Genomic DNA, 243,793 nt, shown 5'->3' with positions numbered 1-243,793 from the left:
TTATTATCATCTTTCAATCCACTAGGCTTTTTCATATATACAGTATGTCTTAGTGGAGCATGCAAGTAAGCAGTTTCCACATCTAAATGGTTAACTATATATTGCTTGCTTGCTGCCCACACTAATGCTGCCCTTAAAGTTGCTGCTTTCAGACTAGGTGCAAATACTTCATCATAGTCTTTTGCACTTTGTCTAAAGCCTTGGGCTACTAACCTTGCCTTATGGATTGTGTTTCCATCCTTGTCTGTTTTTATTTTAAAAATCCATTTGCAGCCAATGGGTTTTTCATTACTAGGTAATCTCACGTTTTCATACACTTGCATATCCTTCAGAGACTTCAATTCTTTATTAATTGCTGCATACCAATTTTCTTTCTCTTTATAAGGATATCTTTTAATCTCATCCACAGTATTTGGGATTCTATTTTCCTGGCACACTGTATTAGCCTGGTATCTTTCAGGCGGTCTAGAAATACGTGTAGTCCTTCTGGGTATTACTGGGCTTGGTTGAGTTACAACCTGTTCCTCATCTTCAGCTATTTCTTCCTCTAGGGGCTCTACTTCATCCTGTACTTCTTGCTTTACTTCTTTCTTAAAGTTACAGGGATACTTAATGGGATTTCTATATGATTCAATAACCACTTCGTCATTGCTATCCTGCTCTAACTTATCCCATCCTACGTGCTCTAGAAATTGGGCATTAGCACTACATAACACCTTAGATGTGCCTTTCTCCCAAAATCTATATGCCCTATGGTTAGCTTGGTAACCAACGAAGAAAAATTGTTTAGCTCTATGTTGCCCTTTACGCCTGAGTTGTGTAGGGATATGCACCCATGCTGGTGCACCAAATGTGTGCAGATAACTCAAATCAGGCTTCCCGCCATGCCACATGGTGAATGGTATTTCACCAGTGGTTGAGTTAACAACATTGTTTAATAAATGATTAGCACACATTGTGGCCTCCCCCCACAAAGAATCAGGTAACCCAGAATCAGTTAACATAGTACGGGTCATAGCCTGCAATGTTTGGCCTCGCCTTTCAACAAATGCATTGTGCTGTGGTCTGTATGGTGCAGATGTCTTATGAGCTATTCCAGCTGCCTTTAACCTATTCTGGAATTTGCTATTAACAAATTCCGTACCATTATCTGTCACCAGGGTTATAAGTTGCCGTTTGGTTTTTCTTTCAGCAAACTTTAACCAGTTGAAGAAATGTTGATGTGTTTCAGTTTTGCTTTTCATTAGGTAGCAAAACCCATATCTAGAGTAATGGTCCATAATGCTCAGTATATATCGAGCACCCCCCATACTGGGTTTCTTTGGACCTATAATGTCTGCAAATACTACTTCTAAAGGTTCTTTAGTTTTGAAACCATTTAGCCTATTTGCAGGCATTATTTTACTCTTATCTTCACAACAGACATTACAACGCAAATACTTATCACAGGGTTTTAACCTTATTCCTTCAGATAACTCCACTGTACGTTTTAGCATTTTAAAATTCACATGCCCCAAACGCCTATGCAATAAATGGATACATTCATTATGAGGCTTGTTATTATTAAATACAGTTTGTGCCTCCCCTTTCTTACTGTCATGTAAGACATACAATGCTCCGTTTAAAGCTGCAGTTACCTTTTTACCATCTCTTTCCAGTATGCACTTATTATTCTTAAATGTAACCACATATCCTAGTTTATCTAATACTCTTACAGAAAGTAAGTTCATCTTTAACTGTGGTACATATAACATTTTTATATTCTGGTTTAAACATGGACAATAAGCAATACCTTCACCCTTGGCCTTGAGGTGCCAGCCATTGGCGAGTGATATACGTTGAGAACTTGTAGACATTTTTATAAACTTTGTCTTATCTCTCGTGATGCAGTGGGATGCACCACTGTCCACCACCCATATATCATTCTTCATATCACAATTTCCAAACATGGCCAGTTCAAAGGATTTCTTTGGCTTCTTTACATTCTGGCTTTTTACTTTTTTGCAGAATCTTGCCAAATGTCCTCTGCCTCCACAATTAAAACACTTTTTAATTGTGTATGCCGTCGAAGATAAATTCTCTTCTTCCGGGTGCTTTACTTTACACAGCTGGTTTCTTTCCAGCCTTGAAGATAATTTCTCTTCATTATTAGGCTTATCTTCCCTCAGCTGGTCACGTTCAAACCTTCTCCTGGCTTCTTCTAATAGCCTGCCGGTAATCTCAGTTACTGATAAACTGTCTTTTGGCAATACTTCTAATGCAGTCACAAAATCATCATAGGTTCGATCCAATGAAGACAGTATAATGTATACTTGTTGCAACTCATTAAATATAAGCTCTTTTTCTTGTAATTCTTGAAAAATGCTTTTCATACAGTTTAAATGAGTTAACATGTCTCCATTTATCTCAAGATGTGTTCTAAACAGCTTCCGTGTAAGATTGATATGAGCTCCTACACTGTCTCGAACATAAATCCTTTTAAGATTCTCCCAGCAGTCTGCAGCATTTTCTACTCCACGGATATGAATGAGTTGCTGGTCAGACAGAGTGAGACCTATGATGCACAAAGCCTGCTCATTCTTGCGTTCATAGTCCTGTATCAGTTTATAATCCTCTTCATCATTAGGATTTAAGTTTGATACATCTGGTGGGTTTGTTATTATGTCCCACAAACCTTCTCTTTGTAGCAGTAAACTATACTTCATTGACCATGAAACATAGTTTGTTCCATCTAACCTGGATATCATGGACAGACTTGGCAAATTTACTTGTGCCATTCTTCTTGTGATAAATAACTATTTAACAAACAGTTTGTATTTACAGTAGTGTGCAACTCACCCCAAAAACTCTCACTGCTATAACCTGGTTAGCTAGACTGTGCACTCTGCTGGGCCCATAACCAATGTTAGTGTTTGGGGATAAACCCCCAAGCAGAGTATGCAGCAGCAGTCAATCCAGGCAGGCAAATGAGAGAGAGAGTGGGCCCAAGAGTATACACACACTGGAGACAAAAACACTGTTTGTGGTTTTAAAATAGTTATTTAATACACACAGAGATTAAGAAGTGTCATTCAGTCCATATATCATTATCCAGTATATCCATCCAGTTATCAAGTCCATTAACAGTAAATACAATGTCCTTATCTGCTTGTAAATCTTCTCCTTCTGATACCTTTCTCTCAAGATAACGCTGAATCCTCAGCTCACCAAGCAAACAGTCCTTGTGTTCAGGTGAAATGGTATCTGGCACAGTAGCCTCCAAAAGTAAGCAGATAAATGTTCCAGCAGGCAGCAGACCAGGAACAGAACCAGGTGCATCCAGAAGCCAGGGTCTATTACGTTTCCCTTCCTACCTATATTACTGCCTGCAACCGCACCCACAATGACATTGCAGTTTCTTGCTTAAAGCTACATAGACACTTAATCCTAGGTTTACATATTTATTCAACCCAAACCTGGTTGGTGTATCCATATACCCAACAGTTGTTTAGGTGAAATGTACCTTTTTGTTGGAGCAAAGTAAAAACAAGAATTCAGTAATCCTTCCTTTTTATCATTGCTGCTAGCATTCTGCTCTCTTCATTGAGTAGCTTAGAGATTCTTTCCGCTTGTTTCATTTTTAATTAGCCCCTTAAATAAAAAATTACACCATTACATGATTTAAGAAAAAATGCTTTAATATATAGATACAAAGGGAAAACATGTAGAACCAAAACAAACAGAAAATAATGTAGTTGAAATGTACAATCACCTTTACCAGCAGTTACCATAGAAAGTATCTTTTTGTTTTTAAATTTTGTGCAATGAATTAATTATGGCATATACTGTATTAGTGTGTATATTTGCCTTGTGTTGCATAGGTGTTTATGTATGGATGCATTACAAATGCCAAAGAGGTGTATGCATTACTTAGAATCGGATGACCAGAGAGTTTAGAATGGAACAGCAACATTCCAAGCTGCTGCTCAACTGTCTCCCATAGAAATGTCCCAAAAGTGCTTTTCTAAAAGGTAACTGGACTTGGGTTTTTCCCTCTTGAAACTGTTTCGCTTCTCATTCCAGAAGCTTCTTTGGTTCTGAAGAATGAACTAAAAAAGCTTCTTGGATAAGAAGCGAAACTTTTTTTTTTTAAGCATCTTTCAATTTTACAGTGTGTCGGCTGGGTACATATATTTTGTGCGCATAGTAATGTTATTATACATTTCTTATTTGATTATATTCATAAACCATTCTAGTTAGCAATCTACATCATATTATTCCATAACTGTATTATCATTAACCATATAATTTCAATTCTATATCATCTTTCCAAAAACAAATCTCATCCTTACTAAATAATATTCATATTCTTACTCATAAGATGATCAGTTATAGTATTTTATTACTATTAACCCATATTCAATTTTTAACTCTTCTATCTAACCATTCATAGAATAAATCCCAAATCTTATAGTACTTTTTCTTCCTGTTCCGTAATTGCCATTGTTAATCTACTCATTTCCGCACATTCCATTATTTTCTTAATCGTTTTCTCCTCTGTCGGAATTTTCTCATTTTTCCAATTTTGTGCAAATGCAATTCTAGCTGCTGTTAATACATTGATAATTAAATTTGTAATCTCTTTATTATAACCTTCAGGCAAAATCCCCAATAAAAATATCCCTGGTTTTAAATCTATATGTTGTTTTATCATTTTTTTCCAACCATGTGTGTATTTTAGTCCAGTATCTTCTAGATTCTGTGCATGTCCACCACATATGGTAATATGATCCAGGTATCTGATGACATTTCCAACATGAGAAGCTAAATGTTTTCAAGGGGGGTTTCAACACACCCCTCCCCCCCAAAAAAGTCCAGTTGCTTTTTGGAAAAGCACCTTTGGGACAACCATTGATATTCTTCATAGATGTTCTTCCATAGAAATGCAATGCATTCTGGATTTTTTTCCCCCCGCCTCTGCAGTCAATGGCTTGATCTAGCTCATTTTCAGATTACACATTTCTTTTGTTGTCTTCTTCTGCCATATCTAATTCCTCTCACTCTGTGGTTTTCGGAAAGTTATCCTGCTGATAGACAAAAAGACAGAGATAATAAACAAATGTAATTTCTCTCCAACATTCCAAGGACTTGGAAAGAATAACAAAATAGAGAAACATGCAGAATAAGCTTCTAGAACTCTTTCCAATTTTTTTTTTATCACAGTGGACATTGGAGGCATCTGTATTTTTTCAAACATAAGAACATAAGCATTGCCTTGGAGCCTTGGCCTATCTAGTCCAGTGGGGGGCAACCAATTGCACAATAAATGCCCCTCGTTCTCTATCAGATGGTATTATAAAGCTAATAACCATTGATCCCCATGACTTCCATTAAATGGTCCCCCCCCCCCCCTTTTTTTTTGTTAAGTCAGAGGAACTGGTATCCAGCACCAGCTTCTCTATGTAACAAAGCAATGCATTGCTTCTCTGTGTGTGAATGTGTGTGAGAGAAGGAAGGAAAGAGGAAGATTTACTTATTAAACATATATGCTGCCCTTCTCTGCGTATGGGTTGCCTTTAATGCATATTCAATCATGGTGGAAATGTGTTGCCACTTCACTGTGCATCATATTAACTATGGAGGAAAATCAGGAGGGGGTTAGGACTGAGCCGTTAGCACAAAACTCAAACTCAAGGCCTGCAGGCCAGATGCGGCCCTCAGGGTACGTAGACTTGGTCCATGGGCCTACCCTGGAAACAGCGAAGGACTGGCCCACGGTGCCTCTACCAGTGAAAACGGAGCTCGGGAGTGCAACATGCAGTCCTCCTGGGCTCCATTTTAGGCCGTGATGGCCTCCTGCAACCTTCTGCCAGCAAAAATGAAGCTTGGGGAGGCTGCGTGAGGGCCACTCGAGCTGTTTTCAGCCATGACGGCCTCCTGCAGTCCTCTGCCTGTGAAAACGGAGCTTGGTAGGGTAGCGTGCGGCCCTCCCAGGCTCCGTTTTCACTGGCAGAGGGCTGCAGGAGGCCGTCATGGCTGAAAACAGAGCTTCGATGAACTGGCCATCCCACCCCACAGCCCGCTAAGATGAAACACAACCCTCATGCAGCCCTCAATGAAATGGGGTGTGACAACCCTGAGTTAGCAATATAACAAACTGAACCAGTCTGCTCTAGTGGTTAAGGCACCAGGCTAGAAACCAGGAGACTGTGAGGAGTGTTAGGTATGATTGCTGCATTGAGTAATTTCTAAAAATAATAAAAGCAGGATTAAAATAAATCTTAAAAAAAACACCATACCAAGCTAGTCCCAAATTGCTTCTCCCTTAGGGATGTAGAGGGGTACATTTTCCTCCAGGAACCTTTTCCTCTGCACTTTCAGCCAGATCCGGGGTCAATTTTGACCTTGCTATTTCTTTTGCTGGCTTTCACACCACACCAAATGTGATCCTGCTGTGCTCAGTTTGGGGAAACTTATCCTGCAGATGGATGGATGGATGGATGGATAGATGTGTGTGTGTGTGCTCGCATGTGCGCGCACGTGCACGCGCGCGCGCACACACACACACACACACAGAGACCAGCTTCTAGGTGATTAATCACCACATTAAACCTTGGGCAAACTTAGTAGTATTGATCAGTCTTTCCATTACATCCATAAAAAGCCAGTTTGCAAGCACAACATGAATACATATCAATCCAAGATTACAGCAATATCCTTCCATTATAAAACAATAAAATCTGAAATGTCTTTAAATGATATAGGGTCTCCTGCTTGGCCAGGGGGTTGGACTAGAAGACCTCCAAGGTACCACCCAATTCTGTTATTCTATTATTATCAAGTGAACATTTTGTTATTCTGTTCTGTTATTATTATTTTCTCTATACTTCATGCTTGATAGATCCATAGTTGTCTATCACATTCACATTTTAAAATATTTTACTCTTTGCATATTAAGGAACCTATGGCTATGAAACCAAAACGGGACAATAGTGTGACAAGTCCTATTCTACTTTCTACTTTCTACTTCTAGTATAAGTGAGTCCTTTTAAAACATCTTCTGAATGGTCCAATAAATATGAGAAAATATTTTTTGATTTAATGTCATCTTAAGATAACAGGAAATATACATTAGTCAAGACTTTAGCCTGTTTGTTATTATGAGGAACTCCAATTTTGTATTCCAAAATTCTTGCAAATACCATATCCATTTTAACAATACTTTTTAATTTAGAATAAACCTGAACACATTTCAATGCATATAGTAGTCAGGAGTTTTAGATCGTGATAATGCAGTTGAATTAACCTCTGAAATAAAAAGTTGTTTTGACTGGATATATTATTTACCCCCTTAATCTTATATATCCTGATTCCTCTTGCAATAATTTAAATGTCTAAAAAACTTGATTGGAAATTAGCATAACAGCAGTACTAATACTCCTATTAGTCTATGAATTGAAAAAACAATTTTATTTGCAATTTCTAGATTATGATTATTACAAAACATGTTTATGATATGAATAAAAGTCAATGTTACATTTCTATTTTGAATTCTTTTAAAAATGACTTGTAGTCTTTAATACTGCAAATATGGTATTGACTAAATTACTCAGTTATAGTCTGGGTAGAATACAAGTCACAAGTCTTTTAAATAAATAAATAACTGAATCTCAGTGCCAAGATATCATATTTTTTCAATTGCAGCCATAATGGTTTGGGATTTGTACAGTTGGAGTAAATAAAGAAATGAAGTTAAATACTTTCCAATGATAAAGCCAAAGTTATGAACATCATAGCTCTGTTGTCATTATTTAAAGAAAAATTTCAGGTTCATCTTTCCCATAAAAACGTTCCTACACAATCATTTTCTGCCAAATGTTCCTGCTACTTCCATTCCCTTGATTAAAACCTCCCCTTTTCATTTTCATTGCCTTATGTTATTTGGCAATGGAATAATGTGCCCAGTAAAATGTGTGAATTTAATGAATAAAACCACGATAGAAGATTAGAATAATAGACATCACCTTGTTTTATGGCACTTTTGTTTTAATGCGCTTCTCAGATATTTCATTTCTTTTACCCTACACCAACAAAAAGATTATAATTCATTGAAGGCTCTGATGATTAGCATTTTTTTAGTAATTAAGTATTTTTTAAAAATCAAGGTATATACATTGGGTTTTTTTTAGACAATGCTATTGCACACTTAATAAACTATAGCCGGGATGGTGAACCTATGGCACGCATGCTGAAAGTGGCATGTAGAGCCATTACTGCTGGCACGTGAGCCCTCACGCAGAGCAGGTCTATTACGCATATGTGCATGCTGTCCTCCTGACAGCTAATTGTCGGGTATCTGGCGCGCAAGTGCAGGGGTGTGTGGGAGATGCATGCGCATGCACAGAGGGGCGTGCGTGCATGCGCAGGGGATATGGGGGGACTTGTGTGCATTGCCTCCTGGGTGCTGGCATGTGAGCGAGTGCACACAAGCGCACATGCAATTATCAGTCAAAAAGATTAGCCACCAGTGGACTATACTATAAACTTATTTCTATATGCATTGGGAAACACAAAAAGTTTATAACTTGCTTTATTGGGATAGTCCCTTTATTGCTCTGGTCAGGAACTGAGCCTGCAGTATCTCCGAGACATCCTTATTATACATATTATCTCATTCTGTTCTTTATGTGTGGTGATATTTGGGAACAATTCAGTATAAGCTGTGAGAATGTATGTGTGCACTTACCCAGAAAGTAAAAACAAGGACTGTAGTCTCATACCTGTTACCTCTCATGTAGATTGCAGGTAGTCCTCAAGATATGACGGATCATCTAATGGTTGCTCAAAGTTACGACAGAAAACCTCTCCTCCCCAAAGTTCAAAAGTAGCTTGGAAATCTTTTTGTTGCCTGCCTGGCTGCCTTTAGGACTCAGCTTCTGCATTTGGGGAACATTTGTGCTTGTGGCCACTTTTGCTTTCAGTCTGAACTTTTCCTTCAGCTTCTTGACTGCAAACAGGCTGCAAAAAGATTTCCTTTGCTTTCTTCCTTTCTTCTTATGTATTCGGCCTGTAATCACTCATCAAGGCAAGTAACCTAACAGAATTTTCCGCCTTCTTTCCATGCAGGCAGCTGGCTTCCCCAAAGCCTAGCAAGAGCCAGGGGAGGTTTGCAGTCTCCCAGCGGCCAGCTGATTGCGGTAGAGACCCACTCCACAAGCTCGACATCATCTGTCAAGCATGGAAGCTTGTTTGGAAGCCTCTCCGGCATTGTAGATCAGAGTCAACAGAATTCAAGGTGGGCTGAACTTAGATCTCCTGTGCACGTGAAGGGATTTGTGACTGATGATGTGCTGTGAAACAACCTTCATCTTCTTGTAGAAATTTGTCTCATTTCATTTCAATCCTGCCTTATTATTTTTACAAACAACTCAAGGTGGCAAGCATATCTAATGCTCCCTCTTCCTCCTATTTGCCTCACAACAACCCTGTGAAGTGACTTGGGGTGAGAGAGAGAGTGAAGGGACCAAATGCCCTCTCTCTGATTTCAGGAAGGTAAAGCAAGTTCATCAACAGAACTTCCAATGCTTAAACATTTGTGGGAAGGAGGTTCCTCCTTATGCTGGTGTGTTTTTATGTATGTGTTGTTATATTTGGTAGTGCAGTATAAAATAAGAAGGGAAATAAATAAATGTAAATGATTGGTTGTGTATATATATGTGTGTGTGTGTGTGTGTGTGTGTGTGTGTGTGTGTATACATTGTGTATTGTGTGTGTATAATTATGTATGAAACACACACAGTCTTTGACTCACAACATTTTGTTTAGTGACCATTTGAAGTTACAACAGCACTGAAAAATATGAGTTATGCCCACTTAGAACTGTTGTAACATCTCCATGGTCAGGTAATTTATATTTGGATGCTTGAAAACTGGTTCATATTTATGACAATTGCAGTATCCTGAGGTCATGTGATCCCCTGGCAAGCAAAGTCAATAAGGAAGCCAGATTCACTTAACAACCATGTTACTAACTTAACAACTGCAGTGATTCACAAATGTGGCAAGGAAAGTTGTGAACTGGGACAAAATTCACTGAACAAATTTCTCGCTTAGCAACATAAATTTGGGGCTGATTTGTGGTTGTAAGTCGAGAACTACCAGTATATAGTTGCAACTTATTTTGTATCCAACTAAAACAGCAGAATGTAAAAATTATACATGTTATTTTAAGCTTGTGGAAAGACAGTTGCACAAGGGAAAAAAAGAAGAAATAAAACATAATTTTGATACTGAGAAACACCTTAATGTTGCCTTGTTTGCAGAAAGACTTTGCAACGTGCACAGAGCTGTGTCAGGCCTAGAGTCCTTCATTCTAATCATGTTGAAACCAATTGCTAAGAATGCCCAATGCCTAGTGAAATTGCTCTGATGATTCATTTAGAGAAGAAGCTAAGATAATGCTGGGGTCAGATAACTCCAATTTGCGTAGAGAAGGGAATTTCCCAAGTTTTTCAGCTCATTCTTTTTCACGGATGGGAAACATTTTGTAGTCAATAAAATAAAAATATTTGAGTCTTAAGGAATCTGTTAACAGGATTAGACAAGCAGTGAGCTTCAGGCTATACAAAATTGCTGTTTTTCATGGACCTACTATATATGATGCAAGACATGATGAAAAATGCATTCAATGTTTTTTTCTGGACAAACGTCACTACTTTAAATTTGCAAAGGAGACATTTCATACTGGGACTAGCTTAACACAATGCACTATTCTGTAACATAGTTGCCTTGGTTTTGACCTAAAAGACTAACCCAGGCTTAATGATTTATAAAACAGGACTCATGGTTTCATATGATCTGTGAATTCTACTGTTGTAACCTAGTTTTCAAACTGTAGCCAACATAATCTAGGTTGCTTGTTCATGGCTACCAAGCCTGTGGTGGCTTTATGCCAGCACATAGATTTGTTAGTGTTTTTTTGCCTAATACATCATTCTGTACCACATTCCCCCAGGTTACAAAATGTGGGGATTTTTGTTATTATGAGTATGTGAGCTTACTGTAGATAAAATAAATTGATAATTTAATGTTTCCACACTTGGCTTTGAAATGAACAAAACCAATGGAGTGATGTAGTGGCTAAGATATTGAAGTCATAGCCTTGAGGAAGAAAATATTGGTATTGGCTAAGATATTGAAAGTTGAAATTGGATCAAGTAAGGCCTGTCATTGTCTCTCAGTCCTGGATATTGGACTGGATACTATATTTGTAAATCAATAAATAGGCCTCTCTACTTACCTTATGCATTGTGGAAAGGATGAGGGAAATTTACAAAAAGGCAGAATACAAATGCTATATTAGCAAATGAAATGGCTTCCAGATTTTGGGCAAAGCCATTATTGTTTACAATTGTATCAATCAGCCTCTATTTGGGGCCTTTGAAAAAATGTGTTTGTTCAAAAGAAGTTGATGATCTTATTTTTCTTGTAGCCATTCATTTGGAGGTTCTACAATCTTCGCCAATGAAATTATCTTCCTAGGATTTGGAAAGCTATTGTTCCAGCATGCTTCCAAGGTCTTTACGTAATTGTGTGATAACATACATCCTTTCTATGCTGAGGTTTCAGATTCAGTCCTAGCCATTTTTGGACAGGTCTGAGAAACCCTGAATGATTATTGTCAGTACTAGTTGAGGATGGGTTAGGTTAGGGTTAGTGCATAAAAGTGTACAACTGTTCTCTCTAAAGGTCACATTTCTTTTGCAGGAAGATGCAAGGTAGGTCACACACTGAAGCCAAAAATACCTCTGGTGCTCTTCCCCCTCCCTCTTCTGGAACTCTTCTTGCTGTGTGCTCTTCTCTGTTACTTGTGGAAAACAAGCTCTTCCTGGGTATTTGGAATCACTGGCTTGCAGAACCCATTTGAAAATAGGTCAAGGAGCACCAACTTTGCTGGGGTTGCTCATTCCTTTGGTAGACAGGAGGGAGCTGAACTAATAATCTGACTTGAGATAAGCAACTTTCCGCAAGACCAAAGGAGAGTACAAATTATGGCCATCCCAATTCCAGATATTATCGTAATGTACATTCTTATTTAAGTATCTTTACCTAATTCTCCCTGTGTAGTCCCAGTAATACTTTTACTTGGTGCTTGCTTGACAAAGAGTCAACAAATGCTTGCTATATTTAAATTTAGAAAGCAATGGATTTTTGGCTGTCAAACCTTTTGAGTACTGTAAAATGCATACGGTATTGATATTTTGAGCTCAAAACAAAGCACTATGTTTGGAAGTTTCCTCCTTCCAATTTTTTGCCCCCAAATTGAGTATTTTCTTCTAAATTGTTTCAAAATTTTCTGTATTTTATGGTTTATGTTTGTCCTTTTAAATTACCAAACATGGGAGACCTTGAAGTACATCAGCCAATAAAACAACAAGGAAACTAAGTCTCTGGTCTGAAGACAGGACAAAGGTTAGTAAGGCAATCATTTGTTCAGATACTGGGACAAGTAATTTTGGACATAGAAAATAGATGTAATTCAGTCTGGTTATTAAGTTTACTGTTATTTTAACTCTTTGCTCTGAGAAAGTTAAAGCTTGCATATAAAATGGAGCATAACTCACTTAAATGTCTCGTAGCAACAGAAATTTTGGGGTCAATTGTGGTCATACGTTGAGGACTACATATATGTGGTGAACTTTCCTTTTCAATAAATTGCCATTTGTAAAAAATATGCATTAAAGATGAAGTTGCAATGCATTATTAAGTTTTCAAATTGCCAGATTATTACATTCATACTCCGTGTATCTGTTCAAGAAAGATTGCATATTTTAAACATGATAAAAGATAATCAAAAGAATGAAATCACAAGTAGTTTGACACTAAGTTTGGTGAAAGATATGAATTTTCATATTTTTCCTAAATACTGGAAGTGTGTGGACCAAATACACTTCCTTGGGAGTATTTTCCTTATCCTGAGGGCCACATAGTAAAACTTTTCTTGTTAAGTGAGCTTTAAAGAAAACAAATAAATGAACACTGTTTGTTTTATTTCTTGATTATTTGTTGCTTAATTGTTTCTTCCATTATTTTCTCTGGAATTAAAAAAAACAGTTTAAATATGCTTTTAAACATAATCTCCTTGGAAATTTTTTACTTAAGTTAGCTGGTTACATATTATTCAGTAAGTGGTATTCAGATCTAAAACAACAAATGGGAATTTTGCCTTACACACATGAATAAAACACAATATGCTTCAAATCTTCCATGTAAGTACATAAGCTGTAAAACTCCTGCTTGTTTTTTCTGCTGACTTAACTCGCTGTGTGGCCTTAGTTAATCCATCCTTCTCTTAGTCTTATTTTTGCATCAACAATATGAGATTGATCTAATTGACTTTGTTTTAATGTTGTGACATTCATTGAGATCATGTATTTGGCAGCCAATATGTTAACCTGATTTATACATAATTCTAAGGCATGGTTTAATTTGCTGTGAACTGATTACAGTACAATTGGTTGGCTATATAAATGTGAGGAATAAAATAAATAGACATGTCACACTCAACCATATACCAGAGATATATGCACAATGGCTCTGGTAATATAAAACTTTGCCAAAATCAAAACCAATCATATAGTGGAAGAGGGCGGAGCTGGCGTCGTGACGATACGGCATGAGATCTCGGAGGTCTGAGATCACTGCCAATATCTTTGGTCCTGGACGGTCCTATCGGATCTAAACTGTCCCGAAGAGATGGTGAAAGTGAAGAGTGCATCCTGTCGATCCCAGGGATACCGCAAAGTCCCTGGTAGATCCAGGAGAAGCTCTTCTTGCCAGCGGCAAAGAGGCAGCCATTAAAGCTGCTGAAGTTGGGACAGCTCTGAAACGGAAGAGAGCAGAAAGAGAGAGTGTGCCGGTTTGGTGAGAACTTTTTTTATTCTAAGATCTGAAAGGACACCCTAAGGAAAAGAAAGAATCTGTAAAAATTTTGACAGAAGTGATTAAGCGGCGATTTTAAACAGGAATGTCAAAGTAATGTTTTGGCTTTTTTTTCTCATTGCTGGATTTTCTATATATGATCTTGTATTTTGAAACTGGACTGTTTTTTTCATTTATATCTATTTTTTCTTCTCCTTTTTGATTTTGTAATATTTTAGGCTAGAGGCTCCCTTTAGTTATTTCATTTTTAAAAAATATCTTTTTCTTTTTTTATTAATTCTTATTATATCCTGCTCAGAAAAGGAGGGGGAAAGGGAGAGCAAAGAAACTTTGTAACACTGCCAACTAGAGGCTAGAAAATATTCTATTTCCCTGTGACCAGACAAAGCTGAGAAAGAAAGAACTGAGACTCTTTTTCAAGGACATTGCTATTTGATAAGATAGAGGGAAGAGCATGGGAGAGTATTATTGCAGGTGCTCTTCTGGGTTTCTATCAACAGCTGGAGTCTGGTGTTGAAACGTAGGGGGGAAAAAGGTGATAAGTTTTTGGAGAAGAGAGTTATAATAAGAGCCTTGGATAATTAAACAAAATGCAGTGTGCCCTTTTTACTTTTCCTAAGTTGTGCTATCCCTTCTCACCAGCTTTATTGTATTTTTTTAATCGTTTTTTTTGTAATAACTATTTGGGTTTTTGGCTTTATTAAGACAAAAGGAAGAACTGGCAGACCTATTGAAAATTCAGGTCACGAATAAGATCAAGCACTTGGGGATATATTTGACAGCAAGATGTAGTACATTAAAAGAGAATAATTATATTAAATTTAAACAGCAGATAGCACTAGATTTGGCGAAATGGGAAAACTTACAACTGTCACTAATAGAATTTCAACAATCAAGATGAATATATTACCCAGAATTTTATATTTGTTTCAAACAATTCCAATTAGGCTTGGAAAAGACTACTTTGAAGATTTAAATAAAATTGTGTTGAAATATATATGGCAAGGGAAGAAAGCGAGAATAAAGTTAAAACTTTTGCAAGATGCTAGAATTAGAGGAGGATTTGGTTTGCCTAATTGGGAGTTGTACTACCAAGTTACAAATCTGATGTGGGTTAAAGAATGGATAACACTAAGAAATACTAGATTGTTGACATTAGAAGGACATGATTTGTTGTTGAGGTGGCATGCTTTTTTATGGTACAAAGGAACTAAAACACAAGGGTATTTTAGAAGACATTATATATGGGAGTCTCTGTGGTTAAACTGGGAGAAGATTAAAAGACAATGTTATTTGAAAATTCCAGTCTGGTTATCGACTATTGAAGCATTTTCATATCCTATAATATACAAAAAGGAACAAACAGTTAGATATGGTGAAATATTGAATGAAAAGGGTGAACTTAAATCTATGCAAAAACTAGAGGAACAAGCTATAAAGATGAATTGGTTTTCATATGTGCAAATACATTCAAGGTATGATAAAGATTCTAAAACGGATGGTTTCTATGATAAACTGATTGACTTTTGACAGGTAATTATGATGAAAAGGTGATACAAAATTGTATGGATATTTATTAGAAATTAAACTAGAAGAAGAACAAGTTAAAGAAACTATGATTGCTTGGGGGAAGAATTTTGGATATGGGATTGATTTAGAGAAATGGCAAAAACTATGGTCGCAAAATTATAAAATGACAATGTCAACAGCATATAAAGAAAATTTGTATAAGATGTTTTACAGGTGGCATTTCCCCCTGACAAGAATAGCAAGAATGTTCAAGAATAAATCCAAAAAATGTTGGAAATGTCATCAGATACCTGGCTCATATTACCATATGTGGTGGACTTGTGCGGATGCTAAAACATACTGGACTAAAATCCACATGTGGTTGGAAAAAATGACAAAAAAACATATAGACTTGAAACCAGAGATATTTTTATTGGGAATTTTACCTGAAATATATAGTAAAGACTTGAAATATCTGATTGTAAATGTATTAACAGCGGCTAGGATTGTATTTGCTAAAAACTGGAAAAATGAGAAAATACCATCACAGGAGGAAATCATTAAGAAAATATTGGAATGTGCTGAAATGAGTAGATTGACATTTGAAATTAGAGAACAAGAGGATAAACAATTTTATAAAATTTGGGATCTTTTCTATCAATGGTTAGACAATAAAATACAGTAATGAAATATGTAGACTTTTAGAAAATAATAAACATATAAAGATGTACTTCTTTCTTATTATATCTACAAAATGATTTTAGGATAGATTTGGGATGATAATATGAACTGTTATAAAATAAACTAAGTAAATTATGGTTATCTTGTAAAACATGAATGAATAAAAGTATAGTCAAATGATTGATTAATAATGATACTAAGGTATTTAATTTTTGATTGACAATATGAGATTATATGTAATGTAATTGTAACTGAAGACTACGAAATGGAAGCACAAAACAATTTGTAAACCAACCGGCACACTGTATTTACACCTATGGAAGATAGCTTGATGTTTTATGTTTTGTTTGTTTATATTTGTTTTTAAAAACCAATAAAAATTTTTTAAAAACCCAATCATATAGTGGTGTGCAATATTGTGTAAACTATGTAGCGGAATTCCTTTGGGATAACCTATTAATTGGACTTAGTCTTAGCACAATGTATAAATCTAGCCTCTCAATCTTAAGGGTTTCTATTCAGGGTTATGATTAAGATAAATTGGGGGAGGATGGGACCTGCCACATCTGGCTCATTGAAATTCATCCAGCCACCCATAATGGATGGGTATCCATTAAATGCATCCAATGCTTAGAACCATGCTATATAAATCTTATGTTTAAGTACTTTAGTTCTATTCTTCATCTCAAAATACATATTGTAGTCTGCAACAGTTTGTTTAATGACTGTTCAAAGCAGTCAGTTAATGACTGTTCAAGCAGGGATTCAAATTTTTTTACTACCAGTTTTGTGGGCGTGGCTTGGTGGGCATGGCAGGGGAAGGATACTGTAAAGCCTCCATTCAGAAGTAGTATTTGCCGATTCTCCGAACTACTCAAAATTTCCACTACTGGTTCTCCAGAACTGGTCAGAACCTGATGAATACCACCTCAAAGTTCAAAGTTATAAAGGCACTGAAAAAAGTAACTTATTTTTCACAGTTATGACCACTGCAGCATCCCCATGGCCACATGATCAAAATTCAGATGCTTGGCAACTGACTCATATTTTGCATTGTTCCAAGGTCATGTGATCACCTTGTGCCACGTTCTGACAAGCAAAGTCAATGCAACAATCAGATTCATTTAACAACCATGTTACTAACTTAACAACTTCAGTGATTCACTTAACATCTGTGGGAAGAAAAGTCATACAAAATTCACTTAAAAATATTTCGCTTAGCAACAAAAATGTTGGGCTCAATTGAAGTCGTAAGTTGAGGACTACCTGTATTTAGAGATCAGGTTTTTAACAGTTCTACCTGGAGCAAGAAGCTGTTTTTTTTTGTTTCAGGAAAACAAAGGTTTAATGCTGATGTGTTATTGTGCTCGTTGGATGTGTGTGCTGACTGAAATTCATAAATGAAGCACATGTCTGTTGTGTTGAAACCACTGGCTTTTATTCATATATAAATGTGCTAAGCTGGTACTTTTTGCTTATGCTTGCTTCTCTAGTAGATTTTAAAAATGAAGTGAAGGCATTTTGAAAGGCTTATGTAAAGGAGGCAGAACTTCTAATGTCTTTTTCTAGCAGAGGCTTGCTTTACTAAAATAAAAAAGGATAGATGCTCCCTGGTAACTGGGTTCATAAATCACAGTAAGTCATGTGATGTGTTCTTCATTTAGTATGTAGCATGAAATCAGTCAAAGATTATACGCTAAGCAAGCCACAACTTTGTGCGATATGAAACTAGTTAGTATAATATCAAATTGCAAAAGTAATCAGTATGATTGCTATTTTGGAATTTCTCAATTGTTGTATGGTATTATGGCTGGGTGTCATGGTGAATAGCTTACAGCCCAGTGCATTATTAGAAATTATTGCTCAGGCACGACACTCTACACATGAATTAACATTAATCATGATTCAGCAAATGTGCCAAGAGTACCACAGCACATCACAACTGATGACAAACTGACACTATTTTGCTTTTAAATATATTTCCAAACTAAAATAACAATGTGGCCAGATCAAGACAGGATAATCACATGTGCTTTGGGAATGTTAACCTCTAGACTTCTACAGTATATTCTACAAAGAATACATTCTATGCTCAAAATGAAGAGGTCCAGACTTATTACCTTTGCTAGTCTTAAGTGAGGCCTAAACTAAAATGTTCCAATACCACATAATGGAAGACATAATGGAAGACTGTTGCTCATATACAGCCATCATTTATTGCTCTGATGATTGGGATCCTTATCAGTAGTAAACCAAACATTTGCAAACACCAGGTTGTAAAATGCTATTTTATTTGCCATTGCTAAAATATAAACTCATTGCGACAAAACATGACTATGTTGCAAGCCTTTTGGATGAAATGTTTATTCCATCAATCCTTCAACATGATGGAACTGAGTAGCTGTAATAAATCCAAATAAATAATGGTACTTTGAGGATAAGATACAGTATCTTTCATGTAATTAATAGTTCATGAATGTTTTAAAACAATAGATACAGGCTGGATTAGAAACTGGGGTCATAAGACACATTGTATCTATTTATTTAATATCAAGTATTCATGTATTTGCTAAATATATGAGTACAATTCTTTCAGGATTGAAAATGTAACTAGAAATTGCAGGAAGCAGCTACTTTACAAGACAGCTCCTGACATTCTGCAGCACAATTTTGTTATTCAGATCCCCTACCAAGCCATTATGGTTGGTGTGGTATTACAACAACCAAGAGAGGGATCCCTGGATTTAAAGCAAGTGGGTCCAACCCATAGCATGCATGTGGCCCTGGGCACTAGTAATTGCCCAAGACAATTCCTCTTCATTTAATGCAGCCTCCTGATTTCAAGTAAAATTTATCATCCACAAGAGCAGAAGGAATGCAATTGAGTGGGTTGTGGTTTATGGCTACAGCAGCCTTCTTGGATTTATTGCTCTTTGGATACACCAGATCTGTTGATCTTCAACCTCCAGAATTCTCAGAATCAGCCTGGCTGACGTTCACAGACCCAATACATTTGGAAGATCCCAGATTCAATACAAGTTCTCCTTCATATCTTACTTAGGAGGTAACATGTGTCCGGACTAGTCACATCCTTAGTAAAAGGAAAAAAAACCCACTGGGGATTAAAGCACTGTCCACTAGGTGTGTTCCTTAATAAATTAAGAAAAACTATATTAAATTTCTTAAAATTATTTTCTGGAACATGCTGGAAATGGAACATTTGGAAATATCATAAGGCACGTGGATCCTTTTTTCTTACTACGCTGTAAGTCTAATTTTTCTGACAAAATCATTGGGAAGCTTCTTCATAGGGAAGGAGAACTTGTGTTGCTTTGGATCCTATGGAAGAAATTTAGATATGATTAGAATAAAGAAAATTAAAGCACGTGCAAGCAACTTCATTTATTTTGGTCAAAAAAAGGGGGAAAAACCCCAACCCAATCCAACTGAAAAAAAAGTGGTATTAGTTTAGGTCATAGATATATACATTTAGGGGCACCCCTGGCTTTTGAGCTCAGTGATGAACTCAACAGATGATTTGCTTGAATGATGCTTTCAAGTGTAGATTTTGTTTCAGCTTACTCAGGTGTGCTATTCACTAGCCAAGTGGCGTACTTCTTTCTGCTTTAGAGTGAATGCATCAGAAAGAAAGGTGGGCATGATATCATTGAGTAGAATCATAACGAAGATCCTGGATCCAAATTTCATAGGCTGGAATAAAGCTAAAATCCAGAATGTCTACCTTAAAGGTAAAGATAAAAGTTCCCCTCGCACATACATGCTAGTTGTTTCCGGCTCTAGGGGGCGGTGCTCATCTCTGTTATAAAGCCAAAGAGCCAGTGTTGTCCGAAGATGTCTCCATGGTGATGTGGCCAGCATGACTAAATGCTGAAGGCCCACTTCCCACCAAAGTGGTCCCTATTTTTCTACTTGCATGTTTACATGCTTTCTAACTGCTAGGTTGGCAGAAGTAATGGGACCATATAAGGATCCTTGAATATATCAAGGGAAAGACAAAATCATGATTTTGGCCTACTGTGATTCAAGGACTGAAGTTAGAACTATGTATATATTTAATAATTAAACTATTTTGTAACTACCACTGACTTTCTGATTAAATTCTAAATGACAAATTAAACATTCCACCTATATACCTGTTTTAATTTTATGGGGAAATTGACTAGGGTTATTTTTTAAATGTACTTTTTTTTGATAAAAGTTGTGTTTTATTAAGCTATACAATGGTTAAAAAAGATTGGTCACACTTGGTGGCCACCATGTAGGATTTATGAGCCAGAACATGAGGCTGGAAGAACACAAACCAGTCTGTGCTGTTTTCTGATGGCATGGGAAGGGGCAGAACAAGCATAGCTATGGGATTTACAAGGGTGGCGTTTTAAATGACACTAACCTTTTTCAGTTGAACTGGAAAGTTTTTTAAAAAGTGTATTTAGAAGAAGGTAATAGCTAACTACTTCCAAACTGTTGCAAAGCAAACAAGATGGACGTGTCCATGTAGCTACTGTATGGGAGTTAGGCAAGTACTGTGCAGACATTCACAATCCCTATCAAGAGCCAAGCAGAATCTATTAATGTATGGAAAGGACAGGGAAAAAATGATGGTTTTATGACATTGTAAAATGCAAGAAGACTACCCATTGCTATTCAGGGAAAGCACAAGCAACGGTTTCATTTTGGCTTCATTCATATATCCGCAGTAAACAGTCTTCTGTAGCTGTGCCATGCCTATGAGATTTCTGCCAATTCCTCACGTAGGAGTCATGTGAAGCCCTATGAAGTCATGAGATCTGTGATTCACTGCCAAGCCCTGGTATAGCAGCTTGACATCGTGTGGCATTACCTCACCAACTTTACTTAACCTTTAAAACACTAAGCAGGGTCAGATTTGGTCTGTACCTGCATAGGGGACCAACAGAAATTAGTACAGGCAGTCCTTGTCTTATAACTGGTGGCTTAGCAACTGTCCAAAGTTATAATAGACCTCCCTGGAGGTACTTATGACCCAGTTCTGAAGGCCAGGGCTCCATGTGACCACATCAAGTGTTTGGCAACTGGCCCTCATTTACAGCTGTTTGTGGTGTCCCACAATTGTGCGATCACATCTCACAATGCTTTTGCTGAAAATCGACATTTACTTCCAGTTTTTGGCAAAACCAGCCCATAGCCAATCACTGATTTGCTTAATGACTGCTGCAATAAAGGGTTGTAAAAGTGGGCCGGTCATGTGGGTTACCTGTTTTATGATCATCACAACTATGACGGTGATGGGCAGGCTCCATTATGGTCATAAGTTGAGACAACTACCTATATATGAAGTCTAGGGCAAGCCCACTGCTTCTTTTCTTTATTACCTCAAAGCCGCTTACCAGAAAGTCTTGTATTTAAATTTTCCTGTTATGATTGGACAATGAATTCATGTCTTGTAATCCCCAAGAAAACCCCATTTTATCTTAATTGTGAGTAATTTAATCAAAAGTGTGAACAGTCCCCCAAGAAAGCAGTTTCTACAAGTGACCAGCATGTTACAAAGAGGCAAAATGTTGGAAGTGGCATCACAGCCACAGCCCCAAACCTTTTGTACATGCAATGCTACATTTGTCCCTTTTTGATCCCTTGCTCTCGTGGACTCTGCTGAGTAAACCACTTCCACATTGTTGCCCAGAAAATGAAAGCAAAGTGCTTATGTAATTCTCAGGAGCTGAGCTCGATTCCAGGAAGATTCTACCTCAATCTTTTCAGGCTATAACCCGATTTCTGAAATGGTTAGCCAGCAGTCGTATGAGAATTCAGGGTGACTCAAAAGCCATGTAACCTACCACTATGTTTAGAAATGTGAGTTTTGGATTATAGCTTACATGTTCAAACATTGCAGTTCTGTTGGTGGTCTGTAGTTGACTGGTATTCTTTATTCTATAAGGTCTAACTATACAATAATTACAAATAATACATAAATTAGCACTTGGGCTTGAGTAATACCTCTTTGCTCAATTCAAGTAAACAAACTACTCTGAAGAGAATAGTGAAACAAGTACTGATAATAGCTCTTAGCCCAGCTGCAAGCAGTTGGCTGCCTAGATTTATTAAGGTCATGTTGCTTGGAGTAAAGCAGTTTTTTTTCCGCACGGGATATGGAAAATTATAATAAAGCAAGTAAATTTCCCATATTAATAAAACTAATAATGATCAGAATTGACATAAGAGATCTAGAAAAGTGGAAAGCTGCTAGGCATTTTTAAAGGTTTTGTGTATATCACAGCAGGCAATCCTTTGTGGGGATAACAGGTAAGAATATTTTAATTTTTTATTCTTTCCCTCTTCTAAAATACTTTAGTATCTGCTGACCATCCCTCTATGTGCAATGTGAGCTAAGACATATGCTGCGCAATTCCCTGCTACAATACAACGTATTGTTCTTACTTGAAACTGCATTTGAAGTTGGGTGGCATAAGAGCAGAAACCTATCCAAACCATAGCTGTGCAGGCAAAGGGTTGTAACAGAGAAATCTTACAAGCAGTGCAACTGCTCCTAAATGAGATTGGAAACATCCTTTCCTATCTCTTGGCATAAGTTTTCTTCCATAAGTCTTAACTTAAGCCAACTGCCTTTTCACAACACTTTTATTCGTTCCCTCCCCGAAAGATTACTCATGTTAGGACCAGAAATCTGTGGAGCAGGTAACTGTTCATCAGTAACCACAAAAGACAATATGCTGATAAGGTGTGATGTAACCAAAGCCTCAAGGATTACAGGATGTGTGTAGTTCTCTGGGGGTGAGGGGGGGGGGGTAAAAATAGCCCAGAGATATTTAGAGGTATTGTCTGGGAATCCAACTATTCCTCTTGCTCAGCCCACCTAGCAAGTTCAAATGATTTATAGACCACAGTCCTTTCCCTTAACAAATATACCCAACATTGTTGCGTATGGGGATAGTTTTGGCTCCTTCTTTACACATCTACATATTCGGTATAGGATGATAGGACCAAGCCCTAGTAATCTCTGTCCCCCACAAATGCCTTAAAAATAAACAATTTTTATAGAAGAGAGGCGTGTAATTTCTAGACTTGGCACCTCGACCTGTATGTTGCATGATAAGTGGCCTTCAAATGCACAGTGATTGCAGAGTTCCACGGTAGCTGCATAAATTTTCCTTGAATGGGGAGGGAGAACATTTTTGGGACCCTATTTCATTTTTCAGCCCCTGCAGACTTCATAAAACAGTGGTTAAGTCTCATAAAATAAACCATTGTTTGGTTTAGGTGTAAACTGACTGTGATTTGTTACCCATTGTTTATATGACTCGGGATGCTGACTAAATCCAGCAAGTGCTTACTTGAGTTAAGAAACTATGGTTAAAATAAGCAATGGTTTAGCACAACGGGCAAACCCGTTCATGTCACAAAATAAAGTTGTCTCTCCCACCGTATCTTTGTATTCTTTCTTTGGAGGTGGATACACCTGCATATTTCCCAATTGGGGGGCTGGCAATTAATCTTCCGTAGAGCTGTTAAGTCAAAACCCTGGACTTTATCAAAAGGCAAACCGGAGGAGGCTGTTAAAGCCAGATCTACCAGTTGTGTCCCCCCACAAAAGTCAACCATTGAACACCCTTCACATCCATCAAGACATCTCCTCCTTTGCTTACAAGTGGCTCCTGATCACACTGTTTGGGAGCAACTTTCCCAAATCGAAGGTCTGAGCTAGAAATGTTCCTCAAAGCATTCCTTTACAAGTGGCCACCAGTTCACACGAAATATACAGTAGTGTAAACAACGTTTTGTCAAGGTAGATCCCTCCCCTGCTATTTCTCCCAACCTTTTGTGACCCTCATTAAACCCAGCTGAGAAAGTTACAGCACCTCTGGAGCCTTCATTTCCCCCTCCCCACCTTTTCGGTTAGAAAGATCCAAATGAGGCATACTTTATTCAATCATCTTTATTAATAATGTTATAAAAAGCTCATAAAAAACAGGTATTTTACAAAAAAAGAGAAAAGAAGCTCAACATACCACCAGCTCAGAAATCACATAAATAGACTTTTGTGGGGTGTTTTTTTAAATTATATTTTTGGCCTTTTTTGTTTTGTTTTGCTTTCCTCAAAAACAAAAAAACTGGCAATTCTAGCATCTCCCAATTTCAGACTCGGTTTCCTGGCGCTCCAAAACCATTTCGAAACCGGTCATCATAACGAAACGCTAGACCTCCCAGCCAAGGTTTTTGCTAGGACAGCGGAGAGTAAAAATAAAGAGAGAACACGCACCGCTTGGGCACGCGAAACTTCTCTCCGACAGACACACGTGCACGGCAGAAGCCCGTTCCCATCGGAAACACCCGCGCACACGTACACCCGAAGCCCGCACGTGCACGCACACTCAGCAACAGGCCCTCCAAAGAAGCGCGTTTCTCCCCCTCCCCCGCGAGAGAGAGAGAGAGAGAGATCGGTTCGTTCACGCACGCAATCAGGAAATAAAGGGAAACAAAACTGCACGTGGAAATGGATGTCAGCAACAAATGCTCGGCAAATCAACATGATTTGAATAACATCTCGCATGAAAACTCACACAGCGCCTCTCGGGAGTTAGGGAAAGGGGCGGGAAAGAAGAGCCAAGCCGTTCGAGCTGCCTCTTTCCTTCCCGTCCACTTTTCCCTCCGCCGGAGGAGAGTCTTCCTTACACCTGGACTATGACGGTGCTGGGCCCGGCCCGGAGGCTGCTCTTGTACTGGTCGAGCCAGCGCCTGAGTTCGGAGATCTTGTAGCCCTCGGGGCCCCGGCCGCCCTGGTACATCACCTTCCGCTCCTGGATAATGTAGATGCGCTCGAAGTACGCCCCGTAGGCGGCACTCGAGGCGTTGTCCATGGTGTCCACGGCCAGCGGGCAGCCCGGCGCGCCTTCCTTCATCAGCTGAGCTGCGCGCAGCCGGTCCTGCAAGCACTGGTGCTTGGGGATGGCGTAGGCGGCGTCCGAGCTGACCCAGCCGTCGGAAGGGTGAGCCTCCTCGATGTAGACCAGCAAGAAGTCGGCGATGTCCACAAAGCGCGTGGCCAGGCGCTCGAAGGCACGCAGGCGCGCCATGAAGGGCGGTCAGGTGCAGCTGCCGAAGTTGAGGATCAGCGGCCTCTTGCCCCGGGCGTAGTCCAGGATGCGCAGCCGCGTGCGCCCGTCCAGCTGGACGACCTCCGGGTTGGGCGCCGTCGCGCCGACGTGCGCCGCCTTGAAAAAGTCCAGTTTCTGCCCGTGCCACACGGCTTTAAGCGACTCCAGGGTGAACATGCGGTTCGAGTCGGACACGCAGAGCGGAGGGTCGTCCGGCGGGCAGGTCCCGTCGCTCGAGTCGGCGTCCTCGGCCGCCAACTCTTGCTCCTCACCAGGTGCCGCCGCCGCCGCGGGCAGCAAGAGTTTCTTCCGGATGCAGAGAAAATCCAGGAGCCAGAGCATCACAGCGGTCAGCAGGAAGCGGGGCACGAGGAGCACGCAGGCGGCCACCTGGCTGAGCGCTTGCAAGGTTTGGGCGCCCACGGAGTGTAGCATCGCCGCGGCAGGAGTGGCAGCTCTGCTGGGCACCCACGCTGTGGTCCCGAGCCTCCCGCTCGCCTCCCCCGCCGCCGCCGCTCACTCCCACAGCTCCTCTGGGCGCCTCAGCTGATGAGATCCCGCTGCTCCTTAAACCCATTTTATAGTCGGGGATTTAAATGAAAAAGTGACTCCACCTCCGGTCGGAACCCGCCTCCTTTGGAACCTGAGCCCGGGGATTACCTACCCCTCCACTCCAATGACCTAAAAATATACTGGCCAAGAGAAAGGGAAGGAGGCTCGGGGTGGGGTGGGGGGTGGGAGTGGACCGAGGGAACGCGCAAGCGAGCCAGACCCAACCCGGCTTTGCAAGGACGGGGGCTGGGTGGGGGGACGTGCCACGGCGCAGGGAACGGCCGCTTTCAGGCCAAGGCAGCTTTAGGGCATGTCCGGGTCTTTTCCCGGGCGGTCGGGCGTGCCGGGAATAATCGACGCAACAGGCGCCCTTCTCCTCCTCCTCCAACATTGCTCACTTGGGTGTAAACGTAGGGAGCGAGCGAAGGTAATCAATGAAACGCTCGGGACGAGGACTGGCTCCCGCGCCTACCAATACCGGACTCCCCTTCCCAAGCACCTTCGGGCACCCCTTTCTTGCCACCCCTTCTCTTTTCCCGCGCTCGCCACCCCCCCCCACGCCTCAAACGTGGATGGAAAGCGAGGCCGAAATCAAATTCTTCCAAAAGAGTCTCTCCCCCTCCTCCCGTGCACGCAAACGCCTCAGAAAGCAAAATTCTCACAGGGAGCAGCGCGTCAAACTTGGTTCCTAAGTCTCGGAAGTGCCGACTCGGTCTCCACCTTCCAGTCAAGGGTTGCCTCCCCCGCCCGCCCGCCCTCCCTTTGCCAGCGGAGAGGCGCGAGAAGCGATGGCTGATCGGTTCAAAAACCCAAACCCAAAAGCTACCTGGTTCGGTCTTTCTCCGCTTTGGGAAACGGAGGCCTTTCCTTTTGGCCTTCGGGTTCTGGTACGTCGTTCACGTGGTCGTGGAAGGATAGCCGCTCGTTATCCGGAACCAAAGGAGTTAACGCTTAGTTGGTGACCTCGTCTCGGAGTTACCTCGCTGGTTAAACCTGTTAACCGCGGCGAAACCGGCGGCGAGGTTTGTATGCGCAAGATAAGTTGCTTCCCGCAACAGAGCCACTAGGGGTAGCTGTTGGCCGAAGAGTTAAACCGGTAGATTGGAGCCTTCCGCGTATCTAAACTCCCGTTTCTAACCGACTTGAGAATATTTGGAATTTAAGCAGTACAAGAAACCAAAGCTGTTCACTAATTCCATTCCCAAGGATGTGAAGTTCAATATGGTATAGAACTGGGGTCCCTAAACTTGGCAACTTTAAGACTTGTGGACTTCAACTCTCAGAATCTGGGAGTTGAAGTCCACAAGCGTAGCTGGCTGGAGAATTCTGGGAGTTGAAGTCCACAAGCGTAGCTGGCTGGGGAATTCTGGGAGTTGAAGTCCACAAGAGTAGCTGGCTGGGGAATTCTGGGAGTTGAAGTCCACAAGCGTAGCTGGCTGGAGAATTCTGGGAGTTGAAGTCCACAAGCATAGCTGGCTGGAGAATTCTGGGAGTTGAAGTCCACAAGCATAGCTGGCTGGAGAATTCTGGGAGTTGAAGTCCACAAGTGTAGCTGGCTGGAGAATTCTGGGAGTTGGAAGTCCACAAGTCTTAAAGTTTGGGGACCCCTGTTATATATGATGGAATGACTTCACCACCTGAAATTATGAGTCCTTAAACAGCTTTAGGATTCATTTGTTACGCAGGCACATTGCATACACACACATTACATTAGAAGTCATTCTGCTCCAAGGGGTGGGAGGCTCTTTTTATTCTAGGTCTTAAGCAGTAGACTTTCCCTTCACCTTCTAGCATACTTCTTTCAGCTGGAGACTGGTAAACTATTAACAAAACTCAGATCTCTCATTCCATCATCAACTAATTTATATTATGCAACAGGACTTTCACTTTGTGGTTTTGCTCTGTCGAATACTTAGAAAATGACTTAGAAGCAAGCTTTGAACCATGCACAAGCACCTCCCTAATTAAAGGAACCTATCCTTTTTCAAGCTTCTGTGCAAGCCTAAAAAAATAGACCTGGTGCTTTAAAGCTTGTCTTAACGTTAATGAGTCCTTAAAGCAGTAGCAGCTTTCTAAGGCTCCAACAGAAACCTTTACAACGGGTGTCCAACCTTGCTAACTGGTGCTTGTTAAAAGTTGTGAGTTTAAAGTTAAAGCATGGCTGTGGAGTTCTGGGAGTTGAAGTCCACAAGTCTTAAAGTTGCCAAGGCTGGACACACCTGCTTTAAAATATTGGGTTGCTTTTATGGCATACAAGAGGTCTTGTGTTTGGGTATGTCTGAATCATGACTTCAAATATCTTTCAAACAGTGTTGGCCCTGTTACACAAGATAGATTTCGGACAGCACTATACTGTGTATTGGATCTAACATCCATCTGTTGTGTAATAAAATAAACCGACCAAAAAAGAACCAATCCTGAATGGAGAAGCTTCATGTTTTTATAATAACTTGGTGGTTATAAAATGTTGAGGGAGAACGGACCAATTGTAGTTCCTAGGTAATTATCAAGGATAGCCCCTTGTAGAGTACATGGCAGTAATCCAAATGGGAAGTGACCAGGGTGTGAGTGACCCTGACCAAACCCTGGTTAAATGACCAAAAGCCATACAGTTTGAATTTGTAGCAATAAGCTTCATTTCTGGGTTCACTACCAGATCAGGATGTAAGAATATGGATGGACAGTGGATGGCAGCGAAGCAGTATAGAAAAAAGTGTATTTAAAAGGTTTATATAGCTGCCCATCTTATTTAGCATAATCTTGAGCATAATTTTATGAAGAAAAATAAAAGCATAAACATCAGCATAAAAACTCAAAATGAACTCTTTACTCCTATTAAGAGGTTGTGTGGGTTTTTAATTTCAGCTTTAATTTGGGAATTTTTCCAGTAACCCTAGAAAAGGAGACAGTTCCATAATTCAAAATAGGGGATAAAGTAGATTTTAGTAGTGCACTCCAGATGTTTGGCTACATCTCTCTTAATCTCTAGTGGTTGGCTGTGCTGGGAAGCCTGAGAACTGAAGTCCAGAATATCTGAAAGGCACTGGATGGCCTATTCCTGATCTAAGGATCCCAGAAATAAAAACAAAAGCAAACAATAACAACAACCCTGCACACTGGGAAAAGCTACCCTACAGTTACAAAGTAAATTAAAACCTCCAAATCTGGAGGTTTTAATTTACTTTCAACCAGCCAACCAGTTTTCTGGAGATCAGTGAACACTTGTACATTACTGGAGCACTTGGCTTTGGAGACTGTTGATGACAAGAGGGCCAATAAGTATGTGATGACCCAGGGCATGGCACAAGGGCAACACAGTCAGATAATCAGCAGGAGTCCCTTTATTAGCTCCAACTTTGCCTCCGATGTCCTGGTTACCTTTTGGCTGGAGAAAGGAACAGCTTTTGGCTGCAGAGAATCAAGTCCAAAACGTGGTCATCAAAAACTAACTATAAGTCCAATCAAGGCTAAATGAGGTAATTAGTCCAACGGGACAGGAGCAAGAATTCCAAACATGAAGGCATGACAATAACTCAACACAGTTGGGAAGACGCCAGGAACACAGATGAGCAAAGTCAACAAAAGAACTCACATTTGCTCCCAGAAGCTGCCGCACTCAGCATGCATTTCTTTTAAACTCTCTTCCCAGCTGTGACTAATGAAGGGAATCAGGGCCCTTTCTTCCCCGGAAGCCACTCAACCCACATTGCTCTCTTCTCTGTTCCTCCCTGCATGCCCTAGGATGAAGAAAGGGTGGGCCTGGGTCTTCCTCTGAACTCCCTCCCCTTGTTCTACCTCTTCCCTGCTCTGCCCAGCCAGGCTTTGCCCTTCCCCAGCCAACGTAGCCACACGCTCACTCCCTGTCAGCTGCTCGTCTTCCTCCTTGGATTCAGACTCCGACAGGAGCATGACAAAGGAGAGTGAATACGTTCAAGGAAATAGAACAATATTTTTCAACCTTGGCCACTTTAAGATAGGCGCGGTTCAACTCCCAGAATTCCCTTTGAAGGCTCCAGCAGAATTTTTAATTTTTTTAAAAAAATTTATATACTTATTTATATCCCATCTTTATTATTTTTACAAATGACTCAAGGCCACAAACATATCCAGCACACCTTCCTCCTCCTATTTTCCCCCACAGCAACAACCTTGAGTTGGGCTGAGAGACAGTGGACTGGCCGAAGGTCACCCAGCTGGCTCTCATGGCTAAAGTGGGACTAGAACTAGAACTCGGCAGTCTTAAGCATCAAATCAAACTAGGTCTCCTTGTAGATGGGGAATTCTAGGAGTTAAGTATCTGCCCATCTTAAAGTGGCCAAGGTTGAGAAACACTGGAAAAGAGCAATATAGTATATGTACAACTTTTAAGGTTTTGTAGTTTAGAAAAAAAAAAGTTGAGCAAGAATTCATGAAATAGCTACAAGCAATTACAGTATGGTATTAATGCCGAGGAAGATATTAGGTAAGGAGATGTTTTGCACTTTCCATTATATTAGGACTCTAAACCACCAGGGAAATGGAATGGTGGAAAACTCAGGATAGACAAGGAAGTGCTACTTCATACAGTACTTATTTCAACTATGGAATTTGCCATTTCAAGAGGTGATAGTAGGAACGGTTAAAGGGGCATGTGCGTTAAATATGTTCATGACAATTGCTCCTGGAATGGCTCGTAGTTGTGACATCAGTACTTTATCTCTAGTATTGTGAGAAGATCCCACTTTATCCTAATCATTGAAGAAGAGAATGGCAGGAGATTGCACTCCTAACCTGCTTGTGCACTTTCCAGAAACATTTTATTGGCCACTTTAGGAAGATAAAGCTGGCCTGGATCACCTATGGAAAAATCCGATACTTAACTATGCACTTTGTGAAGAAAAGGAGCTTTTCCCTGTTATCTTTCTCCACAACTTACTGTACTTTATGCACCTCTATTATGTATGTCCCTCAGCTTTTAAAAAAGATCAAAGGTACCCTCAAATGTAGAACTTTTCATCATAAATGAACTTAATTTCTTTGGTGTTCAATGGTTTTTCCCTTGGTTGCTGGTATTGTTTTTGAATTTTGATTGTTTTTCTCTTACGTAACTCTTACATTTGTAACTTTATTGTGTTTAATCTGAAATACCAAGTGTGAACAAGAGGAATTTTTCCTCCTAAATATGTATTGGGTCTCTTTAGTGGTATTACTGCTGCATCACACACAAATTTGATGTTTCTTTCCTTAAAACCATCCATACGTCCATGTTTTCTATTCAAGAAGTATAGACTGGAAAGAGCATAGTACATGTAGTGTAATGTATTTGTGGTTGCAACCTTGTTACCTGATCCTAATTCCCTAACAACAAGTGGTTGTTTGTGCTACATTTTATAATTTTATGTTGAATTGAGCAATGGGAAATGAGACGTGCCCATAACATAACTTCAGCCTTGGAACAAATTTCAATTACTGCTTTTACCAAGCCTATGGATCAAAAGGGATTGAGCCTCAATTGCTTAGGCAGTATTTATGCATGCTTAACTTGCTTTTGGGATTTTAGTGGAAACGTTCCTACATAAACTTGCTCTAAGAGTTACTGATATTTCAGATCAACCTTGACTTGGGTTTTTGTGCAAAGTTGAATCCTAAACTTGGCTATATTTTTGAAGCCTAGATTTGATTCATATTTAATGTCAAGCATTTAGGAAAAATGAATAAAAACCCTGAAGCCAAGCATTTTCTGGCCTCTTCATCCATCCCTAAACCTACTAGATTATCCACATGCCTTCAGGGAGATATAAGTTATATTGGGATAGGGTTCGATATCCAAACATTGAATAACATAACATCTGTTTTTATTCTTGGCACTTATAAAATCAAACAAATCTGAAGTAAAAGCATGCTGAAAATGTATATAATGTATAGTCTCCCACACACTGATAATGTTACATAGCACTCAATGAGTCCTATACGGCTCCACAGAGAATAAATTAGTAATCCTTGATGGAATATAACATTGCAATAAAAGAAAAAGAATACTTTTGAAAGATAGAGATGGTGGTCCCTCTTTTGTTGGACTAGAGGCAATTAAAACTCTTACAAAGGAGGCAGCCCTCTTAGAAACACGCACAATTCAGATTTTTGCCAGTTTAGCTATCCTGCCTGTTTTCAACATTCAAAGCAAGTACATTGGCATTCTTCCATCTCAAACTTCTAATCACATCATTTTTCCAGACTCCCATCCCTCCCCCACCACCCCCAGTTAGATTGGAGAGAACTGCCGATACAGTTATGTTACTGGGTAAGCCATGACCCACCCATTGTGGTTAGATTTCAATTTCTGTTATTCCTGGCTGTTAATCATTTTACCTAGAATCAATAAAAAGTGCCATTTTGGAAGGTTACATTTTTTTAAAAAAAATTTCTGGTTAAGCTCTGAAAAATTGTTGCCATTGACTTAGGTATGTGATTGTCTTCCTTGCACCACAAATGAAGATCTCTCCAAAAATACAATTCTAACAACAACATCTTGCAACAGAATTCTAACTTTTTTGTATCATGGATTCCTTTCAGAGTCTCTGAAAACTATAGACCAGGGGCCATTAAAATGTAGTTGCTTACATTCACTATTGAACAACAAGTCACATTTCCATTAGAGGTTAGTGAAAATAAGATTGTATATTTTCTTTAATTCACAGGAAAAAAAACCCCAGCTTTAGAAGATATTGTTTTGTCTGGCCAGCTACATCTTGTGACAGTGACTAACTATTGCCATCAAGTCATTTTTAACTACTAGAGACCACATAGATTTTCTGTATGATGATCTATAGCAGCGGTGTCAAACTCGCTGGCTGGATGAGTCACACACTGGCCACGCCCACACCCAATTGAGTGAAGGAGAAAAAAATCATGATACATCATGTGATGACACCGTGATGATGTGAGTTTGATATCCCTGATCTATAGTACAAACATAGTAATTGTTAGCTTTATAGAGTAAAGATTCTTTTCATCTACTTTAAAATATTGTAGTTAACGATGTACTTGCAGTTATTCTTCACGTTATCACTACATTATTACTCTTATTATTCAGTAAATTCCAGTATATCTTCATGGGCCATCTGAATGGGGAGATGAATATCACCCAGGAGAATTTAACAGTGATAAACACAACATTGCTTTCTTAACATCTTTGGATTTAACAGGAACAATCAATCCCTGTGAGTGCTTGAGATATAAGTGAAAACAGTTCAATGGTTCTCAATTCATTTTGTCCTTGCTTTGTGTAGTAATTACTGAGATTGGAGGATGGTCTGGAGGTAATGCTTGAAATGTATTGATGTGTGAGGTTTTTGGCCTTATGCTAATTAAATTTAAACTAGTTTATTTTTCTTACTGTTTTCACTCATAAGATAACGAAGTCCTGATTCCTGTGCATTTTCATAAAAATCCTGTCCTGCAGGTTCCTCCCACTTTTACTGTCAGTGGCCTTACGTATTCTGAGCATATCGCTTTGTATTGTGAAGGGAAAGTAGGACAACGCACCTGTGAGGGAGTTGGATAACCCTGTCTCTAGGTTAAATTTACAGAGCAACCTTCCCCAGGGATAGAAAAGCTGGTAATTCTTGTTTAATACTCTGAGCTCTGGAAATAATTTGTCAATTAGCTCTTGCTGGATATTGACCACAATCTTTTTTGGGGGGGGGAATGGGGTGGGGTTAGGGTTTTTTCAGTGTTTGGTTATTGAAGACTGGGAGGGTACTTCCCTGCAGCAAAGCTACTATGAAGAGCAAGATATCAGAAGGAATGCTTAAAACTTTTGCCATAAGTTTTCCTCATTTCTACAACCTCTCCACTTTTTCCTTACTTGATGATCTGGAAGCTAATGTGAAGCACCCCCTGTAATGGAATGTGGGAATGACCTTGGGGAAAGGGAGGGAGGTAGGAGTCCCCAGTGGTACAGTCCCCAGTAATCAAAGCAGGGCAGAGAAAGAAACCTACAAAGAATCCACCTTAAATGATCAATTAGTTCTAAGTGGTGGAGGAAAGTTTTCTACTTTCCAACTTGAAGATTCTGTTAATATAACCTTATAATAAAATAGAATTAGCTCATCTGGTCATATTTTCTGCCTAGTTGGGGCCAGGAGCATTGATACCCACTCCCCTATTCTCTTGCAAAACATTCTCTTGATTACATTCCAGGAAAGAAGCTTGGTTGGGATTTTCCAGTGTAGGAGATTGGCCTATGGAAGTCACAAACTTGTTGCAGTCCTGGTCCCAGTATTCTCTAGAACGAGCCCTTTCATTCCTTGTGAAATCAAAAAGGACAATTTCTTCTTGGCATTTTAAAAGGTCTTAAAGGCTTTAAATGATTATTACTATTAATTAGTTTTTATCTGCTAATTATGGTTTTATTTATTTCACTGTAAGCTGGTAGTTGGTACTAAATTTAAAAATTAATAATAAAAGCAAATAAAGTGATTCAAACTCCAAATCCTCCAAAATGAGTCATGTGCTACTGTTGTAGAAGAAAAAATTGAGGTCAAAGGCCAGGACATGTTACCCTTCCATTAAACTATAAAAGGTGAGGGCCAGTAAATGGAAAGAATTTTCTAACTTTGATGCTTGCCTATATAAGATTATTATCATGCTTCTCATCTTTATATTTTTGATATACAGTATATCTTACAAATATTGTATTACAAATGTTATAAAGGCCTCCAGGAAGCCTTCATTTTTTATTTTTCTAATTGTTAAACCTCATCTCTTTCACTTTTGGAATTTGTCTCATTTTTAAAACCCAGAGGCTATAAACTAAAGGAAAAGTAGCTACAATTATGTTCACAACTTAGCTTAGTTTCTGGAATTGATGCTAAAACGAGCCTTTTACAAACCTAGTTTCACTTCCCTGTCAGAGCAATTTTTTATTTACTATTTTAATTTGCATTTTACGAGCCATTTTAAATATTTATGGGGTAGATGCAAAGCCTTTTGCTACAATCTGGGAAGGAAGTGGGAGATTTTCTTCTCAGCAGTGAAAATCAGTGTGCTGATGGAGAAATTTCAGAGTTACGGGTTCTATCTGGTCTTCTTACAGAACTTCCACATTATTTAGGATCTGATGATTTGCAGGAGTTTTACCTAATCCTATTACAGATAAAGCCAACAGGATGACATTGGTTCAGTATTGCCCCTCTGAGGGATCTACTTCTGCATCCAAAGGCACAGAATTTCAATTTTAGGTAGTCCAGGGTCACTTTGAAGGTTAGTTCTTTACATTTTATTTCAGTTTAAAACAAACATAATGCTTTTTTTTCAAGAAGCACTAGCATTCCTTGCTTTGCTCAACATTATCAGGTAAGCTGAGACTATTTTCTCACATAATAGAAACCTTTTCTAATATTTCCCCCAATCCCAGACATTTATATTGCTGCTGATTATCCTTAGCTAGACAAGATGATACCATAAAAGAGATGTCTATCAAAATGGTTGTTTTCTGAATGTATCTTCTCTTGCTTTTCTTTGGGAAATTAGTTTTCCCTTCTAAAAGGTAAAAGAATGCATCACTTCACGGAGGTGAAGAGAAATGCTATTTAGTTATCAAAAATCAAGAGAGGTATAGCTTGTCTCTGCATAAGTTCATTACAGAATAGCCTGCTACTTACAGATTTTCTTTACAAAGACCCCCTAGAGCAGTGGTGGCTAACCTTTTTGGGCTCCTGTGCCAAAAATTACACACACATTAGTGTGTGTACACTCATGTGGCAGCACCCAGAGTGCAATGCATGCCCCCCTGCCCCCTGCACATGCGCGTGCAATCCCTTCCACCACCCCCTTACCTGCACTGTGCCTCAGAGCTGATTTTTTGGCTGCTTTGAGGCCTTTTTCGGCCTCCCAGAGGCTTGGAAAAAGCCTCTGCAAGGTTTTTGTGGATGAATAATATGCCCGTTTCGTCACTTCCAGTATTACAGGAAGTGACGAAACGGGCTTATTTGTCCTGAAAAGCCTTGCAGAGGCTTTTTCCAAACCTTTGGGAGGCCGAAAAAGGCCTGAAACCAGCAGAAAAATCAGCTGTGAGGTGCACACATGTTCACTGAGGTAAGTTTGCCTGCAGCTCGCATGCCAGCACAAATGGCTCTGCGTGCCAGTTGTGGCACGCCTGCCATAGGTTCGCTATCATGGCTGTAGAGTGACCAAAAAATAGTTTAATCTTTTACTTTAAAAAAAAAAAGGAACCAGACCCCTCTTCCTCTTTTAAAGTCTTATGCCTGCCAAAATGTCAAAATAAAACAAATTACTGTTTCCAGTTCATATGGCATGTTGGAACAGGTTATATTGATCTATTAATTTTGGTTTGGGGCAGCTTTGTTTTTGTTTGTTTATTTGCACTGCAAAGATTTGGATATGTTTTCTGACTGATTTTAAAAAAAGGAACTGCAAGCAATTAAATGCTTTGCCATTTATTACTCAGCATCTGACCGGTTACATTTTTGTCTTCTCTTGTAGCACATTCTTTCTTGATCTACACCAGGAAAACCCACCCATTGATGCTTCTTGAGATTTGTATGCATTTCCATTTCTATGTTGGTTATCAGTTACTGCTAACTTTTAGGTATAGGAAAAGGCTATGACAACATGATGACTGTGTTTCCAGGCTTTTATTGTGTGGTTATCTTAAGTGCTGGGCAAGACATGACTCTTTCTTGCAGACAAGAATGAAGCCATAGGCATAGATAAGATTTCCACTATTGCTTTGCAGAAATCAAGGTCTGTGTGAGGAATTGTGCTCCAAGGGTTTTTTTTCTGTAAATTTTATTTGAGTTTTCACAAAAAAATACAAATAAAACATCTTTTTTGAAAGTAGCGTAATCCCGGGTTACATTTCTTCGTACAGACACAAATTCAATTTCATGCTCATTTTTATGTTCTATTCCATATCTTATTACTGTTTTACATTATCTGCATAGCTTCTCCCCTCTTTTAATTTTCTCAATTTTATTTTAATTATCTCATCTCAATTCAAATCATTATATTTGTATTTTTTGTCTGCCCTGTTTCAATTATCTATTATCTTTTCTCATTAAACAAAGTTTCTCCTGTAGTTACTGATTGGAGTATGACGCCTTATATCTTTTAAGTTTATCCATTTAACTCTTATTTAGGCTTCAATATATACCCTAAAGTTATAACATTCAATATAATACATAACTTCCATTCGGATTCTGCTTGGTACATTCTTAAAATACACACTATATTCTTAAAAAAAGAAAAAATTATAAATATATGTAATTAAAACAACACATTCCATTCCAATTCAATTCTATCATTAATATAAATATTCATTAAAGTCTTAATATCTTTAACATTACTTTTCAATTAAATATCATACTTCTATGGGAACAATTATAAGCTTTCCATAATTAATTCCCCCTTCACTTATATTTTATAAAACATTAACTAATTAAAATGTTCCCGTCCCTTCCTAATTCAATTTTCTCATTTATTTTATTTCACTTATTTTATTAACAAACATTTCACTAAATTACACTAACTATTTTATCCCCCATTTTAATCATACATTGTTTCCAATTTTCTAAAGTTATTTCTATTACTAATATAACAATACAATCTTATGTACCTTTACAGAATCCCTTTTTCAGTTAAATTTTCACCCATTATCTCTGAATAGGTCCTGTTTCTCTAAATCTTGTTCCAGTCCTTTGTAACTTCTTTTCCTTTCCTTCTTCCCTCTCTTCTTCTCTCATCCCTTTTTGCTCCCTTGTTTCTCTACCTCTATTTCTCTCTTCTGTATTCCCCACTTCAGTTGCTTTCCAGTATTATACTTATTTTTTGAATTATTTTTCTTTTCTTGGTTGTTTTTTTAAGTCTTAAAATTCTCCATTCTCTTTCCTCCCTTTCCTTTTTCTTCCCCACATAGAATTACTTGTTCATTAAAGATGGCTTCTTCTTTGTCCCAGTCTTCTTGTTTTACAGATGTTTCTTGTTTCTCATAGTTCCAAATCTCCATTTCTAAGAATTGAAAAACGAAGCCAAAAGAACCCCTCCCTTCTTGTGCATCTTCTTTGTACTTTTTAAGTTCCATTTTCAATTCATCCAGAAGTAGTGCCATTGTATAAATTTTTAAACAACCACCCGATTAATTTTAGTCATTCAAATGCAATAACCAAGAATCCAAAGATCACCAAGTGATCCAAATACACGCAAGCTGTTCCTTTTTGCTCTTTTTTTTCGCTTTCTCTTCCTGGGGTTCTATTGTTTAGTTACAAAGCTTCAGTTAAAATGTATCTTTTAGAAGTCTTGTTGAAGTTTTACTGTAGATTCTTTTTAATTCCAGGCAATCTCCATCTTTCCAGATCCTGCCCTTTTATTCTTTTTCTCTCCCTTCCTGCTTATGAAAAAAAATTTTAGTGTCCAGAAATCTTTATTATCCCTTTGACATTTTGTTTTATTTTCAGCTTAATTGCCTGTTGATGTCAAAGCGGATTTTTCCAATTTCTTATTTAAGTCTCTTAGTTGTCAGTATAGGGAAAGGGAGTGAAGAAAAAAAACACCAAACCTTTCCCTTTTCCCTTTCCTTCGCTGCTTCTGACTCTTCTTTGGGAGTGATGTTATTTTTTTGTAAGTTAAATTTTTGTAAGTTTAAATTTAAATTTTGTAAGTTTAAATGTAAGGTTAAATTAAATACCTTAGTTGTTGCTTTTGCAATTTAATGGCTCTCCTCAATAATGCTGGCAGTCTCCCCCCTCTTCACCACCTCTACGGGGTTGCTTAGCCCCAAAACCATCCAGCTCGGGGCGCTCCAGCATGATCGCGGATTTCTGTCTGTCGCCGAAGGAAGCCCAGGAATTGTGCTCCAAGGTTTAAATGCTAGGCTTTCCAACCCAGTGGATGTTCTCTTAATGCCTTGGAGCATTTCAACAGTGTTGACAGAATAGTCCTTTGTAGTTCCTGTCTTGTTAGCTCATTCTTCATCTTTACAAGCATCTCAGATGGAGCTTTTCATATCCCTACTTTAATTGACTTTAATTGACTATAAAACATCAAGTCATTTTTCACTTTGTGACCACATCTCCATGACAGTCCTAACCTTGTCCTTCAGGCCTTCCAATGGTGCACTTATTGCTGCTGTAACTGACCTCATTTACCCTGCCTTCTGCTATTAAATGAGCTTTTTGCTGAATTTTTTTTCATTGTCCAGAAAAGAGCAAGAGCTAAGGTCTATCTGTGCCTGTAATAGTTATTGACTTTGGAAAGTTCAGCAATTAACTTTAATTACATGCACATAAAAAATGAAGTAGCTAAACACGGCATGCCCGGAGCTTTCACATGTAACTTAGAAAAGCCATGAAGAAATTTTTGATGTAAATAAAACAAGTCAAATGCTACATACAAGAGAAGAATCACATAATTCTTCATTCCTATATATACAACATATAAACAGAAACATGGATTGATCCAGACTCTTCATACTAAAAGTCACATGAGATTGGGTCTACTCTAAAGATTTCACCTAACTGTATTTTTAGTTGGATTTTAATTGAAAACTACTTTTAACCAATTTTGGATGAACAGAGGGAATTTAAATATTAAGAGATGTCAAATTGATCCCAGAGAGAGCTGGTGCATATCATTTAATATGAAGACAATTGAAATAAAAAAAGCAAAATGTGAGGAAACTGCATGGAATTGATGAAAATTAAAGCTATGGGAGTTAAACTGGTGTTCAATTTTTTTTGTTCTAAATATTAAGATGTAATATGTATGAAAAAATAATAAACATTAAATCCTAGATATGTCCATAGACATAAGGGGTCAATTTCTCAGAATTGGATCCTTAGTGAAGAGTTTTGTAATGATTAGCTAACAGAATAAATTATAATATCCTGCAGTATTTTTTTTTACTTGTCAGTGATATCATGGAGACACACTAACAGTACATAACATTCAATCTGTTGCAATATTGATTTAATATTATCAGCTGCTGCAGTGCCAAGCAAAGCAGCTGTCACTTTTCAGCAAGATAATCATTGCCAGTTGCAGACATAGAAGAGAAAATTCTAATTAAAAGCCTGCTTTGAAATGCAATGCAAGTTGCAGTCCAAAGGCTAACCAGGTTATCACAAAAATGAGCACAGGAAGGTGCTACAATTATTTTTAAGAATTAGGGGATTCACAGTATTAACCTGTTTATATGTGTCAATGAAACACAGTATTCTTTAATTAGCTTAGATAGTGTTTAATGCTCAATATGTTAAAGAATTTGTGTGCCCTTATGCTATCCTAACTTGCTTCTACAGATGGTGATCTAGTTGGTTTCTGTGTTAATATTTCATGGGTATTTAAACTTGTACATAATTCATGTGTGAAACTCATTCAACCATCCAGTCTCTAGCATATGATCATTTTGGATCTCCCTCTCATTTTTAGAGACCTTGTCCTTCCTTATTTGAATCCTTAATCCAACTTTTCCCAAATTGGTACCCTGGACATGTGAGCAAAGCAGTTTCCCCCAGATTAAAGATTCTGCTTTAACTCTGGTTAAACAGGCTAAGAATGATAGGATTTGGAAGTCCAACATATCTGGTGGATAAAAGATTTAGTATGGCTAACATTACTTAGCTTGTTTTTTGACTATGTTCCTTATTTTTTTAAAAAAATTAACCATCTTCTCCATTGATCAATTTCTCTTAGTATGTATCTTTTACCCACTTTATCTCATTGACCTTTTATTTTTCCCATGATACACTTTTATTTTTTTCAAGTATGTGATCTTCACTTGGGGGACCGCTATATTTATCTGTTTTATAGTATCCCAGATTTTTTTTAAAGTTTTGACCAAATTTATGCAAATCAAAATGACTGGCAAAGAGGATTTTCAACTTTTGCCAACACTAGGCAATTCTTTTTTTAGTATCAGTCTTGGTTTTCCTACAGAATAGTAAATCTAACAGTCATTTGAAATTCCATAACAAAGTGGAAATATAAGTGGTCCTCACTCATCCTTCCCTGATCACTCCAGCCAGATGAGAGAGGCTGGACTTCTGAGCTTCTTCAGCAACAGACCGAAACTTCATCTCTGCGAGGCTTCGATCCGTGCTCGCCGCTGGAGTGCCCCGAGCTGGCTGGTTTCAGGGCTAAGCCACCCCGTAGAGGTGATGAAGAGCGGGGAGACTGCCTGCAGAGTTGAGGAGAGCCGCATCTCTCCTCCCCAGCTGGCCATTACTCCCTTTCCCGAAGGCAGTTGCAGCGGTGGTCAGAAATGGCCACCACAAAGAAGAACTTGACCAGAAAAGAATGTGCAGGAGGAAGATAAGAAGAGAAAGTTTTGGTTGACCGGGTCAAACAGCAAAAGCAACAAATAAGGTACAATGGAATTGAAACTGTTAAAAAACAATAACATTGCTCCCTAAGAAGATTTTTAAGCTGCGAAGGAGAGAGAAAGGAAGGGAAAAGTTTTGGTTTTCCCCTTTTCCTATACTGACAGCTAAGAGACTTAAGCAAGAAATTGGAAAAAAATCCACTTTGACATCAATAGGCATTTAATGCTGAAAATAAGAAGTCAAAGGGATAATAAAGATTTCTGGATAATTAAAAGCTTTTGAAAACAGGAAAGGAGAGAAAAAGAATAAAAGGGTAAGATCTGGAAGGGAGGAGTCTGCCTGGAATTAAAAAAGAACTTATAGCAAAATCTCAACAAGACTTCCAAAAGATACATTCTAACTGAAATATCGCAACAAAAACCCCAGGAAGAGAAAGTTGAAAAAGAAATAAGAAGATATAACTCGGGACTATCTGGATTACTTGATGATTTCTGGATTTTTGGTTATTGTTTTGAATGACTAAAATCAATTGGGTAGTTGTTTAAAACTGTTTAAAATAGCTCCACTTTTAGAAGAACTGAAAATGGAACTTAAAAAGTATAGAGAAGATGCACAAGAAGGGAGAGGTTCTTTTGGCTTCGTATTTCAGTTTTTAGAAATGGAGATTTGGAACTATGAGAAACAACAAGAAATGCCTGCAGAACAAGAAGATTGCGACAAAGAAGCCATCTTTAATGAGCAAGTAATCTTAGATGGGGGAAAAAAAGGAAAGGGGAGAAAGAGAATGGAAAGTTTAAGATTGGGAAAAACAACTCCAAAAAAAGAGAGTGAAAAATAAGTATAAAATCAGAAAGCAACAGAAGAGGGAAATGCAGAAGAGAGAATTAGAACTAGAGAAACAAGGGGGCAAAAAGGGGAGGGAGAAGATGAGAGGGAAGAAAGAAAGGAAAAGAACTTATAAAGGACAGAAGCAAAATATAGAGAAACAGGGCCTATTTAGAGATAATGGGTGAAAACTTAATGGAAAAAGGGATTCTGCAAAGGTACATAAGATAGTATGGTTATATTAGAAGCAGAAATAATTTTAGAAAATATGAAACGTATGATTAAAATGCCTGATAAAATAGCTATCGTAATTCAGTGGAATGCTTGTCAATAAATAAATGTAACAAAAGGTATATTTAATGATTTATAAAATGTGAAGAGAAATAAGGGAAAAATTAATTATGGAGATTATATGTGTTTTTAAGGAAGTATGATATTTAATTGAAAAGAAGTGTTAAAGATGTTAAGATTTTAATGATTATTAATGATAGAACTGAACTGGAATGGAATGAGGGTTTATAATTACATATATTTACAATCTTCTTCTTTTTTAAGAATATAGTGTGTATTATAAGAATGTGCCAAGCAGAATTCGATTGGAAGTTATGTATTATGTATTATATTGAAGGCCATAAACTTAAGCTATATATTGAAGTTTAAATAAGAATTGAATGGATGTAATTAAAAGATATAAAGGTGTCATACTCCAATTAGTAACTACAGGAGAAAATTTGTTTAATGAGAAAAGATAATATGAAATTGAAACAGAACAGTCAAAAGTATAAATATAATGATTTGAATTGAGATGAGATAATCAAAATAAAATTGAGAAAATTAAAAGAGGGGAAAAACTATATAGAAAATGTAAAATAGTATAAGATATGGAATAGAATACAAAAAGGAGCATGAAATTGAGTTTTGTGTCTGTATAAAGAAGTTCAACCCGGGACCATGCTATTTTGAAAAAAGATGTTTTACTTATATTTTGTATGTGTGAAAACCCAAATAAAACTTTATTAAAAAAAAAAAGATGAGAGAGGCTCATTTAAATCAATTAAATAATCTTTGTGAATCCTCTCTATTATGCATTTCCATGATCTTTCAGACTAGTTAAAAAAATTAGAATGTCTTAATTTCTCTACTTTTTTCTGGTCAAAGGTATGCTTCAACGTTGGAATTATTTTTATTTTTCAGTTTTGTGACTATTACATCATTGTGTCTCTTATTTCTGTTTGCATTGCATTTTCATCTTTAATCTAAAGAGTTTGGACAGATATCCTGTCTCCCCAATATTTTTAGTGCAGTTTCTGCCTATCCATAAATGAAAATTGAGGAACCTGTGACCTCCTGAGTCAGTGTTTCTCAAGTTTGGCAACTTGATGTTCTGGGGATTTCAATGTCCAGAATTCTTCAGCCAGCATTGCCAAGGTTGAGAAACACTGTTATAGATAGTCTCTGAACAATGTCTCTTAGCATTTCTTTCTATTGACCCTGCTGATAATAGGAAAGTCATATTGTCAATATCTGGAGGACGATAGGCATTTCATGCCTCACTCTAAATCTTTCAAATTTTGTCATTTAATTCCAAGAGTTGTTTAAATATTTTTTTAAGTCTAAGTCTCTCAACTAAAAGAGCATATTCTATAAAAGATAGTTGTATTCCAGGATAACACATATTTTTGCTCTCCCATTAAAATGCCACTTTGATGGAAATGCTTAATAAAAAGTTGACAGAACACTGGAACTTTTGTTCTAAGTCTTACATTAACTTTTCAAATTTCTCTCTGTCTGTCTTCCTCTCCTTCTGAGAAATATAACTAGAAGGGCCAACGTTAGTAATTTTTCAGATTCTTTTTATGTTCAGCTCATATTTTCAGTACAACTCTAACAAATCAGAATTAAATGGGTATTATTATATATTTCCAGTTGTATTTTTTTTTCAGTCCAGCTCAGTTTTCTTGGCTGTCCTGTTAGAGGGAAGAATAGACCTGTGTTGAGCCTTGGATAATTTGCTATATTTTTCCATGCTGTCAAACTTGCCTTTCTGGTTATAGCTGCATCAAATTGGGGTTAGATGGTGAACAAAAATATTAGGTTCAAGATAAAAACAATATTCTTTTCTCCCATTTGTTTCGGGTTTTTCGACACAAATGTTTAGCATTAAGAATAGACAAATCTGCCAATTTCGATTTTTCTCAGATTTACATTTTTAAAAGTTTGCATTAAAATGTCCATTATTTAGGTGTACAGTTCTCCAAACATATTGTGCCTCAGTTCACAATTTCCCTAATGTAGATAGCATTTGGAAACAATTATATATAAAATGATACATTTTATACATTATTTTTCTGAATATATGTATAACAATCCTACCTTAAAAATGATAAATTGCAAGAGAACTGCATTTTTTCGGTATCATCTAAATGTGTTAGATTAGGGTTGGAGACAGATAATCTTTACATATAAAATTAACTCATTTCTCCCCATCCTTATTTCAAATTGAAATGTTAAGCTATTTTATTCATTCATTTATTTTAAAATATTTATATTCTAATGTAGTCCTAATTTATTTCCAAAGTGGTATATATCACTCAGCATTAGAATATAAGCCATTGATGATAACAAAAGGTGAACAATGTTCACATTAAAAACATTAGAACAGGAAAACAATCACAGATCAGAACACTAGAAAAATGAAATTCACAAAACTCAGCAAATCCTGAAAAAACCCAAAGTGGTGGTGCTTCATTGAAAATAAGACCAACTTCCCAATATTTAATAATCCTCCCTCCCTCCTTTATAAGCAAAGATGAAGAATCTTTCTACAGAAAAGTAAAGATATGCTAGCCTAAGAAACTGGGAAAAAATATTCCAGAAGAAAGCATTGACAAAACATTTCTATATTGTTTGCAATCCATACAGTCATTAAGAGTTAAGCTTGACATGAAGCAGTTTTTACCCGCACTAAGTATAGATTGAAGACAATGGTCTTAACACCCAAGTAAGTGAATGCTAAGATTGAGTTAAACCATAATCCTATACAGTCAAAGGAATAAGTAATCACAATAAAACAACATGGATAGTGTCCAGAGGTGGTATTCAGCAGGTTCTGACCAGTTCTGGAGAACCGGTAGCAGAAATTTTGAGTAGTTCAGAGAACCAGCAAATACCACCTCTGACTGGAGATTTTACAGTATCCTTCCCCTGCCAAACCCACCAAGCCACGCCCACAGAACCAGTAGTAAAAAAATTTGAATCCCATCACTGACAGTGTCTAGATAGGCCAAGGGTCTTCAAACTTGGCAAGTTTAACAAACATTTGTCAGAGACGAAATTATCCATAAATAGCAATAGCACTTAGAGTCAGGGTTCCGACGGATGCCCTAATTAATTCATGAGCCTCGAGCCAAATTTCAAAAGAAATCCAATTCTTGAGCTAACATGACTGAGAGTTGAAGTCCACAAGTTTTAAAACTGTCAAGTTTGAAGACCCCTGATATAGGCACTGGAAATTAAACTGCACCTGTTCTAACCTACCCAACCTTGGCATCTTCCAAAAATTCTACTGTCACTGTTGTCTGAGGATGAAGAGAACTCCTTTCTGCTGGTCATTTTGCTTCGAACTCTTCTGCAGAGAGTACGTACAAATGACACACATCAGGGGTGGCATACGACAGGGTTAACTACTGGTTTGGGATTTACGAGCTTCCCTGCCTGCTGTGAGCTGCGTGCCTGTAAATCATCATTAGCACGCTGGGTACCGAGAAACAGCCTTTGAAACAGCCCTCTTGTTTTTTTAACTGCAACTGTGTCTCATTCGGCAGCTGAAGTTGAACAATTAGGAAATAAAGATCAGGTAAGAGCCCAGGTGGGCGGGTGGGCAAAAATATCAGCAGACTTAGAACCGGTTCTATGTCTGCTGCTCTTCAGAGCTACCAGTTCTACAGAGGTGGACAGAACTGGTAGAAGCCCACCCCTGACACACATAGACCCTATCTGGGCTTTCTTTTAAAGAAAAAGATGTTTATTGTTTTTATATCAGCTCAGCATAAAGCTATAAAACTCAATCTTGCTCATAATTACATTCCCACAGTCAGAATTTATTTAGCCTTTTATTTGCTCATAACTTTCACTTCTTCCTCTTCCTCCTTTGTTTATATTCAGTGCCAGATTCTGGGAAAGAGGATGATCCAGTTGATTAGATCATGCCTGTTTAAGCCAGACCCCATCAATAAAGTAATTATACATTTACCTAGTTTTTTAAAAAACATTTCTTCAGGTTTGTTTATCCCTATGGTAACTCATTGGATACAGCCTAACCTTGATTAGTTCAATGTCAGTGGAAACAGTGGTAGTCATGCCCCTCCCAAGAGTAAATCATAGTGGGATGAAAGTATGATCTTGTCTGCTATTATGAGAGTAAAGGAGATGTAGCTCAACTCAGGAAGTAATTCGACTGTTTTCTTAGAAACAACTAAAACAGTGGCTGCAAACAAAACACATTCTACTACATTATGACAGCCTTTAACAATATTTTCTCAAATGAGTTGAATGCAGTTCCCATCAACACCAGCTAGGAAAAACATGCTTCTTTGTGAGGTTCCTTCCATCCCACCTTCAAGGCAATGCAGCCCAGGTTAATCAAAATCAACATTTCCCTGTGTTTTTATTCCTCTTTCTGGGTTATCTTTCCTAGCTTGGTGCTTCTTATCTTTAGGACTAAAGATTGGTGCGAAATTTGGGGTATGTAATCCTAACATATCTTGAAGACACCAACTCGGAAACTAAAGAGTTTAACAAACATTTGTCAGAAACTAAATTATCCATAAATAGCAATAGCACAGTGTCAGGGTTCCGATGGATGCCTTAATTAATTCATGAGCCTCGAGCCAAGTTTCAAAAGAAATCCAATTATTTATTAGGAGCAACATGTTGACACTTTCCCAAGTGCAGCCAGCTCTTCCCCACATAATTTACTGCCCACCTGTTTCTTCATAACCCTGTTTCCCCTCTCCTCCCAGGGTGTGTCATAAATCACATTCTCCAACAGAGAACTTTCACGGGCTGTAGAAAACACGCCTCTCCAGCTGGCTCTAGTAACCTGGGATACAATCTGGAGAAAGGTATTAATGAACTGAGATGCTCCATCAGTTCTCCCCCCTCCTGCCTATGGCAACTCAAGACCAGACCATGAATGCTTTACGAGTTGACATTTACACTAATATATGGCTTCACAGTGCTTTATAGTGCTCTCTAAGCAGTTTACAGAGTCAGCATATTGCCCCCAACAACTTGGGTCCTCATTTTACTCACCTCAGAAGAATAGAACTCACAGTCAACCTTGAGTCAGTGAAGATCGAACTCCTGGCTGTGGGCAGAGTTGGTCTGTAATACTGCATTCTAACCACTGCACTGACAAGGCTCTTTGAGCCATGCAGGTGAAGCTCGTGGGGCTAAACTGTTAAAGCACATGGAACAATGAAGAAATAAAAGAGTATCTCGTGTTCCACAGGACACATTCATGCCTGCAGTGATTTCTCCACTGATTTCAGAAGTGAGGGAAGAGTTCAGAGACTGTATTAGTAGCAACATGCAGATCAGTAGAGCTCTTAGAGAGCAAAAAAGAGAAACAAGCATGCTGAATGGAAACACTCAAGGTTTGCAGAATGAAAACTCCCCTCCCACTCTCCCTAAAAACAATCCAGTGAGGACTGAATAAGAACTAGCCTGATAAAATGAAAACCCAAAACCCAGATTGATGTGGCTAGAACCAATAGAATTGGAATTTGCAGAGAAGCAATTTCTGATTGACACCAAGAGATAATTTTCAATTGATAAGATTTATTTGACAATGCAATAATGGATTGTTTATTGTCGGGATCTAAGCAGGAAATAGACAGGTATCTAGGGTGAATAGTATGACATCCTTTATATTGCACAGAACCTGGACTAGATGACCTCAACATCTCATTCCAGCTGTCAGTTCTATGGGACAAACAGCCAGGAAGATGAAGTCACCTTACTCACAAACAAAGCTTTGTTACTTGTGATTCAGAAAATTTCCGAGCTTGAGACAAATCAGCCCAGAGGATGTCTGAGAAAACATCAGACTTGATATATTTTATTTTTCCTTTGGTGGAATTTCTGTTCTTTACTAGCAACTCAACTGGTGACATTTCTTTGCATTGGCCATTCAAAGCTAAAGGCTGCCTTTTGTCCAGAGCTTTTGTTAGGGAGTCAGTCTCTCTCTCTCTCTCTCTCTCTCTCTCTCTCCCTCCCTCCCTCCCCTCTCTCTTTTACAGACTGATCTTAGGCACTTAGCCCTGACTTAGCAAAACTCAGTCCCAGCTTTTCAATCATGCTGCATAAATCTGTACAAGTGTTTCTGATCTTTGGTGTTGATGCCTTGGTTTTTGTCAGCAGTCCACATGCCTTAAAATTGCTGTTTGAGAAATGCTGAACTAGATAATGTTTAATTACAAGCATGATGACTATTTTAACCTAGTCATGTCCATCCTTCCCTGTCAGTTGGCAAGCATTTTGCAACTTGATAATTCCAGCATGTTTTTTCCCTTCATGGAGCTGCAGTGTGTGCGGCCTGCGCATAATGCATCCGGCCTGCAGGCCTAACCCTAACCCTAACTCCTGCCCTAGATTGAAGGACAGAGGGGAAACATCCAATCGTGTGCTTTCCCACACACTTGCTGTCCAAATGCTGTTCCTAGATTTCCATCCACTTCTTTAGGCATTCTAAAAATTTGTATTTGAAGAAGCAGAAGAAATAATAATGTCACCTGCTGGTCTCTGTTCCACTTTTTGTGGACAAAAGAGCAAAGGGTCACATTGTGGCTGGTTTTGTGGGGAGAGAACAGTGAAATTGTTATTAATCTGGGTTTATTAATGCATGCATGTGCCTATCCAACAGCAGCCAACACCACTTTTTATTATTTATATAGAATGGACAGCTGCCGATTGATTGTCAGTGTGGTTTTGGCAACTTTCCCAGGACATTTTATTTACTCTTGTTGACTGTGAAGAGTTTATGCAATTTATTCATCTTATTCTAATCTTATTAATCATCCAGTTGCCTTCAGTGAAGAAGACTGCCTTTACGAACCAGGACAATGGATATCAATACATTTATGTAAATGATGCTTTCCTATACATGCCCAGTGAAAGAAAAGGTGTTAAAAGCCTATTTTAGTCACACAGAATGAAAAAATAAAATGTGCCCAAAAGAATATAATCATCATGTAATATGAGCATGCATATATAGATTGACATGTAGATGTGAGTATTTAGCTAAAGGCAACATTTGATGTACTGTGATTTCAGTCTGTTTTGGATGGGATTGTAGGATGCTTAAAAAGATCAAGCTAGCAAGTAAATATTTTTTTTCATATTCCTGAAGGATAACACTTTTTCCCCAGTCAAGACATGGGGCTTTACAGAAAAAATATTCCACAAATATAAAATACATTTGTTTATCTTCAAGATTTCATCATATTCTCTGAGGATTTCCTCAGAAACAGTTTATAGTATGGAGCAGCAATTGTTCTGATGATTAATCACTAATTCATATCAGAACAATTATTGCTGGCAGAGAGATGCTATAAATCTCTAGTTTGGAAATGCTTTTTGTTATCTTTAAATTATAGATATGTCTTGAAGAGAAAATAATCACTTCTGAAGTTTATTGTTTATTTCCAAGTTTCTTACTTGTCCAGATATATGACCTGGTGGATGAGGATGAGGGATTTGTACTTCAGCATATTTGGAAAAGTATCAGGTTGGGAACTCATCCACTAGATTACTGGATTGTTATTATAGATCTAACACAGGATTTTAAAAGTAATAGCCTGAATACTTATGAAACAGCAATCTTGGGATTCCTTTTATGCCAACATGAATTTTAGGAAAAGAATGTGCAAGATAACCACATGCATTCTATTAAATGTTCTTTGTCCCCAAGTACAACTTTGTTAAGGTCTAAAAACTACTATACATATAAAAGTTTTTTTGAAATTCTTGATGTATACAAATAACAGTATATATAATGCTCTAGCTAAATAAATAAATAAAAACCCACCTCTTTAATTGTTTTTAATAAATAGTCTTTCCACATATTTGCTTTCTAAGCTCTAGTTTTTCTTTTTTAAAATTGTGACCATCTTTTTGTGACTTTTGGCACTATGTTTCTAAATTATTTTTGCTTTTAAAATGAAACTTCACAAAGTTTCATCCACGATTATACTAATTAATCATATTCACATCCTTCTCTGTTTGTAATTATTTTTCCTAACCTGTGATATGTTTTTGACCCAAACACCTGCTACTGTGGTTTGGATTAACTTTAAGTATCTGAATAATTATTAATTGCCTGCTTCCATTTCATGTTCCTTTTCATCAATCCTCTCCTTTCTGGAACTATCATGGTTTCCAGAAGGACATCCAAGAGACTACAGTATACATATAACAGATTGACTTCTTTGTCCAGGAAGAGGAACTGGTATAAGATAACAATTTTACTCTTGTAAACATCCCTTTTGTGTGCAGAGACACCTCTACTACCTTTTGAGGAGCAACAGAAATCATGAAAGGAAGAGTGTGGTGAAGATAGTGACAAAATGGGGCTTTTGTAGAGATCAGTGAAGGGAGGTGTTGGATTTACTGCATTCAAAGTATTGCTGTTCCCTGATCTGGGTAACACAATGAGTCAACATTCCTGGTTTGAGAGATCCTGATCTCAAGGACCATATCTCAAATGACAAAGGTTATTGGCTTTGGGGCAGCATTCCAAGCAATACTTTGGCAGAAGGGTCCATCCATTTTTTTGCTTTTCTGCAATACTCCCTTGTAAATAGTGCAATGTTTGGGCTTTATAAACTTTTGGCCTAGCTCTTTGATAATCGAAGCATAGAATTTTTACTAATTTACTTTTTATTTTACCCAATTTCTCAGAAAGATATGTATGCACTTCATAAAAATTATTTAAATGTGATTGATTGGTAAATAAAGAATTGGAAGGCCTAATGCTGATATTTACACCTTAATGAGGATTAGATAGTTGGTTGGAAGGGATTTGAGAGGACAATAACAACCCTCAAATGATGATGATCCTGGTATATTCTTAGTAGCTGCGCACACAAGGTAATAAGCAAACATCCTAATCATATGAAGGAAGCATGAAAGCTCAAAGGGTCCTCTGACTGAATTATTTAATTTGATGTTGTTTTGATGAAGATTACAATGGCAAAGAGAGATTTAGTTTGATTTGGAATGACTCAGTCGGAGCTCTTAAGCATTACTTCTCATATAATTTAGTGCTGTTAACTCAAGCACATTTAGGCTTCAGCTAGTTTGGAGTATATAATATGTATTTAATTATCCAATATGATGAAAGAAGAGTTAAAATATAAGATGTTCATGCCAAGCTATTTAGAAAACCCAATTGTGATTTAGAAATGCTTTTTCATTTTTTTGTCCTGTCAATTTTTCTCCAGTTCGCTAAAAAAAGGACCAACTATTAAACTATTAAACTATTAATGACTTAGCAATAAAGATACTAAATAAACAGTTGTCTGGTACAGATATCGATCAGGACTTGAAAATATTATAATTTGGGGCCATTATTTCTTTGGTTAGCAAATATTTCAATTTAGCCTGTTGCCAAAGTAAAGCATTTTGGGATGATGATATGTTATCTCATGCAAATTAGACCAGCTCATGAAACAGACTGTGGAAAAGAAGGGATGGGAAAAAAGGCTGCGCCTTTAACCATTTTTTTAAAAATACACATTTTTTAAAATGTGTATTTATTTTTATTTTTAATTAATTAATTAAATTTAAATAAATTAATTTAATTTTTCTTATTTTCAAAGTTTTACTTTTACATCATTATACATATATTTCCTTTTATGCTTTGGTAGTTCTTAGAAGAACTTAAATCTTTTAAAAAGCGTAGTTTGGCTTTAGCTGTGCAATTGTGAATGAACTTTAAATCGTAAACTTTTAAAAGATTTGGTTCAATGCTGAAATAATTTTAAATGTTTTTTTTTAATCCAGGTTTCTTGGCAACAGTGAATGTTTTTCTGGAATTTTTTTAAAATTTCCATCTAGTTTCCAGTTTTGGGTTTTTGTGGTAAGGATTTCCCACTAATTCAAACCAGTTCTGATTCTGCATAGCCTTTTTCACTTCGCCAAAGTTTAAAAAACATACTCATTTTAAATTGTTGAGAACAATTTGGAATTCAGTCTGGATGTAAGCATCAAGTTGGGTAAGACAGATTTAGAAATATCAAAAGTTCTAGTCTAAGGACCAGTTTGAAGGACAGCCAGCTGGATTCCTTCTTGGAAGCCCTCCAACAGGACCTGAGGGCAGTAGCCCCTCCTCACTGCAAGTACACACACATTACAAGGGATTCCCTGAATTTTTAATTCCTGGAAAATTTGGGTTAAAAAAAAACCTGGAAACCTGGTAGAACAGACCAAGTATCGCCCTTATTTAGAATTGTTTTCTATAAGTGGTAGTGATTTCAAAGTAATTTTAATATCATTTCTAAAAAAACATCTGAGATTATTCTTTTGTCATCATCTAGGATTATTCCTGGTTATTTCACCAGAGTTTATTTCTTCAAAAGCTGGCCACATGGCACCCATGCACTTGTGCTGTTTGTGCAATTTAAATGAAAGCCAACACTATAAGCTTAGTTGTGGATTAAGACAGGGGAGACCTATTCATTTATAAGAAATAGGGATGGTTGTATGAGTCCATTAGGAGCAATAAATCCAGTTTGAAAGCTTGATTGTGCTTCAATGTCATTTGGTTGGTCCTAATAATGGTACTTTCATACTACCAAGACATTTTTCCCATACCCAACACAATACATGTTTTATCTATACATTATTAAACATACAACCCACTTTTCTTTTAAGAACATATGATGACACATAGAGTTCTCCCATTCCTATATGATCCTTAAAACAACTGTGTGAAGTGTACTAGGCTAAAAGTGGGTGTGGACAATCCAAGCTCTTTGTCTGCAGCCTCAGAAATCTTTCTGATACTGTAATGATGAATCAAAATGGATAGAAGAATTTCCTATTATTTCTGAGGGGGAAATAGCAATAGCACTTATATACCCCTCCATAGTGCTTTACAGCACTCTTTCAGTGGTTTACAAATGTCAGCATATTGCCCACAACAATCTGGGTCCTCATTTTACTGACCTTGGAAGGATGGAAGGCTAAGTCAACTTTGAGCTAGTCAGACTTGAACTCCTGGCTGTGGGCAGAGTTAGCCTGCAATTCTGCATTCTAACCACTGTGCCACCATATAAACACATAATTAACCTTTCATAGTTCAAAAGCAAAGGACCCTCCCCAGTCCCCGCTTCTTCAACCTGCCATTCTAAATCCTGTCTCATCCAGATGTATAATGTGGCCTCACCCAATTTAAGTCTCTGTCCCCCCCGTCAAAGAAGATCTGGTCCATTAAAAGGTTGGCCCTTTCTGGGAAAAGAGACACTGGTTGGGCTAAAACATTTGAACTCCTCTGCCTACTGAGACTTTTTAAAAAATATACAGTCAATTTTTGGTTGAATGAACTTGGTTTAATGGACTTTGGATTGGATAAACAAAGGCTGTCTATATACTGTTTGGTTCTGCACATATACCAAACTCTGTTTTCAAGTTTACATATGTATAAAATGTTTAAAACACACACACACACACACACACACACACACACGAAATCCCATTCTCTTTCCATCTTATGCATAAAATATGTAAGCATCAAAACTCATTTAGATTTACTCCTTAATGGATGCTCCGTTGTTCTATTAGTCCATTAAATCAAGGGTTTACCGTATAGACCTTTGGATCTTTTGGTGGCATTTTGGAAGAGTTGGGGAAAAATGTAGTAAATGGAACACACTGTGATTAAAATATTGACTTAGTGGTTGATGTTGTAGGTATGTATTAAACTAAGGTTCCTTCAACTCCAACTAATTTGATGACGTCATGACAAACACATGTCCTTTATGTATGGCTTGCCATTGTCTTCATTGGGGATTTCCCCGACAACATCCTAGTATTATTCTGTAGCTCTGGTATTTCCTGGGGGTGTCCAATCAGAGGGCTAATATGGTAATTGTGGAATAGAAAGATGCATTTTAGCATGAAATGTTTGCCTTCAGGTGTGGTTGCACTGACTTCATCTTCCCTTATACCTGTCCCAACAGTCAGCTGGGTAGTGATATCACAAACCCATGTATCTGCATACCCATGAAGATGATATGTGACTTTCAGAGTTCCTTCCCGCTGCAGTGAGGATTAAAAAGGTGAAAACAATAACAACAAAACCCAGGTTGTCAGGTTTTTGCATAATGAACATTCCTTAGAAAATAAAAGTTTTGAAGTCTTCCTGGAACTGCAGATTTATGAATTGCCACAGAAACCCACGGGGGCTGCTTCAGCCTACGCCTACAAAACTTGGTTTTATAGCTATGATTGCCACTACAGAATTCATTCTTTATGACTAATTTCCACTGCAATGCTACACTGTCTGCTCATAGAGGGCAGGACAGGATGCTGGAAGGGAGATTCAACTAGAGGCCAAAGAGTAGAAGAGTTATTAAATAAAGAAGAAAGAGGAAAGACTTGTGAAGGGAAGATATGAGGGGGTACTTACCAAATTTGCAGATGATACTAAGCTGGCAGGAATAGCTAGCACCCTAGAAGGTAGGCTCAAGATCCAGATGGGTCTTGACAGACTAGAACACTGGGCCATATCAAATAAAATGAAATTCAATATAGAGAAGAGTAAAGTCCTACACTTAGGCAAGAAAAACCAAAAGTACACATACAGACTGGGTGAAACCAGGCTCAATAGTAGTAACTGTGAGAGAGATCTTGGAGTCTTAGTGGACAACCAGCTAAATATGAGCCAGCAGTGTGCAGCAGCCACCAAAAAAGCTCATGCAATCCTAAATTGTATTAATAGAAGGATACGGTCAAGATCAAGGGAAGTACTAATACCACTCTATAAAGCCTTAGTAAGACCACACCTAGAGTACTGCATCCAGTTTTGTTCACCACATTATAAAAAAGATGTTGAGACTGTAGAAAAAGTACAGAGAAGAGCAACCAGGATGATTAGGGGACTGGAGGCTAAAACATACAACAAACGGTTGCAGGAACTGGGCTTGGCTAGTCCAGTAAAGAGAAGGACCAGGGGAGACATGATAGCGGTCTTCCAATATTTGAGGGGCTGCCACAGGGAGGAAGGGGTCAAGCTATTTTCTAAAGCTCCTGTAGGCCAGACAAGGAATAATGGATGGAAACTGAACAAGGAGAGATTTAACTTGGAAACAAGGAGAAAATTTCTGACAGTGAGAACAATCAACCAATGAAACAGCTTGCCCTTGGAAGTTGTGGGAGCGCCATCAGTTGAGACTTTCAAGAAGAGATTGGACTGCCATTTGTCAGAAATGGTGTAGGGTCTCCCGCTTGGGTGGGGGGTTGGACGAGATGACCTACAAGGTCCCTTCCAACTCTGATGATCTGTATCTGTACATATGGGGAAAGTATATTGGACTAGACTGTCGGAAAGATTAACAAGAAAGAGTAAGGGCTTAATATTTGTTTTTGACACAAATTACAGAAATAAACTTCTTCTTACCTTTTCCCCTTTCTACCTCAACCAACATTTGTCACTTATACCAGGTCAGATATAGCCTCCTCAAAATGTATTTATTCCAGACTTCCAGTTTGGGCTTCTTCGGCGATGGACCAAAATTGCGATCGTCCGCGTTTTTGATCCGTGCTTGCTGCTGGAGCACCCTGAGCTGCCCAGATTCAGGGCTGAAGCCACCCTGTAGAGGTGGTGAAGAAGGGGAAGCCATCAGCGGAGTTAAGGAGAGCTGTATCTCTCCTCCTCGGCTGGCCAGTACTCCCTTTCTCAAAGGCAGTTGCAGCAGTGGTCAGAAATGGCCACCTCAAAGAAGAACCTGACCGGACATGATTGTGCAGGAGGAAGTTTAAAGGAGAAAGTTTGACTGACTGGGTTGAATGGAGAACATTTTAATGGAGAACTCTTTAAGAACTATTTAAGATACCGGGAACCTGAATTTTAAAGACTAATACTATTCCTAAAAAAGATTTTAAGCTGCAAAAGAGAAAGGAAATGGAATTGGCTTTTTTTCCTCTAACATTGACAATTTTAATTGACTTGGAACATTAAGAAGAAGAGAATCAAATAAGAAATTGATACTAATCCACTTTGACTTTAATAGGCTATTTCTAGCTGAAAATAAAGTGTCAAAGGGATCAAGATTCTTGGATAATTTAAAAACTTTCTTTAAAAAAAGAAGGAAAGCAGCGGAGGGAAAAAGGAAAAAAGAGGGTGGAATCTGGAAAATGGAGGAGACCACCTGGAACTTAAAAAAAATGATAGTGGAATTTTAACAAGGCTTACAAAAGATACATTGTAGCTGAATCTTTGTTGCAAGAGAACAAAGTCCCTGGAAAGAGAAAGCGAGAAAAGAAGCAAGAAACAGTTTTGGATTATTGGATGATTCCTAGAACTTTGGATGGACGATCCTAATGAAATAAAATAAAATCAATTGGGGGTTGTTTAAATTTTTTTAAAATGGCATCACTCCTTGAACAGTTAAAAATGAGACTTAAAGAACAAAAAGAAGCACAAGACAGAAGAGGATCTTTTGGCTTTGTATTTCAATTTTTAGAAATTGAGATCTTGAACTATGAAAAACAACAAGAAACGCTGGCAGAACAAGAAGGGCGGGACAACGAAGAAGCCATCTTTAATGACCAAGCAATTTTCAGCGGGGTAAAAAAGGTAAAGGGGGGAAAGGGAGCTAAAAACTTAAGCACTGAAGCAACAACCCCCCCAAAAAGAGTAATCATAATATCAGGAAGAAGCAGAAGGGAGGATCACAGAAGGGAGAATCAGATAGAAAAGGGAATAAAAAGGAGAGGGAGAAGAAGAGAGGGAAGAGGGAAAGGAAAAGAAGCTACAAAGGACAGAAACAAGATATAGAGGTACAGGAAAATGTACAAGAATTAAAGGTATAAACCTATTTAAAAGACACAGAGATAATGGTTAAAATTTAACTTAAGGAGAGGATTCTGCAAGGGTGCATGGGATAGCATTGTTATATTAGAAATAGAAAAGGGTTAGAAAATATGTTAGATGATTAAAGTGATAGAAAAAATTTCTACTGATGTGTAGTGGAATATTTGTTTGTAAAGAGAATAAGGCTCTCAATGATTTAAAAAGAATGTTTAAAAAAACTGAAAAGAAACATGGAAGATTTTTATCAGTTAATAAGATGAACGTGAATAAGAATAATAACTTTATGTTTCTTTTTTCAAAGCCTACTATTTTTTGGTGAAGGTGTTTAAAAATTTCCCCTGGTCATCATTTGGGGCATAGATTGCTACAAGTAAAAATGTGATGTGGTTTATCCAAACTTGTATAACCAGAGTTCTTCCTTCGGGATCCGACCAGATTAATTCTGCCTTTACATCTTGTTTTACATAAATTGCAATTCCTTTTTTCTTGTGTTGGTCGGCCGGTGCTGTAAAAAGTTTACCTAATTTTGGACAAATTAGATGTCTTTCGTCATTCTTCAAAATATGTGTCTCTTGAAGACATATTATATCTGCGTTATGTTGAATAAGTTTTGAGAATATCCTTTTTCTTTTTAATAATGAATTTAATCCGTTTATATTGATGGAGAGAAAGAAAAGAAACATTTGCTTGATTGGCGATTTTAACTCCATTGCAGACTACCAGAAAGACCATAGTAATATGGGGAAAAACAAGAAGGGGAAAAGGGAACTTTCTGCGGTAAGGAAATGTTGAGAGAGTTAAATTTAAAAGATCTATGGAGGGAACGGAATCTTGAAGGAAAACAATTTACATATTATTCTAACCCACATAAGACTTGGACCAGAATAGATATGGCTTGGATGGATTTGGACTTGGCTAATGAAATAAAAGAAATCAAAATCCTACCGAATGAATGGGCTGATCATAACCCAATACAGCTAATTTGGAGAGATAGGAGACGAATAAAAAAAAGATGGACACTAAATAACCAAATTGTAAACGAAGAAGAGTATATTAATAAACTGAAAGAGGAGCTAAACTATTTTCTAAAAGATAATAATAATGAAACGACTTCAAAACAGAACATTTGGGATACTATGAAAGCAATTATAAGAGGCACAACAATTTCCTATAATGCTATGAGAAACAAGAGAATTTATGCCCAACAAAACGCGTTACAACAACAAATCCAAGACTTAGAAATACAATTACAAAAACCCCTAAGACCCAAGGACTACAAAATCAGTTAATACTAGCCAAACATAAGCTGAATTTAATTGAACAAGATAAAATAGAAGTTAGCTTGAGAAGGTCCAGACAAAATTATTTTGAACACGCCAATAAACCAGGAAGATGGCTATCTTATAAACTTAAAAAAGAAAAAGAAAAGAGATTGATACACCAATTAATAGACGAGAAAGGCATCCCACAACATGAGATTGAGAAGAAAAAGGATATTATATTAAACTATTTCCAAAGATTATATAAAAAGAAGAAATCAATGAGGATAAAATAAGAACTTATCTGGAGAATACGAATGATAAAACAATAGGGAAGGAGACAAAGAATTACTAAATAAGGATATTACATGGTCTGAGTTAAAATCTGCAATGGAAAATCAATGTAATAATAAATCCCCTGGTCCAGATGGGATTCCAGTAGAATTGTATAAAGCCACAATAGATTTAGTAGGGCCTCTGATGCTGGAAGTGTTTAACGAAGTACTTTTGGCTGCCAAAATGCCAGACTCATGGAGGGAGGCGTTGATTGCGTTAATTCCAAAGGAGGATGTGGATGCCAGATATATCAACAATTATAGACCAATCTCACTTTTAAACGCCGATTATAAATTATTTACCTCAATTATTGCGAATAGAGTAAAACAAGTCTTAAATTTATACATTCATGAAGACCAAAATGGTTTCCTTCCATTCCGCCAAATTAAAAACAATTTAAGAACCATTATTGACGTCTTAGAATATTATGAAGCTCATCCAGAGAAACAATTTACACTCATGTTTCTAGATGCGGAGAAAGCATTCGATAACTTACATTGGCACTTTTAATACAAAAAATCTATAACATGAATCTGGGCACTAAATTCGAGAATATTATCACAACAATTTACAATACCCAACAAGCCAATATACTAATTAATGGTGAACAAACAGGCCCACTAAGCATTGAAAAGGGCGTTAGACAGGGTTGCCCTCTCTCACCCTCTTATTTATATTTGCTTTAGAATCATTGTTAATGCGGATAAGACAAAATTCTGAAATCCAAGGGGTTAGGGTCAAAGCAGAGGAATATAAATTACAGGCGTTTGCAGACGATATGGTTTTTTTCCTAGAGGATCCCATGGAAAAAGGACATAATCTAATAAAAGAACTAGAACAATATGGTTCAGTAGCAGGATTAAAGATTAACAGAAATAAGACGAAATTACTGACTAAAAATCTAACAGAGAACCAGAGGAAAGAATTAGAAAAACCATGGGGATACAGGCAACAAAAAGGTCAAATATTTAGGCATATGGTTAACACCACATAGTAAATCACTCAAAGAGAATAATTATGATAAACTGTTACAGCAAATTAAGAAAGATCTAGAATCTTGGAATAAGTTGCAGCTTTCTTTACTGGGCAGGATTGCCACAATCAAAATGAACATTTTACCAAAACTCCTTTACTTATTCCAGACAATCCCAATAAAATTACCAAAAAATTTTTTTGATGATATAAATAAGGTAACTCTTAAATTTATTTGGCAAGGGAAAAAAGCTAGAATCAGTATTAAGGCCTTACAAGATGCAAAAAGTAGAGGTGGGCTAGCGCTTCCAAACTGGGAATTATATTATTGGGCAGCCAACTTATTATGGTTAAAAGACTGGGTCAATTTACGGAATAAAAGAACTCTAGCCTTGGAAGGGCACGACCTTCAGAGAGGATGGCACGCATTTCTATGGGATGTGGGGAAAACTAAACAGGCGTACTTTCATAGACATCTTATTAGAGATTCACTATTAACTAATTGGAAAAAATATGTAAAAAACATTATTTAAAAATTCCGATTTGGCTTTCAACAATGGAGGCAATGGTTCATCCCAACAATTTGGATATAACAAAAACGACTAAATATAAAGATTTATTAGACCCTTTAGGAAAATTAAGAACTCGACAGGACTTACAGGAACGGGGATTTAAAATTGATCAGTGGTTATATATACAAATCCATAGTAGATACAAACAAGATATCAAAGAGTTTGGAATCTATAGCAAATTACAACACTTAGATAAAATCTTATTAGGATCAAATAAAAAGAATATCTCTAAATTTTATAAATATTTATTGGAGGTAGAATTAGAGCAAGAGATAGTGAAAGGGAACATGATAATGTGGAGTAGGAATATTGGAAGAAGCATTACATTAACAGAATGGGAAAAGATCTGGAATAGAATCATTAAGATTACGAAATCTGCGGCGTACAAAGAAAATATGTATAAAATGTTATATAGATGGCACTTACCCCTTTGAGGTTAGCGAAAATGAACCCAAACTCTAGTCCAAAATGTTGGAAATGTAAAAACATAGAGGGAACCTACTTTCATATGTGGTGGACCTGTAAAGAAGCCCAGAAATACTGGCAAAAAATTAGAAAATGGCTGGAGGAGATAACCAAAGAACAAATTGAATACAAACCAGAGTTCTTCCTACTAGGGATCTCTGATAAACATTTTCCTAAAAAGATGAAATATATAATAATTCATATTCTAACTGCGGCCAGATTAGCATTTGCCCAGTGCTGGAAATCATCCCGTTTACCTACAGATCAATTGGTCATTCAGAAAATATGTGACTGCGCAGAAATGGACAATTTAACCATAGCTCTTAAAAATAAAGAGTCTTCAGCATTTGATAATAATTGGAATGCGTGGTATAATTGGTTATATCAGAGATAAACTGTTCAATGAGCATAAATAAGCATAAATAACCATAAATAGTGATAAGATGTGTATATTTAATGTAAGGTAGGAGAATTGGATCTTGTAGACTGTCAAAAAGAATATCTGTCTGGTTTTAACGTATTTTCTTTTTTCTTCCGTCTCTTTGTTTTTTTTCTCTCTTTTATACTTTTTTTTCTCCTTTTTCGGTCGCAAGACCGAGCGTTTGTTTTTTTTTCCTCTCTCTTTCTCTTCTTTCTTTCTTCTTTTTCTCTCTCTGTTTCTTATGTAATGTTGTTATGTTATTTTTTTTAATTGTAAATTCAATAAAATTTATATATATAATAACTTTATTGACTACTGTTAATAACTATTGTTTGGTTTTTTATTTAAAGACAGTAATAAGTAAAATGTGAAATATAGATGATTAAAGTGAAAGACAACTGATATTACTAGGTAAGGTTTGTTAAAAGAATTAGAAATGTAAAAGATTGTTATTAATATTAATGGCAGAGCTGTTCTTGAATAGAATAATTATTCCATTTACTATTGTTATACATATATACACAGATATATATATACATATACTTTTTTCTTTTAAGAATTTAGTGTGTATTTTAAGGGAATGTACCAAGCAGAATTCGATTAAAAATAGGTATGTGTTATAAAATAGAGGTTAGAAAATGAATGTTATAACTATAAAGATGTAACTTAAATTTTTAAATAAGATTTGAAAAAAGATACAAAGGTGTTACACTCTAGTCTAGTAATTACAGAGGAAAATTTGTTTGAGAAAAGATAATATGAAATTGTAAACAGGACAGACAAAAGTATAAAAACATTGATTAGAAAGATTTTAAAAATTAGAAAAATATATGTAATTGAATTAAGAAAGGAATGTGATAATTTAAAATAAGGCTATATGAAGTAAAGAAAGGGAAAAGCTATTGAAAAAATTGTGAAAATAGTTATAAGATATGGATTAGAATGTGTAAGATAAATATGTATTGAGTTTATGTCTGTATGGAGAAGTGATAACCTGGGGCCACGCTGTTCTCATAAAAAGATATTTTATTTGTATTTGTATGTTTTGTGAAAACTTAAATAAAACTTTTATTTTTTTAAAAAAATGTATTTATTCCATTTACGTTCCATCTTTCTGCAAAGATGCCCAGGCCAGGATATGTGGCAAATACACCCCATATCTTCAAAAAGGCTCTTATGGTCACTACTCATCATCTGAAGCCATATTCTGTCCAGCTACATGGCTGCTCTGCTGCCACCTGAGCACCACTGCCATTGACCAAAGGGATATATCAGGTTTTGTGTAGTAAATAAAGAGCCCATTCCAGAAGTCAGCAGGGGCTATTTTGTTTTGTTTATTTATTTCTCCAAGTTGTACAGTTCCCATCTCACAAAACAAGTGACTCTGGGCAGGGTTCAACAAAGCTAAAATAATTAAATGCTTAATCATTCATATTAAAAACATTAACAACTATAAAAACAACACTAATGAAGTTTTGGGAAAGGGCTTCAGGAGTTTTTCAAAAGTGAGACCAATGCTTTAAAAGCATGGATAAGAAATAAAGCGCTACTTTTGATCCTTAAAGCCCTTCAAATGGCTAGATTCAAAATAGGCTTGCTTTGGTTCTTGTCATACTGGGGGATTCTGAGGATTGCTAATAGAGCTATGATATCCCTGGGTCAATTTTTGCAAGGCTGCATAGAAACATAAAAAGGTACCAGTATTCAGGGGTGGGCTGCTGGGGGTTCGCAGGGGTTCAGGAGATCCTCTAGCTAAGATTCTGCCCAGTTTGGAGAATCCCCAAATCCCATTCCTGGCTGTCCCCTCCCACCTTGCCCCTCCCTTCCCAGGAGTACCCACATGGCTCATTTTGGATGGAGGTAAGTGCAGGGTGCACACGGAGGTTCGGGAAGGGCAAAAAATGGGCCTCCCGGAAGTTTGGGAAGGCCAGAAGAGAGCTTCTGGAGCCCGGGGAGGCCATTTTCACACTCCCAGAGGCTCGAGGAAAGCCTCTGGAGCCCAGGGAGGACAAAAACGCTCCCCCTGCCATAGTGCAGGAGGCTGACTAGGCCATGCCTACCATGGCCATGTGCACCCAGCAACTAGGCAGAGAACCCTTTACTAAAAAAATTTAAGCCCATCCCTGCCAGTATTTTGTTCTCACATTGTAGGTGTCGATCTCTCCTGTGCTCTAAGTATGGTAGCAATTTGATTATCTTTCTATCAAGAAATATGTACAGGGGAATTGGACATAAATAAATTCTGTTTTTTTAAAATAGTAATTTTTCATGACATTTTTGTTACATGAGATAATTGGATGAGATTTACAATCATGGTTACTCTTTTTTAGGGTTCAAAAATTAATTTTAAGTATAGGTATATACAATATCAGTGTGTTTGTGTATGTAAGAAGAGAGTTTTGTAGATTCAGGGGAAATTTCCCTTAACTGCTTTTTCTCAATTGGCAACATTTAGGAAACTGTGGACATTCTAAATTATGTCATTTGGTAAGATATTAATTAAATTTCAGATGATAGTTGCAAGGTTTTCAGAAGCAGTCTGTAAATTCAACACTTTTTAAAAAAAACCAGGAAAGTCCATAAAATTTTGACATTAGACAATATTGATTGGAGAATTGCCAATGAAGTGTTCCCTTTGATTAGAAGAGATGTTGAAGAATCATGTATATTCTTATTTTCCTTTTCTCTTTGCCATTTTATAAAATGAGAAATGAGAACTAAAAGCAGAAGGGTTTGGGTGCTCTGTTTTGTGGCTGATACATTTGCTTTCTGTACTGGTCCAATATAATCACATACACAGTTAAAGTTGCAATTTAGGTTACTACCTCAATGGGATGCCCTTTACACTGTCTAACAAATCAGTATGAAGCAGCTCAGTTTGATCTGAGACTCAGCAAATTGCCCATACATCTGAAGAGTAAAATTTTATTTTTAAATAAAAATAGCTGATAATAGCTAAATAGCTTGAAATAGATTTATGTTAGTCTCCTAGCATAAATCTCTTTCTCGTCTCTTTCTATGTCAGTAAAATAAAATAAAAATTTTAACACAAAAATAGTTTGTCAGGAAAGTGACTGTCTGCAAAGGCTCCTGGATTGCTCTGTCCCCTATTTGGGTAGACCAGGTTGCCCTGATAAAAACCACTTATTTCATACATTTGGAAGTATGGCAGTCAAACATTGGAACCCCTACTTTCTTAAATTCCTGGTAGAGACATAGAACCACCCACTCTTAATTTTTCTCCTACTTACTGTTACAAACACAGTTGCCTTCCAATAGTCTTTTGCTCTACAACTTCCCGCTTCTGTGCTCATTGTTGCATTAAATGTGCTTAATTACAAGAGCCACCTAGCCAATGTCTTTACACACATTAAAATGCCTAGTGAACATATTTGAGAAATTGTATCCAAACACCTTATTCAAGCTACTGTTTCTGCACTAAAATGAATCTGTGATTCACATAAAAGTTCCATTTTGAAATACTTTAGAAGTCAGCAGCTTTAAGTTTGCCTTATTTTTCCCTTTTCTTATGTTTCCTCTGGTGAACAACAGTAAAGTTCTGACAGCTTTTCCTTGATACTTAATTATAATGATACACCAATGATTTATTGATATATTCTAGAGCCTGATAAATGCAGTCTTAGGAGGCTGGAATCACAGCTTCATTTTCTGTGATTTGTGAAGAAGAGTTGGTGCCAAAGCAAAATAAAGTAAGGGCGCTTCCTTACTAGGTTTCAAAACTGTTTTCAAATTTTACCTCTAATCTGGAGGAGTCCTATAATATATTTTTTAAAAATCCAATTTAAGAATTTATTTGAAACCTGGATTATACTTCAGATTTTAAATAAGGTTTCTTAGTGCATTGCCAACAGGGATCATAGCGTTCCCCAGTCTCTGAGTATATCAATAGCTTCCTAATCATCATTAGGACTCACAATCATTATCATATAATCACCCAGTAGTTTGAAATGCTTAGTGTTTGTACCCAGGATCTTTCAGTGTTTCATTATGAGAATGCATGTTATCTTGGAAGTAAAATCATAAGATTCTTGCAAGATTTTTTCTTTCTTTCAAGACTTGGGATACATTCAAATTGAAGCTTCATGAGCAATGTTCCTGACTTTTGTTTCAAAGAATTACTCATTTCTTCCAATGCAACAGGAATACAATCTGAGACCTAAAGTATATATTTCATTTATCCAATGCTTATCTGAAACCTTTTTCATTTTAATGTCCTTCTTTAATTGAAAGTAATATGTTCTGGTAAATGTTAATTCAAGCAATGTTTTACTTTGCAGATGCTTCCTTTTTTGTATGATAGCATTCATCAACATGCACTGCACTCCCTGCCTGTTTGCTCTTACCACCCTCTATTGTTTCCCAGCTGTTCATTTAGACTATAATCTCCTTGGGAACTAAATTCTGTCTATACTGCTTATGTAACACAGGCAATTTGATTGCATATATCAACATGTCATAATACCAGGTTCATCCTAGGTTACTGAGAGCAAGTTCACAGTGATAGGATGTTGTCAGCCCAGGCTTTTGTTAAACTGCTTCAAATAATGGGATTTTATAAGAGGTCCAGAGGATGTCACCCATCATCTTCTGCTTCTTCTGCTTTCTCACACACTTCCCAATTAATTTGTTTTCCAGAAACAAAATTCATTCAGAAGGGCAAGGTGGAAGATATTTCTAATTATATACTAGAAATACTGCATCCAGTTTTGGTCACCACATTACATAAAAGATGTTCAGACTCAGGAAAAAGTGCAAAGAAGAGCAACTAAGATGATTAAAGGCCTGGAGACCAAAACATGAAGAACGGTTACAAGATTTGAGTTTGGCTAGCCTAGAGGAAAGAAGGACTAGCAATAGTGATAGCACTTAGACTTATAATACCGCTTTATAATGCTTCACATCCCTCTCTAAGCGGTTTACAGAGTCAGCATATTTCCCCCAACAATCTGGGCCCTTATTTTACCGACCTTGGGAAGGATAGAAGGCTGAGTTAACCTTGAGCCTGGTGAGATTTGAACTGTCAAATTGCAGGCAGCCAGCAGAAATAGCCTGCAGTGCTGCATTCTAACCACTGTGTCACCACAGCTCTTAAGCTAGGGGGACACGATAGCATGTCTTGGGTGGGGGGACATGATAGCAGTATTCCAGTATTTGAGAGGCTGCCACAAAGAGGAAGAGCTTGCCTTCAGACATTGTGGGTGCTTCATCATTGCAGGTTTTTAAGAAGAGACTGGACAGCCACTTGTCTGAAATGGTATACGGTATCCTGCTTGAGCAGGGGGCTGGACTAGAAGACCTCCAAGGACCCTTCCAGCTCTGTTCTTTGAATATTTCGTTTCATCCATCATGCTAAGTTACAGTTTAACTTAATGTGATGTGCAAATAGGGGTTGGTTATGAAATTATGACCTATTTCAACACAGTCATGCTTGTCATTTGTCACTGACTGTAACTATAGCTAACCTTGATTTGGAAACAAGGACAGATTATTTGACGAGGTTTCCTAGGTAATACTTGTCCAAGTTTCCAACCAATCTGTATAGTTCCAAGACAAGAATAACATAAAAGTGAGAAAGCAAGATAATTTGGTGAAGACTGTTGAGATCTTGAGCTAGCTCTGTTGTTGATCAAATTGTGTGTGTGTGTGTGTGTGTGTGTGTGTGTGTGTTTAAACTGACTTTGTCATACTTATCTTTTTATGTTACAGAGTCACTTTTTGTGAGATGGACAGTTGTATAAATTTGATAAACTAACAATGATTATCTTGCTCATCTGCAAGATTGACTGTTTATTTCTGGTTCAATCAACAAACAATGGATAGATAGTATTGACTGAATCAAGGATATGTATAGTTCTAACAACCAGATTCATTAACCATAGTTTTGAAATCTCTCAATTCAAGGGTCCCCACCCCCTGGGCATGGTCTACTACTGGACCATGATCCTATTCGGAACTGGGCTACATGAGAGGCAGGCTGGTGTATACATGCAGCTCTACTTGCGCAAGCAGTATGATCCAGTGTGGAAATGCATGCATGCTGGCCTACCACTCGCAAGGGCCGGTTCCACTCTCCCTCACAGCTGGGCTGCCAAGCCACAAAGTTTTGGGACTGCTGCCTTAGTTTGAAAGAAAAAGAAATCTGTCCTTAATGGGATAATTGACAAGGGAAACAAATGCTTCCTGACCCTGACATGGCCAAGTAATAGGAAAGGATGATGCATGCACATGATAAAAAACTGATCTCATGTTGAATGCAAATAAAGCCATGTAGACAACAATGACATATATACACTTATTCATAAATAAAAATAAACCAAATGTCTGGATTATGGTTTTTGTACTACATTCAATTATTTTATATGGACAATGTCTTCTGCATGTTCACTGAGGTCTCTAAGGCCATGAAGGAAAACTGATCTATCAGGATTCTATCTACTCTGCATGTTTTCTTTTTCTTTTTCCCCATTTCATTATTGATAAACATATCTTAAAAAAATATTTACCCAAGGACCTTGGTATTTAACCGAGAAGTATATCAATATGTTCATTTCACATTCACAAACAACGCAAGTGTACTGCACCCAGTCCTTGAAGAGAAAATATATTGATTTAAGTGCTGCCTTGCCTTTGTTAATCTACACAGTGTTTCTACAAGATACTGCTAAGAATAGGAAATTTAGCAATGGGCTTGGAGTGAAAATGTAATTTTGATTTTTACAGAAGCACTTAAAAGTGCACTGAAATCTGTCCTACTTTTTTGTCGTTTTAAAGCAATACTTCTCTATACTTTAACCAAGATATTATTTGGTTGTTTCTATTCCCTTAAGTTGAATGCATGTGAAATATTTTTAAAACTTTCCCATCTGTGAAAGGAATAAAATTTCAGGCACCTACTTTGCCTTATTTTCTTTCTGCTTGGGCCTTTTCCCCAGCAAAGGTTGCTTAGAAAGCTGCAACCTTGACAAGTTTGGGGTGTGGAGTTGGGAGGAGAATGGACAAGTGTTCCATATTAGCATACTTGGAATACCCTCTTCTGATTGGTCAACAGACACTGTAGATGATTGGTTCAAATAACCTATTACAATTGGTTCGCTAAGAATCGCCCGCGATTGGCACGGCCGATCGCGGGAGATTCAAAGAACTGTCATTGGTTGCGAGCCATGGGAAATCCCTATAAAAAGGGGCTGCCGCGGCTCCAAGATCTTGCACAGAACTTAACAAAAAATAAAGAGCTGAAAAGTCACACTGGTCTCGAGTCTCTTTCCCGTGATCGAACAAGACTTGTGTTTTGGAGCCAAGCAGTCACCAACAGAGTGTATCAACCAAGGAATTTTTATTTCAGGAAGAGAAGACAGTCCCAAAGAGAAGAAAGGAAGCATAGCATCCCAGCAAGACGAAACATATATCACTTTTGTCTTTTTTTACAAAATAAAAAATTTCCTCAACCTATAAGAAGATATTAAAAAAAACCACCCGTCCATGGTTCAGTGCTTTTGCATCTTTCTTTAGTCTGGGTCAATCTAACTGGGAAAAGTTTAAAAAAGGACTCTGCTGACAGGAAAATATAACAGAATCATCTCAGACATTAGTCCATTGACATTAAAAACATCTGTTATAGTAGCTTGGGTAGAAAAGAAAAGTCTATTATTATGAATGTATGCCAGAAGAGATAGGATTTGGCTTAAGGAGATTGTTTCATACATTATCCAGCTAATGCAGAGGCCAAATCTGTCATTTCAACAGATTTGGAGTGCTGGCCAAGAGTTACAAAATAAAACAGAGAAATAAAACCCTACTATAATTAACTGCATCGGGCTCTGCATATTGCTAGGGAAAATTGATGCCAAGTAACGGTCTTAAAAAGTTGAATTCCCATGGTCTTAAAACACAACATTGTGAGGATGGACTGTTATTTAATTGGTTAGCTCTGAATTTTTAAAATATTTAGTTAATGGTCCATGATTGCAGAAAATCAGAGAAATGCTGCGTTAGGCCATTCTTGTTTTAACTGGGCACAATAACCATCTGCTTCAGCCAGATTGGGGCTGTTTTTATTGCTTTTAATTTGTAATTACTTCACATTTTGTCCTACTAATGTTGCTTATATAAGTTTTTCTTAAACTCTAAATGCAATTATTGTTTTGATGGTATGTTTCCAATTATTACTGATTTTTTTAAAAAAAAGCAGATTATAGTATCATAAAAGTACAATACTGATACATTGATTTAATAACAATATGCTAAAACCATGTTGTGTGTATGTGTAAAATAAATTAAGCCATGTTTCTGATTTACCAAATCAGAAGGGCTAGTTGAAAATCTTTTATTTTCTCTAGACAATTCTTACCCCAGTTGGAATGAATAATCAACCTAAAACATTGCCCTGATTTTTTTAAAATTTTTTTTGTAGACTTCCATGATAGTTTCTCAAGATTCATACTCTATAATCTGAACAATTAGCAGGATGGCTATCATGAAGCCATCATGAAACAAAAAAGCAATGAAGAATCCTAGAGAAAACAGGCCAAATCCTGCCATTCTTTTGTTGAGAAATTGATCCATTTTTTTTCATTCATTTTATAACTTTACTTTTACACAAGCTGTTGACATGTTAAAAAAATTAAGAATTTAACTACCTTATGGTAGAAAAATAGCTATATAGCACACAAATATAGGACACAAACCTGAGTCCTCACGTTTGCCAACCTTGATACTAGCCAAACAAAATGGAAATAAAATGGTCTGTACGTGCAACACAATGCCTTGCTTGCCTCATGGAAGATGGTTGTCTTATGATTGGAGACAGTCAATTTAAGACCCAGTTTAATGTAACAGTTAAAGGCTAGGAACCACAAAACCTGAGCACAAAGCCAGATGAGTGACTTTGGACTCTCACTCTCATCTCAGCCCTAGAAAGAAGAAAGTAAACCACTTTTGAAAAAAAAAATAGTGCCAAAAAAGTGCAGGAACTTTTCTTGAAAACACACACACACACACACACACCCCACACACAAACTGACTGGAATCATAAGAGTAATAAAGGGAAAGTTGGAGTTAGATGGTGCCTAAATGGAATTAAATAAATAAAACTACTGGTCAAAAAAGTTTGGCAACCAGTCCATGATCTGATGTTTGCACTTCAGATGGGAAATAAGGAACTGCCTGATTTTATAATCCAACTCAACAATGCTTGTATGTTCTTCAAAGCCTGACATATTGAATAGAGTTTTGATAGAACCTTCAATATAGCAAACAAACAAGATAGCACATCTTTTTTCTGGGCCAGGGTGAAAGAAAACCCACCCTGAAAAAGTTTAATGGGAGGGAAGCATAGATAAGTTGGACTTACTTGTCCTTTTAATTGAAATTAAACCAAATTAATTAAATACAGTAAAATGTATCATGTACTATTGTTGTTACTGTTTATTTATTATTATTGCTAGGTTTTCTAGCTTCTGTCACTGGGAAAAATTCAGTAAGCTTCCTGATATATTATGAAGTATAGATTGGAAAATATCTGCTCTCTTTACAAAAGAGTGAAAAAACATGCATGCATAAATAAATATATATAAAAATACTATTTTTCAGATCTTCATGGAAATATAAGTTATTTTCCATTATTAAATATAAAAATGTACCAATTATTTTATAACAATACTGTGGTGAGTAGGTTTTTAAAAAATTAAAATTTATTACAAATTAAGAAATATTTCATTAATTCCATCCATTTAATTCATGAGTGGAATTTACCGAAAGAACTAATTAAGCATAGTAATAGATAATGTCCCAAATAGGAAATCTAAAACTGAAGAAGTTATCATTTCATAGGATTGTATTTGTTGAATTATTTCTTTTTGTATATAATTTGTATGTAAAAATTTACACAAGAAGATTAAAAAGTGGTATCAACTAATATAAAGTATGTAAGAAAAAAAGAAAAAGAAAAAGAAAAAAACAGAAAATGAAAAGGGCAAAAAGAAAAAAAACCCTGAAAATAGAAAAGAAAAAAAGATATATAGAAGTGCTTCATATTCTTCATAGCAGTTATAAGTACAAATACATGCCAACATCTCCCCTCTAAACCTACATCATATTACTCTTTTTTCTATAATATATTCTAATTATCAAGCCATTAATGACATGTTCATTTTTTACATTTTTACACAAAAAGCCCCCCCTCCAAATATTCCAGTCTCTAGTAAATGTAGATATCTTTTTTCTAATAAAAGAAAGCGATTTCAGAAAAAATTGTCAACTTTACAATTCCTCTATAGTGAATAGTGTCAAATCCTTCAATCTCTGCACATAAAGTAATCTCACTGTGATAATCATATTATTGAAATAATCTTCCATAACTTTTTCTTTATTCATTAATCCTAAAAGGGAAAGTTGTTATTTCAACCGAATAATTGAATTTAATCTTCAATTAAAGATTCAATTGCTTTTTAAAAATCTTATGTATCAAAGGATGTATTGTATCCAATTTTTTTAGCTTTTTTATTTGTCCTCCAAACATCATAAAATGTCCATGTTGTTCACATTTCCAATATATAGTATTTTTCAAGCATTTTTATACATTCTGTATAATTTATCTAATGTCATATACCAACAGCGGATTATTTTATAAAAATTCTTTTTGAGATTCTAACACAATGTAAACGTCATGCCTTTTCACTACATATTTCCAATGATTCATCTCCATATTATAACCAAAAGCAAGTTTTAGCCCAAATAACATACAATAGTAACAATAATACTTCTAGCTTGTGCTGTATTGGGTTTACCAGACTTGAAATTATATTTTGGTGTGTGTTGCTGGGTCTGGATGAAAGAGTGGATATTGCTGAGAAACAAGAAACAAGATCATAATGTGAGGTTTGGGTGACATGGATATTTATGATAATCTTAAAATTAATGTGGATTTTAAAATTATTTATTAGATGAATCATATTGAGAATATGGAATAAACCCAGACAGTACCCCAAAACACAGATATCAACTCAAGAAGCATTTTACAGAAGAGAATTGGCAGACAAAAATAAATGGTTAATATACTAGGATTTATTGGAAAACTATCAAGGAGAATTTAAAATAAAATCAAAAGAGCAATTAATAGCAGAAGGATGCAATTGATGGTTTTCCTATTTGAAAGATTTAAAATGAATAAAAAGATAAAAAGGTATGGAGCAAAATAAGAATTTAAAATATAGTTATGTATCATTGATGAATATTTAACTGCTAAAATATACAAAATTGTGTTGAAATTTGAACAGAGGAAGAACAGGTTAAAGAATTTGTGATTTGTTACTATTGTATGTTATTTTCCAGATATGAAATAGCAAATACCTCCTTCCCCCAGCTAAATTTCTGTAGCAATATAAAAAAGATCCAGCTACGTATCTTGTAACACTTTATATTTAACTTGTGGTTTGTTTCCTTGACATATAAATTTAAACATGTCTTTTTGCCATTGCTTAATTTATTGAATAGTTTCTTTATGGATTGTAGATGTTATTATATTTCTGTTCTGCCCCTTCTTTTCACCATTGGACCCATATTTCTTTCTCTAACAGGTCTGCAAAGTGTGCTAGATTTAGAGAAGCAACTCTCCTGGTGAGCTTCATTCTTTTTCACTTTCATTTTTAATAAAGTGATATTTCTGCATCTTAAAAAATAACCAGTTTGTTCTTTCACAAGTTTTTGTGGATAGAAATTTAGCTTTGTTGAGGGTATTTTGTAATTTTCATATCTGGAAGATTACATACAGTAGGAACAATGATACTTTTAGCTTGTGCAATAATTTTAAAAAGTACTGTTACCAATTAGTTAAGAAGCAAAAAGTGAAGTACCACCAAATCTTCCATTACCCCCCCAAGTTCTAGCTAGCAGGATAGGAGTTATGAATGCAAAATTTGGTTGTTTACTTTTAAAAGTCTTCCTTCGCTGAAGACAATGGGGAAAATTGGCCAGCTCAGCTCAAACTAGTGGAAACCCCTGCTCTGGATAGGGATGGTTGGGATATGGAGAATGGTGGAACCGGGAAGGTGATGATTTGGTGATAATGCATAAGTTTTGGATATCAAAAGTCCTAGGTTTGATTTGTGATCTCCTCTTGGATGATTCTTGCATAGAACTACCATCAATCAGTGTAGAACATACTTAGTTAGATAGGATAAGATAGGATAGGATCAGGGGTGGGATTCTACCGCTTTTGTCCACTTCTGTAGAACCAGTTGCTCTGAAGAGCAGCAAACAGAGAGCATACATAGAACCAGTTCTATGTTTGCTGCTTTTTTGGCCCACCCACCCGCCTGGGCTCTTACCTGACCTTTATTTCCTGCGTTTTCAACCGCAGCTGCTTTGCACGACACGTCTGCAGTTGAAAAAGCAGGAAAAAAAAGGCTTTTCCAACCGTTGCGCACTTGCACGCAGCGTTGCTCAGCTGTCCGGGCAGTTTAGCAGGTGGTAAATTGCACTCGCGTGACTCACGCATGCACACGCCTGCGCTCACAATGCAGAGCAACAGAACCGGTAGTTATATTGGTCGGATCACATCCCTGGATAGGATAGGGTGGGATGGAATAGGATAGGATAGGATAGAATAGGACAGGGTAGGACAAGACAGGATAGGATAGGATAGGATAGGATAGGATAGGATAGAATAACAGAGTTGGAAGGGACCTTGGGGGCCTTCTAGTCCAGCCCCCTGTTTAGGCAGGAAACGCCACACCATTTCAGACAAATGGTTGTTCAATTTCTTCTTAAAACCTTCCAGTGTTGGAACATTCACAACTTCTGGAGGCAAGTTGTTCCACTGATTAATTATTCTGTCAGAAGATTTCTTCTTAATTCTAGGTTGCTTCCCTCCTTGACTAGTTTCCATCCATGGAGAATAGCTTGACTCCCTCTTTGTGGCAACCCTTGAGATATTGGAACATTGCTATCATGTGACCTCTACTCCTTCTTTTTATTAAACTAGACATACCTAATTCAAGCAAACCGTTCTTTATATGTTTTAGCCTCCAGTCCCCTAATCATCTTTGTTGCTCTTCTCTGCGCTCTTTCTAGAGTCTCAACATCTTTTTTACACCATGAATGTACATGAAGCAATGACAAAACAACTTCCGGTGTTTCTACAGCAGGACCTTTGTTCTGTTTTGTCCTTGCATCAGAGGTGCATAATTGATCCATTACTGTTAGTGCAACACTTTTCCTTGGTGAAGGTTACCTATTCTGAAAGGGTCACTGACCTGGAGCTGTCTTCTTCTAATCAGTTGTGGGGAGCATGATTTTGCCCTGTATTTAAACAGGATGTGTTAATGATTCAACAGTCACTAATGCGGAATTGATACAACAACTGCCTTTTGGCAGGGCTTGCCTATTGCAGTACTGCTTCCTTCCAGTAAGGAAGCTCATTTGTTTGTAAACAATTTATTTTTAGACAGAAACCAGAATGGGAAGGTTTGCCTCCTTCTATGAGGTATAATTTAGTACCGTAAAGTATTTGGCACAAAGAGATCCAATATCTATTGTAAATATAGACTTGAAAAGTCTTCTCTCTGAAATAAAATTAAGTGAAGTGAGGCAAGGAAAGGTAAGGGAAGGTAAATCAAGGTAAAGTATGGAAGGCAGAATCTCTATGGGGATTCTCAATCATCCAGGACTTAGTTGCTCAAAGGAGCTTTTCAAAAGGCAACTGGATTTTCTTGTTTTTTTTTTCTTTGAAAATGTTTTTCTTCTCATCCAAGAGGCAGGGGGTTGGACTAGATGACCTACAAGGTCCCTTCCAACTCTGATTATCTGTTAAGCTGTTAAGCTTCTTCAGTTCTTCAGTTCTGAATAAGCTTCCTGGATGAGAAGCGAAACATTTTCAAAGGAAAAAAATCCAAGAAATTCCAGTTGCCTTTTGAAAAGTACCTTTGGGTGTGAGACGCAGTTTGATACAGTGGCTAAGGCACCAGGCTAGAAACCAGAACTCTAAATTTATTTATTTATTTATCTATTGATTGATTGATTTGATTTGATTTGTCAATTGCTTACAAGATAATAGGTATAAGTATAAACATGAGTAAGAATACAGGAAATAGGTACGAATAAATGGGGACAATAGGAATACAGGGACAGTAGGCATGACTGTGCACTTATGCATGCCCCTTACAGACCTCTTAGGAATGGGGTGAGGTCAATAGTGGATAGTTTGAAGTTAAAGAAGTGGGGTTTAGAGGATATAACAACAGAGTCAGGTAGTGCATTCCAGGCATTGACCACTCTGTTGCTGAAGTCATATTTTCTGCAATCAAGTTTGGAGTGGTTTACATTGATTTTGTATCTGTTGTGTGCTCTTGTATTGTTGTAGTTGAAGCTGAAGTAGTCATTGACTGGTAGGACATTGTAGCAGATAATTTTGTGTGCTATGCTTAAGTCCAACCATAGGCGGCGTAGTTCAAGGTTTCCCAAACCCAAAATCTCAAGCCTGGTGTATTCTGTTGCGAGCAGAGGAGAATATATTCTTTTGAAATACTTCTGGACTCACTCAATTGTATTAATGTCTGATATACAGTGCGGATTCCAGACTGATAAGCTGTATTCGAGTATTGGTCTAGCAAAAGTTTTGTATGTTCTAGATAGCAATTCAATATTTCCAGAGGAGAAGCTCCGTAAGATTACATTTACAACTCTTAATGCCTTTTTGGCAATGCTGTTACAGTGAGCTCTGGCGCTTAGGTCATTTGATATGAGTATTCCAAGGTCCTTGACAGAGTGAGCATCATTAACAAGGTCATATCCGCCTAGTTTGTATTTGGTGTACTGATTTTTTTTCCCAAGGTGTAGGACAGAGCATTTGTTGGTCAAGATTTAGAGTTGCCAATTGTTTGACCATTCAGACACATAATCAGGGTCACTTTAAAGGACAGTAGCCTTGTTGGTGGTGTTGAATAGTTTTACATCATCCGCGAAGAAGATGCAGTTGCTTATAAGGTGATTGCAAAGATCATTTTTATAGAGTGCCTTGGGAGACACCACTGTTAACTGGAGCAAGGTTTGATATAGCGCTCCCTATTTTTACTATTTGTTGCCTGTTTGACAGGAACGCAGTAATCCACTTATGAAGGGATTTGGAAATTCCGTAAGAGTTTAGTTTTAACAGTAGTTTGTCATGTACCACCGAATCAAAGGCTTTGCAGAAGTCTATGTAAATTGCATCTATTGCTTTACCCTGGTCAAGTAGAGTAGTCCATATGTTTTTGCAGTGTAGGAGTTGAAGATTGCAGGACAATTTTCCCCCGAAACCAAATTGTTTTTGGGAGAGTAGCTTGTTTGACTCTAAGTGGAGGGGATTCCATGACTTTGCACATGACACAACACAGTGATATTTGTCTGTAGTTTTTAATCAGGCTGGGATCATCTTTTTTGAAGATAGGGATGACCGTAACTAAGGACCATAGGTTCGGTAAGGAGCTGGTTCTGAATGATATCTCATATATAATGCTTAGAGGTTCCGCTATGGCAGATGAGAGCCTTTTAAAGAAGTATGCACATAATCCATCAGGGCCAATAGATAGGGATGGTTTTAGGTTACGTAGTGCCTTTTCTACATTTTCTGTAAAGTCAATATGTAGTAGATCATTACAGTTAGTTGTGGTATGACTAGGAAATGTGACATTGCTGTTTACAAAGACTGAACTGAAGAATGTGTTGAAGAAGTTGGCCTTAACAGCTTCATTGTTTCAGTCTTTCCCATTTGGTCTTTTTAGGGGTGGGATGGTTCTTGAGTCTTTAAGTTTGGTATTTACAAAATTGTAGAAAGCACAGGTGGATTTTGTATGTAGGATGTTTTCCTCTTGCTTGCAGTTGTAATTTATGCATTCTGCCTTTATCTGTTGGCATCAGGTGTTGTATTGGCATCAGGTGTTGTATTATAATTGCAGTCCCATCTTAGGCACGAAGCCAGCTGGGGGGACCTTTTCTTAATTGTAAAAAGAAGGCAATGGGAAACCACTTCAAAATCCTGCCAAGAAAGTTGCAGGAACTAGCCCAGGCAATCACAGCTCAGACATGGAGACTTAATCAAGGTTCTTAGTTCAAGTTCTTTGTTCACCAGCTGATCTGACAAGTATTTTCTCTGAGTCTTCCACAAGGCTGAACCCAACCTTTGTTCTCATAGCAATGTATTGTCGTGATCCTGGTCAAAGGAATATTTTGAGGCACTGATAAGGATTAATCAATCAAATATTTATTCAGTCATCAGAATTACTGATTAGGATGTAAACTAGAAGTTGAGAGTAATTTTCTATTTTATATGATTTTTGAGAGTTGACTGGTAACACCGTGAAAAAAAAATATCACAGAATTCTTAGCCAGCAAGGACATAGCTGAGAATAAGAGAGGTAGGGATTCATGTATCTGAAGGGTATTTTTGTTAGAAAAAGCTGCTTTAAAATTATTTTCAAAACGCCAGACAGTTTTGTTTTTCATAAATGGTAAAATGGCCATGGACTTCCAATTCAGTGTTCAACTATGCCTCTCTAGACAATAGCCTCTTCCAGAGATTCAAGAGTGTTTTTTTCTGTCATTCTACTCTTCTAACTTTCTCTTCCTTCTTGTTGACTCTAATAACTTTTCATAAAAATGTTGTATTAGTTCTATCGGCTAGACACATCTTGTTTTTGGAATAGTGCCAGAGCTGCAGTAAGAAACAATATCTTCCAGTATAATATTTGAAGTATAATAGTAATTTATGTTCCCAAAGAATTTAATCTGCAGATGTGTTTAGAGAAGCAATACTAACAGAATACAGATAAATATATACAGATGAATAAATCTTTATAGTGGATGAAATTGAATATTTCATCTTAATCAAAAATGTTAAGCACTCCAATGAAAAATAAACAAGTAAATTCTTGTTTAGTAACTTTTCCTTCTCTCCTTTCCGTCACTCCTTTTTGAAAAGCATATATGTCTTTATCTTTCAGGATGTAAATCACCGAACCAGTAGTTACACGGGTTAGATCCCACCCCTGGTTGACCCCCTCTTGTTTGTGGTAACTCCTCAAATATTGGAACACTGCTATCATGTCACCCCTAGTCAATCTTTGCATTAAACTAGACATAATTCCTGCAACCGTTTTACATATGATTTAACCTCCAGTCCCCCAATCATTTTTGTTGTTGTTCTCTGCACTAAACATCTTTTTAATATTATGATGACCAAAAGTGGATGCAACGTTCCAACTTTGGTTTTACCAAGGCATTATACAGCAGCACTGCACTTCACGCATTCTTGATTATATTTCTGTATTAATATAACCTAGGACTGTGCTGATTTTTTAGGTGGCTGCAGCACACTGCTGGCTCATATTTAAGTGATTATCCACTAGGATTTCCAAATCTCTCTTGAAGTTATTATTATTAAGCCAAGTATCACCTGACAAAGGAAAAAAAAGAATGCAGTTCTGAGAATGGCTATGGGACAATCGGGGGGCGGGTTTCTACCGGTTCTGTCCAGCTCTGTAGAACTGGTAGCTCTGAAGAGCAGCAGACATAGAACTGGTTCTATGTCTGCTGCTGTATCGGCCCACCTGCCTGTCGGGGCCCTTACCTGACCTTTACTTCCTGCTTTATCAACCTCAGCTGCTTTGCGCGGCACAGCTGCAGTTGAAAAAGTAGGAAAAAAGTGCTTTTTCAAATGCTGCGCACCAGTGCATAGCGCTGCTCAGCTGTCCAGGCAGCAAGCTGACGATGTTTCACATGTGCATGCAAAACGTAAATCACCAAACCAGTAATTCCACCAGTCGGATCCCACCCCTGGGACAATCCAAACAAATATTATAATAATGCAGCCTGAATGAAGGAGTGGAAAATGAAAAAAGAAAAAAGAAATTGAAAGGAAATAACTTGAAATGGCAGCAGTAAAGGTAGAGAAAAGGGCAAGGAAGATCAAGAATTGGTCAGCACCAAGCAAAGATGAACTGCATAGTTTTTGGTTGAAACATCTGACTGATCTACAATCATTAATTGCCAAGCAATTTAGCAAAATATGCAAAGAGGTGAAATTGAATTTGTACTAACATCTTATAAAACTTATCTGATAATGAAAGATCCAAAAAGGTGCAGCACGAAGAAACCATAGGCCAATTACCTGCATACTAACAACTTTCAAAATAGTAACTGGTGTTGTATTTGATGCAGTCCAACAGCATCTAGTTGAAAATAAATTCTTTCCACCTGAGCAAAAAGGTAACTGTCCAAACAGCAGAGGGACAAAAATCAGCTCCTAATTGATAAAATGATTTTGGAAAACTGCAAGAAAGGAAGACCAATTTGAATGTAGCTTGGATTGATTACAAAAAGGCGTTCTACTCCCTGCCACATGTTGAGCTAATCAAGTATTTAGAAATAAGAGAAGTCAACAGAAACATCAGAAGCTTTATGCAAAGATCAATGGCACAATGGAAGACACAGTTGCTAGTCAAACCTGATAGACTGGGAGAGGTTAATGTCAAGAGAGGAATTTTTCGCAGGAGACTCACAATTGTTATTAATTTGTCATTTCATTGATTCATCCATCAGCAATTCCCGAATAAGTCAAGACATGCCTATCAAACGTCAAAAACATCTATCAGACTACCCCATCTCCTTTACATGGATGATCTGCAGCTGTATGAAAAAACACCATCTGAAATAAAATAGTTGTTCAATCCTGTCTGAATAGAGAGCCAAGGTATTGCAATGGAGTTTGGACTGGACAAATGTGGCACGTTTACCTCAACAGGGGAAAAATAATAAAACCGAAGGAATCAAGATGTTCTATGGAAATAATGTCAAGTGTCTGGATGAAGGAGCTCACTATAAATACCTGGGTATCCTTTAAGATGACAACTTCAAGTACACTGAAGTCAAGAAGAAGGTTAGAAGTGAGAACATCAAGTAAGTGAAGCTCTTAAAGTCCAAACTGAGTAGAGGAAATACCATCAAGGAAATTAACACTTGGGCAATTCCGGTCATAAGATACATAGCAGGAACAGCAGACTGGATTCAAACTGAATTAAAACCTTTAAATAGGAAGAATGGAAAAATCATGACGATGAATCTTCATCATGCAGTAATGTTGACAGATTCTACTTACCAAGGAAAATTGGTGGGTGTACAATGTTTCAAGTACACATATAGTTGAAGAAGAAAAAATAAGATTAGAAGAGTAAATGAAGGATAGTGAAGAAGATCCACTGTAGCTAGTATATCATGAAGGCTTATTGAATACCCCAGAAACCAAACTGGCTTACACAGTGGTGGGATTCATTTTTTTTTACTATTGGTTTTGTGGGCGTGGCTTGGTGGGCATGGCAAGGGAAGGCTACTATAAAATCTCCCTTCTCACCCCACTCCAGAGGAAGGATACTGCAAAATCCCCATCCCCTCCACACTCCTGGGGGAAGGTTACTGTAAAATCTCCATTCCCTCCCCACCTGACTAACCTGCTTTCCAGCTCTGTTCTCCTGTGCAGGGCAACAAAAGAAGACCCAGCTGATCAGCTGGGACTCGGGAGGCAGAGAATAGATGGGGGCGGGACCAGTCAGAGGTGGTATTTGCCGGTTCTCCCAACTACTCAAGATTTCCGCTACTGGTTCTCCAGAACTGGTCAGAACCTGCTGAATACCATCTCTGGGCTTATAGGAAAGTATAGAAAGGAGACATGGCAAGGCAAGCTACTACATAGCCAGTAAATTAAAAAAATCCCAGACAGAGCAGATAACACGAAGACATGGGAATGGCTAAAAGCAGGAAAATTGAAGAAAAAGGCAGATGGGCGAATTTGGGCTGGACAAGACCAAGCCTTAAAAACAAATGCATATAACGCTGAAATTGAAAAGACAAACAGCAAATTTCATCTCTCAAAGAAGCTGAAGAAACAGTGGATCATCCAATTAGCTGTTGCAAGAAAACTGCATAGACTGCAAATAATGGCAATCAAAATCACCATCAATCAATTGCAATAGGCAGCTTTATTTGGCACCTACATCCTGCAATAATACCTTTAACACCACTAAACAACAATATTTGTCTATCCCAGGTCCTTGTGAAGATTATAAAAATGCAAAATCCAATGTAAACCTTTGGCTGACTGTGTGACCAACAATAACACTCCAAGAAAATCTGCAAAAGCACTTAAATGATAGAAATGGAGAGGACTAGCACATGTATTGTGAGAATCTCACAAAGTCACTTGCTGCGATGAGCAGCTAGATAAATCAAGTATATAAAAACATAAATAAAAAAAAATACCTTTAACTTTTGCAGATGTTTGGAAAGGATCTATGGGAAGTTAAAAATGGCAAATCCAATTAGAACTATTGGTAGATTGTATAAATAACAATACACAACAACAACACAATATAAACAAATGAAAACACTAATTTAAAATGATTAAGGTACCTCACAACTCCTTGACCAAATGAAACAAAGTCATTGCTATCAGCTCCTGTAGCATCCTAGACCCAGTGCCCAAGAGAAAGGACAGATCATCAAAATCTTCTGGAAAACCAGCAGGATTAGGACCATCTAAGTCTCAGGGGGGAGGTTGTTGAACAAGACAGGCTTCATAGCAGAAATAGCACATATCCTGGGTCCCATTAGATGACATTGTTTCAATAAACCCATAAGAAATGAAGGAGACAACTTGGCACCTCCTTGGTGTGTTAGGCTGCAACAGTCCTTCCAGCCTGATATAGGTGACCATGACCCCAAAGCACCAGGCTGAAAAGACTTTAAGATTCAAATTATAGTCTTACTTATTAGGAAGTAAGCTCTGTTGACCTGTGTAGGATTTTATTTCTGAGTAAACATATTCAATCTTGGTCTGTAAATCTTTCAGTACTCCTATTGCCAAACAAATGTTAGCAATGGTGGACAATATTTGGAAAATGTCACTGATGTGGAAAAGGGGTCAACAGAAGCAAGTAGGACGAAAGTCAGGCATGGGTGGGATTCAAATGTCTTAACAACTGGTTCTGTGGGCGTGGCTTGGTGGTCATGTGACTGGGTGGGCGTGGCCAACTCAATGTCACTCACATGGAGGGGCGCCTTGCTTGGCTTCTCCTCACCCCCCCTCCCAGCTAGTCCTCACTTTGTCTTTCATGTTATGGTTAGAGAGGAAGCTTTTTCGAAGTCATCTTCCCCTTGATGTTAGCCAATAAGATGAGATTTTGTTATCAGAAGACCTAATAGACATTTCCAAATATTGTTTAGCACCATTCTCTTGAAAAGACTGAGTGGAGAGATTTATAAAGAATAACAGAGTTGGAAGAGACCTTGGTGGTTTTCTAGTCCAACCCCTACTGAAGCATGAGACCCTGTACTATTATGGATATATTTCTTCTTAAAAACCTCCAGTGACGGGGATACCCACAATTTCTGCAGGCATCCCATTTCTCTGATTAATTGTTCTCACTGTCAGGAAATTTCTTCTTATTTCTAGGTTGGATCTGTTTGATAAGTTTCCATCTCAGTTACCTCCAACTGAGCCAGGCATCACCTATTCTACACATTTTTTTCTTGCCTGTGTAAACCAATCCTGTCACTGAGGAGGTAAGTGAGTGAGGTTTGTTCTAATACCAGTAGCTCTGAAAGTCTAAATAAAGCAGAGGGTGCAGATGTTTAAGTTAGGTTTGATGTCAAAAAGTTGCAATGTATTTTTTCAAAATTAATTATGCTCTTCATCCCAATGTGGATAGTTCTAAAAATGATTCTTACCCAGGTCTTGTGCTTATAAATTTATCACAATATAATTATTGTTCTAAGTTGTTCTACCTTATTCTAGATAGAATTTGGAATAAAGGAATCAAGGTTGTAAAACAGAAATTAAATGGCGAGGGAACATCAATTTGTGCTTGATTATGACTCATTTATGACTGAACTGTCCCGTGACATTCTGATCTCCAAATCAGAAAATTTAAACTTATGCTACATGGCAGTATAGTATGCATATAAAAGATATGTAAGGTTAAATTAAATAACTACCTAGTAATGTGGTCCTTCAATTATATTTTGAATAGTGTCTAGTAGAAAAATTATCCTGAGGCTTTTCTCATTTAATTTGATAAAAAAGAAAGTTGCTGTTAAAATTTGTTTAAAGAAGACAATTTCACGGAAATTCTCAAGAAAGGAGTATGTGTATTTGGGCTGACATAATGAAGGAGATATGGCCAAGAGATAGTGGAATGTTTTATTATATAAATCTCCCTCCAGTGGTATGATATTTTTCTGGCAACTTAAACTTCAATTACATTCTAAGGGAGAACATTACAGGAGAAATTTTCCTGCTTGTAATGCAATCCTACTGTTGCTAAACTGCCAGATAATTTCACTTTCTGAAGAAATTAAAATAAGCCACTTATTGAGTTTTCTGCCCAGGAATTTTGGGGAGAACTTTGAAAGGTCAGCTAAATTCTGTTCCCTTGATTTTTCTAATAAGAAGGTTCAGACAATTATTATTTGCATGTGATTAGCCCTTTATTTCTAATTTTGTATTATTATGGGTCTTCTTTTAAGCTTTGTGATTAATTTTGTTCACTGGAATGGGGTAAAAATAAATATCTGTTTAAAGAATTTCAAGTACAGAATTGAAATTGGTTCAATAATTCAGGTAATTAACAAGTTGAAGTACATGTGAGTGTATTGAAATTACCAGACAATATGAAATACAGAGGATGTATATTTTATCAAAAATCTAGTACATCTGTGTTTTTTGAGGATTTCCAGGAGTAGAGAATTTAAAAAAGGAAAAAAAACCCAAACCAGTTATTGCTACTTATAATAAAGAATTATTTCAGAATTAAAGGGGAAACAGTGCTAAAATCAACAAGGATTTGCTGAAACACAACCCACACCAGAAAACAAAATCCTTAAAAGAATACCACAGACAACAAAGATGGTATGTAGTGCTATGCTACTAGTTGTGAACATTAGTTGTTCATTGGAAAAGAAAACTGAGAAATAAAGGAGAGAAATGAACGGCATGAAATAAAACAAATGTGACTGCCGAAATACTAAACCAAATCAGGTTTGTTAAAAGACAGAAAAAGTTGCATTAGGTTTTGATTTCCATTTGATTTGGGCAGTTTGACAAGAATTACAATTATATTTATATTTATTTATATAAAATAATTCATATTTATTAGGCTACTAATCAGTCCCAGGCTTTATTTTATATAATTGAAAATACCAATTTTGGAGAGATAATATGTACTTCATTTGTTTATTAAATTTATATGGCTGCTCATCCCATAAGAAGTGAAGGAATATAATGTATATGTAAGTAATTGGCAGTAAGAATACATAGACCAGCAACCTCATTCAGATTAGTTTGCATCCAGTGAACTATGAACTGAATTTCATTTTCACATGCTCCTTTCCAAGTACATGTTAAAAAGCCCCTACAATGGCAATAACAATTACTACTAATACAATAACTTGAAAAAGTCTTTTAGAAATGACAATGATAACATTATAAAAGTACAAAATTATAAACCAAGAAACCATTAAAACCATATAAAAAGTGACATCTTTAAATCAGCAACAATCATTAAAGGCCCTAAATTCTGAATGAAAAAAATATATTTTAAGCCAGGGGTCTTCAACCTTGGCAACTTTAAGACTCGTGGACTTCAACTCCCAGAATTCCTCAGCCAGCAAAGCTTAAAGTTGCCAAGGTTGGAGACCCCTGCTTTAAGCAGTAACAAAACTGACACACCAACAGTGCTTGGATAAACCTGAAAAACCAAAGACTTCCATCATCCATTTACACTTCTCATTGCTGCTCTGGAGATTGCTCTTGGCCATGTGCAGTCTCTTGCCCTGCTCCCCCACTATGTGCCAGTCATCCTTCTTAAAGGCTGATTGGCACATAGCTGGAAAGGGCTTCCAACAGTACATGAGCTGATGAAGGCCTTGTAAGTCAGCAACAATAGTTTAGCTAGTCAGCTAGTATGAACATCATGTGATAAAACTTAGATCTTGCATGTTGTTCAATAAGCAGGTGGCATTCTGCATAAGCTGAACATTGCAGAACATCATGTTCTGCATCATAAATGTAGAGCCGGCTGCAGACATTTTTGTGCCCTAGGCAAAGTCATAATATTGTTCTCCCTATGGTGAACGTCTTTTGCCTTCAATAGGAATTCTTAAAAACACCTTCCTCCTTAATTATATTTAACCCTTGAGCAGGCATGTTGGCTCACAGAGTGCAAAGTTACTGCTTTTCACGGTTTTTTATTGCGTTTTTCAGAAATCTTTTCAATTTTGCCACCTCTCACCCCATCCCACCCAAGTCATGGCATCACTAGCTCAATGCCTACTAAGCCTTAGCCTATGCCTGGCCCCAAATAAATGGAATTTATATTTTCAAAACCGCTGGAATTATTGGAACCTAATTATCCTTTATCTCTTTCTTCTTCCCAGAAAATGGTGAGGAAACTTCTGATGTAATTCTGCACTACCTCTGCACCTAATAAGATTGAATTTGCACATCTGTAAAGTTTCTGCACTTACGATCCTCTATGAACTCATGGTTAAAAAGAGTTTCTATACTTTTCTGGGCAATAGAATGTACTCTTGGTGGAAAGCAGTGTTGCACAAGCTAAAATATGTTTTGCTAGTTCAATGTAAGAAGTCTTAGACGTTACTTTCATTTTTTATGCTAGTAATATATAGTCCTATATAGGACACAATCATCCTGAATCAGAGTCTGAAACTAATAAAATTATGACTCATAAGTCCAGGGGGTGTGGTAACATTTGAATTTGGGGCTTTATAGACCACACTTAGAGGCAATTGATTATATCAGATCTTGGTAGTTTTGCCTCCACTCTTTAATATAAAAAGTCTAGTCATCCAAAGAGCTCTGTGGGTGGCAACACTTGGTATAATCAAACATTCTGCCCAGTGTTTCTTGGAAATTCGTGTCCATTCTGTTTATGTTACATTTAAGCTTTAGTACCTTGCCAAAACTGAGCTTGTTATCTGCAATGGTCTATCCAAACATATTTGGTCCACCACAAGGAAGTTTATTCCATCTGTCAGATAGGAAGCTACTGGCTGTGGAGATTGGCACCATCTGTCAAGTTCAAAAGAATAGTATAAATGATGTGAAATATGGAATTATAAGAAAAATGTGAATTAAAAGCAACCCTAAGTACTCCTGCCTGCCTTTGTAGTTGCCAGTCCTTGAATTATCCCTAAAGGCTAAACAGATGTGATCCCGATTGCATGATGCAATTTGTGGATAGACTGCAGCTGTCACAGCCATACAAGGCGGCCCTCAGAAAAATAGAATGTCATAGCTATAAATTACAACACAGAAGTGAAATACTTTTCAATAGTTTAGCATTCTAAACTAAAAATTTATAACTGTGTTGAATAAGGAGAAGGAACATGCAAAAGGAAAGGAAAAAGGGAGAACAATGGACACGTGTTCCAAAAAATCATTACAGTGATTTTGAGCAATATATAATTTGGTAACTGGATGATATAGACTGATTCAATAAAGAATATATTTTCACCAAACGTTTTTGTTTTATTTTATTCCATTTATTCACTTGGCAAGCAACTCTAGGTTTTTAATAAAACTAAAACCAACTAAAGGAATATAAATAATAAAAGTTCAGAAAAGAAAAAAAATGACCATAAGGAAATATATATAAGCACCAGTGGACTAAAAATGCAAGACCATATGGAAAGACTAACAGAGACAGAAGAAATCAGATATCAGAAAGCATATTTTAAAATGTGCTTTAAAGAAAGAAGGGGAAGAAGCAGCAGATATCAGAAAAATGGGGAAATAGGATTTCAAAAATTAATGAGGTAGAGCAAAGAGGAAGGTGTTGGCAAAGGAAATATGATAACTGACAACACACATTAAAAGTAAGGAGCAAAGATTTAAAAATACAAAGAAGTTGCTTAAAGTGGATCGGTAAAGAAATAGATGTCACTGAATGTTACAAAACAGAAAGGATACAAAACCAAATGTAGAAGCCAGTAAGTAAAGTTTTTAGTAATATTTAAAATCGAAAAAAGGCAAGTTGTAGCAATACATTTGGTTTTTATAAATAGTGCAAAAGAGTGATAAAAAAACCGCACTAGATCTTTTATCTGAAGCTATACATGGAGTGTAAACCAAAATCTCAGGTTAGCTAAGGAGATTTTTCAGCAGCTTTGATGGCAAAGCTGTAGGAGGTGTAATTAATAGTAGCTGTCTTTTTCAACTCTAAAATGTACTCACACATCCCTTGACAGCTGCTTGTGAATATTGTTCCAAAATGGTATACTGAAGCTTTTTCTTTGCATTGCATGTATATTCCAATTTTGCTTGTAAAGCTCAAGATAACATGTTGAAGAACCACTCTAACAAACATAGGATTTGGTTGCTTAGGCATATCTGTTTGATCATATCCTTTCAGCCCATACCACAGAAAGACAATTTTGCACAGGACTGGGAAGTCTCAAACCTGCAAATCAGAGGTTGTCTTCAGTAGGTTCTGACCAGTTCTGGAGAACTGGGAGTGGAAATTTTGAATAGTTCAGAGAACCGGCAAATACCACCTCTGACTGGCCCCGCCCCCATCTATTCTCTGTCTCCTGAGTCGCAGCTGATTGGCTGGGTCTTCTTTTGTTGCCCTGCACAGGAGAACAGAGCTGGAAAGCAGGTTATTGGGGATTTTGCAGTAACCTTCCCCTGGAGTGGGGTGGGAATGGAGATTTTACAGTAACCTTCCCCTGTCATGCCCACCAAGCCACACTCACCAAGCCACACCACACCTACCAAGCCATGCCCACAGAACCAGTAGCCAAAAATTTTTGAATCCTACCACTGCTGCACATTAATCTAGCTTGTGGATTTTCCACTTTCCTATATGGCTTGTAAGCTCATTTGAGAACCCAATCCTTCTCTCCAAGCAACCCATGCCATGCCTCTACTGCCTTTTGCTTAAGTGATGACTCCTTCCATACAAGGTTGATCTGTGGCTCATCATCAGTGCTCTGTCTTATCTTATTCATCACAGCTCCTTAAACTTGAAAGGGGATTTGACTCCTTGGCCATTGCAACATCTGAGATGAACTAGACATTTTTAGATTGCAAGGGAAAGAGGATGCATCTACCTTTAGGTTACTGTTATCAGTTTCTGGCTCCTGCTGGATTTGCAATTTTCTTGAGAAGACCGAAAGAGGAAACAAAGTGGCATGCTGAGGGAAGCGTCCGAAATTTAGTTCAGATATGTCTCCAGAGGCTAGTCATTACAGAACTTACAGCACAAGCATTTGGAAGGGGGCCACTGAAAACAACTTGTCCTCATTCCAGTTGAGCAACTGCTAGCCGAAAATTTTTTCAGTGTGGGCTATTTAGGGACAAGATGAGGAAAGAGAGAATGACACTAAGAAGAAGAGGAAAGAAAAAAAACTGCTCTCTCTCCTTAAATAAGATTCTGGAAGATTGTTCAGCATACATTCATATTTTTATTTAAAGGCAGTTCTCATTCCCCTTATCCATTTCCAATTTTCCCGTCTCTATTCTCAGTAGAGAAGGCAAAGAAAATGCAAGTGACAGAAATTATATTTATCTTACAGTAGTATGACAGTTAATAGAAAGAAACTGATAAAAGACACTAATTAGACACATCTGCCACAAAACAGCCTACAGGCTAAAAAAATGCATGGCTAAAAAATCTTATTTCAGCGTTCACTGATTTAAATAATAAGAGTGCAAAAGGAACAAATTATATGCATATTTACTCTGAACACAACCTGAGCAAAAGCTGTGAAGTATTTGTAAGTTTGGCATTGGTTGCTATTTAGATGAAAGAGGTACTCCACACCCATATTTCAATGGACAAAGTTCAGCTGAGGTGACTACTTCAGAATGAAGCATGCCACACTTGTGCCAGTCACTCAGGTTTTCTGTATCCTGCGACTGACAAGCACTGGAATCACATCCGGTATCTATCAGGAGTGTCAAATTGTACAGAGAAGAGCAGCTTGGAACAAAAAGGGGTTGACTAAAGGACAAGGTGATGGCAACCAATAAAAAAATAGGCTAATCAAGCAATTTGCATGCTATTATTTTGCATATTCTGATAGCCAAGGAAAAAGATATTCAGGACTGAAATTACACTCCCTGCTTTGGGAAAATCTGTTCCTTGTGTCTTTGACTTCTGAATGCCTATTGACTATTGTCCACTGTTTTAAACTCAAAATGGGAACCAGAAGCATATTTATCGTAGCAAAGAAAAATGAGATCCTCATGATACTGAATTTTGTGCTACATATATATTTTAAGCTTTATTTTGTCCTTATGCAAAGCTGCCTCTTCAAATACATTTAAGCAAGAGTAGATTGTCATTATCTGTGGTTTGTTATGAATTCTAAAGTAGTTTTACAATTTAACATGACACTGGAACTATCAAATGTTACTGCTCTTCTGTTATATGGTTTATGGGTCTGAGTGAATATTTGAAGAAAAAATACTAGCTATTATGTACACTGTTTGCCAAACTGAAACATGGACCCATAGTACAAAGGTACACATTTTTTAAATAAGATAGAAATTAAACTAGTTCAGTTTTATATTTTCTCATTCAATTCTTTTCAAGTGTATCTCATAAAATTAAGAAATTCTTATCATAGTCTACAGGTGTACGTTTTCTTTGAATTATATTTCTATACACAAAAGTAAGAATAACTGTTCTAGTAAGTATTAGAGTGGGTGCTATGCATGAGAAAAACCTTTCAGAGTTTGACCAAAAAACACACAATTCAATTCCTTGTTTCCTGAAGAAAGTGCACAAGAAAGATGGAAAACCATTCTCACAGAGGCTGTCATGCCACTAGGTAACAAATTTGGGTTCTCTTGAAAGGACAAAGGATTCTTAGTTATTTTGTCAGCATATTTTTATTGCCAGGAATAGATGGAGAGATTTCTACCTCATGTGCTAGAATAATAGTACACATGAATGGCTTTGGCGGACATACACTTTAGTATGTGGCAGAGGCACCCCACTGCTGCTTAGACTCAGGCAAAATAATCCCAGGAGCTAATGTGGATATTTCCCTCTTCAGCTTTTCAGTAAGTGCTGTTCAGTGAAAGATTGCTTTTGAAAGGAAAAATTCCACATAGTCATCTTGACTCGTAGTTAGACATTGTCCCTTCCATTCATCTAGGCTTCCAGGTTCAGTAGAGAACCAAATTTCAAGAGAAAAAAAGCACTCTTGGAGTTTGGGATGGGGCACCAATTGCAGGGTTAGCCTAGGGCAGGGGTGTCATATTCAATTTCATTGAGGGCCACATCAGGGTTGTGTTTGACCTCAGGGGGCTGAGGGCCATGGTAAGGTATGCTTGGAGGTGGGTGTGGGTCATGGTGGGCATGACACAGGACTCATGTCGGGGACACCTGTGGTGGCCGGACTTCCCTAAGACCCTCCCTCACTCTCATTATAATCTTCCTTCCTTCCTTCCTTCCTTCCTTCCTTCCTTCCTTCCTTCCTTCCTTCCTTCCTTCCTTCCTTCCTTCCTTCCTTCCTTCCTTTTCTTCTTTTTCCTTCCCTTTTCATTATCTTTTCTTCTTCTTTCCCCTCTTTTCTTATTCTTCCTTTCTTACTCTCTTCCCATCTTCCCATCTTTTTCCTTGTCTTTCCTCTTCCCCTTTCTCCTTTCCTGTCCCTTCTTGCATGCTCAGATGCAAAAGGGGAAACATTTCTCCTTTTGTTTTGTTTTTAGTTTGTTTTGATAGCCCTCTGCTAGTGAAAATGGAGCCTGGGGGGGCATGTATGGCCCACCACACCATGTTTTCAGCAATGACTGCCTCCTGTAGCCCTCTGCCAGCAAAAATGGAGCTTGGGGTGCTGCATGCATCCCCCCATGCCCCATTTCCAGTGGCAGAGGCACCACGGGGCAGTACTTTGCTGTTTCCAGGTCAGCCCCATGGGTGGCTCTAAGCACTCCAGCTATAACCTTTATTTTTATTATAATGTTAGTGTTTATCTATCTATATCTACTTTGCTACTTTATGCTATATCTATCTATCCATCATCTATCTATCTATCTATCTATCTATCTATCTATCTATCTATCTATCTATCTTTTATCATCTATCTATCTCAGATATGGTTTATATTGCCTCACAGATGGGCAGCAAACAAATTTAATAAATAAATAAAATAAATAAAAGTAAGATCTTGGTTCTATAATTTTGAATAAAAGGAAGTAGCACTTGGTTAATAGATTGGTGGTCCGTATGCTATACTCTGATTACCTGAGAAGGATATGCTGGTAGTAAACAATTCTCTTTACAGTATTGGATTTTTCACTTAAATTGTACACTTCCATTTAATATGTTCTGTTGATATTGTCCCTTGCCGTCAATATTTTGGGGTGAAAAATCCATAATCTCAGGAGTAAACCGCTCCAAACTTGATTGCAGAAAGTACGACTTCAGCAACAGAGTGGTCAATGCCAAGAATGCACTACCTGACTCTGTTGTTACATCCTCTAACCCCACTCCTTTAACCTCAAACTATCCACTATTGACCTCACCCCATTCCTTAGAGGTCTGTAAGGGACATGCATAAGTGCACAATCATGCCTACCGTCCCTGTATTCCTATTGTCCCCATTTATTCGTACCTATTTCCTGTATTCTTACTCATGTTTATACTTATACCTATTATCTTGTAAGTCTGCTCTGCTTTAAATCTACAAAATTATAAACTTATTATAATCTTTTCAGAGAAACTTAATATTTGAAAAGTATTGAGGAACATTATCATGCGATGGGAATTAATGTAGGCAAAGGGTGAAACTGAACAATGTCTTATTTGCTGGTCATTCTGCATTCAGATGAAGCATCATAATTTGCTGACTAGCAGAGTTCCTTCAAAAACTATACATCATGACTGGAAGGAAGCCATTTTGTATCATTTGGGATTAAATGTCTGGGATTCTGGAGCAACTTTTTGCATATGCTCAAAGCCTGCTGTGGCTCTAGTCTGCTGGTTCCAACCATGAACGAAAGAGGTATGGTATTCTGGGAAATTCTATCTTTTAATAGAATCCAGACCAGCACAAAAAGTTTTCTCTTTCCATATAATGCAAGATTAATGACAAGGCAAATGCATGATCCAAATGGAAGCCACATAACATTGAGACAGTGAGAGATCTGTCTGTGCCAATAACCTTATGCTTGGAAGATCCCTTGCCTCTCACAGTGATGAAACAGCTTGCTCTTATTATTATTAGAGCCTGGGATACAGGCAACTCCAGCATAGAATCCCTGCTTTAAGTTCTGTTTCCAATTTAGTAGTTTGTTTATACATGCGTACAAAAACATTCTTAATCTAAAAGAAATTTTGTCAAGCAATGTGGGTATCTGGAAAGATTATTACCGCTCACTGCCGCCATCCTCTGTCTTGCGTATGACAAATTATTATTTTGAGCTCATAATAGTTCAGGCTATAACTCATAGCAGGACATGTGCTCTATGTAGAATGTTGTTGTTTACTTATACAAAACCTGCAGTAGCTAGGCATTGTATCAAAGGTAAGTAAAGTGCCAGGGCTTTGATCCAAATTGTGTACTGCAAGAACAAGCAGTATAGGTGCTGGACTTGACTTTATATCTAAGCATACGAGACAATAAAGTGACACATTTCCCTGAATATAAAATAAAGTTCCACAATTAACATCTTTCCCACCACAAAAGCTTCCTAGAAGACTGGAAATAGGACAGCATTATTCATTCTGCACAAATCTGGGGCAAATCCTTTCGAGTAGGTCGGCTTTCCTCAATTTAATAGTTTTATTGGAGTTGTGGTCCCAACACATGTGCAAATAACAGGCTGGGAAATGCCTTTTGATGTCTTAAACTTCACACTAGATATTGCATGGATATGAGAGCTTTCTTTGGAAAGTAAGAAAATAATTCATAATCAATAATGTCATTTGAATAGATCACTATCTTCATTTCTTTTTTTTTAAACAAATTTTATTAATTTTCAAAGACAATACACAGACAAACAAAACATAAAACGTAAGAACATAGAACATCTTTTCTAAGAACTACTTAACAAAACAAATAAAACATCTTATTTAAGTACAACATAATTCTAAATTATCACATTTCCATACAAACACAATTTAATATGCATCTTATGTATTCAACTTCATATCTTATTACTCTTTTTCCAACTTCTCACTGTTTCTTCCTTTACTTTTGTTCAATTTTATTCATTAAACTTATACTTTCATCTATTTCATATTACTATATTTCATATTATTACTGTTTCATATGTTCTTATCCAACCGTATTAATTCTCAATAAACCAACATAAACAAACAAAATACATAACATAAAGACATAAAACTTCTTTTTAGAAAGCGGCTTAACCCTGGGTTACAACTTTTTGTACAGACATAAATCAAATTCATGCTCACCTTATATACTATTTCATATCTTATTTAACATTCTATATTTTCCATATGTCTTCTCCCCTCTTTTCACTCTCTTAATTCTATTTTATTTATTTAATCTCAATTTAAATCATTATACTTGTATCTTTTGTCCATTCTTTTTCAATTTTCTATTTAACTTTTCTCTTTAATTCAAACTTTTTCCTGTAATCACTGGTTGCAGAATGACGCCTTTCTATCTTTCCCCCAAATTTAACACTTAAAATAATACATAATTTCCATTCTGATTCTGCTTAGTACATTCTACATAACATTTTAAAATAAAAAACATAATGAGCTTATAGTATGGTAAAAACAATGTTCCATAACAAATTAATTAATTAAACTCTATTAGTTAATTCTTAGACATTTTACACATTCCCTACAATGTTCTATTAACACATATGTTATTCCAATTTTCTAACTCTATTTCAAATACAAATACTACAATACAATCTTATGTACTTTTGCAGAATCTCTTTTTAGATTATATTTTACCCTTTGTCTCTGAAAAAAATCTGTTTTTTAACATCTTGTTTTAAGCCTTTATAACTTCTCTCCACTTTTTCCCTTCCTTCCTTGTCAAGTCTAGCCTTTTTACCCCACCCCCTCAATCTCAAGCCTCTTAGTCTCCCCTCTCTGTTGTATTCCTCTTTTCTGTTGCTTTCTGACATTATATCGATTTTTCACCTTATTTTTCCCTTTCTTGGTTGTTTTTTTAGAGCTTAAATTCTCAATTTTCTTTTCCTTTTTACCCTTTTCTTCCTCAATTAAAATTATATGTCCATTAAAGATGGCTCCTTCTTCTTCATCTGAACCTTCTTGTTGTTGCATTTCCTGATAAGTGGAAATCGCCATTTCTAAGAAATGAAAAATAGATCCAGAAGAGCCCTTGCCTTCTTCTTCCTCTTCTTTTAACTTTTCAAATTCCATTTTCAATTCTTCAACAGATACCACTGTGAAATTTTTTTTTAAACAATCCAAATGTTTTTTTAGTCTTTCAAAAGATAGTTTACAAAAGTCCCAATGTCATCAAGCAATCAAACTCAGCACAAACTGTTTCATTTAGCACTTTCTTCTTTAAATACTTTCTCTTCCTGGGGTAGAATTCAATTACACAATTCCAAGGTAATTTTTGGAAGTTTTATTGCAATTTAATCTCTGATCTTATAAGCTCCAAGCAGTCTCCTTCAACAAATCTTGGTATAAATCATTTACCTCTCTTCCTTCCCACTTATAGCAAAAAGATTTTAATTTTTAAATGCCAGTGTTTAGAAATCTAATGTCCCCTTGGCTTTAATTTTCAAGGTTAGTTACCTTCTGCTGCCAAAGCGGGTATTTCCGATTTCCATCTGCTGTCTCCGTAGGGAAGGAAAGTGAGGAGAAAAAAAAACTTTCCCTTTCACTTTCAACTGCAGCTTTGCGATCCTCTTGGGAACAATGTATCACTTAAAGAGCCAAAGTTCCAGGGTATTCAGATGTTGCTTGTCATCCCGATTCAGCCAAAACCTTTCACTTTCTCAACTTCCTCCTGCACAAAACTTGTCCAGTTGAGAGGTTCTTTGTGGTGATCATTGCTGACCGCCGCTCCACCGCCTTTGGAAAAGGGAGTTAAGCCGGCTGCGGAAGGGGGTTGCGATGCCCCAGACCCCTGCCCGGATCTCCCCTCTCTTCAGTTATCCCTACAGGATAACTATAGCCTCCCAATCCAACTGGATCGAAGGCACTCCGGCAGCAAGCGCGGCAGGGATTGCGCACAAACGTGAATTCCTGCCGCCTCCGAAGCCTGACAAACTGGAAGTCAGATCACTATCTTCATTTCTTTTGAGTACAGATCAGAGGTAGTATTCAGCAGGTTCTGAAAAGGGTTTGCAGAACCGGTAGCAGAAATTTTGAATAGTTCAGAGAATCAGCAAACACCATCTCTGACTAGAGATTTTACAGTATCTTTCCCCTGCCGCACCCATCAAGCCACGGCCACAGAATCGGTAGTAAAAATTTTTGAATCCCATCACTAGTGCAGATCATAGACTTTTGGCTCCAGATTTCCAAATGAAGGAACCAAATTGCCAACAGAATGGAGTTGTGAAAATGATCACAATGATTCAGGTTCTTTCAAGGAATTTTGTTACTAAAGAATGAGATGATTCATACTATCTTCTCATTCCATATTCAGAAACCAGATGGTTTTGCCTTTGAGTCTTATTCCAGTACAGGTGATAGGACACAGCACCTGAGAGAAAAATATTAGCTTATAGTATGTAGTCCATTTTCCCAGTATTGATGTAGAGTCTTCTAGTGTGCTCTACCAACTGCTGAGATGATATAAAGCTTGACCTGTTATGTAAGCACAATAATAACTGGGTGACTATAAATCAGCACCAAGGAACTGATCATAGCTTACATAATTCCATCTTCCAGAATTAGGAGCTTGTATGATACAGTCAATGACATTTTCAGAGTTCAGGACAAAATAGTCTCACCCAAAAACATCCTGCTGGAATAATCTAGATTGGCTCTGCTATGCAAGAGCAGAACTCAAAAATGGTGTGTTTTGGTTTTGCTTCAGAAGCAAACTTTTGGTCATATACATTGAGTTCATAACATGTGACATGTTAAGAAGTCATAATTCGAGATTCTTTTCTTTGTCCAGAAAACTCAAAATGCTATCACTCAAAACTATCAAGATTTGAATTTTGTTCTGATCCTGAAACATTTTATACATTCCTATGTGTAACCTTGTCTTCACTGATTAATTGCTGCACCTGCTTGGTGCATGCTCAAACACAACAGTGGCAACACCAGTGTGTCAGAATTAAGCAACGTGTTCCTGTACTGACTATCCTATGTCTGCTGGAGCATATGATCTGATTAGTTGGTTTTTAATCTGCTCTCTCACCTAAGCATTTCCCCCAGTATTTATGAAGTTTTGGAAGATTTCTGGGTGAGACAATGACTCAGACCAAAAATGGAACAAATAAGCATCATTTCTACCAGGTTTCCAACTTAGGAAAATGGAAATGTTGGGGTACTCAACATGAAAGTACTGCTAGAGACTCTTGCTGATCCAGCATCTGTTTGAGCAGCTGGTTTGTTTTATCCATAACAAACTTGGCAAGGCACTGTATGAAAAGATACATTTTCATCTGCAGAGAGAGGATTAAGATAGATAATCTTTCTGCACATTGTCTATTTTTACTACCTCCCTAGTGCTTTCTCCTTTGGTTTTAAATAGCTAAAAATGCCTTACCAACTTATTATCACATAATAACTATCAATAACACTGCATTTTAGTTGGTTAGTTAGGTTATTTAGTTTATTTAGCTTATTTAGTTTATTTATTTATTTATCACAGTTCTTAACCACCCATTTCCCTCAGAAATCCTAGGTTGCCAAGATGTATTTTCAATACTTTTCTAAATTACAAGGTGTATTTTCAAATATAATGCCTTCGCTAAAGTAAAATTAAGACTCTGATCCAGTAAATCCACCCCCCTTTCCCCTCAGATTTTCTCTTGCAGTTCCTCCCCTTGCAACCCTTTTAACTGTTTGCTTCAGATTTTTAAAATTTGAGAACTGATTGTAGGAGTGCTTTCCTCCAATCATTTACATTTAAAGATGAAGAATGAAATAGCTTGTAGATTTGGAAAGTGAAGTTTTACAACTATAAAGATTTAGATTGTTTCTGCATATAACCAGCAATAATTCTGAATATCCAGCCTAGTATTTAAACTATGAAAATTCCATCCTCAGTTGTGTCCGTTTTCCTTGTTAATTTTTCATTATTATTTCCTCCCATATAAAATCTCTCTATCACTTTTTAAAAAGTAATATTGGGCTGGAAGATTTTTAAAGAGAAGCAAGAATCAGGGGATTAATGTCACTAGAAGTTGGCTGTTGCTCTGAGAAACAGACCTGAGGCCTTGTCTCTGTCATAACTCAGCCCTACCTCTCCCACAACAAAATCCCAACCTCAACGAATCCACCATGAAAGAAAGAAAGAAAAAAAGCTCCCACCTACTCTCTTTTATAGTGCCTTCGTCCTTATTCCAGGGCACTTGTTTCCTCTGTAAGCCGCTCCATCACTGTAGGCTCAGCATAACATCATAATATCATACAATTTATTACATGACTGAAAATTTTCTGCAATTATGTTTGAACCTTCAATATTAAATAATTATGTTTACTATAACTCAAGTTGGCATGCAGTAAAATCTGAAATTTATGTTTATCTTATTTATCTATTGTATTTATCTTATTTGAACTCCAATTTTCACTTATACGATTAATATGGAGAAATGAAGTTCTTTTAGCAGGAATAATAAAAAAAAATCAGTATGAAATATCAAAGGAAAATTGTTCCATATTAGCATTCTTGGAATGCCCTCACCTGATTGGCCAAAACGGACTACTCTGTGATTGGTGGAAAGAGCTACAGTGATTGGCTCATAAGGAATCAACCATGATTGGCCGCGCCGATCGCGGGAGATTCAAAGAGCCGTCATTGGCTGTGAGCCGCTGGCAATCCCTATAAGAAGGGCTGCCGCAGATCGCAGGTCCAGCACAGAACTATATACCAAATAAAGAGCTGAACTGTCACACTGGTCTCGAGTCTCTCTTTTCCCGCGATCGAACACTGGCGATGAGGGTGGGATCCTGAGACAAGAGGCCAGGCGAGCACGTGGCACCCAGAGCTGAACGACCGACAAGATGTCTGGCAGCAATGCGCCACCCGCACCCTACGACCAGGCAGCCGAGGCCTGGGAATCATACATCGATCGATTCCTCATGTTCCTCGAGAGCAATAATCTGAAGGATGCCAATGGCCAGAGAAAAAGAGCTGTGTTCCTGACACACTGCAGGCCCGCAGTGTTCAAGATTGCCAAGGCACTGGCCAAGGCACTGGCCAAGCCCCGAGATGTAAAGGAGATGGACTGGGCAGATCTTGACCAGCTTCTCTGACACCATTACTCACCGGCCGTCCCCAACCTCATCCGACGGCATGAATTCTACTGAAGGGACCAGAAGGAGGGCGAAAACATTGGCGATTTCATGGCGGCCCTCAGAAGCCTTGGAGGCATGTGCGGATTTTCTGACATGGATGAGGCTCTGCGAGATTACATGGTCCTTGGGCTAAGGGACCCCATACTCCAGAGCTGACTGATGGCCCGAGCGGACATTTCGATCACTGAGGCCATTGCCGAAGCAACCACAGCCAAGACAGCGAAACAATCAGCAGCCAAGATGAGGCAGATGCATGCGACAGACCGGCAAGCACCCACTGAGATGACACCGGCCCCGGAAAAAAGACCAGAAGCAAGCCACAAAGCCATAACCACACACCATGGGGACATCGACTCCTTCTCCAAAACCGAGGATGACGAGGAGGAGATCCACAGAATGCACTTGGAACGAGACTGGCAAGAGCGGAGAGGTCGTAAGTTGGGGTTCCAGTGTGCCGGGTGTGGAGGCGATCATTCCCGATCAGAGTGCCAGTTCTTAGACGCCATTTGCCAGCACTGTGACAAACAGGGGTACATCGCCAAGGTATGCCAGAACAAGAGAAACCACAGTCCCAGACGATGAGACGGCACCCCCCCTAGGACCAGAGACCAACACGCAGAAAGCCGGTGAAGCCAAGAGGGGAGAAGCAAGCGGCTCAGCGAAACGAGGCAGAGAGAGGAGATGCACCAAACAGTCGTCATCGGGCACTCAACCACAGCCGATGCCCAAAAAGTGCACATAAAGGTACACATCGAAGACCTACCATGCAACATAGAGGTGGATTCCGGATCCTACCTCTCCATCGTCTCCTGGAATACAATTAAGCGCCTGGTACCTAGCATATGCAGGTGAGTATTGGAAAGCCAGAGACTGACCCTGAAAGATTACCAGGGGAACTGGATCCCCATGGTTGGAATCGGACACTTTCAGGTGAACTTTAAAGAACACACAGAAGTCCTGCCATTAACTATCGTGGATAAAGACTGCCCAAGCCTGCTGGGACTGGAATGGTTTGCGCCGTTGGGGATCGAGGTGACCGGCATCAACCACATTGCAGAAGCAGACTGGGAGGAGACCCTCGTAAAGGACTTCCAGGAGATCTTCAACAGCGAATTAGGCAAGTACCGGGGGTCCCCAATAACATTTAACTTGAACCCCAATATTGCCCCAATCCGCCTAAAACCGAGGCGAGTTCCGTTTGCCCTCAAGCCAAAAATAGATGAGCAATTGGATAAGCTCATCGTGCAAGGGGTCCTGGAGCCGATAGACCACGCACGATGGGAGACCCCAATAGTCACCCCAATAAAGCCGGATGGGTCAGTAAGTATCTGTGATGACTAAAAGGCAACGCTCAACCGCACGCTACAGCAGAGTGCTTACCTCGTCCTGGTGGTACAGCACCTCCTACACTCACTGGGGGGAGGAAGAGTCTTCACGAAGCTTGATCTGGCACAAGCATACCAGTAGCTGCCAGTCGACACCAAGACTGCTGAAGCGCAAACCATTGTAACCCACTGGGGGACATTCCGGTGCAAGAGACTCCAGTTTGGAGTCAGCGTGGGCCCAGGGGTGTTCCAAAGCTTAATGGACCGGCTATTGCAAGGGATAAAAGGGGTGGTGCCCTACTTCGATGACGTGCTAGTGTCAGCAAAGAACAAGAGCCAATTGGGGAGCCACCTCCAAGAGGTCCTGCAGAAATTTAAAGACGCAAGACTAAAAATTAAAAAGGAGAAGTGCCAACTATGCACAGAAAAAGTTGAATTCCTGGGGTACTTGGTCGACAAACACGGAATTCACCCCACAGAAAAGAAAGTTAAAGCCATTAAGGAAGCCCCAAGACTGCAGAATAAAATGGAGCTGCAGGCATTCCTAGGGCTGATTAACTTCTATAAAGTGTTTTTACCCCAAAAGGCAACAACAGCGGAGCCTCTCCATAGGCTACTGGACAAGTCAGCCACCTGGTCCTGGGGCAAGCGGGAAGAAACCACATTTCAAAAAATAAAGGACTTAATAACCTCAGAAGCAGTCCTCATTCAATACAGTGAGTCCCTACTGTTAACCATAACCTGTGACGCTTAGCCATTTGGCATCGGAGCCATACTAAGCCACACTCTGCCAGATGGGAGAGAAGCACCCATTGCTTTCTTCTTCAAGACATTGTCCAGGGCAGAGAGGAATTACAGCCAGCTGGACAAAGAAGCATTGGCAGAAATCACCAGCGTGAAGCGGTTCCACGAGTATCTATACGGTAGGAACTTTTCACTTATCACCGATCACAAACCACTCCTGGGGATCCTGGCAGGGAACAAGGCCACCCCAACATCTTGTCACCATGGATGACGAGGTGGTCCAAGTTCCTTGCCGCCTATAACTATCAATTAATACACCGCCCCAGGAAGAACATTTCACACACAGACGCACTAAGCCGTGCTCCCCTGCCGAACCTGGAAGATGACCTGGCACCCACCACATCCACCCTGCAAATAGAGACACTGCCCAACCCACTAATGACCGCATCAGACATTGCCAGAGAGACTATTAAAGACAGGAAGCTGGCACGAGTCTTGAGCTGGGTAGAAAAAGGGTGGCTGGAAACTAAGGGGGGCGACTAGTTTAAACCCTTCTGAAACCGGCAGATTGAACTATTTATGCAAAAGGGGTGCATATTATGGGGGGACAGAGTGGCGATTCCGGAAACATTGCAAACAAGGGTATTGGGCATGCTGCACGAGGGTTACCCAAGCATCATTAAGATGAAATCCCTAGCCAGGAGCTACGTCTGGTGGCCGGGGATGGACAAAACCATAGAAACATGGGTGGCAACTTGCAACAAATGCCAAAGATCCAGACCAACCCCCCCCACCGCACCGACCCTCGAATGGGAGACACCCAGGGGACCATGGTCGAGGATCCACATAGACTTTGTGGGTCCAACAAAAAGGCACACATTCCTAATCACTGTTGATGCTTACTCAAACTGGCTAGAGGTGAGCATCATGCAATCAACCACCATGGAAGCAGTCATAAGAAAACTAATCAAACTGTTTGCCACCCATGGACTACCGGACTTGCTAGTGTCTGACAATGGCCCGCAGTTCACGGCATTGGTATTCGAACAATTTCTTGCAGAACGGGGCATACAGCACGCATTGACATCGCCCGCTCACCCAGCGGTGAACGGGAGGGCGGAATGAATGGTCAGGTACACAAAAGAGGCATTAGAAAAAATGGACACCGGAAACATACACAACAAAATTAATAAACTACTGACAATACAACACATAACACCCAGTGCAAAAACCAACAAAAGCCCAGCAGAACTCCTAAAGGGCAGAAAGCTATGATCACACCTAGACAGGCTGCACCCGACATATAATCCCGAAAAACCACCAGATTCATCTAGCTGGTACCGCACATTTAAACCAGGAGACATGGTATACGCAAAGAATTTTTCGGGGAAACCACTCTGGGTACCAGCCATAATAACCCAAGTGACAGGCCCCCGGTCGTACCAGCTAGACACAGAAGACAGAAGAAGCTGGAAATGACACATCGACCAACTAAGGTCAAGAACACCCCCCAACACAAGCAACGAGCAAATAAACCCTAATAGAAAAATCAGAGGGGGGGGGAAAATCCCAAATATTACCCAAGAGGGAAGAGAAAATCCTTCCAGAACACAACCCACACCAATAAACAATAAAAGAAACCAGCAATACTTACCAACGGACGATGGCAACAGAAGGGAACCAACAGAAGACCACCAACATGAAGCCTTGCCTGGAAGAAGCAGCCAAGCCAGTTCAACCAGCCCGGAAAACCCAGGCGGGAACAGCAGAGCCGACAACTCAACCGACCCCGGTAGACTGGGTGGGAGTTGCAGCGAGAGGCCTGACTCACCCTTCCAGGCGGTTCCATCGAGAAGGACAGGAGCAATGAAGATCCCATCTGAACCAGCTGACGACCATACAACAACTGAGCTGCGCAGGTCAAACAGAAACATTAAAAGCCCCGCCTACCTACGAGACTATGTTACGTAGGTTGGGCTAAACCAAGAGGGGAGGGGTGTTCCATATTAGCATTCTTGGAATACCCTCACCTGATTGGCCAAAATGGACTACTCTGTGATTGGTGGAAAGAGCTACAGTGATTGGCTCATAAGGAATCAACCGCGATTGGCTGCGCTGATTGCGGGAGATTCAAAGAGCCGTCATTGGCTGCGAGCCGCCGGCAATCCCTATAAGAAGGGCTGCCGCGGATCGCAGGTCCAGCACAGAACTATATACCAAGTAAAGAGCTGAACTGTTACACTGGTCTCGAGTCTCTTTTCCCGCAATCGAACAAAAAAGATTATGTGCTATTAAGTTATTTTTGACTCTTGGAATCACATAGATAGAAAATAGAACAAAAAGGGAAATACAATTAAAAAGTCAGACATACAGTTTAAAAAGGTGATTTTTAAAAAAATCCGGACTGAAATTTGAGGGAGGGGACTTGAAACTATAGTCTATTGCCTCTGGAGAACATCAAAATGAAGAATGCTAATAAGGATTTTTTTTTGCATAGAGCAAAACAGAAATACCAGTTCAGTTAATGCCCTTCAAGCATAACAATTAAAATCTTAATGCAGCAACTGTCATTAACATATTTCTTTGCAACTATGAGTTAAATCTTAAATATGACGATTATTTCCATTTCTCAAGTAGAAACACATTTCAGCTATCTTCCAGGCATTGCCCTCCACCCCAACGCCACCACCCAAGAATTGGGTGTATTTGTAAGATGTGCACAGGAACAAGAGTTTAGTAGGTTCAATAAATGAGAAAATGAACTTTAAACAAACTAAACGTAGGATCTATTCCCAGAATTAAAGGACAAACCTAAAACATTACTTTCTTTTGCCTAGAAAGTGATTATTGGGATGAATCATTTGTGAGACAAACATATTTGTCTGAAGAATGCTTAGGGAGTATACAGACATCCCAGTATAACAGTATTGAATTAAGCATCTGCTATCCAGAAGACATGATCTGATTAGTGATGACACTAAACCTTATCACTGTGAAGTGATAATACATCAACATGTATGATTTGCAATCCATGAATCATTGATAAGCTGAACTCTCCCTCCCTTCCTAAGTCTTCCAACAAGTACAAAAATGGAAAGATAGACACACAACTAAGGCAGAATATCAGCAAATAGCCAGAATCTGCAAAGATAAAGTCAGGAAAGCAAAGGCTCAGAATGAACAAACACGTGCAACAAAAGTCAAAAATAATAAAAAAGTTTCTTCTAACCTATAAATAACAAGAAAAAATCAAGGAAACAGTCAGTACACTAAAGAGAGGAGATGGCAAAAAAGTATCAGGTAATACAGAGAAAGCAGAGCTGCTTAACCATTCTTTGCATCCGTCTTCACTCAAAAAGAAACTATAGCCCAACTACCAAAAACATAACTGTAAAAGACAGACTAGAAATAAAGGTTAAAATAAGCAAAAAAAAAAAAATAATAGTAAGAGAACACTTGTCTGAACTTGAAGAATACAAATCACCAGGGCCTGATGGATTTCACAAGAAGAGTTCTACATTCCTCTACTTGTTGCAGAATACCTTAGGCCACCAGACTTGAAATTCTAGACCTAGAAAATCTAGAACTACACCGCCTTTGGTTCGATCTAAGTATAGTATATAAAATCATACATTGCAATGTCCTACCAGTCAATACTTCAGCTTCAACCATAACAATACAAGAGCAAACAAGGTAAACCACACCAAACTTGATTGCAGGAAATACGACTTCAGCAACAGAGTGGTCAATGTCTGGAATACTCTACCGGACTCTGTGGTTTCTTCCCCAAATCCCAAAAACTTTAACCTTAGACTTTCTACTATTGACCTCACCCCTTTCCTAAGAGGTCTGTAGGGGGCGTGCATTAGCGCACCAACATGCCTACCATCCCTGTCCTATTGTTTCTTTTATTTTTCTTATATTACTCATTTCTTGTATTCATAACTATGTTTATCCTTATACCTATTATCTTGTAAGCAATTGACAAATCAAATAAATAAATTACATTCCAGGGTTCTAAAGGAGCAGGCAGATGCCAACTCAGAACCACTGTACTGCATCTTTCAAAAATCCTGGAGCACTGGGGAACTACCAGAGGACCGGAAAAGAGCTGATGTGGGTCCCATCTTCAAAAAAGGAAAAAAACCAGACCTAGGAAACTACAGACCAATCAGCCTAATATCAATATCTGGGAAGATACTGGAAAAGATAATAAAAAGACAGATCTGCCAACGTCTAGAAATGAGCAAAGTAATAACTAGCAGTCAGCACAGGTTTGTTAAAAAGAGATCATTCCAAACCATCTTATTTCATTCTTCAACATAGTGACTGAATTAGTAGACCAGCAAAATACTGTGGACATAATATACTTAGACTTCAGCCAGGCATTTGACAAAGTAGACCACAACCTACTTCTTGGTAAGCTAGAAAAAAGTGATAGATAAGCATCACTACCAGATGGATTTGTAATTGGCTGACACGCCATACTCAACGAGTATTCCTTAATGGGTCTATGTCTATATGGAGGGAAGTAAGCAGTGGGGGTACCATCTTAGGCCCAGTACTCTTCAATATCTTCATAAATGACTTAGATGAAGGAATAGAAGGGGAACTTACCAAATTTGCAGACGATACCAACCTGGCAGGAATAGCTAGCACCCTAGAAGATAGGCTCGAAATCCAGGTGGATATTGACAGACTTGATCACTGGGCTCTATCTAACAAAATGAAATTCAATGTAGAGAAAAGTAGAGTATTACACTTAGGCAAGAAAAACCAAAAGTACACCTATAGACTGGGTGAAACCAGGCTTAATAGAAGTAAATGTGAGAGGGATCTTGGAGTCTTAGTGGACAACCAACTAAATATGAGCCAGCAGTGTGCAGCAACAGCCAAAAAAAGCCAATGCAATTCTAAACTGCATTAACAGAGGAATACAATAAAGATCAAGTGAGGTACTAATACCACTCTATAAAGCCTTAGTAAGACCACACCTAGAATACTGCATCCAGTTTTGGTCACCACACTATAAAAAAGATGTTGAGACTGTAGAAAAAGTGCAGAAAAGAGCAACCAGGATGATTAGGGGACTGGAGACTAAAACATATGAAGAATGGTTACAGGAATTGGGCATGGGTAGTCTAGGGAAGAGAAGGACCAGGGGAGACATGATAGCAGTGTTCCAATATTTGAGGGACTGCCACAGAGAGGAAGGGGTCAAGCTATTTTCCAAAGCACCTGAAGGCCAGACAAGGAATAATGGATGAAAACTGATCAAGGAGAGATTCAACCTAGATATAAGGAGAATTTTTCTGACTGTGAGAACAGTCAACCAATGGAACAGCTTGCCTTCAGAAGTTGTGGGAGCGCCATCACTGGAGACTTTCAAGAAGAGAGTGGGCTGCCATTGTCAGAAATACTGTAGGGTCTCCTGCTTGGGTAGGGGTTTGTACTAGATGACCTACATGGTCCCTTCCAACTCTGTTAAACTGCTGTCTGACCAGTCTAGTGCTTTTCTAATGGTTCCTCCAAACTTCAGGACCAGATTTGGGATGATTGCAATGGAAAAAATTAAATACAAAAATCTGAAGCAATACTTTTGTATTACAATGATTTTGGCTATGTTGCATCAGTTGCACACTATGCATGGACCTTCTGTAAATAGAAGTTGATCTCATTTCTTCTAGAAGGATCCAGAAATTTCCAACACTTTCTAAGACCTCTGTATACTACCTTCTAAGGTATACGGATATGCCCTATCCCAAACTAGCACTCTCCAAATGTGTTAGAATACAAGTTATTGTATGTTGATTAGAAAGTATTAAGTTGAGGGAGGTGCCTTTACACAATCCATATTTGAGAGCTTTATTTATTTGTTATCAAGAAAAACATAAATGGCCATGACTCTGCTGGTCCCTGTGAAATGACTCATGATTTTAAGAGCTGTGTAATAGCTATCTCCTGAACAATTTTGTGTTCTGTTTTGGTATTGTTTCTTTTAATGAGCAAGGAAAATGAGCACATTCTTTAACTGTCCCCCACATCTCAAATTAATAGTATATGAAAAGGTGACATATTCTGAAGTCAGTCAAGAAAGACCATTTCAATGCTGTGTACATAAAAGAAGAAATAATAAAAGCCTAAAGCTGTTGCCTAGGTGATTCACAGAATTCAGTTCCATTAAGGTACCCTGAACTTGTCCACAACAGCAAAAATGTCACACTGAAATTAAAGTTAATCATACTTTTCTAAGGTTCTTAAGAAGAAACAGAAAAATTGCACAGGGAATATTTTTTTCCAAAGTGAATCTTTGGCTACACATTTTATCTTTTTAAAGCATGATCTTTTTTGCTTCTATCATAGGAGGACCTTCAGTCCAGAGGTGGTATTCAGCAGGTTCTGACCAGTTCTGGAGAACCAGTAGCAGAAATACTGAGTCAATTTCAAACTGAAGTGAGAAGAAGAATTTGCCCATCATTGACAAACTGCAGTTTAGAGAATTTTGTGCTGACATTTTCCCATGCTCCTCCAGTGGCACAAGAGAATTACTATTAAGCCAACTTCAATCTGCAGTATACTGTATATTTGCATAACGAACTAATTTCATGTGTTCCAAGACTGAATCCTGGTATTTAAAAGATGTCCAGAGAACAACCTTTGGTTTACATCAAAACCAATTGTTTGTTTTTATTACATTTTTGGAACATCCTTTTGTTATAATTGTAGAATTACTTCTAACTGGCAAGAAAGTTCTTTGGTTAGAAGCTCTTTGGCTGTCTCCCAAGAGATGACATCACATCATTTCCATCTAGCATCCTGTTAGCAACGCTTGGGTAAGTCATTAGTTCATCAGTTCAATTTATACTAAAATAACCAGACACATTCCATTGAATGTCTCAGAACTGTTAATGATTACGGGAAGCATCAGACTTTTATCCGGTTTCCCACTCTTTTTCCCTAACGTGATGGTTCAAGGAACTAAATCAGACATTCAGTAGCAAACACACACGCTCACACAATGCCATCCTACTTCAGCAACAGCCAGTGGGAGTCTTTTGGTCATTAATTTCTCAGTCAGAGGAATGTAACCGTTTTCAGAACTGACCAGAAAAGCTGCTGTAGGAAGCAAAAATGCTAAGTTGCCACAATTCAGACTTCAGACTGTAAAGATATTAATTGGACCTCATTAAAGTTATTCAGATGTGGAGAATGAAAAACTGGAAGTGATGGAAGCTTAGAAAGGACGAAGCATGTGTTAATTCACTGCAGTTGTGTCTCTGACTTTTAAAGATTGAATTGTACAGCCACCAATTCTGATTAAATCCTAACTTGCAACTACCTACCATTTATCAATCCTTTGAAACAAGCCTAGCATGTTATCTCCTTGATTTTAAGATACTTGCATAAGAAGCCTCCAGATCCCTCTTCTACCTAAGAGTGCACAATAAATATGCAGAACCAGGGGTTTGTTTGATGCTCTGTAGTCTTGGTGTTTGTGTAAAAGATCTGGAAATACCATGTTGCCAAGCTCTGTCCATTTGCATTATTTTAATGTATGTTTTGGTGTTTGCCTTTCCTTTCTCTCTTATGAATAGCTGTGTTGTGGTGTTTGTGTGCCAGGGTGGCCAGTGAAAAATAATAGAATAAATTGCTGGTATCTGAGAATCAAAGGCCTGGCTTTGAGGTATTACAGCTATCCCACTGGTGCAAAAATAATAATCTTCTATTTAACATTAAGAAGACCAAGGAGGTTATAGTGGACTATAGGAAAAAAAGAGCAGACATTCAGCCACTGTATATAGAGGGAGTTCGTGTGGAACAGGTGGTTGAATGTAAGTATCTCAGGACCATCATTACAAATGACCTGACCTGGAGTGCAAACACCGCTGCTTTAATTAAGAAGGCACAACAATGGTTGTATTTACTAAGGATTCTTAGAAAACAACAACTGGCTGAGAGTCTACTGACTACCTTCTATCGGAGTTCAATTGAGAGTATATTATCCTACTGTCTCTGTGTATGGTTCTCGAGCTGCACAGTGGCAGAGAAAAAGGCAATTCAGAGGGTGATTAAGATGGCCCAAAACATCATTGGCTGCTCACTCCCCTCTTTGGAAGAACGGTACAGGAATAGATGTAAGAGGAAGATATTTAATATATTGAATGACTCCTCTCATCCGGGACATCAGCTCTTTGAACTATTACCATCGAGAAGGAGATTCAGGGTATTAAGAACAAGGACGACTAGATTTAAGAACAGTTTTTATCGTAGTGCAGTTTTGAGTTTGAATGCAGGGTCATAAGATTTTGGTGGAATTTAATGGCTGAGAGTAATGGGGTATTTACATTTTTAAATTGTATAGAGATTATTGTATGGTCTGTTGTGTTTAATTTTATTTTTCTTTCAATGGTGTTGTCCAGTTTTACTTGTGGAAGAGCACCTCATTTCGTTGCACCCGCTTGCGAGTGTAATGACAAATAAATTCTTATGTCTTATGTCTTATGTCTTTTTAGTGAGGTGAGAATGTTTTTAATTTATTTTAAAAGAATTACTGGCAAATTGTAGGAAATGAAACTACAGTATTTCCTTTTCTCTGCAGGGGATTATTGTGTCAGATGAGAAATGTGGACTTCATATTTCTAAAAAAAAACCCCACCAGTTAATTCTTCCAAAGTATGAGCTCAAGAGTTTCCTTGGACTCAGGGTCATTTACTTCTTGGTTTGCACATTAACTATCTAATATTTTCTGGCTTGCCCAACTCTATGAACTTTCCTCCTGTCTCATAGCCACAGTGGCAACACTTTTGTCCATGCTGCAATGCAATTCTTCAGAACTAATGTGCTGAGTTTTCTCTTTATGGAAGTCAGGTTTGTGCTCTTAAGGACAAAAAAACATTGGAAGCAACTTGGAAGTTCTTAAAAGTAATGTTTGCTCTTTGATTGGAACTAGTCTTACTTCATGAAGGCCTATATGAAAGAATCTGCCAAATAAAGTTGGCTAAGATTAATTTCTTCAAATTGTTCTTTGTCCCACTTAATCCTGTATGATTAGTGTACTTCTCATGGGAGAAAACCTACCCTTCAAAAAGATCTTGACTATGCATCAGAATAGTCAAACAAATAGCAACTTCAAATCTCAACAAATAAATGCTCTGTCTTACATATTGGCAAAAAAAATCAGAAAATAAAATACAAGCTGAATAGTCAAGAACTTGTTGATGATCCAAGCTCTGTAAAGGACCTTGGAATACTCATCTCTAATGGTCAAAGTGCTAGAGCCCACTGTAACTACATAGCCAAAAAGGCATTAAGATTTGTTAACCTAATCCCATGTAGCCTTTTCTCTGGTAATATCACACTACTAACTAGAGCATACAAAACATTTGCTAGACCAATACTCAAAAACAAAACATCAGTCTGGAACACACATTACGTATCTGATATTAGCACAGTTGAGAAAGTCCAGAAATATTTCACAAGAAGAGTTCTCCACTCCTCTACTCGTTGTAGAATACCTTATGCCACCAGACTTGACATTCTAGACCTAGAAAACCTTGAATTACGCCATCTTTGGTCTGATCTAAGTATGGTATATAAAATCATACATTGCAATGACTTACCTGACAATGAATACTTCAGCTTCAATCATAACAATACAAGAGCACACAATAGATACAAACTCAAGGTTAGCCGTACCCAACTTGATTGCAGGAAATACGACTTCTGCAACAGAGTGGTCAATGTCTGGAATACTCTACCTGACTCTGTGGTTTCTTCCCCAAAACCCAGAAACTTTAACCTCAGACTGTCTACTATTGACCTCACCCTTTTCCTAAGAGGTCTGTAGGGGGCATGCATAAGCACACCAACATGCCTACTGTCCCTGTCCTATTGTTTCTTTTATTTTTCTTATATGTACCCATTTCATGTATTCATAACTATGTATATACTTATACCTATTATCTTGTGAGCGCTTGACAAATCAAAATAAATAAAATAAAAAAGCATAACCCTGGCCTTGCAGTACTATGTCCTACCAGTCCAAATTTTGACAATGTCAGAATTTGAGAGAGTCATCCTAGACAAATTCTTAATTTGGATTTGGAGAAAGGTAAAAATGAAGCACTTCATTATTATAATGATGGTCTCAGTAGTAGATTGTTCTTACTGAATTACATATATAATTTCCTTTCCATCCTTTGCAGAAGAGCACATTAGCCAAGCTAAACACATTATTACTTACGATCTTGGAGGGAGGATTCAATGATACTTAAAATGGCTTTGACTTTAACTTTGGCAATATCTGCTGGCTGATTTGTCTCTGCTCTAATGGTTAGTGATTCATTTATTATTTTCCTTTCTCCCCTTTCCTCAGTTTGTTTAATATGATTGTATTGCTTATTTTGATATTTGTTACTCAATTCAATTTGATTTGACTCAACTTTTGTCTTGTACAGCAGCAGGTACTGGGGAAACGAATCATTCTGTTTCATAGAATCTAAGAGTTTATTTCAGTCTTTTCTAGGCTTACTGGAGTTGTTCTATCTTTTTCTTATAAAACTTCCTTATCAAATCACTAAATGTCTCCATTTTTCTTCCCTGAATCATTTACAGTGTATTCATATTGGCTGCATTTATTATTTGGAGCAGTTGATATGATGTTAAAGAGACATGTGATTTATACATCACTTTCTGGTGACTTTGGGGCCAACTGGCACCATAATCCTACACAGTGAGGTGGGGCAATTCAAGCAATCCATCTCAGGCACTCTATGGATGAATTTGAGTTCTAGATGACACTTGGGGTATTTCCCAGCAATCTCAAGACAATTCCTTTTAGAACCTTATCAACTTCTTCAACGGGGAGCTCTTGGTAGGATTGCCTCTGAATGTCCTCTCTTTGTATTCTAATCACAGGTTGTTCATTTGATCTATTGATCAAATATATTCCATTGATTTATGGCTAATCACCAGCAGATGAGGTGCCAGAAGGATACCAGGAAAGAAGTTGATAGAAGATAAAAGAGAGAATTTGACTAGGCATGAGTATGTGTCAAAGCTGAGACTTATAGTGTGATAGTCAGGACAGTGAAGTATAGTTATTTCTTCAACCTTATTGGATATGTGGAGTACTGTTTTGCAACCCTTTTCATATCAACTTTTTACGATATGATGGTGTGAAAAAATGTTTAGAGGGCCTCTACAAAATATTAAAGTCAATTGGATTCATTTTGAATTGGAAGTCAGCTGGGCAGGTCTTAAAGAGATAAGCCAGATAATGCTTTAGAACATAACAGAGGTGCTTGAACCTGTTTCTGTTGAAGAAGAAGACAATTTTTGGAGAAATGGTCACTTCTGGGCCGGATACCTTTTCTATCTGGCTTATACTACATCAGAAGCCAGGGAAGGGGCAAGAAGCTGGAACTTGACCATAACTGATTGTTGTAAAAGGTGTTGAAGGCTCTAAAGGGGCTGACCATTTAGGCCTGGTGTAGGCCTAGGTCAGAGGTCTTCAAACTTGACAGCTTTAAGGCTTGTGGACTTCAGCACCCAGAATTCCTTCTCCAGTCATGTTAGCTCAAGAATTCTGGAAGTTGAAGTCCACAAGTCTTAAACTTGCCAAGTTTGAAGACCCTTGGCCTAGGTAGATAATTATAGTCTATGTTCTTACCTCCTGTTTTGGGAGAACATTCTTAAGAAGGTGAAGGGAGCAACAATTACAAATTGCTCTGCAAGCAGCAACATTATATGATTCAGATCTTGGCATTGGATAGAAATCATATTAGTCATATTTGTAATAACTTATGAAATTATCCAGGATTTAGGTTCTGGATTTGTACAAAGCTGGTTGTTTCAAGTAGAATTTGCCTTCTTTTTTTCTCCAAAGTTTTTTATTTTTTATTTTTTACGCATCTCTTTATGTCAGCACCGTGATTCCAGATTACAATATTTATACATAGTCATAGTTACACTTTCAACTTCCTTAATTAATATCACTTCAAATTATTATCCATTCGACTAATCTTTAGATAAATTTCCCTTTCATATTTCAATTCATTAATTCAATATCAAAATCATTTCATCCTCACATATATTTTCAATTCTTTATCCCCTATTATTTCCATTTTCCGCTGACCACCTATTTTATGTTACCTTATGTATTGTTATCATCTAAAACTTTCTCAAGACCAATATATAATTAGACAATAATTAGTCAATGAAAGAAAAATGAGTAAAAGTAAAGTAAGCTTAGTACATTTGGGATCCACATGGTATACCACCCCCCATCTACAATATATCATATATATATTCCAGAGATATTCATATAATCATTTCATATTTTTCTTTGTTTCAAAAATTTACCTATATAATTTAAATAAATTTTAATTCCCCTGCTTTTGATTATAATATAATTCCTTCATTATAAATATTTTACATCCCACATAATCCCTTCTAGTTCATTATATTTTCTATTTTCTCATATCCTTTGTATAATCAATTATATTTTTTATTTCATGTATACCACAAAGAAAAAAAAAACAGTCAATTTCCCCTTTTACTTCAACCTATGGTATTTATATTACCCTAATTCACACTTTTTGAACATAATTAATACCAGATTTTCACCCAGGTCATCATATTCTCTGCTTTCCTAATATCATTTAAATAGTCATTAGCATATTTTAGAATATGTATATATATAAAAAAGAAAGGATTAATAACAATAGAACCCGCTTAATATCGCTCACTCCATCTTCATTTTTCTCATCTATAATTATCTAATAATCTTAAGGTAATTCCCAGTAAGTTATAAACTTCAAATCTCCCCATTCTACATTTCTAATAAAAAATACAAAGATACATTCCCATGTGGTATCCCCCTTTTATGATATATCTAACCCTTATCTCTAAATCTCTCAGCCTTGTCATTTCTCTTAGTTTTAGCCAGCTTTCCGTTTACTAAGTTTTCTTGGCCTTTCCTCTCTATCCCTCTTTTTTTCCTCTAATACTACATTTATTTCCATCTGCCAGTCCCCCATCTTTCCTCCCACCCTTTCCTTTTCTCTTTTTTTGAAATTTCTTCTACAGCTTCTTCTTCTTTTGCTTACTCTTGGGAGCTTTCTCTCTTTTATTTATTATCTCCATCATCAATGTTTTAGTTTTAGTTCCTTTTGTATCTTTTGGCAATGTCTCTGAATCTTCATGTCCATCTTGGCTGTTTTCCTCTTCCTTTGGCTCCTCCTCTCTAGGATTCCTTTGTTCTGCTATAAATTGGCATTACTTTTTCTGCCAGTGTGTCCAATAGTCCTCTTTTTTCTTTTATCATTTCTTTCAGTTTGCAGTTCCAACTTAAATTCTTTGCTTGCTTCTTCCATTTTTTAATCAATTGTGTTATTCTTTATTTTATTAAAGTTAGTTGTAATCCTTACCAAGAGACTCCATTTATATCTCTTTTCCTTCTTGGTCCTTCTATTTCCTTTGCCCAGTCAACTCCCAACAGTCCCAAGATATTGCCTTCCTTTGTCCTCTTGCTGCAATCTCACCCTTTTTCTTTTAAGCTTCAGGGGTTCCTATTATGTTAAAATCTTTTATTTCATGTTTTTTCTCATTCACACATTTAACAGACCAGTAATTTTCCTCAAAGTCATCCAGGAAAAAATGTCTTGTACCATTAGGTGGCGCTCTATATTGCTTCCACTTTTCAAAGTTCATTTTCCCCCCTTTTTCAATTATATTAATATTAATTTTCAAACATTTCAACCATTGCCTTTTTATAAAGTATAATCAATTCCAAGCAAGTTCAGCATTTTATCCAATGCCTAATTAATGCCAGGTTCTGCATAATATTCCAAATTCCATCCTTAATTCTGTTATAGCTCTTTTGTAGTCCAGTTTTTTTTTTATTTACCTTATATTGTCCTCATTTTCTATTCGCTGCTGTTGTACTCTCAGAAGAGGAATCTTTCTTTCTGCTTTCATGGTTATTAAACCAAAAGGTTCAGCTTCTCTTGTCTGGATACACGCCACTAACCACTTCACCTCTCCAGCACACACTTAGGTCCCGGTAGCTTCCCTGTCTGTAGGGCAGCCATTAAAACTGCCACTTCTCCCTGTCTTCCAGGGGAATATATCAAGCCAGGGAGGAGAGATGTGGCTCCCCTCAACTCGGATGATGGTCTCTCCTTCTTCCCCCACCCCTCTGAGGTGGGTCTAATGGTTCCAGTACCATGGGGTCCCTTCAACAGGGTAAGCATGGATTGAAGCTGTGCACGATTGTGGTCTCCATCCGTCCTCAACAGAAGTGCCACCGGAAATCTAGAATTTGCCTTCTTGAAGTATGCTAGAAGAGATTACTTGTTAAGGATCCTTAAAATTCATCAAGCAGTAGAAAACCCATGGATTTTTGCAGGCTATTGGAGTTAAAGCTGTGATAAATATGCACTTAGAATGCTGCTGATAGTTGTGGATTGCTGTATTATTCTTTATATTGTGATTTTTTTTTATTTTGAATACTTTTTAAATAAATGAATAAAATTGTATATGGCTGCCCAACTCAGACAATTTGATTCTGCAAAGTGTATAAGAAGTCATCAAGCTTAAAAAATACAAAAGAAAACAGTGCACACCATTATGTGTGTTTGTTATATAGGTTATGTTTTACATGCAGCCTATGTAGGCATAAAAATAGTTGTAATAAATAAAATAATAAAATAGATCTGGGTCTCCTTCCCAAATTTTCCTTTTATGAAAAATCAGAAAGAGTATCTGTATCTTTTGGCCAATCAAACAAACAGACAGAAATCAGGTAAGAAAATAAATTCCTGAATTTCCTCTATCTAGTTAAACACTTCTATAGCAATCTATTTAAGACAAGACTCAGACACTTTGAAGGAGATCATCCGGTTGAGTATTCAGGATTCCCCTTGAGCAAGTTCATAAGCCTAATCATTTTAGCAGATCCTTACAGGCAAATTTATTATATATAGCTGGAAAGTTAAATGCAATGTCTGGGTTTGCGGCCTGGATATTATTTCCAGAGCAATCTTCCTGACCATTGTTAGAGACTTGAATTGGTCTGCTCTGGCAAGACAGTTCTTAGGCCCATATGGCCCATTACAGGCTGAATCATTCAGTTATGTGACTTATTGACCCAATGTCTGCTGCTAAGGAGAAAAACAAAATTCCACATTAGGCATTATTAAAAAAAAGAGTAAAAATAAAGGAAAGAAACAATAATACTTTTATAAGGGCCAAGTATTCTTCAAATACGATTCAGCAGGAACACAGTACTTTTAAATGATTCATTAAAGAAGACCCTCATTTTTCAGGTTTCTTCATTAGCTGGAAGGAATATATCACTGCTTTAAAGAATCTACTTGCTAATATTAGTGACTTTTAAAGCAATGACACTTTCTTCAGGAAAATATAGGAGCCAAGAATAAACTGGGCTCCTTTAATGAATCCTGGAAAGACTGATATATTCTGTGGGCAGGAGGCTTTCAAAGTGTGCACCTATCCACTTAGTCATTGGTCTGGCCACATTGTAGAATGTATAATTTTATTCAATGCATTTCAAAAAGAATCTTATAGAACTGTAGAAAGGAATACGTGGGGGCAATCAAACTGATCAAAGGACTGGAATACGTGGGGGCAATCAAACTGATCAAAGGACTGGAGTGATTCCATAGAAAGGAGATGTTCAACAACTGAAACTTTTGCTTTGAAAAAATGTTGAGACATGTATAAAATTATTCTTATTGTGGAAGAATTCACTAGGGGAAGCCTTTCTCTTTTGGCCTGTCCGTTTTGCCTGTCTTTCTTTCTCTCAGAATAGGGAGCCATTCAGTGAAGTTGAGAGATGGGAAATCTATGAGAAACAATAGGAAAGATCATTTGTAGTTACAGTTTTCTGAGTGTCTATATTGCTCTTAATATCACAGGAACAAAGTCAATAAAAAGCAACAGCCCCAAAAATCTTTTCTTCAGTCTGGGCTTCTAAAACAAATTATATTACATAGATGAAGAGATGATATAGTACGGTACATCTACCTAGCAGTTTTAATCCCAATTTAAGTGTAATGTTAATTTTTATACATTGTTTTATTTATTGGCTACTTTATATTATACATCAACCAGAGACCCTCTTTGAGGAATATGGCTGGTTTAGAAATATGAAACATTAAAACAATCAATCAATCAATCAATCAATCTGGAGAATAACTTATTCCCCACAGTTTCAGGAGTCTATTCTTGTCCATTCAAGCAAATTACATTAACTAAATGAACAGAATGTATTTCACTTATGGTTATTCAGTCATTAAAGCATACAAAAGAACTATGAATAAGCACATCAAGTTTTTGTATTGGCAAGACAAGCTGTGTCTTCTCTCTAAAATATGCTTGGACTTGTGGTGTGGTAAAGTTGGCAGCAAATATCGGCTGAACCTCTCTTCAGCCAGATGTCACCTCAACCCACAAAAAACACCAATAGAATGCTGAAAATTCTTCCAGAACAAAGGGGAAAAAATATACCCACATAGCCCCCCAGATGGCTGCTTCTCTTGTGCAAATTGCGAAGTGAAAGCTTTAATAATTAGTCAGTTAGTTATGAGCCGTGGTGGTGCAGTGGTTTGAGTGTAGTACTGCATGCTATTTCTGTTGATTGCCGGCTGCCTGAAATTTGGCACTTCAAATCTCACCAGGGTCAAGGTTGACTCAGCCTTCCATCCTTCCGAGGTTGGTAAAATGAGGACCCAGGTTGTTAGGGGCAATATGCTGACTCTGTAAACCACTTAGAGTGGGCTGGAAAGCACTAGGAAGCGGTATATAAGTCTATTGCTATTAGTGAGTGGAGAGTCTAATTAATGAGAAAATATGATCTGTTTAAGATTGAGGTGCACTATTTATGGATAATACAGCTGTCAATCCACACGACTAACCATTTTTAGAAGACTATTATCTACAGCCAAAGAGAGACTTCTGTCTTCTGAGGATGTTCTTGCTTTAGAACATTTTCTGTTTTGGCGGAGACTATAATCGAATGGGAGTGATAGAGTGAAAAAATATCTTATACCACAGTTACTGTTACATAATTATATTAGACTATAGTCTTTTGTTAAGTTTTGATGTTGTTTCTCTAGGTGATGTTGCCTTGTTTCCTTGATTGGGGCATCCCATTTCTTTGTAATAGGTGTTGTGATTATTCATCTTTAAAACATTTAGAATAAATCCTTAACTTGATTTTTTTTAAATCACTTGCGAGATTTCCATCATCATGATTGGTGCATTCATAAGTTTTCTGTGTGTGTCTGTAAGACATGGTAAATTCTACTCTTGGAAATAATATTCTATTTCTTTCAAAGAGATGTCAGATCTTTTATATAAATTGGAATAGTAATGATGAAAGGTTTTTTTTTGTATAGCCAAATTATTTGTTATAACTATGTCACCATGACAACCATGACCTGTCCCACATTATTGAAGTTTGAAGACATAATGCAGTCTAGACCTGATTTTTATCTTAGTATAGTTGCAATGTGATCTGATTTTGAAGGACATTCCAATCAGTCTGTGGCCATGAGCAAGTAACTCTGTTTCTTGGCTTTCTGGGCCAGCTGCCATGGCCAGCTTCAATTGGAAGAACTAGAAGATACTACTACTGATCAGGGGTGGGATTCAACCGGTGTTACTACCGGTTCGGTGACTACGCTGCGTGTGTGTGTAAAACAACCTAAAGCTCTGCCGTCTGGACAGCTGAAAAGCGCTGCGCGCAGGTGCGCAGCATTTGAAAAGCCTCTTTTTTCCTGCTTTTTCAACGTCAGCTGTGCCACTCAAAGCAGCTGAGGTTGAAAAAGCAGGAAATAAAGGACAGGTAAGAGCCCAGGCGGGCGGGTGGGCCAAAGAGCAGCAAACACAGAACCCGGCTCTATAGAACCAGGCAGAACCAGGAGCATTCCAGCCCTGCTACTGATGCTTTGAACGAATGCCACAAATAGCTGGAGGAATGACTGGATAGAGGACTTCCCTCCATTGCTAAAGCACATTGCTTTCTGGCTAATAGGATACTCAGATTTGCTTGAAGTTGGACTATAACTGGAGAGCTTCAGTAGAAGTTCCTCGGACAGAGTCTTGTAGGGTTATCTGGAACAAGTTTATAGCTCTCTTAAGGAAGTGGACATGCTTCTCTAGTCTGTGGGTTCAGTCAACTTTTTGTCAGAATCAGATCTCTCCTGGAATGACCCTTTATTGGATCCCTGCAGAGACATCTTCTCTGAGAAAGGGATTGTCTCCTCAGCCTTGATGGAAACTGTAGTGCCTCCTCCTCAAGATGCCATTGCTAGACCTAATGATTTTGAACAATTTCCACTGTCCCTATTTAGGGATGATGGTTGAAAAGGTGGTTTGGCTTCAGCTACTAAGAATCCTGAAAAGATATATTATCTGGATCCATTACTGTTGGGTTTCAAGTTGGATTAGAGTATGATAATGGCATCAATTTGCACTAATTGAGGATCTGTGGTGAAGCTGAGATGGAGGAAGGCTGGCATTAATCTTATAAGTTTCATATCATCTTTCAGGAGACTCTGAATATCTTGCTTTTGTTGAGTGTTGAAATCTGCATTACAAACTGAAAGAGTTTGCTGAAATTTCTCCAGGTTTTGCCCACATTAGTCTTAATTTGTCATATTATTTCAAGCTGCTAATCAATATCGAAGAATGCAAAAACCACTTCTATCCCCCACCCTTGAAAATTAGAGGGATTCAGCTCTGCCACACTGCATCCTTTGATGGTGGGTGGCAGGTAAGCAGGGGTGGGATTCTACCAGTTCTCACCTATTCGCTAGAACCAGTTGTTAACATTCTAAGCAGTTCGGAGAACCGGTTGTTAGAAGAAATTGCTGGCCTAATCCTGTAAGGAAGGCAGGAAGGAAACATTCTGGTGTTGCTTACAGAAACTGCCTCTCTGTTAACCCTTATTACATTCTTGGCAGGACTAGACTTCCTGTCTCAGGAACGTCTCTGGAGTTTTTTTCCCCTCTCCCTTGCTGGTACTTTGCTTGTGTGGAGTGACCATTTAAAGTTACAATGGCACTGAAAAAAGTGACTTATGACCATTTTTCACACTTACGACTGTTGCAGCATCCCCACAGTCATGAGAGGCCAGGTGAGGAGATGCGTGCCTCAATGTGAGTGATATTGAGTTGGCCACGCCTAGCCAGTCACATGACCACCAAGCCATGCCCACCAACTAAGACACGCCCACAGAACCAGTTGTTAAAAAATTTGAATCCCACCCTTGCAGGTAAGGGAAGGCAAAATTGGTTTTCTGAGATGCCCGATCCTTCTGGTTGCTCCTATGATTGCATCACCAGGATGTTTCTATCCTCAACCAGGAAGGCAGAAGGGAAGTGGTGAGTTAGCCTCACCAATTAAAAAAAAAAGAGTGGATGGGGGACAGACATCAGAAAGTGCACACTGATGCTGCACAGTGGAAAAGAAACACTGAAACAGAGGATGTGAGCAGCAGCTAGAGGTTGGGTTACTGTAGATTGAATCTAAATCTAAATCCATAAATCTAAACTAAACTGAAATTTCTAGTTTGCAGCTGCAGATTGCTGAGAATTTACATGTGGTATTCTATCTCTGTTACTGGAGTTGGTGCAGCAAGCAATGAAGGAGAATTGATTTAATTATTTCCTCTCCTGCTTTGGTCCTAAAAAAAGTTTGCTCCTCTGAAGCTGGATATCAGGAAGACTTCTACCGGGGCATTAATGGAGGTTTTCTTTTCAATGAAAATTGCAGCTTCCAGGAAAGGAAAGGAATTTCAACTAAAACTACACTGGGAAAGAAAAATTAAAATGCTCCCCATTTTTTCCTGCTGCAACTTCTCTCATACTGCTGTGAAAGAATGTAATTTCAGTTCTACTCCAATGGACTTTCAAAGTTGTCTCTTCGCTTTAGACTTACATGTTGCACAGTGCCTCAGATGGAGGAGAGAAAGGCTGATGTAGTGGCAGAATCTATGGTGGGTTTTTTTTAAATAACACCCACCACCTGAATTCAAAAGAGAGTTTGGGTAGAGAGATTATTCTATGAATAAAAACAAGATGCTTCTGAACATATGCTAAACCCCAGGACACTGCTATATTCAGTACCATATCCAAGCTCAAGAATCTTTCCCAAGCCAAAATCCACTCCTGTTTTTCCTGCATGCAAATTTTCCAGCCATTTAATTGATGAGAGAAAAACACTGTTGTTCCTATTCTTGTTAAACTGCAAATTTCAAAGAGATCTATCACTAGATTTCAAAATACTTTCCTATCCTTGCTTCAGCTTATTTTTACCACCCAGAAGTCTTTTTTTTTAATGCTGGGGGGCGATGGTGGAGGTGACGTTACAATGAGGTTTTTAAAAAATGATTACTCATGATTGTCCAGAGACCAGGACTATTTGTCTATTCGCCTAAGGCAGCACAGGTAAGGGTGAGAAGCTCTTACTACCATGAATAAATTGTGGAATTTTTATCATTCAAAAAAAAGTTTTTAAAGAACTGGCATTTCCGAAACTGCTCTTGGCAGGTCCTGCCCAGCCTGAAAGATTTTAGTGCAACGTAAGCTTCCTCCATCTTATCTGCTACTTCAGAATTTTACCAGAAGTGTCAATATTTGAAAAAAGCACAAGTATTTTATTACTCCAGTTAGCATATTGACAATACAACCAAATATCAAATACAGTTAATTTTTGAGCCACTGTGGCCATCTGAAAATCCAGAAAGAGTTTAAGATCAAGGAATATTTTCAAATTAGGAAACTATACTTTCTAGTTTCTGTCTGAATAATGTTTTATTGAGCTCACCCAATATATCACTGGCCAAAAAATTATTAGTTTCATAAAATACGGGGTGGATGACTAATGCTAATCTTGAATGAAGAATCCCATCCTTCTACCCTGAAAGTGCATCAAACATATTAGATTTAATATAGCCAGGTTTGTATAATCCATGAAATGCCCCAATTTGACTTTTGTAAATTGTACAAAATTGACCTATGTTTGGATCTGGATTTAAAAAAAAAAAAGATCTGAATGCAAGTATATTATAGATTAAGCTTTGACATTAGCCTTAGATTATTTTATTTTATTAATACTACTAAATACATCAGTGAAACTCTGGATCATGTAGCAAAAACATCCAGTAACAAAGGCCACAACCCCATGATAAAAGTCAACATTTTATAGGAGAAAAGTATAAACAAGACTAAAGGTGTCTGTCTTGAAAAAAATTTATAGTTAAAAAATTTCCATAACTATACAGACACTGTGGAATATAACCGAGGACACTGTATAGGCCAATTACTGTTCTTTTTGCATTGCACCATCAGGCCAGCTGACTGAGAGAAGTGGGAATGTCAGGAAGTTCAAGCTAGGGTTATTGTATTACATTTGAATTTCCTCTTTGCTTGAGAAATCAGATGATACCAGAGAACTGATGGCCCTGTGTAAAATAAAGTATCTAAATCAGCTGCACTCTCCCAAATGGGGAAGCATGTTGTCGGGAAGAAGCCAAAGCTGGAGTCAATATATCAAACAATGACTAAGATGCCAGCATTGTACAAGGTGACACTTCCTTGTTCTTCCCTTCAATTTATTTTTAGATCTTTAATTGTAAGTTATGCTGAATGACCGGATCTAGGTGTTCTTTGAATGTCCCGGCATGCTATGGAGCAATGCTATATCAGGAAGATTATGGCAATTATAAATGGAGGTTTTATGTGGTTGTGAGATTACAACTATAATCTCTTAAAATATATAGGGCTTAACAGTAGGAATGCCTCCATTAGGTAATTCTTGGATCAAAGTCCCCTCAAATCTGGAACCAACTCTGGGAGAAAAGTACCAAGTTGTTCAGGCACTTATTTGATAATTTGTCTGTTGGATCTCATATCTACAACAGACATGCATATAATCTGATTCTTCTTGCTTACTTATATTTTCACTAAATAAATGCATGCCCAATTCAGCCAGATACCTGCTGTCTAATATTTTAAAACTGACATGCTGATAGGAAAATTGAAAGTTTGAATTTGAAACATTGGAATTTTTCAGTATCCAAGAAATGTAGAGAAAGGTTTAAGAAGATTTCATAATACTCAATAGGAGGGAAAATATAATTTGTCAAAGAAATATTTATGGCTAAAACTATTCATCTTCCAAGATGAATTCAATAATTTTCTGGGTTTCTGTTTAATGGGTACATCATTGCTTATATTTATTTTATGTCTATTTGTCTGCTTTGTCAAAACCAGCCACTGATCAGATATGTAGCCTAGAGAAATGTGAGCTGATCTCATCAGATGCTCTCAGCAGGAGCATGAATCACAAAGGGAACAACAACAGCAATAACAACATTAGTTTATTAGATCATCTGTTAAGGATGCCTGTTTTCTGAAATATCCAGTCATGTTTTCTTGGAAATTTTTTGGTGACTATCAAAATATTCATAATAATTATAAATCTGATATAATAGTTGTACTATTATAGATATAAATGGCAGCTTTTGTTCCTTGAGTTAATTCTGTCCATTTTCAGTTTCCAGAAGATGTTCACAATCAGCATCTCTAGTTGCCTGCATTTACTGGCAAAAGATGTAAGAATGCAAGCAACTGAATAGACAGAAGAAAAAATCAGGGGAAAAAAATGTTCCTCTGTGAAGGCAAGCAGGAACAGAAGGCTCCTGAGGCTGGACTCGTGTATTTTAGTAAATATAATCTGAAAGTCAGCTCAATAATTGTTTAATTTTATTTTTTTGTTCTTTTATTTATTTTTGTTTCCCAGATCTATTATTTTCTGATCTGTTCCTTTTTTCCTTTTTCATGAAAATTGTCTTTCAGTTCTATTATTTATATTTAGTTTACTCATGTTCAGATTTCATTTGTATTTATTAAGCCTTCTATAAATTAAATACAGAAAGGGCTATTTTCCTAGGATGCACAAATTGGGTAGATCACTTCTGTTTGTAGAAGATACCTGAAGGTACTTGGAGTTACATAAAGCATTATGGACCAAGACCAATACTTTGAATTCCACCTAGAAACCTGTTGTAAGTCAATGCATGACCCATTTCATTGGCATTACATGCTAATTACCAGTTGCAAGAACTTGGTTCTTGCAAGAACTGAACTTTCAACAGCAGCTTTATGTATAGCACACATGTGATGCTATGAGAATGAATTAACACTGCTAAGTTCTCTGCTCCATGTGGAATCTCAACTAGCATTTCAACTAAGAGTGACCTTAGATACAATCTGCCCCTCGAAGGAGAGCCTAAATTAGTGATGTGCTCCTTCAGATGAATGCCTCCACATTCAGAGTTAATATTGGAGCAGACATGGAACTTCTATGCATATTGCTAAGGTTCACCTTCTACCTCTATTGCCCTATCTAGACCCAACATTTTCCAAGCTCAGAGTCAAAACTTCTAGAATATCTGTAGTTTGGATCAGGATAAAAATACATAATACACAATTAACTTTCAACAGTACATTGATACCTTCCCCAGTCTCATAGTTGATTTTCCCAGGATCTTCATATAGATATTACAGAGTAGGAAGGAGAAGACTACCCACAGATGTTCACTGACCTGACCTTTCATTCCTATCACCACTGTCTAGAATTCCCCCAATAAATAAAGACTGGAACCACTGTAAAACAATGCCATAAAACCCTATATCATGCAAGCAATCCAGAAAAATAGCAGAACTAATGGTCCTACTTACTGTTGGGAGGTCTTCAGGAATAGAAATATTGCACTACTGATGTTCAGGTCCTGAAGCAAGTCATAACCAGGAGCAACTAAATGGTGTTCCTTTCCCTTGCAGGGGACTGAATCTTGACTGGGAAAAGATGTTTTGCTAATGATGCACCATTGTCTTCTTGCTGACATTCTCCCCAAAGAGGAGGTTAGACCAGTGGTAGACCACTGGTTTGGCCTGGTTCTGGTGTACTGGTAGCACCAAAGATCAGGTGGCAGAGAACTGGTTCTCTCCAAGTCTCTCTGACGCTCTGCAGTTGGGCCTACCACCCGCCCCTGCTTCAAGGTCCTTTTTAACCTCTTAGCTGTTTGGTGTTGGCAGAGCAGATTGCTGTGCTAAACAACTGAGAGGCACAGTAGCTTAGTTTTGACGGTTTTGAATGTGTGCATGCGTGCATGGAAGGTACATGACTCCCCTGCAGCCATGCCCTCCCAGCCACACTCACAAAACTGGTGGTCGGAACATTTGAATCTCACCATTGGGTTAGACCTAGTAGTATAATATGGCTTGGCCCAAAGAAGTCTGCTTGTTGAGGTCATGCACTGCACCATCCTTCAAGACCGCTGACATCACCCTCCCCTTACAAGGCCTCTAGATTCAGATAAGGCATTTTATATGCCATCATGTTTAGCCAAACCCACTTAGAAACTTTTGATCAATGTCAATGTTCTTCTGTTTATAAGGGCTGGGTGTGTCAAGTGAGGGTCTTGTGAGGGTCTGAAGCCCTTATGAACAGAAGAACACTGATACTGATATTCCCTAAACTCCGCTGAAGATGTTACCTAGCCTGTTAATGAAATATTTGGAAACCAACCCATAAGCTCGGAGAACGAACCTTCACCCTCATCCTACACCCCAGCTGCAGATATTCGCCACTATTGCAAAACTTTTGATCAGTCTTGGCTTCATGCCTGCATCAACCAGGAATGTGCTGATGCTGGGGCAGGCTTTCTTTGTATCTTTCCTGCAGACTTAAACTTAATCACACGTGGGTGAATGCCTGCACTGACCTTCTATGCAACCATAAAGATAAACTGGAGGAACATATCCTGTAGCTTATGTCAGCAGTGGGCAATCTTTTCTAGCGAAACAATCACATGCTTGTAAATTGAATTAGGCCATTGACACACTCAAAAACAGCAGCAAAATAAAAACCGAATTTCATTTTGTTTTCTTCAATTCCCTATCCCTATCCCAATCCCTACCCCAATCCGTATCCCTGTCCCTGTCCTTATCCCTTTCTCTGTTTCTGTCTCCAGAAGGGCATCAGCAGGATGCGTGAAATGTTACTTATGAGGGATATTAAGTGATTCAGTTATGTTATTATGAATATGCTCTGCATCCTACTTAGGTTGACCCAATGAACCAAGCCATTACAGTTACCCATTGCAGTTTTGTATGAAAGTGTGTGTGTGTGTGTGTGTGTGTGTGTGCGCGCTGCATGGGAGGTAAGCCTCTAAATGGCCTCAGTGGCCTTTAAACTGACAGTTACATTACATTCCAGCATTACCTCATTAGTCAGTTTCTCATATGCATAAAGGAGGGATGTGGGTTCTTTTGTCATTAAGAGAGCATGTTTCCTCATGAGTAACTTTCCAAGGGCTGATTGCCAGAGACAGACAATTCGGAAGAGGAATCAATCATATACTCTCTTAAAGAAACATGCGTCCTATGCACCCACTTTTGCCTTTGGTCTCATCCATTTCTGGATAGAGGGTTTAGTGTGTTGCATGAATTTAACCAGCTGGTACAAACATTCCAAGTTACTGAAGTGTGCTTATTTTGCGATTATGCATTAAAATATAATATGAGCAACAGAAGATGCAGTCTGAATTGTATTTAGGATCATCCCTAGTAGGATTTCAGAAAATAGCTTCCTTTCAGTCCAGTGGCCACTGAAATGTGTATAGTGCTTTGGAAGTCCAGATGTTTTTAACAACTGGTAGCAGCCAGTCCATTTATGCAACAATCATATATGTGCAGGTTTATTAAGAGTATCTGATTACTCATAATTCATAATACATGTATAAACAGACAGGATTTTAATTTCATGTTGTGGCTGCCAACTTGATATTTTTTTTGGCTGCTCTCTGGCTATTCCTGATGTTTACTCAGATCGTATACGGTCACTGTCTTGTAATGAGGATTGCGCCCAGAAAACTATACTATCTTAGTCCCATTGCATATATCTGAATTGCTCAGAAACGAATAGAACTAGTTTCATATAGTGGTTAAGAGGCTGGCCTAGAAACCAAGATATTGTGATTTCTAGTCCTGGTTTAAGCATGAAAGCTGGCTTGGGCCAGTCATTCTCTCTCTCTCTCTTTCTCTCTCTCTCTCTCTCTCAGCCCACAGGGTTGTTGTGATGGGGGCGGGGGAAGGAGAAAGAAGGAGTATTATGTGTATTCACTACCTTGAGTTATTTATAAAGTGATAAAGGTGGGATAAACATCTAATAAATAAATGTGTATATAGCTCTGTTAGAAAACATTGCTAGAAGATACAGATCAACTAAAACAGCTAGTCAAAAGGTCATGTACAAAGTTATCACATAAGATCTTAAATAGTCTAAAATACTCTAGATTATGTTAGGTTGCATTTATTTAGTATAAAAATTGCCACATCAGTTTAATACCAGAGCGGAGATTTTTACATATACATACACTAGGAAAAATCAGGGCCTCTGTGATGACATTCAGTTAGTCCAATTTTTCTCCTAGTCAGAGCTTTTAAGATGTGCAGAATGCATGCTGACTGGACAATACTGGGAGTTGAAGTCCACATATAATAAAGAGTGTGAGATGAAGAAACACTGAGATAGATAAAAGCATTGCTTGTGTGGTTGCTGCACTTGAATGAACTGAGTGTAAAGTGTGATATTTTTGACCAGTTTTGGGAAAGCAGTATGAAATGAAAGGAGTAAAGAAAGAGCAATTTTTCCCCATACTTCTATCAGAAGTAAGAAAAGATCTACTTTGGCTTTTTACCAAATAGGCACCTGATAGAAAGGATACCTATCTGGAATTATAGTATCTGGGATTAGTTTGGAGTACCTGAACTGGATGATTTGCAGTTCTGTATACAAACCTGCTGCTAACATCCCATTTGTTTCAGTTCAGCAAATATAATTTTTATATGGAAAATAATCCTTCTGTCTTTACCACTGTTAAATATTGCTAAACAAACATTCAACCCACTGTAATATTTTTTTACATAAATTTCACAGAATTTTGTACCTAGGTGAAAGGGGCATATTATTAAGCCAACAATATTCGTGAAACATACATAGAACATGCCCAGATACACTTTGCCCATACACAAATAAAATTAGCAAGATTAGAGCTAAATAAAGTAAAAGTGCAATAACATTAAAGTAAAATTGGAGGCAAGCTAGCATATAATATAAAGCCTTCTAACTTTTTTGAACCTTGACATCAGTACTAAACTGTCAGTGAAGCACAGGACTGGAATACTTGAATGAGTTGAACTCAGAGAAATGGTATAACATTTAATGAATTCTAAAATTCATTTGCAGTGGTAAAGCTGGAATGGACAACTGAAGTTAAAGGCACTGCCCCTCAGCCTAACCATATTCATAGGATTATTCTGAGGTAAAAGGGAGACAAGAAGATTTTTTCTACCTTGGTAAATCATCATTATTCAAGTAATAAGCTTCCAAAAAGCTTATGCCTTTTTATATAAAAAAAGTTATTCTGAAAAGGAGCTACCGGATTCCGAGTTTTAAATACAATTGGCTACAAAAATGTAACTTTCCTACTATAACATCTTGTGAGGGATGAAATAAAACCCAGATTTTCTTCTGCTAAAAATCAGACTCAGATTGCTCATGTGGGATGACAGAATGACTAAATCAAGCACCTTTGTGGGTCACTTAGAAGCAGCACATACTCTTTTGATTTTGTTTATTTATATATGCTATATATAGGCTTTCCCCAACCAAAAGATTTCTGGATGGTTTACATTGTAGAGCAAAAGAATTAAATAGCATATTATTGTAAAATGCAACCCAGTGTGGCAAATGAAATCAATCCACAAAAAAATTCCTTTTCTTTCTCACAGCTTATATCATAACCTCATATGGTTTTCTGTGCATGGACAGCTTCTCAAAAATATTCTGCGGGATCCTGTGGGAAATATGTTGATACAGAACACACAACTTTCCTACCACAAATAGAGAAACATCACTACATCTGCTACATCATTTTAACTAGATAAACTTTCTTTTCAATAATATTTCTTCTGAATCCATTTGGCTTAAAAAAAGAGTTTGCACAGTCTTTCCAGCCACAGGCTGATCTAATCAAAGATATCATTTTACTTTCTCAAGTGCATTATATAGTACACTTTTTAAAACGTCCATTTTTTCATATCAAAATAAAACAGATTTCAACCCTGTCTTCAGAGGAGGCCTCCCACAAACATTGTTTATAGAAAATGATTCAAAGGAATTTAAGGAGGGTGACACATATCTAAGAAGTGACAAATAACATGCTATGTTAACTTTTGTTTTCCTCAAACAATCTAGAGCATACTTTTCTTTTTGATGGGGAGATATTTCTGGCATCTGTGTGATGAACTGGACATAAGGACAACTCAGCTATGAAGATAACTTTCCTAGTTCAGAGTTGGATACTATTAAGGATACAATAGAACAGCCTTCCACAATCTGGTAATCCCTTATATTGGGACTGTTGTTTAATATTAGGAATTACTTATTTGGGAAAGACTGTTGTACTGCCGTTTTACATTATATAACATTTCCAAACTACTTTGACTAGGATTGGTTACATTTCCACAAAAGCAAAATGAATTATTTTAGATTTTGTTAGTTTAGTAGCCCATTTTATATTGGAATTGGAACAGTTAACACTTAGAAAAAATTGTTTCTAAACACGATTCAGCTATGTAGTGCCAAGCTTTCTAAAGGGCCACCTCCATTCACGTGAACCTGTCTGTAATTTCTATTAGGGGAATTGATGTTGTTGTCTCCTATCACATGAAAACTTTAAGTTGACAAATATAAGAGCAGGACTATTTCATTAACAACATTTCAGTTGTGAAATTTCCTCCCAAGCAAAGTTGTGTCATTCCTTCTTTTACTTTACATTGGATGACCAACAGTATTTGCTTTATACATCTGTTTGATTTTTGGACAAAACTCAAAACATTTGATTTTATACGATGTTTTCTCATTTCCTAATTTTCCTTTGCATGGTGTATTCTCCTGTTGACCCTTCTTTTTAAATATCTTTTAATTTGTGTATTAATTCGGTCTCTAATAGGAGAATGCACAAGGCATACCTTTAATATATATCTGCACACAGATTGAGCACAGAATAACAGAGTTGGAAGAGACCTCGTAAGCCTTCGAGTCCAACCCCTGCTTGAGCAGAAGACAAATGTCTGTCAAGATATACTAAGGCAGGTGTGTCAAACTCAATTTCATTGAAGGACGCATCAGGATTGTGTTTGATCTCAGAGGGCCGGGGGCATGGCCATGGTGGGCATGGCCATGATGTTGGGGGCAGCTGTGGTGGCCAAGTGCTAAGGCAGGACTTCTGAGACCCTCCCTCCCTCACTTTATAATCTCCTTCCTTCTTTCCTTCCTTCCTTCCTTCCTTCCTTCCTTCCTTCCTTCCTTCCTTCCTTCCTTCCTTCCTTCCTTCCTTCCTTCCTTCCTCCTTCACTCTTCATTCTCCTTTTTTCTTCCTTTCCTTTCCTTATTTTTCCTTCCTTGCTCTCTTCCCATCTTCCTTTCTTTTTCTTTCCCTTTCCTTTTTCCCTTTCTCCTTTCCTGTCCCTTCTTTCATTCTCAAATGCAAAAGGGGAAATATTTTTCTTTTTGTTTTATTTTTAGTTTGTTTTGCTAGCCCTCTGCCAGTGAAAATGGAACCCGCCCCCGTGCACCCTCCACACCCCATTTTCGGCTGCAACTGCCTCTTGCAGCCCTCAGCCAGCAAAAAACAGAGGGCCCCACCCTGAGCTCCATTTTCAGTAGCATAGGCACCATGGGGCTGATTCTGTGCTGTTTCCAGGCTGGCTCATGGGTCAGATCTAAGCACCCCGTGGGCCTTGAGTTTGACACCCTTGCACTAAGGCAACTGTCTAGTTCCTATGTTCTTGATTACCATCTTTGCATGAAGGCTTCCGCAATGTGGGACCCATAGCAATATCTGCAATTCACCTGTTTCATTGCAGCCTTTGCTTTATTTTATTATGTAGCCCAAATACTTTTTTCAGTACCTCTGTTGAAATTCTGAGATTTTGGTTACATCTCTGGCTGTATAAACTGTCCTCATTAATGGAAACCATGCTGGCAGAATCTCTTGATTTCCTATACGTAATTTCTGCCAATATGACCTAGGTGAATGTTGCAAGCAGTAACCATGAAGCATCACATTTGACATGGGATGCATGAATATTGATTCAGTTAGCAGTTCAATAACAAAAAATAATAATATAAAGAATTCTCCATTAAAAGCTAAACAATATAATGAAATATGGCAGTATTCTATTATGTCCACTTTCCATAAATTATCTTTAATTTACATGAAAATATATAGTTGCTCAATTAATACAGAATCTTATATTAGATGAGACCAAAAGTATCTCAATACTTGTGAGATGAATAACTGTTAACAACTGTTAGTACTAAGTAAAAACACAGAATGATATTAAATGTCAAGTTCTCTTGATAATTCATTTTTCTTCAATATTCTGGATTTTAATAGTATTTCATGAGAATTCTGGACTTTCTGAGAATTCTGGTTAAATCAAAACTGCAAAGTACTTTGGCATTTTTAAAGAGTAATTATGTGAGTGAATCTTTCCTAACAAAATGAGGGTCCCTAACAGGAAAAACTTTGCTCCAGCTTCTATATCCCCAGAAGGGTCAGTAAAGAGGAAGGCAAAATGAACTAGGGAAAAATACTTTTTGTTTGTCACTTCATTTCATTTATGTAGAATAAATCCTTCAGAAATATATTTTTAACAATTGGAGAAAACCATAAATCTCAAATCTAAATGGTTTTTTTTAAAGAGAGTGATGATTTTTAATTTTATCAGGTGGGTTGTAATTTAAACATCCAGTTTAAATGTCACTGAAAAGTTGTTCCATTGAAATAATCATTTCCTCTCCCATTCCAAAAAAATGTCTAAAGAAGCCTGCTACTTTCTTTTTAAAAAATTTGTTGAGACAGCTGTGATGGGGCCTACCCAAGTGAGCAAGTTTCCATTTCACGTCTGAGAGGCAAGAGATTTCTTGAAGGAAACTGAGGCTTTTGTGGCTCAAATGCAGTTGCCTTTTCTACATTTGGAAGAAAAACAGACTTTTGTCTTGGGGTGTTCTTTGGATAACTCACACAAGAATGCAATTCACTTTGCTTTACATTGATTTAGAAAGAGATAGTAAATCCGTATATCAAATTCATAAGAAAAGAGATACATGTTTTAGCTCCGACAAACAGCAAAAAGCTGTTTGCATTTTAATAACCATCCTATGAATAGTTTCCTGTTTTAATGGACTCCAAAGATATTTGTAGTTTCCTGGGCAGCATTTTCACTTTCCCCCCCCACAATATTAACCACATCTTTCAGACTAACTTCTCTAAACTGGTTCTGGTAGCAAGTATTTTTAAAAAGGGGGATCTCTGCTGAAGTTTCAGGTAGGTAGAGGTGAAAGTGAAATCCTTCAAATATTGGAATCTCAAACATGTAAATAATTCTATCCTATATCCCATACCATTGCAAGCAAATGGAAGTTGTGTGGAGATAAGCCTTATAACATTTCACAAACTCAGGTTTTATCCAGATTCTGGGACAAAAGTATGCAAAATTTAAGGCAGATATCCCATGGCCTCCCTAACTGTGCAAAGAACTATTCTGGTCTATGACCATAAGAAAGAGTTGATTTTATGATGTAAAAGTATCATGTTAATTGACTGATAAGTTTTTTTTTATTACACCGGATCCAGGCTCCTTCAATCATAAGTGTGCAATTGAAGAACGCTATGTATGTATAGCAAATATATATTAGTCCTTAATTGGGGAAAATCAACCATGCATTTTAGTTTGAACAAAAGTAAAGTTTAAGGTACGGATGTCTAAATGTCTTTTAATGCAGACATTGATTCTTGTGAATGTCCATGCATGCAAAATAGAAAGTGAAAGTGAATTAACTTTAAAACTGAAAGCAATTATATTATAGCTAGTAAAATACTTTGTACTCAAATACTCATGATGGTAGTCATGGCAGGAAAATATCATCGATGTACTTTATTAAATAAACCCTGTTCTTAGTTAATAACTTTTAAAATGGACATATGGCAATTAAAAATTAATCAACAGCAAATGAAAAAAAAGGTGTCTTTGTTTATGGCAAATGTCCATAGGTTTTATGAACAGGAGGCAAATCTAAATTTAGTCATTTACTCTGTTGACTTTTTACAGTAGGCTACCTAATATAATAGTAACACAATAAATTATTTCCTGAATTAAAGTGTGGAACAATCCTGAATAAAGTTTCAATTGGATGAATTGTATACTCCATTCAGTTTTGGAAATCATCCCCCCTCTGCCCCCCATTTCTTTCCTTTCCTCCTCTCCCTGTTTTTGTATATATGTCATCCATAGTTTATGTTGTATAAATGGCCCTATAATGCAAAACAAATATATTCCTTTAAGAATGAAGTCTTCCCATTTTTTATTTTAAACCATGTGAAGTTTAAAGCAACCAAGGCACTATTTTGGGAAAGAAAAGACTCAGGATGAAATACCCTTAAAAATATTGTACAGATAATTTTGGGGGATTTTACTCTGTCCAACCTATGCCACATTTGTCAGGTGCAACACACAGCTGAACTCCAATCAGCAGAAAAACAGAATTCAGCCACTACTGTAGCTCAAGCTTTCAAAGACTGAAACAGGAATGTCATATATTGATTCTGAGGAAGTCTTACAAGTCTTCTAGAAATCTGTGAGGTTTCTTTTTAACAAATTGGAATATGATACTGGATTCATTTCACTGGATTATGAGGCACCAGGCAAAACATGTGACAGATTCCCTAAATTCCTTTTTTTTTAATATTATGCAAATCAATATGGCTCTTGTTCAGAAATAGCCCAGTTGATTTTCCTGGGAATCATCCAGCCGGTAATGTCAACACCATTATATTAAATAAATCCAAACATTTGTAATGAAACTTCCTCTTAAGGCTGGAATAAATGTAATGAATTTTTTTTTTTTGGGGGGGAAAGCTTGAGCCCGTCACATTTTCTCAGCCCTAGGAAAGAGGCAATGGTAAATGTCAAAAAAATTGCAGGGACTTGTCCAGTCAGTCTCTAAGAATCAGGCAGGATTGAATGGGAAACAAAAATAACGCCCCCCACAAAAGTCATAAAATAATCTAAAACAAAATATATACAAATGAACATCCTACCAAACTGGTGGTGGTGATTATTGTTATGATTCTCATTCTTATTATTTGCATAATACTATGTGAAGAAAGGCTCAGTTCAGAAGGCAAAAAACAACCAACCAACCAACCAACCAACCAACAGCGGTGAATAAATATAAAATACGAAACTACTAAAGCATCAGAAAAGCAATCAAGGCAACAAGCAATGGCTTTCCTTGGGAAGTCAGAAGGGACCATCCAAGTCTAGCTGAGAGGATTACAAAAGGCGGGAAACGTTTCTGCGAACCTTCGGGATCAAACTCGCGGGGGGCGGGAGGGGGGTAGGGGGGTGTAGGCAGGACCGGCCGACGCTCGACTAACCACCCGCACCAATTGCTCTCTCTCTGTTTAGTTGGTTAAAGCGTCGCGTTCTGCGTCAATTGGAAAGAGTCACCGGACGGTCTGCGATCTGATTTCGAACGTTTTCTCGTGTCAAGCGATGCGTTTCGTTTCCCCTTTTGATCTTTCTATAAATAACTTGGACGGGGCGGGTAGGCGAGAAGGAACGAGCGACGCCTGGACGGGTCCTGTTAGGGCTGCTGCTCATTCCCAGCTGGGCATTATGCAGCGCTGCGGTCATGTTCTTCCCCGTTTGTTTTGCCAATTAACTGACAAGGCTTCCCTCACAGCTGCTGTTTATTTGGTCTCGGCTGTATTTCCTACCCGAGAAGATGGGGAAAGTTGGTGGGCTTCGCGCGAAACACCCACCGGGCCGGACGCACCCGCTGCCATGTGAGGACCGTGGCCCTTTGACCGGATTCCTTTCTCAACCTATTGGATCCTCCTGCGATCTAACTTCGTTGTGGTTATTATTTTTAACTAAAGGGAACGCGTGATTGTAAAAAGACAGATGTGGAATAAGTTTCTCCTCCCGGCAGTTGTAGGGGAAAAGCACAAGCAATTTCACTTCCAATGACACCCCTCCCTTCCCCCACACCCCAATCTGACTTTTCATGATCACATCTGGTAGCGCTGGCTTCGATTTTAAACTTTAAAGGAGGATGTGAGCCACAACGGAGGAAAGGCTTATGGTAATTGGGTGTTCCGTCTGTTTTTAGCAGGACTACCAAATTAATGAGGCTCCGGGCCCCTTATCACACTTTTCATCCTTATTACTTGATAACTCTTTTTTTTAAAAAAAGCTCTCCCAAACTTTACCATATAAATCGTTTAGCGTGAAGATAGAAGCAGAGCAAGAATCAGTTCGATCTTCTAATTCCTAGGAGGTAAATATTTGGTCACCCATGGACTTGCACCGGTTAGCGTCTAGTCTTGCCTAACGGGAGACCACGAGGAAATCTCAAGGGAGATTTACATGGGGGGGAAAAAAAGAATAACCCCTAATAGCTTTGTTTTCTAGCATCCTTATCTAGCTCATTCCCTTCCTTTCGCTAGATACTTTCCTTGTTTTCTTTCCGATCCTATTAACACTTTAAGATTTGTAAGATTGTGACCCGCTGTTATTCATTTCAAAAGGTCTTTGCACCCAACGGTTAAACTCTTCAGCGCGCTTGCGGGCGGGCGCATAAGATTATATACTGCAGGGCTTCTCTGGCCATTAAAAACAGTCTTTATTTCTAGTATAGTAAAAATGGGATGGAGAGTAAACCGTGTATTTGTCTTCAACACACCCTGTAGACTTGTTTTGCTGCATCGAGCAAACCTTCACCTCCAGATAGCGGTTTGCCTAAAAGCCAACAGTAAGTAACAGGTGGTTTAGCAAGGGGCTCTCAGAGAGGGCTAACTTCACCCTCTGTCCTCGGAGGTACGTTTCCCTGAAAGCAGTTCATGTCGACGTGTGTAGGATTGCGGCTCCAGGGTCGTAGCCTTTTATACCCCCGCCTCCACCGCGCCCTATCTTGCTTTTCCCTCAATAGCGAGGTTAACCCGATTTTCTTGGGGTGGGGTGGGGTGGGGGGCTTGTTGGCAGTTGAAGCGAGCTATTCGACGCCCTGTTTGCGTCAGGACGCATAGCGAATTTCCCAACTCGGGCACAGCTGGTGTGCGGGCAGAAATAACGTAGCGGAGCAGATCTCAACTCTTATGTAACTTGTCCTTCTTCTCGTCTCAGTTCCGAAACACAATTTCGGTCTGCGGAAGAGTTCTTTAGAACGGCCCAACGGGCGAGATCCGGCTTTTATCAGATGAAGTGGGTTGAATCGGATGCTATAATATACCTCATTCCTAGCTTTTAAAATAGAAATGAAGTATATTCCGGCGGCGGCAGCACCAGCAGCTCCTGTCTTCCGGCTGGTATAGGTAGCGGGTACTCCTTACTTCTTACAGACAGGACAAGTGTCACAAAATCTCCGCTCCGTTTTTCCGCTGAGCCCCGAGTTTTCGGGAAAATTCCCGGGTTGGGGGTGGGGGGATAAATCAACCAACTCCCATCCTTCTGACCGACTAACTAGCCTCCAGGAACCGACCTCAGGAAGTGAATCCGAATTAACTCTAATCTCGAATTTACTCTAATGCCAAACATACCCCAAAGCATTTTTTGGGTGGTGGTGCATCTGTTTCCCTTGCAGCGTGGGGGTGATTAGGAGAGTACTATGTCGAGAGGGCATCCAGTCCTCCTCTCCCTTCAGAAGCCTTAGAAAAAGGGAGCCGTGAACTAAAGGAAATGGTTAGGAAACGGGGTGGCAAGTACCCAGCTGCACAGGTGCGGTTATTAAAAGGCCCGTAAACTTGGCCGGATATAAAGCAAAGTCGAATTCGACTTCTGATGACTCTCCCTGCGGTTTTCGTGGGCAACAGGACAGAACCGGTTTGGTCTTTTGCCTTCTTCTGGACCTCTTCCTCCAGCCTAGCTTGAAGCTATTCCCCTGGATGAGAAACTGGAGGCTAAACACCTTGGAGCCAAAGAGAGGCGCTGAACTCTCGAATCGCAGAGCTTTTACCTCCTCGCCCCCGCTCTCTCCCGATCCCGGCAGGGCGCCCACTTCATCTCAACGCGGCGCCCTCGCTGTGCCCAACGCAACCTTCCCCGCTCCCCACGAAGAAATAAAGCTGCAATCCAAACGCTCCTTCCTGGGAATAAGGCTGCAGCAACTTAGGCCCAAGTATTGTTGACCTAGGGAGAGAACTGCCAATAACACAGGATCGCGAGGCGTGTTAAAGATCACCTTGGCCCGGGGAAAAAAAAAAATCCTCCGTCGTAATCTACCCGAAGAGAACCCTATAGCTTTCAATGAATCTCACTCCCAGGTAGAGTAACAGGTTCTACACAACTCTCGGCCTGAAGGGTCCGGTGATTGGAGCATCACTAGACGCGTTCCTCCGGTTCTATAAGCGTGTAAGTTGTTCTTTTTTAAAAAAATCACCTGGACACCTCCCCCCCCCGCGCCAAAGCAGAATATATGAACACTTCGCACAACATTTCATCCTGAAACAGTGGATCGAGGGTCCCTGCCTGAAGCGCCTTGAACGGCTTCGCGCGCGTCTAAACATTAAACGAACTGCAGCGGTTCCTCTCTCGGAGAGTTAGAAGTGGACGAGTCCAGCTTCTCGGCCAGCTTGGAGCAGGGGCTTTGGGGAAGGGTGTGAGCGGGACTGAGCGTGGGGCCGAAAGGAAACGGGGGCAGGACGGGTTTGAGATGATTCGGGGGGAAAAAAAATTCCCCCGTCTTATCTCCCCCAAACGCGACAGTTCAAGAAATCACTCAGCTGGAGTCTAAAAATCTTATCCGCGAGCGCCCCGGGAGAAGAGCGAGACATAAGAGCGGCGGGAAGGAGGCGGAGGCGTCAACCGAGTCATCTGAGGATAAAATCCTTATGATCCCAGGCAGAGCTACGTATGCGCTCGCCCGGCCTCCTTTCACCCGCTTCGCAACCAGGGGCGGTCCGAGGCTGCAACTCCGCTGAGTCAATTTTTCTCTCCCTGCGGAGCAATCCAGGACTCTTGACAGCCTGCATTACTTCTCAAGCTTATTGTTGGTTAACTCCTTGCAAGTAAGCATTGCCCCAACCGAAGGGGACCAATTCTCTCTCACCCCTAGGGGCGCGGGGGGGAGGGGGGGGAGTCTGTCTTAGGTACCTAAAGGAACGACTAAAGAAACAACTAAGAATGTATTCTGTGAAATTGGAGGGGGCGGCACTGGAACTATGGTGTTCTGGTTCTGTTTACTTAGTAATGGGAGAAAACTCATTGCACTCAGTGGGGCTCTGAATAGACATGTGCAGGACCACGGATGAGATATACTCCCTGTAATTCAATTTAGAAGTATAGATCCCTGCTGGATGTTTATTGAGCTTTATTTTATGTCTATCTCCACAAACTATTCTATTTATAACCCAACTGCCAAATGTAATGCACTGGATTCAGTGGTTGCAATCCTATGCATAGGGTTCCATGTTTATGGGATGCAAGAAGGCACACTCACATTCTTTATTGCCAAATGTTCTGTAGCAGTTCAGGAGGATAGATGCCACTGTTTACCTCTTAATGGTACTGCCAAAATTAGAGCAAGACATATTAATGCAAGCTGTCCTGGAGATGAATGTTGCTGATGAGAGTTTGGGGTACAGAAGAAAGTTATGTGCTCTTGAGTAAGGGGAGGGTGTCCTTGTGCTCTCTGAAAATGGTTCTTTTCTTGCAGATGTTTCATGATCCAAACTAGGTAACATTAGCACTGATGATGTTATTTAAATTGAGTAGTGAAATGTCTGCAAGGAAAGAAGCTCAGGGAGCATCAAGGATCCCTCATTTCAACTCTGAGCTGCCAACGTTTATTGGTATTCTTAAATAAATTAGAAGCTGCAGCTGAAAATTGTTAAAAGTCACAGAAAGACATGGGATTTAGGGGTGCCATTCGTCTTTGACCACATGATCAGGATCCAGAACCTGTCTGGCCTGTCTCACACTTCTCTTTATTTTCCTAATAAATGTCTTTAATTTCTCATTATGCCTCCTCATAAGCTCCTGTTGAATTTGATTCTCTTGGGAAGAGTCAACGCCCATGTCCCTGTAGTTTCAAATCCTTTTGCTTCACTGTCTCTACTGAGCGTGTTTGTGTGCTGAAGCTCTGCAGCAGGAGGAAGATATTAACGTTAATCATTTTATGGGAAAACTGGCCAAGCAAGTAAGGTACCCTCTGATGATTCAAATCACTGCTGCACCAGGTCCACTGTATCTAGGTTGTAAGAATCAGGTCGACCACTAGGTGACAGCAAAAACACTAGGAAAAAAACTCTCTCTTTGCTGCTTCCAGTAGGCATCCATGATTCACAGCCCAGGCCCGGCTTAAGTGGCCACTTACACCCCCAAATGACCCAATATCACTTATTTCCTGTTGAGACTTCTTGAAACCAGGGTATTTACTTATGAGGAAAATGAACCTGTAGGCTTGCTTCCCGTGATCTCTTATCGCCCCATCTATCTCTGTTTCTCCAGTATCAGATTAGGGAAAGCGCCATTCCCACCGAAAATGCGACATAAATGGTTAGAAATATCCATCCGTTCCAGATTGTCCCCCCCGCGCCCACTCTTCGTTATCCGACGTGCCCTCTCCAACATCCCTGACCTGGTCCTCCGTTGTGTAGATTATTGCTGCGTCACTTTCTCCGGTTGTATACAAGCGTTTAGCGCTCAAAAGACAAGCCGGAAGAGGACTTGGAAGCCGATCCTCCACAGTCGGAGGATCTTGGAACCGGCTGGCGTGACTCGCAGTGAAACAGGTGGAAGTCGAAGCGCACGAAATAAGCGGAGGCAGCCGAGAGAGGACGAGCCCCGAAGTCGCGAAAGGGAAACGCACGAAGGTGGCAGGTTGGGCGCAACTATCCGTCAGGAGAAAGGGGAGGCCGGGGTTCCTGAAGAAACCCCTTCCGGGGGAGCGCCATTGCCCCGACGGACTCGTTATTATAATAGGCACAGTCACGACTTCTGCGGAAAGGGTCAGGCGAGGGCACAGCCATCCTGCCCCTTCCGTCGCTGCAGCCGGTTCGATCCTCCCTCCCTTGTCATGCATGGCCGATCGGGGAATAAGCTTGTTAAGATTAGGTAATAATCGCACCTTCGGCCAAGGGAATGCGGGCTGCTCCCGAACTGACGCAAGATGACCCTAGGGCACTCATTTCTCGAAACAAGACTCGTTTTCACCGGGAACAAAACAGGTTTACCCTCTTCCCACCTCACCACCCCCGGAGGAGAAGCAAAACACACCAACGAACCCGTTTGCATGGCTCAGGATTTGCTTTCCTCGGTGGGGGTGCGGGGGAGGGAAGAGAAGAAAAGAGGGAGGGAGGAGAGGGGGAGTTGTTCCTTCCTTAAATCCGGTTTCCATTCACTTTCAGCAGGAGTCTGGCCCAGAGCCTAATCGAAAGTGGCGGAAAAGCCGTCCCGCGGAGAGGGGCCGGGGCTCGAAGCTCTCCACCGCAGCCCCAGCCCTTCCTCTCCTCCTTTTCCATTTCGGCTCCCTCTCACTTAAAACCCGGGCCCCGAGGAGCAAGTCTGAACCCTCCCCATTACACACCCAAGGGAATGAGAGAACGAGGTGGCAGTCCTCTGCGGTTTACTTACTGAGGAATGCATCTGATTGAGGCCTTCTAAGTAATTCTGCCTGGGATCGGGCCCGCCTGAGCGCGGCCTCCTCGACGCCTCTCCTTTCGAGGGCTCCCCCCCCCACCCCCACTCTGGGTTTGTCACCTCCCCTTAGTTCCTTTGCTTCCCTCGGATCTTACCTCTCCCGGCTGCCTGTCTTTCTCCCTGCGGAATGGTTATTTAGGGCTCCCTCCCTCCCTCCCTTCCTCCTCACCACTTCAAACGGGGGGGGGGGCAAGGCTCGTAGCATCTCTTTCTCTATGTGCCTCCGAGGAGGGAGGAGGCGTTTGCCAATCTGCCTCTTTGCCTCGCCCATTCGCTCGCTCCTCTCCTCTCCCCCTCTCCCTTAGCCTTGCGCGCCCCCGGCTCCCTCTGCGGCAGGCAAGGAGCCGAGTTCACGCGAGGACAGCGGCAGCTCCCAGCCGAAGCGCGTCTGTCTGGCAAGGACTCTGGAATAGCGCTGCTGCCGCCGCTGGGGGGGGCGGCGAACGGGGGGGCGGAGGCGGAGCCGCCCTTGCAGCTGACTCGTGACGGGCTCCTGAGGCCTCGGATTAGTCGGCCGGCTACAAGGCAAGCGCGAAGGGCCGGGCTGCTGCCGAGCTGGGACGCCGCATCTCTCTCCGGTCAGATGGCTTAAATCTCCACAGTTCCCCATTGAGAAGTGAACGTAGTCAGACACTGGGTCGTTTCTTCCGTTTCAATGAGCCCGGCTTTAAATATTAGGTGCGTTGATTAGATTAGATTAACAGAGTTGGAAAGGAACCTTGTAGGTCATCTAATCCACCCTCCCGCCCCCCAAAGCAGGAGACCCGACACCATTTCTGACAGATGGAAGTCCAATCTCTTCTTGAAAGTCTCAAGAGATGGCGCTCCCACAACTTCCGAGGGCAACTTCTGTTCCATTGGTTGATTGTTCTCACTGTCAGAAAGTTTCTCCTTATTTCCAGGTTGAATCTCTCCTTGTTCAGTTTCCATCCATTATTCCTTGTCTGGCCTGCGCGTGTTTTAGAAAATAGCTTGACCCCTTCCTCTCTGTGGTAGCCCTCAAATATAGGAAGACTGCTATCAAGTCTCCCCTGGTCCTTCTCTTTACCAGACTAGCCAAACCAGTTCTTATAACCGTTCTTCATATGTTTTAGTCTCCAGTCCCCTAATCATCCTGGTTGCTCTTCTAGACAATCCTGGACACTTTCTAGAGGCTCAACATCCTTTTTTTACAGTGGACCAAAACTGGATGCAGTACTCTAGGTGTGGTCTTACTAAGGCTTTATAGAGTGGTATTAGTACCTCACTTGATCTTGATTGTATCGCTCTGTTAATGCAATTTAGGATTGCATTAGCTTTTTTGGCTGCAGTGGTCTACTCTACGCCTTTCTCTGGCGCCATATATCATTATAAAAAAAACCCTGCCAAACAATATTTCTAATAATCATGGGGTCTTCAGTTCTGTGTTCAGATTGGGGCTGTAGCAGGCTGGAGAGTTTAAATCCTCTGCACCAGTGGTGGGATTCAAATTTTTTTACTACCGGTTCTGTGGGCATGGCCATGTGATTGGGTGGGTGTGGCTTTCTCTCTTTTTTGCAGCCCCTGCCCATTTTTGGAAGATTCCTAGCCTCAGAAAAGCCTCGGGGGCGTTTTGCTTCCCTAAGGCTTCTCTGGGGCTCTGGAAGGCAAAAATGGAGGTGGGGGGCCTGAGCTCCTCCCTCCATTTTTTGCCTGCCTGGGTCTCAGCAAAGGGAATCCCGGCACAGCTGATCATATCTACAGCTGATTGTCGGGAGGGAAAAAAGAAATACCTTAGGCGAATGTCAGGCAGGCTGGCGGGATGAGCAAGCATCGGGCGGGAGGGTGACCAGGTGGGGGGCGTGGCCAGCCAGAACTTACTACCAGTTCGGTGACTCACACCAAATTCTTGCTACCAGTTCACACCAGATCGGCATACCACCACTGCTATGCACATTACAGAGGCAGCTTTGCCCAAAGTTATCCTAGACAGTATACCTTCTCTCCAGCAGCAAACAGCATCTTGATGGGTCCTTTTTCACTGGGGTTGAACGAATTGCCACACTCAGTTCCAATCCTAATGCCCAATTGGAATTTGGGGAGAAAATATAAACTAGAATCTTCGTCTATAGATTCCTAGAAATTAGACTGCAACTGCAACCCATGAAATTCTCTTATCCCCATGCAAATGTGACCGTATGGATAATCAGTAACACCTCAGTGATGAGCTGGACGATAATGCCAGAGGCATTTGCATTGTCTGATAGTTTTGGCAAAATGATGACAGCCTGTCACACTGTCTGCTCCATGACTTTAGTATTGCATGCAACATTACAATGCACATTGAAAAAGGTGGAACTTACGTTGCAATGGTGTGATGCTACTTTTGTCATTTGCCTCCCTGTCATGCAGACACATAACTCTGTTATGTATGTGTTCCAACCCCTGGCTGCTTGTTGGGTATTGTGACTCCTGGCCGCTGTATGAGAACCTGCATTCCTTGCTTCTGCTGCCTCCTTTTTCCTTATTTGAAGGGAAAAGGAATATCAGTTCCCTTGGAACCGGTGCATCACAGTGGAGGTCAATAAGCTCATTGCAAACCTGCTGCCTGCTGTATTTTACTTTTAAATATGGTAATGATCCCATATACATAGGGGCATTTATGTACAGCTGGAATAGTTACATTATCCAAAATTTTGGGCCGGATTCTCAAACCTGGTACCTTTCCTAACACCAGTGCAGGGTAGCATTTTGGGAGCTGTAATTCCAACATAACCAGAAAAAGGTTGTTTAGGAAAAACTGATTGTAACAAAATACTCCTCCCAGTTTTTATGTACTTTCTCTATAAATAAAAGTGGCAATATGTCATAGAAAAACAAAGGCAGACTTTCTTTGTGTAATGTACTGGTGTTAGAAGTTTTCCATGCATGGATTCAAAACTATTGGGGGATTTAATTGAAATGGCAATTATGCAAAACTGAACTGATGATACTAAGATTCTGATACACAAGTATTAAAACCAGAATAACATTCCAGAGATAAAGAGCCCTTCAGACTTCCAACAATACCCACTGTTATGATTGAAGTCCAAATCCCCTAAAATCAGGCCAGGCCAGTGGGGAGAATTAGAACAGAGAAGCAAAGATTTTAAAGCAGGGGTCCCCAAACTTGCCAACTTTAAGACTTGTGGACTTTATCTTTCAGAATTCTCCAGCCAGCACTGGCTGAAGAATTCTGGAAGTTGAAGTCCACAAGTCTTAAAGTTGCCAAGTTTAGAGACCTCTGTGCTAAAACAACACTGATCATGCTCGCTGTGGGATGAAACCCACTCCTCTATAATAAAGACCAATACCTTTAAGAGAAGGCTTTAAAAGGGGCCTTATTCAGTAACAGTGTAATCAATCATCTTGTTTGCTGTGGCAATCTGGGAACAGGACTATTTCATTGTTGCTTTTGGCATCAAGAAGAGTCTTGCTGAATGAACAATAAGATGTCCAGATAAGGGCCATGCCATGCAGGTGTCTGGACCCCAGTGGAAGCTGCTTGCTGAAAAAGCAGCTCCAGGAGGTAGGATTTGGAACAGGATATTAATAAGAGTGAAAAGTGAGTTAATTCTTCTTCTATCGGCCACATGTTATTGTAAACTGTCTCTCCACGTTCCAGGATACAAGGCATCTGTTTTCTTTCAAAGATGAATTTGAGGCATGATTTACTTTAGCTATTTCAAAGATGATTTCAGTTCTCTATGTTGTTTTTATGAATAGGCAATTAAGAAAACAAAGACAAGATAGGTATGTGGTTGTATATAAGTGCATGTGGGGAGCATCAATTATTTTTATAAAGCTAGGCCTATAAAAGGGAAAATTCTAAGTATAGAGACATTTTTATGGACAATTTATTCTTCAGTGCTCTAGATCTCAAATATTCATCTGGTAAAAATGAAGTTTACACATCAAGATTAAATGAGTTCCTCATAATTTGCATACATGAATAGCAAGGCAAAAAGATCTAAAAGATTAAAAAAACTTAAAGTTCCTGTTTGGATTTATGTTTGGTGTACTATTGGCAAGTTACCCATTTCTAGCAAGCTGTAAAAGATGTGGGAACAATGGCTTTATATAAGACAGTTGGTCTGCCAAATAATATAAAATATATTTAGTCAATAGAACAACTAGTTCCTATGCTAGGACAGTAGTGGAAGTATCTGATAAATTCAGAAAGATACCTAGTCTGTTCATATCTTAGCCTCAGTTACATATAAGATTGTATCATATTCCAGCTTGTAGCAAATGCAGTATCACTATCAAAATAAGTAATTCTGTTTTATGGCTAAATGCAAACTTAGACTCCCTTTTCTTTATATCTGATTCATATCAGATCAAGTTTGCAAAAGAAATATTATTGTCTATGTTAGCTCTGTATTCCAGGCTGAGAAATCTAAAACTCTCCTAATAATGCACAATTTAGAAAAATGACTTAAATTGGATTCATGAGGTAGAACACTCACTGAGAATGCTGAAAAAAGTGACTGTGGAAAATGTAAGATGGTACAAGCGTTGAAATACACATTATGATATTGTGGTGGGAATGCTGTCTCTTGCAAAGAGTTGTCGTAAGTTCAAAAGTGTGAGAAATTGCATTGTGATATCACAAAGCACTTTCCCTCATTTTGGCATTCCATTTATGGAATGCTGAGAGCTGAGCTGGAGCAGCCCAGCAGCCTAATATTCCATTCACCCAAGAAAGAAAGAAAAATGTAAGCCTTATAAACTGGACAGTTTTAAAAAATGAAAGGCAAGACAATAAATGGAGACCAAAAAAAGTTAGCCTTGCTACCTCAAAATAATTTTGATACAGATTCGGATAATCAATAATCAATATATATTATTTATTTTATACAGATTACGTGATAAAACGCTTGTCAGTTTCAGACAGCCAATCACACACTCAACTCCCACCCTTAGCATTCTCAATAAATGGAAGTGAAGCTGCAAATTATATATTCCACTTTGATGACTTCTTTCTAGAGGGAAAAGATACAGAAATATTATTTAAATTCAAACATAGTCTGTAAGAACCTCAAAAGTATTTTTTAGTCACCCAATTAAATTCACTGACTTCAAACTTGAGTCTGTGTTTCAGTTTGCAAATCTGTTTTGGTGGGATGTGTGATAAGTGCATTGTCAAAATTAACCATCCTTAATTATTACAAATACAATTTAAAGGTGTTCTTTCTAGAAACATTGTTTTTCAATAGACATTTAAGAACTAAAAGAAGAATGGGAATGTTTTTAATCAACATTTTATTCCAGCCTTGAAACAGAGAAGAATTTCTAAAAGTATTCAAAATTGGAAAGAGGTGGAAAAAGCTTTTAGGAAATGCATCATGCTTCTGCACAGATTACAAAAAGATAATCAAAAAGCTCAAAACTATTACTGTAGATTTTAAACATCTGTGGTGCACATGTAGACCGGCTACAAAATAATAGTAAATTGCATTAAAATATAAAAGAAATTGTATCATATGAAAATTAAATTACCCAGCATACTAATAGCCCTTTTAAAATTGGAATTTGATGCAAGAGGCTTGCCATGTCTATCAAATATCCCAATTTATAATTCCTAAGTCATGGAAGGAGATTCAGCATTTGAAAGAAATTACATAATCAACCCAACTTTTTTTGTGACTTCAAGTAATTCCACCTTCAGTATCAGGGCTAACTTCCTTCAGTCTGTCCTTGCAAGGCCTCATTTTTTGACTTTCTCTCATCCTTATTGGCCTTCCGGACATACATTCTCTGAATTTTCTTAAAGTTTGGCACCCAGAATTAGGCACAATAATCATGGTAGGATCTGAATGTTACAGAATAGACTAAACTATTTTGTTACTGGTGATACAGAAATGATTTCATTAAAGCAGCATGTGACTAGAATGGCCATCTTTTATAGTCATATCATATTTTCCAGTTGTGTTCAGTTTGTGAATTACAATTCTTTGGGCTTACTCATATAAAATCCAATATATATGTGATAGCCCTTTTTCAAATATTTTGTTTACATGCCAAAAATTGATGGGCAGCCGAACAGTCTGATTGAACAGAAATGAACTTTTGCATAAACAAAAGATGATTGTAATGTTCTTTATCTGTGAGAGCCTCTGGTGGTATCAGAAGAGAGGAAAAATAAGATTTTCATTTCTGTCTTCCCATCATATTCCAGGGAAACAGTAAGATCTCAGTCATATGATTTGTCACATTGACTGAAAACTTCTAGTCTGAATAATTGCATAACTAGCTTCTTACAGAGGCTAACTGAACATCAATATGGATCAGCTGTAATATATCTTGTCTAGGTGATGAAGAAAGAGTGAAAATTCTCCATTAAGCGTATTAATTTTAACACCAGACATTCTGGCACTTTCTTATTGCAGTATTTGAGGAGACAGCTTTGTTTGCTCACACTTGTCTCTCCTAAAATTCATATCTCAGCAGTAAAATCTATTTTCCCCACTTTAACAGCTTGTGCTTAATTCCCACGGAAGACAGAAGCTTGATCAATTTGTTGCTGCAAATTATAATATGAAATCCAAATTTATTCTAAACAAGTTGTGGCAACAGAGACAATTAAAAGGCTCAGTCCTCCAAGAGCTCCTCTTGTGTAAGGCTTATTAGCTGGGTTTTCACATTGTGCCAAGTCATAATATGTTTTTTTGTGTGTGTGTGGCATAACTTGATGTATGAAGCCAATAATTGGGGCGTATCCGATCATGATAGCTCCCTCAATAATGCATGTTAAAACTGTGGATTAGTATTGCACATTAACTAGGTTACTAAAATGCTGTGTTGTATATTGCCCTACAAGGATTGAATAGCAACTAATATGTTTTCTTACCATTACTAAAAGTTGGTGTCAGTCCTTCCCTTTCCACTGAATAAAGGGAGGAAGAAAGGACTTTCTTTATGATGCAGCCTATTGAGGTATTTTTCCAGTACTGACTTCTCTGACTGAAAGCAGTTCCCTGTATATCTTGCATAGGAAATGGTACCCAGACATTTAGAACAGCAGTATCAGGATGTAATCTTAGATTTCATTGTATACAAAATATAAGTAATATTACAAACATGCACACTCAAGGTCCACTATTTGTACCTCCTGAAAGTTTTGGATCAATCTCCCCCCTCCCCCCAAATTGCCAGCAAATGATCATGTTTTATTTCAACCGAAGGAGAAGTGTGTAACTACAGTATAGTCATCACATGGACTTTGTTTAATGAATAACATTGATTTTAATCTAAATATGCACTAAACTAAATCATATGTATTTTTTGTTTTAGTTTCAGTCTTCCTTCCTTCCTTCCTTCCTTCCTTCCTTCCTTCCTTCCTTCCTTCCTTCCTTCCTTCCTTCCTTCCTTCCTTCCTTCCCTCCTTTGTTTCTTCTTTCCCTCCCTCCCTCCCTCCCTCTATAATGGGGCCATTCTGTGATTCAGCTTCATCTGCCTAGCACCAGTTGTCCAATAAAAACAAAAACAAACCTCAAACAAAAACTCATTGCAGTGAGAAATATGAACAATGTAAGATGTTATTTGACTTTCATTGTTTTGCAGCTTAAATTTTTTTACAAATTTAATTTTATGCTTTTCTTAAACTAATTTTAATAACCTTAGAAGAATGTGAAGCACTTAGCAAAGTCTCATTGGTTTCATTAGATGTTTGAGGTCAATGACTGAATTTTTAAAAGCATATCCTCTTTGTGAGTAGTTTGTATTTTTCTGCTGTGTTGTTCTTTTTTTTTCTGCACTATATTTCTTTGTGCATTGTGATGCGTTGTGCTGAGTGCTGAGTTAAATCAGGGATGGGGTAAAATTTTTAAGCAGAAATAATAATAAAAAAACATCTAAGCCTAAAATAGAGCCTAAATTGATTATGCCACTCTTCTTAAATATTATATGCCCAGATTTGACAAGCAGATACTTAGGGAAGCTGAGCAAACAAAACCTGAAGTTTATAGCCATTTCCTTTTTGTCATCAATGTCTGATGTGAAGAGTATTTAAAAATGGGCATTATGCAATAGAGAGCTCATATTTAGACACCAAGCCATATTTTCTTTCAAAATATCTATTTTACATCTCTTTATTGATTTCCATTCTGCTCCTAGCCACAACAGATTTCTGTGATCATTGGGTGTGTCAAAGTCCCACCTGCAAAGTTTTAAAATACATTTTAAAATCTTGGAGTATTCCCATCTGCTGATAATTTGCTCTTTACCATTTTGGTCATATTAAGGTTGTCATTCAAGAAGGAAAGCTGTTTAAAAGATCTCATTTTCATAACAATATTTGGTATACTGATCCATCATGTGATTTTTATCATATTACATGTATGTGGTTATTACCTACTATCTTTGTTCAGTTAATGCTTACTAGTTCAGTGAGCCAACTTATTCCCGCAGGCTATTAGTGTGATTTAAAAACTTTTTACCTTAACAGATTCCTCCTGCACACTTCTGCAAATATATCACAGGAGACCAGGCCCATAGTGAAAATGGCAACAGAAGGGGAAGGGAATAATACACATCCATAACCCTCATCAAATCCATAACTCTCATCAAATTGTATGGGGCATTAGAACATCTGAACAGAAGCTATGAATCATCTCTTTAAAATGATGGTACTTCCTGTAGGAACCATCCCTTTAAGTAGTGTAGAATATGATCTTTGAGAATGAACCACTCTCTGAGAAAGAAGAGGGAGAATGCCATCAAGGAAGGTGTCAGTTTTAGAACACAGGCCCATTAGCTAAAATAAGCAATTTAATTTGTTCTTGGAAATCCAGGGGTGAAGATTCCGTTCTCTTTCAAAGGCCAGTTTCTCATAGTAGCAATAGAATTACCTATGGTAAACCCCACCCTCACACCTCTTTACATTCTGCACAACATTTTTGCTTTTTTATAAAACTGAAATACTTGTGAAATTCAAGTGGAATCTAAAAAAAATGTGTCGATCTCAAGATTTGGTCATTGATTTATGGAAGGAAGATGTGAAATCAATAGTTCTTCCAGCTTTATGGATATTTATTAGAAATTAAACTAGAAGAAGAACAAGTTAAAGAAACTATGATTGCTCGGGGGAAGAATTTTGGATATGGGATTGATCTAGAGAAATGGCAAAAATTGTGGCCTCAAAATTATAAAATGACAATGTCAACAGCTTATAAAGAAAATTTGTATAAGATCTTTTACAGATGGCATTCCCCCCCCCCCCCCCCAAGAATAGCAAGAATGTTCAAGAACAAATCTGAAAAATGTTGGAAATGTCATCAGATACCTGGCTCATGTTACCATATGTGGTGGACTTGCGCAGATGCCAAAAAATATTGGACTAAAATCCACACATAGTTGGAAAAATGACAAAAAAGCATATAGACTTGAAAACAGAGATATTTTTATTGGGAATTTTACCTGAAATATATAGTAAAGAATTGAAATACCTCATTGTAAATGTATTAACAGTGGCTAGGATTGTATTTGCCAAAAACTGGAAAAATGAGAAAATACCATTACAGGAGGAAATCATTAAGAAAATATTGGAATGTGCTGAGATGAGTAAATTGATGTTTGAAATCAGAGAACAAGATGATAAACAATTTTAATTGTAATTTAAAATTCTATCAATGGTTGGACAATAAAACATGGTAATGAAATATGTAGATTCTTAGAAAATAAATATATAAAGATGTATTCTTTTCTTATTATATCTACAAAATGATTGTAGGATAGATTTGAGATGATAATATGAACTGTCATAAAACAAATTAAGTAAAATATGGATTATTTCGTAAAACATGAATGAATAAAAGTATAGTCAAATGATTGATTAACAATGATATTAATGTATTTAATATTTGAAAATATGAGAATATATACAATGTAATTGTAATTGAAGACTATTAAATGGAAGCACAAAACAATTTGTAAACCAACCGACACACTGTATGTATATATATGGAAGTTGGCTTGATGTTTTTATGTTTTGTTTGTCTATGTTTGTCTTAAAAACCAATAATTTTTTTGTAAAAAAATAATTCTTCCAGCTTCATGTTTTCTAAATTAACTAAATTAACAGAACAACATTCAGATCTTTATAGTCTAATATGGATTGTATTGGAGATGGAACACTGGGAAGCATCTATATAATCTTCCTTATCCGAGGTATGTTTGTGTATACTTTGCCCTTATCTGTTCTAAACAATAGCTAATATTGCCTTTTTGGTCTGATGGTATCATTCCCATTTGGGAAATATAGGGCTACCTGACAAGATGGTATATTAAGAAATGTTGAGTGCCATAGTTTATGCAGAACCCTAATTACTATCCAAGATTTAATCTTTGCTATCATCAGGTAATGCTGAGATGTCTCTTATCTGAAAGTGCAGTGAGCTATAGTGACACTTACATGCCTCTTCACAGTGCGGTGAGATTTATATGCCACTTCGCAGTGTTTTACAGCACTCTCTAAGAGGTTTACAGAGTCAGCATATTGCCCCCAGCAATCTGGGTCCTCATTTTACCAACCTTGTAAGGATGGAAGGCTGAATCAACCTTGAGCTGGTGACAATCAAACTGCTGAACTGCTGGCAGTCAGCAGTAGTAGCCTGCAGTACTGCACTCTAACCATTGTGCCACCATGGCTCTTATGCTAAAAATATTAGTAGAAGGACCAAATATTTTAACTCAGTGTAAAGCCATTTCCTTTGGCTTAATTTTTAATTTATAGACTAATTACATGATGTTAATGATTGGAGAGTAGTATGCTCTGTGAAGAGGCCAATCCAGTTAAAAGGGGATAGAATTAGAACAGTTTTAGGCCTGTTTTTCTCAACATTGAAAGAACACTCTGAATCTGATTCTAAACACATTTGTTTATTAATGGTCAGTGGATTTCTAAGTAAACATTTAGAATCAAAGTAGCAACTTCTGGTTGGAAAGCCATCCCATTTCATGTTTCTGGTAAAGGTTGAATAGTGCACATTAAGTAGTAAACTGGTACACAGTGTAAAAATTCCATGTTTAGATAATTTAGAATCTCTTGGTGTGGTAGGCATAAAGGTCTAGATTATATGAAAAGTTTTCATGTTAGACTAATGGATTGGTCATTGGACATTGGTCAACAGTAAGTGTCTTCTGCAATTTTCCACTGGTAGTGGTAAAATTATTAGTATATCCATTTATACACAACCAACAGGAGTTTCCTAAAACTCTTCCTGCAGATCAGCTAAACCCTGTGTTGCCACTCTAAAGAAGGACTTTGGGAACCTAAATGTAATTGGCACTGAGTAATGATAACCACAATGTAAATTGAGGTTAGGCTAAATATTCAAAGTACTGCTAAAAGTACAAGGAAAATGTTGTTGCTGTACTCACTAAGGAAGAAAAATATTTGAGATGGATTCTAGACAAGATGGGCTGTATTTATTTCATTGACTACAATTGTATGTGTTCTACTATGCTTGAAGAGGGCTTTTCTAACAAGCCAAATGCAACCAACATGGGCATTACCTCACAACAATGACAACTACAATTCAGTAAAACAGATTTTGCTGAATTGAATTGGCAGAATGTGAATTGACCAGAAGAATGTCCAGTCTGTGTCAAAGACATCTATGTTGATGTGCCACCCGAGTGTAAACAAATTGTTGGATTTGGCTTGAGAGAGGCCACAGTTCAATGCAGTGTCCAAACTTTGACCATGGCAGTTCTTGACTGAGGGTGCATCCACCATCGTTTCCAATTAATCAGAGGTCAAAAAGGAGAGCAGAGAATGACTTCTTTTGAGATTTGAGAATGGGATTGCACCTTGGGTCAGAAGAGGCTAACTAGACAAACAAGAGAATGAGGGAAAAGGTAAAGCATATTCAACTATATTAGGTGAAACCTCTTATCTCTTGACCTAAATATGTTTAGTTATACTGGCTTTCATGTACAAGTGACTTTTTATTTCTGCAGTGAAATGTTGAATAGACTAGGTAGACTTGAAGATGCATTATCCCAGAGAGTTAACTTGTCTATATATCATTTGCATGTGTTATATGCAAACAATCCTATCCATATATGTAAAAATTCAGGCTATTTATTGTATTCATACAAGAATATCCCTAGATTGCTTGTCTTCCCTTGGTAACAGATAGATAAGGCCCCATGGAGATTGTGGGTGTGGATATCAATCCTGGATCACTCGCAGTTGTGCAAGAATTCAAGGCTAATTTCCTACTTAAGTCCTCCTCCCTGTCTGGCTGGGTGTTGCCTCAAAAGCATGGTAATGAATCTTCATGGCATCAAGTAGAAATTCTCTAACTCCTGATTACCTATTAGAGATATCAGTTGTTACAGCCAAAATGTTGTATGTGGAAAACAATGTCACTATAATCTCTGCTGAATGCATTGTTTCAAAGGCCACCTCCCTGGTCTGCTGCTTGATATATATATATTTTTCTGATTCGACAAAGCTTGCAGTCTCTCAGGTATTGGCAGGACCCTCCTCTCCTTTTTCAGAAGAATGATTTGAGTTACATAACCACTATAATTCAGCCTCTGAACATTCTTAATACAACTGATTTGAAAAAAAAATTAAAACCATTTTTAAAGACAGTCATTGGAAAAATAAAGTCATTAAATAAATCTCTACTATAAAAATTAGTAGAATGCAAGTTCTTAATTTTGACCACATTGTTTGTTTGTTTGTTTGTTTTATATATATATATATATATACGCACACACAGCATAAACTATTAGATATATAGATGATAAATGGATAGATAAATAGATGATAGAGTATGTAGTGATGCTATACCAGCTAAGCTTAGTACCTGGTTGCAAAGCTATTATTTTGATTTTATGAAAAAAATCAATATATTATAAAATAAAATATCTTTAAAATATTTTGCAGCAGTTGAAAATGCTTGGCAGATATTTTTAACTTGACCCTAAATATCCTATTCATCTAATGGCAAGTGATGGCCATCCCAAAATGCTTCTACCACCTATTGTCCATCATTGAATAATTTGTTCAGAAGGGACTGCACATTTCAATGTGTTGCTCTCCAACAAGACACATGGCTAATTCTGTTGGATTCATAATGATTTTTGTGAAAGAATTTAGAAACAACAGTCAGAATGTTAGTCTCTGAATATCTGAATCTGAATAAGAAAAAATAAGTAGAAACCTTGTATATTTTAATAATAGACATCTTTAATATAAATATATATAATCTATAATATTAATTTATAGCATACTTCAATCTGAAGATAAGACCTAAATTTTGCTGCAGTTATCTTGCCTTTTCTCTTTCCTTCCCTACATTTAATGAACCTAGAATGCAGTGTAAAGAAGGCTAAATATTCAAGAAATACAGGCATATATTTTTATTCCACCACCTTTAGCTTTTGAATCTGTGCATTTATTAGGACAATGGGTGATTCAATTAAAATATGTTATTTTTAAATTTTGAAATATTGTTGTTCTTTTATAGAGTTATTAGAGGTTCACAATGCATTCTCATTTTTGTTGTCATAATACAACCTGCATCAAAACTGTTATAGAGAGTCAGATAATATCTGACCCAGGTGGTCAGACAAGGCATGAGGTGAGGCTAAATATTCTTTAGAGTCCTTTATTGTCCTCAAGAAGTGATCAACAAGCACCCCTTCAACAACCAGTAATGCTCCATCCCATGTTATCCTGAAAGCAGCCACTCTCAATCCCTCGAACAACAGCCCATATATTATCAGGAAAGTCCACAAGAAAAAGTCCCGGCATAAGACAAATGGCAGCCCTCAGGGAAGGCAAGGTACAAGGCAAAGGTATTTCTGAAGGTGAAGCAAAGCAAAGGGCAAAAGCATCCCACAAGGCTAGATAAGGGCAAGACAAAGGGCAGTTCTCAAAGCAAAGGCAAATAGCAGTCCTTGAAGCAAGGCAAAAGGGCATGAGCCGAAGTCGGTGGAGTGAACAATTGTTCCTGGCAAAGTCTAACTTCCCACAGTGTCTCCTGAAGTCACTCCACGCCAATCCTCCCCTGTGTCTGTGAGGCAGGCAGTTCTCCATCTGGTTGACTACCTCCAATGCCTGAGGGGTCTGGGACAGAATCATCCTCAGCCCCTGGCCTCTCCAAACATACTAAGGAAGACTTGCCGTTGCTGTTGGATGGTCCTGGTTCCAACTCCTTCTCCGAATCAGGCTCCAATGGGGCTATGATAGATAAGTACTCAGAATAAAATTGAGTACAACCAATTACATCTCCAGGTATGCCTATTTGCTGATGGAAACACATTGTAAGATCCAATCTAGCATTCGTTTTCATAACAGATGCAAAACAAAACTCTTTGCAACAGTAAGGCATCAGCTGGATTATTCAGGAGCCACCAATTTGAAGGGTGTGAGAGATGGAATCCTGTATGTGTCGGTGAGAGAGAAGAACTTATTGACATTGTTATATCTCTTTTCCTTTCTTCTAAATTTCACCAATTAATATAGAAGTAAATGGTTTGTTTGTTTTTCTTGAAAATACCTGGTTACCTGGTTACCAAGCCTAGTGGCAGCCCTGAAGATGCTCCAAAATGGCTCCAAGATGTTGCAAAAGCGTCTGGATAGAGACAGTTGGGGTGTGGATGTTGGCTTGCTGAATTTTCAAATGTCTCAGTAGATGGCAGCACCTGGCTGACCTTGTTTGGGCTTGGAAGCCAAACAGGGTTGAACTTGGTTGGTTCTGGGATGGTTGGTTCAGGAAATTTCAGGGCTGGATGATAATCTGAAGGGTCAAAAAACATCAGGGGAAAAAAACTAATGTTAAACTACTTCTGTATCATATCGGCACTTTTAGTTTGATATCAAGACTTTCCTTTTTTTAGGAATGCTATCAGCTATGTTAGTAATTCTAGATATTTTCAATTAAAAAAAGACTGTTGATCATCCTGCAATTTGCTCCCTGTTTCATTTGAGAGTCAGTTTGATGTAGCATTAGGCTAGAACCTGTTTATATACAAATTAGTTGGGTGATTTTGGGCCAGTCACTCTGACTCAGTCCTATGAAGGAGGCAATGACAAATCACTTCCCAAAAAACTTGCTAAAAAGACTTTAGGGACTTCAGATAATTGCCAGGAGTCAAAAACTGATTTGAAAGACCATCCATCCATCCATCCATCCATCTATCCATCCACCCATCCATCCGTATTGTACTGTTTGCTATATATTAAGTTTTATAAATGCTTAATAATAAATGTAGATATTTGGAAGATCCAAACTTAAATCATACTTAGAAAAGAACCATTGGCCCTAATTTTAACTCTATTTATTTCAAAGGGGACTTATCTCCATATAGGGAACATTTCATTTTATGTATTTTATACCTGTCAATTTTGTTCCAAGTTTCAAAAATTATTACCAATGGTTTATTTTACCCTTAGGGGAATCTTCTGAGATAGATTTAACCATACCTAACAAGTTTTCAGATGAGGTTGGATATAAACCTAGTTCTCCTCACTCTAATGTCTGACCATTGGACTATGCAGCTATTGGAATACTTGTTAGCATTTGCAAGATACCAGATTTTTATTAGCATCTGTCTAAAGACCATCAGTTAAAATGTGGAGCAAATCAACTTAACTGGATAAAAAATAGGGAGGCTGAAATATTTTCACTAAAACCCTAGATTCCAGTGAAAGTGCTGAGAGAATGATGGGTCCTTTGCTCCAAATTGTCCTTTGGTTTGCTGGATCCTTGAACTTTCTAGCTGACCTATATAATTCTATATGAGTAACTTATCTTAAATAAGCATACCTTTCATTCTTGACTTTAGCAGTACAACCCCTTACAGTAAATCCATACTGTAAATGACCGTTTGCCTTTGATGATACTGTATGTAGTAATACCATCTAAACTTCATTCCTTTCAACTTGTCAGAGCAGGTATCTTGAACTGATGAGGATATTCATTTGAGGTAAATTGTCTTGATTTACTAAGTGCCACCCACCTGAGAAATTAATCTAAGGCATGCATACATCTACAAATGCAAGTGGTTGCTATATGGTTCCTTTTTCAAATTCAATAGCATTGTTTTCAGGTTGAAATAAAAATGATACTTGGATACAGGAATAATAGGAAAGGAGACACTAGATTTATATTAAATTGTATATTTAATGTATTTTTCATTCCCTTCTGTACAATGAGTGTTCAAGACAAATGTTAAAAAACCCATAAAAGCAATTGGCCACCCCACTTAAAAACACAAGGGATGACACATGTGCATCCAATAAAATTGGAACTCTAGAATCAAAATTAATCACTGAAAAGCATAAGTTTAACCAGAGAATTGATACAAATTCTGTGGGAGTTTCAGAATTAAGCTGATGCTTCCTCAAAATTCCTATCTTTTCTTTCCAACCATCCTGAAATCTACACATTTTTAAGAGACAGGACATGGAACAAAGACTTAACCAGACTCAAGTGAAGTTCAGATTCAAGTTCCTTTCTTCTGCTGATCAAACCAATATTCATTTTTAAACTGGGTAATATATATGCACAGATATGGCACACACAGGAACATATAGGGGGATAATTTGAGACAACTAGGACCTGTAAGTGAGAGAAAGCATTTTCATTCCATGCACTGTTATATTTTCATATTTCCTTTGGCTTGGGGAACCTCACTCTGGCTAAATAAAATATTTGATAAATAAATAGGTGTCCTATTGATAAAGAAATCTTACTTACCAATTACTAACAGCTATCCTTAGCTGTTCAGATGACATGAAAATACCTAAATAACCTCAGACAATAGTATAAACTGTATAAACTGGGACAGCAGTTATGGGTTAAATAAAGGCTTGTTTGCTCCAGTGGGAATGGGTGAAGTAGTTCTGTTGAAATATCATGACCTGTGGTCATATCAATCAATGCAGAACGTAACCTCTGACCATTGCTTCACGCTTGTAGTTAATCATGTTGGTTTGCACACAGGAAACTGATGTATAATCATTACCTCCCTGGCAGAGATGGTATTCAGCAGGTTCTGACCAGTTCTGGAGAACAGATAGTGGAAATTTTGAGTAGTTCAGAGAACTGACAAATACCACCTCTGACTGGAGATTTTACAGTATCCCTCCCCTGCCACGTCCACCAAGCCACGCCCATAGATCTGGTAGTAAAAAAAAATTGAATCCCACCACTGCTCCCTGGGACTTATTACAAAGTCCCAGGGAGGTAATGTCTGGGATCAGCCACTAAGCCATAATACTAAGAAAGAGATTGACTTAAGGGGTCCATGTGATTCAAGGTTGTAAGATGTGCAAATTCCATCTCTTTTTCTTTCACAAACAAACCTAAAGACATTCATACATACTATCACTGGTAGCGGTAATTCTTTCATACCAGTGATTCTACTGGAAATCCCCTTTTCTCTGCTGTTATTAGCAATGGCAAAAGAGAAAACAGATGTCTGCAACCAGTCTTTGATCAATTGATAGTGGAGAAAAGTGAGCAGGAAGCCATGGAAAAAAATTAAAGTATTAAACAAGGAGTTATTTTTTAAACTACAAAACATACAACCAGTCTGGAAAACTTCTTTATGGAAAAGAAACTATAGAATCTGTGTTCAGATAATCAATTATGTTTCACATTTTTTGCACTTTTCCTCTTCAGCAAAACAATATCCATTCCTCTAAACACGGGTGTCAAAGTCAAGCCTGGGGGGTACGGATCCAGCCCACGAGGTGCTTAGGTCTGGACTGCGGGGCTGCCCTGGAAACAGAAAAGGACTGGCCCACAGTACTTCTGCCAGAGAAAATGGAGCTCAGGGTTGGGGGGGTCGCACTCATTTTTCGCTGGCAGAGTGCTGCAGGAGGCGTCCCAGCTGAAAATGGAGCATGGGACTGCTGCTTGGGCCACCACAGGTGCTTCAGGCACAAGTGACATTGAGCTGGCCACCTGAATACACCCCCCCCAGTGGTCAAATATAATTCTGATGTGGCCCTCAATGAAATCAAGTTTTACACCTCCACTCTAAAATTTTAGACAGGTTTCCTAGGATTGTGAATAGAAAAGGCTGTTGTGAATAGCGATACTGTAATTCATATATAGATGAAACCTGTTTAATTGCCACAAATGCAAAGAGTGTTTGAACTTACAATGGCACTGAATCAATGGTAGTTACAATCAGGCACTGTATTTATTTATGGCTGTTGTAGCATCCCCACAGCCACTGATCATTGTTTGGCTGCTTGGTGCTTGGCTTGCAATTACAATGTCACAATGTCCCATGGTCAGGTGCTCACAATTTCCAATGTCCCCTGCTGGCAAGCAAAGTCCATTGACTTTGCTTGCCAGCAGGAAGCCTGCAGGAAGTCAAAAGTTGCAGCCCTGTCAGGTCTTCACCTAACAATAGCAACCAGGAATTGCCATTGCTAAGTGGCACAATCACGTGTGTGTGTTTGCATCTTAATGTCCAACCATATTGGAGATTCTGGTCCTAATTAGAATTGTTAACTGAGGTCTACTTGTATAAGCAACTTTTTAATACTTTAAGTATTTTGAACAAAGTAAGTGTGCAAGTTGTATCTCAATGTAGCATGAAGTCTCACAAAGGACTCACACATACACAGCCCCAGTTTGACAAAAATAAACTATTTCCAGATAGAGTGATGACCAGGAGAAGAGGTTTAGCATACCCCAAATCTTCTCTTTTTTAAAAAAAAGAAAGTCTTTTTATTTTTATTTTAAAAGTCCTTCCATTAAAATCAAATCCATTGAAATCAAATCTAAATCCTGCCAATAGAAAAGAATCATTTCTATGGTAAGTACAATCTATCCAGTGCTTCAAACATTTCATGTAAAATAGTCCATTAGCTTCCCAAAGGTGTTTTCTCTGCATATAAGGAAATAGAAATGGAAAAGCATTCCCATCTCTGCTGTAATTCAACCCAGAGCCCTCATAATTATTAAAAATGGGAAAAAAAAACTATTTTGAAATACAGTCGCACAATTCTGGTATCATGTTAGTTTTGGCCCAAAGATGACAGTTCTTTACATTACTTATATTCCAAAAATTATCCGTGTGCTAAACATTTTATAAAACTGAGCAATACATGTCAGAGCAAGGTAAAAAAAAATAGTTGTAAATAATAGTTGGTCATGGGGCGAATGGGCAGCCAGACGTTCTCCAATAGTGCTTTTGTACTAAGATAGTTAACAGCAATTTCTTATTAATTACTAAGATCAAAACCAGCCAAATTCGTCAAATGATTTGCAAAGGAGCAACCAAATGAAAGCTTTGTATTTCTTAATTTTTAAACGTGTTGGTAAATTTCTTAGTGCAAGCAAGGGAACTTTGCCTTATGAACAAACAGGTTATCCTACAATTAGAGTAGAATAACAGAGTTGGACCTTGGAGGTCTTCTAGTCCCCTGCTTAGGGGGACCATCACTTTAGACAAATGGTTATCCAATCTCTTCTTAAAAACTCCCAGTGTTGGATCAGTTTCCACCCATTGCTTCTTGTCCTGCCCTCAGGTGCTTTGGAGAATAGTTTGACTCCCTCTTCTTTGTGGCAGCCACTGAGATATTGGAACACTGCTATCACGTCTCCCCTAGTTCTTCTTCTCATCAGACTAGACATGCCCGGTTCCTCCAACCGTACTTCATATGTTTGAGCCTCCAGTCCCCTAATCATCTTCGTTGCCCTTAAATATTCAAATTATTTGCCTGATGCATGATGCCCCATCAGTTTTTCTCTAGAGTAGAAGTTATTATTTTTTACTACCAATTGTTATGCAGGTTGTAGAATAGGAAGCAAGTTAAGCATTTCCCCATTTTAAATGTTTGACTGCTGAAGCAAATTTGCCATTACTAAGGTTATTTCAACAGAATGATATCATGCTCATAATTATGTTGATTTATCCTTAGGCAAAACAATGTTTCACAAACGTGAGATCATAATCAGAAATATTAATTCATTACATAAATGAATAAAATGAATTTATTTAATTATCATCATTTAATATTGTATTTATGAAATACATATGACCACAATTGACCCCGAAATTTCTGTTGCTAAGTGAGACATTTGTGAAGTGAACTTTGACCTATTTTATGACCTGTCTTGCTACAGTTGTTAAGTGAATCACTGCAGTTGTGAAGTTAATCTAGTTTCCCCTTGACTTTGCTTGGCAGAAGATTGTAAAAGGTGATCATATGACCTCTGGACATTGCAATTGTCATAAATATGAATCACTTTGCCAAGAATCCACATTTTGATCTCACGATCATGGGTATACTGCAACCGTTGTGCGAAAAACAATCATAAGTCACTTTTTTCAGTGCTGTTGTCACTTCGAATGGCCACGAAATGAACTGTTGTAAGTCGAAGTCTGCCTGTATACTGCAGACTTTGCTTAATCTGGTGAAATATCCATTGAAGTATTATTTTAAAATGGTGCTGTTGGAAGAAATATCTGGGTTCAGTTCCAAGTGGGAAAAAGACACTGGAAACATGGAGGCTATTTGGAAAGATGGTTTAATGGTGGACAGGACCACATGGCTTGGAGCTCCAAATAAAGATGATCACATACTCCAAGGTGAAGGAAAAGAGAAGGAAAGCTGAGATGCTGAGAGTGCCTGGCTTTATACCATCTATTGAGATTTGAATTTGAGCTCATATTCTGATTGGTTGTCAGACTCCCATGGGGCCATGCAGGGGCAACTCTGTAGGCCATCCTGAGTTCCAGGCTTGGTTGAGCCTTGCTGGATGATGATGTTATGAAAAGGGCTTTGAGCAATTGCTATAGCTTTACCTGGAGATCTTTGTTGTATAAAATATTCTGGCCCAGGCCTTAATGGCCCACCATTAACAAAGGTGGGGGGTGAATTTCTACTTCTGAGGTGAGTTTCTGCTTCAGAGTTTCTGCTCTTTTTAGGGGAAATATTCTGCCTTTTTAATATTTCCTAGGATATTTCAATTTTCTAGGAGAGGGGTGGGTGCTAACTTCCAACAGTGCAAACAAAACCACCAATCATAAACAATAATAGTTGTGTAGATTTTTGAATGCTGTTGAATTCTTCATCTGAGTGAATATAAAGCCTGTTAAAGATTGTCCTTTTTTTGTAAATGCTTGAAACTCCTAGGAACTGGCAATATACAGTAGTATTACTGAACATATTCATTTTATAGCATTTATTGCAAAATTGCATTACTTCAAACTTTGAATGACATCTGGCTTTTTAACCTCCTTTCTGGCTTTCGAGGAGAATATTTAGTCCCATTTACTCATCTACATTTTTCAGAGTATGTATAAACTGTTCATGAGATATTTAGAGTTTCAGTATGTATAATTAATCCATTGCCTAAGGCCTGTGGTTAGACAAGAATATAAGGTCTCTCTGCTCATCCCATTGCCTTTTGTTTTCAGCAGAAATTATGCATGCTTAAACAGTTTAATTCCTATACACATATTGTATGACTGATCAGCGCTTTTCTTTTGGGGGGGACTTCTTTTAAGATAACTTTTATAATGGGCAGGCTTTTGCCTTTCTTTTTTTGCTGAATACAAAGGGATAACTGATTTATTTAAAATATAATTGTATGATATTTAATCTGTGCCAGAAATCTACACAGACAGACAGCAAACAAAGAATATTTGGAACAATATAACAAGAGGCAGTTTCTCAGGGGCCAGAAATAGGATATACAGCAACCTTTGATAAATAAAAGTCGGTAAGCTTGCTCAAAGTTATATTATTTAAACACCTGGGAGATAAACATTCAAGGCCTTAAATCACATATTTGACCAAGGGGCCCAGGAAAACTTCATTTCTGAATCCCTGTTGTGCTCAGCTATGGAATATGTTCCCTTAAACTTTGGATGTTTTTGTCCAATGCACGAAGTTAGCATATTGGAATATTTGCTAATTTATGTTGCTATTTCCCTGGTGATAGAATTTCAGAATTTGTTGCTTATTTAACCAAAGCAAGAAGTCTCAAACCTTGCTTAAAATGCAGCATAAAATGTATATGTGTCTCTTTGCTGAAATAGCAGGACTTTAAAAGAATTCTCTGCTTGACTGAATCATGCAAATGTAGCCAGTGTAGAAGAGCCACTCCAGAGTGGCTACCGATTAGGGCCACCATGACAGACATGAGTCCTTCCCAGTTTAGAACAGGTAATAGAAATATCCTGGAATAGAAATGGTAAGAAAAATATCAGGCATTTGGACTTTAGAAGCCCTGAAGCAAAGCCACTGAGTAGAAGAGAGGGAGACTTAATGGAAGCTTATTAGAGCTCTCAAATGGAGGAAGAGGAATGTGACTATTTATATTCTAACTCTGGAATACAGGTAGACTTATGACCACAATTGAACCCAGAATTTATGTTGTTAAGTATCCCATCCCTCTGTCTAGAAAATAATGCCTTGTTCCTGTAAAATGGACTATAGAAATGCAGAAGAAGGAGAAATAGTTATACAATTACCACATTTGGGACAATCAGACCATATGTCACTGCTTTTAGCACCAGCGTACATCCCTCTTAGGAGATGGGCTCTGCCTATAATAAAGACAGTGAAAACTTGGCCAGAAGATGCTTCCCAACAACTTCAGGATTGTTTTGAGAACACAAATTGGGACATCTTTTACCACCCTGACCTAGAGGTGTACACTGCAACTGTTTCGTGCTATATCAAACACTGCACAGATACTATCACTGTGGATAAACAAATTAGGATCTATCCCAATTAGAAACCCTGGATGACTAAGAAAGTCCAGTTTGATTTCATAGTACAAGGTGCAATGACAATAAAGTAAACTAAACTAGTAGGATTTCAGTAGCTGAAGAAAGCAGCACCAGTAAAGAGAATTCATGCCTTCTTCTACAGTGGCCCCCAACCTTTTTTGTGCCAGGCCCAGTACCGGCAGCACAAAATGATCCGTGGCCCGGTGCCTGCATCAGCACACATGACAAGGCAAGGCAAGCCGAGCGACCGGCCAGCCAGCCGTCCCCCGCTTCTCCCCACCACCTTCAACTCCTCCTTTGTACCTTTGTCGATGGGCTTCGCTTTGGGACGGCTTCGGGATGGTCGCTCGGCTTGTCTTGCCTTGGGTGCTGAAAGAATCCTTGCGCCTTAGTTTCGTTCGAAGCCCCACCCTTCGATGAAATTAAGGCGCGAGGATTCCTTCAGGACCCAAAGCCACTTTCCAACCGGAAAAGCTCACCCGGAAGCACTTTCTCATCAAACAAGATGGTGGCGCCCAGCAAACCGGCAGCCCGGTAGGAAATGTTCCACGGACCAGTACCAGTCCATGGCCCGGTCGTTGGGGACCCCTGCTCTACTAGATTTAGGGCGGGCCTAGAGAAGGGATACACAATCCCTTGAGGGCCTGTGGGTAGATGCCAATGGATTTGTAAACTTGAATAGAGAAAAAAAAGTACAAATTTATTTTCACTAAACTCTAACTTAAATTTAGCATTTCATCCAACAAAGCAATTTATGTTCCCTTTTAACTCCAAAAACTGTTTGCTAACTCAAATAAATCTCATTTATCCCAATAAACCCAATAAATCTAAAATTATTATATATTAATGAAATATATAGATGATCTTTGTTTAGCTATTACCTCATTTAGTGATTACAGTTACAATAGTGATGAAAAAGTAATTTTAGGCTCAATCCTTACATTTATAACCTGTGTAAGATCATAAGCATAGTCAGGTAGTCCTCGATTTACAACCACAATTGAGCCCAAAATCTCTCTTGCTAAGTAAGACGGTAAGTGAGTTTTGTCCCATTTTATGACTTTTCTTGCCATGTTTGTTAAGTGAATCACTGCAGTAGTTAAATTAGTAACCCAGATTAAAGTAATCTGGCTTCCCCATTGACGTTGCTTGTCAGAAGGTTGCAAAATGTGATCATATAGAATAGAATAGAATAGAATTCTTTATTGGCCAAGTGTGATTGGACACACAAGGAATTTGTCTTGATGCAAATGCTCTCAGTATACATAAAAAAAAAGATACATTCATCAAGAGTCAAGAATCATAAGGTACAACACTTAATGATAGTCATAGGGTACAATAAGCAATCAAATCATACTAGGAAACAGTCAATATAAATCATAAGGATACAAGCAACAAAGTTAGAGTCATACAGTCACAAGTGGGAGGGGATGGGTGATAAGGAGTGATGAGAAGATTAATAGTAATAGTAGCGTAGACTTTGTAAATGGTTTGACAGTGTTGAGGGAATTATTTGTTTAGCAGAGTGATGGCATTTGGGGAAAAAACTGTCCTTGTGTCCAGTAATTGTGGTGTGCAGTGCTCTATAGCATCGTTTTGAGGGAAGGAGTTGAAATAGTTTATGTTCGGGGTGTGAGAGGTCTGTAAATATTTTCACAGCCCTCTTTTTGACTTGTGCAGTATACAGGTCCTCGATTGAAGGCAGGTTGGTAGTAATTGTTTTTTTGAAACACTGCAATGGTCATAAATATGAGTCAATTGACAAGCGACTGAATTTGGATCACATGTCCATGGAGATGCTGCATGCAACGGTCATGTGAGAAACAGTCATAAGCAACTTTTTTCAGTACTGTTGTTTGAACAGTCACTAAATAACTGTAGGACCAAGTTGCCAGTCCCAATAATGGTGACCAAAGCGAAGCCTACCTGTATTGTTTTATTTTTGAATGAATAAAGAAACATGTATATTACTATGTTATATCTTTGATGCATACATATGCATTTGAACATAATTGGTTTGCTTTGTAATGTATGCTGTATCTGTATTTATGTTTTTTATGTATTCAAGAATGTTTTCCAGATGAAGGGTCTGTAGGTTTTACCAAATTCTCAAAAAAGTCAATGAAACAAAATGGTTCACAGTTGTCCCACAAACTGCATACTGCCCACACATTATGCAGCTCACACATCATCACAGCTGTAGTTCCTTGTAACCATATCTTACGGTATATATCATTGTGGTAGACATTCATTTACTGACAAATCATGGCTCACACATAATCACTTTGCCCTGTGACAAACCTAAACCAGCTCTGCAGCAAACAGTGTCTACATTATATCTAATATCCTAGTGCTAGATTCTGTTTCTAAGTTCCTTTAAGCCAGGTGGGAAATTTAATTTCCTTCAAATCACTAACAGGAATATTCTGTTTTGAAACAATTTCTTAAGATAATTCATCTTGGAATTATGTTAAAAGCTTGAGTATCACTTAAGGCTGGAAAAAAAAAAGATACAGGCCACTGTTTGTGAAGCATTGCATCAAGACTTTTTGAAACCAGCTGGAAACTTCAAAATATGCTTGTGATCTGCTTGAAAGCAGCAGGCAGCATCCCCTCCTCCTTGTCAGCCTTCTACTGTCTGTATCTAAACCACATGTAATTGCATTTTAGATATTTTCCTTTTGAGGCCAAAAATAATTAATCACCGGGGTCTTTCTCCATTGAAAGCTTTTCTTCAGGGACTGTAAAACATGACTAATAATGTTTGAGTTTAACAGCCTGATTTGAAGGTCATATAAGGATATTGTTGGAAGGATTAAAAGATTTTTTGTTACTCCGAGTTTTTTCTTTAAAAGAAATCATGCTCCCAGCAATCTAATTAAAAATAAATAAATAAGGAAATATTTAGAAATATTTTAGACATGATAATAAAAGTATAACAATTGTAAGAAAAGAGAGGGACTGAAACCCATAGCAAGTAACTAATCCCAAATAAACATCAAATATATAGTCAAAGAGAAAATAGAACTAAATTCATGAAAAACCATTTTGTTAGGAAAAAAATATGAATTTAAAAAACAAGAAATAGTTATTTCTCATGCATAATGCTGATATTCTATCTGTAATTTGGTTATCATTTTTAAATGTGTAATTTTCTATTTAGTTATTTAATCAATTCCAAGGCTTTTACAATACAGAAATGGAGTAAATATTTTAGACGTCTTTAGATGTGGAGATAATGAATAAACATAGAACATAGAATAACAGTTGGAAGGGACATTGGAGGTCATCTAGTCCAACTCTCTGCACAAGCAGGAGAGTTTACATCATTTCAGACAAGTGCCTGTCCAGTCTCTTCTCGAAAACCTCCAGTGATGGGGCACCTACAACATCTGAAGGCAAGGTGTTCCATAGATTCATTGTTCCAACTGTCAAGAAATGTCTCCTTAGTTTTAGGTTGCTTTTCTCCTTGATTAGTTTCCACCCATTGCTTCTTGTCCTGCCCTCAGTGCTTTGGGCAATAGCTTGACTCCCTCTTCCTTGTGGCAGCCCTTGAGATATGGAACACTGCTATCATGTCACTATCATGTCAGTCCTTCTTTTCATCAGACTAGACATACCCAATTCCTGCAACCATTCTTCATATGTCTCTTTGAATTCACATCCCACAAATGCACAAGGGTAAGATGGTAAGATGTAACTGTGCCCATATTTTAATTTCATTTTTATTTGTGTCAGTGCAACAAAATGTGTGGAAAGGGAGAGCTATGGCTAGCATGGAGAGACAGAGGGAGAAGGGTAGCAACACTCAGATTCAGGTGATAATCAATTAGAGAAAAGACAACATTAAGAGCCAAAGGACACAGAATCATAAAACAGAATCATACAGGGCATATACCCAACTCATCACTGTGGGGTGTGAATTCAAAACTCAGCACAAGAGTTCAAATTAAAGCCTCTCTGACAGATGGCAGATTAGCCTTTGCTGGAATACATTCAGTGAGGAGAGTCCAACATTTGTCTGAATAATTGGTTCCACTGTTGAACACTTTTTATACTTAGGAATTTTTTTTTCTAACATCCAAGTGGAATCTGACTTCCTGTAAATTAAATCCATTATTTCATGCCCTGCATTTAGAAATGACAGAGAACAGATTCCTTTCTGTCATTCCCTCAGTCATTCTCAAAGTGACCTCAGGGTGCATTTTTCTGTTCCACTTCCAAAGCACACTTATTTTTCTTGAGTGTTCCTGTCTGTTTCAGACAGCAAGCTTCAGTCTGATGCAGGCTAACCTTAGAAGTTCATTAGCTATTTGCAGAGGAAAAAATGCCCTTCAATTGAGTTAGTGTTTACCAAGCATTTTAATAGCTTCTATATCTCCCTTTGAGAGCAATTTTGGTACATTGGTTAGTACACCAGATTAAGATCCAGAAGACATGAATTGCAGTGGCATCTGAGGCACAAAACCAGGTTGGTGACTTTAGGCCATTCATTCTCTCTCAGCCTTAGGAAGCAGGCAATGGCAAACCACTTATGAAACCTTGCCAAGAAAATTGCAGGGACTAATCCAGGCAATCGCCAGGAGTCAACATTGACTGGAAGGCACAAGCTCCACCACACAAAACAACTTCCTTTACCAGTGCTTGAAATACAAATAGTGGTTATTTTTTCCTGACATACAGAAAGTTATCCCTTTAAAACCCAGCAGAAACTATTTTGTTATAATATTTTTCCTGAGATAAAAAATTTACCGCAAGGTTTCTTCCCCCTTTAAGTTCCTATCAATTTCAGATGTCTGGAGAAAACACAATCAACTAAAATTTAAGAATCCCCCCCCAAATACCATTACCAAACTAGGGATTCTTCTGTGCATATTATTTTTATTTTATTTCCCAACTAAAGAACTGTGACTTGTCTCTATTAAATTTTCATTTTGCCTGTTTCAGCTTATTACTCCAACTTATCAAGACTACTTCAGCCTTATTTCTAACTTCTATAGTATTAGCAAGCCCATCTTTATTATGTACAAAGTTGCTAAATACTTCCTCTACCTTTTCATCCAACTAATAGTGCGCCCAGTACTAAAGCTTGTAGCGCTACCCAGTATCTCAGTCCTGTTGAATGAAGAACCATTTATGATCATCCCTTAAATATAATTTTTGAGCAAGCTTCATATCTACTTAGTTATCATATCATCTAGTTCACACTTAACAAATGAAACTGGAATATTATGTGGCACTTGGCCCAATGCTTTCTGGCAATTAAAATGTATTAGTTCTAACTCTGTTGATGACAATAGAGTTACAGAAAATTTATCCACTTTCAGTTCATTAGCACCAGCTATACCAAATCCAGCAGCTGCACGCATGGAGTGATATACTAATTTGGATAGATCCATGATCATCTTGACAAATGTGAAATCTTAGTAAAAACCTTCATATGGAAGTTCCTTGAAAACAATATATGTTTTCAAGGAAAACATATTATGAAAACAATATATGCCATCTTTTGCTGTCCCCTAGAATACCCTGATTAGACTGCAACCTGGGAAGAAGGAAGACCAGTCAATGGATTTTCTTCCTTGCCATGGCCAAGTGCAGTGACCTATCTTATTACCCCCATTAGGAATGACTTTTATATTTGCTTTCAAACTACACTTTATCCTCACTCACCACCTTCTCCCAAAAATATTCCATAAAGCCGTGCAATAATTAAAAGACCAGCAAAAAAGTTGATTCCTCCTATGTTAAATTCCAAACTACCATGAAGACAAGTTGGCTCCTAAAAGGAAAACAGTAAATGTTTATATTTAGACTTCAATAACATCATAAGGATATTATGAACAATTCTTTAATTTCATCCTTGAAATGAGTTCTGGAGAATAGTCAAGTCTATGTGATTCATAAAAATTCCCTCTGTCAAATCATTGTGCTTTGGTTTTTTGAGGCACTGACCATATTTCCTTGTTGATGTTAAGATCCTGCCCTAAGCCCTGACAAAGAAATGGAAATATATTCATTTAAAATACTCTTGACTGAAAACAGAAATCCTTTCCTGTAACTATAGTAATAATTGGTTACAAATTTCAAAAACTATTGTCAAGCCTTTAAAACAATGTTATAATAAAACATGATTCACAAGCAAAAATAAATACAAAGAAAATTAAAATGAAGTTTTAGTTGAACTTTTTCTCTGTATCACCCTTTTTAGAGATTTATTATCTTGCTGCTATGTTTATAATTGTATTGAATTCTCTTCTCAAGGAAGAAGAGTTTTATTTGTAAGAAAGAAGATTGGATGTGATAATATTGTACTATTTCTTGACTGGCATACAGTTGCACAATATTTAATAAAATGGTAAATATCAAGCTGTATGAATCTGAAAACAGCAGGTGCTGGAAAGGTGGACTTTCAGACTAGAATTTTGATGTGCCCTATTCACACAGCGGCTAAATCATAAAGCATTCCATATTTACTGATTTCACACTCTAAACTAACTTCATTACACAAAATTATACAACACAAAAGGAAAAATGAGTCCAACCTAACAAAAATAGTATCATAAAAGACAGATTCAGAATACAAGTTAAAATAGACAAGAGAATGGTAAGACAATCCCTATCCACCAGTGACGGGATTCAATTTTTTTTACTACTGGTTCTGTGGGCGTGGCTTGGTGGCATGGCAGAGGAAGGATCTCCAGTCAGAGGTGGTATTTGCCGGTTCTCCAAACTACTCAAAATTTCCACTACTGGTTCTCCAGAACTGGTCAGAACCTGCTGAATACCACCTCTGCTATCCACTCTAGACAAGTTGAAATCACTAGGACCAGATGGATTACATTCCAGGGTCCACAAGGAGCTAGGACCATGAACCATATCTTTCAAAAATACTAGAGTACAGGAACTACAATAGTAAAGTGGGAACCACAGTAGTAATGGGAGACTTTAACTATCCTGATACAAACTGGGAGACAAACTCTGTAACAAGTGGAAGTTCAAACATATTCATAACCAACTTAGCTGACAACTTTGTCATCCAAAAGGTAGAGGAGGGAACTAGAGGAAAAACTATACAAGACCTAATTCTTACTAATAGAGAAGGAGAGATGGAGTTGAAGTTCCCAGAACCTTGGGTGAGAGTGACCATATCATATTAGAATTAAATATAATACTAACATAAACAACAGAATATAACCCAACCAGCTCTTTATAAGAGCTGGTTTTGACAATCTCAGAGACTGCCTAAGAAAAATTCCATGGATAAAAGTCCTAAAGGGGAAACAAATCAAGAAGCATGGAAAACTCTGAAAAATATGATCATAAAAGTCCAGTTCAACACAATACCACTGAAGAAGAAAAACAAGAAACAAGAAGAAACCAACATGGTTGCACAGAGATCTCTCTGATAAATTGAAAGACAAAAAGGATAAGTACAAAAAATGGAAAGAGGGACCCCATAATTAAGGCAGAATATCAGCCCGAATCTGCAGAAATGAAGCTAGGAAAGCAAAGGCTCAGAATGACCAAATACTTGCAACAAATGTCAAAGATAATTTTAAAAAAGTTTCTTTCAACATATAAATAACAATAAGAAAAAGATAAGGGAAACAGTCCATTAAAGAGAGAAGATGGCAAAGAAGTAACAGGCAGTAGAGAGAGAAAACAGAATGGCTTAACTCATTCTTTGCATCAGTCTTCACGCAAAAAGAAACTATAGCCCAACCTACCCAAAACAACTATAAAGGCAGATGAGAAATAAAAATTAAATGTTGTTATACTAATCGTGGGAGGGGCAAACAAATTCCAGAAGGAGGAAGCAAATCTCGGGTTATTTTAATTATTTGAAGAATGCACAATCCCTTTCAAAAATGAACCTCTCATGAATAATAAAATATATATTATATGGTAAATAGTTTCAAGTAGGGTTTGATTTCATTTCCATGTTTTTGTTCTCAAAACCAATATTAAAAGAGAAGACTTCCTATATATATTTTATTCTCTATTGACATTCAACATTAAGCAGAAATATGATGAGTGGCAAGACTAATACATTGCTGAAATTTTGAACTAATTGTCCATCTAGATGCTGGAGGAAGCAGGGAATTTCATACCATGAAGTTTATGTTATTTATCTGATACAAAAAAGCAATAGAAATACAACTGCATTTTCTATCTTACATCGTAATTCTATTCTGCGAACTCTGAATGTTATGTTTATTAGTTAAACATTGTACTATTATATGACTTATGTCACAATAATCACCATTAAGTCAGGGTCAAATACTAAATGAACCATGTTAAAACTACTTAACCACAAAATCCCTAGGAAAAAAAATATATACTTAAGATACTTATCATTCTTCAGCAGACTTGGCCTTTGTTAAATAAGCTATATGTTTTGCCAAAATAATTACTGGAAAATCTTTTTTCCTCTAACACAAGTATGCAAAGGAGGGTAGAAGGAAGCAATTCCTTCAGCCTTACTAAATCTCATGGCTACAATCCTAAATCCACTTTTGAAGGGGTACATTGACTTCTGGGGCACTACTTAAATAGCTTTAAGAATAGCTTTAAGAACACAACCAGCCTTGAAAAACCTTGCATAAGGTCACATTTGCTTCCAGAGGCATATTTCTTGAAATATAAAACAGGAGCCTATTTAAAAATACTCTGGGGATAAAAAAATAACTGGTCACAGCAGAGAAAAGACAATTTTGCTCAAATTCATAAAACGTGTTCAAACCTTTTGATCTGTAACATATTTCACCACAACTGGATATATAAACGTATATACAAATGTAACACTGAATTGATTTGGACTGGAGCCAACAACAGTAATCATTTTTATGAAAGAAAGTTAAATATCTAAAATGATGTTGCATTAACAGCAGGACTACCATGTGACCAGAAGAAAACTTGCATAACATGCTCAAAATAAAATAAAAGGAATCAATATATGAACTGTTCAATAAGAATGATGAAAGGATAAGAAATATCAATTCCTATTTTGATTCGGTCTTCTCTGAGAATAGGATATGTCTTCTAAGAAGACTTTTTTGAAAGAATGTGATCCTAGTAAAGCTACGTAGACAGAAGCAAAATCAGGCAGTGTTTACTGGCCTAGAATAATTTAAATTTTTCAGGGCCAGATAGACTGCATCCTATAGTACCAAATAATATGGTTTGATCTCTATCCATTTATATAATAATTCTGGGAAATAAGTAACTACCAAATCACTGGGAGCAGGTAAAATATACCTCATCCTTTAAAAAGTGAAAAAAAAATACAGATCTGAACACTAAGAGGTAAGTCTGTAAGTGCCTTGAAAACCAATGAGTTCTTACTAAGGATCCACATTGACTGTTAAGAGCAAATGTTATCAGTCTGATCAGCTAACTTCCTTAATAGATCCTGAGGGCATCAAGGGCATAATCTTGATCTCAGCAAAGCATTTGATAAACTGTTACATGACATGTTCATTAGTAAACTAGTTCAAGACGATATACAAATAGTGCTCATCAATGGTTAATCATTACAGCCATGAAGCAGATTCCTGTGTGGCAGAGTCCTGGGCCTACTCATCTGATGGATTAGAGAAATGGATTAAAAATAACAGATTAAAGTAATCAGGCAAGTTCTTCATTTAGGAAAAAATAAATAAATGTACAGATAAAGTCACTGAGAAGTACCCTTTTTGTTGAATGAGCCACATTGTTGAATATTTGTTAATGCAAAATTCCCTGCAGTTTTCAAAGATTGTCAGAGTTGCTAGCTTTATTAGTGAAGATGAACTGTTTCTCTTGAATACCTAAGGCCCACTGCCAAGTTTTAGTAGGACTAAGAAGTGATGACATCCGCCCCTAGGACTTCTGCATCAAACAAATGAATATATAAACAGTTGTTATATTTTCCCTGGTGATTGGAATGACAATACTGGAATGGAGTACTATAGGAAATAAAATAGCATCTGCCAGCTGTTTTTTTTTTAAATCGCTGTTGCTTCTGGCCAGGAAACATGAAATGCACCAGGATTTCATGATTTTTGCTTTTATTTCTGAGTGACTGGATTATTAGACAAAGCATATGACAGGCACTCTCAAGTTCTCTAGATCACCTAGCTCCAAACATGGCCTTGATTGCAATTAAATTAAGGAAATCACAGTGGTTATTTATTTCAGTCCCATTTTGGAACATGACTGTTTATATATTCACTTGTTTGATGCAGAAGTCCTTGGGGCAAATATCATGGATTAGTGCAGGGCTGTCAAACTCCCAGCCTGCGGGCCAGATGTGTCTCACGCACTGGCCATGTTCATGCCCAGTTTAGTGAAAGGGAAAACAGTCCCAATATGTCATGTGATGCTGCCATGATGATGTCAGTTTGACACTCCTGATTAGTGAGTTAGTTTTTTTCTAGCATGAAGATTTAGACATGTTTGGATTGCTAATTCCAGAATGGCCAAACAAATGGCAACTTCAAATCTCAACAAATAAACGTTCTATCTTAGATATTGGCAAAAAAATCAGAAAATAAGATACAAGCTGAATAGTCAAGACCTTGTTGATGATCCAAACTCCGTCAAGGACCTTGGAATACTCATCTCTAATGATCTAAGTGCTAGAGCCCACTGTAACTACATAGCCAAAAAGGCATTAAGAGTTGTTAACCTAATCCTATGTAGCCTTTTCTCTGGTAATATCATACTACTAACTAGGGCATACAAAACATTTGCTAGACCAATACTCGAATACATCTCATCAGTCTGGAAGCCACATCACGTATCTGATATTAACACAATTGAGAAAGTCCAGAAATATTTCACAAGAAGAGTTCTCCACTCCTTTACTCGTTGCAGAATACCTTATGCCACCAGACTTGAAATTCTAGATCTAGAAAACCAAGAACTACGCTGCCTTTGGTCCAATCTAAGTATAGTATATAAAATCATACATTGCAATGTCCTACCTGTCAATGAATACTTCAGCTTCAACCATAACAATACAAGAGCACACAATAGATACAAACTCAAGGTTAACTGCACCAAACTTGATTGCAGGAAATACGACTTCAGCAACAGAGTGGTCAATGTCTGGAATACTCTACCTGACTCTGTGGTTTCTTCCCCAAACCCCCAAAACTTTAGCCTTAGACTTTCTACTATTGACCTCACCCTTTTCCTAAGAGGTCTGTAGGGGGCGTGCATAAGCACATCAACGTGCCTACCGTCCCTGTCCTATTTTTTTAAAAAATTTCTTATATGTATTCATTTCATGTATTCATAACTATGTTTATCCTTATACCTATTATCTTGTAAGCAATTGACAAATCAAACAAATAAATAAAATAAATTCTTAGTCAAATAACAACACTGTAAGAGGTGGAAAATTGGGGAAGTAGTGGACCATCCTTTGAACTGATAGTGTAATAAAGTCTCCTTCAAGTCAAGCTCAATCCCACATATACATGTAGTTGTCTTGCTAATAATATTACTTCTTGCAAAATCTGCACTCAACATCTTTGAACATGTAGACAGATGTTTGAGCAGGGCTTAATGTTCCTAGAGTCACCTGCAAGGATTCTGGGAGGTGCAGATATATATGCTGACCTTGTTGCTAAGAATGCTTGCTCTACGTCAGAGGTCTCATTCTTGCGGCCCCCACCGTGATATGAAAGTATAACATTTGAGGATATTTTTTAAACAACGTTTTTTGTGGAATCCCTTACGCAGCCCAGCCTCACCCAGACTCTGCCTCCAGCGGCCCCCAGGTAAATTGAGTTTGAGACCCTTGCTCTACGTGCTTTGGATAATACTTCCATTAGTTGCTTTCTCTAGTCTTTACTGATGTTATTGTTCATGCCTTTTCTTGAATCATAGCAAATATCAAATTAAGCTAGTTCCTTATAGGACTATTTTATTTTGAGTTCTACATTTAAGATGATCCTATATCAGGGCTGTCAAACTCTGGGCCCACGGGCGAGATGCATCACATGCTGGCCATGTCCATGCCCAGTTTATCGAAGGGGAAAAAAGTCCCAATATGTCACATAATGCCGCCATGATGACGTGAGTTTGACAGCCCTGTTCTATATCCTAAATTATCTAGGAGTACCTTCAAGTTGTATTGACAGCTTTACAACAAAGGAAATGTTTCTCAGGCTATTTTATTTAATAAATGGAAAATCATAACTGACGCTGAGAAGTAATAGCTTGGCCCAGATGGATTTATTTCAAATATCTCCCTCATTGGTCCAGTAAATGTACATATTCCTCTCTTACGTTTAACTTGGATGAAGAGTAGCAAGTAATTGTATTAAGGCAAATGTCAAAATATTACAGAAAATAGACCACCATAAATATGGTAGCTGAGTGTCCTCTTAAGCATAACTGACAAAAAAGAACATGGAATCGTTTAAATTTTATGCTTCTTAAAAATATCCACAAATAGATGCATGCTTAGAAATAATTACCATAACACTTTAATAGAAACAAAATATATCTATTTGTAAGCCCATGGCTCAGATACTATTTCTTCATGGTCAGTTTCAAGGACGGTGTTCTTTTTAGCTTATGATCTTTTACCTCTAAAATGGACTTTGGTTGGAAATCCCTCAATGGCCTATGATGTTTATGGACTGCAAATTCCAGAATACTCTGACAGCATGGGGTGGGATTCAAATTTTGTAACAGCTGATTCTGTGGGCATGGCTTAGTTGGTGGGCATGACTTGGTGGTCATGTGACTGGCTGGGTGTGGCCAACTCAACATCACTCACATCGAGGCATGTTTTCCTTGCCTGGCCTCTCATGACTGTGGGGATACTGCAACAGTTGTAAGTGTGAAAAACGGTTATAAGTCACTTTTTTCAGTGCCATTGTAACTTTGAATGGTCACTCCACACAAGCAAACTACCAGCAAAGGAGGGGGGAAAAAACTCCAGAGAAGTTCCTGAGACAGGAAGTCTAGTCCTGCTAAGAATGTAATAAGAGTTAATGGAGAGGCAGTTTCTGTAAGCAACACCAGAATGTTTCCTTCCTGCCTTCCTTACAGGATTAGGCCAGTAATTTCTTCTAACAACCAGTTCCCGGAACTGCTTAGAATGTTAACAACCAGTTCTAGCCAATAGGTGTGAACCTGTAGAACCCCACCCCTGGACAGAGGCCTTCTTTAAATAGCTTACCTGTAATATTCAACCCTTAACTTTAATGCCTATATTTTAAACAATTGTGATGTTTATAAAATATAAATTACTTCTTTAATTTTGCATAGTATTTCATATTATTTAATGATATTTTGCAAAGGGGGCAGCAAACTGATTAGTATTACAGTATATGGTAATATTTTGGTTTAGGGCCATGATGCATTTGCTGGTCTTAACTTTTTTTCTGTTTCCAAATTTTGTATGTTGAGAGTGGGAAAGTAATATATTATTCCTCTTTTCTCTGTCACTTTTGCCCTCTTGCTGAAATATTAAAATAACACTATTCCAATTTGAGAACAGTCTTCTCCCTAGTCTATTATTTTGTGACATGTTGTTTATAATTCTGGCATTCCTAGCCATTTTCCTGCAGCAGAGGTGGTATTTAGCAGGTTCTGACCAGTTCTGGAGAACCAGTAGCGGACATTTTGAGTAGTTTGGAGAACTGGCAAATACCCACCTCTGACTGGAGATTTTACAGTATCCTTCCCCTGCCACACCCACCAAGCCACGCCCACAGAACCAGTAGTAAAAATTTTTGAATCCCACCACTGACCTGCAGAGTAGAATGCTGAGGAAGGCTGCCTTTGTGGATTCTGTTGCTTCCTTCCATTGTTATGGAAGATGAACTTTATTTTAATTTGAAATTTATTACGGCAATTATTTTTTGACAGAAATATTGCTTTTATTGTTTTAGGTTATTATATTATTATTGTTTACGATCATTATAAGCTGGCTTGAAATGTATGAGAAAAGTGCATAGTTTATGCTTATAAATAAGAAATTATATTTATTCAAGTATATTTCACTGGTTATGTCCTTATACTTCCTATAATATTGTGAGCTGTATGTCCCCTGTTAAATTACCTTCTGTTATTAAATTAGTTATTTCAGAACATTTTATTATAGTTATGCTTAATAAGGTTTTTGAAGCACTATCGATTACTTATGGATATAAGCGAAATATTTGGTAATTGCATTTGAAATGATCTGCTGAAGAGGTTTATGGCTGAATGTGTTCCTCAAGCATCTATGTTTCAAATTATCAGTTCTGCATGAATGATTGTTATTATTTTCTACAGAAACTCTTTGATTGAATTATAAAAAAACTGTAGGCATAGTCACGTTATGATGAAAAAATGGGTCTTTTGGAAGGCAGGTATTTATTAGCTATTTAGCCTAGGATATATATTTTATTATTCATGAGAAATTCATTTTTGAAAGTGATTGTGCATTTTCCAAACAATTAAAATAAATTCTGAGATTTGTTTCTCCCTTCCTAAGTTTGCTTGCCCCTCCCACTGATTAGTACAACAATATTTAATTTTTATTTCTGGTCAAAGAAAAACATGACAAATACCATACTCCAATTTTAATACTATGTTGTACAAATTAATAATAAAGCTTCAGTCTTATGAATATTAACTGGGGTGGTGGTGAACATGCCACTTTGAACACAGTGGAACTTATGTTTTAATTATAGTTTAGTATTCTTTGAGGACAAGTTGTACTTTATGAGGATCTGAGATAATGGCTCCCCGCCCTCTCTATTCATAATAATTCTTTTTATCAACCAATGCTGTTCTTTCCTACTTTTTTTCTGACAATGGAGAAGAACAAGGGGACATAGCAGTGATGCCATTTTGTGTCAAGTTTGATCCTGGGGTCCTATGAGGAAACAGAACAAGGACTGGGGATCCAAACATTTATTTTTATTTATTTATTTGGTTTGTCAATCACTTACAAGATAATAGGTATAAGTAAAAACATAGTTATGAATACATGGATACATATAAGAAAAATAAAAGAAACAATAGGACAGGGATGGTAGGCACGTTGGTGTGCTTATGCACATCCCCTACAGACCTCTTAGGAAAGGGGTGAGGTCAATAGTAGACAGTCTAAAGTTAAAGTTTTGGGGGTTTGGGGAAGAAACCACAGAGTCAGGGAGAGTATTCCAGACATTGGCCACTCTGTTGCTGAAGTCGTATTTCCTGCAATCAAGTTTGGTGCGGTTTATCTTGAGTTTGTATCTATTGTGTGCTCTTGTATTGTTATGGTTGAAGCTGAAGTATTCATTGACAGGTAGGACATTGCAATGTGTGATTTTATATACCATACTTAGATCAGACTGAAGATGATGTAATTCAAGGTTTTCTAGGTCTAGAATGTCAAGTCTGGTGGCATTAGGTATTCTGCAACGAGTAGAGGAGTGGAGAACTCTTCTTGTGAAATATTTCTGGACTTTCTCAACTGTGCGAATGTCAGGTACGTAATGTGGGTTCCAGTCTAATGAGCTTTATTCGAGTATTGATCAAGCAAATGTTTTGTATGCTCTAGTTAGTAGTGTGATATTACCAGAGAAAAAGCTATGTAGGATTAGGTTAACAACTCTTAATGCATTTTTGGCTATGTAGTTACAGTGGGCTCTAGCACTTTGACCATTAGAGATGAGTATTCCAAGGTGCTTTACAGAAGTTGGATCATCACAAGTTCTTAACTATTCAGCTTGTATTTTATTTTCTGATTTTTTTTTTGCCAATATGTAAGACAGAACATTTATTTGTTGAGATTTGAAGTTGCCATTTGTTTGGCCATTCTGATACAAAGTCAAGATCTTTTTGAAGTGTAGCAGTATTGTCTATGGTATTAAACAGCTTTACATCATCAGTGAAGAGAATGCAATTGCTCTTAATATGATCACAGAGGTCGTTTATGTAGAGTATGAAGAGAGTTGGTCCTAGAACACTGCCTTGGGGGACACCACTATTGACAGGTACAGAATTTGATAGGACCCTCCCAATTTTGACCATTCCTTGTCTGTTTGACAGGAATGCTTCTATCCAGTTATGCAGTTGTCCAGAGATATCATAAGATTTTAGTTTTAGGAGTAGTTTGTCGTGTACCACTGAATCAAAGGCTATACAGAAATCTTTGTAGATTACGTCTATTGTTTTGCCCTGATTGAGTTGTGTAGTCCATATGTTTTTGCAGTGTAAGAGTTGCAGATTATAGGAGAGTTTTTTTTCTGAAACCAAATTGTTTATTAGAGAGTAGGTTGTTTGTCTCTAAGTGGAGGATAGGTTAATAATTGATTCCATGACTTTACAAGTGACGCAGCATAAGGAGATTGGTCTGTAATTTTCAACTAGGCTGGGGTGTCCCTTTTTGAAGATGGGGATGACTGTGGCTTGTGACCATAGGTTAGGCAAGGAGCTGGTCCTGAAAGATTTTTCAAAGATTATGCTTAGAGGTTCTGCTATGGCAGTGGATAGCTTTTTTAAAAAGTAGGCACATATTCCATCCGGTCCAATAGATAGAAATGGTTTTAGATTGTGTAGTGCTTTTTCAACATTGTCTTCTGTAAAATCGATATGTAGATCATTGTAGTTTTCTGTGGTTTGGCTAGGAAATACTGGGCATGATCCACTGCTGTTTGCAAATACTGAGCGAAACAATGTGTTAAAGATGTTGGATTTAATGGTGTCATCGTTGCAGTCTTTACCATTAGGTCCTATCAGGGGTGGGATGGACCTTGAGTCTTTTAGTTTGTTTTTTTACAAAATTGTAAAAAGCGCAGGTGGAATTGGTGCATAGAAGGTTTTCCTCTTGTTTAATGTGATAATTGGTGCATTTAGTCTTTACCAGGTGGCATAAATTTTTGTATCGGCTTTTGAAGTTGGCAACGTGACCAGATTTGTTTTTCCACCAGAGTGATCTCTTTTTGGATTGAAGGTTCCTTATTGTTATGGGTAATCTTTTTTTTGTTTGTTTTGGGAGTTGTTGTTGGTACATGTAGTTTGATGACTCTTTTAACTTCAAGTAAAAATATTTTGTAATGGTCTTCAACAGTATTGCATCCAATGAATAGAGATTGCCAATCAAGGGATGAGAGATCGTTGTATATAAGATCATAGTTGCCTTTTTTGAAGTTATAATTGGGGATTCTGTCATTGTGATGATTTTTGTGTGGGTGTATGTTGAGACAAAAGTCAATCATATTGTGGTCACTGTTGGAAAAGGGTTCTTTAGTTTGCATTCCGTAAATTGAATTCAAACTATTGCAGAAGATGAGATTGAGGCAGTTGTTAATTCTAGTGTTGTTGGTTACTAGTTGTTCTAGTCCCAGATTTGTTACTGCATTGTAGAAGGTTGCATGTGTGGGTTCAGTTGGACATTTGTTTAGGGTCCAGTTAATATGAGGTAGATTGAAGTCACCAAGAGAGATAAAAGCGTGTCGGCGGGATGTTGCCCGTGTTAGTAGTGAATTTAGCTTGTTTACATGTTCGATGTCATAATCAGATGCTCTGTAACATAGTAAGAACTGAAATGTGATATTTAAGGATAGTTCACAGATGATGGTCTCAGGAAGAGCAAGCTCCTGGGTAACTTGGATGTTTTTTAGATGTAAGGACTTTTTATAAAAGATAGCAATGAATTTCACGATTTGATCGGTAAACATGATAGTCTCTTACTGTGGTAATGGAGTCAGGGAGGGATGCATTGAGCCATGTTGCACAGACAAATATGATGTCGAATTTAGCCATATTTAGTGAGAGGAGAAATTCAGGTATTTTATTCACAAGGCTTCTTGCATTGAGTAGCTTGAATTTAAGGCCAGCAGTAGTTGGAATTGAGGTAGTTAGTGGCGTGCGTGCCTAGTCTTGGGTGATGGTAGATTGGTTGAAGTAGGGTTGTGGTTGAAGGCTAAAGCTGAGTTATGGATTGTTTGACTTACTTTTGATACAGTCAGCACAGTAGTCAATGTACAGGTCCTTCTCTCCATTGTCTAGATGTTTTTTGAGTTCAGTGCAGAGTACACGGGAGTGGAGTGTGGAGTACACAGGAGCGTGTGCATGCTCTGTTGGCTGAACTAATTCATCAATGATGTAAAAACAACAACAGAAAGTCCACTGTCCAAGATTGACATCTAAATTTTAATAGAACCTTTGAGGTTTGTAATTAACCGTATAAGACCATCAACATTAAATTGGTAGATAAACAATTAACTAATTATCAAATAATGATTTTCTCTGTTTTTAAGATAGATAAATCAGAGAACTATGCCTGATTGCTGCCACATTCTCTTGGCTAGTGTAATCTGGCACAGCAATAGGAAGCCTGAGTCATGCAGATTTCTGGGAATTGAATTATTGCAATGATGAGGTCAGTTCCAATTTGGGGACATCGGTATTTCATAATCCCAAGGCTTGATTCCAATTTGAATACTTTTTCATTTTTAATTGCTGTGTGTTTCATCCAACAATGCAAATGAAGATAAATGGGTTGCTAACTGCCTCCTCCTCCTCCTCCTCCTCCTCCTCCTCCTCCTCCTCCTCCTCCTCCTCCTCCTCCTCCTCCTCCTCCTCCTCCTCCTCCTCCTTCTTCTTCTTCCTGAAGAGAGGTACATGACAATGCTGGATTTTAAAAACATATTGTTAGATCTGTGTTCATAATCTTTAAGCATGAGTGACTAGTTGAAGTAGCAAAAATTATGGTTTGATACATGCTGGTAAAGAATCTAAAATAGTTTTATTCATATGGTAAGTTGATACTGAGTAATAAATCCAAGCCTTTTGCATTAAAATTAATGTCACTGATAGAGGTAATCTTTTATTGAATTGAAAATAACAAAAGATGTATCAAAAGAATTATCAAACTGAAATTAAAACCTATTGCTATCCAGAATAGCAATAGATTTAGATAAATTGACTCCACTTACATTGAGTACTAGGAATAAAATTAATATTTTAAAAATGAATGCTTTACCACATATAACCTATATAATATGTAATATTCCTCTATAATAAGCCCTGAAAATATATTCAGGCTTATAACAAACTGTTTTAAAGTTTGGGGAAAACAGAATTACCTTTGGTAAGATTGGCTGCTATATAAATTTGATTAATAAATATATAAAATAAAGCATTCTCTTGGTTTTTAACTTAGGAAGCACCAGTTATCAGCTAGAGAAGTTTTATTATTTGTAGATATCATAAGACTGATCTTCTGTCTTAAGTATATTAATGACAGATATTATCTTCTGGAAATATTCTCTTATTGGTTTCTTGGAATCAGCATAGCTCCCCCTCCCTCTAAATTAGAGAACTTTAAGGTTGAATTCTTTTAGTAAAGAATGGAACTTCTCCTCAATTAACTGTGAGAGAGGTGCAATTAAAATAGCACAGAAGCTTTGGAGTTATCCTTTCAATCATGCTAAATTAACTCTCCGGGTGAATTTAAATCTGAGCATCAATATTTTTGTTGAATATAGCTTGAACATTGCGTGCAGGTTATATTGCACCTGATCAAAGACTAAGAACCAATGGAGGGTATTCTTTGAAATAGTTAATTCAAAGAATATGTTTCCCCTATTTAAAGAACTACAACATACTGTAAATGTCCTTTGACAAAACCGGCAAATATCAATAACTAGTTAAAATACTTTTGGCTATTGAGATATGGATCTGCAGCTTTAACTGCTTTAAAACTCACTCTGTTTATAGAGGATCTAATAGGCTCTTCATAAAACAATGAACGGACATGTATTACTTATAAACAGATTGTTAAAATACTTAGCTATCCAAAAGCAAGGGAGGGATGAATACATCAATGTCAATGGAAAACTATTTGGCATCTGTAGGTCACATTTTAATAAAGTAGAAAAGTATTATTTCATGTATATTAGCAGTTTTTGTCTCTTTTCTTGGACAGAGCTAATGTGATGGTCCTGGTTCTTCAGGTAGCAGCCATAGCCAGGAAGACCTTTGCACATATTAATCCTGTGCACCAATTCCACCCATTTCTGTACTAGAAGGCTCTCTGGACTGTCACTCATGCTTTGGTCAGATTGACAGAATTGGATGCTTCAGGTTGCAGCAATTCAATAGTGTCTTCTGATGGGAACCCAAGAAGCAAACCTTCTCTGTTGCAGTGCCCTCTAGAACAGCATCCATTTTCAAGATTCACATTGCCTATGTTCATTAAAATCCATCCCCCAGACCTTGGGTTAAATTGGATTGTAGGCCCCTTGTCAAAATGCTATATATATATGCCAAGATATTCATTTTATTCTGTTCAGATATTGGCTGTTTTTTCTTGTTGTTAATTTGTTTTTAATATTATCTAGAGTCAGGCCACCTTACAGTTGTGAAAACTAAGTAAATTTGATATATTTGGGGGTTTGATTTTGGAAAAACTGATAACTTTTATTAATTGTAACACACATTGAGTCTTAGTTGATTGAGCTACATTTAAACTATAGTTGGTAAATACACACACATGATAATGTTCAAACTCAACTTATTTATTGACACATGTAGTTGCTCTTTGGTTTCTTGCATGGACTCCGACGATCATCTAAAGTCAGAGAGACTTCCTCCAAATACTTCCCAAGTTTTGAGGAGGATGAAGAGCTGAAAGGACAGGGGAATTATCCCTTCCGTTCCACATATGAAAATTTCCTCTGCTTATGAAAATATACCATTATTTCTGTCCCATTACTTTAAAAATCAGACTTTATGGCATTAGTCAAATGTGCATGTCCTGTTTCAATTAACTGGGTTTCTAATATCCTCTTATTGGTATATTATATCTATGACAAAAATAACTTGTTAAAGCTTACATCTTCATGTTGGAATCTGTTTTTAATCAGCCAGCTCTTTGGCATTATTTCTGAATTCAGTACTGCCAAATCTTTCCCTGGCTCAGAAAAATACCTAAAAATTGGCAAGCAATGTAAAAAGATAATAATGATCACGATGAGAGCAGCAGTGAAGAACTGCTAGTTTTGGGGTTTAAGCTTTGGCATTGCTGAGAATCCCTTTCAAAAGGCAGGTTCCATAATCTAGATTGTCTCCAAAAAGATTATTTGCCTCCTGTAGACAAAACAGCTTCTATAGGGATCAGTTATTTGGGTAAAAATATGATTGCTGTGCCCTTACATTCATACAGTAATGTAATTTTGATGCCCTAAGCAGAAGTTACAATTGGACTTGTAATCAGAATTATCTATGGTAAATATTAACTATAAAGTCAAGGCTCATCAATGACACAAGAGATGAACTAAAGCATAATCAGAGATTAAAGTACAAATGTATTTACAAACCAGAAGCTCCGTGCGCTTACTTTCCATTGACGGAACAAAAGCCAGTTGTGAAATTTTATCCATGTGATGGGAAATAAAATCCAGTGCTGCCCTCCAGTGCGTTTTCCTGACCAACACAAATGCATTTTTTAAAAAGTAGATTACTCAATTTTTAGCCAAGTCATTTCCTCCTTGATTAAAAATCAAACTAAAGTAGCTGACACCAAATAGGGAAGGGAAAAAAAAAACTATTTTCAACCATAACAGTTGTTGGTTTGGATTTTTAGAATCCTGTCTTAACCATTCCCATCCTTCAAAAAAATAGAAAATTATTTGCTTTGGGAAACCAAGTTATGATAGATAACAAGATAATCTGATTGACTACCTATGGAATACTTGAAGCTCTAGATTGGTTTGAGACTGTCTCAGTGCCTGCATAGAATAAGGACACAATGTAGGCATTTGTGAAGGACAGACATTGTTAGAAGCAGCAGCAACTGGGCTGCCAGTGCTGAGGTCCCTGCGCACAAGATGCTAGCCAAGGGTCCCATATGTTGCTGCCTGCCTGCCTGTCTATTATCTGCCTGCCTGCTTGCCTGTATATCAGATGTATTTGCCGTCCAAGTCATTGTGAAGCAACTTTAGGTGGCGTACAACATTAAAGGCATTAAAACCTAAAAGATAAATATTTCTAAAATGATTAAAACAGAATCATAATCAAAGAAAAAGATGGCTAAAAGATGGGAAGAAAGGGAGAAGGAGGAATGGGGGTGGAGGGAAAGGGAGGTGAGTTTGCCTCTTAATTCATCAACCAACTCCAGTATGATACTCCCCTGTTGGAGCTCCAAACCAGCTGGAAGAATCAGGTCTTCAGGCCCTTATGGAAGGTCAGAAGGATGGGAGGCAATCTCACCTCAGGAGTAAGATGTTCCAAAGGGCAGGAGTCATGGCAGAGAAGGCCCCTCTCCCTATAAGAAGGCCCCTGTGTTACCCTATAAATCACACATGTGCCTATGTCTCTCTCTTCTGTCTTTTTCCTGACATTTTACCAGTTCATCTGTTCATTTTTCCCCTCTGCAGAGGAGAAGAGATATGGGCAGCAAGGCAACGAGATAGATTTTAGATCAGAACCAGGGAGATCCCGACTTAAGCCCAACTACAGCAATGGAAGTTCCCTGGATGTATTTGGCAATTGCTGTCTTTCAGCCACCTCTTTGAGGTGATAGCTGTGGGAAAATAATGGGGAAGATATATATGTGTGTGTGCGTGTGTGTGGTATTTAGGTTTGTTCGGGTATTTTCCCACATCTTAATAGTTGTGCTTTTAAAGTTAACAGCAACACACACAAGCCTGATGATGGCAGATGAGATTCTTCTGAAACGAAAACATAAGAAAACAAATACACACACACACACACACACACGCATATGTATATATATATATATATATATATATATATATATATATATATATATATATATATATATATATATATATATATTTGTTTTCTGAGGTTCTCGGGTATTTATATGTAGATCTTTGGTTGTTCGGTTTTCTCCCGCGTAAGATTTGAAGTATCTAGGCAACGTTTGATGAAGTCTCATTCATCATCTTCAGGCTTCTGTCTCCAGCTCTGTGCTTCTCAGAGTAATGGAGATTGCAGCTGCTTCCTCCTTTTAACTGCCAGTGGGGGTGGAACTTGATTGGGTGGGGGCTTGGCTGTGTTCTGATTGGGTGGGGTGTGTTCTCATTGGTAGGGGTTTGGCTGTGTTCTGATTGGTTGGGGGTTAGCCGTGTTCTGATTGGTTGGAGGCGTGTTCTGTTCAGGAGGGGCTTGGTTGTGCTCAGGTTAGTTTTAGTTGCTGGGGGATTTGAGCTGGAGAGTTGTGATCTTGCTGTTTGGCTTCTAGTTCGTGGTCCTGCTGCATCTTCATAGTGGGTGTTGGTTTGCTTCATGTATGGCTCAGAGGGGTTTGAAGTGGGTAGTGATGCAGCTGCAGTGCAGCTTCTGGTCCATGGTCGCTTTCTCATTTTCTGAATGGGTGGGAGTCTGTTTTCTACATAGAAGTGTGGTGGTGGCATCTTGTGTGGCTCTCATGGGTGTGGGTCCAGTGTCCTTCTTCATGTTAGGTACTGTCTGTTCATGAGGGCGGGTTTCCAAATGGCTGGAAGGCGGGAGGTGTCATCTCGTTTGTTCATGCTGTGTGGGCGTTTTCTATCTCTATGGCTTCTCTGATTATTCTGCTGTTGAAGTGTTCGGTTTTGGCGATAGTTCTGGTATTTTTAAAATCAATTTCATGTCCTGTGGCTTTGAGGTGTTGGACCAGGAAGAGGTCGTTTCTTCTTTTTGATTGAGTTCTTATGTTCTTCAATGCGTGCGCTTATTCTTCTGTTAGTTTGTCCAATGTATGTGTTAGGGCAGGCTGTGCAGGGATTTCAGTATACTCCTTGGTTTTCTAATTCGATTTTGTCTTTGGGGTTTCTTAGGATGGTGGATATTTTTTGTTTGTGCAGAATGCTGTTTTGATGTTGTGTTTTTGGAGGATCTTGCTAATTTTGTCTGTAGTGCCTTTTATATATGGGAGGAGGGCTTTTTCCGTTTTCTTGTTCTCTGTCTTGGATTTTGGTTGGGGCTTCTTTTTGGATTAGGTGGGTAATCTTCTTTCTTTGGAATCCATTGGCTGTAAGTACGTTGGTGAGAGTGTGTAGTTCGGTTTTTTGGTGTTGTTCATCGGCTAAGCATTTTGTTCTGGAGATGAGTGTCTTGGCTACGGAATTGATCTGTGCTGGGTGGTGGTGTGAGAGCATGTAGATAGCGGTTAGTATGTGTTTTCTTCTGGTAGATGGTGTGTCCTAGGGAGCCATCGGATCTTTGTATACCAAGACATCTAGGAAGGGAAGTTGATTGTTGGCTTCTGTTTCCATGGTGAATTGTATTTTGGGGTGTAGACTGTTGAGGTATGTGAGGAAGTTGTTCAGTTTTTTTCTTTCCGTGTGGCCAGATTATGAAGGTGTCATCACGTATCTGAGCCAGAGTTTGGGTTTGTGGTCGTATTTTCTAGAGCTTGTGTTTCAAAGTGTTCCATGTAGAGGTTTGCGATGACAGGTGAGAGGGGTGATCCCATAGGTGCTCCTTCTATTTGTTTGTATTTTTGTCCATTGTAGGTGAAGTAAGTATTGGATAGGCAGTGGTTGGTTAGATCTAGGATGTGCTTGGGTTGTATTTGTTTTGGATGGCTGTCAAGGCTTCTTTTATTAGCACTTGGGTGAAGAGGATGTGACATGAAGCTTACTATAGTAGGTCGCTAGGTTGTAAGTTTGTTTCTTTATGATCTCGATGAACTGGAATGAGTTTCTTACGTGTGAGTTGATGGATTCTGCATAGGGTTGTAGTTGTTTGGCAGAAACCTGGCCAAATTTCTTGCCAAACAACTACAACCCTATGCAGAATCCATCAACTCACACGTAAGAAACTCATTCCAGTTCATCGAGATCATAAAGAAACAAAACTTACAACCTAGCGACCTACTAGTAAGCTTCGATGTCACATCCCTCTTCACCCAAGTGCCAATAAAAGAAGCCTTGACAGCCATCCAAAACAAATACAACCCCCAAGCACATCCTAGATCTAACCAACCACTGCCTATCCAATACTTACTTCACCTACAATGGACAAAAATACAAACAAATAGAAGGAGCACCTATGGGATCACCCCTCTCACCTGTCATCGCAAACCTCACATGGAACACTTTGAAACACAAGCTCTAGAAAATACGACCACAAACCCAAACTCTGGCTCAGATACGTAGATGACACCTTCATAATCTGGCCACACGGGAAAGAAAAACTGAACAACTTCCTCACATACCTCAACAGTCTACACCCCAAAATACAATTCACCATGGAAACAGAAGCCAACAATCAACTTCCTTCCTAGATGTCTTGGTATACAAAAGATCCGATGGCTCCCTAGGACACACCATCTACCAGAAGAAAACACATACTAACCGCTATCTACATGCACTCTCACACCACCACCCAGCACAGATCAATTCCGTAGCCAAGACACTCATCTCCAGAACAAAATGCTTAGCCGATGAACAACACCAAAAACCGAACTACACACTCTCACCAACGTACTTACAGCCAATGGATTCCAAAGAAAGAAGATTACCCACCTAATCCAAAAAGAAGCCCCAACCAAAATCCAAGACAGAGAACAAGAAAACGGAAAAGCCCTCCTCCCATATATAAAAGGCACTACAGACAAAATTAGCAAGATCCTCCAAAAACACAACATCAAAACAGCATTCTGCACAAACAAAAAAATATCCACCATCCTAAGAAACCCCAAAGACAAAATCGAATTAGAAAACCAAGGAGTATACGAAATCCCCTGCACAGCCTGCCCTAACACATACATTGGACAAACTAACAAAAGAATAAGCGCACGCATTGAAGAACATAAGAACTCAATCAAAAAAGAAGAAACGACCTCTTCCTGGTCCAACACCTCAAAGCCACAGGACATGAAATTGATTTTAAAATACCAGAACTATCGCCAAAACCGAACACTTCAACAGCAGAATAATCAGAGAAGCCATAGAGATAGAAAAACGCCCACACAGCATGAACAAACGAGATGACACCTCCCGCCTTCCAGCCATTTGGAAACCCGCCCTCATGAACAGACGAGTACCTAACATGAAGAAGGACACTGGACCCACACCCATGAGAGCCACACAAGATGCCACCACCACACTTCTATGTAGAAAACAGACTCCCACCCATTCAGAAAATGAGAAACGACCATGGACCAGAAGCTGCACTGCAGCTGCATCACTACCCACTTCAAACCCCTCTGAGCCATACATGAAGCAAACCAACACCCACTATGAAGATGCAGCAGGACCACGAACTAGAAGCCAAACAGCAAGATCACAACTCTCCAGCTCAAATCCCCCAGCAACTAAAACTAACCTGAGCACAACCAAGCCCCTCCTGAACAGAACACGCTCCAACCAATCAGAACACGGCTAACCCCCAACCAATCAGAACACAGCCAAACCCCTACCAATGAGAACACACCCCACCCAATCAGAACACAGCCAAGCCCCCACCCAATCAAGTTCCACCCCACTGGCAGTTAAAAGGAGGAAGCAGCTGCAATCTCCATTACTCTGAGAAGCACAGAGCTGGAGACAGAAGCCTGAAGATGATGAATGAGACTTCATCAAACGTTGCCTAGATACTTCAAATCTTACGCGGGAGAAAACCCGAACAACCAAAGATCTATCTATATATATTTCTTCTGTTAGTTTGTCCAATGTATGTGGTAGGGCAGGCAGTGCAGGGGATTTCGTATACTCCTTGGTTTTCTAATTCGATTTTGTCTTTGGGGTTTCTTAGGATGGTGGATATTTTTTTGTTTGTGCAGAATGCTGTTTTGATGTTGTGTTTTTGGAGGATCTTGCTGATTTTGTCTGTAGTGCCTTTTATATATGGGAGGAGGGCTTTGCCGTTTTCTTGTTCTCTGTCTTGGATTTTGGTTGGGGTTTCTTTTTGGATTAGGTGGGTAATCTTCTTTCTTTGGAATCCATTGGCTGTAAGTACGTTGGTGAGAGTGTGTAGTTCGGTTTTTTGGTGTTGTTCATCGGCTAAGCATTTTGTTCTGGAGATGAGTGTCTTGGCTACGGAATTGATCTGTGCTGGGTGGTGGTGTGAGAGTGCATGTAGATAGCGGTTAGTGTGTGTTTTCTTCTGGTAGATGGTGTGTCCTAGGGAGCCATTGGATCTTTTGTATACCAAGACATCTAGGAAGGGAAGTTGGTTGTTGGCTTCTGTTTCCATGGTGAATTGTATTTTGGGGTGTAGGCTGTTGAGGTGTGTGAGGAAGTTGTTCAGTTTTTCTTTCCCATGTGGCCAGATTATGAAGGTGTCATCTACGTATCTGAGCCAGAGTTTGGGTTTGTGGTCGTATTTTTCTAGAGCTTGTGTTTCAAAGTGTTCCATGTAGAGGTTAGCGATGACAGGTGAGAGGGGTGATCCCATGGGTGCTCCTTCTATTTGTTTGTATTTTTGTCCATTGTAGGTGAAGTATGTATTGATAGGCAGTGGTTGGTTAGATCTAGGATGTGCTTGGGGGTTGTATTTGTTTTGGATGGCTGTCAAGGCTTCTTTTATTGGCACTTGGGTGAAGAGGGATATGACATCGAAGCTTACTAGTAGGTCGCTAGGTTGTAAGTTTTGTTTCTTTATGATCTCGATGAACTGGAATGAGTTTCTTACGTGTGAGTTGATGGATTCTGCATAAGGTTGTAGTTGTTTGGCGAGAAATTTGGCTAGGTTTTGTAGAGGTGAGCCTATGGAGCTGACTATTGGTCTGAGTGGGGTTCCTTCTTTGTGTATTTTGGGGAGACCATAAAGCTTGGGGCATCTGGATGATTTTTCTCTGGGTATGATTCGTTGCTGGATTTCTTCACTGATGGGGGGAGGCTTTTATTTTGGATTTGGTAGTTTTTTCTAGGTAGGTGGTGGGGTCTGCCTTTAGGGGTTTGTATGTGGGGTCTTGGAGTAGGTTGGTTAGCTTGGTTTGGTAGTCAGATGTGTTCATAACCACTGTCGCATTGCCCTTGTCTGCTGGTAGGATTATTATGCTGGTGTCTTCTTTCAGGTTAAGTAGTGCAGTTTGTTCTTCTTTGGATAAGTTGCTTTTGGGTGGTTTGCTAGTGCAGAGGATGTTGGTGATTTGAGTCTGATTTTGTTAGCATCATCAGGGTTGGTTTGGTCAGGCTGGTTTCAACTCCACATATGATGGTTTCTGTGGGGATGTGTTTGGGAGCGACAGCAAAGTTGAATCCTTTTGAAAGGACCTTGGTTTCAGCTTCAGTGAGGATCTTGTCTGAGATGTTGTGCAATGTTTGTTTCATGTGTGGCTGTGGGGGAGGGGAGTTGGTTTCTGGCATTGTTGTAGTTTCCTGAGTTTGTTGGTGTGAGTATCTGTCTTGAGGGTGGTCTGTGTTTCGGCTCTCCAGACAGCAAGTTGTTTGGATTTGTCCCAAAGTAGAGGGTGAATCTTGTTGCTGAGTCTGAGGTGGAGTGTGAGGAGATCTTTGTTGATTTGGTCTAGGAGAAACCTTTTCGTGTGAAGTTCATTTCTAATTAGGGCCAGTTCTGTTCTTTTAAGGATGCGTTTGGTGGCTGCTGTGTTGGTGTGGAATTTCAATTGGAAGCTTGTGGGAATTAAATTTTGATCTCGGCAGTTGCATAGGAATGCAAGGTCACATAAAATGGAGGCTCTTTGGACTTCAAGTTTTTCATAAGTCCTGGTCAGATGGTGGGTTTCCTCCCGTAGAGGTGCAATATTTGTTTTCTGAGGTTCTCGGGTATTTATATGTGGATCTTTGGTTGTTCGGGTTTTCTCCCGCGTAAGATTCGAAGTATCTAGGCAACGTTCGATGAAGTCTCATTCATCATCTTCAGGCTTCTATCTCCGGCTCTGTGCTTTTCAGAGTAATGTGAGATTGCAGCTGCTTCCTAGGACACACCATCTACCAGAAGAAAACACACACTAACCGCTATCTACATGCACTCTCACACCACCACCCAGCACAGATCAATTCCGTAGCCAAGACACTCATCTCCAGAACAAAATGCTTAGCCGATGAACAACACCAAAAACCGAACTACACTCTCTCACCAACGTACTTACAGCCAATGGATTCCAAAGAAAGAAGATTACCCACCTAATCCAAAAAGAAACCCCAACCAAAATCCAAGACAGAGAACAAGAAAACGGCAAAGCCCTCCTCCCATATATAAAAGGCACTACAGACAAAATCAGCAAGATCCTCCAAAAACACAACATCAAAACAGCATTCTGCACAAACAAAAAAATATCCACCATCCTAAGAAACCCCAAAGACAAAATCAAATTAGAAAACCAAGGAGTATACGAAATCCCCTGCACTGCCTGCCCTACCACATACATTGGACAAACTAACAGAAGAATAAATGCACGCATTGAAGAACATAAGAACTCAATCAAAAAGAAGAAACGACCTCTTCCCTGGTCCAACACCTCAAAGCCACAGGACATGAAATTGATTTAAAAATACCAGAACTATCGCCAAAACCGAACACTTCAACAGCAGAATAATCAGAGAAGCCATAGAGATAGAAAAACGCCCACACAGCATGAACAAACGAGATGACACCTCCCGCCTTCCAGCCATTTGGAAACCCGCCCTCATGAACAGACGAGTACCTAACATGAAGAAGGACACCAGACCCACACCCATGAGAGCCACACAAGATGCCACCACCACACTTCCATGTAGAAAACAGACTCTCACCCACTCAGAAGATGAGACACGACCATGGACCAGAAGCTGCACTACAGCTGCATCACTACCCACTTCAAACCCCTCCGAGCCATACATGAAGCAAACCGACACCCACTATGAAGATGCAGCAGGACCACGAACTAGAAGCCAAACAGCAAGATCACAACTCACCAGCTCAAATCCCCCAGCAACTAAGACTAACCGGAGCACAGCCAAGCCCCCACCTGAACAGAACACGCCTCCAACCAATCAGAACATGGCTAACCCCCAACCAATCAGAACACAACCAAACCCCTACCAATGAGAACACACCCCCACCCAATCAGAACACAGCCAAGCCCCCACCCAATCAAGTCCCACCCCCACTGGCAGTTAAAGGAGGAAGCAGCTGCAATCTCACATTACTCTGAAAAGCACAGAGCCGGAGATAGAAGCCTGAAGATGATGAATGAGACTTCATCGAAACGCGTTGCCTAGATACTTGAATCTTACGCGGAGAAAACCCGAACAACCAAAGATCCACATATAAATACCCATGAGAACCTCAGAAAACAAATATATATATATATATATATATATATATATATATATATTTATTTGAGTTCCTAGAAGAAAGAAGGGATTTAATGAGAAGGAAAGAGATAGACAGACAGATAGATAGATAGATTAGAAACAATTCTCTTGCAGACTTTTTTTGCCAGTTCTTTTCAATTTGCTCTTGAAATGTCTTTCAGAGGAAAAGGGAATTTGAATGAAATTCCTATGGTTGGAATGGGAACTTCTGTAAAAATGCCCTGAAGTAGTTTTGCATTCATATGATCTTGTGCCATTGTCTATGTTTGTCAGTACAAAACACCACTAAAAGGAGTTTGAAACATAAAAATAAAGCCAATCAATTTGAGAGCAAAAAACATTCTTTCCCAGGGGAAGAAAATATGAGGAAATTCCAAGACAGATTTAGACACTCTGCCTGGTGGCTTAGCCTTAGTGGCACCACTGAGGAAAGGGGGTACAACTCCCTACGTAAGTGCTCCATGGCGTCGCCATATTTTGAAAAATATTGTAGCATTAATGGGAAAGATTCTGTGTTTGGGATGTTGGACAACTCTTGCGAAAACAAATACCATACTGGATTGAATGTTCTGCCCGCTCTTTAACAATTTTCATTCACTAGAAAGGAAATTCCTTTAGTTAGTTTTTTTTCCCACCCTGCAAAGAACATTTTAATGAAACTTGTGTGGGTTGTGGACATTGTTCTTAATTTTGTGGTGAGGAGGCTGATGCATGTGTGTGCATGTGTAATGTCTTGTCTTCTTCTAACTATATCCTCAATGATTTGAAGCTTGTGTTTCTCTTAAAACTGAAGAGAAGATATCAGCGGACAGCTCCCACCAAGGGCTTTCATAAATCATAACTTCAGGACACAGGAAGGCTTCAGAAAAATAGAGTTGCAACAGAAAGCAAAAGCAACAATAACTTAACCATCAATGCTACCTTGCAATGATAAACAAAGCTTTAAGGTACTGCTAAAATAAATTCTACAGATGTTTGTCTATCTCAAAGGTGCTTTTTCCAAAAGGCAACTGTATTTTCTTTTCTTTTTTCTTTGATAATTTTGACTTCTTTGCAGTCATCTTTTGTTAGCACTCTAAGAGTTGTTGAGGCCACTTGGGGATTTATCTGTATCCTCAGATTCACCTGAATCAGATTGCAAATGGGCATGGAAACATCTTGGGACTGCTGAAGGACTACATTGTTTATTTATTTTTTTGTCAAAAACTTATAATTATACAGAAACAAGAATAAACATTAGTTTAAATACAAGAAATAGAAACTAATAATTGGGGACAATAGGACAGGGACGGTAGGCATGATTGTGCACTTATGCATGCCTCTTACAGACCTCTTAGGAATGGGGTGAGGTCAATAGAGGTTAGTTTGAGGGTAAAGGAGTGGAGGTTTGAGCAGGTGACAACAGAATCAGGTAGTGAGTTCCAGACATTGACCACTCTGTTGCTGAAATCGTACTTCCTGCAATTGAGTTTGGAATGGTTTACATTTAGTTTATATCTGTTGTGTGCTCTTGTGTTGTTGTTGTTAAAGCTGAAATATTCATGAACTGGTAAGAAGTTGTAACATATGATTTTATGTACTATGCTTAAGTCCAATCTTAGTCGGCATAGTTCAAGGTTGTCTAAGCCTAGAATCTCAAGTCTGGTGCTGTAGGGTATTCTGTTGCGAACAGAGGAATGTAGAACTCTTCTGGTAAAATACTTCTGGACTCGCTCAATTGTATTTATGTCTGATATACAGTGTGGATTCCAGACAGCAGAGCTGAACTGTAAACAGAAGAGAAGTGAAGTTGTATTCCACCCCCTCTGTTGAGGGAGGGCTATTCAATTTTAACACAGAGTCAAAGAGGAGACCAAAGTTTTATAAACCACTTTATTAGCGTCTCTGGTTGGCAACACTACCCATCATATCAACAACTTAAAGGACTTTGTCATCAAGGTTCGGAAACTAAAACCTGAATAATGTCTTATGGTGTTCCTTCACTTTTTACCTGTGTTCCAACAGCAGAAGCAATCACGGTAGTGAAGAAGTGATTGTTACAAGAGGGCACATTAGGTAATAGTACCAACCTCAGTCCAGACCACTTATGTCACATGCTGGATCTCTGCCTGACCACCACCTGTTTCAAATACCACAAAGGTTTCTACAGACAAAAACATGGCTGCACCATGGGCTCACCTGTGTCCCCCATTGTGGCCAATCTCCACATGGAAGAAGTAGAAACCAAAGCTCTAAACTCCTTCCCAGGAATTCTATCTACCCACTGATATAGGTATGTGGATGACAGTTGGGTCAAAATTAAAACACAGGAAATCAAACATATCAACACTGTGGACAGTTAAATTATGTTCAGATGGGAAGACGTTATGGAAAATAATCTGGACTTCCTGGATTGTGTAGTACACATTAAAGAAGACAGAAACCTCAACATTGAAGTATACAGACACCCCCCTCAACAGATCAGTATTTACATTTTGATTCTTATCACCTACTGGAGCATAAACTGGAAGTAATCAGAACCCTACACTCAGCCAGTTCTCACCATTTTGGGAGAACCGGTTGTTAACTTTCTGAGCAGTTTGGTGAACTGGTTGTTGGAAGAAATCATTAAGGCAGAGAACTGGTTGTTAAATTATTTCAATCCCACCACTGCCTACACCACCAGGCTGAAGCGGGAAAAGAGAAAGAACAAAAACACATCAAGGAAACCTTCAGAACTTGTGGCTATCCTAATTGAGCCTTCATCAAATCTACAAAAAGATCCTGCAGGAGCTCCTTCATTAGAGACAAAGAAGAGAACAGCAAATGGAGCAACACTGTTGTTCATGCATTGCAAGAATATGTGAAAATCTCAATAGGATTTTCAGCCAACACAACATATGGCCCACTTTAAACCCAAGAATACATTAAGGCAGAAGCTTGTCCATCTGAATGAGAAAATACCCAGACACAAGCTGAGCAGTGTAGTATATGCAGTGTAATGCAGGGAGACACGCACAGTCCTATATATTGGGGAAACAAAATATCTAATTCACAAAACACATGGCACAACACAGAACAAATTCATCAGGACAGGATTTAGGAGTCTATCTGCAACTGAAAGGCCACTCTTTTGAAGACAGCAAAGTTCACATTCAGGACTGAGCAGATCACTAATTTAAAAGTGGAGTCAAAGACACATCTGTGTTTAAACTGAACAATCCTTCTCAATAGATGGGGAGGGAAATGACACCACCTCTCTCCTGTTTACAATGCAGTCATTTTACCCAAGAAGTTTCCACACTGTTTGCACTCTGATTCAGATGACTTTGAGGATACAGATAAACGCCTGAGTGGCGTCTAAGAGTGCTAATGAACAGGTTACTGCAAAGAATATAAATTTGTCTGTTCCCCACTAGCCAGTTAGAACCGAAGAAGTTTCTTGGATGAGAAGTGAAACATTTTCAAAAAAAAAAAGAAAGAACATTTTGGTTGCCTTTTGGAAAAAGCACCTTTGGGACAGATTAAGCATATGATATAAGCAGCCATGGATTCTTCTACTGACTGACCTTCTGTTCCTTTTTTTCTAAGTTTGGATCGGGAGACATTCCTCCACAAATATAAAGGTTATGTTCTGTTATAATGTTCATGTTATGTAACACATATTTTTTAAAAAAATACTGGGAACATCTGGCTAATACCAAATGGAACTGAAATTGAGCAAGCAAGTGGATTTGTACATAATCTGTGTGAAGAATTGCCTTATTTGGGTTGAGTCCAGAACCTTGTAGATGAGAATGATGTAGGCTCTGGTACAATATCATTATTTTGTTTTTATTTTGTTGTGGTCAGCAAGAGCAAAAGTTTACAGCAGAGTATTGTTTTTCCCCAATTGTGGAACAAAGAGCAGAAGGCCACTAAAGGAAACATATTGCTTCCATTTAAAAATAACCAAGAGGGCAGTAAAATACAACTGAGAAAATGCCCCAAGTGTTGGTTGGTGGAGCATTGCCTCTGCATCTTTGTCAGTTTATGACACCCTTATAAAACAGAAGAGTCTTTAATTTAAAGTTTCTTCTATTTATTTTCTCTCACTTTTATTAGTCTAATAAATACTTTTATAGCTGGGAGTGATAAACAGATATGATTTAAAACAACTAATTCTTAGTAAACTCTTCTCTTTTGCTTCAAGGCCAATTCAAATTGACTTTAAAAGATTACTTAGGAGCAGAAAGAAAAAAATAGGGGTTTTCTCTGCCAAGTCATCTTTGGAAAAAAAAAAGCTAAATTGAGTGTGTTTACACAGTGTTTTTACACTCTTTAAAAATGGGTAAGATACACATTCATTGTTCCAGTGCCAGATAACACAGGAAACTAAGGTTAGGTGCAGTTTGCTAGTTAACGATTGCATTGAGCAGTATCCTAATCACTTTTGTGATGGCTGATTAGATGATATTTGTTGTTGTTTGGTGACTGAGTTGCTGAACTTAACATTTTTGTAGATAAGATGAAAATTGATTAAATGGTCTTCACCATCCTCGCTTCCCTATTTAATTAAATAGAGTACAGAACAACAGAGTTGGAAGAGATCTTGTAGTTCTTCTAGTCCATTCCCTGCTATACTATTCTGGACAAATGGCTGTTTAATCTCTTCCTAAAAACCTGCAGTTATGGAGCACCCACAACTTCTGAAGCAAGCCCACAGATCAATTGTTCTCACTGACAGGAAATTTCTCCTTATTTCTAGGTTGGGCCTCCTTTTGTTAAGCTTCCATCAATTACTTTTTGTCTTGCCTTCAGGTTTGGCTAGCTGTTCGAAAGATGATTAAGGTTGGTTCGATCATAAGCTATTTCATTTCACCACTGTTGTGTTCATTACTGAATGCAGTACAGCCTCTCCCTCCCTTCTTCTTTCTGTTCCCAAACATTTTGTACTACCAATATTTGCAGCATGTCTCAGTTCCAGAACTGCAGATTGGATCAGAAGATTCACAGAGCATTTTGAATCAGATTTGCTTTGCCTGAGGTGAGAAAAATCTGTTCTGGGTTGCCCTAAGGCTGAGTTTGGAATTTCCTCGAATTTTTATGCATGGAATACACATTACTACTTTATGACACCCCCACTAGCCAGGCCACCTCCCTTCCTCATTCATTGCACAGGCAAAAACATCTTCTAACCCAAATACAAAGTTATAAAAACTGCATAAAACCTTTTCATCTTATGGAGACTGAAATTGATAAAGGATATTTTCCTGGGAATCTAACCAACACTGGCAAATCAATCAGGAAGCAAGATCCCCTCAAAGATAAAGAAATCTTTTAAATCGCAATACTGCTTCTTGACACCAGACCCCAGACTGTTTGACACCAGTCATCCAAAACCTGTTGCCAGAGACTTCACATAAAATTCCACATCTAGGAAGAGATTTACATATCTAACATCAACAGATCCCACAAGGTGAGGAATGAATTTTCTTTCTGGACTTCCCAGGTTAACACTTCAATTTATATATCTAGCACACCTCACGGTCAAAGGCTATTATTACTATAAATATTATTACTCTTGGCCTTCAAACTTGTAGCCTACTCCAAGAGACTTTTCCTGTGTATTCTATGGGAAACCCAGTTAGACCTGAACCCAGGATTTTCTTCCAACACTATCTATTTGGTTGCCCTTCCTTTTTAAATCATGTTTAACCAGTGCGATGGTTAATTTAATAATTTAAAATAAGCAAATATATAAATATATACATTTAATTAATTAGTTAAATTAGTCCATATTGCTACCTTGGTCTTTGTAGAGTTCAAAGCAAGCTGGTTAACTTCTTTCAAGTTTACATATAAAATTAGATCTTTTACAAGACAAATGCTGTTTAACTGATCTGAATTAACTGATACCTCATGATTTTAGTCATTGTGAGGACAATGTTTTCAAAATGAACTAGTCAGGTTGTTAATTACTTCCAGAGGTTTTGTTGTAAGAAAAATATGCGTTGTGGCAATTTAAAGAACTAACAAGTTTATTGTGGTGTAGTTTGGGAATATTTGTTGAAGTGGACTCTATTTATTGCTGTTATGAACTACTCAGAGTTGTTTAAGATGGCTATCTATACAATTTTTTTAAACATACAAACAAGCAAACAATCTATAAATTTTTATTCTTTAATACAATTGCAATTGCTGAAAATGGACAAGATATATTTTACATAATACATGATGGTGCTCTAGGTATGTTTTAAGTCCTAACAGGTTCAATTCCTTCTTTGTGACAAGCAATTTGATGGTATTGACCGTTGGCAAATTGGTCCTTAATATGCAATGCACTGTAAATTTCATCTACCTGCAAATATAATTCCAGGAACTCAGTTTTACAGAGAAGTAGTTGCTACCAGGAACTAGTCCGGCAATAGAAGACTTATAGAAGGTAAGATGGAAGAATAGAAGAATTTTTACAGAACCGATATGACCTATTGGAATCTTAACCAAACCTCAACTTTTTAATGCACTCACATTTAAAACATTGGATTTGTTGGTGGAAACCAATGCAGCACATCAATGATGTTGCTAATAATGTTGATGGCAGTTCTACGCAGTCTTTTGGATTTTGGAAAGGAGTTTCAGAAGGAATGGGACCTGACTAGTTTAAGAAGCTGTCAACAATTTTTACATTTTGTTCCATAGTCTCCAAAGCTCCTTTGTGGAACCAGACCCAAAGTGTTACACAACTTTTTATCATCGTATACAAAGCAAACCCAGCAGAGTTAATAACATCCTGCTTATTTTTTTAACTATAATTTTCCAAGCATTAATAAAAAACCTGGCATATTCAGTCTGTCAAGAGCCTTGACCAGGAATGGCAAAAGGAGGATTTTTTTTTTGAAAATCTTATTATTCTATTGTCTCCATCCATTTTTACTTCTGGTTTGGTATTTTTTTTTAGTTTGTCTCCTTTTGAAAGTATTGTGGCACATCACAATAATTCTTGAGCTGAGGCAGTGTGGGAGGATGGTCTGATGTCCTAGTTTTGTATGCTTTTTTTTAATATTTTAGAAAATTATACTAGGTTTTTAAAGATATATTTTATCCTCTCCCTTTTTAATTATTCAGTGCCAAGAAATAAATATTTTCAGGACATAAAGCAAAATTATGATTAGCACAAATGAAAGAAGCGACCTAGTTTGTCAATTTCTGCTTTTGTTTAAAAGAACATTTGTTTTTAGACCCCAGATTCCTACTAGAGCAGTAAAAATGCTGGATGCTGTTTGTTTTTTAAAAAAGCTTTTCTATCTTGTCTTGTGGCCTTTTTAATACTTCAAAGTATTAAAACAACATGTTGGTCAAATCATAAGAAACAGTTTTTGCTTTTGTTTTTAAAAAAGCTAAAACTAGAAACTGGATACAAAAGTCAAGAAAGAAAACAAGGTAAATTCCAGTGCGGGAATCCCTCCCTGGACCCCATTTCCTCCTAACCTTCCCGCTCCTTCTTTCTTTACTAAATTCAGAAAGCTAAATGTCACAAAAATTGAAATATAGGCATGATGGCAGGATGGACAAGGAAAGTAATAAAGAAGAGGCTTTGAGTTCAGAAGATGCTTTCCTTGCTGCTCCATCATAACCTATATTTAGAAAAACATTTAGATCAGCCTGGAACTAACTCTAGTTATAATAGTGGATCTGTTGTTCACAATGGAAGGAAAACAGGAAGGGAATGAGTAATACTACCTGTTGAAGTAGTGCAAGCAGGAAACAAAACCATTAATACTACTTTTATTTAAGGGACATGGTGGCTCACAAACAAAACCAAACAAAACCATTAATACTACTTTTATTTAAGGGACATGGTGGCTCAGTGGATAAGATTCTGAGCTTGTCGATCAGAAAGATTGGCAGTTGGGTGGTTCAAATCCCTAGCACCATGTAATGGAGTGAGCTCCCATTACTTGTCCCAGCTTCTGCCAACCAAGCAGTTCGAAAGCATGTAAAAATGCAAGTAGAAAAATAGGCACCACTTGGTGGAAGGTAACAGTGTTCCGTGCACCTTTGGTGTTTAATCATGCTGGCCACATGACGTCTTTGGCCAGCGCTGGCTCTTCAGCTTTGTAACTGAGATAAGTACTGCCCCTAAAGCCGGAAACAACTAGCATGTAAATGCGAGGGGAACCTTTACCTTTACCTTACTACCTTTATTGTAAAGTTACAGTAACAGAAACTTGCAAGTCTGAATGTACTTTCTCTTCCCTGGCTTTTACTTTCCAGAGAATTAGAGAAGCTCCCTTCTGAAATTCTTACTCCTATCTCTTGAGGTTGGTAAGATGGGTAACCAGTAAATTGGATAAACAAACAAACAAACAAATAATAAATAAATATTCTCACAGATCATTATGTTTCTGTTTCTTCACTTCTGCCTTGCAAGTCTCCCTCAGGAATTACCTGGACATTCTGGAGACTCTATGATCATTTTCTAGAGGCAATTCTGCATAGCAAACTTAAACTGCTTATCAATGCTGGTGGCTTTACACACTTTCTGAATTTCAAAGTTTGGTAACTATGCTGGTCAGAGGCTCTATTCATATGGTATTTTTATTATATTGACTATAAGGAACCAAAATGTGACCAGTTTCATCCTTATCTGAGATTCATCAGGCATAAGTAGCTACATAACTTTCTACCATGCTCAGACCCTCTATCAGCAGTTGACCTCATGGGCCATTACCTCTGATTGAATAGAATAGAATAACAGAGTTGGAAGGGACCTTGGAGGTCTTCTAGTCCAAGCCCCTGCTCAGGCAGGAAACCCTATTCCATTTCAGACAAATGGTTGTCCAATCTCTTCTTAAAAACTTCCAGTGTTGGAGCATTCACAACTTCTGGAGGCAAGTTGTTCCACTGATTAATTGTTCTAACTTGCTTCTTCACTCTTCCTGGTCTGTCTGGGAAAGTAACTGACAACATCCATTTTTTGTAGTCTTTGAGGACACATAGTTTCCATCTCAATAAGGATATAAATATTGCACATTTATATCCTCCAGAATGTCCAGGAGATCATCCTTGTGTCAGAGCAAACGGTGATAGATGAGCCTTAACTGAATTGAAGGCATGGAAGATCAAAAATATTTTTTCCAGTAAGGCATGAAAAATTTAATCTCTTCTTAGCCATCTAATGGTTCATTATTCACAGCTGGATTTTCTCTGAGGTTCTCCAACTTTCCAAAAACACTTCTCCTTCTGAAGAAATGCTAGCAATTAATTTTACAGTCTCCGGATAAAGGCTGTTATAACAATTCTAGGCATCTCTTTGATCTTGAGATTTAAGTGATGAACTCAGAAATCAGACTAAATTTTGAAGAGGCTATTAACAGAGATACACATGAGATTAGGTATTTTTATCACTTTAGGTCAGAGGTAGGCAGCTTTTTAAAAAGTAAGTTCTATATTTTCTCAGGGATGAATTATTTGAGGCCATATGGTCTATGAGCTGAAATAAGGAGTAAATAGGACAAGAATCCCAAATCTTTGGGATCCCCTTTTTGGAAAGTTTCCCTTTCCTTTCTAGCTTTCCTATTCCTTTCTTTCTTTTTACAATATAATATTTTCTATCAGACAGCAAAGATGGAAGAGAGAGCTCCTATTGGATAATTAATAGCAAATAGCACTTAGACTTATATACAGGGGTGGGATTCTACAGGTTCACACCTATTTGCTGGAACCGGTTGTTAACATTCTAAGCAGTTCAGAGAACCGGTTGTTAGAAGAAATTACTGGCCTAATCCTATAAGGAAGGCAGGAAGGAAACAGGCTGGTGTTGCTTACAGAAACTGACTCTCTGTTAACCCTTATTACATTCTTGGCAGGACGAGACTTTCTGTCTCTGGAATGTCTCTGGAGTTTTTTTTCCACCTTTGCTGGTACTTTGCTTGTGTGGAGTGACCATTCAAAGTTACACTGGCACTGAGAAAAGTGACTTATGACTATTTTTCACACTTACAACTGTTGCAGCATCCCCACAGTCACGAGAGGCCAGGCAAGGAGAAGCATGCCTCGATGTGAGTGATATTGAGTTGGCCATGCCCAGCCAGTCACATGACCACCAAGCTACGCCCACCAACTAAGCCACACCCACAGAACTGGTTGTTATAAAAATTGAATCCTACCTCTGCTTATATATTGCTCCATAGTGCCTTACAGCACTCTTTGGGTGGTTTACAGTGTCAGCATATTGCCTGCAACCTGGGTCCTCATTTTACCAACCTCAGAAGGATGGAACCTTGAGTCAACCTTGGGCCCCATCAGGATCAAACTCTTGGCTGTGGGCAGAGTTAGCCTGCAATACTGCTTTCTGCACCATTTTAACTAACTCTTTAACTAATTTCCATTAAAAACTTTTTTCAATTAGGTCAAGAACTGCATTAAATTAGGCTGAGGGCTTCAATTTAGGGTAAGTTCTTTCAAGTTCTCACGAAAGGAAAGCAAACCTTAAAAAGCATTAAGGGGAAATAATTTGTAGGAATAATAGTATAACTGTCCCTAGTGACTGGCACTAAAACAGCATGTTGGAGCTCAAGCTGGCTTTACTGAGGATGGGGTGGTTGTGGGGGTTTGAGATTAAAAGAAAAAAACACACACAAATAGTTCTGTGAGCCATGCTATTTCTCTCCTCTTTTTATTAGCTTTTGGGAGATGAATAATTGTTCTTGATGACATATTTACAACAACGACAGCAAGTTATAACATGCTTATTTCATTATTTATGTTTCATCATTTTAATTGCATCCTAGATTATTCAGCTAGACTTAAAATGCAAAATGAAGTCTAATCTTAATACTGCCTGGTGCCAAATAAATGAAAAGAAGCAGAGATTCTAGTTTTGTATTCTATATAGGAATAGCAAGAGAGCAGTAGCCTCATTTTTAATTCTGTCCTTAGATTCACCTTTTTCCTCCTGCGTTGTTTTGCTTTCTCCAATCTTTTCCCCTGCCCCATGTCCTGTCTTGATAGGTGGGAGGTTGTGTACACAATAAACTTGAATTAGATGTTCTAGCCATGGCAGGTCTAGCCTTTTCTTGTTTTTTCTTGGGCAATAAATGATTATTTCATAGATTTTAATTAAAAGCTCTGTCCACTGGCCTTGAGTTGTGGAAACATTATATGCAATCAAATGGACAATCTCTTGGAATCCTTAGAGGTTATCTTTGTAACCTGTTTGTAAAACTACAGGAGCTTTAAATATGTGGTTTATTATATGAAATTTAGTTTAGCCTGGGGCAGCCTGCCTTATGATCCAGCATGTTGGTGTGCTCTCAGTTTGATCTTTTGCTTTACTTGAGAACAGAACATAATGCAAATCTACCATTTTCTGCATGTCCAGCCTTGAGAGTAAGCAGAATTTATGATGGAATTACGTTCATGGTATGTTATATTTGTTTATTTTTACCATATGGCTTGCCTTTTTCCCATTTACTGTCCCATCAATTTCCAAGCTCAGCTCATATGCTGGAATTAATTCATATCAATATTAATCCTCAAAGGGCCTTTAAAGTCTTGATCAGTTTTGAGACAGGATATCTAAAAAGTCTGCTTTCATGTCCTTGGGACAAGAGATTTTAAAATCAAGGAGTCCCACCACAAGGGTCACAAAGTCAAGAAGGTGGCCATAACTGTGATGAAAGTCCTATCCCTTTTTTTTTTACAAGTACTATATGCCACAGATGGAAAAGAGGCACATCTCTTCAATTGTATAGCTGTGGCTGACACCAGAGTGTAAATGCTTCTGATTAAAACGCATCTTTTCCACTGGTTATATTTAAAAGGCCACTAGAACTAGGGGAAGGCTTTCTAATGGTCACTCTGCTGAAATTTCTAAAAGAATAAACTCCCATGGAATCTGCAAAATCAAGATAATTCAGTAACCATACAAGATCACAGGGCATGCTTAAATACAAATGCTCAGTGAGTCCAGCAGTACTGGTGACTATAAAGCTAGCTGATGTTCTAGGTCTGAGTCATTCTTTTTCAGGAAAATCTGAAACTGTAGTGCCTTGTTATTCGCTAATTGTTCAGAACACCCATTCTTCCATAAAAATACTTACTAAAATATTTGACTTCCCAAACCAAATTCAGTGGATCCCCATTTGTGCATATTTTTTTCTCTGCCGCTGGGAATGAGGGTGTTGCAAAAACCTTCAAACATTCACTGCCATGTTTTATGATGTGCAAAACAGCGCTAATGTCACATTATGGTAACACAAGCCAACTTCACTGGCAAGTGCTGGTTGCAATGTCTGAGCATCCCTGCTCTCATTTTTTAAATTTTTTAGTGCTACTACTATTGATTTCACCAAGAATATTCCAATCACTGCCTATATTTTCCATAAAATGAATGCTATAAATGTTGGGATCTTATGCAGGAATGAAATGCTCAAGGGAACATACAGCACATAGAGAATCTCTGTTAACCTATGAAAGTATTTCTAATTACTGTTAAACATTAAACACCTGCAGTTGTACTCATTTGTTCTACCTCTAAACTGTTTAGGTAATGGATGGAGTTTGGGGGTGGCAGGAACATTCTGTAGAGAATAATTGTTTGCACAAATTGGGTGACTTCTGACCTGTCCCCTTTTCCTTCCCTTTATCCTTTGCCTGATGCACATCACATATTCTATCACATGTCACCTCAACTGTCTCGTTTTGACCTGTTAGATTACTGGGTCAAATGTGATGTGATCCTGCTGCAAAGCAGTTATCTTCTTATCTCTGGTTACTGTTTTAGAGTTGGCTTCTTTATCTCTTCAAGTTGCTTGCTTATGTACACGTACACATTCTTTTGATTGTTGGGCTCCAACATTTTCATTCTTATAACACTGATAACACTTTTTTTTTTGCTACTGAAAAACTTACTCGCACCGTTATGGTGTGTCCACTGCTATGCCCCTCCCCCCATCCTGCCACTTGTAGTAAAGTGTTTATGTGATGGAGCATGATGGCTAGAGTTAGCAAAAACTAAATTTGGTTATAATAATCAACACATCCCCAAAAGCTGTAGCTGTGACACATCTGGGAATATTTACTCAGGGTGGGCTGCTGGGAGTTTGCAGGGGTTCGGGAGATACCTAGCTAAGATTCTGTGCATTTAGGAGAATCCTCCAAATTCCACTCCTGGCTGATCCCACCACCCTGCCCCTCCCCTCCACGAAGTTCGGGAAGGCAGGAGTCCCCACACAGCCTGTTTTGGATGCAGGTAAGTGCAGGGTGTGCACGGAGGCTTGGGGACGGTGAAAAACAGGCCTCCCAGAAGTTGGGGAAGGCTGGAAATGGGCCCGTTTCTGGCTCTCAGAGAGCCTCTGGAGCCCGGGGAGACTGTTTTCACCCTCCTGGAGGCTCAAGGAAAGCCTCTGGAGCCTGGGGAGGGCAAGAACACCCTCCCCTGTGATGCAGGAGGCTGTCTAGGCCATGCCCACCCAGGGCAGAGAACCCTTTGCTAAAATTTTTACTACTTACTTTCACTACTACATGAATTGATCAAAGAAGAGACGCTAGAGTCAGGAGCAGGTATTTCTTGCTGCTTCCTTTATAGAAATTTATAGAGGACTTCCTAAAGAGTCTGCAAAAATAACATCTTGTATACATAAATCAAGGTAATCTTAAACAAACTTAATCAATAATCCAGTACTCTATGTTTTATACATATTTAAATCAGCATTGAAGAGCTTTCTTTGGGGGCATTTTCCCATTTATTCCTCCTTCTTAATTCATGTTGCCATCCACCTGAAATCCAACAGTGGGCAGTGGGCAGCTACCAACAGTTAAAAACACTCATAAGGGACATTATATAAAAACAACAGCACATAATCTGTAGACAGGGTAAAAAAACCCTCCAATATCTGCTATTGCATGGCTTGCCACAGCAGCCGTTAAGTTTTGCCATGTTTCCATGATATTATGTTTATTTTGCCTGCAATCCATAGCTAAGTCATTCTTATCTGTATAAACAACAAGCCACAGAATGTTACTCTTGAGTACAAACTGGTATGGTTTTTGCAGTGGCACTAGTATGTGACTACCTGTATAGGCGACCAATCTAGAATCTTTGGTCAACTGAGGCTTGTGTAGGCATAGCTTTCCCCCTCTAGTCTTTCCCAAGGATTGTATACCTGGGCATTCTTTTAAACCACCCACTCCCCCATCTCATCAGATCTCAGAGTTGATCAGCCCCAATGGCATCTGCAGTATGTATGTATGTGTGTTTTTGTGTATGGTATTTGTGTGCAGTAAAGTAACAATAAAATAAACTCTTATCCAGAAAACTGAAGATATCCAGAATTACCTTTGTTTTAAAAAAGAGCACTTCTCTGGGAAAAGTATGTTAAAGAAGCCTGTACTAGGAAAATTTATCTGTCAACAAATGAAAGAATAATTTATATTGTAAATCAGACAATTCAGATTAACAACTAGGAAAATTAGGAGACAGAAGACAAATTAAAAAATCCTTTATATTGTGAAATAGTGCAGTATAAACGGAACATTAGATTTCTTACATTTTTATAGAATATATAAAAAGCAGGAATGGACCTATTGATACTTAAATGGGGGATCTTAGTGAGCTTTCATTTTCCCTTAATATGAACAATAAATCAGGTCCATTATTTTGCTGACCTGCATATCTCTATTTGTATTATATGGTAGCCCTGGTTTCCATAAAATTTCCAGGAAAAAGGAATATGAGATGGGGTTTAATATGTATATTGTGGAATAGTCCATTCTAAAACTGTTTCATTGAAGGAAAACAGATTTCTCAGACTGGAAGGTTCATTTTGAATGGTATAGGCATTTATGAGCATTAAAATAAGGCTCCTGAATTCATAAAATGGCTACCCTTGTGAGTATTGCCACCAACCTATTGATTAGAAGATAGACTGGCTAAGTTTCTCCTTGCCATTCTCTTTAAGTTTCTGGATGTTTTCTCTCACTACAGCTTACTTTTCTCTTTTTTTAAATTAAGAACAAGAGGGCTACTTACAAATAAACTCCAGAGCTATGGAGATGCTATCTTCTTCTAAGAACTACCTAGACATTCTTGAAAAAAAGGTAAAGATGGAGGCCATTATCTAGCTTTGTAGTATGCTATATTCCATGTATTCACTTTGGAAAATTCAAAGTAATCTTTAAAAATGTCGGGAAATGGAGCCAGGTGAATTCCCAGAAGTATGCTTATTTCAGTCCAAATAACCCCATTCAAGTCATTATCCATGTCTGGTCTCTAAAAGTATGTAGGTCTCATGGAAAAGAAAGGGAGCATTGCAGGAAAGAATAAATGTGCTGCATATGAATTTACTGCTCAATTTTAGAGACTTACTGAAAAAGTTGAGTTGTTTACCCTATAGAGGCAGAACACTATCTCTTTGGGGCATCAGCTCACTCCCTTTTGGAAGAATTGTTGGAATAAGTTAATTGGGACAGTTTTCAAAACATTCATACCTCTGGGAGCATGTTTATGAACAAATCCAAATAAGGACTTAATTTTTGCCTCACAAGAGAGAAAAACAGGGGACTGCTGGAATCGCCATTAGATAAAGTTGGCTTGGCTCCTGTGCCTCCTTCCCCCTCATATATTCAAAAATGAAGAAAACAAGAGGGAAAAATGCAGGGAAGCAAGTGGCATATGGTTTTTGTGACCTGGCTTGCCTGCAGTTATCCTGGTGTGAGTCAGCAAATGGGGAGTGAAAAAGGGAGAAAAAGCTCAATTGTAGCCTTGAAGGCAGCTGTGCTGTCATGAGGGGAGATTAGTTGACCTTGCTTCTAGCCAGAACTATTTGGGGAGATGTAGATGTAGAGACAATGGTGGTCCAGCTTGTTATATAAGTATTGGGGACCCGTATATCCTGGGGAGATACTCATCTTTTCAGTACCGCCAGTTAGAGTCAAAATGAGAGAGAGAAAGAGAGAAAGAGGGAGAGAGAGAGGGAGGGAGGGAGAGGGTGTAGGTACAGGTAGTCCTTGACTTACAACAGTTCATTTAGTGATCATTCAAAATTATAATGACACTAAAAAGTGAATTATGATCATTTTTCACAGTTATGACCTTTGAAGCATCCCCATGATCATGTGGGGAAGCCAGATTCACTTAACAACCAGGTAACTAACTTATCAACTGCAGTGATTCTGTTAACAACTATGGCAGGAAATGTTGTAAAATGGGGCAACACTGACTTAACAAATGTCTCATTTAACAGCAGAAATTTTGGGCTCAATTGTAGTCATAAGTTGAGGACTACCTGTAGGGGAAAGATTGTAAAATAGAGTGACTAAAGAGGAAGATTGGACGGTAAAGTTATGTGGATGTGCAGAGCGGTTGTCAGTTCCTGGTTGGAGAGAGAGAAGAAGGGTCCACAGAAGGCTTCCCTAGAGGAAAGGAATTAAGAGAGGACATCTTCAACTCAAACCCCAAAACAGAAAGGAAGGATTAGGCTGTCATTAGTAAACACACAGCCTTAGTCCAGGGGTCTTCATACTTGACAGCTTTAAGACTTGTGGACTTCAACTCCCAGAATTCTTCCTCCAGTCATGTTAGCTCAGGAATTCTGGGAGTTGAAGTCCACAAGTGTTAAAGCTGTCAAGTTTGAAGACCCTTGCCTCAGTCAATGGAGAAGGAGTGCACAGAAGTTTTCTTTATTTTATTTTTATTTTATTTTGGTTTGTCAATTGCTTACAAGATAATAGGTATAAGTATAAACATATTTATGAATACATATAAGAAAAATAAAAGAAACAATAGGACAGGGACTGTAGGCACGTTGGTGCGCTTATGCAAGCCCCCTACAGACCTCTTAGGAAAGGGGTGAGGTTAATAGTAAACAGTGTAAAGTTAAAGTTTTGGGGGTTTGGGGAAGAAACTACAGAGTCAGGTAGAGTATTCTAGACATTTACCACTCTGTTACTGAAGTCGTATTTCCTGCAATCAAGTTTGGTGCGGTTAACCTTGAGTTTGTATCTATTGTGTGTTCTTGTATTGTTATGGTTGAAGCTGAAGTATTCATTGACAGGTACATTTATTCATTGGAATGTATGATTTTATATACTATACTTAGATTGGACCAAAGTATATTCTGATAGAGGTTCTTTCCCCAACAGAGGAGAAGGTGCTTGGCTGAGCTGATCAAGGAGAAGGTGAAGCCATGCTGGACACACTACAGTAAATTCAAGACATTTCTTTCTTTCTTTTCACTGTCTCTTGATAAGTGGGGGATGGAAACAGATTGGAAAGGAGAAGAAGATATGCAGTTATCAGAAGAGTTAGAGGGGAATAGTCTCTGGGAAAGAGCATTAGAAGGAAACCCACATTGTGTTGTATATAGCTTCTCTCTCTCTCTCTCTCTCTCTCTCTCTCTCTCTCTCTCTATATATATATACACACACACACACACACACACACACACACACACACATATGTTTTCTTAAGTTTTCGCGGGTACTTACATGTATGGTATTCAGCTTTGTTCGGGTATTTTCCCACATCATTATAGTTGTGCTTTTAAAGTTGTAGCAATGTTTCGGCAGAATCTAATCTGCCATCATCAGGCTTCTGTATTGTGTTTGTCTTAGAAGCCTGATGATGGCAGATGAGATTCTGCCAAAATGTTGCTACAACTTTAAAAGCACAACTACAATGACGTGGGAAAATACCCGAACAAAACTGAATACCGTACATACATACATACATACATACATACATACATACATACACACACATACACACATATATATAGTAAAAAACAAGCATAAATGTCTCCACTCTCTTGTTTCTCTGTGTCAACTGATATCATTTCAAAACAAAATACCCTTATACTGTAGGTCAAATGAACCCGGTCGTATTGTGACATAACCAAAACAGGAATATCAGAGTTGAGAGGAGAAAGAGCTTAACATATTCCCAATATATGTTTTTGCATGGAAATTAACATAATTTCCTATATTCATTGCTGATTACTATCTTCAAAATGAATTTGTCTTCAATACAGGTCTTTTAAAATTAATGTTCATTGGGATACATTTTGGTCAAACAGTATGGACATACTCATCCGTGGAGACAAGATTCCATTATTCATTTTCTTGGTCATATGGTACATCAGTTCTTTTCTTTGGACATGAAAATGCATGGAATGATTGCCGCTTGTGGAACAGATCTTGAAGAGAGAAATTAACTATGCTTGGGATCCTTGCAGGTTCTATGGGAAATTTTTGGACCCAGATTGCATTTGTGGATCAAAACTCTTTTAATTTGAATCTTTTGGTTTGGATCAAATGAACGAGAATGGTGAAAAATAAATATGTTGTAATATTCTGCACTTAGGCAAGTAAAACTAGATACACTGATACAAAATGGGATTTCAAAGCAAAAGTGAGAAAAATAGCAGAGTCAGTAGACATCATTATTTATTCTCATATTTGGGAATGTTGCCAGTCTTGCTCTAACAGTATAATAATATATACAACCTTCAGAAACGTAAGACTGAACTATTTTTTAATTTCATCCCAAAGTTCAGATCTGTGAAGTGACAAAGACATAACTGTTTACCTCCATTGCTTTGATCCCTTTTTTTCTCTTCTAGTACAAACCACAAGTGGTATTCAGCAGGTTCTGACCAGTTCTGGAGAACCGGTAGTGGAAATTTTGAGTAGTTCGGAGAACTGGCAAATACCACCTCTGACTGGAGATTTTACAGTATCCTTCCTCTGCCACACCGACCAAGCCACACCCACAGAACCAGTAGTAAAAAAATTTGAATCCTGCCACTGGTACAAATGCATCGTTGTATCTACTCTGCCATGATGGTTTCATTCTCCTAAAAGACACAATGGTGATAATAACTATGAAAAAATTGAGGGATTTGGTTACTATGACATCTAATGGTCACTATATGGGATCAAATACTGGCATGTAAAAATTTCAAATTCAAAACACTTTCAATTTAAAACTTTCAATTTCTTGTTTGAAGTTTTAAAGTTTGAAATCAATGTTCTGGCCATTTCAGAAGTGTTTTGATATTGAAACAGCCCTATTCTGGACTCAAAAGAACCATGCTGTGGTTGAAGCAATGATGGAACATTATAATGAAGTCAAAACAATTCATTTTGAGCATGAGACGTTTCACATTTGAAATACTTTGCACAACTTTAAGACAGAACCCCGGCATAACAGTGCCTGCATTTTCATAGCATTCTGGGGTTTTCAAACCACCAAATGATGTTTCCACTTTATAGTCTTTATGCTTTATAGTCTTTCCACATTATAGTCTTTCCCATTCCCCTCGGTTCATTACTTGGTGCATTTGAGGCTAATGTGTTATAAATTGCCTCGTTATGTCTATTTCTACATTTATTAAAAAACAGTGATGCAATGTGTTATGAGGGCAGCCCTAGGACAAGTTCAGAAATGATCCTATATTGATTTTGTTTTAAAAGTAACATTTTCCACAGACAGACCTGGTCCACAAGTTTATTTTGCCAGGTTTTTTTTCCCCCTTCAAGCAGTTAATCTTTTTTGTGTGCGTGTGCATGCTTTTGCCATCAGCCACAGGAAAAGAAACATCACCGCATTTGACTGTGATTGATAAAATATTTTTGCAAATCTGTTTTGATTGACATTAGTAAAAGGATATAGCAAGGCAAACAGGAAATAATGGTTTCATTTTGCTTGGCATTTGTTAGACTGCATGGACTGAGAAGCTATATCCTCTTTCAGACAGCAGATATGAAAAATGATGCATGATAAATAAACTGCTCAAGATTTATTCCTCTACAAGTCTGAATTGCAAAACATGAGGAGAAGTAATCATAAGGCCAGTTCTGCAAGTAGGGTGGTAAGAGGCAGCCTAAAGCAGCAGACTTGAGGGCATGCTAGAGTAGAATAAGAAACAAGTTTTCTTGTGCAATTCCAATGAAAATGAATAACAGTGTTCAAAGAAATTAAATCCATCTCAATCATTTTTATGAAGTACCCTAAATATTTTCCTTTGAAAGTCTAAAGTTCATTTTATTATTTTATTTTACTAGGTTTATATGTTATTTCAGTCACAAGTGAGTGGTTTACAGACCTCTACAGAGGTAATAGTATTATAACCGTAATAACAGCCTCATACATTGGCTAGACTTTGGGGAACAAGCATAACAGATAGAAATATTTACCTTCCAGGAAGGGAAGTAATGTAACTCTTCAGATGCTGAAGACCTACTACTTTCTGAAAAGTTGCTTCAAAGAAGGGAACCATAATTTAAAAGGCCTGGCCTCACGTCCCTGCAGATGACATATCTTAAGAGTTGAGTCTGGATGAAGCCCCTCCTACAGTTCTGAAAAGGTGAAATTGAGATTACTTATGAATGGGAAGGTGGTCTCATATCCAGATCCAGAACAAGGGTACTAAAGGTGTTAAACAGCACTTTGAATTGCATCTAGAATCCAACTGGTAATCAATACAACTCTGGAAGCAGAGATCTCACAAAGGCAGCCCACGGTTGTTCAAGATACCAGCTGAAGTTTCTATGCAGTCTTCAAGGGCAGGCTTTGGTAGAATATACAACTGTCATGCCCCAGCTTATAACCTTTATATACTGTTGTTGCTCTCTAGCCCCATCTAGTCGCTATACTTAGTATTTATAAATACCAAGTATATTGTTTGAAGCTGACCTCACCTCATTTACCCATCAACTTGCACTTTCAAAACAAGTACATGCTGGGAAACCAGGCACCATTTCCTTTAGCATTTGGAGAAGGCAGAAGCACAAAGAAGAATCCATGTTAATCTGTGGCATGTGGTCATCTAAAGACAAACACTCGTTCCACACACAGAGCATTGCTGGTGAGATTTAAATTTCTTGTATTTATTAATTGTTATGTTCAGCAGTAACTCAATCCTGTTTATCTTGTATTTGGTTCTCATTGTATGCATCCCTATTTTCCGCAGTTTCACCATATCCTGTTCTTTTAATAAAACATTCAGATCTACGCACATGGTCTGTTTTATTGGAAGATAGTAGGATTAGCTGCATATCAAGCTGCACTACAGACTAATGTGTAGTGAGGACAGAACAACAACAATAATACAAACAGTAGGGGGGAAGAAGGCGGAGCCTCCTTGCTGATGGACCGTAGATCACGACTCTCTGCGGCTATGGTCCATGCTCTTTCGTTGGAGAGCCCTGATCATTACGATTAGGGGCTGAAGCTGCCTTGGTGGGGCGGTGGAGTAAGGGTAAGCCACAAGCCAGGTTGAGGGGAGCTGCATCTCCCCTCCTGGGCTTGGTCTTTTTCCCCCCGAAGATGACTGCAGCGGTGCTTTAAAATGGCCACCCCGAAGAGGAGGACTCAGCTGGATTAAGATTTGTGCAGGAAGGAAGAAAGAGGTGGATAACATCTGAACTGGGACAACTGGGCAATACAACTAAACAAAAGTACCCCAAGATTAAGGTAACATGGAATTTTTAAGAAAAGAAAAGTGAGCGGTGAAATTATAAAGGGACAGGGAAAAAAATAAGAAAATATTCTTGACAGCTAAGTGGGGCTTTGAACCGGGAAAGGAAGAAACCAGAACTAAAGATTTAACTAAATTGGACTAAAATATTTTGGCAATAAACAGGCATAAAATAAAGCTGGACTTAAGATTGTCAAAAAATAATAATAATAAAGTTTACAAATTGGAGACTGGACTGTGCTGGAATATTGAGGTTCGAAAAACCCTAAATAAAAAAATAGGGGAAAAAGGTGAAGACTTTGTATAATGGAGAGTGCCACCTTTTGACAAAAACTTGAGCTCAAACAAAAGGGAAAGCATCCTGTTTCTGAATGAACTTGTTGTGGATATGACATTAAAGAAATATTGAAACAAAGTAAGAATCTTAGAAAGTGAAAGCAGAACCAGAATAAAGAAAAAAGCAAGACTGATGCTTGCAGGAAAGCAAGGAAAGACTGACTGTGGGATTGATTGATGTTTTGGTATAGACCCTGGGCTGGAATAATTGAGAACTTTAGAAAATTGAAAGAAGAAAAAAGGAAAGTAAAAGTGGTTTTTTTGGGGTGGGTGGGGGTGGACTTTAACGATCATAAAATATAAAAATGTGTAATGATGATATCTCTTTAGGAATTAAAAATGGAACTTAAAAATATGAGAGAATTACTACAGGAAAGAGGCGAATCACTTTGCTCTTGTGTTAGAAGAAATGGAAATGGCGATTGAAGAACAAGAAGAAAGAGCTTCAGAGGAGGAGGAGTCGACTCAAGGAGAAGACATTTTAAACAGACAATTAACACAAAGAACACTACAAAGAAGTGGGGAAAGAAGGAAGGTTAAAAAGTTGAGATTTAAGAAGGCAATCAAAAGGGGGAATACCTGTGAAGTCGGGAAAGGCAGAAAGACCCAGCAGAAAAGGGGAAAGGAAGATATTAAGAAAGAGAGGGATATAAACTGGAATGAGAAAAGATACGGGGAAAAGAGGGAGAGGAGAAGCAGTAAGAAACAGGTGCATGAAATAAAGAAATACAGAAATAGTAAAATGTTGAAAAGAAATTGTTTTTTCAAAGATAATGGTTGATGAATTAAAAAGGGGATTCTGCAGGGTGACAAGGGGTAATAAGAATATTTCTGCAATTAAAAATATTTAGAAAATAGAGTAATATAGATACTGATAACTCTTATTAAAAATTAAGGGGGGAAAATATGCTGTGGAATCCAAATAAAAAGATGTAATGATTATTATTGTAACTTCTTAAAAATAATGGTTTATTGGGAATCAAGATGAGGGAATAAAGGTATATTTTGATCATTGAGATGTCACACTCAAAGCAGTAAAAGGGGGGAAACCTATACTTTTTTTTTCTTTAGTGTTAAAATTTGTATTACTTAGAATTTATAAAAAGAATGTGTAATGGAAAGGGAATATGAGAGACTAAAGAACCAACTAAATTAATAAGTTAATATAGACTATTAAAAGCAAGGAGAGACATTAGTAACCATTATTATTATTATTATTTTATTATTATTTTATTATTATTATTATTATTATTATTAGGCAAACACACATTGTTTATCTTTATTTTTAAAATAAATATTAAAGGATTATATTTGAAATAATTGAAATGAAACAAAAAGATGTTTCGATTGAGATTAATGAAAGAGGCTAGAATTAATGTGTTTGTTTCTCTCCTTACTGAAAATTTGGAATGGAAAAGGTAATAATAGAATTAAGTATGCATATATGAATGTATAATTGCTGTCATATTTGTATGTAAAGGTGATGACCCGGAAATATGTTGTCCACTAAAAAGAGATTTTTGTTTTTAACGTGAAAAACTGAATAAAATTTGTTAAAAAAAATGCAAACAGAAGGTGAGGAAAGTATGAATGATCATACCAAAGCTGGAGATTCAGGAAGAGCTAACTAGCATACAAAATGGAACTGTGCAAAGATCCTCCTAGCCAGCACCTGCTCTTCAAATGAGAGGTATGACTTCTAAAGGACCCCCTTTATGGACCAACTCTCCAGGGCGAAGCATGACTTAATTAAGAGCAAAGATGGAATGTCTCTGGAAACAGAGGGCCTTTACCTTCAAAGCCAAAAGTGATTTGTCTAAGCCTGTTCATCCCGTTTTAGACCCTGGTGGCTTTCATCCACACAAGAGAGGTACAAACCTCTCCTTACCTAGTCAGGTCTTGGTACTGCAAGCCATGTCTGCTCTGTTATCCATGTAGGGATGGGCTTCAAAATTTTTAGCAGTGGGTTCTCTGCCCGGTTGCTGGGTAGGCATGGCCATGCTGGGTGTGGCCTAGTTGGCCTCCTGCACCATGATGGGGGTGGTGGTGTTTTTGCCTTTCTTGGGCTACGGAGGTTTTCCTCAAGCTTCCAGGAGGGCGAAATTGGCCTCCCCAGGCTCCCTAGAAGCCGGAAATGGTCCTATTTCCAGCCTTCTCGAACTTCGCAGAGGGGAGGGGCAGGGTGGTGGAGTCAGCCAGGAGTGGAATTTGGAGGATTCTCCTAACTGCACAGAATCTTAGTTAGGGGCTCTCCTGAACCCCTGTGAACCCCCAGCAGCCCACCCCTGATGGTAAGATTGTGGTTGAGAAAGAACACGATACTGCTAGCATTCAACAGCAGCAACCAGAGCCCAGGGCACAATAATGGTATAATAACTTGTCTCCTGGTTGTGAATGGGGAAGGTGAGATAGAAACAGCTCTTCGTTTCCTGATTTGAGTCCATTCTCTCCTCCCACCATAATTTCCTTAAGACCTTCATGCCTTCTCCTTTAGCCCTACTAATTCAGCACACCTCTCTTCAATCTCTGTTTAGTTCACAGAAAATGAAGATGTGGATCAGTCCTTTAACTGCCACAAAAAAGGATCACAACAGAATGACCTCTCTCTATTTGAAACTTGGGGCATTGCCGCTAGGGACAAATATTGAATGCAACACAAGGAAACTTCCTAGGTAATCAGTGAGAAGTTTCCTTTTTGGCTTTGAAAAGCATCTTACTAATACTGTTCAGATTGTGATTTCATTGTGCAAAATTTTACTTTTTGCTAAGTGGGAATGGGTCCATCTGTCTCTAGGAAGAGCTGGCTCTTTAATGAGCAGAAGTAAGGTGAAAGAAGGAGTATCAGCTTGTACCACTGTAAAGAGATTCGGCAAAGTTTATCCCTCCTATTCATGGGAACCCTTCTTCATAACTGTATTGTTTGTTAAGAACAAATCCAAAATCCATTGCTGGAGAATTGATTGGTTTCAACCAAAGTGAGATAAAAGTGCACATGAAAAGTTTTAAGAACATCCTTTTTGGTGAGTTAAAAGAAAGGTTGTCCTAATGCTAGACAAATTAGATTTTAAGAGTTAGGCTGCAATAACAGCTCTTTTGCCTGGAACATGCAGGAAAATGAATAGAAGATGCTAATACTCTGAGAGTATGAAATTATTAGTCCCTAACCTGCTTTACTGATTGATCAATCACACCTTCCTAGACTGGCAGAGGACAGAGGAAGGGTATAAATTAATAAATTAAAGTAAATTAGAATTGCAAAGTTGGATAAAAAGCAATGTAGGAGCCTAGCTAACTTACTGTTCTATTCAGAAACAATTGTGGCTTATTTAATAAATAATTTCCAAATAATTAGCAACCACAGAAACAGTTTTTCTCCAGGAAGATTTATCCTGGGCTTTACAGGAGCTATATCTTGAATGTGTCCAAAATATGATAATTTTACCCTGATAATTTTTGCTTTGAGTGAGAATTGTGGACTGATGTGTTCTATGTTCCATTTGTTTGTCTTCTTGGCTATCCACTATATCAATAATTATTAAAGAGATTCTAGAAATAAGGCAATTTTACTCTAGGCTCCTTTTGATGACAGCCGTATCCCACAAAAACACTGAATTAGTTTTGCTTTTATAGCAAAACCCATGTCATAAAACAACCCAATACTTACATAAAAATTATATAGCCCACTATATGCAAAGCCATATAATCACTTAATTATATGCCACAGAGTAGATGATAGCATGGTCTACAGGATGGAACACAGCCACAACGGTAGTAGTTTCTTTACCACACAAACCCAGATGTTTTTTTGTCTCTTAGTTGTTAGATTATAAGCACACCCAAAAATGGATTAAGACCGAGGAGAATCCAGATGTCTCCCATTTCAAAATGTCTGCTTTTATGGTCCAGATGTGAGCACTGTTTCAGACATTAGCAGCCTTCCAGAATTCATCATCACTGACTTGGATCCAGTGGATATCTGTTGAAGATAAGGAACAAAAGAACTCTATAAACACAGTAGATTAGAATGACCTTAGTATCAGTGACATGCAAAACTTTGTTTTGTTTTCTCTCATCATATGCCTTGCTGTCTCTACCTAAAGATATGATAGCTCCAGTCATGGGGACAGTGATATCAGATAACAGATAATCAGAGTTGGAAGGGACCTTGTAAGTCATCTAGTCCAACCCCCTGCCCAAGCATGAGACCCTACACCATTTCTGACAAATGGCAGTCCAATTTCTTCTTGAAGGTCTCAAGTGATGGTGCTCCCACAACTTCCGAGGGCAAGGTCTTCCATTGGTTGATTGTTCTCACTGTCAGAAAGTTTCTCCTTATTTCCAGGTTGAATCTCTCCTTGTTCAGTTTCCATCCATTATACCTTATCTGGCCTTTGGGTGCTTTAGAAAATAGCTTGACCTCTTCCTCTCTGTGGCAGCCCCTCAAATATTCTTAGGGGTGGCACTGTTTTATAGGATTTTCTTGAATACCTAGTATATTTCATTTCTCAATTACTTAGCTGAAGAGTCTAAGAAACTGTTCAAGGTTGTATTGCTGGAGGTACAATTTGTGTATCATAGCTTACTCACTTAGAGAATAAATGGCAAAATGATGTTTCATGTGACATTTTAAATTTAAAATAAAGTTATGTCATTGAATCATAGCATTAGAAGGGGGACATTTATTGAAGTCCCTTCTCAATAGAGGAATCCTAATTAAAACGTCTTCATCAAAAGGCTGACCAGATTCCATTTGGACATATTGAATGAACATAAGCTCACTAAGTTTCTGGATAAATGTTTCCAATTCAGATGTTTTTCCCAAACATTCATTCAATCCATCCATCCATCCATCCATCCATCCATCCATCCATCCATCCATCCATCAGAATAGAGCTGGAATGAATACATCTGGCATTCAGAGCGAATGCTCTAATGCTTTAGATTGTAACCATTATTTTGTGTCCTGCAATCTGAAACAATAGAGACTAAGTCTTGATCTTACTAGAGAAGACATTCCTTGAGCTACTTAAAAAGTGTTATCCATATCTCATTATAAGACATAGTTCCTGACTCTACTGCCCCATTACCATTCTTTGTATGTGGTCCTTCCTCTGAATCTTTTTAAAAATGTAATCCACAGAAAAGGACGTGCTCAGGTCTGGCCAAGCAGAAAAAAGTATGAATTCCCAATCTTCAACTCTTAAGGCTGGTTTCATAATGTATCCTGTTTATAAGTATGACATGTTTGTATTATTCACTTATTGAATTGGATATAATCATTCTTTGATTAGCATTATTAATAATTATAACTAATAATGAATGATCATTACTTTCAGAGTATAAATTTATGTTAACAATATATAAATTTATGTTAACAATATATAAATTCATGTTAACAATATAAGAAGCAAGAAAGCCATCCACAGTCACTATGTTGAGGTTGGAAGCCATATAAATCAATCAAATGAATAAAAAAAATCAATGAATGGGAAAATGAAAGAAAGGAAGGAAGAAAGGAAGAAAAAAAGAAAAGAAAGAAAAAGAAAGAAAGAGTTCTCTATATAAATTTCAGATAATAAATTTCTACCCAGATAATTTCCAAGCCAACCAAGTAGGTAAATGTTTGCATCTATGTGCAATAACTGATGTCCTAAATTGACACTGAAATCTGACCAACCTCTTGGGTCCTTTCCTAGTCATAGAAGATCCTGCCAGCTCCTGAATTTGCTAGATGCCAAAAGGCACGCTTGCCATAATCCTCTCTCCCTTTTTGTAATACAGACTCCTACATATTCCTCATTTGAAAGTAAGATGTTCTCACGTCAGGAAAGTGTCATTTTCCTTGAGTGTCATTCCAGTGGTTTCAGTTCATTCCAATCCTGGAAATCAAAAATATTTGGACTAGGCTGTTTTCAGTCAATTATCATATTTTTAAGAATCTCAATACTTTAAAATAACTATCTTCAATGTGAGAGAGTATATAACACCCCCAAAACTGGCCACTTTTTATAACCCCCTTAATTTCCAGTGGATACAGGGTATCCTTTCATTCTTTCAACTTAAAAGTGCATCATTTTAGTTGACTTAGATCTGGACAGTTACAGTTAAAAATTGTTAATATAGTTTCTGTTATATGAACATTTTTTCAGTGGAGAGGTTAGGCAGTTCCCTTGATGAAGTGATGAAGTGTTATAATTAGCAGTGGAAGCAATGGATGGAAACTAAGAAGCAATGGATGGAAACTAGTCAAGGAGAGAAGCAACCTAGAACTAAAGTGAAATTATTCAGTGGAACAACTTGCCTCCAGTGGTTGCTCCAACACTGGATGTTTTTAAGAAGAGATTGGATAACCATTTGTCTGAAATGGAATAGGGTTTCCTGCCTGAGCAGGGGAGTTGGACTGGATGATCTCCAAGGTTCCTTCCAACTCTATTCTGTTCCATGACATTCCATGCCTTTCTATGCTATTCTAGCCCATTATAAAACAAATCTGTTTCCCTTTCATCTCTAAAATAATATCTGGCTTAATTTTATACTGCATTAAAAAGGAGGAAATATATGGGTCTTCCATATCCAAAACTATATCTGTTTCAAGGGCTATATTTGTTTATCATTTTTATAAACAAGATATGATCCTAAGGTACCCAAGCAAATCTGACTTCAGTATTGAAGATGATACAGAATAATGTAGGAGGTTAATACATGGGACTGCAGGGAAGAAAAGGAATTGCCCAAAATTGCTTCTTTTCCCATTCCTCTGACAGAAACCTGTAATGCATCATAAATCAAACTTCTACAATGTTAATAAAAATACACCAATATTATAAAAAGAAGTAAAAGTAGTCCTTGATTTAATAATAATAATAATAATAATAATAATAATAATAATAATAATAATAACAACAACAACAACCTTAATTGTCATTGTACATATATACAACGAAATTGACTTTGCTCCTGCTGATGGTATCCATAACAAAAATACAATGCAACATAAATAATATAGAAAATAGTCCTTTATACAAGTAATTAGGAAGAAACCAGTCGTATGTTTCCATGTATGCATGGATTTACAATGGTTGTAAGTCGTGATGTTTGAAAACTGGATCAGCCACTTGTGTGAAGGTTGTTGAACAAATGCAGTGAACACATTGTTTGCTACGGAGCATTTTTGCTGAAAAGCAGAAATGCTGCTTTTCAGCAAAAATGTGATAAATGCAGTCAAATAACTATTGTCAATTCTGAAACAAATCTGGCTGAAGCCATCTTTTGCTGCCTCATAGTTGCCACAAACTCTTAAAGGGGAAGGAAGAGAGGAAGGAGATAGACTGGCTAACAGTCAAAACAAAAAGTTTTCTTGTGGGAACCAAGGTCATCTCAACAGGTGACAGTTGAAGGAGGAGAGGAGTGACCAAGCAGCCCGCCAGCTATTTTCATTGGACAATGTGACTGGTGATCTCTGGGGAGGGAAACGTTTGCTGTTTTAATCAGGCTAAAATCCCTGGGAACTTTTAAAGTTGTTTTTCACCAGCTGTGCCGATATGATGTATCCAGTAAACATGTTTTTTGAGGAATCTACCTGTCTCAGAGTTCTAACAACTGTAGGATTGCAAATGGACACATGATGGACCCATTTGTGGACCCCTGAAATGATGCCACATGACTGATGGACTGAACATCAGAACTTCAGAACTGGGTTGTAAATTCTTTAGGAGGGTCTAGCATAACTTCAAATGATCCCTTAGCAACTTAACAGTCATAAGTCAAGGACTATTTGTAAAATATCACTTACTTTTCCTTATGCATGGAACTATGCATGGAACTGGAGAAAGAGCATCCTTATTCTCATCCTTTTAGGAAGCATTGTTAAATTGTGTGGTCCTCACATGTCATCCAAATAAAATTGCAGTATGTGGTGAACATGTGTATCTATTCAACATACACACACAATATGCTAGTTATTTCATTAGATCCAGATATTCTACTCTTCTCCAGAAGCTCAATGCGACCTACATAGCATTTTATTTTATCCTGGGCTATTCCACAATACTAGCTCTGTGCCAATGTTCGAAATAGGAATAGAAAGTACGGGTAGTCCTCAACGTATGACCATAAATGAGCCCAAAATTTATGCTGCTAAGTTAGAAATATGTTGAGTTTTGCCCCATTTTGTGACTTTTCTCACCACATTTGTTAAGTGAATCACTGCAGTTCTTGAATTGGTAACGTGGTTGTTAAGTGAATCGGTTTCCCCATTGACTTTGCTCATCAGAAGGTTACAAAAGGGGATCACATTACTCTGGGAAACTGCAACCACCATAAATTTGAGTAAGCTGACAAGCATCCAGATGTAAATCATGTGACCATGGGGCTTCTTCAATGGTCATAAGTTGTTCTGACCCAACCAGGTTCCCAAAGAGCAAACACAGACAAAAGGCAGAAGCCCCCACTTTTTAAGGTTTAATAACGAATTCTGTTCTGAAGGCTGCTTTCCACTAATTAGCTCCGACAAGAAAGAGCCTTGCCAAGTTGTTTGTCAAGCTGCCAAAAACCCAGAGATAAGAAATAATTTACAAAATTCTCCAAACACGAACTAAGATGTCCACCAGTTGAGTTTAAGAGCTTTTTTGCTATCTGCAAAGAACGCTTTTCCAAACCTGGCATTTATCCTCTTGAGGGAAAGGCCATTACCTTGCAGCCTTACTCCCGAGTCGCCTGTGCTGCTGTAATTGTTCTTTCCTCCGAGTAATCCTTCTTGCACGTGCACTTGGCACAGGCTCCTCGGGAACTCCTCATCACTGCTGCCAACCCCCACAATCTCTGAAGGCAGCAGTCCGCTCCCTGATGGTCCTGGCCCCTCATCAGCGTCATCGCTCTCCTCAGCCATCTGCACCTGCTGCTGGCTAACCACAACATAAATGTGAAAAATGGTCATGTCACTTTTCCAGTGCCTGTGTTGTCCTGCTCACTCACACACATATGTAACTGTGGTTTAGTGAGTTTATTAATATTCCCCAGTAATTCCCTTCACTAAAACCAGAACTGTCCCAATTAAGTCCAGCCACGAGAAGACCAATGCTAGTCCACAGAGCAATGGACAGACACAGACTTCAGAGGATAATGAGGACTGCAGAAACAAACAACCTACCAACCTGCCAACCTGCCTTCAATCGAGGACCTGTCAAAAAGAGGGCTGTGAAAATATTTACAGACCTCTCACATCACTTACATAAACTATTTCAACTCCTTCCCTCAAAACGATGCTATAGAACACTGCACCCCAGAACAACTAGACACAAGAACGGATTTTTCCCGAAAGCTATCATAAATAAATAAATAATTCCTTCAACACTGTTCAGCTATTTACAAAGTCTGCACTACTATTACGTTAATCTTGTCATCACTCCTTATCACCCATCCCCTCCCACTTATGACTGTATGACTGCAACTTTGTCACTGATATACTTACGATTTATATTGACTGTTTCCTAGTATAATTGATTGCTGATTGTATCCTATGACTGTCATTAAGTGTCGTACCTTATGATTCTTGACTCCTGGCGAATGTATTTTTTCTTTTTTGTATACTGAGAGTATTTACACCAAGACAAATTCCTTGTGTGTCCAATCACACTTGGCCAATAAAGAATTCTATTCTATTCAATGGTGAAAGAATCCACAAGGCACTTGAAAGTTTAACAATCAGAATAAAACCACCAGGCAAACTTAAACTTACAACACAAAAGAGTTCATGAGGCAAGAAAAATCCAGCGTTTCCAAAGCACAATCCCAGTCAAGGTACAGTGTCAATCCAAAGTGAGTCAGGAATCACAATGACATAGCTAGGAAATGAACATGTTGTTCCCAGCATTGCCTCCATCTGTCTGCAGTGATAAATAGCCAGCTTCCAGTGCAGCCCATCAAGAAAGGTGAGGCTTTCTCCTCGCAAGTAGTCTGGCTGATCTTTGCTCCTGCTTTTTCTCTGCCCTACATGTTCTTGGATCAGGTGAAGAAGACAGTTCCTCTTCCTCATCACTGACCGGCTGCAGCTGCATGCTTTCACCACCTGAAACCTCATGATTGTTCTGCTGCAGCTGCGCTTCAGCCAAATCCCTCACAGACAGCTGCTTGGAACCATCAATCAACTCAGCTCCTGACATGCCAGGAACTGGTTTATCCTCCCCCAAGCTGACATCTAGAGAGGTATCTGGGGAAGCATCCAAGGGAATCATTGCATTGTAACTTCAAATGGTCACCAATTAATTGTTGTAAGTTGAGGACTACCTGTAGTCATCTGCAATCTGGTGCCCTTCAGATATGCTGGAATGTAATTAATTTGCTATGCTGGATGTGAGACAGAAGTTTGGGATTGCATGTGGCCTCTTGGTCATGGGTTGCCCATTCTTGTTCTAGTATCAGATATGCCTCAGCCTATAGTTTATTTGGTGTAAAATGTGGCATATATACAACTGGGGAGATTGAATAGAAATCATGGTTGGCGATGGCACAAAATAGAAATTTTCTATACAGCAATGTTTCCTTGCATAATTCATGATATTCGTTTGTGTTTTGTTTATGAGTGGGTCTTTCTGCTATACATAACTGGATTTTACTTGCAAAATTCAGTCCTGGAACAGGATCTCTTTTGTGCAAAAGGAAAAAGTAGAGGAGAAAAGTTTAAAATTTGGCTCACAACATTTATTTTGGAATACCTGGGAGGATTTGTCAATTTTATGGAAAGTGCCCAAGGACAGCAAACTCACACTCTGACCTTTTCTTTTCACTAACTTCCAGACTTGTCTTACTGCATGAAACATTCTCATTCCAAATAGTTTTCAGAAAGCAAAAATAGGGCTCCCATAGTTTCTTTGATGTTTAGGATCAAGACCTCATACTTATTTAAGCAATCTTGTAAGAGAATGATCTCTATGCTTTTATACAATATGTTTTTATTGTAAGGCACCCAGATTCATTTAGTTTTGATGTGTGGTGTAGAAATGTGATTAATCAACCAATCAACCAAACAAACAATCACAACAAAGAATGAAAACATTCATTCATGAATCCTAATTCATTAATTGAAGATGATATGTAATAATGTGGAAAGTGATAGGTGGGACTGCAGAAAGGGAATTGCCAAAAATTGCTTCTTTTCCCTTTCTACTGACAGAAGCCCCACTGCATCCCAGACTAAATTTCTATTAATAAAAGTACACCAATTTTTACAAAAGCAGTAATATATCACCTGCCTTTCCTCCAAAAATTAGTATGTTAAAAACAAGAGAAAAAAATGGCAAAACCTGGTCTACTGTCCAATAATATTATCTTATTAAAAACTTCATAAAAAGTTTTGGAATCTCTTGTTTATGTACCTATGGATATGGACACTGATATTACAAAAAGATAGAGACCCTAGACAGAATGACAGAATAACAGACTTGGAAGGTACCTTAGAGGTCTTTTAGTCCAGCCTCCTGCTCAAGAGGAGGTAGAGCTAGACCCTGTACCATTTCAGACAAATGGTTGTCCAACATCTTCTTAAAGTGATGGAACACCCACGACATCTGGAGGCAAGCCATTCCACTGGTTAATTGTTCTCACTTTCTGGAAATTTCTCCTTAGTTTTAGGTTGGTTCTCTCATTGAGTAGTTTCCATCCATTGTTTCTTGTCCTGCCTTCAGGTGCTTTAGAGCATATGTTGGCCTTCTCTTCTTTGTGGAAGCCTTTTAGATATTGGAATATTGCTATTAGGTCAACCTCTAGTCCTTCTTTTCAGAATTAGTGGTTAAAACACAGAAACCAGGAGACCTGGTCTCACCTTAGGTGTGAAAGCCAGCTAAATGATGTTGGGCCAATTGTCTCTCTCAGCCCAGTTCATCTCACAGAGTTACTGGTATGGGGAAGGAGTATTAGTCTCCTCTAGTCCTTCTTTTCATTAGACTAGACTTCCCCAATTCCTGCAACCGTTCTTATATGTTTTAGCCTTCAGTCCCCTAATACCTTTGTGGATTATACACACTTTGGAATCAGTCATCTAACATTTGACTTGAGAGCCTTGGTGGTGCAGTGGTTAAAGGCCAGTATTTCAGGCAAACTCTGCCTACAACCTGGAGTTCAGTCCTAATGGTGCTCAAGGTTGACTCAACCTTCCATCCACCTGAGGTCAACATAATGAGTATACAGATTCTACAATATATATTCTACAATGCACAGAGCATGCTATAAAGTGCTATGGGACAGTATATGAAAAAACCTAACTTTCTTTTGCCAAGTATGATAGATTCTATCATTAGATCACAATACCAGATTGATTATTCTATGCAATTATTTCCCCAGAACATATCTTTACTATGATATTTATTCTTCTTCTGTCTCCTTTTAGCAGCAGACAGCAATATGCTTAACAAATATTTTTCACATATTATTACATTTGTGAAAGTTTTGGGATGTTCTGATATCTTTGTCCATTCCTCAATTGTCTCTTTCATGAAATCTGTCCCTTTGAATCTATGAAAAAACAAAATGCCATCATTATGAATCTAGTGTTTAGATCTTTGCTTTTTGGGGGAAATGAGAAATGTGAACCAAAACACTTCAGCTTATTTTTTAAAAATTAACTGATGGTACTACTTCTTTCAAAACAAACATGTAAATATTTAGATATTTAGCTTCCCTAACTTGATTAAGTAAAGAACTACAAGATTCTTAAAATTTTAAGCAGTGTAAAAAGAATGAATACAACTGCAAGAATGTGGCTAGTCAGCAAGCTGAGAAAAGACAAAATAATAGTTGTTCATTTGGTACATAATTATCCTGGATCCATTATTGGAGGAATGCTGAGATAATATAAGCAATGTCTTCAAAGATTATTAAAAGCACAGAAGGCACTGGTTTTTTTTGCCATAAAACCACCATATTCATGGCAATCTATTTGATACCTAAATGGGTATACGAGGATGATTATTTTTCCTGGAGCAATGGCTTCACCAGTTTTTTGAGAGTGATGCTTCAAGCTGCATTTCTAAAAGTATTGAAGGGACTAGGTCAAATGCTATATTGCATCTAATTAAAATGAAATATTCTTAATGTGATTAATTGCTGTTATGTATATAATGTTTTCCTCTTTCAATCCCATTGAAAATAGCAACTTTTGGAGGTTTTTGGGGAGATACTCAAAACATTTAATTGGTATAGTGTGCAGTTTTGATTTTTTGAGAAAAGATTTCATGGTTCCTATTGGAATAGCCAAGGAGAGAGAAGAGTATCTGCCACACTGCGGTGTTTCTTCTAAAACTCCATCTAAGCAGTTCCTTAATATACACAATTCACTTTTACTGCTGGCTGCATAACATTTGGCAGGTTGTCCAATACTTCTAAACTTTTTCTGTATAAAGAAACTGCCTGGATTGTTTACGGATTTGTTCTCTTGCCTGGAGTTGTATCCACAATCTCTGACATTGAAAATAACTGCAGTTTATAAAGGAATGTTGTTAAGGGGAGGAAGAGGTTCAGATGTAGGGCCACTATGTCTTCTTTTTGAGGGGTGCACCCTGGAGAAATGTCTAACAAGAAGAATAGAATTGCAAAGGAATCGTACTTTTTCAATTATTGTCCTCCCTTCTTAGACAAAGAACAAGCACAGTTTGGTATCATGAGAACAATGGAACTGGGAGAAGACATCTTTGGCGATGCCTTAAAGGAAGGTAGTTTATCTCTTCCTCTCACAGTCACCTTTGTTCTGGGGTGTTAGTCATAGCTTCCACCTCATGGATCTGCAGTATGGGATCAGATCATCATCATAAAGTGCAGAACAAGGATTTTCTAAAGTTGAATAAAATGGTCAAATACTGTCTACTTAGCGTTATGGTTGTACAAATGTCAAAACATTTCTATAACAAATTGGCAAAATGCATGTTTTTAAATTCATTTTTGTTTACTTGTGAAAAAAATGTAAAAGAGCTAGTGGTTAATACACAGAAACCAGGAGACCTAGTCCCACTTTAGGTGTGAAAGTGAGCAAGGTGATATTGGGCCAATCATCTCTCTCAGCTTAGTTCACCACTGGTGTGGGGAAAATAGATGGAGGAAGGAGTATTAGGCATGTTCACTACTTTGAATTATTTATAAAAATAGTGAAGGTGGGATAGAAATAAATTGTTCTGTTCTAGATTTGGAAGTGATAAATATGATAAATAAGACCTGTGGTGCCAAAGTGGTTAGAATTGGAATTATTGTAAGCTAATTCTGCTGACTGCAGCAGTTCAATTCTCACCAGCTCAAGGTTGACTCAGCTCTCCATTCTTCTGAGGTCAGTAAAATGAGGACCCAGATTGTTGGGGGCAATATAATGAGTCTATAAACTGCTTAGAGAGGGCTATAAAGCACTGTGAAGTGGCATATAAATTTAAATGCTGGAGCTATACTTGTAAAGGTCTTCTTTAGGATGGCACAGGTCCTCTTGGGAATAAGTCTATGTACAGGGTAGCTTGGAGGAATATGCAGGAATCACTCGGTTTCATTGTCAATTGGACCCAAGCTTTGATATAGGTCAGTGGTGGCTAATCTTTTTGGGCTCCTATGACAAAAATTGCGAGCATGTCGGCACACCCATACTTGCGTGCCAGCACCCAGAAAGCAAGGCACACACCCCTCCCCATGCCCCCTGCGCATGTCCACATAATCCCCATAATCCCCATCCCCTTACCTGCACTGTGCCTCACAGCTGATTTTTCAGCTGGTTTGAGGCCTTTTTCAGCCTCCCAGAGGCTTGGAAAAATCCTCTGCAAGGCTTCTCAGGCTGAATTATAGGCCCGTTTCGTCACTTCTGGTATTACAGGAAGTGACAAAATGGGCCTATAATTCATCCTGAGAAGCCTTGCAGAGGCTTTTTCCAAGCCTCTGGGAGGCTGAAAAAGGCCTTAAACCAACTGGAAAAAAATCAGCTGTGAGGCACGGGCACGCGTAGTGAGGTAAGTTTGCCTATGGCTCGCATGCCAGCACAAATGGCTCTGCATGCACGCGCAGTGAGGTAATGTCCCCCTGCCATACGTTCGCCATCATGGATATAGGTCCTATGGAGTGCCAGAGGTATAGTCTTGCCCTGTTATCTGGAAGGAGTTTGAAACTGTTGAGCCTCATGACTGTGATCTTAACCACCAGTTTATTAAGCTCATACCTCTCCTTGTTAGTGAAGGTTTCCTGAAAGATAATATATAATTGATTCTGATGGTGGCAAATTCTTCCTTGAGAGAGGGTGTGGTTCCTTTATTTCTTAAAGAAATGGTACAATCCTCAAGAAACATACAATAGCATGCATTCCTAGTTCAGTATGAATTCTATAATACCACTGCTTACTTTTCTTCATACACTGTAGAGCAGGGGTCCCCAAACTTGGTAACTTTAAGACTTGTGGACTTCAACTTCCAGGGAGTCTAAGTCCACAAGTCTTAAAGTTGCCAAGTTTGGAGACCTCTGCCATAGAGCCTCCGTGGTACAATTGTTAGAGTGCAGTACTGCAGGCCACTTCTGCTGACCATCGGCTGCCTGCATTTTGGCAGCCCACTAGGCTCAAGGTTGACTCAGTCTTCCATCCTTCTGAGGTGGGTAAAATGAGGACCCAGAATGTTGGGGGCAATATGCTGACTCTGTTAAACCACTTAGAGAGGGCCGTAAAGCACTATAAAATGGTATATAAGTCTAAGTGCTATTCCTATTGCTATCAACTTTGCTGTTTCTGTTTTATCTGATTCACAATTTGCCCAAGCGATTTCATTATCCCTATTTTAATCATTACAATGTACTTTAATCAAATACAACTTTGGGGGTGTGGGGGGGTGGAATCTCAAACAAATCACCTGTGTTTTCTAGTTTTGGCTTATTTACATTCTCAATGAATTCTGAATAAGAACCAAAACTAATCTGTTGCTATTTTTATCTGTCAGCTAGAGTAAAGTTTTTATGCTTTGGCCTACTTTATGTGTACATGTGTGTTAGCCTTTGGTGTTTACCTTATAAGTGTAGCAGCACCTTCTATTTAAATTCCAAATCTCTTTGATGAGATAGAAATCCTCCAAGGATTCAAAAAAGTTTCCCTCTGCTCCAGCTTGGCTTAAGATTACTTTCAGGGAAGGAGCACACCTCACAGGGGTGGGATTAAAAATTTTTAACAACCGGTTCTGTGGGCGTGGCTTAGTTGGTGGGCATGGCCAACTCAATATCACTCACATCGAGGCAGAAATCTCCTCGTCTGGCCTCTCATGACTATGGGGATGCTGCAACAGTCATAAGTGTGAAAAATGGTCATAAGTCACTTTTTGCAGTGTCATTGTAACTTTGAATGGTCACTCCACCCAAGCAAAGTACCAGCAAAGGAGGGGAAAAAACTCCAGAGATATTCCTGAGACAGAAAGTCTAGTCCTGCCAAGAATATAATAAGGGTTAATGGAGAGGCAGTTTCTGTAAGCAACACCAGAATGTTTCCTTCCTTCCTGCCTTCCTTACAGGATTAGGCCAATAATTTCTTCTAACAACTGGTTCTCCAAACTGTTTAGAATGTTAACAACTGGTTTTAGCAAATAGGTGTGAACTGGTAGAATCCCACCTCTGCTGTCAGAGGATAGGCCCCCCCTTTTTCTTTTTGCAAATGTTCTAGGTTCAGCATTTCCAATCACAAGGACCTTAGGTAGCAGATGATGATAAGGACGAGTTCTGCTGGAGACCATCTTCCAGGCCAAATAAACAGTGTTATAAGAGTAGGTGGATAAACAGCCACACTTGTATAAGGCTGACTCCTGTATTTGGTTTTTTTCCATGTTACCTAATGTGCCCCCATCTGCTGTTTCTTGTTTATATCTTCCCTATAGTTATTTTCCATCTTACTTTTTTCACAAATGATGTAAATCTAGCATTCTTTGTCAAGCCCTTTCCTTCCCTTTCTCTTTTCCTTCCTTCTTTCTTCTCTCTCCCTCCCTCCCTCCCTCCCCTCCCTCCTCCTCCTTCTTTCTTTCTTTCTTTCTTTCTTTCTTTCTTTCTTTCTTTCTTTCTTTCTTTCTTTCTTTCTTTCTTTCTTTCTTTCTTTCTTTTTCTTTCCAAATAAGGAATTTTCCAGACTAAAAGAGGACTCCATGAACTGGCCCATACAGAGCTCTCGACCAATAGTTACTATTGTTCTCTGAAAGTACATTTAAGGTTTTGGGAACAAATAATAAAACAAACAGCTGAACAATTTTAAGCCTGGCCTCATTCCTACTTACAATTATTTTTAAGCTATCCCACCATTAGCCTGACTCTGACTCTTTGGTAAGAAATATTACATAAAATAGAAGGCTATGCTTCTATAAAAAAGGCATTGTTTTCAAATGCCACATGGCTTCTGTTCTGTATCCAGCTGTCATTTCTCCTTGTAATTTATGAGTAAGCAAATATAGTTTAATTCAGTCCCCTAAATGTTGCCCAATTGCTTCCTGTTGCACACTTTGAACTGCAGCGATGCTAAAATAAGCTAGTTTTAAAGAAAATCTCATAATAATACAGAACAGTACTTAACTATATTCCCATTATTTAAAAAAACCTTTCGGAATACTTCAAAAGCGGAAAGATACAATATCCTATACAAATTGTTTTAATGCATCTTCTTAAATTGCTCAAGACTATTCTTAATGCAGAACCTGCTGTCTTGGAAGATCCCCACATGCCAATTTGAAAGACTACGTATTGGCATTATTTCTTAAAGGAGCAAAACAGAGGTGGCATTCAGCAGGTTCTGACCAGTTCTGGAGAACTGGTAGTGGAATCTTTGAGTAGTTTGGAGAATCGGCAAATGCCACCTCTGACTGACCCCGCCCCATATATTCTCTGCCTCCCGAGTCCCAGCTGATCAGCTGGGTCTTCTTTGATTGCCCTGCACAGGAGAATGGAGCTGGAAAGCAGGTTAGTGGGGTGGGAAGGAAATGGGATTTTGCAGTAACCTTTTCCCAGGAGTGGGGAGGGAATGGAGATTTTACAGCATCCTTCCCCTGCCATGTCCACCAAGCCATGCCCACCAAGCCACACCATGCCCACCAAGCCATGGCCACAGAACCAGTAGAATTTTTTGGGGGGAATCCCACCACTGGAGCAAAAGTTCTTATCTCAGGAAAACTTTCTGATATAGGTAGAGGACTGATACCATATAATATTCAAGCAGAATAATTTATTCTAGGGTCTAGGTAATTAGTTTCACGGTTTAAAAGAGCATTGGGTCATTGTTCTCATTGGAGCTCAGGTGTAAAGAAAACTTTTAAAACCCAACTTTCTTAACACATTAGAAATAGCTCAACAAATAGCCTTTCAGATATTTATATGGTAGACTAGATCGGGGTCGCCAACCTTTTGGACCTCAGGGACCACCAAACTCATAATTTTAAATCCCGCGGACCAGATACCCTGGAAAAATCCCCCCAAAAGTCTGCAGGAAAATTCCCCACCCCATTTTCCTACCAATCGGTCATTCTTTGTTTGAGATTGCAGGATACTATCTCCAGCTCTGTTCTCGGGGGTTGGTGGGGGAGGAGGGCGGTGAGAGAGAGAGAGAGACTTTTGGCTTCATGCAAGGAAAGCAGCAGAAGTCTTTCTCTCCCCCAAACTCTGCCAGAAATGAGTCTTTGTGAGACTTGTTGCACCGGCGCAGCCTCTTGGAGCAGGATGCCTTGCAGGGTCCCAAAGACTTATTTCTGGTGGAGTTTGGGGGAGAGAAAGACTTTTGCTGCTTTTCTTGTGTGCAGCCAAAAGCAGAAGAAAGAAGCAGAGGGAAGCAGCCCGGTGGCCAGGCAAGGCACATGGGGCGAGTGGGGCAAGTTCCCCACTCTGCCCTTTCCCCCCTCCCCTCACTACCTCATGTTGTTCGCAGTGCAAGAGATGCAAGGCTTGTGTTCCCATGGGCCATGTGGGCGGCGCAGCCTTAAATTCCCGTGCAGCCTGGATTAATTGCTTTGGGGGTGACATTTCTCTGCAGACCACCACAATTTTCTTGTGGACCACCACATTTCCTTTACAGGTAGAAGCACTAACCAAGGCAAGCTGATTAGAACTGGGATAGGAAATCAAATAACCCCAGGGTAGACATTGTAGTGTCCAACCACTTCCATATGGATGGAAGGAAAACAACATGGATTTGTCAACATAGTCACTTGGTGTTCAGCTTGTCTCAGTGGAATATTTTCCTCACCAACTGTTAATTATCTCTACTCTAAGTAGAATAAGTTCCAAGTATTTATTAGTACTCTAATCTCTATTTTTATCCTTCAATTTACTTTAAAAAGGTTAAACGAGACACAAAACTTGGTATGTTTTTTAGAACATAAATACATCCAGCCATTGTTTGTCTTCTCATTCAAATAACTGCCAGGCATAAGTTGAAAAGAGTGATTTAAATAGCAAATTCATTCAGAAGTAACTATGGAATTTCACCTTAAGACACAGGAAGAAGTATTAAAATACATTTTGACATTTGTCAGTTAATAGTGGGATATCATTTCACCAAATTTCCAATTATTCAAAATAGAAGGCTTTAACCCTCGGTTTCTAAGTTGCAAAAATCCTGAGAATTGGGGATACAATGCTTCAAATGAGTCAAAAAATGATGAAAGAGTGTGCCATTACAGCACAAAAAATATAGGAAGTCAGGATGTAAGGGCAGTCTGGCTACAACATTAATTACCAGGGTTGATTTGGCTGGTCTGGCTGGCTATGCAGGTATCCCCTTCTTCCGTCACAACTCCATGTATATCCTTGACCATGCCAGATAGAAGGAGCATGCTGAATATTTGGTAGGTCAAGGGTGTCTGATAGCAAATAGGATGTCAGAGAAAGCAAAATAGTTATAATAAACTACCATTTCAATAACCTTCTGTTTACAAGGCAAATGTTATAACCATCTTGCTGTTACAACATTCACTGCAGAGGTGGTATTCAGCAGGTTCTGACCAGTTCTGGAGAACCGCTGGCGGACATTTTGAATAGTTCGGAGAACTGGCAAATCCCACCTCTGACTGGAGATTTTACAGTATCCTTCCCCCTGTCACGCCCACCAAGCCACGCCCACAAAACCGGTAGTAAAAAAAATTGAATCCCACCACTGATTCACTGTAAAGATTACTCTAAAAAGTATCAGATCATGGCAAGCCATGATTCAGTTAAAGGAGTATACTTGTCTCTGTAAGGGTTTGGCTGCATCAGGCTGAAACACACCATCTACAGAACAACAGAGTTGGAAGGGAGTATTCTCAGGAATCATATCCAATACCAAAATTGAAAAGCATAATTATCTTGCTTCTTCAAATTTTGTTTCCATAGAGTGTCACAAGGAATACCATGGCTTGCACCATTCTGATCTCTATAATGGATAAACACAAATTAATTGCTGATTAATTACTTCCCCAGGGAAATCACTAGACACAGGGGAAGGCTTCTGTTTAATTAAAAAGTAAGTCAAGTGAGTTAGAGAGATAAGGCCACACAGAGTCCATGACAGATTTAGATATGAACACCAAGGAGCTACATGTGTGGATAAGAAATTGAAAAAAATATTGTAGTAAAAGAGGAAAATATTAGATACATAATTGAAGAATGCTACACTGATCCCTTGGGAAGGTAAAATTCAGTAGATATGAATTAGATATGGATAAGAGAAAAAGCTATTGAAACGAAGAGTAGGAGGTACAGATATCAACTGCTGAACAGTATGGAGTCGCCCTGTCTGGGAGATGGATGGCATATGAAATGAATGAATAAAATAAAATAAATAAGTAAGTAATGTATTAATAAATTAATAAATAAATAAAATTTATGTATTAATAGATACATATTAACCTGAGAACAACTGGATGTCTGATGAATTCAGCTCTTGCTGTAATAATTAAGTAGGGTCTACTGTCCTCTGTCCTTCCCTCCCCACTCCTCTCTCTTCTCTTCCACCTCCCACTTCCTCTCTCCCCCCTCTCTTTTCCCAAGCCTCATTTCTATATTTTTCCTTTTTTTCTTGTGCAGTTCCCTCTTATCATACTTATGTGCTTCTCTGAGTGTGGATGGTTTATGTGTGAGAATGAACAGTTAAGGTATGTTAGAGAGTAGTTTTATAAATGAGATGAAAAGTAATCAGGTTACTTTTGTTGCAACAGTCCACCAGTGCCCTGGGGGCAGGAACTCTCAAGGTTAATCTCATCTGGAATCTAGAACCTTAAATTGACAGAATGAGGATGTTAGATGGGCAGGAGTGAAGAGAAGACACAAGAAGAACAGGTAATTTCTTTATTTAAGCTTAAAGCACAAGCCGCGAAACCGCAGCTGGTGCCGGCCTATGTAGCCGGCGCTGTCCAATGCTTCAGCCATTGACGGGACTCTATTCTTCCTGCCAGTGTCTGGGCCAATTGGTGGAGCCATCAGACTCCACTCGGCTGGCCATATAAGACAATACTTAACAGAGGAAGCAAGACAGCACAGGATATGCTTATATAGCCTTTTCTATATATTTTGGAGTGAGGAGGGATTTTAAATTCCTGCTTAATGCCCTTTCAAATAATTATGGAAATCAGATTAACCATATTCACTTTTAATTATATTCGGACATCAATGAAATATTTTTGCCATGATTCTGTCCCTTACTTTGTGGACAAGATAGCTCTTAGCCAGGGAAAAGTGAGGGTTTTCTGTCCTTGGCTGTCTATAGAAACTGAAGGTCAGTATAAGGAGTTGTGGGGATAGGGGCCTCTTCTCTCTTGGAGCACAGAAAGAGTTTCTGTTCGGCTTCAATGTCAGCAGATATGGAGAAGCTTGTTTTGAAAAGAGGCTCAGAACAACCTAGGAAGGTTTCTCTTGGAAGCTTTTCAGCAATGTAGGTGGGGAGGAGCGTTGGAAGGTTCTTTTGAAGATCTACAAATGGAGCTCTTGAGCATCATTTGCCTGTGTTCTTTGAAATTCCCAAAATCAGCAAACCACAAGTGGGCAGCCAATGACTGACAGATTGAGAGAATGTTTGTATGTTTGTACCTGGTTGTATTTGCAGTTTTGTAGAAGAAAAACAGTTTTATCTCTTTAATCCAGTTTTTGGCACATAACCCATGAAAAATGTACATAGGACACTGTTCTATTGATTGCTTTGCTTTTTTCCATAGCCTCTAGCCTTGAAGTTTAAGACCAGAGTGGGAGAAGATCCTCACATTTTAAAGGAAAAAGTGTCCACCACTGGAATAAACCAATAGAGCTGTGTCTCAAATGATTTGCCACAAATGTAATGAGGAAAATGTGTTTTTATTTGTTATACATTTCATTTGATTCTTCTGATTAAAAGAGATTGGCACATCAGATAAAGTTTCAAGATCAATCAAATGGCACATTGTATTTGCATTTAAATGAAGTAACCCACATCCCAGGATGAATTAAGTTTACCAAGATCAAATACAACTCTTTGTATGGGGGGCACATTCATAGTTTCAAAATGATGCTTAGACCTATGTAGTTGTTAATGGTAATCTAGATAAAGGAGCCTAATAGAGGGAATATAAACTTTTTTTAAAAAGTTGCTCAAATATCCAGAAATGAGGAACAAAGAATGCAACATAAATCCCAACCCAAACAGTAATAGAAAAATAAAGATGAGAAACACAACATTATAATATAAAAAATATGTTGTTTTTAAAGACAGCATTAAAACTTCACCATACATTAAAACACCACTTTTTATGTTTTATGATGTTTGTTAGAAATGATAGTCACCTAGCAGTTGGGTTGGAAATATATAGTATAGTAATTTAATTAAGTAATTTACAGGATAGTAATTTAATACTGTATCTTTAAGAGAATGCTGTAAGTGTGATTGGCTGAAGTTCCTCCAATGGCCATAAGATGGAGCCAGAAACCTGGTTTCTTTTTTCCATGCATTTCCTGTTTTGCGGTGTTGCCTGATTGTCATTCTGCCTGGATTGCTGTGAGTTTTGCAACTGTTAGCAAACTCCGTTTACTGAACTCTGTTTATGATACTTGACTTTGTTTTTGGATTATCCCTGGACTGATACTAACTGCTTTAATCGTGTATGATTTGGACTGTTTGTTGGACTTTGTTTACCCATTTACTGGAAGTAAAACCTACATTTTACTATTCAGTGTATCTTTATGTTGGTTGTGTGTTATTCAACATCACTCTCACTATGCTTCCCTGAGTGCACTCATTCTCCTAATGGGGAATACCTCAACACTGGTTATGGGCCCAGCACATACCAGACTCAGATAACTGAGAGTTAGTGTGAATACACAGTACCATATACAGGCAGCTGTTTACTGTTTAATTGTGGGTTACTGTCCTGGTAAAGAAGGCACAAGACCCGTCAACAAGTCTATCACTGATAACCTGGTTGGATGGAACAAACTATGTTTCCTGATCTATGAAGTGCAGTCTACTTCTGCATAGGGAAAGGTTATGGGCTACACTTCAGGATCCACCGGATGTAAATGCTTGGGATCCAAATAATGAGGATGATGCCAAAAAGTTAGCTACTTTAAATGGAACAATGAACGAGCTCTTTGTATAATTGGACTAATACTGAGTGACCAGCAGCTAGTCCATATTCGTGGAGAATACTTGTTTATAGAACGAAGAGGGAAAACGTTACAAGCCATGGCTCGCACTATGTTATCTGATTCAGATTTGCCTGAAACACTGTGGGGTGAAGCCATAATATGTAGCAACCATTTGTTAAACAATGTGGTGAATACAACAACTGGTGAATTGCCATTCACTTGTTGGCATGGCAGAAAACCAGATTTAAATTATCTACACACATTTGGAGCTCCAGCATGGGTGCATATTCCCACACAAGTAAGACTGAAAGGGCAACATAGAGCTAGGAAATTATTTTTCGTAGGTTACGAGGCCAACCATAGATCATTTAAATTCTGGGCTCCAGCCACAGCTAATATTTACTGTAGTGCTAGTGCTAAATTTCTTGAGCATGTTGGGTGGCATAAACTAGAACAGGAATCCAACAATGATGTTGTTATCGACACCCAAGTAGTCCCTAATGATGAGATAGTTAAACCATCAATAGCCATTAAAGAGGTAGAACAGGCACAGGAGGAGGTAGAAGAACAGGAGCAGGTGGAACATGAGAGTCCACCAGTAAGCCCTGAGTTACCTAGACGTTCAACTCGTGTAACACGACCACCAGATAGATATCAGGCTAGTATAGTATGCCAAGTAAATATAGTTCCTACAAACTATAATGAACTGAAACTGTATCCTGCTAAGGATCAGGCTGCTTGGCAGGAAGCAATGGAAAAGGAACTGAAATCCTTACAAAGGTTGGAGGTATATGAAAATGTCAGGTTACCACCAGATGAGCATGCCATAGGGTGTAAGTGGATTTATAAAATTAAGACAGGTGTGGATGGGACTGTTACCCATAAAGCCAGGTTAGTAGCACAGGGGTTCAATCAGTCAGTCAACGACTACGATGAGGTGTTTGCACCTAGTCTGAAGGCTACCACATTATGAGCAGCATTAGTGTGGGCAGCTAAGAATAAATACACACTAAAACATTTGGATGTTGAGACAGCATATCTGCATGCACCGTTGCAACACACTATATATTTAAAGAAACCTTTAGGTATAAAAACTGATAACAAAACTGATTGCTGGAGATTAAAAAAGAGTCTTTATGGCTTGAAGCAATCAGGATATGACTGGAACTAGTGCATAGTGAAGGAATTAACAAAGATAGGTTTTCTAGCTGGCATGGCTGATCCATGTTTATTCAAAAAAGAAAGTGATGGTTTAATTTCATTGTTGCTATTGTTCACTGATGACATAGCATTAATCACTAAGACTGATCAAGAAGTTACTGGGATTATTTCACTGTTAGAGAAGAAATTTAAAATAAAACATTTAGGAGAGATTAAACAGTATCTTGGTTTGAAAATAGATAAAACTAAGGGAGGATACAAAATCTCATAGGTAGATAAAATTAGCCAGTTACTGAAGAACTTTAAAATGGAACTTTGTAAACCGGCTAAGACACCAATGAGCCAGGAGTTTGGCCACAGTGATGTGCAAAGTCCTGTTTTTGATAAGGACATTTATCAATCATTGATTGGTAGCTTATCCTATCTTGGTAATTGGTCTAGGCCAGACATAGCATATAGAGTCAACCAATTAGCCAGATTTAATGCTGAGCTTACTGAAAAGCACTGGCAAGCTGCTAAGCGTGTGTTAAGATATCTGAAACAAATGATGCATTATGCATTATATTTGGAGCCTAAGGATGAAATAAGTTTAACTGCATATGTCAATGCAAGTTTTGCTACAGATACACATAAATCAATGTCAGATCCTGTAGTGTTATTAGGAAAGGTGTTAATTGGATGGCAGTCTATTTGACAAAAACATCTAAGCTTATCAACAGAGGCTGAATTCTCATGTTTGTCTCTATTATGTATGGAATTAGCATGTTATAAACAACTAATGATAGTTATGGGAATTAAGGTAAATGAACCTATTGTTGTATATGAAGACAACCAATCAGCAATTCAGATGGCTTCCAATCTCGCTGTAAAGACAAGATCAAAACACACCAATCTACGATATCTAAATGTGAGACAATGTGTTCAAAGTAAAATGATTATACTGGAGTACTGCATGTCAGAGAATAACATTGTAGATCATTTTATGAAAACCCAAGGCACTGTAAAACATAAGACTTACTGTGAGGAATATGGACTTAAACTGTAAGGTTTTATATATTGTCCTACCCAAAGGGGAGAATGTTAGGAATGATAGTCACCTAACAGTTGAGTTGACAATATATAAACCAGGATAGTTATTTAATACTGTTGTATCTTTAAGAGAATGCTGTAATTGTGATTGGCTGGGGTTCCTCCAATGGCCATTAGATGGAGCCAGAAACCTGGTTTGTCTCTCTTGCATTTCCCTGTTGCCTTTTTCCTGATCATCATTCTGCTGGAATTGCTGTGAGTCTTACAACTGTTAGCAAACTCCGTTTTCTGAATTTTGTTTATGATACTGGACTTCATTTTTAGATTATCCCTGGACCGATTATCTTGAATACTACCTGCTTTAACTGTGTATGATTTGGACTGTTTGTTGGACTTTGTTTACCCGTTTACTGTAAGTAAAACCTATATTTTTACTATTCAGTGTATCTGTATGCTGGTTGCATGTTATTCAATGCCACTCTCACTACGTTTCTCTGAGTGCACTCATTCTCTTAATGGGGAATACCTATAATAATAATCTCACTACTTCATGCAGAATCTTTTCTATACTTGGCTGTTGAATTCCACAAAGAAACCAAAGTCAATATATATGCTAAGTGATGGAGTTGAAAATTAGGAAAGTTCAGAACCTCATTATTATAAAATAAGCATAATTTGGACAAAGAAAACCTTTTCTTTTCTATTAAATCATTCTTAATAACTTAATCAGCTCTAAATATCTTAAAAGGATTAGCAATACTTTTAAATATGTATATTGATGTTTGTTTATACAACATTATTCCTTCCCCGAAAGCTCACTGGAAATATCACTAATAATTAGTGATCATTTAGCATATTGTTGTACTGTATAAATTTTGGCATAAAGTACTGACAATTATTTGTAAAGCAAAACATATATTAGCATATAATAACTGTTGATGTTCAAATTTAGCTGTTTTAATACCTAAAGCATCTTTTCATTTATTGATAAAACTAGGCAGTGGTTCCAGTATCAAACCAAACATAACAGGAAATAAAGAATGTCCTTTATAAGTTGTGTAAAGTATCTTAATATGTGAAGAAATAATTCAATTTGCAATAATCCAGGCTGAAAGGTTAGAATAACGACACTTAATCTAATTTATATACTAAAGGGTCCAACTTTTGGCATATACATCCATGCACATCCACACATACAAATACACACAAATAAGGTTCACCAAACCTGGACCTATCACCCAAGGTCAATACCAAGGCACATAGAAGATGAAACCAGCCAAAGGTGAATGTCCAATTCAGGTAAACATTTCTTTCTGGATACCCAAAATTACACCTATTAATAAATAAAAGATCCCTTTCTCCATATGGCTGTCATCTCCAGCTGCAATATTAATTAAGCAGGAAACTATTTGATATAGTTAATCAGTGGAGAAAACCCACAAAATCATCAGGGTGCACTGAATACCCCCTTTTTGCCATTCAGCTAACTGCAATTTAAAATGATTTGTAGAGGGCTCTATTGTTGGGAGGACCCAAGGAAAGATTTCAGTATAAAGGTAACCACCTCAAATTCGTAAATTTGTAGACTACTTTTTGATTGCTGGAGATTAAGCTGTTTAAACAAACTCTGCCTCTGCTCAAAGTACCTTGCCTGTGTGTTGTATGGAGAAGCCAGCCTAGATTTGAACTCAGAACTTTCTTTTAAGAAAATATGCGCACATTTTGTTGTGTACTCTTAATAGAGACGTACTTTTATTACAGATTAACAGAGTTGGAAGGGACCTTGTAGGTCATCTAGTCTAACCCTCCACCGAAGCAGGAGACCCTACACCATTTCTGACAAATGGCAGTCCAGTCTCTTCTTGAAAGCTTCCAGTGCTGGCGCTCCCACAACTTCTGAAGGCAAGCTGTTCCATTGATTGATTGCTCTCACTGTCAGAAAATTTCTCCCTATTTCCAGGTTGAATCTTTTCTTGTTCAATTTCCATCCATTATTCCTTGTCTGGCCTTCAGGTGCTTTGGAAAATAGCTTGACCCCTTCCTCTCTGTGGCAGCCCCTCAAATATTGGAAGACTGCTATCATGTCTCCCCTGGTCCTTCTCTTCACTAGACTAGCCATGCCCAGTTCCTGCAACCATTCATCGTATGTTTTAGTCTCCAGTCCCCTAATCATCTTGGTTGCTCTTACTTGTATATATACTTAGCAGAATTCTGTACTTTTGTTCGCATGCTGATTGTTCATTGTGTTCAAGAATACACAACAATCTATCTAGTATGTTTCTTTCCTTTGAAAGGAGACATCAGTGAAGTGGAACCTGAAAGGATGGGTGGTCTTCCATATGTTTGTGTGTGAGAGAGAGAGAAAGAAAGAAATGATCCCATAGTTCAAGCTCATAAATCATTTGAGGAAATTCAACTAACTGACCACAGGAGACCAAAAACTTGCCTCCAAGTCTTTTACATTCATGTTTTTCGTGTCAAGAGATGTGGTCAGATATGATTAGTGGAGCAAGACCAACATTTGCTTTTTCATCTAGCTTTCCATTTTGACTCAGATTCAGACTGTAGATTTAATGTTCTGAACTAAGTATTAAAACTTGAGTAAAATCCTGCCTGCCTAGACAGCATCCTCAGCCAGTAAATTGGACTCACTGAAAGCCTATGGTGTTAATCTTTCCCTACTCTTTGAGTGTATCCTTTATGGTACATAGAAATGATGTCTGTTCCTTATTTACCATTCATCCCTTCCCCAGTAATGTGTAAAAAATAAAGTTGTAAACTAATTACAAGTTTCACCAAAGAGACTAGCAGTAAAGGAACAACTGTGGAGCCAGAATTCAGCAAAA

The 243,793-nt window shown here is 38.2% G+C and overlaps 1 protein-coding gene and 1 long non-coding RNA gene across 7 annotated transcripts; both read right to left on the bottom strand.

The window, feature by feature from the left end:
- Positions 1-3,656: 3,656 nt before the first annotated feature.
- On the bottom strand, positions 3,657-140,730 carry LOC113435009 (uncharacterized). 6 transcript variants are annotated; one of them, XR_015741160.1, is made up of 5 exons: positions 140,590-140,645; positions 105,265-105,343; positions 86,058-86,174; positions 19,370-19,449; positions 3,657-5,066 (listed from the first exon to the last, which is right to left on the bottom strand). It is a non-coding gene; the product is annotated as an uncharacterized LOC113435009 (long non-coding RNA). The 6 variants fall into 6 exon arrangements; XR_015741161.1 differs by having other exon boundaries at positions 105,243-105,343; positions 140,590-140,640; XR_003373876.2 differs by lacking the exon at positions 105,265-105,343 and having other exon boundaries at positions 140,590-140,730.
- DIO3 (iodothyronine deiodinase 3) lies at positions 24,050-26,485 on the bottom strand. Its single transcript, XM_026698505.2, has one exon. It carries the CDS (start codon positions 25,656-25,658, stop codon positions 24,798-24,800), a length of 861 nt encoding a protein of 286 aa, XP_026554290.1. The 5' UTR covers positions 25,659-26,485; the 3' UTR covers positions 24,050-24,797.
- Positions 140,731-243,793: the final 103,063 nt, after the last annotated feature.

Source organism: Pseudonaja textilis, chromosome 1 (genome assembly GCF_049901715.1).
Source record: "Pseudonaja textilis isolate UNSWEBS1 chromosome 1, rPseTex1.2, whole genome shotgun sequence".
Taxonomy (NCBI): domain Eukaryota; kingdom Metazoa; phylum Chordata; class Lepidosauria; order Squamata; family Elapidae; genus Pseudonaja; species Pseudonaja textilis.
The sequence above is the reverse complement of the archived record's forward strand: the minus strand, read 5'-3'. Positions and strand labels throughout refer to the sequence as shown.